The sequence below is a fragment of the Mastigoproctus giganteus genome, chromosome 3 (assembly GCF_048544385.1).
Source record: "Mastigoproctus giganteus isolate SK-2022 chromosome 3, ASM4854438v1, whole genome shotgun sequence".
In the NCBI taxonomy this organism is placed as follows: Eukaryota; Metazoa; Arthropoda; class Arachnida; order Uropygi; family Thelyphonidae; genus Mastigoproctus; species Mastigoproctus giganteus.
Window position 1 is genome coordinate 44,260,473 of NC_143577.1, and position 288,358 is coordinate 44,548,830.

Sequence of the window (288,358 nt, forward strand, 5' to 3'; positions counted from 1 at the left end):
AAGCCAACCGTTTCTTTCGATTTTCCAGTTTTAATTATGGTTTTCGGTCCGCTGCACGACCATGAAGGCCTTCTTGTTTAAGACAAAGTTTTACAGTAAATGTAGACAGGAGAATTTCTCTGTTCCTATTGAACTCAGCTCGAATTTCAGGTGCAGTAAATCGTCGATTGAGTTTAGAAAAATGTGTTATGGACTTACCTTATGCTTCCATTGTTACGCGCGGTCGTCCTGATCGTGGTTTATTCTTTAAATTGCCAGTCTCATTGGAATCGTCAAATGGTAGTTTTTACTCCTTTAAATGAAACATTTTGTTTCATTTAAATTTTTGAGAATACTTCTCATGGAATAACATTCTTCATATGTAGTTATAATAGCACTTCTTTTTCAACACTCAATTCCTTATTCTTACTATGTTTATCGTTTATCACAAAACTTACACCAGACACTGAATGACACTATTCGATTTTATAAGTTACAGCTCTTACTCCTCAATTTATATTATGGCAAAACACTCTAGAATCAGCTACAGTCTTCTATAATGTTGAAACAGTACTCCCGCTCTCTAGAATATTCTAGAATCATCTACAACGTTCAATGTTCTGCCACTTCTGATTGTGGTAAAACATTATCCTACAATGTTCTACCACATTTCAGAAGTCTGCTACACCTTTCTGGCATATTCTCGAATATTTTAGAAATTTCTTAAATAATAAAAAATATTTAATATTTCTTTAAATAATTATAAAATATTAAATATTTCTTCATAATAGAAAATATTTTAATAAAAATTGTTAAACAAGTTGGTACTATTTTAATAGACTTCGAAAATTTTTAAAAAATTAAATGTGATTCCAAATTTTTAGGTGAGAGTGTGTATAGAGCTTTAGTCACCTGGACGATAGTCTTAAGTCGGGTGTTTTAGCTTGGAAAATGACTTGGAAATCTAACATTAATTGTGGTTTGTTAATTTGTGTTACTTCGCATGCTGATAACAACACACACTGGCCAAGAAAAAATACCAACTATTATTCTGTATCAAATAGGGCCGCCTCTGTTTCGAATAACAGCAAGAGTGCGGCACGGAATTTATTCTATGAGGTGTTTTAATGCGCTTTGGTCTAATTGTAGCCATTCTTTCAGCAAAATTTCGCACAGCTGTTGAAGGAGAGGACTTCCTTACCGAATAGCTCTCTCCAGCATATCCCATACATTCTCAATAGGACTGAAATCAGATGAATGTGAGAGCCTAGGAAGATGATGGAAATCCGTGTCATGTTCTCCGAACCATTCTTACACTATTCTGGCACGATGCGCTGTTGCATTGTTATCCATAAAGTGGCCATAACCTTGGGGATAAAAGTGTAACGTTGCAGAGTGCAGTAGATCTTACACAAAATTCAGGTACTCCTCGGATGACAGTCGACCTTTCACCAGTATCAACGGACTCAGTCCGTTCAAAAAAAAACTCAGTCCATACATGATACCATCTCCAGATGCTTGGGTTGTCTTAACAAGGCAAGCAGGGTCCATCGCTTCTTGAGGTTCTCTCCACACTCTCTGCCTACTATCAATGCAAAACAATCGTGATTGGTCTGAACACATGACTTCCATTGTTCCACTGTCCAACCCCGACGTTCTCGGCCCCACTGCAAGCAGACAAGTGGCTTCTGAATGGGCAGGCGACCGTCAATACCCAATTTCTTCAATTCCCTCCGCACGCTACGGTTGAAATAGTGTAGTTCTGGACTTGGTTGAATTTAGATTTTATTTTCTGCACACTGGATATCCTATTTTTCCGTACAGTCCATAGAGTACCGACGGCTTCGCTCTTGAAGTATTGTTTTTCTGCCATATTTATGCCTTTGAGAAATGCAAGAATCACTTCTTTTCCAGTCATTAAAAATCTTTAAGATGGATGCTTTTGCGAAACCAGTTATGTCTTTTGTTTCTTGAATCGTGACTCCTGCTAAACGTGCACCCACGATAAGACCTTTTTCAAAGTCTGATAGATCACGCGTTTTCCACATTTGGCTTCAGGTTATTGGAGTCGAACAGCCTGTGCAGTCTTTATACTCAACTCGAAAACACGTGATCACCTACGTCACAGTTCTCTTTGCATCTATTTGCATTTATTCGTATTTATCCTGTCTGTAACTGTCTTAATAGAAAGTTTCGCATTTTTTTGGCCAGTGTGCAGTTAATATATCGTATGCAATTAATTTAACATATAATCTTCGAAAGAAATCTTAATGCATATAATTTTCACTGAGTTTATATATCAGCGGTCTGCCCGATATGATAGCATTATGTTGATTGATATCTGCTTCTTTGGGAAGTCGAACATTATGTATTCCTCAATAACAATCAATGTAAACAGATGTCTTTACTTCACTGCGTGGCTCGAGTTTAGTGCATACTGGTTGGTCTGGAAAACTACCCCCCACGAAAGATTTTTTTTTTAGTATGCCATCCCCAGCTATGCTACAGGTATGTTCAAAGTACCTTAACATGTATAGTACTCATGTAAGCATGAATACTTATCATTATATTTAAAAAATAATTATTAATGTATATATATATATTTTTTTTTTTTTGTGGTCCATATATGAAAAAAGATTGGGAAACACTGATATAGGCTCTCTATATACCGTATATTGTAGATGAAGCACTGTATATTACATTTTTGTTGTGCTGTGATTGGGGGAATGAATGGGCAATATGATGGATGCGCAGGAACGAAATGTTCTTGGTCTCGGTTCTCTCATAAAAGTCTTTGCTGTTTGAGAAAGATGTGTTGCCATCAGTTTACTAAATACATAAATCATGAATCCGTTTTCTTATTATATTAATTACAGCTGAAATTTTAATACGTGTTATATTTCAATTGTTACTAAAATCCAGTAAAAAATAAGCAAACTGCATTACGAAGGCGTTACAGCATAATAATATTAATTAATTTTGTTTGTTTAATTTATTAAAGCCCAGAACCTGAAATAAGGTTACGTTTCACGCACATTTTACGTTATGAGTTATATTTAGTGAAGTGGAAGCAACTGATTTTATATATTATTTTTATCTGTTTATTTAGCTCACTTTAGTTATATAACTGATCCTTATATGGCCATAATAGTGAGGAGAATGAAGATATATTATTATAATTTATCATTACAGAGGTTGCTAATATTAGTACAGAATTTTAAACAGGTACTAATTTCAATAACTGTTACTAAAGTTACATCCTATAACAGTTTATGGGCCTCATATACTGAAGAACACAAAATAGATTAATTTTTATAATACTGTTATTTTAATACAGTTAACCACTAGTTCAGTTTCCAATTTTTATGCAGTTCTGAACAGATGTTCATTTTGTTCAAGGAAAGAGGTTCCCTCAACTGTCAAACTTCCATGATAAGTACTGGTGGAAATCTAAATTCTTTCTTTAGGTTTTTTGCCATCACCGTATTTCTACACCTCTTATTACTTCCCAGTTTTCATAATCGAGGTTAAGTGATTCCACAGTTGTAAGATGTTTGTGGAAAACACAAAACATACCTTGCAGAGAACTCAGTTGAGTTTTATCTACAAGCTAGTGTATATCTGTTGCGTTCCTTCGATGGGTAATGAGTTGAGTAAGGATTACACTCTTTGTTTCTGTTAGGATCTGTATTTGTGGGGCGAGGTTGAGCGTTGCAAAGGGGACTGTTCTCTTTGGACCTCTCTGTGGCATCAGCACCCTTGTACCTCTCCTGTTCAAGTGAATTCCATTCTTACAAAATATATCCTTTCTATTAACTAGGAAAGGCCAAGTTGAGAAAAAACTTTGTCTTATAATAAGACAAAGTTTTTTTCTCAACTTCTCCTTGCAGAATTCTTCAAGTGTGGTGTTAATCCGCCAGGCTTTCATCATATAGTTCTCTGTGTAGATAGATTTACAAACACAGTAACAATTTGATTTATCTTGCGGCATTTTTCGGTCATGACCTTACAATTTTTGACCCTCTTGTCGATTAGTTTTTGTTTTAAGTCATTTGTTCCCACGTATAAAACCATACGAACCTTATATTTATAGAAATAGTATATAATCTACCTAAAACAATTATAAACCTATTAGATATTTCTCTGGCACGATGATTCAAGCGCCCATCGATGGCAGTGACGAATGAGACCTGTTGATCAGATAATACTTTATTTTTGAGTTTTATTTTAATATCAGCTTTAATTAGTGCATTGCTCTCCGAGGGCAAGTTCACGAAATAAACACACAAGCCATTGATGAATGGTTAATAAACAAAGCTTATTGTTTGCAGTCTCAAACTGTGGTGTCGTGACAAAGCGTACTAAAACAGTAGATGCATTACATTCATCTTTCAACAGCGTCCTGCCGAGGGCTAACGGTCATCCTCAGGCTTTGGATGATCTGGCGCCGCTTGAGAAACGACGGCCCATCCAGAATAAAGCTTGAAATATGCAACTGCATCATGGTTGATATTATATGACTCCAACTGGAATGAGAGCTGTTTTTTTGGGACGGGATCTTAAATTTGGTGTCTAGCAGAACCATACTCTAGTGATTTAAGAAAATAAATCTGCCCTACAGTGCAATCAAGAAAGATGTAATAAATAAATTTACCAGCAGTTTACTGTGCTTAAACCTTCATTGGTCATGTGGTGTTGTTGTATCGCATGCCTTCATAGGTAGTACAATGGGTAGGTCGCCGTTCTCCTCACACTAGGTGACGTGGCTGAGTTAGTCCGTCTCAGGTGAGGGTAGCATGGTTTTTCTCCCCAAAACTCAGGTTTTTCGTCAAGAAAATAGAAAATTGACCACAGAACACACGCAATTTACAGATAGTACGCACAGAGTAATATGACCTTAGTCGCTGATACTTCTATAATCCTACTACTACTGTACCGCATACATAAATCAAATCATATGACTGGTAAAACCTTTATGCATACCAACTGCGTAAATGATACTTTTTTGTCCGATAAAAGTTTCATGCATATTCTTAGTCGCCCCAACTGGGTAGTACAATGGTTATAATCACCTTCCTCCCATATCGGATGAAAAAAGCCTGAGTTGGAATTCCGTCAATGACGCGAGGAATTTTTATGAGCTTTTTTACAATTTTTATGGTTTTTTCTCCCGGAAACTCGGATTTTTTTGTCCAGCAAAACAACAAACCGACCAAAGACCACATGCAGTTACAGACACCGTATACCAACGCCCAGTGGTCTTAGTTGCTTTACTGCTTAACACACATCTCAATTAAGTAAGCTCCTTGTTGATGTCGGTAGAGGATTTGCATGATTTTTCTCCTAAAACCGCGGGTTTTTCATCTGCAAAACAGTTGAACTGACTCTATAGTACACAGAAATCACGGGCATGATCTGCTGACAACTCATAGCTTTGGCTACCTCTGCTCAAACCTTAAAACAACTCAATCCTGGGTTGTTCACGATTTGCTACTGATATAGGATTTACTTCTTATTCCTGCTATTGTCTGGTTTAAAATTAACAGATAAAATTTCCAACCGACTTTAGTGAGCGAGTGTGGGTCAAGCGCCAAAGCAACTGAGGCCATGAGGCGACAGTATATTGTATCTGTAAATTTCGTTTATTCTGTGGTCTATTTTCCTGTTTGCTGGACGAAAACTTGCGTTTTCGGGAGAAAAAGTCATGCAACCTTCGCATGAGATCGACTAACTAACTCAGCCATTTTGTCAAAAGAAGGCTTCTGAAAATTCCTCATGTCATTGGCGAGATTCGAATCTTCTGACATTTTCTCCACTGTCTGAAGAACGGTGATTAATCCGCTGTGCTACCGCGAAGGCTGACTTCTAAGCGTTATGGTATCTCTTGTACACTACACTCCAATTATATTCGAAGAAGGTACAGTGAGTAAATGGACATAGAAAACTTACACGTGACTTAGTTACTTGATGGTCCACGTTATCATTGATATCGATGAATTGAAGGTTGTCATTGGGTCGGATTCAAGCCATACATAACAGGTGCTTGTAGAAAGATTCAGTGTGACCGATGAAACAATTCTGAAGTTAGGTGTGTGCGTGTGTTAAACACCAATACCACTAAGGCGTCAAATGTTATCTGTAACTGCATGCATCATCCTACGGTCCGTTTACTATTTGCAGACGGGGAACTCCAGTTTCTTTGAGGAAAAGCCGTGTGACCCACAGACTAACTCAGCGACGTTGTGAAAAAAAGTCTATAAAAATTTCTCTTGACACTGATGGGATTGGAACTTAGTCCTACCCATTGTAAAAGGACGGTGATTATAACCACTATGCTGCCCGCGAAGGCTGATACGTTTGCATTTGCATCGACTGGGGCTCTCGTGGATAGCACATTTGGTATAATTGCTGTCCTTCCCACAGTGGGTGGTAAAGATCTGAGTTTCAATCCGTCGATGACGCGAAGAATTTTTATGGGTCTTTTTCACAACGTTGCTGAGTTACTCGATCTCAGGCGAGGACAGCGTGGTTTTTGATCCCCGATACTCGGGTTTCTCTGCAAGCAGGCAGCAAATCGATCACAGAACACACGCAGTTTATAGACATATTATAAACAGACAATACATCCTAAGTTGTTGATGCTCCTAAAACTCTACAACAACAACAACAACCTCGACTGGGAAGTTGTACAAACTGAGCAAATGAGGTCCATAATAAGCTCACAGCCCACAGTAAACACCTGAGATTTTTCAGTATTCTTGTCGTTGCTTTCGTGTTACAATAATGAATTATTTTATACCTGTTCTTAACGTGCTTTGAAAAATGGCTTAAGAGGTGTGACTTTCTCTTATGCATAGCAACACCAAACAGTAACATCGCTGGTTATTATCCTGAAAGCCTATACCGCACACACTGAATTTTCAACTTCACCAACAGAAAAGTTTGCTGCTCGTATCGTTGAATACAGTTGGTTTCATCCATTTCTACTTCCACCCTCTCACTAAATAATCACAGAAAGAAGTTTTATTCAAGTTTTACAGTGCTTTAATTTATCTTAAAATTCCGAACGAACTTTTTTGGTCACCTAATAGAATTACCGATTGCGGCATATCTTTATGTCATGAGGTATCGTTTGAGAAACACCTGTAAGATTATCATCACCACTACGGAGCTTCTGTGCACAATTAACAAAGAAAAATCTATGGTATCTGGATCTTGCGTCAGAGCATCACATATCCTACGTAGATAATAGAATAACTGGTTTTGCAGCATTTCAGTTGAGTTGTCGCAAATCTTCAAACAGAGCGTTTCCTTTTACATTAGAGATCTGTCATCTGAGATCTCAGATCATTTTACATCCGTCATAATTTTCATTTGTCTTATTCTTATCGATGACATCAAGGAGACTGAGTAGTGAGCTGTAGCATCCCTAGACTTGGGGAAGATAAGGTTGTACAAATCGAATAACCTTGAAAGAAATGGACAGCATATTAAATTTCTTGAAGAGTGCAGTACCATCTTGACATCCCGCCATGTCACGGGCTGATAAGAATGTTTGTATTCACTCGTGCGTACAGAGCAAGTTCAAGAAACGAAGAACTGAATAGAATAAAAACTTCATTATATAAGATATCAGCATTAATTTTTATAATATATTTTTGCAATATTAATGTAATTTAATACTGAAAATGGCGATACAGGATTTTAAAAACCATTCACTGTCTAATAGTATGTGCCTCGCTGCTATTAGAAAGGAATGCTTCAGTAGATGCATTCCTTTCTGATAGACCCTTGGATGATTGTGTGCTGACTCTTGGATATCTTTTAAATTTCTCCTGGTCAATTCTTTCAGTAATTTGACTTGCCTGCCTATTTTCTACATAAGCATTACTTGTAGGCTCACATCTCTACACTTGACTTGAAAAAATCTAAAGTAGCAAAAATTACAACACTTGATTTCCCTTTCATCGCGCGGTAGCACAGTGTTATGTCACTATCTTTCCCACACGGGGTGGAAAAAGCCCGGATTCGAATTCCGTCAATGACTCGAGGAACTTTTATGGGCTTGCATTCCGTGGCTGAGTTGGTTGGTCTCAGACGTAGATACCAAAGTTTTCTTCTCCGGAAATTCGGGGTTTTCGTCCAGAAAACAGAAAAATCGACCAGAGAACACACGCAATTCACGAACATAATACTGTACTCTTGGGCAGATGAAAGTATATTCCGGTGACCCTATTGTGACACTTTTTTAATGTTGATATCCCTTTATTGAATCGACAACACTTTCCAAGTGGGAATAAACCACATAAACACTCAACCGAGATTCATTAACTCGGTGATGTGAAAATAACTATTAAAAAGTCTACTCATCGCAATAGCGATAATTTTTAAAGCTTTGGCAGACTATGGGACTCGAACCTTGACCCTGATACATGGTGTAGAAGAATAGTGATCGTTGCCTCACCCAAGTGCTTCCTGTGAGAGAGTAAAAAAAAAAAAAAAAAATCCTACTTGGTGTACCAGGCGTTCCCTTCGGAATAGTCTGCTTGCTGCAATGCTTTCTTGTTGTTGGGTTTACAAAATATTATTAGGCTTATTTCCTCTGAAGTTTAATATTTAGTCTCCAAAAAAAAGAAATTATGGGGAGCTAAATCCGAAGAATAATTAAAAAAATAAAAATAAATAAAATTTGGAGTAGCGCATATGTTCCACTTCAGAACTGGTTAAGTAGGTTTTTTTTTTTTTTTTTTTTTGTTATTTGGTTTTTAGGAGCATTAGCAACTAAGGCCATATTGCTCCGGGGATAAGCGGTGGTCATTCCCTGACCTTTCCACATCCTCTGTATTTGGTGTCACGGGCTCGAACCCCGGTCTAATCAAGAAGCGTGTGTACGCTTCTTGTACGCACTGCTGCTCCTGGCTACGGAGACGCCAGTTAAGTAGGAAGATCATGTATAAAAAACCCGTAATAGTTCCTCGTGTCATGGACAGAACTCAAACTCACGTCTTTTCCACACAGTTTGGGAGGGTGCTGATCTGATTTTAACCAATATGCTATGCAGGATAACGATACGAGTAAGAAGCTGTATCGAGACCAGGGCGCTTTGTTTTGGTTGGCCAAAAGTCGTGTCATACAAAGAGATCAATAGACAGTTCCATGCATTTAGAGAGATCAGTCCATTTTTGAATATCACAAACCGTTCAAAAGCTTGCCTTCTTCCCAATGCCCTTCAAATCCCACTTCTATCATTTCTTAAGTTTCAGAAGCGTGTTTTTTTTTTTTTTCCATTCCGATTTGGTATACAACGTGATGCAAACTGTTCTTTTAATTTCGTCGTCCTAGTAAAACACAGAGATTGTAAAAGATACGCAACACGATCTTACTCTGAAACACTTAAAATAACACTGAAGCAAGTAGACGACGTGGCTCGTTGCCAGACTTCTTACAAAGGTGTACGCTGTTACAATCTGGCAGAAGAACTCTATTATGAACCATATTGCCACGGAAAATGGAGTCTGGAAACAGTACTCGTAAGCTGCAATTTGCAGTAGCATCGCGCTACTGTGAATTATGCCAGCGCAGTAAAAGCCTGAAACGCACAAAATATTCACCAGTATTATATGGCATGACGTGCAGTAACCATTGGTAATTGTTGTAGTGAAACAGGTTTGAAAGACATGATCATAAGTGCCAGAAAACTGAATTTCACTGTCATTAACATAGCATGGGCAGTGGACTACTTAAAGACCGTTGCAGAGGTCTAACAGCACTGTAAAGTGTGAAGTGTGTTTGGGGTCAAACGGCACCAGGGGTTTCCCCCATCAACAGCACTGTAAAACCAGCCAAAAAAACAACCTGCAGTTACAATAACATTTCGAAAAAGTGAAACATTTCAAAATAGCAAATAAGAAAATCTTCGCTGCGCTTTTGAACGCATGATAGGAGTTAATTGGAATAAGAGATCAACAGTATTCACTAAGACAGTTGTCATTCTAATCCATCCATGATCTTGGTCGTCAATGATATCTACCAAAAACTGAATTCAACAGCTTTATGAATCTTGAATACCAGTTTCTTCGGTGGCTGAATAAATAAATCTTTGGGGGATTCTTTCATCATTTCCCAGGGATCCTCTTTATCCCATGATGGAGTGGATTTCTAGGAGGAAAACTAATAAATCGAATAGCCTAACTTGGCTAAACTCTTAACAAACAGGATGGATTCACTAGAGTTCATTTCAGTCATATTCCACTATAAGAGAAAAATGAACTTATAGAACCTCTGCACAACAGTCGAACAGATAGCAAACGTCTAGCAGTAGTTCCCCACAAACGCCATAGTTCTCTTCAATAAACAGGGAATCAACAGTTTATTTTTTATTTTTTTTTTTTTTCAGATGAATCGTACTGAATTAATATTTATCAAGCATACAAAATTTATATCTACCAAGCATATACAATTAATATCTTTACATATTTTTCATATGTAAATGGAATAACATATGAAACCTAATGGATAACATCAAACTCTATGCCACAACTGAGAATCAGCTGCAACAGTTACTCCGGATCACCGAAGAGTTCAATACTGACATCGAGATGCAATTTGACCTAGACAAATGTAAGACACATGGATTGCACCAGGGACATCCAGTCGGCCGAAACTACCAGCTGAAGACAGGTGAAGAGATTGAAGCCATGACGAGGGAGAGACCTACAAATCTGGGAATGATTGAAAGTCACTACTACTTAGAAGGTGAGCTCACAAGAAGATCAAGATCCGCCTGACTGAGAAATGCCGTCAGAGACTAATAAGCCTGCTAAAATGAAAACTGAATTACGGGAATATGATCACAGCCATAAACATTTAACGAAGTCCTAGACTAATGGAATCATAGACGGGACCAACACCGAGCTTGGGGAGATTATAAGATCTGTAAGGACAATGATGACCAAGAACAGCCAACAACCACCCAAAGTCGGCCATCGAGAGACTGACCGTAGCCCGGAAAGAAGAAGGGAGGGAGGGAGGGGACTGACTGACCTTATTGAACAAGAGATGAAGGCAATTACTTCCAAGAAAACACACCACCATTCTACCAAGCCATAAGAAAGATAGATAAACAGCACTCAACCTTAACAAGGAGATTCCACCCACACAGACAGAAGAAACAAAGACAGAAAGATGGGCCAAGAAGGCACTCCATACAATAACCTCCATCAAGCCTATGTACGAACGGGGGCTATTCCCAGAGACCGAATTATTCATGCTCGCCATCCATAACGAGGTAATCAGCGTTAAGAAATAAATCTCCTAGGATCTCGATCTCGGAATGACAGATAACGCATGTCTACGATGCCATCTGACTCCAGAAACAATCCCGCATATCACAGCGGGATGCAGGATGATCACCCAGACGGAGTACTCTCATAGACACGAACAGGTCGCCAGGATAATACATCAGAAGCTAGCCCAAAAATACCAGTTGATTAAAGAAAGTGTACAGTATTACAAATACGAACCTCAGACAGTTCTAGAAATTCTACTCACAAACTGTTCTGGGACCGAGCTATAATAACGGACAAGGCGATCCCGCACAATAGACCAGACGTAACCCTCATCGATAAGAAGGAAATGGCTGCTACCTGATCGACACAGCGGTGCCCAACACCAGCAACGTCCAGAAAACCTACGAGGAAAAGATAAATAAGTACAGAGACCTGAGACAGGAAGGTAAATAAATGTGGTAGCATATGGATCAAGTAATAACCATCCTGATCACCATGTCAGCCATCGGCATGGTGCCAAAGAGACTCCATAAGAACCTAGCAGCAATAGGCCCAGAGAACGCTTAAATCGAACTCCAGAAAACTTCGATCCTGAACGCCTGTAGGATACTAAGAGTTCCTCGACTAACAGTAATGACAATAATAATAATAATAAATAATAATAATAATAACCGAACACAACGAACCACCCTATGCACCTGGTATCAGTACCCGTCATGGGTACTGATACCAAAAAATCGCATAAAGGAGAAAAATGGGTTTTTTTTTTATAATAATAATTCATGAAATATTTGATACAGTTTTCAATTTGAGTAAATAAATAAGTGCGAGAAGTGAGTTCCCCCACTGTTACCAAAACACAATAGTGCAACACAATCTGTCCGCAGCTATTTCCAACAATGTAATGGTTGAACTCTTTTCTGTTGGAGGTTACGAACTGCAAAATGGCCACTCTCATGGTTGCAAAACCATCTTGACTGCGCTATCGGCGCCCTTGCCCGAAACCGACTAACTGAATCACGGTGTGAAAAAAAGGACAAATAAAGTTCTTTCCGTGTAAACAAGACATCAACCCAGGATGGCCGCAGATTATGCCCACTGTGCTAGCCGCGAAAGCAGATATAGTTCGAGAAATATCCGGCAGACTTCTTTCTTCTTCCTTACATAGTTTATCTTATTATATTTCAATTGAGTAGACTATAAACGTGCATACATAATAAAAAAAATCTGTCTATTAAAAAAAAAAGAGAAAAAACGTACTACTTGTTTTACTCCTATCGCTCCCCTCTTTTCAACGGTTTCTAAATCGTCTATTGTATGACGAGTGAATATCGACACGCTCACAAATGGAATATCTTTTTATTTCAAACAAATTAAGTGATGTGGGTCGACCACTTACTCAGGTCAATGTGAAATGGCAGTTGTCCTCGCTCGAAATAATACGTTTGCGTATCACAGCAGACATGAAGCGGTTCAGGTATTCTACTCAGTTTGCTTTCCATTAGCGAAAAGAGTAGAAATCAGAACCTTTAATTATCTCAAAATATTTCCAACTTCGGTATCCTCTGTCTTAGTCCTCTTGTTCATTTTTCCCTCCTTGATTTATGCCATCACACCTATGAAATGACAAGAAGAATGCGACCACTAAGACAATGTTTAAAGATGTGGGTATGACCTTGACAGTAAAACGCGACTTGGGAGGGTAGCTACTGATTTGAAAGTAGAAAGGAGAAAAAACAATTACGTGACAGCATTGCATAATATCAACAACAGTGAGATGTTCCAGTTAACGGTAGGCTCCAGAAGATAAAACTCTGATCAGAATGTGACAGAGAATTTCAGAAATCTGATAAAAGGGAACATAAAAGAGTGTTATGCGTATGTAGAAGTACTGGTGACTGATAAACCTACTTAGAGGGCGCTGTGTGGAATAGAGAGAATAGACAATTCATTTCTTGGAATGCGCATAAGAGTATGCAAAAATTAATCGTAAATGGAATTAATGAAGCAATCGGACGGTAAAATGATCTTGTGCACCAGACTGGTTGCTGGTAGGGAAAATTGTTTTCATTATTTTGTAGTTTGGCCTCTACAAGCAGCCGTATGGGCAAGGAGGGGCATGCCTTTGCAATTATAATACAATAATTAAATAGCAAAAACATTAAATAAAGTAACAAGGCATTTGAAGACGAAACAGCAACAAACGCAGCTGAACTATACTAAGAGACTTAAGAAATCTTTATAATAATAATAATAATAATAATAGTCTAAAAGAAACAGTCGTATTGTAACGTTTTGCATTTCGAATATTTTTAACATTAGAGTTTACATATTCCTAAAATCAACCAGCTGGCATCCTTGACAAGACAACATAAGGTGATTTTCATGACTTGAATCTTCGTAAAATGTTTTAAGGAATTTACTTCTGGTATCTTGAAACCCGTAGAATACGAGGATATCTTCTCGTTTTGTCTACCACTACATTATAATCGGGTTCCCACGTCGTTTCATTGAATGGATGGGCATTCTGGAGGATTTGCTTCCTGTAGTTGTCTTCGTTGCATACCTACTTGATACTTGCCCACACAAGTACTACAACGAAACTGCAACGGCTTCTCGAAAGTAGCTTCGTTGCTGTCTCGGAGCAGCCATGGCTTTTTATTTTCCATGGTGGTTCGTACCTAGGTCGGTACGAAAATTACTTTAGAAATCGTGAAGGTTTACTCAACCATTCTGTTGCCCAACGTTGGATCCAGTACGAGTCAAAAGAAACTCTGAACTTGTGAGGGAGGCGCAGAGGACCACGTGACAGATGCTTATAGAGCAATAAGCAGGCAGCATTTTTGTATGCTTATGTATCGTGTTATAAGGTCAGGGACTCCAACCAATTCCTGCCTAATCGCCCAAATTGCTTCAAATGACTGTTCTCGTGGAGGTTAAGTGGTCTCTAATGGTCAGACTCTCTCCCATGCCAGATCAAGATCAGTGTGAAAGGCGGATTTTTTGACGATGTTACCTTTTACGTATGTATCAATATTCTTTCTTAGATTCTTTTTAGTTAGGATCAGTTAAGCAATTTTGGATGAATGAGTTTCAAACCATTGAAGTTAGGTACTGCCCAAGGAGATAACGGAAACAGCGATTAAGAATTAAGGCTGTCTTAATTGAAATCGTCAACAATAAAGGCTAATTGGAATCTTGAATAAGAATCTCGAGTCTGGGTGGAATCTTTATTGGAAACATTAAAAATGAAAGCTAATTGGAATCTTTTAAATATCATCCTTTGGAATCGATCTCGAATTTTCGAGCATGCCAATTCAGAACATAAAACTAACGCTTTCCTTCACACCATTCTCTCAGTCATCAACGATTGCGTTCTCATTTCTGGTGCCTAGAACGTGCCAAATTTCCTCATTTCTGATATAAAAACGAGGTTATGATTAACATTAAATCTTGAGAATCCTTTAGAAGGAAATTCATTCGTTGAATCTCTTCTTAAAGAATTGTCAATTATGAGCATTTAAGGCAAGAAGTCAAAAATATTATCCTACTTGCTTATCATATTTATATGCATTCTGTTTAAAATGGCGTAATCACCGACGATGACGTTAAGCCTTTTTAGAACTTCATAAAATCCAATTGTAACTCCTGCTAACAATCCCACTAATATTGAATAAAACATATTAAATACTGGATCTCAGCTGATTGCTGATGTCTTCTCTGAATTCTGTGCTATCTCTTAATGTGTTCTCTTCTCCTGCATGTTCCAGTTCCTATCAAAGATAACATCCTTAACTGTGTGTGTGTGTGTGTGTGTGTGTGTGTGTGTGTGTGTGTGTGTGTGTGTGTGTGTGTGTGTGTGTGTGTGTGTGGAACTTAAGCAACTAAGGCTACGAGGCATCGATGTATTATGTCTGTAATTGCGTGTACTCTTCGGTCGGTTTGCAGTTTGCTGGACGAAAAACCTAATTTCAGCGAGAAAAGACCATACATAAGTGGAACTATGTTTTTATTATTCAAAATGCAAGGTTTTACACTTGGGAAATAATAACTCCGAAATAACTTATATACTGGGAGAGGTAGAATAAAAACAGCAGAGAAAGAAGGTGATTTAGCTTTTACGATCTGGATAGATATCAAATTGATTATACGTTGTAAACAAACGGCAAAGAGGGATCCGTGGTGTCAAGTCGATGATTGCTTGTAGAAATAAGGTCATAATTTCGCTGTGTAAGCAAATTGTCAGAATACTGTGTTCATGTATGGAGCCACTTAAAAAAAATAATAATAAAAATACATCAAGCTTCTTAAAAAAAAACTTCTAAATACTGGCAACGTTCCTGATGAGATTAGCAACGGTGCATCTATGAGGAAAGGCTTCGAACATGTGGGCCCAGAGCTTTGTAAACTAGGCACCTTAGAGGGAATCTGATTGAGATTTATGTGTCTGAGAGGAAGCAGTAATATGAATGAAGGGGAAATTTTCATGGAATTTAGCGGCACTAGAACCAGGGGATATGAATTCAAGCTAAGTGGAGAAGGCTTGATCGATGCCGTGAAAACTTCAATTTCATTCATTCAGACTACTCTATGGGGGTCGTTGAAGCAGATAGTTTTGGGAAATTGAAAGGCTTGTTGTATCAGTACGACAAGGGCAGTCCTTGGAGGTGGGGGAGGGGTACAACGGATGGAAACCCAGACCCAGATTCAAAACGGTTCAAACTCTCAACGAAATGTTCAAGGAAAACTCCTTGCTGTCCTTTTCCCCCAAACAACTCCCACATCCGAGCTCACTGAACTCTCAGAGGGTCCCTGAGCTGCTGGAAGAAAGAAGTGCATAGTTTTTTTTTTTTTTGTCACTACAAAAGCCTCTTGCTTTCTTGCACACTATATAGCCAATATTAATAATAATTTAAATTTTAGATTTTTAGTAAATGCCTGACAGTTTAGCCGGGAAATCTTTTTGGTAATGGAGAAAGTAAATTTGTAGCAAGTTATTATCTCTAGGATGAAACAGTGACTGATTATTTTTCTTTAATTCACTGTTACAAGTACTGCCCGCAACTTAGGAGAAGGTAATTAATAGTTAAACTGCCGATAGAGGGCATCGATGCTTGTTATGCATAATAATATACAGTATATGGAATAATAGCTACAGATTCCCAAGACTATCCCACATGTAATTCTAAGGAACACCTGTGAGAGCGAGTGTGACCTTCGGCAAATAGACAAGCGCGATCAAGTTTTTTTTTTTTTTTTTTTTCCTTTCTTACCAATGTCCTTCGAATAGGCGATTCATTCTCTTATCAGTGTCATAAACATAGATATTATCAGTTCAGAAATGCCTTTGTCTTTTATTTAAAACGGCATTTGAAATAAGTAATACCTGTAAATAAATTCTATTAAGCTTGGTGAAAAATAGTTACAACTAAAATCCTTTTGTTTATTTCATTTTTTATGTTGCTTCTTATCTTTTTTTTTCTCTGTACTTAACTGGGTAATACGGTAATATGCTTCTATTTTTGGCCATATGTTGTTAAAAAAAAAATCTTTCTGATACATTTAATCGCTAACGCACACTAATGATAATTCTCTCTGTTAATAGTTTGTATAATACTAAACTAATAATACTATACGTATATTGTAAATTTACGAATAGGACTAGCTTTAATATTGCAAGTTGGTGGGGATTCGTTGCGAGCGCCATCTTCTGACGATACCTAGAAATAGATATATAGTGATTTTCATTAAATGCGGTGAGAACATGAACACCCAAATTGTGCCCTAAAGCCTACCCGAAGTCATGTAATGATGAATAGGACATCAAACAATTAGGTTTAGTTCAGGAAACTAATATGCTCTCAAGAAAAAAATTATCAAAATAGTTAGGAAAGTATTAAGTGACAATATTAAAAGTAGAAGTGGATCTATTTTATATCGATGTGTTCTGTTTGGGCCGAAATCTGAAATTTAAAACTTTGTTAACGTTTGAGCAATGTCCAAAAATACTGAAACACACAATTCAAAGGATGGCTTAAGATTAAAATTGAAAATTAGGGTTTATTCAAATATATTAATTTTCATCCCTTACGAATATAAAATATCAGGAAGATTTTACTACACGTTTTTTTTTTTTTTTTTTTTATTAAATGGAGACTTCACAGGAAGTAATGGACTAAGTTTTCATTTTAAATTTTATCTCCTACTAACTGAACACTGAAATGAAACTTTTATAAACCCTGCACGTCTCATGCCGTTCTTAATTTTATTTGCTTGTTTTGTTTTTTAACATAAAACATTCTTTATGTTAAAGCATGTTAAGAAAGAAAATACACTGCTCGATAAAATTACCAGAACAAAATGTTTTTCATAAATATTTTATTATGAACAGTGTCACCGAAGTCAAATATTTGATATAATAGGCATCCTGGCATATAAATTCCATGTATCCAATAAAAATCTACCACCTTACAGAGCCGCACATAGTGCAAATTATTCATGCCTATAAAAACAGGTTACGACCACATCACTTCATTCCAGTTTTTTTTTTTTTTTTTTGGCTTGCTCAGTGGGATAGCCACATCTCCAGTACTCAGGATGACAAGTTATCGTCATTTAGATGATTCTTTGAGATAGTGGGCCGTTGGACGACTTGAAGCGGGGCAGTTACATGCAGAGGTGGCACGCTGGCTTAATGTCACACAGTGTCGTCTCGACACTGTGGAAGCAGTTACAGGAGACAGGAACCATTACAGGAGCTGGACTGGCCAAAGTCGCCCGAAGGCTACTTCAACCAGAACAAACGCTATCTGGCTCTAACAGCAAGATGGAACCCTACGATGTCCTGTCATCAACTGTCTCTTGAGGTTGCTGCGGCCACAGGTGAAAACATTTCCAACCGGACTGTGTTAAGTTGGGAGCCCTGACAAATGGGGTAGTATTCTGTTCTCTGATGAGTCCCGTTGTAGCGTACAAACAGGTCCTAGACGTTATTTCATCTAGAGACTGCAGTATCATCCCTCCAACATCCGACAAAGGAACACTTCGGTGGAAGCGGTGTTCTCGTGTGGGGAGGAATAATGATCAACGGCAACACCCCTCCATGTTTTTGATAGGGGTAACGTAACTGCGCAGTGGTACCGAGAACAGATCCTAGAACCCTATGTGCAACTTTTTAGGGGCGCGGTTGGCCCAGATTTTCTTTTCGTGCACGACAACGCCACTGCACATAGAGCTAAAGTGGTGGAGGAATATCTTGAAACTGCAAATATCCAATGACTGCCGTGGCCAGCACGATCACCAAACTTAAATCCGATCAACATATGTGGGATGCCCTTGAGCGACCCATTGCACGCAGACAGCCAATACCTCGGTCACTTGGTGAGATAAGGTCTGCACTGGTGGAAGAATGGGATTTTTTGATTTGTTGCTGCAGAATTTTATAGTCACTTTTATATAGAGCATGGTTCACCGCTGTTAGGCCTGTTTAGCGTTGGAGGAGTTTATACGCCGTACTGATGTCATGTGACTATATTTTCGAGTATCTTTTATCCACTTCTGTAATGTGACATTTTTCGTAAATCTTATACAAACACTATAAATGTCCCTTATAAAAGTCTGGAGTTTCTGGCTCTCTCCTCATTTCATCGTTATTCTATGGTACAACACATACCAAATTTTGTCCCTCTTCATGGCAAGCTGCACCAGTTATATCACGTTTTCTACATGTTCTGTTCATTTTTTCGAGCAGTATAGAATGGCAATTTATAATGAAGAACAGTACACTGAATAACTTTATGAGACATTGTTGTTATTATAAGGTTTTAGATGCATCTGCGACTTAGACCATCTTGCTCATTATATGTTATACATGTAAACTGTGCCTGTTTGCTGAACAAAAACCCATGCAACCCTCGCCTGAGATTGACTAACTCAGCCACGTTGTGGAAAAAGGCCAATAAAAATTCCTTCCGTCACTGATGTGTTTCGAACCCTTGCCTTTTCCAGCCGGTATTGGGATGATGGTGATTATATGCACTGTGACACCCGCGAGTCTGTACTCTACCTTCGTACTTTCGTTTTCGGTCTGTACTCTACGAAGGTAGAGTACAGACCGAAAACTGTCTCCTCAACTGTCTCCTACGAAGGTAGAGTACAGACCGAAAACGAAACGAAAAATTATTATGGAGAAAATACATTTCATAACCTCATAAATTATGGGGAAACTTACCCTGTTGGACCGATCCCTAGATTGATTTGGAATAAACTGCTGTAGGTGGAAGTGCTGGGCTTATAAAACTAAAACTTTTAAGTTTATAAAACTAAGGAAACTGTTTTCTATAAAACAGTTTAATCTCTAATTTGGTGCATCAGTATCATCTGTTTCAGTTTATTTCCATAAGATGAATAACCACGTAACGTTCCTCTTCCAACTAAATATTGACTTGTATCTTTTAAAATTACCTTCGCATTATATTCACAATTAAAACTTGTCAATGATTTTAACTAATTTTTGCAAATATTGTACTATGTTATATACTACATTAATTAATTTATTTTTATTTAAAAAAAACTGTTAATCACTGTTTTCCATGATATCTCTAATACAGCAAGTGTTATCAACCAATTATCGACCAAATATACACTCACTGATCACTGTATTATGCTACCTACTTAATACCGTGTTGGGCCACAATTCGTATGGATAACAAACGCTATTCGCCTACACATTTGATCAAGTAGATGTCTGAAGACGTCCGTAGGGATCTGCAATCGTGATGCCTGCTAGGCTTTCCGCAGTGTCGGAATAGATGATGGTTTTGTGTCCATACGCCTCACTTCCCGTTCCGGAACATCCTACAGGTGTTCAATTATAGTGAGGTTAGACGAATTTAGAAGCCAATCAAGATGGGCGATATCTTTACTGTGTTTCTCGAACCACCTGTGTACGGTGTGGGCTCGATGACATGGCACGTTATCGTCTTGAAAATTCGGTTTCTTTTCGGGAATAAATGCGACATGGCATGGTTCACATAGCCTCCTAAGAGCTGCTGGTAGACCTCGCCACTGAAACGTTGGTCCATGCGCACCAGGGGTTCTAGTTCTTGCTATCAAAACATGCCCTATATTAAGCACCTACCTCCACCTGCTTGGATAGTGGGCACCATGCACAATGGGTCCATGGGCTCGTGTTGTTTGTGCCTCACGCGAAGGCGTCCGTCGGCGTGTAGCACCAGGGATTTGGACTCATCCAACGAGCACACTCATTTCCAGTCCTCCAGTGTCCAATCAGCTGTTGTTGACTACATTCGCCGTCGACGTTGAGCAGCGGTGAGGGGAGGGGAGGGTGTGTGTCTCTTGGGCCGTCTTCTGTGTAACTGAGTGTCTTCTGTCTGAGTTCTGAACCGTCTTCTGTCTGGGTGTGCGGTGTATCGTCATTTTGGATATTTTCCATATTGTATTGCGATGACAACTGTGGCGCTCTACCCTTTGCCCACCACGAACAGCCATCCATCTTGCGTAATTCTTTACAGTTCTGTTGGTGGGAGATTGTTTGACCCGTTCTGCGCTATTCTTTGTATGCCTTAACCACACGACATATCGGAAACGACAAGGTGTGTCGTTTCCGATATGGAAGCACTCGACGCACGAGCTCCCACAATCATGCTCTTTTGAAATTCCGTGATATCCGTACTACGTCCGTGGTACCTGTACTTCTATGTTCTATGACTGCTACTGTATCATTTTGATTTGCATGACCAGATGCAAATAACAACTGTTCTAGCCTACGAAGCTGTGCTTTATGTACTTCCAGCTATGTGGCATAGTCCATTGGATGGAGTGGTCACAATTCAGTGATCACTGAGTGTGCATATATGTACAATTATTTATTTATTTTCATTAATTTATTTTTTTTTTATTTTTTGGCCTCCCAGTATCTTCAGTGGTAAATATTATGGGACTTTTTCCTAATAAAAGCAATATGCCGTGAATTTTTAACTGTGAAAAAACCACAGAACTATGACCAAAAAATAAAAACTATTGTTTTTATTTTTGTATAATTTTCAAAATACGAGCTCTGCTGTGGTTTGGAGTTAATGGAATACAAGCTACTGGCTTCCCTGCGTAGCGTCCACTTGAATTGAGCCGTCTTAACACAGTTGGTTTGGAAATGTTTTTACCTGTGGCCTCAGCAACCTCAAGAGACAGTTGATGACAGCACATCGTAGGGTTCCATTCTTGCTGTTAGAGCACTTAAGTGGTCGTGTCGGAGTATAAAGAAAACAGTTAAAAAATAATGTAATGACCCCTTAATTAGCTGTTGTTGCGATGCCCTATCTCAAGAACTACTACAACCAATTTTTATAACTATAAAAATTGGTTGTAGTAGTTCCACATTCTCTATTCTTTAAAATTGATCAATACTTTGATTGAAACGGAAATTTTGTGGAAATTTTTAAAATGGAATTTTTAGAGTGGAAATTTTGATGACTGTAGGGAAAATTTCATTTATCCATGGACAGTTATAGTATGAGAGTATTTGAATAATGATTGCACACAGTGAGACTTCAATGATCTGAATATTTCGTCAATATTATATTTTCAGGATTTTTTAAAACTCAAAGCTTACACACACGCAAACATCTGAAGTTTAAAATGATAAGAAAAGAATAGCTCTTAATTTTCTTGTTTTTCTTTCTCAGTTGCTTAGATTTAAAGGCCCGTCCCTTCGATAAAATGATTGCCAAAAAATCTGTGCCCTTTTACTGGACTTCCACATCGAAAAGCTTGCTATACTGGACTGGAACTCGTCACTTCTATGAAAATCTTTTATCAGTTTTACGAAACTCTCTTGAACTTAGGGTTAATCGTTTAAGAAGCCACTAGCAAAATAAGAGAGGTGAAGGAAAGTAAAGAAAGAACAAACACGAGAGGAGGGTGGGGGAAATGGAAGAGCAAGGCCAAGATATACGACAATGTTGTGACAGAGAGGGAATTTTTTTATCAGTTATCTCTTTTGCTTTTCTACTAGGCAGTTCCGTCTCCCGGTAGGCCTTAGGGGTGATGGCGCAGGTGCAGCGCTGATCTACACTTCGCCCCCATCTGTGTGTGAGAGAAAGAGAGCGAGAGCGAGAGAGAGAGAGAGAGAGAGAGAGAGAGAGAGAGAGAGAGATAAAACAAGGACAGATAGCAAGGCAGATGGTCGTCATACCCGCTCACTGCCTATCCAACGTACATGAAAACACGAGTAACCTTCTATGTAACACATTGTTTAGTCTTTTTACGTGTTCTCTCCAAGATGGCGCTGATCTCCTGACTATTGTTATCATTCAAGCAGAAATGCATTGACTTAACCTTTTACGAATCGTGTAAGATACTAGCTAACCATGGCCTGAAAGATATGTCATTTCCACTACAGATCAGTGACTAACTTTAGAGATATGGTATGACTGCGGTTCTCGAGTTCGCTTTGTTGTCGGTGTGTAATACACAGCAACAACTTCCTGAAACATTTGGCATTTTTATTCACAGGAAGGTTCGCTTACACGACCTAAGGGGAAAATTTAATCTGGCTAATTAAAGATAATCGCGAATACGAATTATAACTGTGATGTTTTTACCGGAAACTAGAACGCTTCCGCTGCTGGCAGAAGACGAAAATGTCGCTTGGTTAAAATTCTATTAAAAGAAAATTTCTCATTATCTTTTGGCCACCGAAATTAGCAGTGGAATAAGTTGAAAGAGACTTCCAGTTTTATTTGTGTTGTTGCTGTTTGATATTCATTCTATGTACTTTTTTATGATCTTGGTTGTATGCGTACAACTCTAGAAAATGTGAAACGTTTTATGCCAAGTAGAAAAAAATTGTTTTTCCTTAATTCTAAAAGTTTCCCTTATTAATGTTCTTATAAAAGATTACTAACCTTACCGTAACTTTCCTACGACGACCATACTACTTGCACGCGTTTCTATAAGAGAGGAAGAATCGGCATGTAAATCAAGTAAAGCTTTTTTTGAAGTAATGGTTATGGGACCACTGACCTTCAGCGACAGATCACATGATAACGGAATCACCGACCATGGGCTTGTCGTGTTGTTAGCCTCATTAAAATGATAAATTGAACGAGATTTTAAACTAAATTAGAAATGCATTTCAATAAACGTCATAATTCACTGACACTTTAACTTCTTCCAGGTGAAGTCTTTTAACCAATTGGTTTTTTATTGGAATAAATGAGCCATTTCCAGACGTGATAATTTATTTTGATTGTATATTATATATTTTTTCCTCATTTCGAATACTCAGTAATGATTGTAGCTGCAAAATAAAACGTGACATTCTTGTACATAATTGAACTACCCACAGTTTCTGTGCATATTTTTAATTGCTAAATCCTCCCTTCCCTCCAAAAAATGTAATCATCAATACTTTAAGAGTATTAATTTTTAAAAGCATTAATTTTAGGGAGGAAGGGAGTAAAAAATTATTAAAAATGAAAATTAATAATGAGGAATTTATTGTAGCTTAAACACAGAGCGTACAGATAAAGCAGAAATATATGAGCTTTCGGCTATATGGTAGCCTTCGTCAGAAGGCTACCATATAGCCGAATATATTTTCTTGTGCAAAACAACTCTTGGACAATGATAGAACCCTCAACGAAAGAACTGGTCTCACACCCGATGACATTTCCACCGCCCTCAGACTGTGCTTAACAGGGGGTGCGATCATATTTAATGACTCAGTCTACCAGCAGATACATGGCACGGCCATGGGTTCCCCGGTCAGCTCAGTCACAGCAAACATCGTGATGGAGGAGTTAGAGGGACGTGCGTTTGCACACGCACCTGATCACATCGCCTTTTGGTGTCGCTATGTTGACGATGTGTTCGTGGTCATCCCTAGAGACTCAGGTCAGCGACTTCTATCATACCTCAACTCACTATCGCCCTTCATAAAATTCACGATTGAGCTGGAGTCGAACAACTCTTTACCATACTTAGACACACTTGTCCGACGTGAAGGCACATACCTGAGGACTACAGTTTATCGTAAGCCCATGTGTGCTGGCCAGTTTACCAACTTCCGGTCAGCACACGCGCGAGGCCACCTCCTCTCCACGGCCCGAACCTTGCTTACTCGCGCCTGGACACACTCCAGCTCCGCTGATGAAAGACGCAAAGAGGTCACTAGGGTCAAAGTAGACCTTACGAGGTGTGGCTACCCCATTGACGTCCTCGACAGGTGTGATCTACAGACACGTGACATCGTGACGACCAGCTACAACACCAACAGTGACGAGCCATCCACAAGGGCATTCATCCCATACTACCCCAACCTGTCACAACAGATCGGCAGAATCCTGAGAACGCACGGAATAAAGTGCATCCAGCTCCCAGGCAGGAAACTGCGTTCTTTCATTTCCAACGTGAAAACACCTGTCCCCACCCTTCTGCAGAGCGGTTTAGTCTACCGCATCTCTTGCCGTGACTGCACTAGCTGCTACTTCGGAGAGACTGGACGTCGACTCGAGAAACGTCTCTCGGAGCACAAAAGAGCGATCCGTTTAGCGGATATAGAACACTCAGCTATCGCCGAACATGTCTGGACAACCCACCACGACATCGACCCACACCGCGATGTCGTGGTGGTAGACAGATCCCACCATTACCTAAAGCGTACCTGGTTGGAATCATTAAATATAAAATCTTCGGATAAATCCTTAAACAGGAACAGTGGTTACCAAGTCAACCCGATCACAGAGTCAGTAGTTCTGTCATTGGACAAGCGCTGGCCACGTCATCATGCGTTACAGCCACAGACGTCAACAAACAATTAAACCTCGCGTCTCACGCACCTGGCAGTGCACATCTTCATTCCAACTGCCATTCATGTATTTTAATTCTGACGAAGGCTACCATATAGCCGAAAGCTCATATATTTCTGCTTTATCTGTACGCTCTGTGTTTAAGCTACAATAAATTCCTCAATGAATCCAGAGCGCGTAGGCCTGTTTCGTTATGAAAATTAATAATAATTAAAAATTTATTTTATCTCTCTCCCCAGTGAGGGGAGGAAGGGAGTAAAATAAATAATAAATATATATATATATCTTTTCCTGTTAATGAATTTCATAGCATAATGTCTGTCATGAATATTATCAAACAGACGCTTTGTGCGAGACTATGTGGTAAAAGTCAATTGGAAGCTGCTCACGGTTAGTACGACTTTGGAACCAACGATAATCTAAGATCTAACTTTGATACGTCTTGAAAAAAAACGATAGTTGCCCATTTACAAGGTCTCCAGTATATAAATTGCACTCGGATATATTTATGCACTCGGACATGGGGCACAATCTTAGGATTCCGTTTGACAGTGAACCCCAGGAAATGTTTTGGAGCTTCATCCATCCACCCGCGAAGACGCCTGTACGGAGTCTAGGCCCATCTAAAAAAGGTTCCCCCCCCCCTGACAGACTAAATATTTAAAATTTGTCTCTGCTTTCACTTCATGTTTTAAAATCCTGAGTAAATAAATTCTGTGCGCGACTTGACTTTATACTGCAAGCCACACAGTATAGGATCTACTCCGTGACAGTATAGTGGTGCCCTACTTGTCTCTCGTTTAGAGAGGTCTGGGTTGGATTTCCGTATATGACTGGGAGAATTTCTAAAGTCCTTTCAATCGAGGCTCTAATTACGCGTAGGGAGAATTCAGATAGTTTTTCAACCAACACGTGCAAATCTTCCTGTGAACTCACACTTGTAGAGACATAATATACGACGGTACAACATAATTTAAGTCACTGATGCACTGCCTATCAATCGCTGGGCAGTTGATCTAGAGGAGTATTTTTTGATTCAACTGTGCAGTCTGTTATCGAACAATAAGGTGGCAGGGAGGAATAGTATTCTGGACAAATGAGATAAATGTATGTTAAGTTTTTACGTCCAAAGATGTATGAATAGCCGTTAAAATCGAAGAGGATATCAACAGCGTTTTTCTTAACTAAAATATTAATATCTAAAAGATCTAATTTTCTGAATTCACTTTTTTCTTGCGCATTAAATGCCATTGCTGCCCATTTGGCCATTTAGTTCTATGTAGAAAAAAACGTCTTTTTACGCAAATACATTAAAGAATGGTTTATGAACAAGAATTATTAAATATTCTTAATGAAACGAAACCTTGAATTTATGGAACCGATGTAACGTGTAATAACTGAATCGATGTAGAAAAAAATTAAACTTTTAATATGAACACTGAGAGTCGTCCTGCCTTCCCACACAAACAATTGGCCTTTGTTGGTTTTGCAACATCTACTGGTTATAAAAATAACCAGTAGAAAATTTTTAACCCAAATGCAAAAGTTTTCTACCATTTTAATAAAGTTCGTTATCATTCTTGATTTATTTCACTTTAAGTAGTCTTTGGAAGATCGAGCCACTGCTATTATTTATCCTTTTCGAATAAATATCGAAAGTAGTCAAACTAAAAACCATTATATAATATAGCGATCACTGATAATACTCAGAAAGCTGTTTTAGACGAACTCTATACGTTCTACCAACACCTTGCAACCCTTGAAATTTGATGCCCGAAGCTACTCGGTTTAGGAGTTTATAAACTTTCAAACTCCGTCACCCGAGGCTACCCAACCAAGTGTGTTACGTATCCGTTTGGCAAGGGTTGGAGGAACAAAGCCAAATTAGAACGCAGCTCAGCAACAAACAGCCCTTTGTGCAGCACCTCCCTATTAATTCAAGATAAATGAGCGAAACTTCGAAGATCCAGTTAATCAACCAGCATAAACCCAACCCCCATTTCCACTTCTTGTAACTCTGATTTATTGTATGTCTCTTCATCTTTGCTCTGCAGCCACTCGCCTGAGACGGAAGGCCTTGTCATCTTTCCGCCTGCTTCCAATAGAAATACATCCCACAGTCGGGCTCTTTACGGGCGATTATAATAACCAGAGTCAAGGGCATTCATTTTCTTTGTCACGCCACCGTTTACAGATGGCACATGCGATTAAAAACGGGAGAGAAAGCGAGCGAGCGAGAGAGAGAGAGAGAGAGAGATTGTATTTCTTGAAAGGCAGAGGTAGACATCATTGTTGCGTGTCCTGACATAATCACTTATCTGCTAGTCCAAGCTGAAAAGGCAGATAATATCTATCTGTGTTCTCTTTTTTATTGAATCCAACATGTTGAAACTGTGCCAGTATTTTACTCGTTAGCATGGCGGTCACATAAAGAATGCTTTTCAAGGCAATTTCCCTTGAAATAAAACCAACAAACGTGTCATTTCTGTAAAGAGGGTTAAACTTTCGGTAGAAGCCCAAGAGGAAAACGGTGTTGTTTCTACAAAGTCAGTGAGCTGCTAGTTGATTTAGGTATTGACGAAATGAACTACTCTGAATAGTATAGCCATACAAGGCCATCTCAATCGAACAAGTTTTCTAACTTGACGTTGCTAAATAGTTTTACGGGAAAGATCTCTTGTTATCAATAACTGTATTCTTTCTTTCCTTTTTTTTTTTGTTTGTTTATTTGATAATCAATTACGGTAGATACACTGCTCCTAACAGGTATATGGTATATATATTTTTTAATTCTTAATTAACTGTACTGGGAAATTTCAAATGTTTCCCAGAGCTGTTTGAATATTTCTGGAGTATAATGTGCGTAGCATGAAAAAAAATATATAATAATAATAATAAATTAAATAACGGCAGCATAGTCTAATTGTACTTCGTTCACTCACTTTCGCATTAATCACTCACTGTGATCGAAATGCACAATGTCTGTACTTAAGACTTAAGATCTTTGAATTTAAAGTTAGAGCACAATCGATTCTGTTGTCCACTTCCAGCAGCATTCTGATGTTCTCTGCTCTCATACTCAATCCGTTCAGTGGCTAGCATATAACAGCAAATACCCACAACACCACTTCATGACCGAACATCACAAAAAACACAACTCATGACTGAGAAACAATGTGAGTGGGAGACCGACAGTTGTCCAGTGTTGCTGATCAAACAAATCACACCACATTTTTCTTTTCACCATGCTGACTAAAGGGAACATTGTATGAATGAATATGTCAAGTCTTTCGTCACGGTCCTGTACGTGTTCAAAAACGCTTGACAGTTGTGAATTACTTTAATATCGTTAAAGCTGATTCCTATCCGTTTATTGTTGTTTTCCAGTAATGGTTTCCAGCAGGACAATTGCACTGGGCTGTTATAGGGATGGGATTTTTTATGGGTCTTTTTCTTAATGTGGCTGAGTTAGTCTGTCTCAGCCGAGGATAGCATGGGTTTTTCTCCTGGAAAATCGGGATTTTCGTCCAGTAAACAGAAAGTCGACGAAAAAACACATGCAGTTTACAAACAATGTATGCGGCGCAATATGGTCTAAATCGCTAATGCGCCTAAAACCCCACAACAGCTTGAGAGCAAAAATGTGACCAAAGAATAATGCGATTTATATGGACAATATACTGGTGTCTTACGGCCTTCCTTGCCTTGGTATTAATTCAAAAATAATCCAGTATATAACATATATAAAAAAAAGCGTCTAGTATATTTCACGGAAATTATACATTATTCACTTCACTACCGCGAAGGCTATTCATTTACTAACCATGCCTTAAGCTGGATCCTCCCTTCCACTTTTAATGTCACAGTCTCAACAAATGGCAACTAACTAGTTGTTATATCTACCAGAACGCCCTCTCGATTCATGACAATATATTTCCAGAAAATTATGAACTGCTAAAAAATAATCATTAGCTCCAAATTGAATTTAAAAATATGAAGTGTTTTAAATATTTTTCTCATCTTCTGTTTCCTTCTTATTTATTTATTGAGATTGGCGGTCAGAAGTGGCTGACACATGAGAAACATAATCATTTAAAACTTATCTCTTGGACGCGATCTGTGTCTGAATTAGTTCCTGTTCTTTGAAAGAGATCTCTAATGTTTAACACCTGAAAGAATACAAAACGGGAGAACAATGGATAGTTTCTTTGGTGATACACCCCCCTGAAATTGTTGGATAGAGCGATAAAAAGGACAAAAGACGAGCTTATCAATAACATCAAAGCTAAAAGCGTGGACCTCAACTCCCACTTGCAAGTGTATTCACCTGTCACGAGTTGGTGACTAGATCCTACGGATGATTGATAGTCTAGTGTATTGCTGGAAGTGCAGATGCTTGCAACGTGAGAACCACCTGCGCGGTTACGGCAGCGAGGTCACTTCGACGCAGCAACGGGAACCTTTAAAATAAAAAAGAAAAAATAAGAAACGTGTAACGACTTCTATATGTCAACCATTCTTTCTTTTGCCAAAAAGATGACAAATTAATCATCGTGAAAAGTGCTGAAATATCACGGAATGGAAGGTAGTAATTATTTAAACAGCCTAAAACAGTGTTTCTCAAACTGTGCTCCTCAGAACCCTAGGGTTCCACGAAGAGGTCTAAAGGGTTCCGCAGAGAAAACTGCAATAATGATGGACAAACGAAAACTTTTTAAGCGGATATTTATTTCTAACACTTTGCACGTAAAGTATGAAAAAGCCTCCAGAAAGCCCCCAGTTTAAAAGCGCATGCTGTAAGACTTATTTTATATTTTGTTTTATATTCAAATGCTTGAATTGGTTTCAAATTGATTGAAACGAGTTGCAATATTTTTAAAAATGTACATTAAACAGAACCAAGGAAAATATAAACGTGCCAGTATTTGGTCCTTTGTTTACAATACAAATGAATTGGTTACTTATATTTTAAGAGAATTTTATCTTATCGATAAAGGCTAAATTTTTCTATAAGCAGAGAATTTAATTCGAATTTTTAAGTAAACGTCGTGCTTTAGCTTTTCTGTAATCAAAAATCCATATTTCGCAGTTAATTTTACATCCAGCCAAATTCCAATAAGTACAAAGTAATGTCTAAAAGAAACAAATTGTTAGGGTTAGGCGGAATACAAAAGTTAATTAATAGAATTTCTTAGAAATTGTATGTGGGCAAGGCCATGAGGGGTTAAATTTATTTTAAGACCATGAGTCGTTCGTTAAATTATTTTAATAATTAATTTCATTTATTTTATATATCATTATTTTATTTTATTTTTATTTTTTTATATTTGATACGAGCTCATTTCTAAACTAGAAGATATTTTTCCTATTTACTACTGTTTGAAATTCCCTGTTCATTTGAATAAGTTTGTCTCTACAATTAAATTAATTCTTCTTCTTTTTTTAAATGTTATACCACCGATTACGCCAACCACTTCAATGTCCTGATGCGTTACAAAAGAAATGCTTAATGGCTTTAAGATAAAATTAAACTGTTTATCGAGGCCATTCACCTAAAGATTTAATAGTGGAATACCCAGTCTTAAAGCGCCGCTTTTAGTTTCATGAGTTTTTAAAACGTACAAAACCGCCATTAACCAAACAAAAATTGAGAAAAGGCGCACGTATTGAAGATCAGATAGTTTTAGGTTTGGCAGCTTGTTTTATGAAGGGCAAGTCGGTAATTGATGTTGCAACCGATGTCGAATTATCAATCGAACCAGATACAGACTGGATACAAGGAAATAAATGCAAGGCGTTAGGCAGCTACTAACAGATGTACGTTCTTTCTTCATCTGATGGTACTATTAGTATAAATAGGGGATAATTGAATGGTATAAATTAATCATTTAAACCACGGGTGTAATAAAATTCACTGGTGTTCAAAGATTAAGAAATAAACACAAGAACTGAACTTTTCACAATTTTACTATTTGTATTTTAAAATATAAACTTTATAAAGCTATTTTTAGTAATTCGTAGTATTACAAAAATGGCTTCTGTGTAATGTATGAAGTTGTCAATAATTGTCAACCGTCCAAACCGGACAGCACGTAAACTCAAGGATATTTAATATTTTATAGGATTTTCTTAGGGACTTTGAAATACTAGTAAAAATATATAAATCAAATATCTATATATTTTTACTAGTAATTTTATATATAAATAAAATATAACACTATACTACAGTCGATCTCTAAAATTTCCTCTCCAAGACAAAAGAGTCACCGATTCCTACATGCCGATACGCATGATTCCTTAAGTTTCTGCTCGCAGATGGTGGTTCTGTGTGAGAATTGGTGAGAGGTGGCCTGTCCACGCCAACCTATCGCTTTCGTATACTACAACTATGCTATCTGTCCACCATGACATAAGAACAGTTGTAGGGACATCGTTACCCTATCGACGGTTCATCGAAAATCAGTCTATACACTGAATCCTAATTCATTTGTAAAGATCACATCAATCCATCTTTTGCCATTCAAACAGAATGGAACACTTCCTAACTTCCTGTTCAAGAGGACTCTTAGCACTAGAATTAGAAAGATACTGACCACTGGTCACTTTTCATAAAAAGATCAATTTCTGGAATCTTGCAAGCTGTCCGACCTCAAATAGTCGTTCTCAATTCCAAGTTTAATGTGATCTTGGAATGCATGTGTTTGCTTTTGCTGTACGAAAAACTCCAGTTTTCGGGAAACTATGAATCCCATCCCTGAAGTCGATTAAATAAATATAATCTTTATTGTAAGGTACAAAGGTACATGCAGGTACCCTAACTTTATAAAACCCTTCACGGCACAAAGCCCAGCCAAGGAGCGAAAATAAATCATAATGGCTTCTCCCATCCCCATCTCTGAGAGAAAAAGCTACGATATCCACACACTATTCACTCACTAGGGTAACCTTTCAAATAATAGGCAAAAAATACTCGTAAATATAGAGTACGTCTTAGATAAGATATATCATGGATTCGCGTCTTAAGAACGCCAGTGTTAAAGGCAAAAAAAAAAGTTGAATATGATAGTATCACAGTATGTACGCAGCACAGAAATAGGATCTCTTACAAAAAGATAGCACAGGTCTCAAATGAAAATATTCATTTTTACTAACAAAAGGTACAGAATCGAGCAGGTATTAATAAGATAATTAAAGTACGCGAAGGCAAGGCGGCTTAACTTATAGTAATTATCAGTGGTGCACCAAGAATTTTTTTTCGGGAGGGAGGGATCCTTATAGAGGATGTTTCAGATTATATAGGGTTTTAAAACTGCAGACAAATGTAGGAGCGTATTCTGCATCTTTAGCTGTAGAATAAGCTAATAAGAAATGTTGAAAATGTGTTAGCTGTATATTATAAATTAATTTAAATATTCTGTTTATACTCTGGGACGATCACATTGAGTGAAAGTGTACAATATAATGAGAATATACGAACATTATCGTATTTAACAGTCTAGAACCACGGACAATTCAAACACAGTACCCCCTGGTGTTTCACACTGGGCTATGGCGGCCAGTTTGTAATTGATGATTAATGTTTAATATTATTTTTCGATATTAAACTATAATCATAAATTACAAAACTGTGTAAAACAATATAACACTTTTACCTTCAGATTTATGTAAAAAAATATTACTCTAAGACATGTTTAAAACAGTACAAGACATACTTACCCGACATTCATAGTGTTGTTCTATACATGAATAATATCAGTTACTCTTATGTGACTATGTCTTAGCTGTGTCAACATCTGTTAGTTGAGTTTCAGGTTCTATGACGATCGTCTCGTTGTTTACACAGCAGCATTTGTTAAACTAATATTAATGGAAGACAATACAAACCTGTTTGATGACAGTACAAATCTGTTTACTTTTTCCGAGATAAGTGATGTGATTTTAATTTATGGTGAGGTTCGCAAGAATTCTGCAGCTGCTCTTCGTAGATATGCCAAAAATTTCCAACTGAACGAATACCGAATAAAAAAACATTTACTGCTCTGGAGAGACTCGTATATGAGAAATAAGTACCCTGAATGCATTAGGAGTAAACTTTGATAGAGGGAGATATCGAAGAACTGCAAATGTTGAAGAGCAAATATTTTGTACTGAACAAGTATCTCCTCCTACCATAAGTAACAGAAGGTAGTCACGTAAATTAGCATTAGCATTAGTAGAGGCATATGATGCAAGAAAGCAAGCTTATGCAGCATCAGCATTAAAAAAAAAAAAAAACACGCTCCCATTTCACCCCTCCTTTCGTTCCAAGTACCTGTCCAGCTCAACTTTAAATTTATTTAGGCTATCAACTTCCACAACAAAGGATGGAAGTCTGTTCCACCAACCAACTACCCGCTGGCTAAAGGCAAACTTCCGCACATCTATCCTACATCTGTCTTTTCTTTAATTTGAATTTATGCCCTCTCAAATGATTATTCTGAGCAAAAGGAAGAATTCCATCAGCATTGAGTATGCTCAAACCATTCAAGGCTTTATACACCTCGATCAGATCACCTCGCAGGTGCCTAGTCTCCAGACACTGTAATTTGCAAAATTTAAGCCTTTCTTCGTAAGAGCAACCCTTTGTTCTATTCACTAATCTTGTTGCCCTTCTCTGTACTCGTTCCAACAGCTCTACATCCTTCTTAAAATGAGGCCTCCAGACCCTGTATACAGTACTCAAGGTGTGGCCTGACCATTGCCTTATATAAGAGGATAATCACATCCTTATCCCTGCTAGAAAAATTCCTGTATATCATTGACAAGACACTATGAGCTACTCTTGCAGACCGTCTGCACTGCTCAGAAAACTTCATATCTGCCTGCACAATTACCACCAGGTCCTTTTCGTTCTCTACCACTGTCAGTGTAGTACCACAGAGTTGATACGTCAATCTGGGGTTGCTGCTTCCCATATGTAGTACTTTACATTTGTCAATGTTAAAATGTTACTCCTTTATGCTATATTGTGGCAACGATTCTTGCACAGGCGTACAAGAATCATTGCCACAATCGTTTCTTTTGTATGTGTTTAATTTATGGTTAATGTTTCATATCTTGGAAATCAAGATTTTTGAGACATATTTATGGGAACTTTTTTTCTTTATTTTTAGCCCTAGAATATGCTTCTGCATTTGTTCCGTGCAGTTTTGAAACACCTTGTGTAATATTAAACAAAATGTTCTTGTGGCGGTGCTTTATCATCCTCACAGTTTCCCTGGCTGTGGATGCGCCTGTGGTAATTGTTTATGGGAGAAGGACATTGATCTATCTTATTAAAGAGCGTGTGCTTTAGTGCTCCACGACATAGCTACTGAAGTTGAGAGAATTAACATAGATTTGGCAGCGATTATCAGCGGAGAAGTCTTTTAAATGAATAATGTAGTATGAATAATCGCATTATTGGTTGAATTGGTATTTAAAATAATTTCTAAGTCGAAATAATAAAACTTAAGTCGCCGTATCGGAGTGTTCGAGCTCAAGGGTCTAGTACACGTGATTTTCAGTGGTGACTGGGGTTCAAACCATCATGGTTACTAAATACACTGCTGTTTCTTGCTTATATCTTGTGAACCCCTCTGGTCGTCCCCGAGTAAGAACAGAAACTTTATTATTTTTTTAATGCAAATAAATATTTAAGTTTCGACTTAGAGTCCACTTTTCATTAGTGTACATAGCGCCATCTCTGAACATAAACAGATATTAAAAAAGTATCAGACCACACATATTCACAAGAAAATCGAATGACACAATAATGATGAAACAGAAAATCACCATGACGCCTAGAAAATAAAACAAAGGTTTCTGTTTTAGAGCCTGCAGTTTAACAGGGTCTGGGATAACTGTTGACTCGGGTTCGGTTCCATTAATTTGATTAATTTTTAAAATTAGTTAGACCACAGTTTATACATTGTATAATTTTTAAATAAAAATTGGCTTCAAAGTAGTGTTTTAAACATCAGTATTGACAAATTTCCCTGGACTCTGTCCATATGAGTCCGTATATGGACATTTTGTTTATGGCTCACAAATTTATAAATGCTCCCCAGTGAGTCTTTATGCATCTATAAATGGAGCAGTCTAGGGCCGGTTTGGTGATAATACCTCTGGTACGAATACACCTCGCGTTCTATGCATATAAAACTCTCCATCCGCGCCTTTTAAAAATATTTGTTATACATAAATTTATATTTTCAAAACTTAACCCATAAAGTCAATATAAGCGTAGTTTGCCTGTAAATTAGCATTTTTCAAACTATGGTCCTTTTAAATTTTTAAAAGCTGGAAGAATCTACACCATGGAAACAATTTTCTTAAGTTTGGGGGAAGATTTTTAAAGTTAAAAGGGGATTTATTTTCACTAAAGTTTAAGAACCGCTGCTCTGAATACTAAAGGAGCCTCACGGTATTTTTCAAAAATCCGAAAAATGAGTTTAGGTCTCTAGGACATAATAAATTAAAAATAGTAACGAAAGCCAAACCAAGGGCAATGCGCTTTCTGCAAATTCAGACTTTTAGTCTTATGTTTTTCAGTATTTTGGGGCCCAGGAAGTGCTAAGATATATTTTTCTCCAGGCCGCAAAATGAATAATGCCAAATGGGACCTTTTCATTTTCTCTAAAACTTTTCAAAAAATATCTAAATGATTTATATCTGAATAAAATAATCTTAAATAATTACACGTTGTTTCATGCATAAATTTCATGTAAATATTTATTTAGTATTAGGAATTGGCGTTTACATGAATGTCTGTAATAAATACTGCTCTCTCTCTACATCGAATAAATAAAGAGTTGAATTACTTTTTCACTCTGATTTCGTTATTTCTGAAATATTAAAATTAGATATTTTCTGTAATATTCCTTTCTGTTCCTAAAGAGTTTGTTGATTCATGCAGGACAGACGAACTTCTGTGCCCAGAATTTAGTCTACGGGTAAATTATTTTGGGAGAATCTTAAAGGAAGCTCGGATATTTTAAAACAAATTCTTATCGCTGCCGCAGCATAAACAAAAGGTAAATAAACAACGTTGATCAACTGGATTTCGTCCAGTAGCCTTTAGTGCCATGAATGTCCCAGAGAGGAGCATCTGCAGTACATCACATTGTACCCCATGACCTCACTCTTACATGAACTCTCTACTGAACCTTAATAATTCTATTTTGGTACTGTACTTATCGCTGACATCAAGCTAGAAAATTTGGGGCATGTGACCTTTAACTCACTGAAAAAGAAATTTTTGTTATGAAGGATATCGAGAATTTTCAGAACCTGACCCTATTTAAATATTTAAAGACGTTTATACTTTGAGGGAAGACCTTGTTTAAAAGGGAGAAATAAAAAAAAAAACTTGCTGCTAGCATACCCTAATATATTTTAAGATATTTTCTTAGATTTTTCGAATACGCAAAGTCCGTTCACTTTTCAGTGTGAGGTGCTTAAATTGTACAAGGACTTACTCCCTAATTTCATATTTGGCATTAATTTTTAATTTAAAAAGAAAATTTTGCCAGTATTTATCGAACCTTTTTCTGCATCTGAATGCAAAACTATTTTTTTTATATGTTAGCACTGATGATATTTAGTCTCAAGGTATTGACAAAATGTACTCTACCCTACAAAAAGTAATGGGACACATGTTTTTCAGAATAATACGTATTTTAGTAAGAAAATTATTGCCAGGTTTGACCTTTAATGAGTGTGAATATGGAAGGCTTTTCACCAATTTATGATAAAATTCGTATGGTATGGCACTCCATTCGTGGAAATTCGTGGATGCGGCTCACTAAGCGTGGAAGCTCTTATAGGATTACTTGCAGTTTCTTGCATCTCCAAAGCACGCGTCCGTAAGGGTAGACATGATGACGTTATCACTTAGTACGTAGAGTCTGTCAGTAAGGTAGACCCTTCATACTAAGGCCCCAGTCGGTAAGAATTTTAGTATATTTCATCTTTCTTCAGCTCAGGATCGCATTGCCTTCTATTTTCGCAGCATGTCGTCAATAGTCAATTAAGAAAGTTCAAGCGTTGTGCAATAGTCTGTTAACTCTTTCTCATATCATCCACTTGCAAACGAGTAAATTACATACCTTTAGTGTCCAACTGCATTGCATATTTCCACGTCCGATGGGGGGGATGTGGATCTTGATGGGTCCTCGTTTCCGCGAGTAGATAACAACAGTCTTCTGTAACGGGGAAGCGTTGCCTATTTGGGCTAATTATGAGTAGTTAGTTAGTTCAGTGAGTACGAGGAGTAACTGTCCCTTTCCTCTTTCGATGGCATTTCATCTTCTTCCTCTCCTACTATTACTTTCCTACACTTTTTTGCTTTTCCAAGTCTAATAGGGACAGTATGTGGATAACACAGTATCTTATCCTATACCATTTTTTCAAACGGTGCCGTCTGGGTGGTGGTAGTGCCCACTGAGAATAAGTAACAATAGTCTTCTCTATTAGTGAAGCGTTACTTATTCGATATAGTTCAATACGTGGTAACTCGTTGTGAAGGTAGTCACAATATGAGATACAATTAAATCGATGCCTTTACGCTACTTATGTGGTTTTTCATTATGAGTTGCTATGGTGTATTTACACCGATATTTTAAATGTACTTTAATACTGAATCACTGGTCCAGTGATTAATTCCTAGCTCTATTGCATATCAGCAGCTGATCAGACGGTTCAATAGAACTATAGTTCTTTCAGAAATATCAACTGAAGTGTTCAGATAGCACGTGACGTCCCCGTTTTTTTTTTTTTTTTTCTTTTTTGTAAACATAAATATTTATCTACTGTTTATACAAAGATTCTGGATGCACGCTCTTGACAGCAAAGTGAGAGAACTCATAGAGATAATGCAGATTCCGAACGTTCTGAGCAGAATGTTCATACCTACGATATCGCCCATCTGTCGTCATGTTCCAGGTCTGAATTTTGACACAAGGACCTCTTGCCAAAAGACCGAACTTCTCTTGCTAGATTTGCCCCAGCTGTATGCTGTCCGCTACCAGCTAACTAAACTGTCATCACTAATCTGTTAGGAGTTTATTTTCGATAATATATACACTACTGTAAGAGTCGGAGAACATGGGTCGAAGATAGCCGATGGGTTTTTTTCCTAGACGATAATAACCGTGACTTCATCTTGTGACTTGAACTTGTCACTTAAATCATGAGTTTGATTTTACTGAGAAATGAAAGGTCATGTGTATACATGTTGTATACTATCTTCTTATCATCCGATGTTACCATGGCGAACTGCGCTACAAATGTGACGTCAGTGTTTAGACCAAAGATCCCGATGAAAGACGTTTCAAACAGGCCAACACACATGCAAAGTCATAAATTTCTCCTGTCATTGCCTTTCGTTAGTGGTTCTGATCGCGTGTTAGTCGTGTGGAGTTAACACCCGCTGTTCGAGAAATATATCCCAACTTTATATAAACGCATTTAAGAGTGATTAGAGACACTGAGATAACATAGTCGCCAAAACAAAAACAGGCTTAATTTTGGATAAAAAAAAAGTCTGTGGTTAAAAGAAGACAAGCTCGAAATGATACACAATATCTCGTAGTTCGCGGATTTGACCATTCATAGAAAGTTTTTTTGAGTCAGACCTTTTCCATCGCGGACAGGAGGAACGATCGTTCGCAGTTCACTTCGAGATTGACCTTTCACCTCACCTCATCTGCTACACCGAGAAGTAGTATCTTATTACAGTCGAACGCTGGGGCGATTTATTCGCTGTCGAACGAGAGTTCACAATTGACCTCCCAGAAACTATAGTTTTTCTTTCAATACACTGACGACTCTTAGCCTTAGATACGTTGGCGCAAAAACAAAACAATAAACAATAGAATGTAAATGCCTTGAATATCTGAGGTAGCGCTGTAGGATTGCATTCCTTCCATAGCAATCGTGTGTGTGTGTGTGTGTGTGTGTGTGTCTGTGTGACAGAAAGAGAGAGACTTCTGGCTTCAGCCGAGCTGGATTTTCGGAACAAGTTTCTGACGTCTTGCTTGTTCATTTTAAGTTCATTTCACTGTCTTTATTATCATCAGCTGTTAGGTGAGTTTTTGATATATTTTATTAGTATTCACATTCTGATTACTTATTCTTATCTTTCAGATTTATATTTCGCGAGTTGCTAATTTTTATATGCCATCACGGGTAGCAAAGTTGGTAGAATCGCTGTCCTCCCCCACCGGGTGGAAAAGACCTGAGCTCGAGACCCGTCGGGGCGACAGGTGTTAAAAGACCCATAAAAAATTTTTGGGCCTTTCTCACAAAGTGACTGAGTTAGTCGATCTCAGGCGAGGGTAGCATGTTTTTTTTCACCGGGAAACTCCGGTCTTTTGTCCTGAAAACAGAAAATTGACCACAGAACCTACGCAATTTACAGAGAGTATATACTGAGCGATATGGCCTTAGTCGCTGATGCTCCTAAAAAAAAAAAAAAAAAAAACCTACAACAATTATTCTTTTAATATATATCTTTTTTACTTTGTTATTCCCTTTTTCATTAAAGTATTCTCTTGCTCAGTGAACCCGGTTACTCAAGGCACGTGTACTCATTCAGTCTTATGCGTGACCACTCGGCTACGGCATGAACACATTTAATGACACAAAATGATGCTTACAATGGACAGATCAATATGATATAAATCTACCACGGTTTTGGAAATATTAAGCTAAGTGTCTCGGTGTTGAATCGTACAGGTGTCAAACAGCCTCCTGCGGTATTTCCCACTAAGCCTATTGCACCTGGTCCTGCAGAACATCCGTGGTCTGTGCTGGCTATGGGCGGCTATGTAGGTGGCGGCCAATCATGGTCTACAAGTGCTCAGTAGGGAGAAATCCGAGGACAATGGGTAATTGCATGTATTCTTTGGTTGGCTTGCTGTTTGCTGGATACAAAACTCGAGTTTCACGGACAAAATCCACGCAACTTTCTCCTGAACCGACTGACTCAGCCATGTTATAAAAACAGCCCATAAAAACTCCTTGCATCATTCACGGGATTCGAACCCAGGGTCTTTTCTACCCGATGGAAGGAGACTGTGATTATTACTACTATTGTATTCGCGAAGTTATATATGATGGTTGAAGAAAAATAAAAAGTGCATAAAGCATTCGAAACTTCAAAAGATGATAATACTCTTACAGATAATATCCTTGATTTTCTGGGCGGTGCCAATAATTTTGACCTTCCTAAAGCACATATAACGCTAGGGGCTCACATCTGGTGAATATGGGCTTGGCACACCCAGGGTCCTAAGCTGGATATCGATGATCTCTCTCTCTCTCTCTCTCTCTCTCACAGGGTAATTCAGATTTTTTTTTTTTTTTTTTTTTTTTGGCTGGTGCAGCATAAGCCTCAGGCTTCCTTGCACCATATGGCTAATAATAATAATATCATTAGTGGCTGTTTTCTGTGGCTATTATGATGCAGTGCTGCCATCTTACGGAAGGCATAATAACTTCAATAAATTTTCCCTTTTCTTGGTGAAGTGTACTTAACTTAAAATTATTGTATTTAATTTGGAAGGTGCATTAACACTAAATGTACAAATTTTGAAAAATTTATGTCAGAGATACAGTTGCCACGTTGGAGGAAGGAGAGTCTATGCAGCGACGTAAATGGAGTGAGATATGCAGGTGTATACCATACTTCTAGTTTTAGTTATATAAAAAAAAAATTGACACTAAGTGATATACTCACAGTTGCACAATCGCATTCTATAACTGGATGTATACAGTTAATTTTGAGGTCTATTCTTCTTTCAAAGTTTTGTACACAAACATAATACTGAATTAATCTGTTACCTTGCGCTTACCTGACATTTAATTTCTAACAGATATTTATTTAAAGTATACCCAGTAAAATAAAATAAAATAAAATATTTCCAGAAGCTTTCGGAACTCGTGTCCCTTTCTCAACTGACAGAATTTTTAAATACATTACAAGCAAACTGTGGCACGTTACTCATTCGTCATTGTTGTAGCACGGACGTGTGCTGCCTTGCGCCAGTGATCATCCATCAATAAAACGGTTGTCTCCAGGATTGGATGTATACGCATGCCTTTCTGGCGATTTAATGCCTTAGGGTTGTTCATTATGTTTAGTGACTCTAGCCATAGGCGGTGGCGAAAGTGTCGCGCGTGGTCCACTATCTCGAAGTCGCGCTTGGGGTCAAGATCGTGGTTGGTAGCCCAAAAATGTTCTGCAAGCGCGGACTGGTCAGTTTCGGCAAGCCGGATTGCTCTGTCGTGTTCCGTGAGGCGATCCTGGAGACGTCTCGATGTCTCACCTACGTAGCAACTGTTACAGGCCCTACAGGTGATACGGTACACTACATTGCTGCGTAAGACAGGTGTGACAGGGGTCTTCACACTGGAGACAAGTGAACGTAGGTTCCTACCTGGTAATTGTACACATTTTATGTTGTAACTTCTCAGGATCTTCGATATGTGTACAATTACCAGGTAGGAACCTACGTTCACTTGTCTCCAGTGTGAAGACCCCTGTCACACCTGTCTTACGCAGCAATGTAGTGTACCGTATCACCTGTAGGGCCTGTAACAGTTGCTACGTAGGTGAGACATCGAGACGTCTCCAGGATCGCCTCACGGAACACGACAGAGCAATCCGGCTTGCCGAAACTGACCAGTCCGCGCTTGCAGAACATTTTTGGGCTACCAACCACGATCTTGACCCCAAGCGCGACTTCGAGATAGTGGACCACGCGCGACACTTTCGCCACCGCCTATGGCTAGAGTCACTAAACATAATGAACAACCCTAAGGCATTAAATCGCCAGAAAGGCATGCGTATACATCCAATCCTGGAGACAACCGTTTTATTGATGGATGATCACTGGCGCAAGGCAGCACACGTCCGTGCTACAACAATGACGAATGAGTAACGTGCCACAGTTTGCTTGTAATGTATTTAAAAATTCTGTCAGTTGAGAAAGGGACACGAGTTCCGAAAGCTTCTGGAAATATTTTATTTTATTTTATTTTACTGGGTATACTTTAAATAAATATCTGTTAAACTATGGACCCCAGTACTCCAGGCCCATTTGTCACTATTTAATTTCTCTTCTTTCGATAATTGAAATGAAGAAAATTATGAAAAATTTTATCATAATCATGATAAATATCGTAGATTTACTTTAATTCAAGGAAAGTATTATGTACATAGTTATACAATATGTAGTAATCAGTAAATTAGTGGTATATAATTTTTATTGTAAGGAAATATTATTATGTAATAAGAATATAGAATACTGTATAGCAAAGGTAGAGTACACTCGTAATAAAAAGCTAAGGAACACGCACAGAAACGTAAATAAATAAAAAATATATTAGATTATGACAGAACGTTTGTAAGACTTTATTTGAATGTGTCTTAATAATTCAAAATGCTGTATCTGTAATTACAAAGTTGTGGAAATGACCATATGGGCTTCTTTTTTGGAATTTGACACATCTGTGCTAGAAGTGTCAAATTTCATTCTTGCATTCCGTTCCTCAGAGCCTTGTGAGGATATGCATTATTTTTCATTAAAGGAAAGCCTGGACTAGTTGCTCCTGCAGAAGGATGAAACGAAGATCAGGAATAGATTAAAATCATCTTTCTTTACAGCCATGAGAGTTCCACTCTAAAATACATGAAAATCTCTACTGCCACTGACAATGATTCCAACCCACACTATTAAATCACCATTTCCAAATGTGTCTCTTTCTGCGATGTTCACGGAATATGTAATCTGATTCCCCGTTTCCTTCCAGATGAATGTGTCGAAAATCCGATTGAAAGCTGTATATCAACTCACCAATGAAGAGCAACATGGCTCAGTGCTTCAGTTGACATGCTGTCAGCATCTGTTCAAATGGACTCTGTTGTGTATAAGACACCTGGATGTCGTGAATAGATGCCCCTTGTTATGCCTATTATACACTGAGTGATCACTGAATTATGACCACTTACCTAATACTTCATAGGTCCTCCTTTTGCCCTCAATACAGTAGCTATCCGCACCAGGCGAGTCTTTATGCTCTTTGCACCAGGCGAGTCTTTACGCCGACGAATCTTGGTTACGAGAGGATACAGTGGGGGTCGTCTGCTGGTATAGCCCATACGTGCGAGCGTACAACGCATAGTCATGCCAGATATTGTTCCGGGTTGGTCCATGTTGTTTGTATTGGGTAGTCAATTCTTCAACAGTGCTGCGCCTGTTCGCCTTTACGAGTCGTCGGATCCTGCATCATCATCATCAGCCATTTTCAATCCACTGCAGGATGAAGGCCTCTCCAGCAACTTTCCAGTTCCTTCTGTTTTGAGCACTGGCCATCCATTTACTACTCAAAAACTCATGAATTTCATCTATCCATCTCCGTCTTTGTCTTCCAGGTTTTCTTCTAGCTCCTCTTGGGTACCATTCTGTTATTTTCTTAGTCCATCTGTCATCATGTCTTCGAGCTATGTGTCCTGCCCAAGACCATTTTAGTTCTTTAGTTTTGATAAGAATGTCCTTTACTTGAGTTTGCTGCCTAATCCATGTGTTTCTCTTCTTATCTAACAGTCTGATTCCCAATATAATTCGTTCCATTCTTCGCTGTGTAGTTCTTAGCTTCTCTTCCATTCTTTTGGTGAGTGCCCAAGTTTCACTTCCATAAGTCATGGTGGGGAGTATACATTGGTTCATTATTTTACGTTTCAGACAAACTGGGATATTGCTCTTCAGTATGTGACTATATTTCCTGAATGGTATCCATCCAAAATTTATTCTTCTCTTGACTTCCAGCCATTTATCATTATTACAGCTAATAACTTGTCCCAGATAAGTATATGACTCCACCTTTTCAATTACTGCTCCTTCAATCATTATTTCCCTTTCCGTGGCATACTTGTTCATCATTACTTTTGTTTTAGCCATATTCATCTTTAGTCCAAAATCCTTACTAGCTGTGCATAACTGATTAAGATTTTCCTCTAATTCTTTGGGATCGTGGCTTATGACCACAATGTCATCTGCAAATCGTAAATGGTTTAGGTACTCTCCGTTCACATTGACTCCTTTCTGCGACCAGTCTAATCTTCTGAAAGCTTCCTCAAGGGCAGCAGTAAACAGCTTCGGAGATATTGTGTCTCCTTGTCGAACTCCTTTCTCGATTTTAAATTTGCTGCTGTCTTTGTCTAGTCTAATAAAGGATGTAGCACTCTCATATATTTTCTTCAAAATCATAATATATGGAGTATCTATGCCTTGTCTTTCCAGTGCCCGAAACATTGCCTTATGCTGTATGGAGTCAAATGCCTTTTCATAATCCACAAATGCCAGGCATAATGGTGTTTTATATTCATTTGCTTTCTCCATTAGCTGTAATATTACGTGAAGGTGATCCATAGTTGAGAATCCTGTCCTAAACCCAGCTTGCTCTTTCGGTTGATTCTCATCAAGTATTCTATCTAATCTGTTAGTAATGACCCTTGTGAACAACTTGTAGATATGGGATAACAAGCTAATTGGTCTATAATTTCCAATTTCTGATTTATCTCCTTTCTTATGCAGCAAAACTATGATTGCATTATTCCACTGCTTAGGCATCACACCTTTTCTAATGCACTTTGTGAAGAGCCTTGCCAGTTTTTGTGTTATGTTCAGCTCTAACTTTAACCTTTCGCTGAACTTTGCTGTTTTGCCGTCGGGTCGTTGTTTAACCATTTTGACGCAAGTCCTGGTATACTTTAACTACGGCGGCTCTCGAATACCCCACCAGTTCAGCCGTTTGGGAAATCGAGGCACCAGCTCGTCGAGCACCCACAATCTGTCCTTTATCAAAGTCCGATTAATCCTTCCTTTTACCCATCACGCTCGGAATTTTACTACCTACTGAACCACTGACACCTTATCTATGCTATGTAAGTTGACTAACTCCGCACTCTCGTACTTCACGTGGTCAGTGGGTCACATTCAGTTTTCATAGGGGTGGTCATAATTCAGTGATAACTCAGTGTATACGGCATTCCTGGATTTCAACTCTGCAGAAAGTTGTTCTGCTGTGCTGTGGTGTCTTATGATCCTTCGCGGTTGGACGGAGAAAACAGTCATCCACGAGGACAGCCGTGCGCAAGCCTTCGAGAGACAGATTTCATATTTGAAAACTGGCCCGATTACAATATTTTCACAGTGATGGCTATTTTAAAACTGATACTGCGAGCGATAAACATGAAATACAGAAGTATCCACAAGAGGTTCTTATTATTATCAGCCATATGGTGCAAGGAAGCCCGAGGCTTCTGCTGCACCAGCCAAAAAAAAAATCTGACTTATCCCGAGAGAGAGAGAGATTGATTGATTGATTGATATTGATATTTATTACTTAAAGCGGTCCCAGCCAACCAATGGCAACCCCGCTGTCAGTTACACATAATTTAGCAGTACTCTTATATACTCCCTCTCCTGTTTGTCCAAGTACAGGGAGGGAAAAAACCTGCCATGACCAAAAAAGATTGATATGAACAAATTGAAAAATAATCAAATTACATAAAAAATAAAATATACATATAATTAAATTTCAGACAAAGTCCAAACTTCATTGGAAAGAACTGCATCTGTTCACAGTCTATTGGAAAGCCAGCAGCGCTAGGAGCTGCCGAGAAGAGAACTACCAGCGCCAGGAGCTGCCGAGAGCAGAAATTCCAACACAAGGAGTTGCCGAGAACAGAAATGCCAGCACAAGGAGCTGGAGTTGCAGTGGATATAGCAGACTCAAGCCTGCACGATTTCACAGAACTTTAGGTAATTGAGCACAAGGAGCTGGAGTTGCAGTGGATATAGCAGACTCAAGTCTCCACGATTTCACAGAATTCTAGGTAATTCGGCATACACCATACGGCATTACAAATCCAAGGCTTCCAGATGCAGAAGAGTCTTCCGCCTAAGAAATATTGCAGTTGCAAAGGCTTGGAAAGCCAAGAAGTTCTCCTGTTTATCAACTAGAATTGTCTCGCAGCCTTCTGCCATAAGATTGAGATTACTAACCCGAGATACCAATTCAATTCATAGATCGCAGTACTCCTTACAGTTGTACATAATATGTTCCCATCATTCTCTTTCCCCACAATAGCAACTAGATCTTTCATTAATTCCTAAATTATGCAACTTTGCATTAATCGAACCATGACCAGTTAATAAGAACATAGCTTGTAAGTTTGGGGCAAACCATTTGAATTTTATCGAGGCTGCATTTCTTAAATCTGGGAAAAATTTTTGTGTAATCTGCCCTTTATCGCAAACACTCCAACGCTCTTGCCAGACTCTTACCAAAGCATCCCAGATTCTTGTCCTTTCCTTCCTGGGATCTGCCAAAATGTCCACCTGTATATTCAGAAAAGAACAGGGAATGCCACGGCGGATGAAGTAAGCCAATGCACAATACAATAAATGCAGATCAATAGGCAATTTTCCAGTCACAATCTGAAAAGCTAGGGTCGACACAGTTCTGCATGCCATGCACATCCTAAGGAGCATTACTCTTTGAATGGAACTGAGCTTTCTAGTAAATACGTTTCCACTTACACGTTCAAACCAAATTGTATGGTAACGTATGGTGTACCATGGGGATAAATACACATTCATATAGCAAGTTCAGCGCCTTACCTTTTATTCCCCAGCCAACTCTAGTGATTCGAGTAATCATCCCAATAAATTTCCTCGCATTTTCTGATAGATAAGCAACATGTGAGTTGAAAGTCAAAGATCCGTCAAACATAATGCCTAGATGTTTTAATTGCCTTGCCGATTTTAGTTTTGACCCATTCATTGTAACAACCGGGGATCTTCTACTCGAAAATTGATCCTTAAAGACCATTGTCCTTGTTTTGGTTCCTGATACAGTCAGTTTATGTAATATACACCAGTTATTAAGTTCAAACAAAACCTGCTGTAACCTGATTTCTAGTTGCATCCGTGTATTTCCTTCAATAAGTAACACAAAATCATCGGCATATGTCACTATCTCTGTATGATCGAAGTCCCTACGCAACAAGCCCTCCAAAACGAGGGTCCACATTAGTGGTCCAAAAACCGATCCTTCTGGGCATCCCCTGATCACAACTCGTACAATAGAATCAACCGACGACTTAACAGTCACTGTACGGTGCATGAAATAGTCCTTTACCACCCTAAAGATCTTAGTTGAACAGTCTGCAAGTCTCAGCATCATAAGAACGCTGCTCCATTGAATGGAGTCAAAAGCTCCCTCAAAGTCAATAAAGATTCCAAGGACATACTTACTGTTCGAGCTTAATATATAGTTTCGCTATGCCCGAAGCGCATCTTCTGTTCCACGACCTGGAGTAAAACCATATTGTCTGCCGGACCAGCCTAAGTTTTTTTCGGTATAGTCAGTAATCTGTCTCGCCAGCATCCTTTCAAACACCTTTCCTAATCCAGGGAGGAGGGCAATAGGTCACTAAGATCGTGGATCATTCTTTGGCCTAGATGGTCCCTTCAGTATCAGCTTTAATAGGGCATCCTTCCATGGTGATGGAAAGGCCCTGTCACGCAAGCAGCTATTAAAAGCTTCAAGAAGGATCCCTGGTATCAGTCGATGAGCCCGTTTAATGACCTCTCCTTCAATGAGGTCCATTCCTGGGCATTTATTGTTCCTTATGCGTTGTACTGCATCGCAGAGTTCAATCAGGCTAAAGGGATCCTCGTCATGTACCCCAGAGTAAGCATGATTAAGCCTTTTCATCAACATCTGTTCCTCATCGTCTTGCTCAGAGATAGTATCACCAATCAAATGATATCCAAAATCGCAGACATACTTTCTCTCCAACTCGTACTTTCCTGGTCAACACCTCCAATAGAGTATGCTGTATCTCCATTATATATTTTAGTCTTGCCAGTACATAGCTTATATACAATTCTCCATGGGTTCTCATTGCCCACTGTTCTAACCAACGTTCTCCAGGCAGTTAATTTTGATTTGGATATCATACGCACGTATGCACTCCGTATCCTCTGATACTCTACTTTAAGTACATTAACTTTCTCCTCCCCATTGTTACGCTTATTTCTTTGGTACCTTTTCCGCGCTTTACGAACCTGCTTCCGAAGTTGGCTTAACTCACCAGACCACCATTTAACTGGAATCCTATTACAGTTCTTTTGCTTCATAGATGTGCTGGAAGCCTCGAAGAGAGAGCGCTGAAGTAACTCCACTGCATTCTCTCCAGACATCTGACTGAATGCCCAAATACCCAGATTCCCAAGTTCGGACATGATATATTCGTCAAACCTATTCCACTTTGCATTTTCGATAGCAAATCGTCGTAACTGTTCCTGAGACGGAGCTAGTTTTGTTGTGTCCCTGACAGAAAATACAATGGCCCGATGATCAGAGCAGACCCAGTCTGCTCTTAATCGCCAATCGTCCACGATACCAGCTGCACTTACGTTACAGATTGTCAAGTCAATATTTGATTCTCCATTAACAGTGAAGAAAGTACTATCTGAACTTAGTAGATTTTGTATAAACAATCCACAACAAGCCAAGAATTCATCTAGTTGACGACCTCGATCATTTGTAATTCTATCAAACCACGATGCTCATCTTGCGTTAGAATCCATCGCAAATATTACTGAATTACTACCCAAGCGATTTTGAACCAGTTCCATGTACCTGATGTAGAAATTAATGTCTGTTGAGTGATGACAATACATACAACATAGATAGAATGACGCAAGATCTGACTCTACTGCTATGCACACCATCTGTGAGGAGCACAACGAATTTATAACAGTAATAACTATGTCCTTATTAAACACTACAATTGCAGCTCTTAAGTCTGGTTCATCTGCACAGAGTACACGTGCTGAAAGTGGATATCCTGTAGGCCGACCTTTCACTAAGTATGGTTCCTGTATGCAGGCTATATCAATATTCTCTCTGCTGCACACTAGTCTAATTTCATCAGCCACCGATTTTGATCTCTGAGCATTAATCTGTAGTATACGTAGAGAGAGAGAGAGAGAGAGAGAGAGAGAGAGAGAGAGAGAGAGAGAGAGAGAGAGAGAGAGAGAGAAGCAGAAAGGAATCACCAAGAAAGAGAAGAATGATGATATCCAGCTCAGGATCCTGGGTGTGCCAAGCCCATACTTACCAGATGTGAGCCCCAACAGGCTCGAGATTTTGTTTAGTCAAATGAGACATGAGTCAGAGAGAATTTTTTCTTCTTTTATTTCATAAATCACGAATATATTGTTTTCCTTTTATTTGTACTTCAAAATGTATTCGCGTTTTCCTGCTTGTTCCTTAATTTTCGAGCACTAGTGTATAAATTAACTGCCATTAATTATATAAAGCAATATATATATATTAATACGACAGTTCATTGGTGGATTGCAAACAACTTTTCTAAATTTTGGCTAGTTTTCTTGCTTCCTGGATGAAAATCTATTTCTGGGTATGGAATTAAAAATTTTCATTTTTACTCGGTCATGCCACTAAAATGAAAAACCGTAAAAGGGTTCTTACCGTCTTTGTGAATTTTATTTGCGAAAACACATAAATCAAAAAGTATTAAGGGTTTGATATTAAGGTAGATAATAAAAAAATAATTATTTATTTCAGTGTAATTATTTCAAATAAATAAATAAAATAAATTTCAAATAAATAAATAAAAAAATGTAATTATTTCAAATAAACAAATAATCAAATAAATAAATAAATAAATAAAGTTCAAATAAATTATTTATTTATTTCAATTACATTTATTTCAAAAAAATAATTATTTATTTATTTTATTTATTTCAGTGGATCTTGTCTTGGATTTTGAATTGTTTTATAAGGATTCGTTGTTAGTTCCTTTATTAAGAAACTCAAATTCAAAATAAGCACTAATTTACATCAAATTTCATAGTACAGTATTACTAAACTCGTTAAAGAACTACGATATAATTTTTCATTGAATAATACTTCTTATTTGTTACCCTTTGTATTTACAAAATGTGCTGAAATGTATAAGAAAATATAGCAGGCAACAAATACGAATACTGCAACTGAGATATTTCTAGTCTGAAGATAATCATATTGCCCACTCGGGATATTATTACGATATTTGAGACATAAATTTCACATTTCTAATGCTTGAGTTTTGCATATCAGATAACATCATGCAATCGGCAACTCAGTGAAGAAACATTATCCGATCCGATTAGTCTTCAGTATTTCTATTAATATTTCGCTTATGCACGCCTGTCATTCATTAAATGAGAATATGAAAAAGAGAGAAAAAAATTATATATATATATATATCTGAACAGTGAAGAATAACGAACTGTTTATTGTCCATTGGGGGTTGGGGGACAATTGCGATACTTTTTATACAGAAGTGTTATATTCAGGCATACAATGAATAGTCAGCAGTAACTGATATCATACTTCTAGTTCCAAAATTCCATTATCCTCACTGGTTACATCTTCATTGACATTATTTTTCTGGTAATTTTCTCTATCTTCAGTCTTGCGTTAATCTGCCATGTTTTATCTTCACCAGACTGAAAATGGGAGAAATCATTTCTATTTTCGGCGCCATCTAGCCACATGAGCGGGTTACTAATAACAGCATTTTATCGAGAATTACTCACAGTAGTTAGCTGCTGTAGTTGGTGTAGCCATTTCGAGATCGATACCAGCTTAACCGTTTGTGAGTTGTCCTCTCTTCTGTTAATTGGCAACACTGGGGTTAACCCCTGTCGTCAGCTGCCAGCTTATTGTTGACGTATTCCATTACTTACATCATCTCTGACCGGTTTCAGTTGTGTTAAAAACATTTTCCGATACTTTTTATTTGATTGGTAGGCTTCTGAATGAGTCACAGTGATATGTTATCTTAATAAATGAGAAACTGGCAATAATAATAAGGGAAAGAGGAACAGCAACATCATGTACTGTATTATTATAGGTTCCAGGATTATCACGCACTGTATTATTATGGATTACAATGGGGTTTATGGGTGTCCACCCTCTTCAAACCTTTTGCACTGGCATCATAAACTCACTTCATTACAATCGCCGTATCAATACCACAAAAAGTCATGATGGTTGTTCTGGGCGCTGTCTGTCCAGTAAACAAAGAAAGCAACTTTCTGGACCGTTGCAACCACCGATGTCAGGGATTATGGCAACAAGCAAAACGACCCGATGTAACATTTTATATCATAAAATCTTATGAAAATCCATCATCTCAAAGTCGAGTGTTTCATGTGGAATGTCGCAAATAGTAAATACTGGATTTCTGTTAGTTTATTTTTAATGAAATTTGGGATTGTTTCAAAAAATTTTTAAAAGCGCCAAATATGAAATTTTACAAAATCTGTTCATTACGAGTCGAATTATTACATGTGGACGCACGGGCAGACAAATAGACGGACAGGCATGGTGAAGATAATGGGTGCTTTTCCGCATGCATGCTAACTAGCCTAAAAATGCACTGAAAATTTGTTAGACTTCCTTCTTCTCGAGAATTCAAAACACATACTTTGATTTATATGTATATAGACTGTAGATTTGTGTGGGCTGAAAGTTGTGGGGGGGGGGGAGAAAGTGCTATCGAATTGGACTTAAAACCTCTGTGGGCGCAATGAAACACACTGATAAAATCTGGTGTCGATTTGACTTTTCCTCCTCATTCAGATGTGTATATTGCCTAGCCAATTTATTACGACTGAGGAGGTTTAGGCTATATGTAACAATCTATGCAAAAAATGTTTGTAAAGTGTAAATCTAAGAGGTTGCATGGTGTGTGAAGTTGTCAGGCAAGAGCTATAAAACCGTGTGACCCAGCTGGTGTTCCTAAATTAGCCTCAGCAGAGAACACATAAGATCTCACGGACTTCCAAAGAAGTACGATGGTTGGTGCGTTTTTAATAAAAGCTGCAACAGAGAGGACATCTTTTTATAATATAAGTAAAGTATATTAGAGCCACCTGAGAACTGACTCAATTAGCCCATGTGTGATATGTCCATAAATTGCGTGTGTTCTTTGGTCGATTTACTTGTTCTGCTGGACGAAAAATCCAAGTTTCTGGGGGAGTTGGATATCTTGCTATCCACGCCTCATACCGACTAATTCAGCGATGGAGTGAAAAATTCCCACAAAAGTTCCTCGCGTCATTTACGGGATTTGAACCCGGGAGCTCTTCCAGGCGGTGTAGGGAGGTAAGTGATTATAATCCCTGTGCTACCCGTGCAGTGCAGAGAGAACAGTTACATTTGCCCAGTGTTCAAAGACTGATATCATTCAAGTCTTTAATGAGTGGATACTCCTGGGAAACACCCGGGAACAGACAAAACTGTAACTGAAAATGTAAGATGACAGAACGAGGTACTCAACATATGGAGTGGATTATCAAGTGTCATCATCGCAAATAATAAATAAATAAATAAAGTTTCTGTTTATACTCCGGGACAAATACACGATCAGAAGAGTTCAGGAGACAGGGAGAATACAAGAAACAACACTTTATTTAGTAGGCATGCGGGCTTGAACTACGCTCTCACTCAAATCAAAAGCACGCGTACTTATGCACCCAGGTTCCTGACCACTGGGATAATTTGCTTCAACATTTAATGCGGAAACATTACAAGTCTTGAATACTCGCACATGCAAAGAACCCTACAAAGAATTCCCTACGCTAGTTACTGATCTCGGAACACTAACTAGAAAATATATGGCTGCATTGGTGACAGGTCATTTGGTCCAGGGAGTCCCAATTTATGCTTTTCACCACTAATAGAAGAATACACATGTGGAGGAAACCACACGAGGTACTGAAACTTCAAAGTACTACAAATTCCGTTTATGGCAGGATTGGAGGAGTGCGTAGAGAATAAAAATTCTCTGTTCAAGCACCGCGCATATTATAGGTGATGCAGTTTTAAAAATTTTTTTTGTTTTTTTTTTTAATTAATTTACCACATAAATGAATAATATTTGTTTATTCTGTTATTCACAGGAAGTGCAGGAATTGTTGTATTTCAATTTTTTTTTTTTAAATGCAGAAAGAAATTGGTGTTAAGCTCCAAAGCAACTAAAACTATGAAGCATCGGTGTATTGTGTCTGTAGTTGTGTGTGAACTATGGTAGGTTTCTGTTTGCTGGCAAAAATCTGGTTTCTTGGAGAAAAAACGATGCAACCCTCTCATGAGATCAACTAACTCAGCCACGCTGTGAAAAAGCCCATAAAAAGTCCTCGCATCATTGATGGGATCTGAATTTAGATAAAACTAAAATTTTTAAAGTTAATATATCTGCTGAATTGCATTTTTTAAATTATACTGTGATTATTTTAGTGGATCTTTATCACATGATAAGTGGTCCTATCTTAAAACAGATTTCCACGACCTGATTGATTCTTACCATTACACCTAATGTTTTTAAGGAGCTTTCGATCAGTAAACGTCAATTGATCTGCCAGATCTTTGTCAGTAGTGAGCTGTCATCCTTTTAAATAATGATTCCAAAATAAGAATAGAAATTTTCAGTAGGATTTCCAACCAACAGCAATAACGAATATTTGCTAAATACCTGTTTCATGAGGTTCCATTGCATCTCGAAGATGCACTGGTCAACACAATTAGAAGTTCTCAGCATGGGAAAACGATGTTTCTGTAAACATGATGTTGTTGAAGCTATAAGTTCCGATCAATGTGTTGAAGAAACTCCAGAGCGAACAGTAATTGTGGCTTAATTGGAACATGATGCATTAGAAGCAAATTACTGTAATCTTGTAGGAACATTTCTCGTCACAATTGCGCACTAGAAATAACTTTAGTATGATGTATTTTCCCCATCAACCGCCAGACATGTTTCGCGCCTGCAATGAATGAATAAAACCAAGGTATTGATGAGTTGTTGCAGAATCAGTTGCCACGTTTATTTAAGTGCTATTTCCAGCAGATTAAATATCAATGGACAATCTGGAAGAGCTGCAGCACATCCTCCTAGTACTTCCCATTCGTGCTCGATGGGATTTAGGTCGGGGAAAGAGACATACAAATCCATAACGATATGCTTATCTTACAACATAACTTACAACTTATCTTATAATGTTGTTGACCAACGATGCCTTTTCGGTTAAAAGCTGTCGCCTATCAGAACGAACATTATGGGTGGCAGGATCTCGACTCTATGCCTGTGTGTAGCCAGGGTCTCGTTCCTGATGTTGTAACGATCTTTATAACCCCACAGGCTAATGGGCTGTACTGCTCGCCTGACATGCGACCAGTACAGCCTCTTCGAACTGACTGTCTTCCTGTACGTTATACGGTTGTTTCGAGTTCCTCTTTCACAGCACACTGGAATCCAGCGAGAACTCGACTGCAGCCTGTACCTGTACTCGTTTGTGAAGAGAACGCGGCGCCATTCCTTGTCAGTCCCATTAATATGTTTGAGTGCGCATATTCTTTAGACTCCACGATGTCAGGCGCTTAATGGAACACACACCATAAGTCTTCTCATATAAAATCTGTGTCTGTGAAACTGATTTCAGATGGTCCTGGCCGACATGCAGAGAGAGAGAGAGAGAGAGAGAGAGAGAGAGAGAGAGAGAGAGAGAGGGAGAGAGGAAGGAACTGATTCCACAATCTGCTGATGAAACTTTGTGACAAACCAAGCCACGCTGAAACCCGGAATTGTGTTTCCTCCCAGTCTTCTGATGACTCTCCAAGTCGAGCAAACACGTTTGATGTTTGAAATGACATTTTCAAAAGCTTTGCTACGAAAACCAACAATGTGTTGTTCTTTGCAGCTCTAGTTCACAAATCAGATTCGTCTGTGATATGGTCGGGTATTTAATGAAACGGTAACACGCCGGAATTTGCATATTTTTGGCCTGTATTTGTTGGAAAATTAAGTAATTTGCATCTGCGTGTCATTCGAACTTGTGCACTGCGGTCACAATTTATATTGATGTGGTAGATTGTCCAATACAATGTGCAATGAACTCGCTAATTCTTTTGACCAGCGTACTCTGATCATCTCCCCCCACACACACACCCTCACATGCCATCGCTAACACATTCACAAGAAAGCACCATAGATTTCAAAATTAAACATAATTAATTTTATTATCATAAGTTTAATGTATAATTTGTAATTCAGAATGTGCTGCCTGGGTTTCTCTTCCACTGAAAGCTCAGTTGACATACTTATACCACTTATTTATATTCTCCCTGTTAAATCTATATTAATTGCTTATCCTTTATTATTTGCCTTATGCTGCTTATTCTTGTTGTTATTGTAAGGTTTTAGGCGCATCAGCAGCTTAGGCAATGGCAATATTGCGCCGTATATAATATGTCTGTAAATTGAGCGTGTTCTGTGGTCGATTTGCTATTTGCTGGACGAAAAAAACCAGAGTTTTCAGGAGGGAAGGAAAAAAAAAAAAAAACCATGCTACTCTCGCCTAAAACCGACTAAAACCGTTTGAAAAAGGGCCCATAAAATTCCTTGTATCATTGATGGGATTCGAACTCGGATATTTACCCCCAGCGTGGAGAAGATGGGGATTATACCAACTGTTCTACTCACGAGGGCTTTGCTTTACCTTACCTTACCGTCATGCTTATTCTTACAAAGGGTACTAGGAACGTTTTGCAATACAGCTTTGTTTATTTAATTTTTTCAAAGTAATTTCCTCTACATTCAATACACCTCTCCATCCTCCGAAACCAATCTTTAAACCAGTTCTGCCAAGTTTCACTAGGGAGTAAAGCACACTCGTTGTCCCAAGCCCGTAGAAGGTCCTCATCACTGGAAAACCACCTCCCTTTTAGCTTCATTTTCACATGCGGGAACAGTGCAAAGTCGCAGGGAGCAAGGTCTGGCCTGTAGGGAGGGTGCTCGAGAAGTTTCAGTCCTGTCGCGGTCAAATATTCGGTGCAGGCTTTGGCGCGGTGAGCTGGAGCATTTTCGTGATGGAGGTACCAGGTGTCCATTCTTGACTTTGGCCCCAGGTTCTTCATAGATCCAATGACTTTAGGCAGGCATTGTTCAGTATACCACTTAGCTGTGACTGTCTTCTGCGTGTCCAAAACGACACGTTCCACAATTCCACTCGATTTGAAAAATACAGCTATCATTTTCTTCTTTACAGATCGGGATTTTCTGACAATTACGGGTGTGTCGTCATCATCAAAGACCCAAACTTTGTTTTGAGCCTTGGTCGGCAGATCGTAATAGTACAGCCAAGTCTCGTCACCTGTCACGATGTTGTTCACATACCGAGATTGTCCCTTATCAAACTTTTTTAACATCTCCCGGCACCAAGTCACACGTCGTGTCATCTGCTCTTCAGTCAGTTGATGCGGCACCCAGAGAGAACAAAGTTTCTTCACGTGCAAATGATCTTGCAGAATCGAACGAATTGCTGGTGCATTTAGGCCCAAAGTATCCTCTATCTGTTGGTAGGTCACTCGCCTGTTTTCGTCAAGCATTTTCCTCACAGCAGTAACGTTTTCCTCCGTAACTGACGTTCGTGGCCTTCCCGGCCTCTCAGAATCCTCCAGAGTGAAATTTCCCCTTTGGAATTCTCTATACCACCTGAATATCGTTGTACGATGTGGACAATCATCATCTAGTGCAAGAGTCATTTCTTCTAAGCACTGGTCTATGGTTAAACCACCTGAATATCGTTGTACGATGTGGACAATCATCATCTAGTGCAAGAGTCATTTCTTCTAAGCACTGGTCTATGGTTAAACCACGCACGAAATTATACCGCAAAACTGTCCTTATCTCATTTCGTGACCACGATGCCATCGCAAGCACTTTACACTCTCACTACTAATGAATAACTGAGCCCATCGACTTGGCGCGGCGGCTACTATGCACGTATGAACATGTCTCAACATGCAGCAACAAGCAGCTTCCTGTTGCGTCATATTGCAAAACTTTCCTAGTACCCTTTGTATTACTATGGAATTACTGAACATAGATTTTTTTTCTTCATTATTTTAGATATTATCTTCGTTTACAAATCGAATTATCTAAAAGATCAAATATCCATAGTGGAGCTAAAAGTGTTATATATAGCAATGTATTTATTAAGTATCATATTCTGATTTTTATACTTAATTTATTAAGTATTACGTTTTTTTTTTTTTTTTGTTAGTTGTTGGCGCATCAGCTTCTATGGCCATATTGCACCTCCCAAAGTTTTTGCATTTTACTGTGATCCAAGCCCGCGGCGGGAATCGAACCCGCGACCTTTGGGTTGCTAGACAGGCACTTTACCTACCTGGTCTACCTGGCTAGCCCGGTCGGCAAGTGTTAGGTACTAATTTATGATTTTGTAGGCAGAACCATCGTTAACGACGGGCATTTCCAAGGTCTGGTTTGTGGGCTGTTGTAGGGTTTAGGGGAATCAGTAACTTAGGCCATATTGCGCCGTATATAATGTCCGTAAATTGCGCGTGTTCTGTGATCGATTTGCTGTTTTTTTCTGAAAGAAAAATCCGAGTTTCAGAGAGAAAAAACATGCTATTCTCACCTGAGATAGACTAACTCAACCAAGTTGGGCAAAAGAATCATATCAATTCCTCGCGTCATTGACGGGATTCCAATTAAAATATTTACCACCCAGTGTGGAGAGGACGGCGATAATACCAACTGTGCTACTCACGATGGCTCCAAGTTTGTCTGAGTTCTACTCCAGCCAGTTGTGAAGGCGAGATACCAACTTATTCTCTGTTCAACTTTAGTCGAGCGAACATTAAACTCTGTAGTGGTTCAGTAAACCCAGAGCAATCAATCTGTTGAAATGAAATATCAGAACTATCAATTAAATCAGGGCTCGAAATTGTAAATTTTACGAACCTCAGTGGTTGTCAGGAAGAAGACAGTCAATGTTTATACATCATGTTACCAATGCATATTACGAACCGAACTGGAATGGCATTCCTGCAGTCCGGTGTCAATTCATTGCTATGTTTTAAAACTCGTTTATTTACAACTTACATATTAATATCATTCAATAAGTTAATAAACTGTAAATATCAAACTTATGAGTGTTTACTTGATTATATAGTAATATGATTTGATATTTAAGTAATTCAAGACTAAATGTGGTTGTATTCATTATAAGATCCATCGATATCACATAGTACAATTTTTGGACACTGTTTTAAAGTGCGTAGAGCAGTTAATGGCTGTTCTTCCAGTGTGCTTGGAGAAATGCCTACCTACATCGAGCAGACAGGATTTTTTTGATACTTCTTTCACGCTGTGGCTGAATTAGTCTGTACTGGTCGAAGGTGCTTGTCAGTGATATACAGGAATTTTTCTATCAGGGAGAAGGGGGTGATTATCCCCTTGTATAAGGCAATGGTCAGGCCACACCTTGAGTACTGTATACAGGTCTAGAGGCCTTATTTAGGAAGGATGTAGAGCTGCTGGAACGAGTACAGTGAAGGGAATGAGATTGATGAATGGAACAAAGGGTTGCTCTTTCGAAGAAGGGCTTAAATTATGAAAAATGCAGTGTCTGGAGACTATAAACCTGCGAGGGGATCTGATTGAAGTGCATAAGGCCTTGAATCGTTTGAGCAAGCTCAATACTGATGGGATTCCTCCTCTTACCCAGATTAATCGCCTGAAGGGATATAAATTTAAATTGAGGAAAGAGAGTTGTAGAATAGATATGCAGAAATTTGCCTTTAACCAGCGAGTGGTTGATTGCCAGAACAAATTTCATCTGTCGTTGTGGAAGTTGACAGCTTAAATAAATTCAAGGCAGAACTAGACAAGCATTTGGTTTGAATGGATGGGTGAAATGGGAAGGGTTATTTTTTTATTTTATTTTTTGGCTGATGCTGTATAAGCTTGCTTTCTTGCATCATATGCCGCTGTTAATGCTAAAGGTTACATTTTTATGCGAAAAGCTGTGTTTTTCATTCAACAAAACTGGCATCTCAAACACAAAACATTTACAGATATAGTATACAAACGCCTCATTCCCTTTATGAAAAACAAAAAAAAAAAAAAAAAAAAAAAATACAAAAATGCAAATCCTCCCATGATAGTAATTATAGCTAAATTTTCACTGTTTCAAAATATTCGTTTTTTGTCTCCCATCTCACTAATTTAACGAAAATTTAAATGACAGACGAATTATGAAGTAAATTTCTTTTACTCTCTTTGACAGGCGCAATTAAATACATATACGTTTCTAGCTGAATTCCACGATCTTTATTAGGGCATATAAATGAGTTTAGCTGTTGTTATAGGATTTTAGGAGTATCGACTACTTAGTATATTTTGCTCTGTGCATGTTGTCTGTGAACTGCGTATGTTCTGAGGTCGATTTGATTTTCTGTTTTGCTGGAAGGAAAACCCGAGTTACGGGGTGGCCTACCACCCTGTTCATCCATCTAAGCAACCAGTACTCTAAACTGAGATACTTCTGAAGGTATGAGGCAGGGGCAGATGACCAAATTTCTGAAGCATAGAGAGGAATCGTCGTAATACACCTCAGGATGTGCCAAACAAGCAGCGCTGGCTGATGCACACCAATGAGCTCTTGACGCACTGCTCAAAGAGCCGCGTACGTCTTCTGCCTCATTCTGACAAAGTGAGGCTGAAATGTGAGCCCAACATCCCAGGTGAGGCCAAGGTCAGTATGAGGTCACTTTTTGCACCAATTCCCCACTAACAAAGATTTGGATATCATTTTTGACTTTCTTTTTGGTTATTGTCAGTTGCGCTGGTTTGGAAGGGCTCAGATGCAGCCCAATTGTGGCAAGATAGCTTTCCAATCTCAATATCTGCCTAGAAGCTTGTTGATTGATATCATGAATCTGATGATTATGATCGGAGCTCACGTAGAACTTCAGATCGTCGGCATAAGAGACAAAGTTCGGATTCTGAGCAAGGAAAGGCTCCAAAACTGCTGCAAACAGGATAGCTGACAGTACGCTTCCTTGCGGGATGCATCTTGAGACGTCAATAGTTACTTGAAAGTCACTGTGGGTCACAGACAGGTGTCTAGGAAGTAAAATAGACTTCAAAATTTGAAGTAAGGTATTTGCCAGGCTGAAGTAGTGTTTCAGAATGGTAAAAAGAGCTGGGAGGTGTATTCTGTCATAAGCCGATTTTTTGTCGAGGAATATGATATCAATCTGTGATTTGTTGTTAAGGGTGCACTGAATTCTGAAGAGGGTATCAAGAAAATTGGTAGTTGTCGATCTCCTTTGTAGAACGGTATGCAGGTACTCGGGCCTGTGTGCAAAGCAATGCTGGGCAATTGTTGGCTGAATTACTTTTTCAAAAATTTTGAGTAAAGAACAACTGATGGAGATTGGTCGCAGGTCTTTAGGAGATTTGGGTTTCTTGATCTTTGGAATGGGCTTAACATGGTAAGTTTTCCAAATTGAAGGAACTATTCCAGATTTCAGGATTTGTCTGAAAAGGTGAAGGAGAAGGTCGACTATATATGGGCTGCAAATTTTGATAATAAAGAGTGGGAAATCATCCGGACCTACAGTGGCTTTGTTGGGTAGTTTATTGTTGACATCAATTAGGGTCTCTCTAGTTATTTCTATTTCAGACAAGTGTGCCTAGGTAACCAGTCCTCCTGCGAAAGAGAGGAATTAGAGTCAGGAAAATCTGCCTGCAGTAAGCTGAACTGTGCCCATTCCTGGACAAGCTTTTGGTCAATGGCTAGATGATGATGATGCTAAAGGATCCTTCTACCACTCTTCACTCTATTGATAACAACTTGGTTAAGGACCTGCCTTTTCTTCTTCTAGAAGCAAGCTCTTTCTTTTTTAAAGATGGAATGGTCTGAGGGAATTTGAGTTTTCTGCCATTTCCGGTAGGCCTTCTGCTTCGTGATGAAAGCCATCTTAGTTTCCTTATTAAAATTGCGATTCGACCTGTTACCAATCCTGGTGATTCTGGCTGCACCACGTAGTGTAATTAACTTCAGTTGTTCGGACAGGAGCATAACGGCATCCTCCAATGGCTCAGGATAGAGACGCCCCCAGTCAAACCCAATCAAGCATTGGAGAATGATCTCCGGCTTCAGATATTTGGTAGAGAAGGCTATCCTAAGCAATTCAGCGGAGTACTCGTCGGGGAACCCAAGGGAATTGCTCTGTAAGGATAGTTTACATGCAGATGACTTTCATCAACCGGTGAAATACCACTACTTTGCTTATTGGAGGCTTGAAGTGGCGAAACCCATGTTTAGTCTCTAGAGCAAAGTTTCCGGCATCCTCCTCCCCCCATACTTCTCCTTCAACCCATGCACGGCACTAAACTATAGATTTTGATACCTTTCGTGTTTGAGGTTTTCATAAAAAAAAAAAAAAAAAAAATTGGCGAGTGATCAGATTGGAATCGAAAGTTGCTAGGTAGGAGTTTGATATCTTGCAAGTTAGCATTAGCATTAGTAGAGGCATACGATGCAAGAAAGCAAGCTTATGCAGCATCAGCCAGATAAAAAAAAACTTCCACTTCACCCCTCCGTTCGTTCGAAATGCCTGTCCAGCTGAGCCTTAAATTTATTTAGGCTATCAACTTCCACAACAAGGGATGGAAGTCTGTTCCACCAACCAACTACCCGCTGGCTAAAGACAAATTTTCGGACATCTATCCTACATCTGTCTTTCCTCAATTTGAATTTATGCCCTCTCAGGTGATTATTCTGAGCAAGAGGCAGAATCCCATCATCATTGAGCATGCTCAAACCATTCAAGGCTTTATACACCTCTATCAGATCACCTCGCCGATGCCTAGTCTCCTGTAATTTGCAAAACTTAAGCCTTTCTTCGTAAGAGCAACACTTTGTTCCATTCACTAACCTTGTTGCTCTTCTCTGTACTCGTTCCAGTAGCTCTACATCCTTCTTGAAATGAGGCCTCCAGACCTGTATACAGTACTCAAAGTGTGGCCTGACCATTGCCTTATACAAGGGAATAATCACCTCCTTATCCCTGCTAGAAAAATTCCTGTATATCATTGATAAGACACCATGAGCTACTCTTGCAGCCTGTCTGCACTGCTCAGAGTGGAAGATTAGGTCCAGCGCTTGTTGTGGAAGATAAGGTCCAGCGCTTGACAAGCTCTATTTGGTTGCTTCGCTAACCGTGTAAGGTTATAGGCCTGAAGAGTGGCCTCAAGGCCCTCAAAGGCATTCCCATACCCGGGCAGTGGCAAGTTAAAATCACCTGCTACAACAGTTGAAATTTTAGGCACTAAGTTGGTTGCTAACCACGTGAGCAGCTCAGCTATAGAGTGTTCATTGTGGTCTGGAGGAAGGTAAACCAGGCAGCATTGGATTTGAAGAAGACTCCTCCTCAGCTTCAGAGAGACTGCCTCAAAGTTGTTTGACTGGCTCACTCGTGTCCTTATTGGCTGGAATCGATCGTTGAACAGGATTTCAGCACCTCCGCCTCGCCCGTTAATCCTGTGATTCCCAATGTGTTTGTAAGGGGTGTTAAAACGGGTAAGTTGTTGTCTATCCGCCGTTAACCATGTTTCTGAAAGGCAGATGTCATCAAACTCATTAAGCAATAGGAGAGTCTGGAGACAATGAAGCTTGTTTTTTAGGCTGCGTACATTCTGCACAAACCAAAGAATCTCTTCTTCGTGTGAACCTGGAAGCAAATCATCCTTTTGTAGTTATGGCTGTTTATCTCGCCTGGATCCGCTGTAAGCGATCGATCTGCTTCTCTCTTGGAACGGCTTTATAAGGGTGCCTATCGGCCAGCAGCTAGCATCCAAGACGATATGCTTTGCATTCGCAGGGCACGAGATTATAAAGGAAGAATAGGTCGGGTGTCTAGTTTTGATAGCTTTTGCATCTAAGTTGATCCCATGTTCTTGGGCAAGGAGTGCCCTAATAATTTCCGCTTTTGTTGCTGGTCTCAGTCTAGAAACAAATTCTCTCTCGAGTCTGGACAGCTGAAATATTATATATCTCCTCAAGTCTCCTCGACAGAGGGACCGAGGTAAGTTCAGTAGGAACCGACATATTAGGCTCCTCGGATGGAATTCTGCTACCTTGTGTTTTCACAGTGAAAACACCTTGAGCGCAAGCCATTTGTGGGCCATGCCTGGGAAATTGCGCATGATAGTTAAATTGATCAGAGAGAGACAGAAAGCATCCGCTGGAGCGTAGATCCGCTCCTCCCTGTTTTGGCCTGGGGTTTCTCTCATCTCCATCCTGTTGTAACAGTGATGAGCCTATCTCCGAACCTGACCTGGCCACCAAGCTTCTCCTGACGTCTTTTGCAAGGTTGGTGCAGATTATATTAACCAGGAATCATACACTTGTCCTGGATAAAAGAGCAGTCAGCCTCGAAGGTCGGATCGCGCTGAAGGAGAGCGGTGTGAGGGGGATGAGTACCCAAAGGGTTCCACATCACGGCCGGGGGCTACGATCTGTTGAGTTGTTCTGTCTGCAAAAAGAGGCGAACTGTGCAGATTTTTGAAATCTCTTGTTCGTCGCTGGACGCGCCCAGTTTGAGTTGGAGATCTTGGAAGTGCATCATCTGCTTCCTGTAAATGCTCCTGAGGTTCCAGATGGTCCATCACTGACGTCTGACTAGAGGGAAAACAGCATTCACTTATAAAGATTTTGAGATCCCTGAGTTGTTCATTCAGTACGAGCATTTGGTCGAGAATTTCCGTATTTTGGGCTCTGAGTTTTCTATTTTCGTCATTGAGGCAGGCAAGAGAGTCGATTATTGGGGACAGAATCTCCCCGAAAGTGATCTTAAATCTTTCAGGGAGAGCATTGAGTATGGACATGTTTTCCCTTAGAATGCTTTTAACTGACAAACTATCAAAGGGGTTATTAACCTGCAAGTCCTTTGCGGAGGCGGCAGGAGCGGTATCAAACCCCTATCCGAAGAAGCAACGTCTTTCCCAAAGCATAAGCTTGAATCTCCAGGCGTTCTCAACGCAGACGACGCAATACTACCTTCAATCGAACTGCGCACATGTTGGATGTGGTTTCTTCTGCAAGAGTGATAATGGATTTCTCTTCCTTCGAGATGTCCGCGCTTTTTGGGTTACTTGCGCAAAGGTGGCAGGTCCATTTTCTTCTCCGTTGTTTGTTCAACCTTTTAACTTTAGGTGGCTGGCAATCACGACAGAAGATTCTACGACACGTAACACAAAGTAATGCTGGGGCCTCGGGTTTGAACCCACATTCAGCACAGGACTTTTGCTGAACGCCCGTTCTATCCTTCATTGTATACAGCTGAATTATAAGCGAAGGATCTGAGCTGAAAAAGGGGGCGGATGGCACGTCGAGAAAGACAGTAATCGGGTAGGTGAAAAGGCAGGGAGCAACAGTCTTGCTGCATTTGGGCAGCTTACTAGCTTGATGTGTAGGCTAAATTCCGGAGATGCACAAATTAAGTAAGTTTTGAAAGAGAAGCTGGGCCATCTGAGACCTATTGATGAGTGGGTCCAGCAAAAGCGGTCATCTTATCGAATACTTGATTGCCAGACAGAAGTAGACAAAAATAGTCAGAGTTAGTTTGCTAAGGTCCTTCTAACTCGCTGTCAACAGACAATCTTTTAAGCTAAACAGATGCATAAGTAGGTCAGAGTTATAAAAGTCGCACCTTACAAGCGGTCAACTGCTGGAAAACTTCCACCGCAGAGGAAACTGCTTGACCTTGTGATATAGCCCGAAGCGGACAGTGGTTAGCCAGCAGAGTAGGCCTACAGAAGTGAATTTGAATTCAGGCCTGGGAGACAAGCAACGCTGGCAAATGTGAATATATGGATAGAAACAGATCATGCAAAAATCATAATTACCTAAAATGTTAGGGTAATAATCTTCCACTTGCAACGGTGGAGTGAATTCTTCAAAGCATTGTATAATCACGACCCACCTCAGGGACCGCCAGAAGCCGCACTATCGATTGATCACCCTGAAGTCTCCATGGTCGATGTTGAGCCTACAGTAGAAGAAGGGAAAGCAGCCATACAATCCCTAAAGAATGGCAGGGCACCAGGAGTGGACCAAGTCACCACAGAAGCGATCAAAGCTGGGGGAGATGTACTGCTTCGCCGACTACACTCACTGCTCAAAACCATCTGGTGCACTGAACAAATTCCGCTAACATGAAGGAAAGCCATTATTGTACCGATCCACAAGAAAGGTGATAACCGGGATTGCAAGAACTACCGTGGCATCAGCCTCCTTTCCATCATCGGAAAGGTCTTTATGAAGATCATCCAGTCAAGGCTGCAAAAACATCGCGAGCAAACCAGTCGAGAAGAACAGGCGGGATTTAGACCCGGGCGAGGATGCTGTGATCAAATCTTTGCCATTCGTCAGCTGATGGAGGAGAGGATCCGGTGTGGACAGCGAACCGCATAACGATACGTGGGCCAAGCAAGTGGAAAATGACTTGAAGAGCCAACGTCTCGACCTTAACCAGGCCAGGACTGACGCCATGGATCGTAAAGTATGGAAGAACATCACAGATCAAGTCCGAAACCCTGCGGCACCTACAGCAGCATACTGGTTGCGTGGCCAACCGCCTCCTCCAGCTGCCAGCTAAGGACCAAGAAGAAGAAGAAGAAGAATCTTCCACAGGATGCGCATTATTACCACTAGGCAGATCACTATACAAAAAAACTAGTGTAATTCGCGAAATAAATACATGAAATCACTGTAAACTTGAGGAGCACAAGATTAGACAGTCTTCATAGCTACGCGCACGCCTATAATGTCACATTACTTCAACGAAATCAATTTTTTCCAAAATCCTTTGTAACGATTTTCTAATGTAATGAGTTTTAAAGGTGGGTATAATGCCTTAATCTAATGGCTAAATAAAAGAAGTCGTATTAACCTAGTACAACTGTGGCGTTAGGAACATAACTTCAACGTTTGGATGACTTAATTCTTTTGGATGGCCTGGTGTGCTATCCAATAACAATTTGAAATCTAGATTTTTCCAGAAGTTCAATAGTACAGAACGTAACACGCGGATTTCCCAACAAAATAAAATACAGGGATTTCGTAATATTTTTTTTTAACTAGCCAGTCAACAGCGGAGATTCAAAAAGATTGGAAATATTGAAAATTTTCATCCACATAATAGCTGGTTTTCCCCGCACAAAAGCTCAAAAATACCCTGTTATGCGAGTTTACCGAAATTCTCTAACCGTGTTATATAAGTACCGCGTTGTGCGAGGATTGCCGCAAATTATCAATGGTGTTAGAGCGAAACAGTGTTGCAGAAGTACCGTGTTATACGGGGGTTGCCTATAATTATTTGTTTATTTAGATTATTTAACTTTGTTTTCGGTTGCAGAGATCGTATTTACTTTAGAGAATATATTTGTTGTCACCAGATGGCTTGTGGCAGTGAATTGTCTTCTAACGAGGGTGGATGTGACTTTACTGTTCGGAAGAGGTGGCACAGATGTTTATTCACCTGTGTTGTTAGTGTGAATTTCTGAAACTATGTACAAAAATAAGCTAATGATAACTGACACCGCCTGCCTTTGTCATTATAACGATACATAACTCTTCTTTTGTATAGTAAAATGGGATCTCGAATAAGGTGAGACTACCTTATTTCATTCATGAAAATCAAAATTTCACTATCAGGTTGTAGGAACTGTAAAGTGAACAACTAGACTATATTTTTATTTCATTTGCCCTCAAGGAGTTATCATTATTAATGTATAATAGACTATATATTTCTGTTATATATTGGCTGTGATTATAGTTAAAATAAATATATTGAAATTATTGTGTAACAACTTTCGATATAAGGAAAATTAAGCGTTATGTTACACGATCTGAATTATGAAAGTTGCAAGGTGGCTAGGCTAGATAAAAATGCGGTTAAACATTTCGAATTACTTTAAACATATTCGCTAATCTTTATTCAGTGCCCTGCCACTATCAGTTTAACTAGCTTTTTTCAGTTCTGATTAATTAGTGCTATGGCAGACGGGTCTATTAACACATCCCCCCCCCCCTTCATTGTAATCAGGTCTGTTTTGACACGGTGGAGTATGCAGCCTTTATTTAGATGAAATGGCAGGTTGAACACTTAATCTTTTTAAATTAAAATTTAATAGCAGAGTACGTTAATAAAATAAATCAGGATCGTTGTATAAATTTCAGTTGTTAAAAGTAGTATACTTATTTGAACGACAGTAAAACATTTTCTGTTATTCACCTTGTTTAATGCAAAATGTAAGAGGATTAAACGTTTTTAGTGAGTGAAAGTTATGAGTTACTTTTGGGATAATTATAAAGATACTCCTATCATACATTCCTTTTTTAATAGTTATAATGAGTATCATTGAGTTGACATAACTGTTTTTTTCCGAAGTCACTTGCCAGCAACATTTTTTTTAAACTTTAATTAATTTTATATCGATCATTATAATAAATCCAGAATATATCAAACAATTCAAAAAACTTGGAATCATTTTAAAAGCAGGAATAATGTCATGCCTCCCAAATTTGTTTGGCTGCTGGACTTCCCACATGAATGGTAAGTCTATCAGCCTCATCATCATCATCAGCCATTTTCAATCCACTGCAGAATGAAGGCCTCTCCAGCAACGTTCCAGTTCTTTCTATTTTGAGCACTGGCCATCTATCAGCCTAACTACCAATAACACACACACACACACACACACACGCATGAAGTGTGTGTTGTTACTGTTTAATTTGGCTGTTGCAGCCAAACTAAACAGTAACAAATTTCATGTGTCCACTACTGAAAACCAGATTCATTCTTATATGAAGTAGAACATTTTATTTAATTATTTAAATATTAAATTTCCTGTCGGAGCTAATTGGAGCACTAATCAATTGCTGGAATATCTACTTGGGTGGTGGAGGGTTTTTTAGTATTCTTGGGAAGGAAGCATGAAGCATATTGAACTGATCAGTTTTACTTGAGGAATTGCATTTTTTTTTTATACAATGAAAACTTTTTAATTCAGTTTTTTCATTGTTTTCTTTATTTTTCAACAAAAATACACTTTCTTTATGTTTTTGTTTGTTATGCAATATAAAATTGATTATTAATCAAGCTGCAGATATTGTACGAGTATCATAAATGCATCATTCTGTATGTATCTGTAACAGCAAGTGAAAATTTGATACAAAAGCATCATCCATCTCATTGTGAAACAAAACATGACAGTTACCTCACTCGTAACCTTCAAATTAATAGACTATCCCATAAAGAGAATTACATTGTCATTTATCCTCAGCGTAATGATTATCCCATAAAAAAAAAGTATATTATATATTCTTGGTGTAATGGCACTCACTGTTAATAAATAGCAGTGTACCTCTTTATTGGGGAGTGCTGTATATTTGGAGATTGAGTCGAGTAAATTCATGATTTTCTTCACAATATGAGATGTTTGCTGCTTTAATGTGCAAAATTTGGCTTGCCCTTCATACCTGTACAGAATTAAATATTTGGATTACTTTTGTGGTATCATAAATATATTGCTAAGTTTTTAGTTTTAATAAAAACTTTAAAAATATAAAAGAAAATTTTCTGAGGAGTAAGCACTGGAATTATAGATTTGAAGGGGCTATGATATGAAAGAAGGTTGAGAACAACTGATTTAATTGTATATGTAATTTTTTTATTTATTTATTTTTAAAGTCAAAGCGTTATCATAAACAGTGCTATTGGATCATAATAAAGTATTGAATTTGGTATTAAAAACTGTTGAGAATTATCAATAATTATTTAAAATTGAAATTTAATAGTGAAGGTGAAAACTGTGGCACTGTAATATATAATAATCCTATAAAGGATTATTATAAATTATGCTAACAATTTTTTAATTTTGTTACAATGAAAATGTATAAAGTGGATCAAGATACAATATAATTCACTAAGAAAATTCTTGATCTTTGTTGTCTCAAAAGTCTGGAGATGTTCATTTTGGGTTCAATGTGTTGCCCTATAAACATCCAAGCAAAGGTTTTGTGAACTTATTATTTCAGTGAAAAACTTTTAAGGCACAGGCCAAATGGCTCTTCCCCCCCCCCCCCAAACCTGCAGTGGCTCTGATTCCAATTGTAACACATGTAATAAAAAAAAAAATTTTGGACTTGAATGTTTTTCACGAGAATGCTAGTGTGTGATAAAATGTTTGTGTAGCCACGGCATAAAATTATGAATTATTTTGGACATTTTTGGTATGCTAGCATAGGTGTGGGCCATAGCCCCCTGAAATCTTGAAGGGGACTCTTGGAAATGGAAATACTCAACATCACTTTGAAAATTTAGAAGATTTATGAATAAATTTTTATTAACCATTTCTTGATACCCTAATGAATGCTGTAGAGAGCAGATTTAATCAAGAAATAATCCTAGTAATCATGGCTATTGGGAATCTCCTTGAATTAAAATCTTACATCTGAATATATGGAAATACTCTGCAACTGTTTTCAATTATCTTTGACGGATTTACAGACAGAAATAACATTGTTAAAAGCCACTAATCATCTAAACTGCAAAATTCTTTTAACCTGGAGCAAGTGGCTTAATGATGCCGATTGATATAAATTATATCCAAATTTCACAAAAGTGACATGTGACTTTCAGGTTTTAGGTGTTACAAGTTGCACTCCTGAACGAACTTTTTCCAAAATGGGTCATATAAAAAGAAAATTAGAAAGTGTCGTGATGCAAGAATGGTTGAACTACTTATTGCTTTCATACGTGGAACAGGATTTAACTGCTGCAGTCACTGTAGAAGTAGTTGATGAATTCATCGCCTTTGTTCCTTTTGAATGTAGAATATTATTATAATAAATAAATAAATAGACCTAAAAACATTGTAAACCTAAAAAGGTTGAATATTTATTAGTTACGAACTATTATAATGTATATTTTTTAAATAAATTATATAAATTTATTTTTTAAATAAATAAAAGTTTATTTATTTAAAAAACTTCTTGTTTTAGACTGCGCACGCCTATGTATGCTAGCTTTGAATTTGTTTTTGGTTTTAAAGGTTTCACATCGGAAAACATTTGCTCATATCAGAGGCATGCCGAGGGTGAGGCGAATGAGGCTCTTACCTCGGGTAAAAAGCTGAAAGGGGTGCCAAAAGAAAGATTAAATAATTGCAAACGTTTTTGATTTTATGTTTTGATGATTCCAATCCATTTATCATCTTGCTTTTGAAAGACGAAAATCTTTGTTGCACCACTGTACAGATACCAAGTTCTGCACGCCAGTGCTATCTAGGGCACCACCATGTTGTGCCCCAGTCAGTTTCAGCTTTTCATTGACAAGCTGAAATTGATTAAAAACTATTTATGGTCAACATTAAGTAAAGAAAAATTATCTGATATGGCCATTTTATCAATTGAGAAGACCATATGTAATCAAATAAATTTCGACAAAATTTTGATGACTTTTCGTCACTCAAAGCTCTCAAAATAAAATTACAATCTGTATATATAAAAGCAGGCTTGTCTGTAATATATTATTGTTAATTTATTAAAGAAATATTGTTTATTTATAATTAAAAGTATTCTAGTTTATATTTCTTACGAAACATTTTTCAAGTATTATAATAATATTATTTTTTAAATGAATGACGCATAAATAAATCTGTTTTCTATTTATAATAAATACTGCTTATGAGAATAAAAATCACTTTAAACAGTTTATTTTATTTTTGTCATTTTTTATTTTTATTGAAACATGTACCAGAAATGTATTTTAAATAAGTTATTATTTTTTTTTTATATTTTAGGGGATGGTGCAATTTTTCATTTTTGCCTCAGGTTCTAAAATGGCTCGGCACGGCCCTGCCTCATTAGCAAGGGCACATGATGCAAAAAAGCAAGCTTATATAGCATCAGCCAAAAAAAAAAAAAAAAAAAAAATCCCTTATTTCACCCATCCCTCACTCCAAATGTTTGTCAAGTTCTGCCTTAAATCTATTTAAGCTATCAACTTCTACAACGACAGATGGAAGTTTCTTCCAGCAATCAACAACCCGCTGGCTAAAGGCAAACTTCCGCACATCTATTCTACAACCGTCTTTCCTCAATTTGAATTTATGCCCTCTCAGGTGATAATTCTGAGAAAGAGGAAGAATCCCATCAGCATTGAGCATGCTCAGACCATTCAAGGCTTTATACACCTCAATCAAATCACCTCGCATGTGCCTAGTCTCCAGACACTGTAATTTGCAAAACTTAAGCCTTTCTTCATAAGAGCAACCCTCTGTTCTGTTCATTAATCTCATTGCCCTTCTCTGTACTCGTTCCAACAGCTCTACATCCTTCTTAAAATGAGGCCTCCAGACCTGTATACAGTACTCAAGGTGTGGCCTGACCATTGCCTTATACAAGGGGATAATCACCTCCTTATCCCTTCTAGAAAAATTCCTGTATATCATTGACAAGACACCATGAGCTACTCTTGTAGACCGTCTGCACTGCTCAGAAAACTTCATATCTGCCTGCACAATTACCCCCAGGTCCTTTTCATTCTCTACCACTGTCAGTGTGGTACCACAGAGTTGATACGTTACTCTGAGATTACTGCTTCCCATATGTAGTACTTTACTTTTGTCAATGTTAAACTTCATTTGCCACCTGTCAGCCCATCTGCTCAACTTTTCTAGATCCTGTTGCAGTAGTGTACTGTCATTAGTGTCATTAACAACCCTGCCAACCTTCGTATCATCTGAAAACTTGGACATTAAGCCTGATATACCATCATCAGTATCATTTATAAATACAGAAAACAACAGTGGACCCAACACTGAACCTGAGGGACTCCACTAATAACATTAGTCCACGAAGAGCAATGTCCATTGATTACCAATCTCAGTCTTCTCCCACTTAACCATCCCTTTATCAATAGCAGCAATTTGCCTCCAGTACCACACTTCTCCAATATGTACAGCAGTCTACCATGTGCAACAGTATCAAAGGCCTTTCTAAGATTCAAATATATGATATCAAAGTTATTCTTTGCATCCAATTCCTTTGTGACTAGATCATAGTATCCAATCAAATTAGTCAGAAAAGACTTCCCCTTAACAAACCCATGCTGTGTCGGAGCTATAACTGAAGTCTTGTCTAGATGATCCTGCAATGCTTCTTTAACCAGTGCCTCCATTCATTTCCCTGGAACAGAAGTTAAACTAACAGGTCTGTGATTACCTGTGTCTCCTTTTGATCCTCCTTTGTGGATTGGGATCACATTTGCACATCTCCAGTCCAGGGAAGCTCTCATAATTATGGCTAACGGTTTGCTTACTTCCTTTGCCACCTCCTTTAATATAACTGGATAGATTCCATCCACCCCAGGTGCCTTTCTTTTGTTTATCTTGAACAATTTCTCCTCCACTTTACTCTCAGTTATTACAAGATTATCTAGCTTACTGCCAGAGTTGAATACACCTCTGGCATTCCCCTCCCTGAATAACTCCTCATGTGTGAATGTAGATGCAAAATATTCATTTAGTTTGTTAGCTACCTGAGCAGGATCATCAACAGTTGAACCATTGATATTAAGTGGACCAATCTGATTCATCCCCTTCCTTCTAGAGTTTACATACGTAAAGAACTCTTTGCTGTTTTTCTTTGCATCATTTGCCAAAAATTTCTCGTAATCTGCCTTCGCCTGCCTAACTTGGTGCTTTGTAACTTGGTTACAGACCAGCTTATATCTATTATAGGCTTCTGTGTCACGTGTTAATTTGTATGTATCCCATACATTTTTCTTCACTGTCACATGTCTAATTAGTTCATCTGACATCCATTTAGGCCTAAATCTTGAACAATATTTCTTTGTTGTTAAAAAGCCTAGTAGCTTCCAAGATTAATTCTTTGAATGCTTTCCATTTTGAATTTGCTGTTGGTAACATCATCAGTTGGTCCCACCGTATAGAATTTAAATACTGTCTCAGACCACCGTAGTCACCTTTACGAAAGCAAAAACCCTTCCCTTTACCCTTGATGGTAGTTCCCACTTCACCACACTGTGATCACTGCCACCCAGTGGTTCCTTTATCTGCAGATTCTTGTTGCATGAAGAATCACTACTGATAATCAGATCAAGAGTATTACTCCCTCTAGTTGCCTCCCGAACATGCTGCTGTAGAAAACAATCATCCAATAAATCCACAAAAGCTTTGCTAGTGTGTGAATGACCAACCCACAAATTCCAGTCAATATCTGGGAAATTAAAATCCCACATTATAAGACACTCTGATTTATTGGTCTACTCTATTTCTTTGCACAATTGCTCATTATACTCATCAGATTCATTTGGCCTATAACACACACCTCCTCTCATTTTTCCTTTCCCAGTGCTTATGTCACACCAAACAGACTCAACATTGCATTGTCCACCAACATCAATTGGATGCACTTCCTTAGATTTTGTGTTTCTTAACTAACAGCATAATCCCTCCTCCCTTTCTGTCCTGTCTATCCTTTCTGTACACATTGTATACTCCCCAAATTCCAGTTCTGCACTGCTTATGTCTGTGTGACACCATGTCTCTGATATCCCAACAATATCTGCCTTTGGTGTCTTGACTAGCACTTCAAGCTCATCGAATTTATTGTTGTTACTTAGATTAGGTAGAATGGTTTTAAGACCATTGAGGAGGATGATTATATTGGAGGAAATGGACCAACTACCAAATTCAAATAAATGACAAATAAACAAATATTAATAATAAATTAATAGCCTGTGAGATGCTATGTGAGTCAAGGTTATGTTTTTATTACAGAATAAGAAATAAAGGTTTAGCACCAGTGGGTTTTTTTTATTGACAAGTAATCATTGATCACATGAAAAGGGTTTTCAGGCTGTGGGTTGCTCATCCTTTCTGTGGTCTATTTGGAATACTTTTATACCACTTATTTAAATAACTAAGTTTGTTGAGTAGACAATAGAATGTATTATTTTGTTCATGCATTAAAACAAGATTAGTGCAGCATTAATAGTATTTGCCATATAGTGCAAGGAAGCCACAGACATTTGCTGCGCTGGCAAAAAAAAAGAAAAGAAAGATAACAAAATACAAATAATGTGTTTTCCTTTCTCACATAGGTAACTATCCAATTTACCTTTGAATTTATTCAGATTGTGAGCCTCAACTACCTGCCAAGTCAACTTATTCCAGCAATCAATGAATCACTGGCTAAAAGAAAATTGCATCTTTAATAATAATGACATTATCTTGAAGCCATTTATTAATTGATGCAAAACAGTAAAGCCCTATTTGGTATCTAATCATCGAAATCATCTCTGAAATATTTTCTTGTTAAATTAAGGTACTTCTTTTTATCAGTTTAGAGATGTTGTATGTATATGTAGCTTTGTTACAGCAATTTCTAAGAGTTTCCTAATGCTCATCTCGTGGCTCCGTGTTATTTCTCTGCGAAGCTAGTCATGCATATTGTGTTGGTTTGTGTGCTTAGTGTTGTGTTGTATTGTAATGTCTAGCCAGTGAAGGAATTTGTAAATCTGCTGGCTCCAATCCTTGCCATTATGCGGCGAGTCACTGTTTATACAGAAGTAATCATGGTTTTGTGCCTCTTGCTACAACCTTGCAGTTGTAGTCAGAGTGCTCAGTAAAAGAAAGGAAGTGGGGTGATAGTAAAGGCAAAGAGGATAGACAGGTGTAACTAAATAAATAATAAAAATAAAATAAAAATTAGGAATTAAAAAATTTTAAAAATATTTATATAAGATAAAAATTGCATAAGGTGAAAAGACGGACTTGGATAGGTAAGGTATCAGGGGTTGACATTGCATTTAATGCTGTTTGGGCATGCAGTGTTATGGGATGATAGAGGAGGCATCTTCAGTGAGGATTTCAGTGTAGTGTAAGTGTTGGAGTGAGCACCATGTTCTGCATATGCCATTTGATAGTGTCACACAGCCATTTTTAATAGTTGCTGCTGTGCACGTGGAAGCAGTGTAATTCTGCTCACAGTGTCAGGTGTTGTGTGATGCTGTTGAGTTTGCCTTCGGTCACGCTCATCTACTGGTGATTGCGGGGTTCCTTCCTCTAGACCTATACATCGTCTATCATGGGATGCTATATGAATTGAGAAAGGGAATTCCTGCTCATTACTTGGACATTTCTATTAACCTGGCTGCTAGCGTTAAGGAGGAGAAACTCAGAATTTGGAATAGTCTAATTGAGATATGGAGGACTCGCTGGAGTTCCTCTGAGGTTGGATAGATAACTAAGAAGATCATTCCATCAGCAGATTTTGCTATCTCAAACACAGTATCGTCATGGTTTTGCCCTTCGATGTTCACCAGCTATTTACTGACAGGACATGGGTCCTTTCATGAAAAATTGTGCTCACGGGGACTTGAGCCAGATCCGTGGTGTTCTTGTGGTGAGGCAGAGACCTGGGCGCATATACTGTTTCTTTGTCCTTTATATGGTGTTGAGCGGCGTCGTCTTTTTGAACAGATTCCTAATCTAGCTGAGGATAACATGCAGATTCTTCTGAGTGGAGTATTTCTTCTGAGTGGATTCTTCTGAGTGGAGCAGCTCTACATGCACTGGAAGCACACTATTTTAAAGAATGTTTCAAAGTTTGGGAAGGCTGATGGAGCGTGTGTGCACACACGTGCATGCACACATAGAAGGAAGGTACTTTGAAGGTGATTAGGTTATTAAGCCTGACTGTTCACTCAAAAATTTATAATAAAATTCTGGGAACGTTTTGAACGTACCTCATGCATTAGCCTGATGTAGCCAAGTGGTCAGGAGTGAGAGTGCAGTAGACTTCTCTTGCCGGTTGTGTCAGATTATAAACAAGAACGTGTGCACACACGCGGCAAAACATTATTGACCACCTACCTAACTGTGTTGGGGCACCTCTTGATGTGGTAACCACTTGCACCTGGTATGCCATCAACGCCACAAGACAAAGTTTTTCTCAGGTATCCCGGACCAGCTGGACAATATTATGTACGGAGTTTGGCAATGGTGTGAGGCACTGGCATGGACTGATGTAAGCTCGTGTTCCACTGCATCCCACTAGTGTTCAGTGCGATCGATTTTGGGGGCTAATTTGACAGCCAGGGACACACAAAATGCCTGGATACAATTCTCAGATCATTCCTGTGCAGTGCAAGCTTTGTAACATGGAACGTCTTGTTGAAATAGTCCAATGCTGTCTGATTACACAGTCACCATGTACAGCAAAACTTGGTCCATCAAGATAGGTCTGGCAGTGAGGGTGTGTTCAATGGAGATGAGGGGTCCTGGTGATGCCCATGAAAACGTCCTCCAAACCATAGTGCCACTGCCATCAACCTGTTTCTATCCATCTGTGCAGTCTGGATGCAGTTGTTCACCTGCTTACCGTCAAATACACACCCATCCATCGACATGATGGAGCTGGAACCTTTATTCATTAGACAAGACCTTTTCAGTAATCCAGTTTACAAGAAGCACCCACCTGTCTGCACTGCAGGTGGAGGTGTCGGTGACAGTCGATCAACACAGGCACGTTAACAATTGCCTAATCCATAAGCTTATCTGCAAGAGCATCCACTGGATGCCATGCTTGAAAATATTTCTCTGTATGCCCTGGTTGTAGTCTGCCGTTAATTGAAGGATCAGGAACCATCTGTTGTCCTGGACAGCATATGCCAATTGGCATTCATCTCGACCGTCAATTAGTGATGGTCTCCCCTTCTGGGCATGTTTGGTAGTTGTGGGCCATTTCAGACCATTCCTGCCACACCTTCGCTGCAGCAGCCCTTGAACATCTGCTGCAGCACTAGGAAAGCTGGAAAGCCTCTGTTTTCCTAGTGCTGCAAATTATTATCGTAGGAGTTACATCATTGTCTTCTGCTGGTTGGTGATGTCTCTCCTAGGTGATGAATTAGTTGTCTGACGGCACTAGGGGTTTCCTGCATCTCCTGGGTGCTGTGGCATGTGTCCACTGCTTGCTGTCTTTCTGTGCATTCTTATCTAAAAATCTCTCATCTCTCTTAGCTTGCCTAACCCCTTCCCCTTAGTGACTTGATTGCAGACTAGTTTGTATTTACTGGATGTTTCTAGGGGCATCTGGAGTATCTTGGTAGGACTGTGCAAAAAGGGAGTGCAGTGATGTGAAGCACAGAAGGCATCTGCAAATGTTAAACTTGTTAAAAAAAATAAAAATTATAGAATAAAATTAATGGTATCAACAGCTCCCAGGTGTGCTGTCATCATAAACGTATTATGTATGTAGAGGTGTGTATTCATGGGGCAATTTGCATGTTGTACAGGCTGAAAAACCAGGAATAAGTCATTGGGTAAAAATCCTATATCCTCTGCCTGAGATTGGTTAACTACAGCCTTGAATGAAGAGGATGTTAGAAATTCCCTTAGTGATCAATGGGAATTGAACCCTGACCTCTCCAAATTGACTGTTATAACAGTGTTGGATGGTTAGTGGGGATGGGGTTAACCATGCACCTGGCTTTCAGAGTACTATTACATGATCCTTATTCTGTGCTATGAAAAGGAAACTGTTGATATTGAGCATTTTAAGTAGACTTGGAAAGTATTATTCAAGGACTTTACTGAAGTTTCAGTATATAAATAATAGTTGAAGTAAATTCTTCTTTAAAATTTATAGAAAACTTTATTTGGGATATATTTTAATTAATTTTTTAATATGTAAAATTATAATAATATTGTATATAATTATTGCTTATATTTCAGAGATAATCCAGAGCACATATTTGAATGCTTCTGTGAAGTAGTTATTCCTGCCACTTGCAATGAAGGTATGCTTTGAAAATTTTGATTTAAAAAATTAGTCCAGTTTGTGTATATATATTTATATATATAAATGAATATTAAATGTAACCCCTTAAAGGTAATGTTTAAAAAGTTACATAGGATAAAGAGGTATTCAGTTGATGAAATGGTTTCAGTGAATGAAAGATTAATAAATCAGGTATGACAGATGCACCTAAAAGTGCAAAGCAGCATTAAAGGATGCAAGAGTATATATAAGTTTATATTAATATATTGAATAAAGTATGCATAAATGGATGTGAAAGTTACACAAAGTGCCAGTAACTAGAAGGGTAAAGAATGTAGAAAAAGAAGTGTAGTAGATTGGTGAAAGGTGAAAAAATGTTAATATCCTAAAGATTATGATGAATTAAGCAAAATTATGGGCTGAATTACCAAGCCAAAGACCGGGGTTCAAGCCCCTGAATATGGTTGATCTGCCAACCCGCACTGGACCAGCGTGGCAGATTATGGTCCATTTCCCCCAGCATGAATTGTTGAGGAGGCTTCCATCCTGCAGTGGGTTGATAATGGCTGCACTTTACTTTTTACCAAGCCAATAGAAAGTGGAAGAACTGTAATGTAAAATTAGTACATTAAAATACTAATAAAATAAAATGAAAAAATGAAAGTGGTATAGCTGTCATCAGATATGGGGGGAAACGTATTTAGAAAATGGTCGAATATAGGTAAGGCAAATATGCTTGATCTGATGTCAGCTGAAATAAATATTGATACATGATCAGGTGTCAGGAACTGCGTTACTATACTTGTTTGTCCATAGTAGTAGAAGCATTAGCATTAGTAGAAGCATTTGATGCAAGAAAGCAAGCTTATGCAGCATCAGCCAAAAAAAAAAAAAACCCCTACTTCCACTTCACCCCTCTGTTCGTTCAAAATACCTGTCCAGCTGAGCCTTAAACTTATTTAGGCTATCAACCTCCACTACAAGGGATGGAAGTCTGTTCCACCAACCAACCACCCGCTGGCTAAAGGCAAATTTCCGCACGCCTATCCTACATCTGTCTTTCCTCAATTTGAATTTATGCCCTCTCAGGTGATTATTCTGAGCTAGAGGAAGAATCCCATCAGCATTGAGCATGCTCAAACCATTCAAGGCTTTATACACCTGTATCAGATCACCTCGCTGGTGCCTAGTCTCCAGACACTGTAATTTGCAAAACTTAAGCCTTTCTTCGTAAGAGCACCCCTTTGTCCCATTCACTAATCTTGTTGCCCTTCTCTGTACTCGTTCCAGCAGCTCTACATCCTTCTTGAAATGAGGCCTCCAGACCTGTATACAGTACTCTAGGTGTGGCCTGACCATTGCCTTATACAAGGGAATAATCACCTCCTTATCCCTGCTGGAAAAATTCCTGTATATCATTGACAATACTCCATGAGCTACTCTTGCAGCCCGTCTGCACTGCTCAGAGAACTTCATATCTGCCTGCACAACCACCCCCAAGTCCCTTTCATTCTCTACCACTGTCAGTGTAGTACCACAGAGTTGATACGTTGCTCTGGGGTTGCTGTTTCCCATGTGTAGTACTTTACATTTGTCAATGTTAAACTTCATTTGCCACCTCTCGGCCCATCTGCCCAACCTTTCCAGATCCTGTTGCAGCAGCATAGTGTCAGTAGTGTCCTTGACAACCCTGCCAACCTTTGTATCGTCTGCAAACTTGGACATTAAGCTTGATATACCATCATCAATATCATTTATAAATACAGAAAACAATAATGGACCCAACACTGAGCCCTGAGGGACTCCACTAATAACATTAGTCCACGATGAGCAGTGTCCATTGATTACCACTCTCTGTCTTCTCCCCCTGAACCACCCCTTTATCCATAGCAGCAATTTGCCTCCAATGTCACACTGCTCCAATTTGTGTAGCAGTCTTCCATGTGCAACAGTATCAAAAGCCTTTCTAAGATCCAAGTATATAATATCAAAGCTATTCCCTGCATCCAGTTCTTTTGTGACTGCGTCATAGTATCCAGTCAAATTGGTCAGGCAAGACTTCCCCTTAACAAAACCATGCTGTGTCTGAGCTATAACTGAAGTCTTGTCTAAATGATCCTGCAGTGCTTCTTTAACCAGTGCCTCCATTAATTTTCCTGGAACAGAAGTTAAGCTCACAGGTCTATAATTACTTGTGTCAGCCTTTGATCCTCCTCTGTGAATTGGGGTCACATTTGCACATTTCCAGTCTATGGGTACCTCCCCTGAGTCTAAGGAAGCTCTCATAATTATGGCTAAGGGTTTGCTTACTTCCTTTGCTGCCTCCTTTAATATAACTGGATAGATCCCATCCACCCCGGGTGCCTTTCTTGTGTTTATCTTCAACAGTTTCTCCTCCACTTTACTCCCAGTTATTTCAAGATTCTTTAGCTTACTGCTAGAGTTGAATACACCTCTGGCATTCCCCTCGCTGAATAACTCCTCATGTGTGAATGTCGATGCAAAATATTCATTTAGTTTGTTAGCTACCTGAGCATGATCATCAACAGTTGACCCATCAATATCAAGTGGACCAATCTGATTCATCCCGTTCCTTCTAGAGTTTACATAAGTAAAGAACTCTTTGCTGTTTTTCTTTGCATCCCTTGCCAAGAATTTCTCGTAATCTGCCTTCGCCTGCCTAACCTCCTTTGTAACTTGGTTGCATATCAACTTGTATCTATCATAGGCTTCTGTGTCATGTGTTAATTTGTAAGTATCCCATGCATTTTTCTTCTCTGCCATATGCCTCATTAGTTCATCTGACATCCATTTTGGCCTAAACCTTGAACAATATTTCTTAGTTGGTATGTAAAGCCTAGTAGCTTCCAAGATAAGTTCTTTGAATGCTTCCCATTTTGAATTTGCTGTTGGTAACATCATCAGTTGGTCCCACTGTATAGAATTTAAATACTGTCTCAGTCCATCGTAGTCGCCTTTACGGAAGCAATAACCCTTCCCTTTACCCCTAATGGTAGTTACCTCTTTGAGTAAATCCCACTTCAGCACACTGTGATCACTGCCACCTAGTGGTTCATTTATCTGCAGATTCTTAATGCATGAAGAATCACTACTGATAATCAGATCAAGAGTATTACTCCCTCTAGTTGCCTCCCGAACATGCTGCTGTAGAAAACAATCATCCAATAAATCCACAAAAGCCCTGCTAGTGTGTGAGTGACCAGCCCCCAAATTCCAGTCAATATCTGGAAAATTAAAATCTCCCATTATAAGACTCTCTGATTTACTGGCCCACTCTATTTCCCTGTACAGTTTCTTATTATACTCATCAGAGTCATTAGGCCTATAGCACACTCCTACTCTCAATTTTGATCTCCCAATGCTTATGTCACACCAAACTGACTCAACACTGCACTGTCCAGCGATGTCGACTGGCTTCACTTCCTTGGTTTTTATGTGTTTCTTAACTAATAGCATAACCCCTCCCCCCTTCCTATCCTGTCTATCCTTTCTGTAGACGTTGTACTCCCCAAATTCCAGTTCTGCATCCCTTATGTCTGTGTGACACCACGTCTCTGATATCCCAACAATATCTGCCTTTGATGTTTTGAGCAATACCTCAAATTCATCAAATTTATTTACTAAAGTCCTAGCATTGGTGTACACACAAGTATACCTGCACCTGTTTCTATTCTTAGCTACCCTAACACAACCCATGTGTTTACTTGTACCGCAATGGCTCCCAGCAGTCTCTGAAATATCATGCATCTTGTTTTTCAGGCTTCTGCTCATTCTAATAGAAGCAGTGCAAGAATCTCATTCACCTCTGCCAGTGGCTACTGTCAATCTATTGGTCTTTGTCTCCCCCCAAGCTAGCAGTTTTCCGACCCACCTAACACTGCCTCGATAGCATCAGCAAATATTCTTGCACCCTTTCTATTTAAGTGTATCCCATCCCTGTAGAAGCAATCTCTCCTGTTAACAAGTACAGTCCAGGCTGAAAAAAATTCTACCCCTTGAGCCTTGCACAATCTTTCCAGGGCCGAAGAAACGTGAAAGGCCAAAAAAGCAACGAAAATGAAATTAGCACATTGTAATACAGTATGGACAAGGTAGTCCCAGTGCAGTGTAATTTACTTAGATAAAAATAAGGATCAAGTTAAAATAAATATAGTTAATATGATTTATATAAATATGTTTAATAAAAAGGGAAAAAATATAACATTTTTTCCTTTCCCATCCTCAATTTAGTACCTCACCCTATACCGTGTGTTCTAAATTTATTTATTGAATCATTAAATTCCTATCTCTATAAAATTAAATCCTACATTAATTTCTACATATTTATATTAAACATATTTTATTAGTATTTTGATGTACTAATTTTACTTTACAGTTCTTCCACTTTCTATTGGCTTGGTAATTCAGCCCATAATTTTTTTTAATTCATCATAACCTTTAGGATATTAACATTCTTTCATCTTTCACAAATCTACTACACTTCTTTTTCTACTTTCCTCACCATTCTAGTTACTGGCACTTTGTGTAACTTTGACATCCATTTATGCATACTTTATTCAATATATTAAACAAACATACAAACTTATATATATATATATATATATATATATACAGTCGAACTTCCCTATAACGAATTCAATAAATCCAGCGAAAAAATTCGTTATACAGATAATCTTTTTTATTAGAAATTGTTATTTAATTAGAAAATGAAAATGAATCTACATTTATTTTTAATGTATTTTATTTCAAAAATGCTTATTTAATTATGTTTACCCATTTTTTGCCGGTAAGTATCACAAATTAAAAAAATCTAATTTTCGTTTGCACAGTACAATTAAAAAATGTCTGATTCTCCAAGAAAACCTCATATTTGTTCAGAGCATTAAAAACATTATCAGGAACATTTTCACAAAACTGTAGACCCATGCAAACCATTTTAAAAGTGTTAATCATTTCTTCACGCGTTGGCTTTTCTGCGAGTTGTTCTGATGCGTCTTCTGCATCATTGTTAATTTCTCCGTGATCACGGTCGCATTTAACATTGTTCAGCAGTATTTCATCTTCATTTGAATGTTCTGTTGTAGTCAGATCTTGATCTACATAAACATAACTATCCAGTGTTATTTCATTTTCGATGTTTCTGGATGATTTTAATAATGTCCAAAAGTTTTTCAGTTGTGAAAGGGGCAGTTCATCTTGTTCGTCCAGTTGTTTGACTTCTGTATTCAATGCAAATCCAGCTTTCGAAAAACAATTTTGAATAGTGTATTTTGTGACATCATTTGTCCAAACTTTTGCCAGTTCAGAGATGCAATCTCTAAGGTTAATTGTAACCTCCAAGTTTCTATTTTTCTGATAACGCATTGACAATCTTCATTATTATTCTCTTTCGATAATGAAATTTAAAATTTTTAATAATGCCTTGGTCCATTGGCTGGAGTTTTGGCGTCACGTTTTGTGGTAAAAAAAAACAACTTCACACTTTTAAGTTTGGCAGAAATACTGGCAGGATGTGCCGGGCAGTTGTCAGTTACCAACACGATTTTCCTTTTTTCTTTTGTATATGCTTGTCTAGTTTCAATATCCAGTCTTTAAAGATATCACTTGTCATCCATGCTTTTTTATTAAAGGTGTAGTCAACTTCCAAAGATTTTGTTACTAAAACATCTTGGGTTTTTTGATTTTCCGATGACTAAAAGTCTTAATTTTTCACTTCCTGTCATATTTGCTCCAACTAGCACAGTGATTCTTTCTTTGCTTTCTTTTCCGCCAAAACATTTATCATCCTTAAAAGCAAGTGTTCTATTCGGTAAACATTTAAAGAATAAACCCATTTCGTCAGCATTAAAAACATCCTTACGCTCATATTCTTCCAAAATCTTCTTTAAGGTATTGTACCTCCAACTGTTGCAATCTTCTTTGTTTACATTAACACTTTCTCCACAAATAACCTTTTCCACAATTCTGTGGTGCTTCTTAAATTTATCTAGCCACCCAGTGCTTGCATTAAATTCTGTATGTCCCAGGGACTGTGCAAATTTCAGAGCTTGTTGCTTAATTATTGGACCCGATATTGGTATATTCTTTTCACGTATCATTTGCACCCATTTTAAAACAGCTTTATCAACATCTTCATATATACACAATTTCATTCGCTTTTTGTCTGCTCCTCCTTCAATTGCATTTAAAATTGATTCTCGATTTTTTTAAAATCGTAGATAATCTGCTTGCAGGTATGCCATATTTCTCTGCAATATCTTTTTTCTTATCCAGTCAATTATCTTCAATATCATGAAGAATCTTTACTTTATCATTAATACTTAGAACACTTTCTCTACGACATTGTTTCCGCAAATGTAAAAATTACTGGACTGCCGCTCTTGCTGATACATACACCACAAACTTCGCTGCGCTGGCTATATAGTGAATTGTTAGTACCGCCTACTCAACGACGTTCGCTTTCCAATTCGACAGTATCACATGACCTTTCCAATCAATCACTTTGAAGGAATATACCATATTTCGTATATACATGAAAGAAAACTTACGGTTAATGTATGCTGTATGTTACTTTTCAGAAAGAAAAAAATACAAGAGCATATAGCCTATGTGATTGATGAATTTGTTCCAAAAGAACGAAATTAAAAAAAAAAAAAAAATTCATGAAAACCATCTACTGGTCCAGTTAGATGAGAACAGACATATCACATAATGATTGACAAGAAGGTCACTTAGTACAGTTGAGGTGAGAAGCGAAGTCACTCAGTAGGCATTACTAAAAACAGACTATGGTAGCATTCTATGTATTGCCGCCGCAGCACGCTAAAGGCTTACCGCAGTGAGTTTCGTTTTCCACTGAGCCAACATCAATTTACAAATCTACCCTATTTATTGTAAAGTTTATGACCACTTTTAAGAAAACTCATTTGGTTTTATAACTGTAACAAAAATGAAACAAAGACCCTCCTACGGGCATCAATGGCCACAAGTGTTCACTGAAAGGATGATTAATTCCAGATGTTAATGCGCAATTTCGGAGGGAAGGAGGCCATATATTTGAGCGGCTGTTCAGCAGTAAATGCTTGAAAATCTTCAAAAATGCTTTTACTAATTTTTTTTAAAACTTTGTTATAGAGAGACTAACACTTCACTATATGGGGTTAATTTTACATGTAATTTCGTTTCAAGGTGCAATGTTTTGTGAAAAAATTCGTAATATAGAGAAATTCATTAAATAGAAGTTCGTAATAGAGACGTTCCACTTTACACACACACACTGGTGTTCAAAGAAAGTGCATCACCCCTTAAAATTGTAATTGTCTTCTGAATAATATAAGTATATGGCCATATTTCTTATAGATTGCATCAGATAAGATTGACATGCTTACGTGATGAAATAATATTGCATCAGCTGTTACTTTCAGCTATATAAGCATGCTCTGCAAGAGTTGCAGTCATTCCTTGCTTGTGTCAGGATGGCAAATTACGTGCAGTTGACGCCATGAAGAAGAGTGCTATTGTTGCTTTACTTGAGGAAGGATGTTCTTCCCGTCATATTGCTTATAGTGTCTTGTAATCAGTCGACAGTCATTAGATTTCTTTCCAAACTCAAGAATACTGGTTCTGCCGATAAGAAAAATGGAACCGAATGTAAACGAGTCCCTACGCCAAAACAGGACTGCGTTTTGAAGTGCTTATGCCTTAAAAACTGTAAAGCTTTTTTGTCTCTGCTGAAAAGAGAATGGGAAGAATATACAGGAGTGGTAGCAAGTGCAGTAACAGTCAGAAGACGCCTCTTCAAAAATGGACTTGTAGCCTGTCGTCCTAAGAAGAAGCCCCTCCACACACAAAAAATGTAAAAAAGGCCCAATTAATTTGGTGTAAGGGGCATGTCAAATGGAACCCGAGCATAGGAAGTCAGTTATTTTCTCAGATGAGAAGAAATTCAACCTGCATGCCTCTGATGGGAGACAAACGATTCACTGTAGATGTGGTGAAGAATACCATCCAGACTGTATGGTGTCTACAGTGAAATTCCCTACCAGCGAAATGATATGGAGGTGCATTTCGTATCGCTATGGATAAAGGGATGGTTGAGTAGGAGAAAACAGAGTGGTAATCAATGGACACTACTCTTCGTGGACTAATTTTATTAGTGGGGTCCCCCAGAATTCGGTGTTGGGCCCATTGTTGTTTTCTATATTTATCAATGATATTGATGAAGGTATATCAGGCTTGATGTACAAGTTTGCAGGCAATATGAAGGTTGGCAGGGTTGTTAATGACAGTATGCTGCTGCAACAGGATCTAGAAAAGTTAGGCAGATGGGCTGAGAAGTGGCAACTGAAGTTGAACATTGGCAAATGCTGTTGTTATGTTGTTGTTGTTATTTTGGTTTTTAGGAGCATTAGCAACTAAGGCCATATTGCTCCGGGGATATGCGGTGGTCATTCCCTGACCTTTCCGCATCCTCCGTATTTGGTGGCTCACAGGCTCGAACCCCGGTCTAATCAAGAAGTATGTGTTACGCGCTGCTGCCCCTGCCCACCTGGCTATGGAGGCACCTTTGACAAATGCAAAGTACTGCATATGGGTAGCAGTAACCCAGAGTAATGTACCAACTATGCAGTACCACTCAGGATAGTGGAGAATGAAAAGGACCTTGGGATAATTGTGCATTCAGATATGAAGTTTTCTGAGCAGTGCAGACAAGGCTGCCAGACCAGCTCATGGGATCTTGTCAATGTTATACATGAATTTTGCTACCAGGAATAAGGAGATGATTATCTCTTTTTATAAGGTAATGGTCACCCACACCTTGAGCACTGCATACAGGTCTGAAGGTCTCATTTTAGGAAGGATGTAGAGCTACGTAAAAAGTGTGCAGAGAAGGGCCATGAGATTGGTTAGGGGAACAAACGGTTGCTCTTATACCAGGAAAGGCTTATCTTCTGCAAATTTGTCTGGAGACTAGGCACTTGTGAAGTGATCTGATTGAGGTGTTTAAAGCCTTGAATGGTTTGACCAAGCTCAATACTGATTGGATTCTTCCTCTTGTTCAGCTTATGCACCTGAGGGAGCATTAATTGAAATTGAGGAAATACAGTTGTAAAATAGGTGTGCTGAAATTTGCATTTAGCCAGCGCATGATTGATTGCTGGAACAAACTTCCATCATAGCTTAAAAGAACTGGACAAACTTTTGGAGCGAATAGATGGATGAAATGGTTTTTTTTTTTTTTTTTGGTTTTTTTTGACTGATGCTGTAAGCTTGCTTTCTTGCATCATATGGCTCTACTAATGTTAACATCCAATCAAATTGGTTAGACAATAGTGCCCCTTAACAAATGCATGCTGTGACTGCATTATAATTGCATTCCTGTCTAGATATAGTCCTTCATTTTTTCTTTAACTCATGAGTCCATTATTTTCCTTGGAACAAACATTAAGCTAACTGGTTTATAAATACCCATGTTGACTTTTGATTCCCTTTTATGAATTGGGGATACATATTCACATCTCTAGTGAATTCATTCACATCTACCCCTGAATCTATGCCTAAGGGCTTGCTTACCTCCTTTGCTACCTCACTTAATATAATGGAATAGATTCCATCCACCCCAGGAAGGTGGATGGAATCTATCTAATAAGTTTTGTTTCTGTAACGTGTGGTAGGTAATGCTTTCCAGCCACTGATGTTTGCTCTATTGTTTTTCATTTTCTTTTTTTTTTTTTTTTTCTTCTTCTTATTTCTCATTTATTTTTTTATTCATTTAAAGTTTATTTTCTTATATATATATATATATAATATTGGTGTGTAGATACACCATAAACAACTCTTAAGAAACTACAAAGTAGTTGTAGGCATCATTTGCTCTTTCTCATATTGTGCTCTGCCTTCACGACGAGCTGCCTACACACCGATATTATATAGATATTAAACTCTTAATGTATTATGCCTTGTGCATTTAGTTATTTTAAATATTGTCATATACACCTTTCGGCATCTCTCATATTGTGTAATTATCTTCACAACTGGGTCATCATGTCTGCAATACCAGGGTACCTGCCCACCCACTGATGATAGGCCAATAGCCTTGAAACATGTCTGGGTGGTGGTACTCACTGAGAATAAGTAACAATAGTCTTCTCTATTAGTGAAGCGTTACTTATTCGAGGTAGTGTAATATCAATGCAACTCGTCGTGAAGGTAGAGCACAATATGAGAAAGAGCAAATGATGCCTACAACAACTACTTGATAGTTTCTTAAGAGTTGTCTATGGTGTATCTACACACCGATATTATATAGATATTAAACTCTTAATGTATTATGCCTTGTGCATTTAGTTATTTTAAATATTGTCATATATATATATATATTATGTGAGGTACACAGTGTGGTGTTAATCATTAATATTAGTATATAGTATTTATGGGGGTGCCATTCCAGTGGCAATATATATACACTATAATCATAATATAATACATAATATTATTTGTTAGGATATATGTATTGGTATTTGGTGACAGATAGTGAAAAAAAGAAGACATATCTAGATAAATCTGTGGAGAATGCATAAGCAAAAAAAAGTTAGATTGTTAAAGAATACATATACATATGCAAAAAACTTATTTTTGTGTTTCTACAATTTGGGTGACTTCTTCCAGGGTAAATCACCAGAAACAATAAGTGGTTCTCTCTTTGCGTGAAGATCAATATGTAGTATGTCAACACCAGTTTTAATAGGGTCTTAGAGTTATATAAAATGGTCTAATAGCATAATAATAGATTTAAAAAATTATAAAATGTATGCATACAATGATCAATGTGCACTATGCATATATTTTATAATTTTTTAAATTTATTATTATGATATTAGACCATGTTGTATAGACCTAAGACTCTACTAAAATTGGCATTGCCATATTGCATAGTGATCTTCACAGAAACAGAGAACCCTTATTGTTGTTATTTCCTTTCAATTTGGGGTTGATCCCAGAAGAAGTCACCCGAATTGTTACAGCGATGAGTTTTTGTATATCGTCTTAGGTATATATATTTGTATTCTTTAAAAATCTAACATTTTTTGCTTACACATTTTCCATAGATTTATCAAGGTATGTGTTCCTTTTTTTCACTGCTCCTTGCCAAATACTAATACATATATCCTATCCTTACAAATAATATATATACATCCTGTTTTTTTAAATTACATAAATGGTAACAAAAAATTTGTTTCTCTTCTGTTTGAAGATATATTAGTGCACTTTCTCAACATGAAGTTTGCTCTTTGACTTTCATGTAATTACTGTTTCATACAATAATGTGTAATGGCAAATTTATGTACTTGTTAATTTATATAGTTCATTGGGTAAGAATATGACACACAAGGTAATGGAAATAAGGTCATATTCTCTTATAAAAGAGGAATTGATTATTAATTACGGTGATTATGAAGTAAGGGACAGTTGAGGAATTTTATAATTGGGATTTCATTAGAAAAAATAAGTGAAGTTTAGAAGATCATAAATGGTTATAGAAAGATTATAGTTTATAAATTAGGAAACTAGACAATTTTTATTTATTTATTATTTATTTTTTTTTGACAGCAGATGCTGTATAAGCATTGGCATTTTAATCCTAATATAATAATTAAACGTTAGATTGCACTTGGAACATACATATTCATGAAGTGAATTAAAAGGTTTTGAGGAGAGTTTTTCTCATTTCAGACATGCATGTTTCATTAGTATGACTTTCTATCATTCACTGATGTAAAAGTAGGAGAAATAAGGGAACATCTATAAAAATTGAGAGGGGAGGATGTATGAAAATTTCATTTGATACAATGAATTTTTAGATATGCCATATGTTTGATAAAGATATACAGAAATGGTCCTTGGGAAAGAGGTGCTGCAGGTGCAATGCACCCAGGTGTTGAAATGGCTTTCTTCCAGGGCATGGCATTGAGGAAGCTCTAATTGAGCTTCTTTCACATGTCCAAAATTGTGACTCCAAATATGTCTTTGCCATCTACATCAACTTTACTGGTGCCTTTGATCATCTTTGGTGGCTCAGTTTGTTTGCTTGGTTGCATCAAGCATCTTGTCTAGCCTCTTTATATAACCTAACTAAAAGCTACTTTGAAGACCGATCTGTTATTGTTCTCTCAGGCTCCAACTCCATCATTAGGCCTGTCAGTCATGATTGTCCACATAACATGTTGTCTATTCCATCAACCAAGACTGCAGTGATGCAGAAGGGCTCGCTTGATCCTTCCCAGCCTACAGTGGTTAAAATTTCAAATAAGTCATTGTGGCCTTTCATATATTTCTCTTTTTGATCATTGACTCCAAACTCAATTTTATTATAAACATTTGGCATATCTTTGTGAAAAAATCAAAAATTATACATTCATGCTGATGTAAAAATTTATACATTTCCAAACAATATTGAGGTTTGAATTGTTTCTCTGCATATCATGTATAAAGCTGTATTTGCTCCAATTTGTACCTATGGCACTGGCACTTGGTTTTGGCATGCCCGTACTCAGTGTGCAGAATAATGTATCTTCCCTCCAGCAGTCTGTGCTCATGAACTGTATCGACCCCAGTCCTGCAGGTCCTTAATGATTGTTTGCCCCCTTGATTTAGCTTACTTTCTATGGTTTTTATATAAGACATGGGACTTCTTGAATTTTTGGGTATTACAGTTAACACTGCCATGGATCTTAAGGTTAAAGTCATGTTGTTGAGAGTTTTTGATTCTGCAGTGGCGAGATAACTGGATTAATTCCTCTAAGATGGGTAACTTACAAATTCATTCCAAATATTCCTTTTGCATCTGTGGAAAATAATTCTCGCTAGTTTATGCCAAATTTATATACATTATTTCTCATTTCTGGGCATAGGTCACGTAACATCAAACTGGCTGAATTCCATCTCACAGCTTCATCTGTATATACTGAAAATTGGTCCTTTTCTGTTTTCACCTGTATGCAGGTTTACAGCTGCCTATGATACACCTTCTGCATTTGCTTGCTCCTGGTGAGGAAGAAAAGTTGGAGTTTTTAGAAAAGGAGAACTTTCTTTTTCAGGACTTTGCTACCAGATCTTTCCTTTGCCGAAAACAACTGATTTATTCTCATGGATCAACCTATGCAGGGATCTTCACCAACCCTAGTCATGGATGAGGATGATGCTGACATGAACATTATTCACCCAACTATTCTTTTCTCCTTTTCCTCCCTCCTGGGGAGGAAAAGGAGAAAAGAATAGTTAGGTGAATAATGTTTTTTCTTCCTCCTTCCAGGCCTTGTACTTGCCTGGCCACAGTATGGCCATCCATTGATCATGCACTCCACCAATGTTTTTTTTTTTTTTTTGCTGACTTTTTTTATTTTGTTTTTCTTTTTTGAGATTCTGCCTGGATTTGGACTCCCTGGGTATGAAATAGCTGTTATCCATGGTCTTGCATTCCACCAGTGGATGTGGCACTTACCGTATTTTCTGGTGTATATGATGCACTTTTTTTTACCCCATAATTAGTTCTAAAATCAAGATGCATCTTATATACTGAGTACTGAGGGCTGTTTTTTAATTTTGGAGTTTTCATTAACACTATTAGCAAGTATAAGGTGAGTGACATGGGCCCTTAAAGGTAGGTAAGCAGGTTACTTATCTTCTGTACATGTTGCCAGTGTGAAATAGTTACTTTGCTATTTGTGTGTTTTGATTTTCGTTCTGCTAACAATGTCAATACCATAAGTAGTAATTGTTATATTGAGGTGTTTTGTGTTGTAACTTTATTTTGAAGAAAGTGGAAACCTTATTTTTTTTGTTCACAGATAATTGCCAAGTTAAATAAGAACAAGAAGATTTCTTTTACTGCGGGCTATAAGTTACTTGTATTAGCGTATGCAGAGATACATGGCAATAGCGCAGCTTCACGTCATTTCGGGGCCCCCACCAATCAAAAAAATTATTAAAATTTGGCGTCAACAAAAAGATATTTTAACTTCAATAAAAAAGGCAAAAAGATGTCTACAAGGCAAAGAGGCACAGTGGCTGGCAGTAGAAGCAGTTATTTTGGATTTGGTTTTAAACCACCATAAAAATGGAATAGCAATATCTACTAAGTTGATACAAATAAAAATCCAGAAATTTGCCTTAACCCGTGGTATCTTAGAGTTCAAAGGTGGACCATTTTGGTGCTGCCATTTTATAAAGAGAAACGGGCTTTCTGTAAGAACTTGGACAAAGTTGGCTCAAAAAATGCCCCCTGAATACGAAGAAAAAATTATTGAAATAAGGCAGATTGCTAATATGGATGAAACACCAATAACCTTTGATGTTCCATCAAATAAAACAGTGAAATGTAAAGGTGAAAAGTCAATTTGCATAAAAAATAACAGGCATGAAAAAACTGGATTCACAGTTGTGTTGTGTTGCACCGATGGAACAAACCTGCCACCCTTTCTAATATTTAAGAGAAAAACACGTATAAAAGAAAAAACACCACTTGGAATAATTCTACACACGCATGAAAATGGATGGATGAAGGTGGAATGAAGAAATGGATAGAAAAGGTGTGGAACCAAAGAAATGGAGCATTGATGAAAAAAAAATTCACTTTTGGTGTTGGATCGCTTAAAATCTCACATCACAGATTTAATTTTAAAAAAATTTTAAGAAGCTTACACAGAATTGGCTGTAATTCCAGTAGGCCTGACTTCTCAGCTTCAACTACTTGCTGTATCTCTCTCAATAAACCCTTTAAAACATACATGAGAGAGGAGTGGAACTGTTGGATGATAAACACAGAAAGCCATGAATATACACTCCATGGAAGCACTGAAACGACCAAGTATTGCACAGGTGTGTCAGTGGGTTAGGGATTTCTGGGACAAATTAAAGAAGAAAATAGTACAGAACTCTTTTAAAAAGTGTGGAATCAGCAATTTGTTAGCCAGAACTGAAGACAATTTTGGCTATATCATGCACTGTTCCAGAAAGGCCTGCAAACATTGCAAAAACAGCACATTTCTTCAGGCCATGATTTGTAGGAGAATCATCCCTTCAGTTCTACCCTGAGCCACAGCACTTCTGCTGCCTTTCAGCCCTTTGCTTTGCTACTCTAGTCTGGGACATGATTTCCATGTCCCAGACTAGAGTAGCAAAGTATTAAATTATATTGAATTTAATTCTCAATTAAATTCAATATAATTGAGAATACTATGCTAAACTTACACTTAAATGCAGTAATAACACTACTTAAATTTACCAGTTATGCATCAATAATATTCTCAGTTCACGGCGCCCTTAGTATCCCAGTAATTTTTTCACGGTGCCCCTAGTCCAAAAGAAATACCTAACACGGTGGTTTTCGACCACTGTGTTAGGTATTTATATATATATATGTATATATATATATATACATATATATATGTATATATATATATACATATATGTATATGTATATATATATATATGTATATATATATATACATATATGTATATGTATATATATATATATGTATATATATATATACATATATGTATATGTATATGTATATATATATATAATATTAAAAGTTTGTTTGTTATTTGGATTTTAGGAGCATTAGCAACTAAGGCCATATTGCTCCGGGGATATGTGGTGGTCTTTCTGTGACCTTTCCACATCCTCCGTATTAAAAAAATATGTTATATGATAGTTATTATAATAATATAATTATAAACAAAATTACAATTCATAATACAAATTATATATAATTTTATTCTTTATATAGTGGTACTAAATAAACATCAATTATAGATCACCACAAAATTAAAAAAAATACCGTACACCTTTTTATAATGAAATAAATATATAAATTTCAAAAGAAAGTAATAAGTTTAAGTAATTTAAATCCAAATTATATGGCACCCCTGGAATATTGTTGTGGCACTCTAGTGTGCCGCGGCATCCCGGTTGAAAACCACTATAATAGCCTATCAAGTTTACGTTATGTGATTATGCTATACCATTACATTTGTAAAGTTAATTATAATGGATAATAAAATTATCTAACGCTAACCTATGCGATTCAAACTATTGCGATACTTTTACCACAATTAAAACAGTTAGAACACTAAAATTCCCCTACAGACTACAGTACAAAGGTGTACAAAGCCTTGAATGATTTGAGCATGCTCAATGCTGATGGGATACTGCCTCTTGCTCAGAATAATCACCTGAGAGGGCATAAATTCAAATTGAGGAAAGACAGATGTAGGATAGATGTGCTGAAATTTGCCTTTACCAGCGGGTAGTTGGTTGGTGGAACAGACTTCCATCCCTTGTTGTGGAAGTTGATAGCCTAAATAAATTTAAGGCTCAGCTGGACAGGTATTTCGAACGAACGGAGGGGTGAAGTGGAAGGGTTTTTTTTTTTTTTTTTGGCTGATGCTGCATAAGCTTGCTTTCTTGCATCATATGCCTCTGCTAATGCTAGTATAAGTTACAAGTTGAGATATTAACACTAGACAAAGTACAAAGGTTCTATGTATACAGCCACTCCCCGGCTTCCGTAATACTCGACCTACGGAAATTCGACTTTACGTAAGTTTTTGGCGACCGGTGCAAACTTTAAAAAATCATGGAAACATATTTTGCCTCCCATAGGAATAAATGGAGGTATCATGAAATTAATGTAATGCAAACCCAATAACACATTGTTTTTTTTTTTTTTTTTTTTTTTGTAATTCGTTTCAAGACCTCTGAAGTTGAAATTTTTGCTATATAACTAAGCTATTTATCTCTCTAAAAGATAATTTTAATAACGGAAATTGCACTACACTTTCATCGTATCATATGTTTTGTTATAAGAATCAATTATTTCTGGAGGTCACTACCATAAAACAATAGAAACAATTTGCACTTTCCTGTTTATTGGGCTTTTCTGTTAGCACAATCTATTATAAACGGGTAGTAAACTCGATCTTATTGCATTTGCAATAATACCGATAACTGGAATTCCGTGGGTTTTTACATTACGGTATTATGGTGATATGAGTTCCCCTTCACTGAAATCTTCAATCATGTAAAAAACATAAATTTTCAGAATCTTCTCTTCATTCCTATTTTCTTATTACAGTGGTGAAGGGAAAGGGACGAACGGAAAGTGCAAGTGCTGGCAGTGCTAGGAAACGAAACAAAATTGATTTAGAAATTAAGATGATTAATTAAGAAGTATGAAGCAGAACAAAGAATATGTTAAAAGATCAACAGTGATAACAAAACAGCGTTCGGGTGCAGTATCGAAGATGGAAAAGCTATTAATAATATGGATGGAAAATCAGATTCAGAAGTAAGTGCCCCTTGAGTCCAATTGCCATTCAGGCAAAAGCAAGAAGTATTTATGAGGATATTATGGATAAGTACGGCGAACCCAAACCAAGTTCGTAGCAAGCGACTTGTTTAATAGGTTTAAGCATCGGGCTGGTTTCCAAAACGTTAAAGTATGCAGTGAAGTCGCCAGTGCCGAAGGCAGCAAATTTTGTGAAGGCAGCAAATTTTTAACGTTGACGAGACCGCTCGTCTGGAGAGTTAATTCTGGCATCACATTTGTAGCAATTTTAGCAGCTAGATTTGCCTGCTCATTTCCTGGGATTTCAACATGTCCTGGGATACAACAAAATATTATTAGCTATCCATGGAGTTCTAATAACTGTGTCAAATTTTCTCTATTAGAGGGTGACTAGAGGAGGATTTTACACTGTAGAGCTGTTGTTCCCATGCTGTGCACCGCGGCACCTCTGGGTGCCACGGGATATTTTAAATTTTCAAGGGAAAATAAGTTAGTAAGTGATTGGTTATTTAAGAATGAAATAAAATATTTTTTATTTCAATTTATGTGTATTATTTTTTCAAACAGCTACTAAGTTGATAGGACATAATTACTTATTAAGTTGTTTAAACCTAAGTACTTAATAAATGGAACTGTTAGGTATTTTTTTTTTTTTGGCCTAGGGCAGGGGTTGGCAACCTTTTTTGAGTGAAGAGCCATTTTGGATTTAATTAAAAAAAAAAAGTATCTGAAGAGCCTCAGCTGAAGCTGGGATGGAGGGGAGTTTTTTAAGAAATGGAATAGAGTGGGAAGGTGTTCTATTAAAAATATATATATTTTTAAATATTATTCATTAATACTGAAAAAAACGTAACAACATCCAATTAGGTACGAATTATTATTTTGAGTGAAGAGCCAATTTGGATTTAATTAAAAAAAAAACAAAACACCCAGGGTCCTGAGCTGGATATCATCATTCTTCTCTCTCTCTCTCTCTCTCTCTCTCTCTCTCTCCCTCTCTCTCTCTCTCTCTCTCTCTCTCACACACACACACACACACACAGGGTAACTCTGGAATTTTTTTTGGCTGACGCAACATAAGCCTCGGGTTCCTGGCACCATATGGTTAATAATAAAATAATAATTCATACCTAATTGGATGTTATGTTTTTTTAAGTATTAATAAATAATATTTAAAAAAATATTTTTTTTTAATAGAACACTTTCCCACTCTATTCCATTTCATAAAAAACTCCTCTCCATCCCATCTTCAGCTGAGGTGCGGCTCTTCAGTTTTTTTTTTTTTTTTTTTATTAAATCCGAAATGGTTCTTCACTCAAAAAAGGTTGCAAACCCCTGCCCTAGGCCAAAAGAAATACCTAACAGTTCCATTTATTAAGTACTAAGGTTTAAACAACTTAATAAGTAATTATGTCCTAACAACTTAGTAGCTGTTTGAAAAAATAATACACATAAATTGAAAGAAAAAATTTTATTTCATTCTTAAATAACCACAATCACTTACTAACTTATTTTCCGTCGAAAATTTTAACTATCCCGTGGCGCCCAGAGGTGTCGCGGTGCACAGTATGGGAACCACAGCTGTACAGTGTAAATCTTCCTCTAGTCATTCTCTGATAGAGAAAATTTGGCACAGTTATTAGAACTTCATGGACAGTTAATAATATTTTGTTGTATCCCTGGACACGTTGGAATCCCAGGAAATGAGCAGGTAGATCTAGCTGCTAAAATTGCTACAAATGTGATGTCATCTAATCTCAGGACATATTGACCATAAATTTTAACAGACATATAAAGAACAGTGGACATGCATGTTCATATAAAGATCATATAAATAAAGATCATATAAAGATCATATAAATAAAGATCATATAAATATAAAAAAAGATCATATAAATAAACTTTTTGAAATCAAGAGAGAATCCAAACAGTGGCAATCCAGCCTGAGATGAATCAGAAAGGAAGAAATCCTACTAGCCAGATTACACATTGGTCATACATTCCTCACTCACAGCTATCTACTAACAAACAATGACCCTCCACAATGCGGTAACTGTTTATGCCCATTCACAGTAAAGCATATCACCATAGAATGCCAGCTATATCAAAAAGAATGGAAAACAGCTTTTTCCTCTAATTTTCATAATTGCATAATTGCAATCAATTAACACTACAGTGTGTCCTAGGAGATTGAGAGAACATGGATGATATTTTTCTTTTCCTAAAATTGATAAAGAAATATCACCTGTAAGAAAAACAAAGAAAATATCAGAGAGCGATTAGTGCATTATAGCCTAATTTTCTGATACACCAACAAGTGTGACAACAACATAGTTTAAGCCCATATAATTGATAAATATGGTATTGATTGTATTATTGTCAAAATGATTACAGCCACTCCCCAACTTACATAAGGGTTGCGTTCCGTGGAACTCTACATAAGTCAGAATTTACCTAAATGCTTATGCAGTACTCGTGAATTTGATCGAAGCAAAAAAGAAATGTTCAACGAATATGCACTGTATGGCACTAATAATAATAATGTAAATAGAATTATTTATTCAAATTTTTATCTCATGCACAGGAAAAATTACAAAAGTATACAAAATTACAAAAATTTCATATTTATAAAATTACAAAAAGAGAGAGGAGACAGGCATAACGTCAGCAAGTTTTACCTTTTGAGCATCATTGCCAGAATTAACTCTCCAGCTGATGAGCACCCACTGCAGAAGTTGATGGCTCTGGAGATTTAGAAGGGGGATTTTTCCAACACATCACAATTTCTCTGCAGCAGCAGAATCGGTACTGGCAACTTCCCCGCATACTTTAATGTTTTGGAAACCAGCGCAATCCTTGAACCTATTAAACCACCAATTGCTTGCCATGAACTTGGCTTGGGGTTTGCCGTACTTATCCTTAATATCTTCATAAATACTTCTTGCTTTTGCTTGAATGGCCATTGGACTCAGGTGCACTTACTTCTGAATCTGATTTTCCATTCATATTATTAATAGCTTTTCCATCTTTGTATAGCACCTGAACACAGTTTTGTGATCATTATTTACGTTTCCATTATAAAAATGACCTTTTAGAGAGATAAATAGCTTAGTTATATAGAGAAATTTCAACTTCCAAGGTCTTGGAGCGAATTACCAAAAAAAAACAGTGTTATTGGGTTCACATTACGATATTTTCACGATACCTCCATTTATTCCCAAGGGATGCAAAATACATTTCCGTGATTTTTTTTTAAGTTTGCACCGGCCAGCAAAAAGTTATGTAAAGTCAAATTTCAGTAAGTCGAGTATTACATAAGCCAGGGAGTGGCTGTAGTTGTGAACTGCTCTGTTGGCCTGGTGGTGCAATATAGCTTCAGATGCTGATGCACCATAAAACCCCAAAAAGACAAACAAACAAAAAAGTAAACTTCTCTGATGTAGATATGCTGGAATGTAAAAAGAACATTATAATCCAGCAATATCACAACAGTTGCATGCTGGTGCACCTATCACCCATTTCTCTTGCACTTTCTCTTGAACACATTATTGTTGCAATACACTTACAAATTTTAGTATATCCTTTGTATGAGTGTAAGGAGGGCTGTTGTCATAAACAAAGAAAAAACGAGAGTATACCATATTGTAAAAGTAAAACACACATGCCATGGTAATTAATCAGAAGGCAAGGATATACATTATCCTTGATGAGGCTCGTGGCAGAGAAGAAAATGTATGGGATCCATATAAATTATTAGGTGACACGGAGGCCTTTGGCAGATATAAGCTTTTCTGTAATCAAGTCACAAAGGAGGTTAGGCAGGTGAAGGCAGATTACGAGAAATCTTTGGCAAAGGATGCAAAGAAAAACAGCAAAGAATTCTTTACTTATGTAAGCTCTAGAAGGAAAGGGATGAATCAATTTGGATCACTTAATATAAATGGGTTGACTATCTATAAACTCATTCAGTTTATCATGCTCAGGTAGCTGATAAACTGAATGAGTATTTTGCATCTACACTCACACATGAGGAGTTATTCAATGAAGGGAATGCCAGAAGTTTATCAACCTCTAGCAGGGAGCTAAGTGATTTTGTAATAAATGAGAGCAAAGTGGAGGAGAAATTGTTGAAGTTAAACATAGAAGGCACCTGGGGTGGAAGGGATCTATCTAGTTATATTAAAGGAGGCAGCAAAGGAAGTAAGCAAACCCTTAGTCATAATTATGAAAGCTTCCTTGAACTCAGGGGGAGGTCCCCATGGACTGGATGTGCACAAATATATGACCAATTCACAAAGGGGACTCAAAAGGTGACACAAGTAGCTATAGACCTGTTAGTTTAACTTGTGTTCCGGGGAAAATAATGGAGTCACTGGTTAAAGAAGCATTGCAGGATCATCTAGATAAGACTGCAGTAATAGTCAAGGCACAGCATGGGTTTGTTAAAAGGTCATGTCTGACCAATTTGATTGGATACTGTGATGTGGTCACAAAGGAATTGAATGTCAAAAATAATTTTGATTTATATACTTGGATTTTAGGAAAGTTTTTGATACTGTTGTACATGGAAGACTGCTGTACAAATTGGAGAGGTATGGCATTAAGGGTAAGTTGCTACAATGGATAAAGGGATGGTTGAGTAGGAGATGAAAGAGAGTGGTAATCAATGGACACTGCTCTTTGTGGACTTGTGTTATTAGTGGAGTTCCCCAGATTTCGGTGCTGGGCCCATTGTTGTTTTGTGTATTCATCAATGATATTGATGAAAGTATATCAGGATTAATGTCCAAGTTTGCAGATGATACAAAGGTTGGCAGGATTGTTAATGACAGTATGCTACTCCAACTTGATCTAGATAAGTTGGGCAAATGGGCTGAGAAGTGGCAACTGAAGTTTAACATTGACAAATGCAGAGTACTGCATATGGGTAGCAATGACCCAAGAGAAATGTACCGACTGTTTGGCACTACACTCAGGGAAGTGGAAAGTAAAAAGGACCTGGGGGTAATTGTGCAGTCAAATATGAAGTTCACTGAGCAGTGCAGATGGGCTGCCAGTGCATCAGCACTTCCATAGCCAGGTGGGAAGGAGCAGCAGTGCGTAGCACACGCTTCTTGATTAGACCGGGGTTCGAGCCTGTCACCACCAAATACGGAGGATGCGTAAAAGTCAGGGAATGACCACCGCATATCCCGGAGCAATATGGCCTTAGTTGCTAATGCTCCTAAAAACCAAATAACAAACAAACAAACAAGAAAGCCAGGGCAGGTCATGGAGTCTTGTCAATGATATATAGGAATTTCGCTAGCAGGGACAGGGAGGTGATTATCCCATTGTACAAGGCAATGGTCAGGCCACACCTAGAGTACTGTATACAGGTCTGGATGGAGGCCCCTATTTTAGGAAGAATGTAGATTTGCTGGTATGAGTACAAAGAAGGGCAACAAGATTGGTGAGGGGCAACAAAGGGGTGCTGTTACCAAGAAAGGCTTAAGTTCTGCAAATTGCAGCACCTGGAGAGTAGGCACCTGCGATGTGATCTGATTGAGGTGTATAAGGTTGAACAAGCTGAATGCTTATGGGATTATTCCTCTTGCTCAGATTAAGAATCTGAGGGGCATAGATTCAAATTGAGGAAAGACAGTTGTAGAATAGATGTGCAGAAATTTGCCTTTAGTCAGCAGGTGGTTGATTGGTGGAACAGACTTCCATCTTTTGTTGTGGAAGTTAATAGCCTAAATAAATGGCTGAGTTGGACAGGCATTTGGAATTAATGGAGGGGTGAATTGGGAGGGGGTTTTTTTTGCTGATGCTGCATAAGCTTGTTTTCTTGCATCCTATGCCTCTACTAATGTAATGCTGATATATTTGCCGTATACCCTCTGCTACAACCCTCTAGGTTAACATGGAAGAAGGGGGAGACAGAGTAAATTGAATATCTTTTATAACATTGTACAAAGCAGACTCCAGCCATTTGGAAGGGCCCCGGGTGCCAAGCGTTCCGTGGCCAAGCGATCTCAGTGCGTTTTTCCAAGCGAATTATCCAAAGAGCTTTTGCCAGTACATATTCTGTTTATTTCTGAATACCGTTTTCTTCATTTCATTTTATATTTCAGTAGCTCTTTCGCTCTACAAGTAGTAGGCAAAGGCCCAGAAAGGAAAGACACCTTTCTGTTTCTTTTTCCTCTATTACTAACACAACTAATAGCCGCTTGGTCACCTCGTGGCACTGCTCCTGCCTCCCCGTGGCGGGGCCGGTAATCTGGGTGGTAAAGACAAACCCCCAGGGCCAAAAGGAGCCGACATGGATATAAGTAACTATCCACTGTTAGAGCCCTCGAGCTCAAGGTCAGAAATTCCTGACATTGACCATGACTCCAATCGTCCAAAGCGACTAAGGACGGAAAATCAGAATAAAGACGTGCCGGCATTTCTTATAATGCACTCGTTATCCACGCAACCTGTTGGCAAATTATCGCCTTTTCTTATACAGAAATGTTTGGAATCGGTTTGTGGATCTCCTAAAATGGTTAAGCATCTCCAATCTGGAGACCTTCTAATTGAAACTTCTAAGACAACTCACTCAGAGAAGCTGTTAAAGTTAACATCATTTAACAGTATTCCAGTGACAGTTACGCCCCATAACACCTTTAACACCTCTAGAGGCGTTATCAGCGAATGGGACTTGCTATCTGTGTCAGAAGAAGAGATAATGCAAGAACTCAGGGAACAAAAAGTGACTCAAGCGCGGAGAATAATGACCAAAAAAGATGGCAACCTACTACCAACCAGGTCCATCATTTTGACATTTAGCACTCCGACTCTTCCATCTTCTGTTAAAGCAGGTTATTTAAACTGCAAGATTCGGCCCTACATCCCAAATCCCATTCGCTGCTTTAAGTGCCAAAAGTATGGCCATTCTCAGACGGCATGCCGAGGCGATGCTGTGTGTCCTATTTGTGGCTCTAAGGAGCATTCCCAAGGTGACTGTACAGCTACCACTCCTACTTGCCCTAACTGTAAAGGAAGCCATCCTGCCTTTTCTAAAGCATGTGACCTTTGGAAAACAGGCAAACAAATCCAGAAATATAAGGTGGAGCATAAAGTCACATACCCAAAAGCAAGGAAGCAAATTCTGTTAACCATGCCTAGCTGATCATACGCATCGGTCACTAAAAATAGCCGGTCAATTTCAACTCAAACAGATGTCTCCATAGAACCAAACATTTTATTTGCCACCTGGGCCAAAACTTTGCTAACGTACAATAAAAAATCTACAGTTAATGAAACTAGCAACACACCAATCAGTATCCCAACTGATGCCATCTCAACCTTGCCCGAAAGAACAAAATCTGTTAGTGTTGAAAATAAAAAGACAACGAAACCACGCCATAGCAACATGGAAATGGAGGTTCAGTCAGAGGACGAAGACACAGTATTAGAACTACATGCCAATGATACCATGGACACAGGACGCCCAACCTTTCCCAGAAATGAAAAATCAAAACAAAATAGATAGAAACCTCAGAAAAAACAATCAGATCAATCTTCCTCAAATAAACCCAATCAATGAACAAATTCCTTCAATGGAACTGCAGAGGACTACGCAGTAATATAGATGACCTGAATGATTTACTCATGCGAACTAACCCATTAGGAGTATGCTTACAGGAAACATTTTTACCACCAAAAGTTTCACTCAAATTCAAAAACTATACTATGTTTAGGCGAGACAGGGATTCTGACTCTTCTCGTGGAGGGGTAGGTATTCTTGTGAAAACTACCATGCCATCAAGACATCTCCAACTAGTAACCTCCCTAGAAGTTGTAGCAGTTCGGATAGCAATAGGAATATCATTAACTCTTGCATCTGTTTATATACCACCTAATTATCCTTGTTCCCAGACTGAACTTGACAGCCTTTTAACACAACTACCACCTCCTGTCTGTTTACTCGGTGATTTCAATGGTCACCATCCATTGTGGGGATCCTCCACTATGGATAAGAGAGGCCAATTAATTGAAACATTCCTAGATAATCATAATCTGACTGTATTAAACACTGGCTCTCCAACTCATATTCAATTACCTACAGGTACAACATCTGCCATAGACTTATCTATCTGTTCAGCATCTCTTTTTCCAAGTATGGAATGGTTTGTGTTGAATGATCCATTCCACAGTGACCATTTTCCCATCATCAGCTCAATTCAAACACAGGTCGTATCATGCCCGAAAGCCCATTTATCGTGGTTCCACAAAGCAGACTGGAAAAACTACTCTACTTGTGTCCTACTAAACAAACAGTATGTACAGCAACAACATATTGATGACGTAACCGAACACATTACCAGCCATATATTATCAGCAGTCGAAATTTCTATTCCAAGATTCAAACAGAGCAAGCGGGTACACCAAAACCATTGGTGGAATCAAGATTGCACCATAGCTAAAGTAGAAAAAAACCGTGCTTGGAACCAATTTCGCAAATTCCCCACTACCGCCAACCTTATAGTTTTCAAAAAACTAAGAGCCAAAGCAAGACAAATTAGGAAAAAAGCAAAACGTGACTCCTGGATTAAATTCGCCTCAACTATTAACAAAAATACTGACACTCGGATTATCTGGAAAAAAATACAAGCTCTGAATGGAAAATTTCTACCGTTACAGTCTCCAATAATACAGTGGAATGGGCAGGACCTATCCTCTCCTACTGACATCGCAAATGCTTTAGCAGAATCTTTCTATAATACTTCCGCCTCTACCACTTATGTGACTACTTTTCAGAGAATTAAAACTAATGAAGAACGAAAAAAATTAAATTTTTCCACTAATCTCCCACTCCCATATAACCAGCCTTTTATTATAGCTGAACTCAAAGAATCCTTGAGTAAATCTCCAAATAGTGCAGCAGGACCAGACGGCATTCACTACAGAATGCTTAAACATCTGTGTGAAGCTGATCTGTACACACTATTGCTATTTTATAATAGGATTTTCTCAGAAAACACATATCCTCTCTCATGGCGTCATTCATATATTTGTGCAATACCAAAACCAGGCAAAGATACTTCTCAAGTTCAAAATTACAGACCAATATCATTGACAAGCTGTTTGGGCAAGATCTTCGAAAGGATGGTGCATAAGAGACTCACCTGGATTCTAGACTCCCAAAATCTGCTTTCTGACCACCAATATGGCTTCCGCAAAAACAGGTCCACCCTAGATTTACTTGTCAAAATTGAATCTAACATACGTAACGCCTTCATCAGGAGACAACATTTAGTTATGGTCAACCTGGATATTCAGAAAGCATTCGACACCACGTGGCGTCATGGTGTTATCAAGGATATGCATCAATTAGGGTTGAGAGGCTATCTACCTCAAATTATTCAGAACTTTTTAAAGTTACGTACCTTTCAAGTCAGATATCAAAACTTCCTATCAATATCTCATATTCAAGAAGAGGGTGTCCCACAGGGTTCCATACTGAGTCCAACGCTATTTGCAATTAGGGTCAACAATATATTGGAAGATCTTCCAAAAACTATTGATGTATATATGTATGCAGATGACCTCACGATATCGTGCCAATCACAAAATATGAATTCTATCGAAAGACAGTTACAAATTTCTCTAAACAGAATAGAATCGTGGACTTTACGCAATGGATACCATCTTGCTGAACAGAAATCCACTACCACTCATTTCTGCAAACTCCGGTCATTTCATCCTGATCCCGAGTTAAAGATAAAAAATATGTCAGTTCCTCTGGTAAACACTGTCCGCTTTCTTGGCCTGATACTAGATAGAAAACTGAACTTTCAAGCACATGTGGCCTATCTTCGAACCATCTGCTTGAAGAAATTGAATATCCTTCGGTGTGTGTCATCTATGTCATGGGGCACTGATCGGCATACTCTTATCCATATTTATAGAGCTCTCATCAGGTCCCGCTTGGACTACGGTTCTCCAGTGTATGACTCTGCAAGGAAGAGTACCTTAGAGCGATTAAATACCATCCAGCACAGTGCCCTTCGAGTTTCTCTAGGGGCTTTCAGAACCTCTCCAGTCCAGAGTCTTTACATTGAAGCCCATGAACCTCCCTTACATCTTCGGAGGAAAACATTGCTTTTGATATATGCCGCAAAAATCCGCAGTCTTCCCTCTCACCCGAATTGGAGATGTCTGTACAATACCGAATGGGAGTCATTTTACAACAGTAAACCAAATGAAAACAGACCTGCTGCACTTAGACTTAAAGAACTAACTCAAACGTGGAATATTGAGATGGGCAATATATATCGGGACATAACACCGCCTGATCCACCGTGGACAAATATCCCTGCGATTTACGATGACTATTTCCAACAGTGGGGAAAGAACACCTTGTGTCCCTTCAATATTGCACAATTACATGAAACTCACTCTGCTTCCAATTCACAGGCCTGTAAGATCTATACAGACGGATCAAAAACTGAGACCCAAGTAGGCGCTGCGGCTATCTTTCCATCATTCACCGCTTCTGTCTCATTACCCATAGGATGCAGTATCTTCACTGCTGAGCTTTATGCTATTAACTTGGCTCTAGGTCACATTACTCAACTTCTAATTTCGTCTGCCTTAATATACACTGACTCACTCAGTGCTGTCTCTGCCATAAATAGTAATACCAACTCCTCTCACCCTGTAATAAAACAAATCCATTCTAAATTACTTGTGTGTAAAGAGTCAAACCAAACTGTCACTTTCTGCTGGATTCCAGGTCATTCTGGGATAGCAGGAAATGAAAGAGCAGATCTTGCAGCCAAACAACCAGATAATACTCTTCTGCAAACTTTTCAAATTCCATATACTGATTATAAACATATTATCCATAAAGCATGTTATAATAGCTGGTCATTAATCTGGAAAGGCCATCCAGGAAATAAATTGTACCAAATAAAACCAGAACCAAAGCTGTGGCACTCCAGCTTCCAGAAAAGCAGACGAGAAGAAACAATTTTAGTAAGGCTCAGGATTGGGCATACTCATCTCACTCACCTCTATCTATTAACTAATGACAGCGCTCCCCAATGTACATCATGTCAAGTACAACTGACCATTCGCCATTTGTTAGTGGACTGTCCCCGATTTCAAAACATCCGCTTAGACACTTTTAAATCAATTACTAATATGCAGAGATCAATAAATTTAATGCAGATTCTGGGAGATGATCCTAATAAAAAAGAACTATTTACTTTCTTAAACCGGATAGGATTATATCATAAAATATAGTTATTATTGAATATTCACCATTAGAAAGACACAATATGGCCCAAGTAGCCTTTGTGTCGTTAAACACAACAACAACAACCATTTGGAATTAGCATTTGTCCACCATGCTACTAAAAGATATAGAAATGAAGTTGTTTGCAGCTTCAAGGAGGTTAGTGAAAATATGTATAAATTGGAGATAAGCATCATTCTATTTCAATTTTTGTTTGATAGCTCTGAATCTATCACAAATCTGCATTTCAATGAAAAAAAGAGAACTTTTTTTCGAGACATTTAAGAGAAGGTTGTAAAGCCTCAACAAATATTTTCTGTGGACACCATTGTACCCTTCACAGGATTCAGTTCTTGTTCAAACTAATGGCATAATATGGAAGACACTTTAATATCAATGGTGAGAAGTGATCTTTGATCACAGCGATGTCTAATAGCCTTATAGTATGCAGCTAATACCTTCTTGCTAATGCTGTACAGAGGGTTAAACTGAATTAATAAGTATATATGTTGTTTGAACAGTGTGTGTACAATTAGAACTGTGTAGATGAATAGTCTGGTAAACTGAAAGTTGTATAAAAGCTAGGAGTGGCCATTTCAAATAAGATTGCTGAATTTGTTTACTACTATATTATTAAACAACGACAATTTTATCTGTCTTTTATCATATGCATCATCAAATAGCATACATACTACCATAGGTATGGTGCACTGTGTCCATAGAAGTCGATGCACCAAAAAAATTCCCAAACAAACAAAACAATCATATATATCACAAAAAGATTTAAGAGTATTTATGGAAAAACGTGATATGAGTAGGAGCTGAAGAAGTACTAGTGGCAAGTTTGTGACTACATGATTTTTCAGGATACTGAAAAAATTTAGATCAAGATTTTTTAAGTTTCTTCTGATTTCATGTAAGGCTTATATCCTGTGTAAATTGAAGTAATTTCTTCATTAGTAGTACAGTCATCATCATCAGCCATTTTCAATCCACTGCAGAATGAAGGCCTCTCCAGAAACTTTCCAGTTCCTTGTGTTTTGAGCACTAGCCATCCATTTACTACCCACAAACTCATGAATTTCATCTGTCCATCTCCACCTTTGTCTTCCAGGTTTTCTTCTAGCTCCTCTTGGATACCATTCTGTTATTTTCTTAGTCCATCTGTCATCATGTCTTCAAGCTATGTGTCCTGCTCAAGACCATTTTAGTTCTTTAGTTTTGATAAGGATGTCCTTTACTTGAATTTGCTGCCTAATCCATGTGTTTCTCTTCTTATCTAACAGTCTGATTCCCAATATAATTCGTTCCATTCTTCACTGTATAGTTCTCAGCTTCTCTTCCATTCTTTTGGTGAGTGCCCAAGTTTCACTTCCATAAGTCATGGTGGGGAGTATACATTGGTTCATTATTTTAAGTTTCAGACAAACTGGGATATTGCTCTTCAGTATGTGACTATATTTCCTGAATGCTATCCATCCAAATATTCTTCTCTTGACTTCCAGCCATTTATCATTATTACAGCTAATAACTTGTCCTAGATAAGTATATGACTCCACCTTTTCAATTACTGCTCCTTCAATCATTATTTCTCTTTCTATGGCATATTTGTTCATCATTACTTTTGTTTTAGCCATATTCATCTTTAGTCCAAAATCCTTACTAACTGTGCATAACTGATTAAGATTTTCCTGTAATTATTTGGGATCGTGGCTTATGACCACAATGTCATCTGCGAATTGTAAATGGTTTAGGTACTCTCCGTTCACATTGACTCCTTTCTACGACCAGTCTAATCTTCTGAAAGCTTCCTCAAGGGCAGCAGTAAAGAGCTTCGGAGATATTGTGTCTCCTTGTCGAACTCCTTTCTCAATTTTAAATTTCCTACTGTCTTTGTGTAGTCTAATAAAGGAGGTAACATTCTCATATTTTCTTCAAAATCATAATATATGGGGTATCTATGCCTTGTCTTTCCAGTGCCCGAAACATTGCCTTATGTGCTGTATGGAGTCAAATGCCTTTTCATAATCCACAAATGCCAGGCATAATGATGTTTTATATTCATTTGCTTTCTCCATTAGCTGTGATATTACGTGAAGGTGATCCATAGTTGAGAATCCTGTCCTAAAGCTAGCTTGCTCTTTCGGTTGATTCTCATCAAATATTCTTTCTAATCCATTAGTAATGACCCTTGTGAACAACTTGTAGATGTGGGATAACAAGCTAATTGGTCTATAATTTCCAATTTCTGATTTATCTCCTTTCTTATACAGCAAAACTATGATTGCATTATTCCACTGCTTAGGTGTCACACCTTTTCTAATGCACTTTGTGAAGAGCCTTGCCAGTTTTTGTGTTATGTCTCTTCCTCCCAATTTTAACAACTCTACAGTAACTTCATCTTCCCCCGAGGCTTTCTGATTCTTCATTTTCTTCAATGCATGTTCTACCTCATCAGGAAGAATATCGGGTATGTCGTATGTGTTGATACTTTGCAATCCTCCATCTTCCCCACTGCTGGCATCATTCCTTCGCTCCTTGTATAATTCTCTATAGTAGTCTTCTGCTATTTGAATTATGCCTTCTCTGTTGTTTATAAGTACACCATCGCTATTCTTCAGTTTCAGTATCATTTGTCTTTCTGTATTACTGTTCATGGCTGCTGATTTAAATCCTTTGTTTACCCTTAATGCTTGTTCTACTTTTCTTGTGTTAAATCTTCTTATGTCCTCTCTGAGTCCCTTTCTAATGGCTTTGCATAACTCAGTATACTCAGTTTTCTCCCTGTTAGTGTTTTCCTTGCTTTTTATTTGTCATCTTCGATTCATCATGACAAGTGTTTCTTGACTAATTTTTTCTTCTTTGGATTTCTTTTTCCCTATAGGTTTCTTGGGCTTTATCGCTTCCAGTACAGTATAATAATCTAATGTTAGTACAGTATAATAATCTAATGTTAAGGTTTTATATTTCAACATATAAATATATCCATTGTAACTCTAATCTGCTTGCTGAATAATTCTGCAATGTTTAGTTAACAAATAGATTACTGTAATATTCTAAATTCTTCACTGGATGAATCCTTCAATTAATAATCAGGCTTTTTACTGACTATGTTAGATTAATTTAGTTTTAGACTGTAAAAAAAAAAAAAGTAAACAACAGTTTTTTAGAATACTGACTACTTTCTAACCTAATATTGCTAACATGAAAAAGCCTTTATTTGCAGTCTATCAGAGGAACAAAAGTTTGGGCTGTTAATGCTTATTTTTTAAGAAGTTAATTCTATTTGCCTAGTAAGTATATGAAAAATATGTATGAAAATATATACCAAAGACTAAACTGATGATTTAACATAACCTAAGAGTATGGAGAAAAAACAAAATCAGTGGATGTTTTGTAAAATTTAAGTTTTCATTCAAGATTGTGATTTTATTTTTTTCTACTCTTCTAGCTGCCTGGATACTCCAGAAATATCCACATAGCTACAAGGATGAGGTATAAATATCCTATTTTTAATGTCATATTAAAGTTTAGAACTTAATTTTTATAAAAAAATAATAATTTTCTGTTCTGGTAGCTGTTGATATATTTAATCACAGGTCATGTGTATACTTCTTTTAGTCAAAGTCAGACTTTTTGTTCTCTCTTTGTATTAAAAAAAAAAAAAAAATTCAGAAGAAAATTTGCAAGAAAATTTTTTCTGGTAATTCTTTATCCTAGAATGTACAGGCTAGTTATAAAGCCCTTTCTCATATTTAAAAATTAATAACTCAAAACAATAAGTCATAAAGGCCTGACATAGCTGAGTGATCAGGAGTGAGAGTGCAATAGCATGTGCTCTTTGAATGGACAGGGATTCAAGCCCGTGACTACTAAATAGATTAATGTTTGTACTGATGATTTATTGTAAACTCCACTGACCTGGTGGTTGTGCTGGAGTATAAACAAAAAAAAAAAAAAAATATATATATATATATATATATATGTATGTATTTAATCTATTATGAAATATTGGAATAGATGTAAAAGGTATGTCAGATCAGATTAATGCCGGCACCTCCGTAGCCAGGTGGGCAGGAGTAGCAGTGCGTAGCACACGCTTCTTGATTAAACTGGGGTTCGAGCCCATGACCACCAAATACAGAGGATGCGGATAGGTCAGGGAATGACCACCGCATATGCCCAGAGCAATATGGCCTTAGTTGCTAATGCTCCTAAAAACCAAAAACAACAACAACAGATTAATGCCATCAATTGTAGATTGAACATTACATCAGTCTGTAATCTAATTACTATTGTAAGAGTATAATTGGTACTATATAGGTATTCAAAGTGCATTAAAACATTGGCATAAAAGTATTCAGCAGGCCATAAGGCCAAAAGAACCTATAAAGACTAAGATAGCCCGTGTTGGTTTACATTGCTATATCCTAGAAATAATCTAAAATGATATAACAAAACTAGCCCAACTAAGGCTAAATGTAAGTAAAAATATATGACACTATTAGTCAGCTTAAGACAAAATATATTGTTATAAGAAAGGTAGTAAAAAATATGGGAAGTTATAGGTAGAATCCTGGTAGACAAGTCAAAACATTTGGCCATGTGGCCCGCTAAGTACTTTTATGCCAATGTTTTAATACACTTTGAATATCTATGTAGTACCAATTATACTCTTACAATAGTAATTAGATTACAGACTGATGTAATGTTCAATCTACAATTGATGGCATTAATCTGATTTGACATATCTTTTTTTACATCTATTACAATATTTCATAATAGATTAAATACAAATACATAGGGAACTGACTGAGTTTTGATTTGTCTACCAGGATTCTTCCTATAACGTCCCATATTTTTTACTACCTTTCTTACAATAATATATTTTGTCTTAAGCTGCCTAATAGCATGTGTCTTATATATTTTTACCTATATTTAGCCTTAGTTGGGATACAATTTTGTTATGCCTTTTTAGATTATTTCTAGGGTATAGCAATGTAAACCAACATGGGCTATCTTAGTCTTTATAAGCGTCTCTGTAGCCAGGTGGGAAGGAGCAGTAGTGCGTAGCACACGCTTCTTGATTAGACCGGGGTTCGAGCCCGTCACCACCAAATACGGAGGATGCGGAAAGGTCAAGGGAATGACCACCGCATATTCCCGGAGCAATATGGCCTTAGTTGCTAATGCTCCTAAAAACCAAATAACAAACAAACAAACTTAGTCTTTCTAGGTTTTTTTGGCCTTATGGCCTGCTGAGTACTTTTATGCCAATGTTTTAATACACTTTGAATACCTATATAGTATCAATTATACTCTTACAATAGTAATTATATATATATATATATATATATATATATATATACACACGATATATATACTTGTAAAATAATAAGAGGCGTTTACTTCAATATAGTATGTAGAACACTTCCATATGATACTCCAGAAATTAAAACGAAAAAATCGAAAAACTTACATTAGAGTAAAAAATAATTAAAAACCAATTTAACACAATTAAAATCTATTTAATGCAATTAAAAATATTAAAAAGAATCTAATGAAAATATTCAAAACGATTTTCCTTCCTGAAGCTGACAACGCTTTTCGACCGTATGTCATGATCACAGGAATGAAAATTCATTCCTGTGATCCTGTCGTGATTCAAAATATTCATTCCTGTCGTGATTCAGGAATGAATATTTTTAATTGTGTTAAATCGATTTTAATTGTGTTAAATTGGTTTTTAATTATTTTTTACTCTAATGTAAGTTTTCCGATTTTTTTCGTTTTAATTTCTGGAGAGTATCATACGGATGTGTTCTATGTACTATATTGAGGTAAACTCCTCTTATTATTTTACAAATATTAATATCAACGTAGAACGTGTTAGTAATCCTGGGTATAACTTGCATGCACAAGTACATGGTGGGTGACTACCCAGGTGTGAACCAACGTAAGCAGGGGTCGAGGTGTGGCGCCCACACCACATGGAGGAATGTCGCCTCTCTATGTTACCAGGCAGTACTAGGTGGTAGATGACTCTCATCAACCGGTGAAATACCACCACTTTGCTTATTGGAGGCTTGAAGTGGTGCAACCTATGTTTAGTCTCTAGAGCTAAGTTCTGGTCAACCCTTCCCTTTCTCTTCCATCATGCAGTATGATTGATGACTTTTGAGGTTCTGATGAACGTCGTGGCAAGATCCAATATTCCTTACATTTCGAGGGTACAGCTCTAAAACGGTGTTCGCAGGCCGGCCGCTAGTTAGTACACCAGACCGAACCTATTGGTAACTCTCTCTAGGAGGCTTCTGGATCAGCTGGTATAATTGATACTATATAGGTATTCAAAGTGTATTAAAACATTGGCATAAAAGTACTCAGCAGGCCAAAAGAACCTAGAAAGACTAAGTTTGTTTGTTTGTTATTTGGTTTTTAGGAGCATTAGCAACTAAGGCCATCTTGCTACCTCTACTCTGCCAGGTAGTGATTGGAGGGAGTCCGAGTAGTGTGTGTATGCAGGGAGCATTGTCGAGGCCACGTTATGTCAAGGATCTGGGTATATTCTTACCACGTGTACGCCATATCCAAAAATTTCATTACTTCATACAGCATGTCCCACCCACTTTTTCTTACTATTGAATACACCATGAATTGTCAAACTAATAGAGCAAGCTTATCTGCGAAAAGATCTAAACCTCCCAAGCACTTACTAATTCATTTCACAAATATACGTGGTCTCAATTCTAATCTCAACGATTTCTATTTGCAGTCTGCCAAACCTAATGTACTTTTTTTGACAGAATCTCAGTTATCGGTTGATTCAACTACTGCTCATCTCAGATGCCCAAATTATTCGCTGTATGATTCCTTTCGCCTCAAAGGTGGTACTTGTGCATATGTCCGTTCTGATATTCCCTGTCAGAGACTTGGCAATTTGGAATCTCCTCTCTTTGATCTTCTCTGGCTTAAAATCTCTCTACCTCATTGTGTCAAATTCATCTGTTGTCTCTACCGTTCTCCCAACTCCACTAATCACTTGGAGCTCTTTGACTTCCTCTCCTTGCAACTTGACTTTCTCCAGTCCAACTTTCCTAACAGTGAGGTAATTTTCCTTGGTGATTTTAATGTTCGCAACTCCAGCTGGCTTCCGTTTTCTAGTCACACGGACACAGCAGGTCGAGATGCTGAGGCTTTTGCAATTACTAATGACCTAGCACAGATTGTTCATTTACCTACAAGAATACCGGACAATCCTAATCATACAGCCAATACGCCTGATCTTTTTCTCACAAACAACCCTTCTAAGTATACGGTTGAAGTGAGAGGTCCTTTAGGCACTTCAGATCACAACTTGGTGATTGTCTCTTCTCCAGTGGAACCTTTATCTCATGGCTATTCCCAACCTCGTGTTGTTTGGCATTACAAGAATGCAAAATGGGATGACCTGCGAGACTTCTTTTCTTCTTTTCCTTGGTCGGATTACTGTTTCAAAACTTCTGATGTCAACGTTTGCTCAGATCGTGTCAGTGAAATTATTCTAGCAGGAATGGAATCCTTTATCCCACGCTCCACTTTAAAATCTCGTCCTTTATCTAAACCTTGGTTTTCCAATAAATGTGCTAAGGCTGTTCAAGAGAAGAATGTTGCATATTGTAATTGGCTTGTTTCTAATTCTTCAGTTTCATTTTCTGCCTACACCAAAGCTCGCAACAATTGTAAAGCAGTTATTAATCAGTCCAAACTAGAGTTTGAACAGGCTAAGAGTAGAAAACTTGCTTCTTGCCCTAATGGTAGCCGAGCATTCTGGTCTCTTCCCAAAGCTATTGGCCGCAACTTGCCCATCTCTGCTCCCACCTCTGTCCAAACCAGACAGTTCTGTTGTCACTGTTGTCACTTCAGCCAAGGATAAAGCTGACCTGCTAGCATCCCATTTTTCTTCCAGATCATGTATTAATGATCTTGGTAAAACACTTCCCACCATTCCCAACACACTCCATTCAATGCCTCCTGTGGTCTTCCGTCAAAAGGATATCAGAAAGATTTTGATAAATCTTGATGCTAAGAAAGCTCCAGGTCCTGATGGTATTTCTCCACTTGTTCTCAAAATCTGTGCTCCTGAACTTACTCCTATTCTTTGCCGCCTTTTTTCACTTTTTTATTCCAAAGGTGTTTTTCCTTCTGCTTGGAAATTTGCTCATATCCAGCCAGTTCCTAAAAAGGGTGACAAATCCCTCCCATCCAATTATCGTTCCATTGCAATTACTTCTACTCTTTCTAAAGTAATGGAGAAATCAATTAACCGCCAACTCTTAAACTACCTAGAAACCTTCTGTCTGATCAACGATCGCCAGTATGGATTCTGTCAATGTCGATCCACTGGTGATATTCTGGCATATGTTACCCATTTATGGAATAATTCAATGGAAAGGTTCGGTGAAACACAAGTAGTTGCTCTTGACATCTCAAAGGCTTTTGATCGTGTTTGGCATAAAGGTCTTCTAAACAAGCTTCCATCTTATGGTTTGCCAACTGTTTTTCGTAATTGGTTATCCACTTTTCTCTCTGATCGCTCACTGAGGGTGATGGTAGATGGCTCTCTGTCTTCTAACTTCTCCACTAATGCCGGTGTCCCCCAAGGTTCAGTTCTTTTCCCCCACTCTTTTCCTCTTGTATATTAATGACCTTCTTCCATTGACTGGCAATCCTATCCATAGTTTTGCCAATGATAGCACATTGCATTCCACTTTCCATTTTGAGAAACCTTGTCCTGCTCAATCAGCTTCAACTTCTCGAAAATGTGCTACCAATTCCTTAAATGCTGATCTTCAGGTAATTCTCCAGTGCGGCAAAGACAACTTAGTTGATTTCAACCCTTCTAAAACTCAGTGTTGTCTTATATCTCGCAAAAAGGATTCTTCTGCTCCTATGCTTATCTTTAGTGACACTCCGATTTCTAGGCAAAGTGATATATCCCTTTTGGGGATTACCCTGACTTCTAATCTCTGTTGGCACAAGCACTTTACAAATGTTGCTTCCTCTGCATCTAAAAAACTTGGTTTTCTCTTTTGCTCTCGGCGTTACTTTTCTTCCAAACAGCTGCTCACTCTGCATAAATCGCAAATCCGCCCTGCCATGGAATATTGTTCCCACATCTGCCGTGGTGCCCCCAAAACCTCTCTCAGGCTTCTTGATTCCATTCAGAAGAGGGCAGTTAGGTTAATTAATGATTTATCTCTAACAGAGTCTCTCCACTTGCTTTCTCATAGATGTACTGTTTCTGCTGCATGCCTCTTCTACAGATACTTCCATGGGCACTGTTCTTCTGAATTGGCTTCTATAATTCCTGCTCTCTCTTTCAAAACAGTCCGAACCCATGCCGCCACCAGCCAACATCCATTTACTGTCCAATTTCAAACCCACAGAACCAACTTTTCATCTTCCTCATTTATTCATTCAACTGCCGTTTTCTGGAACAACCTTCCTTCATACGTATTTCCTGAAAATTACAATCTACAGAAGTTCAAGTCCAATGTCAACAAATATCTTCTTTCATCTTCTCAACCTCCAACCCAAGCATGGTACTAAGTACTATAGGTTCTAATACCTCTCGTGTTTGGGGTTCACATAAAAAAAAAAAAAAAAAAAAAAGAACGTATTGAACATTACAGCTCTGATTCATACTATCTAATATATATACGAGAGTGGTTCAATAAAGAATCGCTCTGACCTATCTGCGGAGATGCTAGCCTGTTGATTCTTGGCACAGGTTTTAGTCTTTCTCTACATAGCCACCGTGCAGATTTACACCTTTTTCCCATCGATGGGGAGGCTATGAATACTGTTTCTGTAGAAGTGGTGAGGTTGGTCTTTGAACCATGACTCTGTTTCAGAAATGAGTGTCTCGTCGTCAGCGAAGTGGATCCTCCAAAGAAATGATTTGAGGGAAGGAAACAAGAAGTCTGATGGTGCAAGATCGGGTGAGTAGGCTGGATGGGGCAGTATTTCATATCCACAAGTGGCCGCTTGTGTTGTTGCAATTTCTGAAGTGTGAACTGGGGCATTGTCTTGAAGCATTCTCACACCTTTGGACAGCATGCCATGCCTACATGTTTTGATTTTCTCCTGTAATTTTGTGAGTAAGTTGGCATAATAGGCACCTGTAATTGTTCTACCTTTCAGCAGGTAATCAGTCATTATTACGCCTTTCTCATCCCAAAACACTGTCAGCAAGACCTTTCCTGCTGACGCTCGGACCCTTGTCTTCTTGGAGGGTGGAGAACCATGATGTCACCATTCCACGGACTGCTTTTTACTTTCAGGGTCGAAATGGTGTATCCAACTTTCATCCTGAGTGATTAGACGAGAGAAAAAGTCTTCCTCATTTTTTTGGCACAGGGCTAACAACTCTTGCGATTCCTTTTGTCGATCAGCCTTCTGGAAACCAGTCAATAATCAGGGAATCCATTTTGCACTCAATTTCCGTAAATGGAGTTGGTCATGAAGGACTGTTTCAACAGAGCCCACACTAATCTTCACCTCCTGGGACAGTTTGCGCACAGATATCCTACGATCTTCCATGATTAACGACTCCACTTTTCTGATCGTGCTGTCATCAATGGCTGAATGGGGATGACCTAGAATGTGCTCAGATTCTATCGATGTTCGACCACACCTAAATTGTCTGTCTATGCCTGTGCTTCACAATGCCATAGTTGGTTTACATTGCTTCATCCTTATATACAGCAGTCATCTCCTTGTGGATTTCTTTAGATTTCCCCTTCAAGAACAGATACCGGATTACAGCTCTGTATGAAAAAAACAAATTAAGACACAGGTCTAAAATTTTACACCTTTAGTATGATGCTACACACAATATCACGACTCTGCGATATGTGGAAGTAGGTGATGGCAATTCTTTATTGAACCACCCTTGTGAATATATATGTATATATATCGAAAAATGCCCCCCCCCCCCAGTGTAATCAGTATGTTGGATTTTTTAAAACAAAAAATTGGTACAAAATTTGACCACTAGGGCACTAAGCAGTTCACTCCAATAAACAAATTAGCTTTTGCATTCATTATAAAAAGGAATGACTCAGGGATTGGAGAATTTGAGTGCTCGGTCAATGTAGTGTCATTCTTCATTGTCAAGATAAAATGCGTAAAAAGCTGTAACCCCAACTTTAAGTAACTAAGTCCAGTCAAGTTTGTTTTGAAACAATGCCTAAAGATAAATCTCTTTTAATTAAACTTTATTGCAAGAATGAGGAGTGTAACTGTTAGCCCTCAGAGTATATTAGACAGACAGATATTCTCCTTGAAGCCTTCTTGTTTGAGAAGAATGATATTTTAACTTAGCAGTTAGGTGGCCTTCTTTGAAATGCCTTTAAGACTTCCTAACTCCTAAGCATAGAAGTGGTCATCCATCATTACAATAAGTAAGTAAAACAATTGACAAGATAAAACAACAGCTCTTTCAGATTTGAAGGACCCATCTTTCAAGAGTTAGTTAAAATTTCAAAGACATCTGTGTAGAACACAGTCCCACCTTGATTGCTTATTAGAAATAATGGTGGATATTTGAATTTGATCATCAATTAAGATTGCTGAAAATATTACATTTTTTTTACTTTTCTAAATTAATCACTCCGCACATTCTGTCATTGTTGTATCCAGGTATCATTGTAAGGGGGGGGGGGTACGACAACCAAGGTTTTTGAGTTTTTTTTTAGATATATCTAGGAATGATTATATGCATGGTTGGAGGAGTGCACATGCTCTTCTCCCCAAATACACCCATGCATTCCATGGTGGTCAAAGTTTGGAGTAATTTTTTATTTTTTAGAAAAAAAACTGCATATACCGATTACAGTGCAAAAAATTGCTTTTCAATATGACCTATAGTTTTTCAGTTATTAATTTTTAACCGTCCACTGCTAGTATGGCATCTGATAAATGCTACTTTTTAAACTTTTCTATTATTTTTTTAAAATTTGTAAATGAAGTCAAATCCTCCTGTGTATCTTTACCCACCAGCTTTCTGCAGCTAGTTATACAGTATTTTCTGTTTGCATTTCAATATAATAGAAACAACAGAAACAGTTCCATATAATATTAGTCTGCAGTGATATTGTATAGAAACTGGTAGCCAATGAAAAATTAATGTAGTACACACCATTATGCGTTAACACTGAAAGAATTCTTGAAATATCGTTGCATAATACTTTGATATTTCAAAATTATAAATTCTCTTTTTCAAAACGAATGATAACAGAATGACTAAGTCATTATGACAACAAATAATTCCTGAAACATCAGTACATTAAATTTTGTGTATTCAGTGTAGTGTATTGTATTAATTTGTAGTTAAATTTATTTATTTTTTGTTATTTTATATTATTTTATTTTTTTATTTTATATTATTTTATATTATTTTATATTATTTAATTTATTTTTGTTATTTTATTTATTTTTTATTTTATATTATTTTATTTATTTTTTGTTATTTTATATTTTATTTATTTTTGGCTGGTGCAGCATAAGCTATAGTCTTCCGTGCACTATGTGGCCATTGCTAATACTAATACTAGACCATAAATTATTGTTTAATTACAGTACAACCTCAAAATAATGCACACAAATGAACAATGCTTGAATTTTTTTTTTTTTTTTTTTTTTTTTCAAATACAAATGGAAAAAGGTAACTGCACAGTAATGAGTAAACATGACTGCCTAATACATTATACATGAAGTGCAGAAATAGGAAGCTGAAGTTCTCCATCACTGACTTTCACTAGGTTTGTAATCTTGCTTGGGAGCTGCAAAAGACCTAAACCAATTTGAAATTAACTGCATGTTAATTTCAATCATTGCTTGCTCAACATAAAGGATCATTGCAACTGAATATTTGTATGTGTTATCATGGAATTGAATTCCATGATAACAATTGTTATCATAGGTGTTAGCATAAAGTTATTTGAAAAATTAAGAACAGAAAAAAAAAGAGGGTTACTGTTTATTATGTTTGGTCACTGCAGCAATCCATACAATTTGGAAAATGAAACACAGGTTTGCCTCACTGGGAATAGTGTTATACAAATGGCAGAAGAATACAAATTTCATTTAAATAATCGTTTATTAATTTATCATGATTCATGTTTGTTGCATATGCTTTCTGCAAACTGTTAATACCTGCATTTCTCTTGGAAAATTCATTGCTAGTTCTGCACAGTTCTTTGGAAATGAACTGTTGAAATAAAACCCATTTATCCTTACATACACAGCACAGATAGTTGTAAAAGGACTTTTTAATTCCCCAGATCATGCAATACTTTGTAGGGGTTCTCTTTTGCCTGTAGGGCACCTACAACTCTCATGGGTGTCCTTTCTACCAACTTCTGGAGCTTTTGACTAGAACAAATAGCAGTTAATGGGTGCTAAATCTGAGGAATAAAGAGAATGGGACAACGGTTAAAAGCTGCAATTTGCATTTGAAGTGATATTTTCTTGTAAGCTGTATATCAGTTTTGACTAAAATACCCCATCTTATCAAAAGTCAACTTCCTAGGAAGTTGTGTGACTATGAATATGCAAAATATTTTGGCCTATAAATGATAAACAGTGAGACCACAATTCAAACATGTAATGTTGAACACGTGTAAAAAGCTAACAGTTTTTCAGAGAGGAATGATAGCTGGATGTCAGATGTAGGAAATATCTGCATGCATTGTTTCTCAGGAATTAAACATTACTGATGTGCTGAAGAAATGGAACTCAAGTGGTAACAGTCTAAGAAGTGACTAGTTAGGTGTATAATACTGACTGATAAGCACTGCACCTGTTACACCTTGAAATGGGTGGTTACCTCTTATCATCAGAGCCTAGGGATTCTGAGTTTGATGCAGCCATAGGACAACCCTGTAAGTGTCTCCTTGGCACATCAAGAAAGCTGTATGCCATTGAATTTCATAGAGGAGATGCAACTCATAAGCTTTGATAACAGAAACAAGTGCACATTGTCATTGACATGCTGAAATTCACCAGATCCAAACTGTGGATAAGTCACTCTTGTGGAGAGATGAGTCATGCTACATGCTCTTCCAGCATGGTGGATATGTTTTGCTGTGGTGGACACATAGAGAACACTTTCTACCTGTGTGTGTGTGTTGTCCCGGCTGTGAAGGTGGGAGGTGGAGGTACAAGGTCCATTGGTTGTGGTGCATTGAACCATGAATGCTGTATCTTTCATTTGTGTTCTTGACTATTTTGTGTACCCTACACTATGGCAGTTTTATGGAAGTAGCCCTTGCTCCTTCCACCATAGTAGTGCACATTGTCACAAAGAAAATATTGAGAATGTGTGGTCTAAAGAGAATAACATCATTACATTGCAGTGTTCCTATTTCTCTGTGGAGCCCTTAAATGCTTTAAAGGAGAAGTGGAGCACTAATTGCCACCAGTTTTAGACCAGAAATTAATATAGCATTTTCCATGACCAGTTGGAGTCATTATGGACAAATATGGGCCAGGGTACTATTAATTTCTCTGAATAAATACATGTTATATTAATAACTAGATATGTACTGTGACTTTTGTTAGGATAATGTATTAGGATCCACTCCCCTCATCCTTGTGCATTTTGAAAGTTCTGAAAAACTATTGCAAAAAGGTCCCTGTATAAAATCTCCAAAAAAACAAAACTAAATGAGTTAGTTTGGGTGGTGGTATACATTATTTTACCCATTATAGTACATAACAAATTAAATGATTTTTTGTTATTGTAATCACATCTCATTAAAAAATGCCTATAAAAAAAATCATCTGATTAAGAATGTAACACAGCTCTTATTACATTATTTTCTGTAAGAAAATGTTTTCCATGATATGTGACTTTCCTTTAATAACCAAAGTTGCCACTTTTTCAAAGTCTCTGATGTGGAGACGATTGGGAGGTGGAAGATGGTCTTTGTTCACAGAACAAAGTCTGTTTTCCTATCCACTCCCCCATTCTTGCTCAATAAACAAACCAGTCACAGAATTAGCAATGTGTTAAGAATGCCTTAAAGGAACTACCTGCCCAAGTATTTTCACTAAGGAGCCATTGAAAAAATTTGCAGATGTAGACTTGGCATTGATTGTATATCTACCTGCAGAATTTGAGGATGATTCCAAGGGTTAAGGACTGATACCAAAAGACCTGATGGAGGTAGACCTACAGCAGCAGCTTTAAATGAGAATAGGTATCCCTCCACTGTTGGACCTTGTTATTATTGTTATTAGTCATATGGTGCAAGGAAGCCTAAGGCTTATGCTGCACCAACAAAAAAAAAAAAAAATTCCCACGTTACCCTGAGAGAGAGTCAGAAGTAGAAGGGAATCACCAAGAAGGCAAGAAAGAGAAAACTGATGATATCCAGCTCAGGACCTTGGGTTTGCCAAGCCCATACTCTCCAGATGTGAGCCCCTGATATAAATACACTCATCAGTAATGAGTGTATTTATGTTAAGTCCGAAGTTTTGCAACCAATGACCAGGAGCAGTTTGTATCATATACCATTGAGTACAAATTTTCTTTGTGGAGTGATTTGAGGTATACACTATGTAGAGGAAGTTGGAATCACAGCATGTGATAAAATTATTGTAAAGTACACCTTTAAGGGTATGTGATGACAGTATGCTAGTTTGGGCAGGCATTTATTTTGGTGGACCTGTATGTATTTTGGAGGGTGAGTGGGTGTGCTCACTGCACAGAAATATAAAAGCAACATCCTAGATCCCTATGTAAATCTTATTCAGGTATAATAGGGGACAGCTCTATATTACAGGATGATAATATTCAACCACATTGCATCAGACTGGCTACCTGTAGATGAATTGACTATTGCAATCTCTCAACTTCACACCTTTAGAGTATGCTTAGCATGCTCTTGGAATGCATATTTCTTGCCCTGTAACCAGTCCCAGTATTGCTGTATTGGAGGGAACTTAATCCCCTTTGACCAGCAAATGACATTTCATCCATGATTTCACTCTTGACAAGTATATAGTTTTTGCTGATTGTGCATGGGTAGCCATTGTCATTTTATCATTAATGAAATTGTCATTTTCTGTTTACTGACAAGTCTGTAGTATTCGTTTAAGAGGAACTAAGTTTGTAGAATGATTATGCTCTATTTTGACTGTTGTTTAAGTTTTGGAAAAATTTGAATGGAATGATGAGAGTCACACTTTACCCATAATGAAAAGAAAATTTTAAAATAAGTTTTTCAGTTTTTATTTTTACTTTTAACTTTTCATTTTCAAAAAATATGCGAGGAAGCAATTGCTGAGTTGTGCTACACATTCAGACTACAGAATAGTTTAGTGCTAAAGCCTCAGGTTATGTAGGAGTTAACTGACGTACAAGTTAGTGCAATTGCATCATTTCCATACGTAGCCAACTACTTTAGTAGTTATAAATTGGCATCATTTAAGTATATCTCATATTGTGAAAACCTTCACAAGTTGCCATGATATTGCACTACCTCGAATAAGTAATGCTTAACCATAGGAGAAGACTATTGTTGTTTATTCTCAGCGGATGCCGTCGCCCATATGGCACCCGTTTTGGAGCTTATTGGCTCCTCATCGGTGGGTGGATGGGCGGGCGGGTGCCCTGGTGTTGCAGTGATGACAGCCCGGTTGTGAAGTATAGCTCCACAATGTGGGAGATGCCTGTGGAGTGGTTTGGACTGCAGAGTGGTTTAGGGGCTGAAGCCTCAGGTTACGTAGGGAGTTAACTGACTTACAAGTTAGTGCAATTGCATCATTTCTATAAGTAGCCAACTACTTTAGTAGTTATAAATTGGCATCATTAAGTATATCTCATATTGTGAAAACCCAGTTAACAGTTAACTCCCTACGTAATCTGAAGCTTTAGCCATAAACTGTTCTGTAGTCTAGATTGCTTCACACCATGGCCATCTCTCATATTGTGGAGTTGTGCTTCACAACTGGGTTGTCATCGTTGCAACACCGGGTGCCTGCCCGCCCACTGGTGGGGGGCCAGTAAGCTCTGAAGCAGTGCCGTATGGGTGATGGTGTCCGCTGAGAATAAGTAACAATAGTCTTCTATTGTTACTTATATTGTTGCAGACGATACAAAGGTTGGCAGGGTTGTTAAGGACACTAATGACAGTACGCTGCTGCAACAGGGTCTAGAAGAGTTGAGCAGATAGGCTGAGAGGTGGCAAATGAAGTTTAACATTGAAAAATGTAAAGTACTACATATGGGAAGCAGTAACCCCAGAGTAACGTATCAACTCTGTGGTACTACACTGACAGTGGTGGAGAACAAAAAGGACCTGGGTGGTGTAGGTAGATATGAAGTTTTCTGAGCAATGCAGATGGTCTGCAAGAGTAGCTCATGGTGTCTTGTCAATGATATACAGGAATTTTTCTAGAAGGGATAAGGAGGTGATTATCCCTTTGTATAAGGCAATGGTCAGGCCACACCTTGAGTACTGTATACAGGTCTGGAGGCCTCATTTTAAGAAGGATGTAGAGCTGTTGGAGCGAGTACAGAGAAGAGCAACAAGATTAGTGAATGGATGGGATTCTTCCTCTTGCTCAGAATAATCGCCTGAGAGGGCATAAATTCAAATTGAGGAAAGACGGACGTAGGGTTGATGTGCGGAAGTTTGCCTTTAGCCAGCGGGTAGGTGGTTGGTGGAACAGACTTCCACCAAAATAAATAAGGCTGGGCTGGACAGGTATTTGGAATGAACGGAGAGATGAAATGGGGGGGGGGAGGTTTTTTTTTTTTTTTGGCTGATACTGCATAAGCTTGCTTTCTTGCATCATATGCTAATGCTATGGTGAAGCATTACTTATTCGAGGTAGTGCAATAACATGGCAACTTGTTGTGAAGGTTTTCACAATACGAGATGTACTTAATGATGCCAATTTATAACTACTAAAGTAGTTGGCTGTGTACAGAAATGATACAATTGCACTAACTTGTACATCACTACACATTCTTATGCTCTTATTACCACCAGAAGGTACTGATCCAGCTACCCTATAAATTTTGTGAGACTGTCTTCCTTCCACTAATGGAATAAACTGTGGAGAGAGTTCATTTTACTTGTATAACATGCTGATCAAACCAACTTCCTGAAGTCCACTCTCTTAGGTTTTCCACAATACTTTGTATTTGTTCCATTTCATTATTAAAATTTCAATTGTTCATTTTGCTTCCCCTCGAAAGTCCTGTTAACTCAGTCTGACCTTCCCGAGATGCTTACTTTTCAAACTGTATTAGGTTATTTTCATGTGGACATACTTATTGCCTTTTCTCATCAAACCAGTCACTCATTTTTGGACTCTTTCAAGAAACTTTTTTAAATTAAATCCTCCTGACCTAAACACAGTATTCAAAATGCAGTCTCACTATTGACTTATATAATGGAACAATAACCTCTTTCTGCATAGCTGGTGAAGGAGGTTCCTATCCTGTTATATGAGTCATTGGTCATCAGGATAGGTGAAGGAAGTGTGACTCTTATTATTACATTAGCATGGTTTGCATTATGCTCTACAAAACCTGTATACTTGAGCAAATATTTTGCACTTGCACGTATGCATATAGTTAGTACTAATACTAACTTACTTTTCATTCTAGGAAATTCTTAAGTCATTACCAGAATTTGCCTATCCATGTGAATTTAACAAGTAAGTTTAGATTTACATATAAGGACTTCATTTCAGATCAAAATTTTTATGTTCATTCTAATTTGCATTTACTTTCAAAATGTGTTATTGATTTCAAAAAGTAGATATAATTTCTTTTCCCACTTCATTAATAATTGTTAAATGTAAATTATTGTTAATTTATAGGGTGTTTCAGTAGTATGTGAAAAAACTTATGGTGTATATTTTATGATTCTGAATAATTGTCAAGCTCTGGCTGTTTAAATTTTAAAAAATGGTTATGGCTATTTGAATTTTAAAAAATGGTTAAGAAATTTTGAATGATAAAAAAAATGATGAATAAGGATATGCAAACATGTATCTAGTATGAGTAAACATTTTACTAGGCATGTCTGCTTATTTATTTTATTATTTTTTTGTGATAAAAGTAAATAAACCAAAAGTAACAAACAAAAAAAACAGAGATTAAGTGGACATGTTCCTAGTATGAATAAAATTTTTATTAGGTATGTGTTTGTGCATTCTTAATTTTTTATTATTTGATTATTTTTAAAATTTTATTTATTTATTTATTTTTTGCAATTTGGAATTATTCGTAGCCATTGTTTTAAATTCAAACAGCCATACCTTCGTAACTTTTCAGAATCAGACATGTTTGTTGCTTATTTTTCTTATTTTGAACCTAGAATACATCCTAGAACTGTGTACATACTTTTGAAACACCCTGTGCATATTATGATTAAACATCATATTGATCACATAAGCATTGCCTAATTATAAATTAGCTGAGTAATTTATCCACTTCTTTGGTCATTATTTAGTATGTATAATTTCTTTTAACTGACCAATAATATAAACTATTATTATACATCGATCCCTATTCAGTATGTAATTTTTTTAACTGTTTAACGCAGTCACTGCCACCTAAATGTGAGAGAATTCATTCATTGTGCTGTAATTTTTGCAAGGAAGCAAAATAAAAATAATTTAACGTTCTAATGTCCCCAGCATTCCAAAAAATTTTTGAAAATTAAAAGTTTGGAACATTGCTAAAAGTGAATACTTACTTTTGTGCTGAGCTATAAATGAGAGCAAATCTTAAAATTTTATAAAAAGTTTATTCATGTACATAAACTAACATCACCACAAGCAACAAAAAAAAAAAAAAAAACACTGTGTGCCAAGTCTATAAACAATAGCCAGACATTGGCACACTGATTGAACACTTTGCAGACTTGTTTTATTTCATGTGACTTTAATTTACAGACTCATTGGTTAACTGCTTAAAAATGACTGCATATATGCACAAAGACAGTGAACATATTAATAATATAAAAATTTGTACAGTCGGTGTGTTTCTATTCAGCATATAATTTTCTTGATTAACTGTTTAGCAATAGTTAATCTATTTATCAATAGTATAGAAACTTGTACAGTGGTCAGTGGCATAGCTAGAATTTTTGGACCCCTAAACACAATACCTTGCTTGTGAAAATGTTGTTTATAATGAATATTTTAAGTAATATTAAAAAAATCTAAACTTAAAAAAAAAAAAAAAAAAACTTAAGTTGGCACATAAAAATAAGTAATTTAGTAATCCATGACTTTATAATTAGATTAATTTATAAATTTGATTCTTATTTAAAAATTCATCTTCCTTTCCCTTACGTTTGCAAAATCAGAATTTAATTCTTACAGGTCCATTTTGGTCCATTTTATGTGTTCAATAGCTAGCATGGCGAAATTATTTAATCTGATTTGCTCTGCAGAAATCCTTTTGTAATCTTTTATTATTTTAAATTTATTGAATGACCTTTCAGTACTAGCCATTGTTTCCAGAAATTCAACAGAGAGCAACCATATGTTTGCTCTCTGTTATATAACAATAATATTATTTTGTATAGTTTTCTTTTTGCAATATTTATAAAAACTTTTTATTGGGTCAGATCTGTTAGTCTTCCCCCCCCCCAGGCTTCATAAGCCTTAATCTCTGCTAATTCTGTACCTTCATTAAGTTAAACTATCTACCTTTTTTTTCACTAACAAGACTAGATTTTTACCTTCTGTTATGATAGACAAATCTTTCTTTACTGCAGCCACATGTAATATACTTTACAAAACTCACGTACAGTTCCACTTGGTTTGATGCAAGAATGTAAAACAGTTAAAGAATTTCTCATTCTTTACATTCTTTCATCAAACCAAATAGAACTGAAGGTGAGTTTTGTGAAATATATGAAGTTGGGTTGCAGTAAAAGCAGATTAATATTGTTACAAAACTTGAAGCTTACCACAAAAAAAAAAAAAAAAGTTGTAATGAGCAGAAATGCAATGAGAAAAAATTGCCTTGATTATCTAAAACAACAACAGTGCAATCATTTCATACTTCCTGTGACTGTTATCTAAGAAACTGATGCAAAAAGATTATAGAATATCCTGCAAAGCAGTTCTGTTATGTTTGTATATAATTTTGTGTACACCTGCTGCTTTTTCATACAGGAAAAATAGGAAGTTCCTATTTTTTCTTAGGAATAGAGATGGTATCTGTGTTTTTTTTTTTTCCATATCAATCTTCTCTTCTTCAGTGATGTATTCTGCTTCCTTTATTTAGCAGTTCATCAAAAATTTACTTTACACTTCAGAAAAAAAACAAAAAACATTCTCCTCTATTATTATTTTTTTTTAACTTTACTCTTATCATTTTTTATTACAAATTGGAATAGGCCTCTTCTCGGGAATATTCATTATAATAATATTTAGCTTGCCGAGAAAAAATGGATAACATAGGTTTTTGGGTAAAACAAATCCTTAATAGAAACAAGTTAAAGCACAAGTTAAAATAAAGTAAACAAATCACCAAAGCTTTGGTGATTTGTTTACTTTATTTTAACTTTAACTTTATTATCCATTTTTTATCAGCAAGCTAAATATTATAATTTTTGATAACTCTAATAATAGTTTTCCAAACCAGTTCTGAGATTAACTAAATGTCAACATTTTTCCACCTTCATGGTAATTGTTTTATTTATTATCATGAAATGTTTCTGTGATTTTTTCTTTGTTTTGTTGATAAATAAATGGATTTTCAACCAGGATCAACAAAGTGTGTAGGACTGCTTACTGTTGTTGTTTGTTTGTTATTTGGTTTTTAGGAGCATTAGCAACTAAGGCCATATTGCTCCGGGATATGCGATGGTCATTCCTTGACCATCGCATATCCCTTTCAGCATTCCTCCGTATTTGGTGGTGGCGGGCTCGAACCCCTGTCTAATCAAGAAGCGTGTGCTCTGCACTGCTGCTCCTTCCCACCTGGCTACAGAGGCGCCCGACTGCTTACTAGCTTAGTCATATTGATTTATAGTTGGATTTATCAAAAATTTCCTTCTATTATATATTCTACAAGTGCCACTTTTGTGAGTTTCTGGATAGTATGTGGGCTGCTTGGAGTGAATTTTTTTCATGGATTTGGAATTTTTGTAAACATTGAAAAACTGTGTTCACAAATGTTTTAATTATTGTTTTCCTTTTTGATAGACAAACATTAGAGTGAGATTAATGTAAAATAAAATCAAGATCGATGGTTTGCGTGTGTGAGAGAGAGAGGAAAATTGTAAAAAATATAAAAAATATTCACCATTTTTTATATACTGTGATATTCTTTACATTTATATATGTATTACTTGATTCTGGGGTGCCTCCGTAGCCAGGTGGGAAGGAGCAGCAGTGCGTATCACACGCTTCTTGATTAGACCGGAGTTTGAGCCTGTCACCACCAAATACGGAGGATGCAGAAAGGTCAGGGAATGACCACTGCATATTCCTGGAGCAATATGGCTTTAGTTGCTAATGCACTTAAAAACCAAAATAACAAACAAACAAATAACAATAACAAACTTGATTCTGGATCTGAATTCCAAAAAAATTTCTCCAATTTCAGCTAAGCCCACATTGTTGCACTTTATTCTTCCATGAAAATACAGGCTGTGGAGCTTGATGTATTTGTTCAGACCCAAACCCCTGTCTTAAACTCTTGGTGATGTTTTGCATAGTATGTATAGTGAATGTATAGCAGTCTTCCTGTATATTACTTGCTGGTAGAGTACCATTATGCTTCAATTTCATAATACCATCACCATGTGTTGACTTTGGATGGCATATGCTGTCAGCAGTTACATGAATCAATGATCCAGTAACGTAATATTCAACAGTAACACCCGTCTCGAAATCAGTCATCTTGGCTCTACATGACTAGAACAACTAAGTTGTATGGCTTGTTTGTTTATCCAAAAAGTTCTGATGGACTGAAAAGAGGGGTATCTATGTACTTTTTGGAGCATAGTGTGTACTTAATGTTTGCAGATTGAGAGCTTTTCAGTACCTCTTATTTTGGCACTAATTACCATTTTTATGCTCAATACAAAATAATGATCACTTGATCACTTTAAATCTAACCTTATACTCTTGCACAAAAGCTCTATTAGCTTTTTATCATTATTGATAGGTTTATCTTTTACTTCAGATTTTGCTAAAATATTTCCGTAGAGTTAGTTGTCTTTTCATCTATAATTTAAATCTCTAATCTTTTATACCAAGTAAATTTTCTTCCAAATTAGTTCTAAAAGTTATTGCTATATCTTCCTTATACTGTATTTTACTTTCAGAATAATAGTTTTTAATTATTGTAAAGCTGCATATCCCTTGTATTTATTGCCTTGATTTCTGTGATACCTGCTATTATGATATATCAGCAGTTCTGAAAGTTTCTCTTCGTTGCCATTTAAGCTTTGAGCAGTGATGTTACTGCTCACTGTAGGCTGACAGTTTTGTTTGTTTTCTGACACACTGATTTGTATTTGGCTCTGACAAATTTAAACTTTTATATTGATCTTCTGAGTAAATTTCTACTATTAAACTTTTTTTTTTTTTACTATAATATTTTTTATATATTTTTTTTTTGGGAAGATGCTCTTGCTTTTTCTTCCTGCAGGTCTTGGGGTTCGATTTTTTATTTTGGCTTTGCAAACTCAAAATGCAAATTGTGTAAGTAGGAAAAGCACCTTTTTTTTTTGTAAAATTCATTGCATGTGCATGCACTTGAACACAATAGTATAAAAAAGCAATTTATAAAATGATTCTATGAAGTCAAGTGCATATAGACTGAGATACTTGTTGCTTCCTTTCAGGATCTTTATTCGGGATTGTTTCATGTCTGTTATTCACATATTTATGAAATTGTGTTGACCGGAAAATTTTTAAATATACTTAATTCAGACAGTCAGAAAATATTCTACTTTTTTGAAGATACCTAATTTGTAATTAAACAAAATACTATACAAAGGTAACAAACAATTAAACCAGTAAAATGTGTAGTTCAAAATATCATAACCTGCAATTATCTTTAATATATTCCAAACAGTAATAAATCTACAAGTACTGATGACAAACTGTTCTGTTCACTTTTGAGAATAAAATTCTCAAAATCTTTGCTCTTATGACCTATTGTGTTGATGTATCTAGTTTTATGATTATGACATTTTAATGTCTTATGAATAATGGAAGGTTCACCTAAAGATATTTTTTATCGACATTCATAATTATTGATTATCAGTATGGTTTAAACATTTTCCATATCCTAAACATATGTTATGTATATTAAAACTAATATTAATTTGCATATTGCAATTTTCAGTTAGGTACGTATTACACTTTAATTGCAGTTGCTGAAATATTTTCATGTATGTGCATGTATATATATACAGGGTTGTTAAAATTGAAGTATCCCTATCTAGAGGGCTCTGCAGCGAGTTCTAAGGCTCGTACCGAAGAGGAATTTGGACAACAGGTACAATAAAAAATGCACTCGCCATTTATTGGGGAAAAAAAATTAGTTACAAAGTTTGTCACTGTATGGCATGTAACTATCTTAGTTACGATTATGCAAATAACGTAAGTTATTTGCATAATCGTAAGTTATTGCCACAGTACCACTACTCAGCTCTACTGTACTGTATAAAAGCAAAGCAGTCTCTTCAAAATCATACAGTAGATGTTTGCCTGCACTACAGCAGCAATGCCAACAACGTTGCAGGAAAAGGTGCTATTAGTGAAGTTGTACTATCAGAATAGCAACAATGCAGCTGCGGCTATCAGAGAATTCCGGCGTCAGAAGTGCATAAGGCATGGACCTATGACTGTTTGTGCTGTCCACAAAATGATTGCGAGATTTGAAGTGACAGGACATCTTGGTGTTCAACCAGGTAGAGGTCGAAAACGAGTGGACTCCTCTTGTGTTGAAGATGTGGCTATGACTGTCGTGGATTTATCAAGTCAATCTTCATGTGGCAGTGCAAGTGTACCAGTTGTTTCTTGTGAAGTGGACATGCCGTATTCCACTGTAAGGCTAGTAATGCATCAGGTGTTGCGGTATTGTCCTTACAAGATGCATATGCTACAGCAGCTAAAGCATGGTGATGCAGATATTTGTTTCACCTACGCACTTCAGTTTCTGGCACGAATGACAGTGGATATCACTTGGCCATGGAACATCCTTTGGAGTGATGGAGCCCACTTCTGCTTAAATGGACAAGTGAATACGCACAACTGTCACATTTGGGCAACAGAAAACCCTCTAGTTATCCAAGAAGTCCCGTTGCATTCTCTAAAAGTGACAGTGTGGTGTGGATTTACAGCCACATTCATGATTGGGCCATATTTTTTTGAGCAGATAACACCGACTGGACCCTGCACCTTTTCCGTCACTGGACAGCAATATTATGAAATGTTGGCAAATTTCGCAATACCAGAGCTGCAACAACGTGGGTGCCTTCAGTATATCATATTCATGCAAGATGGTGTGCCACCCCACATCCACTGTTGTCCAAAGATTGCTAAGGTAACACTTCACAGACAAATGGGTCATCAGCCGTTGTTTCCAGACATCTTGGCCACCCCAATCATCGGACCTCACACCATGCAACTTCTGGTTGTGGGGTTTTTTGAAAAACCAGGTGTATCGGAAAGGATGTCAAACTCTGGCAGATCTTGAAGGACAGCATTAGACGTCATGTGCTGGCTATTCCAGTTAACATGTTATGTTCTGCTGTAGAAAATGCTGTTATTCAAATAGAAACTGTTGTTGACCAAAATGGAGGACACATTGAATAATTGTAGCGCTGTTCAAGTGATTTGTATTGCCACAGTGCCATATAGTGACAAATTTTGTAACTAATTTTTTTTCCCCAATAAATGGCGAGTGCATTCTTTATTGTACCTGTTGTCCAAATTTCTCTTCAGTACGAGCCTTAGAACTCACTCTACATAGGGATACTTTAATTTTAACAAGCCTGTATATATATACACCTAATTCTGTTTTTGCACGAACTTTTTTTACACAAATTTGGTTTAACACGAATTCAAAATAAATATTTCATTCTCTTTTTACGCGAGTCATTTTGATTTAACACGATTTCTATGAATTTTTTTTTGCCTAAATTCTAAGAAATTTTTTTTTTATTTGTGGCATATTAGTATCATTTCTATATTACACGCATCAATAGATTGGATAACAGCTAGTGTTTGCGTTTTGAAACGCGTGCTTTTGCTTACCAATGTTTACGTCTATGTATCTATGAATCATCAACGTTTTTATTAATTTTGTGCACATCTACGGTATTCGTGCATTGTATCTTCAGCAGACATGTAGTAGTAAGCTCTATTTCAAAGTGAAAGAATCTTTAGTGAAATTTGTGCACATATAAATTTATTAATTTTGCCGATAGTCAATAAATTGTAAGTTTACAAAATTTTCATACCTTTTTTTATTAATTATAACTGAGATATTTTTCGGTAGCCCTTATATAATGTCGAATAATTTGCCTATTACCAAAATGAAAAGGAAAGCGATTTCTTTGGAACTTAAAATTCAAATTTTAGATCGTCTTGCAACTGGACAAGGGGCTACGTCTGTAGGAAGGCATTTTGGTGTACATGAAGCTACCGTAAGAACTATTAAGAAAAATGAAGCTGCAATTAGGAAGTCGGTATGTTCTGGAACAAAAGTAAGTGTTAATTCATCATCATATACAAGAGATATTGTCAAGGAAAAAATGGAAAAGGCCCTGGTAATGTGGATAGAAGATCAGTCACAAAAAAGAGTACCAGTAGATGGAAATGCCATCAAGCAAACAGCACTAAGAATTTACAGACAGATTAAAGAAAAGGAGCCAAGCACTTCATCTCAGTTAAACAGAAAGTATGAATTTTCTGCGAGTACAGGTTGGATGACAGGGTTTCTTAAAAGGAATGCTCTTCATAATATAAAAATTAAAGGTGAAACTGCATCTGCAGATGAATCGGCTGCTAAAGTATTCCCGCAGGAACTTGCAAAAATTATTGAAGATGGAGGATACACTCCTGATCAAGTGTGGAATGCAGATGAAACTGGTTTCTTCTGGAAACGAATGCCGAACAGAACGTATGTAGCCAAATCGCAGAAAACTGCTGGTGGTTTTAAGGTAGCTAAGGATCGTGTGACCTTATTATTTTCCTCCAACGCTTCAGGAGATCGTATGTTGAAACCACTGCTGGTAAATCGAGCCCTAAACCCACGTTCAATGAAAGGTGTAGATATCAATAAATTGCCTGTTCACTGGATGGCAAACAAGAAGGCCTGGGTGACCACTACTATTTTTACAGAATGGTTCAACAAATGTTTCGTCCCAGAAGTCAGACGTTATATGAATTTGAAAGGTCTCGAATTTAAAGTTCTTCTGATTCTTGACAATGCACCCGGCCATCCTGTCTTGGAACACCCAAATGTACAAATTTTATTTCTGCCACCTAATACTACATCTTTGATACAACCGCTAGACCAAGGTATAATTGCGACAATTAAAACATATTACGTAAAACGAACATTCCAACACGTTTTGGACAAACTGAATGATGAAACACTAACAGTCATTGATGTGTGGAAGAAATTCTCAATTATGGATTGTATCAATCAAGTTGGATTAGCGTTAACTGAATTAAAACCAGCAACTTTAAATGCGTGTTGGAAAGCGGTTTGGCCACAATGTGTAAAAAGCAAAGATCCCATCATCCCTAATACGACCGAATTTCCCAACATCATTACAATGGCACACAAAATTGGTGGAGAAGGATTCGATGATCTATCGTTTGAAGATATTGATGAATTGTTAACCGACAAAGCCCTAAGCGAAGATGAAATATTAGAGGTTGTCCTTGGGACTCCTTATCCCACAGAACGTAGTGATAATGAAGAAAATGATTCTGTTCTAAATGCAGATTTAATAAAAGAAGGTCTGGAACTGGCTAGAAAATTAGGTAATCATTTTGTCAAACATGACCCTAATGAGGAACGCGCTGGGAAGTTTCAACGCGAACTGAAGTTGTTGACAGCCTCTTACAGAGAATTATATAACGGACTAACCAAAACACGAACACAACGATTAATAACTGAATTCGTTCGTAAAACCGGTGAAACATCAGCACCAGAGGAGATTCGTGCTGATTTTGCTGAAGAGATCACAGAAAGAATTTCATTAATAGAGGAAGAAGACGATGTCCACAACATTTCTAGTGATGGCAGTGATATTCCAGTCGTACGCAAACGTATGCGCCGTTTATTATCAGAAAGTGGAAAATGAATAAAATCTTGTTATATGTAAAACAGATTTTTTTTGTTCATGAAGAATTTTTTTTCATTTCATATGCATACAAATTTATTTTAGTACATTTTAATTACATATTATTACATGTGTATTTTGTTGAAATAAAATAATAAGCTTAAAACGAATATTTTGTGTTTTTTTTTTAATTATTTTTACTGATTTTTTTAGATCCGGAACCAATCTTCTTTTCTTCCATAAATACAATGTCTTTTTTTACACGAATTTTTTTACACGTATTTTTCAGGAACGTATCTATCGTGTAAAAACAGAATTAGGTGTATATATATATATGTATATATATATAGACATGCATACATAAATTAAAATATTTGAGCAACTGCAATATAATTATATTACACTTTAACACACAAAAAAAGTGTGTGCATGCGCATGTTTTTGAAAATATTTTTTTTTCTTTGTAGCAGTACAGTGCAGCACTTTTCTTTTGTCTTGACGAGTATCGATAGTAAGTGGACTTTTGGATATTGTAGGCACACTCCCAGTGCACCAACTTGCTTTGTGCTACTCAGGTAAGGAAAATGGTAAAGATTTCTATTTTTATTTTGTTTAAATGATTTATTTATACAGGATGTCTCAAAAATATTGGTACAAACGTTTAGGGGAGGTAGGTAACATCTAAAGGGATGTGAATCGCATAGGAACCCATAACCAGAAACGTCATGGGAAAGTAGTAGCAGAGGCACAAGAAGCAGAAATGACACAAGACAGTAATTAGTGGCAAACATTTATTTGACATAATATTAACAATGGAGTACGAGATGGATGCATTTCATGATGTTACAACAGATGCTCGAAGGTTCCACCATGAGACGCAATGCATGTGTGACACCGACACAGCATGGATTGGCGGACACGATCGAACACACCTGGAGTTTCTTTGACAGTAGCAGCATCGCAGACGAGTCTCGCCACGAGATCCATTTCTGTCTCCACAGGCGATTCATACACGATAGATTTGAGGGCCCCAACAGAAAGAAATCAAAGCTCGATAAATCAGGTGAGCGTGGGGGCCAGGCAACGGGTCCACCACGGCCAATCCATCAACGCCCAAAACGCCTGTTCAAATGGTCACGAACACACCTTCCATAATGGACAGGCGCCCCATCATGTTGAAACCAAATGTTGCGTCTCACATTTGCTGGAACATCGTCAAGTAACCCTGGTAGAACTTGTTCAAGAAAGATCCGGTATTTAGCGCAGTTCATGCGGGATGGTAACAGGTATGGGCTGACAAAGCAGTCACTGACCATACCTGCCCACACATTTATTGCAAAGCGATGTTGTGCCGCATGGGGGTGCACACCGTGTGGGTTGTCATGAGCCCACATATGAGCATTGTGCTGATTGAATAAGCCTTCCTGAGTGAAATAAGCCTCATCCGTGAACAAAACATAGGCTGAAAAATTCAAGTCTTGAACACTTTCTTGGAGAAACCACTGCGCAAAAGCCACACGTGCAGGATGATCTTGGGGGAGCAGTAACTGAACCCTTTGGAGATGAAAGGGGTGTAAGGAATCGTCGTGCCAGACATGCTGTACACTGTAACGAGACACTCCTAAGGCAGAGGCAATGGCACGTGTGTTGGTAGTAGGATTATTCTGGACGGCATTCAACACATTTCTTCCATGGTGGGAATTTGCATCGAACGTGGTCTGTCCGCACTACTCCTGTTACCTCTAAATGACTCATAATCGCACAAATTTTGATGCACGCGTGCAAACAAATGGTGGTCCAGTACATGTCTGTCTGGGAAGCGTTCTCCATAAATTCGTTGAGTGGCTCGTCCATTTCCCTCTGCTAATCCATACACTAGGTGCATGTCTGCCAGCTCACAGTTCGTATATCGATGCATGCTCTTCGTGCGGCGACTACTGCTTGAATGAGTAAACCAGAAATTTTCCCTCTTGCGAACTGATGAACAGCGCAGTGTACCAACTTACGGTGGCGTTTCCGGTTATGGGTTCCTATGCGATTCACATTCCTTTAGAAGTTACGTACCTCCCTTAAACGTTTGTACCAATATTTTTGAGACACCCTGTATAGAAAAACAATCTACTCATGTATTAAATTTAATATAAAAACTACTAAAAACATCTTCATAAGCATATTATGGAACAGTAGACATTGAAAGGTGTGCGAGTATAGAAAAATGTGTTGGTTTTTGACTCTAAATTGTGGTAAGATAAGAATTCAGAGTTAAAGATTGGCACAAACAATTATGATGAAATAATAACAGTAGGAGGATTGTGATATATTTGCAAATGGTATGATGCAGGTCAGAGATAGTTAGCATTATGCCATTTGCAGAATATCATAATAAGATTAAGTAATAATAATGTGTTTCATTATTAAACAAGAAGATATCTTGCCGTAATAAAACCTTTTGGAAAGAGCCATCAAGTAAGCAAATTCACAAGGATATGATTTTTGTCCATCATATACCATCAAGAATTGGCTTTCTGAATTCAAAAGGGGTTGTAGGCATGAAATATGAACTCTGGTTTGGATGGTCCTTGACTGTGTCAATCACAGAAAATATTGATGCTGTTCATGATCTTATTTTGAAAGGTCATCATATTATAATACTTAGCAAAGGCATTTGTTCAGCAAATATGTTAAGAATATTGCTGAACAATTCCATTATATTGTACAGAAAGACTTGAATATGAAAAATATTTTAGAGAAATGGACACAAAAATATGCAGGCTAGACAGAATAAAGTTTGAATTGTGCAAAAACAGTTCTTGCAAAATTCACTAGGATTCAAGAATGTTTTCCAACCAGTTGGTTGAAAAACTTGTTTCCAGTAAAATCTGAAAATATTTTTCACATTTTACTGGAAAAAAATTACAATAAAAATTAGTCACACACACCATAACTAAATGTGCAACATGCTCAAAGAATGGCATAGCAGAAATGTATATAGTGGTAAAGTTGAGTTTTCAAATGCAGATCAATTGTCAGTGGAATTATTCCATTGACAACCATTCACTAGCACACAGTAGAAGTCCTCTTATCCAATGTGCTTGGGATAAATAAAGTAGGGAATCATAGAAAAGTGCACATATGTACCTTAAGAATTTCATTTACATAATGGTGAAATGACATTTTTTTTTAATAAATATTACACCACTTACTGTTGAATCACTCTGTTATTCAATATAATATAAATCTGTATCTAGAACATTTTTGGCATCTATCTGTTTCTGCTGTGGTGTATATTATTTCTGCATTATCATAATTTAATTTTCTGAAAAATTGGTGACACTTCATTGGAAATGTTGACTCTATTGTATTTCTTCCTATAAATCTTTGGAACCTTCAGTTGCCTCAAATCAGTTAATAAACTATGTTCTTCATTTCCTTATTGTAGTTCAGGTTCATTTGTGATGTCAGCCTTGGGCCAAACTTCTCTCCAAGATTTAGTAGTTGAACTTGGAATTTTGTTCCATGCTATTGCTATGTTGTAAACACATCTTTGATGTTGATGACTTTTAATGATTCTATAAGACCTATATTGGTGTCTTTTGTTTTTCCCAAAATTGAACTAAAAAAAAAAAACCTTTTGCTTATGTCATCTCTTTGGACATTCCAGAACCCCCTGATCCATAGGCTGGATCAAGGATGTTATATTCAGTGGTTAAAATGTGACTTTTATTATTATTATTATTATTATTAGCCATATGGTGCAAGGAAGCTTGAGGCTTATGCTGCACCAGCCAAAAAACAATTCCCACATTACCCTGAAAGGGGGGGAAGAGTTATAAGCAGAAGGGAATCACCAAAAAAGCAAGAAAGAGAAGAATGATGATGTCCAGCTCAGGACCCTGAGTTTGCCAAGCCCATACTCGCCAGATGTGAGCCCCCAGGGGGTATGGCTTAAAATACAAGAACCATTGGCAGGTAATGTTCATACAGTTGTCAGTTGGAAGATGGAGAAGGATGCTGCAGTAGTTAAAGATAAAGGCACACACATTTTAATTTCAGAAGAGGGGACTTGGATGGTTTAAGGCATCTACTAATTTGGTGGATTTCAGAGGTGAGGGCAAATACACTTGAATTATGAGAATAGCTTTAAGCAAAAGTAACATAAGCCATGAATGCATGCATACCATTAAGAAAATATTGCAGGAAGGAGGCTGGTCAAATATAGCAGAAAAAAATAGCATAACATAGAATGTTGTAACTAGAAAAAAAGTGGGCCCAATGCAGAGTTCAGTGTAGATCCCCCATGAAAATATCTGTTTTGGTAAAAATAAAAAAATCATTAAAAATTGCCCTGGAAGTGCTAACAGTCATGAAAAAAAAATTTTTGTTCATAGACATAGTAAATTTTATTGAGTAAAAACTTACATTTTTACTCAATTAAATTTTTTTCTGTTTCGGACAGGAGGGCAGTGGGCCCCAATGCACTGCATTGGCATAGTTATGCCACCAATACGATAGTTATAGAGTGCATTAGCATTAGTAGAGGCATACAATGCAAGAAAGCAAGCTTATTCAGCATCAGCCCAAAAAAAAAAAAAAAAAAAAAAAACCCTCTCCCATTTCACCCCTCCGTTCGTTCGAAATACCTGTCCAGTTGAGCTTTAAATTTGTTTAGGCTATCAACTTCAACAACAAGTGATGGAAGTCGGTTCCACCAACCAACCACCCGCTGGCCAAAGGCAAATTTCCGCACATCTATCCGACATCCGTCCTTCCTCAATTTGAATTTATGCCCTCTGAGGTGATTATTCTGAGAAAGATGAAGAATCCCATTGGCATTGAGCATGCTCAAACCATTCAAGGCCTTATACACCTCTATCAGATCACCTCGCCGGTGCCTAGTCTCCAGACTCTGTAATTTGCAAAACTTAAGCCTTTCTTCGTAAGAGCAACCCTTTGTTCCATTTACTAATCTTGTTGCCCTTCTCTGTACCCGTTCCAGCAGCTCTACATCCTTCTTGAAATGAGGCCTCCAGACCTGTATACAGTACTCAAGATGTGGCCTAACCATTGCCTTATACAAGGGAATAATCACCTCCTTATCCCTGCTAGAAAAATTCCTGTATATCATTGACAAGACACCATGAGCTACTCTTGCAGCTCGTCTGCACTGCTCAGAGAACTTCATATCTCCCTGCACAATTACCCCCAGGTCCTTTTCATTCTCCACCACTGTCAGTGTGGTACCGCAGAGTTGATACGTTGCTCTGGGGTTACTGTTTCCCATATGCAGTACTTTACATTTGTCAATGTTAAACTTCATTTGCCACCTCTCAGCCCATCTGTTCAACCTTTCCAGATCCTGTTGCAGCAGCATAGCGTCAGTAGTGTCTTTGACGACCCTGCCAACCTTTGTATCATCTGCAAACTTGGACATTAAACTTGATATCCCATCATCAATATCATTCATAAACACCGAAAACAACAACGGACCCAACACTGAACCTTGAGGAACTCCACTAATAACATTAGTCCACGTTGAGCAGTGTCCATTGATTACCACTCTCTGTCTTCTGCCACTCAACCATCCCCTTATCCATAGCAGCAATTTGCCTCCAATGCCACACTGCTCCAATTTGTGCAGCAGTCTTCCATGTGCAACAGTATCAAAAGCCTTTCTAAGATCCAAATATATAATATCAAAGTTATTCCCTGCATCCAGTTCTTTTGTGACTACATCATAGTATCCAATCAAATTGGTCAGGCAAGACCTGCCCTTAACAAAACCATGCTGCGTCTGAGCTATAACTGAATTCTTGTCTAGATGATCCTGCAGTGCTTCTTTAACCAGTGCCTCCATTAATTTACCTGGAACAGAAGTTAAACTAACAGGTCTATAATTACTTGTGTCAGCCTTTGATCCTCCTTTGTGAATTGGGGTTACATTTGCACATCTCCAGTCTATGGGTACCTCCCCTGAGTCCAAAGAAGCTCTCATAATTATGGCTAGGGGTTTGCATACTTCCTTTGCTGCCTCCTTTAATATAACTGGATAGATCCCATCCACCCCAGGTTCCTTTTTTATGTTTATCCTCAACAATCTCTCCTCCACTTTCCTCTCAGTTATTACAAAATCATCCAGCTCACTGCCAATGTTTACTTTACCTACATCATTCTCCTTCCTGAATAACTCCTCATGCGTGAATGTAGATGCAAAATACTCGTTTAGATTGTTAGCCACCTGAGCAGGATCCTCAACTGTTGAACCATCAATATCCAGTGGACCAATCTGATTCATCCCTTTCCTTCTCGAGTTCAAGTATGTAAAGAACTCTTTTCTGTTTTTCTTTGCATCCTTTGCCAAGGATTTTTCGTAGTCTGCCTTTGCCTGCCTAATCTCCTTTGTGACTTGGTTACAGACCAACTTATATCTATCATAGGCTTCCATGTCCCCCATTAATTTATATGTATCCCATGCATTTTTCTTCTCTGCCACATGTCTCATTAGTTCATCTGACAACCATTTAGGCCTAAACCTTGAACAATATTTCTTAGTTGGTATGTAAAGCCTGGTAGCCTCCAAGATTAGTTCCTTGAATGCTTCCCATTTTGAGTTTGCTGTTGGTAACATCATCAGTTGGTCCCACTGTATAGAATTTAAATACTGTCTCAGACCATCATAGTCGCCTTTACGAAAACAAAAACCCTTCCCTTTACCTCTGATGGTAGTTACCTCCTTGAGTAAATCCCACTTCAACACACTGTGATCACTGCCACCTAGTGGTTCATTTATCTGCAGGTTCTTAATGCATGAAGAGTCACTACTGATAATCAGATCAAGAGTATTGCTCCCTCTTGTTGCCTCACGAACATGCTGGTGTAGAAAACAATCATCCAATAAATCCACAAAAGCCTTGCTAGTGTGCGAGTGACCAACCCACAAATTCCAGTCAATATCTGGGAAATTAAAATCCCCCATTATAAGACTCTCTGATTTACTGGCCCACTCTATTTCCCTGTACAATATCTTATTATACTCATCAGAGTCATTAGGCCTATAGCACACTCCTACTCTCAATTTTGATTTCCCTATGCTTATGTCACACCAAACTGATTCGGCACTGCCCTGTCCATCGATGTCGACTGGCTTCACTTCCTTGGACTTTGTGTTTCTTAATTAATAGCATAACCCCTCCTCCCCTCCTGTCCTGTCTATCCTTTCTATACACATTGTATTCCCCAAATTCCAGTTCCGCATTACTTATATCTGTGTGACACCACGTCTCTGATATCCCAACAATATCTGCCTTTGATGTTTTGAGCAATACCTCAAATTCATCAAATTTATTTACCAAACTCCTAGCATTGGTGTACACGCAGGTATACATGCACCTGTTTCTATTCTTAGCTACCCTAACACAACCCATGTGTTTACTTGTAACGCAATGACTACCAGCAGTCTCTGAAATATCCTGCATCTTGTTTTTCAGACTTCTGCTCATTTCAATAGAAGCAGTGCAAGAATCACTTCCACCTCTGCCAGTGGCTACTGTTAATCTATTAGTCCTTGTATCCCCCCCAACTAGCAGTTTTCCGACCCACCTAACACTGCCTCGACAGCATCAGCAAAAATTCTTGCACCCTTTCTATTTAAGTGTATCCCATCCCTGTAGAAGCAATCTCTCCTGTTAACAAGTACAGTCCAGGCTGAAAAAAATTCTACCCCTTGAGCCTTGCACAATCCCTCCAGGGCCGAATTGATCGACAAGGCTCTCATCATATACTCCCTCCTATCGTGTCTGGGCAGAATTGCAGACACTTTCAAGTTCAACCCTAATTCACGGCTTTTTTTCAGCAGTGACCTGTACTTGCTAAGTAATTCCGCCGGTCTCCTACTCTTAATATCATTCGTGCCAACGTGTACAACTATATCACCTTTTGTGCCCTTAAAAGATGATATCCGCTCTACAATGTCATCAACCTTTGCCCCTGGCAGACATACCCTGGTCCTATTCCACCTATCCTTTTTACAAAGCATGTTCCCCATTTCCCTGACAATAGAGTCACCAACAACTACTAGTTCCTGTGGGACCAGCGCATTCTGCCTAGGGGGCTGCTTCTGTGTTGCCTGATGACCAAGTGCAAGCTCTGGCGTTGATGTGGGCAGCTGAGAACTTGATGGGCCCCTCAATTTATTTCCTTCGAGGGCATCCACCCTGTCCTTCAAGCTCTCATAAAGGCCCATAACAACGCTGAGTTGTCGCCTGATTTCCTTGCACTCCTTACATCGTGCACACACAAAGACATCCCCCTTGGCAGTATCATGTCCCGTACCCAACTGCTCCGCAAACATCAAGCAAACAGTGCATTTTAATAGACTGTGATTCAGAGGGCAACTGGCCCCCTCAGTTCTCCCCTGAACCACAGCACTCCCATTAGCTTGAGCCTTTTGCTTTGCTGCTCTGGTTAGAGTCATGATTCCAATGTAATTCAATAAAATTTAAAACAAAAATTAAATCCTTAAGTTATATTATATATATATATGGATATATATATTGTTTTTTTTTTTTTTTTTTTTTTCGGTATCTAGTGTTCCCTTTATACAACTTCCGTATCACGTGTACCACTATAGTTATGTATTAATTATTTGTTAAGATTAAGTCGTTATATATATTTATAGAGTTAAAAATACAATTTAATTGACAATAAAGTTTATCAAGATTAATAGATTTACTGAATAATTGACAATATTATATTATGCACTATACTACACTAAGCTTATGCTATCGTGTAAAAATGGCGGGAATTCACGAACGAGTATCAAGTATGTATTAATTATTTGTTACGTTTGTACTCTAAGTCGTTATATATATATAGTTAAAAGAACAATTTAATTGACAATGAAGTTTAACAAGATTAATAGATCTACTGATTAATTGACAATATTATATTATGCACTATACCAGACAAAGCTAATGCTATCGAATTCCGGATATGCTGTGTCGCGTTTCAGTAACGAGTGTTATCTACGAAGTCCCTTTATATAACTTCCGTATCAAGTTATGTATTAATTATTTATTTTTACTAATTATTTATGTTCCGTAACCTATGTGGTTATATGTATAGTTAAAAGTACAATTTAATTGCCAATGAAGTTCGACAAGATTAATAGATTTACTGATTAATTTTCACGTAACTATGGCGGCTGTCTATGAACGGTAAACTCGTGTATTTGATACCCTTTCCGATACTAAGTAATACCTACAAATCTCTATCTAAGTTACTTTAACTTTAAGTACCGTAAATAGGAATATAAAGCTACTCTAGAAATAAGTTAATATGTCAATTTAAACTATGTCCCGTTCTTTGAGTTCCTGACAATTGGGATGTGAAGGAGCATTGTTCAGAAAGAGAATAGCCTTTTCAGGTAGGTAAGTGTATTTTCTTCAAGGGTTTTCCCTACAGAAGGTACAAATTCATGAAAAAAATATTGAATAATGCAGAGTCCACCTGTACTGATATTTATGAGTAGTAGTAAACTGATAAAGATGAACAATTTATATTATTTAAAAGCTGTTGGAGATTAGTTGATTTATCAACAACAAAATAGCAGTTTGTGAGTTACAGTTGCATTACTGCAGGTGGCTGCTGTGATTCTGCCATTGGATTTTTTGTATCTTGGTGCAGCAAGCTCCATTTTTTTTTGCCATCACTTTGGTAAGCGATACTTATAACTTAGACCTACTTTGCCCATATTGTAGAATTGTTCTCGAGTCAGTTTTTTTTTTTCTCTTGATAAATGATCTTAAATCGATAAAGTTTTGAGCAGCAGGCTATCAGTAAATAATCTTTCCCTACTAATACTCAGTACATTAATATCATGACAAGTTTTGCTAATGTCCAAGCCATCTGTCACTTGCTATAAAACATTCTATGCCATCAGTCTTTTGATGGAAGACCAAGGCTATTTCTTTGTTGCTTTTGTGAGTATGCTCATTGGAGTTCTTTTGTTGGACAACCCACACCCATTATGCATAGTCTGTTATCTCTAATTTTGGTTTCTTTAAAGTGGAGTGAAGCTTCACAACCCTTGTGAAACAAACCGAGTACAAAATTCATGTACATTTTTTTCTGTTCTTTACAATTGTCTTGCCCAACGCCTAATTCAACAGCAATTGTTTTTTTTTTAGAGTTACAGCTTTCACTGAAGTCTTTTCCGATAATCAAACTTAGTTTTTGTTGAACATTTTCTCATATATATTTCATTACTACATAATGTTTAATTAAATTACCTACTTTAATTAAAATAACATAATTTTACTGGTGCAAACACAGTTTGGAACAAATACACAATTGACTTCTTGGGAAACATACAACTCAACAGGCAGGTGCCGTGTACTGCACTAGCGGCAAGCATACTGGACCAGTATCCATGGCACACTGCAATGTGTTATAGGCATCAGACTATGTTTTAAAAATGGAAATTGGGGAGTGTTAGTTAATCCAGTGAGCTGGTTAAGAAGGCTTCTACTGTATGGGCATATACATATTAGTGGACGACTGATTAGAAATAATGATGGTGTATATATCCAGTGTCCATAATGATTTTGGGAAATGGCTTTGTCTATGACAGTGCAGTGCTAACCCTCTGAAATGTCAGTCAGATGCACTGGGATGCAAGTCAGACAAGCTTTTCCAGTTAAAAACAAGGTACAGCTGTAGCTGGTTGGTTAATGTGCAGTTAAATCAGAATTACATATGTTATATGTTTGAATTATTTCTAGTACTGAAATATTCTAACTTCGTTATTATTTTGTAACATTGTTATTTATGTCTTGCAGTTATCTTCCTTGGCATGAAACATTTTATAGGCTTCTTAATCATATTGCTACTATAACTAATGATAAGAAGGTAAGTTTAAATTTCATGCTTCTATTATTATTATATTATGTTTTGTAACAAGATGCAATTCTTGTTACATAATAAAATATTCAATTGTTGTTGCATAATATATTTTTTCAAAGAATGGTGAGCAATTATTTATACATGGTGGGCCACAAATCAGACTACAGTTGAAGTGCAGCTAACTTTTGTAATATTAAATCACATTCCTTTATTGTTATTTTGGATTAAAGATCACTAATTAGAATTTTAATCAATGACCACCAGGATTTTGCCATAACTAACATTTTGCAGATTTATTTAAAAATGGTTCCATATCATTTGCTGGCGCCTCCGTAGCCAGGTGGGCAGGAGCAGCAGTGCGTAGCACATGCTTCTTGAGACCCTGGTTTGAATCCATGACCACCAAATACAGAGGATGTGGAAAGGTCAGGGAATGACCACCGCATATCCCCAGAGCAATATGGACTTAGTTGCTAATGCTCCTAAAAACCAGATAACAACAAAATAACAATATATCATTTGCTCGGCGATTTAAGAAAGAATTGCAGTATAAAGATGCCTAGCCATTAGAAAATTTTTGAAGCCTTTGAAATGTACACACACACAACAGCCCAGCCATATAGAAATTACCCTACAAGTTCCATACTTCATTGAATACTGTTACTTTTCTGTTGTAATTATTTGGACTATAGGGAGTAATAATACTGTAGCAGTATACATTACTTTTGCTTTTATAAACTTCTATTCTAACTCGCACTTGCATTCCTTTAATTGCAGTCATGGTTTCTAAAATAATAGCTTGTTCTTAACTAATAGAAGTAGGTAGGTGTGTAATAATAGTGTGTAGTCATTGCTATTGGATTAGCATAAGAAATCTCCACACAGTAACATCTCAAAGAAAATATCTCATTGGTGTTCTGAAAAGAAAAGTAAAGAAAGAAGAGGATGCAAGTAAATTGTTTAAATTAAGTGCTTTCTTTAAGCCTTTTCTTGGATTCAGTGAAAAAGAATATATTTGAGATTGAGGAAGAAAATCACAATAATGGAATTAAAACTGAAACAAGGGAAATAAGATCTGTCAGAAGAAGCAACTTCTCAGTTATCACAGCATAACTGATTAATTATAAACTCCTCTAACATGTGGTTGTGCCAGAGTATAAACAGAACACTTTTTTATATTATTTTATATCCATGTCATTATTTTTATTGTTTGGTTAAATCTCTGCAGCCCTTTTATGAATCCTTTTATGCAGTCTCCATAGGGTTCTTTTATAATGAAGAGCTCTTCAGCTTGGAAAGATTTAACTATAAACTGCAAGTTCCTAGTATCATTTACACATTTTAGGTATTGTGTCAAGATTAGTAAAAATTTATAGACATTTTCTTCGTTTATAACTTTTTTAAACATTTCTTATTTCAGTGATGAGTTTCAACAGTGATATTGTGTTGTTGACTTCAAATGCAGAAAATGTGAAGAATCATCTCAACCAACTAGAATCTTGTGCTATTAATCTTTAGGACTAATGGTAAATGACAAATCTAAAGTATTGGCAACAGTGGGCTGGGCCCATTGTTGTTTTTATATTTATTACTGATATTGATGAAAATATATCAGGCTTAATGTCTAAGTTTGCAGATAATATAAATGTTGGCAGGGTGGTTAATTACAGTAATCAAGGTAAACTACTGCAACAAAATCTAGAAAAATTAGATAAATGGCAGTTGAAGTTTAACATTGGCAAATGCAAGGTACTGCATATGGGTAGCAGTAATCCCAGATTAATATACTAACTATGTGATACAACACTCAGGATAGTGAAAAATGAAAAAGACCTGGGCATAATTGTGCTGAGATATGTTCTTTTAGCAGTCAGATAGGCTGCCAGGACAGTTCACAGGGTTTTGTCAATGATATATACAGGAACTTTGCTAGCAGGAATAAGGAGGTGATTATCCCCATTGTTAAAGGCAATGGTTGGGCTGTGTCTTGACTACTGCATACAGGTCTGGAGGCCTCACTTTAAGAAGGATGTAGATCTGCTGGATTGGGTGCAGACAAGAGCAAGATTGGTGAAAGGAACAAAAAGGTGGTCTTACCAATAAAGGCTTCAGTTCTGTAAATTGCAGTGCCTGGAGACTTAGCACCTGTGAGGTGATCTGATTGAGAAGTTTAAGGCTTTGGATAGATTGAGCATGTTCGATGCTAATGGAATTCTTCCTCTTGCTGAGACTACAAGGAAGAACTAGACAAATTATTGGAGGGATGGATAGGTGCAAATTTTTTTTTTTTTTTTTCCTGATGCTTTTTAAGCTTGCTTTCTTGCATCATTTGCTATTATTACTATTACTAATTTAGTCAGACTTCTACTGTGCATAGCAGCAACAAACTTCTACTGTGCATAGCAGCAACAAACTTCTACTGTGCATAGCAGCAACAAACTTCTACTGTGCATAGCAGCAACAAACTTCTACTGTGCATAGCAGCAACAAACTACTGTGCATAGCAGCAAACAAACTTCTACTGTTCATAGTAGCAACAAACTTCTAGAGATGATGGAGAATTTCTAATACTTAGGATTGTTAATTTGAGATGGTTTCAAGGATATATCTAAAAGGAAGCAGAGGAAATCACAATTAACCTCTTTAAAAACTAAAATAAGACTGTGTGATGCTACTAATAGAGCAGTTTTTCCTATAGGCACAAATTGGAATACTGCCACAAACAGGTATGTTTGGATATCAAACCATTTGGAACAATATGCTTACATGGAAAGATGGATGTAATATGCAAATGTGTTTTTCTTATTACTTTTGTGTATTACAAATTCAAAAGTGTTAGAGGAAACAAAACAAGAACTGCTCATAAAAACAGTAGAAAAGCTTCAGTTACAGTGGATTGGATGCCAATTAAAACATCATGATATCTCACTGCATGTGTCTACTTTGCTACTTTACCCACCTAAAGTTGGGAAACAAAGAAGAGGTAGGTCATGTAATCAATATTAGAAAGGCATAACTAAAACCATTAGACTTGTTGGACTTCCGAGCAAATTATGAATTATCAAAGGACAAAGAAAAGTGGAAATCTATAACAGATTTGAGATATAGACTAAATTTTTCTTTTTCTCTCTTCACTGATGTTATTTTGTTCATGGTGTGATCAGTGGAATTGTAAATGTATTTCACTTTTTAGTGAATAAATGATTGACTGATTTGTTCTGAAATTATATTTATTTTTCTGTTTAATAGGAAGATCAGTTGTCATTGTTTTTAAAGACATTATATCACACAGAAATTCCTGAACCTGGATTAGAACTTCATGTAGCCTATAACCAGGGACAAAGTGTAATGAACCATATTATTAGTTTTTCATTTTAGTTTTTTATATATTTATATATATATATATATATATATATATATAATTTATATAATAATACATTTTATGTTGCAAATATGAACTTTTCCTTATCTGCCATTATGATATAAATATGATATATATATGACACCTTTTCTGCCATTATGATATAAATATACTGATTCAATGTGTAATATCTATTAATTACTTGGGTTTTTCATTGGAAGTAGGTTAAGCAGAATATTGAATAGTTCTTGAATTAACATATTACAATATTAATCTAAGAAGTATTTTATTTAGACAGAAAACTCTAGAAATTCATGAATACACTTTCAGAATGGTTCTAAATTTGTAAAAAAATTTCCTGTGTAAAACTGGTCTTATTCAGGAAAAATTGATTTCCCTAAAGGGTACTTTAGAAAGACTGCATGAAATTTGTATAGTTGAAATTTGTATAGTTGTCTTTCCATATGAAAGACAACTATACAAATTGAAGCATTGAGGCAATGCTTCAATTTGTATAGTCGAGTCATTAGAGGCAAGTTACTACTGTGGATAGAGGGATGGCTGAGTGCTAGAATGTGGAGAGTGTTATTAATGGTCACTGCTTTCTTGGACTAATGTTATTAGTGAGTCCCTGAGGGTTCAATACTGGGATCATTATTGTTTTCAATATTTATTATTTATTATATTAATAATTTATTATTTATTGATGAAGACATCAAGAGACCTGAGGTGGCATAAATTCAAACTGAAGGTTGCAGGTTAGATATGTAGGAATTTGCCTTCAGCCAGCAGGTAGTTGATTTTGTAAAAACAAAATCAACTGGCTGAAGGCAAAACTTTCATCTCATTAGAAATCAGAGTATGATGCTGCAAAAAATTAGAAATCAGGGTATGATGCTGAAAAAAACTGCATCACAATCAAATCACTTTGTAGGTGCCTAGCTCCTACAAAGTGATCTGATTGTGGTGTTTAAGGCTTTGAATGGATTGAGCATGCTCAATGCTAATGACATTCTTCCTCTTGTTCAAACTACACAGTTGAGGGGGCATAAATTGAAATTGAGGAAGGATAGTTGCAGGATAGATGTGTGGGAGTTTGCCTTCAGCCAGTGGGTGGTTGATTGTTGGAACAAACTTTTATCTGTTATTGTGGAAAATGGATAGTTTGAATAAATTCAAGGAAGAACTAGACGAATTATTGGAGCAGATGGACAGGTGATGTTGGAAGGTGTTTTTTTTTTGGCTGATGCTTTATAAGCTTGTTTTCTTGCATCATTTGCCACTCTACTAATATTAAGACCTAGAAAAATTAGCCAGATGGGCTGAGAAGTAGCAGTTGAAGTTTAACGATGACAAATAAAAGATACTGTGCCTGTGAGTAGCAGTAATATGATTAAAACATACTGTGTGGTATTACACTCAGGGTAGTTGAAAATGAAAAAGACCTGGGTTAAGTGTGCAGGCAGATATGAAGTTCTCTGATCAGGCAAATAAATATGAAGACTGCAGAAATCCGTCAATTTCTGCGGTCCTGAATGCTTCCCAGTTAACCATGATATTTCCATTTGGTGACTTTGTCAGCCACCTGATAATAAAGATGTGAAAAAAAGTGAACAGTTTTGAGTTATTTTTTGCTGATAATCTGTGGTGTTGAAGTTTTTTTGCAATGGCACAGATTGATTGCAAATATAGCATCCTGTGATGACTGTAGTGAGAAAGTCCTTAGTTCAATGCCTCAACCCATCACCTTCTGTATTTTGCTGATCTACATTTAACAGGATTACAGTTGTGTTTATGCCTATTCATGACATGTGGATGATAGGTATGGTTCATCCTCCCCCCCCCCCCCAAAAAAAACCCTGCATGTTTAGGAGCATCCAGATACTTTTGGCACTAGAATATACATACATTGCTGTACTGCTTAATAATATTTGATTAATTGGTTTGGTAGTATAAAAAGATAAGCTATTTTTTGTTCTTCCTACCCTCCCCCCCTCATGCACATATGCATTCAGACTTACATTTCTTTACCTGAAATCTTCAAAACTCTAAACTTAAATTACATATCTAATTCTGTGACATCAAAGAAATAATTATGAGAAATTTGGAGAACCAGATTATATTTTTCTTCTGTGTTTTTGTGACCAATAGAATTTAATTTGCTTAGTTAATGCAAATAGTCTCAATGCTGACAGTAGAACAAACATTGCCTCCAGAAATAGGCTCTCATAGCAGTGTCTCAATATTTAATTAAATAGACAGTTAAGGACAAGGACATTTATTTGAAAGTAGTGCAATATTGGGGAAACTCATTGTGAAAGTAAAGTTTGTTCTTCTGCTAGGAGCATTAAGACCATATGCATTAAAGCAGTATAAATCCTGTTGGTTGCAAAAAAGACAGTTCTTAAACTTATTTCTGAAACTTATGTATCTTATGTGATTTTGATATGAAATTGTTGAAGATAAACACAAGAAAGGCACTTGGGGTGGATGGAATCTATCCAGTTATATTACAGGAGGCAGCAAAGGAAGTAAGCAAACCCTTAGCCATAATTATGAGAGCTTCTCTGGACTCAGGGGAAGGTACCCATGGACTGGAGATCTGCAAACGTGACCCCAATCCACAAAGGAGGATCGAAGGGAGACAGAGATCATTACAGGCCTGTTAGTTTAACTTCTGTTCCAGGGAAATTAATGGAGGCACTGGTTAAAGAAGCATTGCAGGATCATCTAGACAAGACTTCAGTTATACCTCGGACACAGCATTGGTTTGTTAAGGGGAAGTCTTGTCTGACTAATTTGATTGGATACTATGGTGTAGTCACAAAGGAACTGGATGCAAAGAATAACTTTGATATCATATATTTGGATCTTAGAAAGGCCTTTGATACTGTTGCACATGGAAGACTGCTGCGCAAATTGGAGCAGTGTGGCATTGGAGGAAAATTGCTGCTATGGATAAAGGGATGGTTGAGTGGGAGAAGACAGAGTGGTAATCAATGGACACTGCTCTTCGTGGACTAATGTTATTAGTGAAGTTCAGTGTTTGGTCCATTGTTGTTTTCTGTATTTATAAATGATATCGATGATGGTATATCAGGCTTAATGTCCACGTTTTCAGATGATACGAAGGTTGGCAGGGTTGTTAATGACACTAATGACAGTACACTGCTGCAACAGGATCTAGAAAAGTTGAGCAGATGGGCTGAGAGGTGGCAAATGAAGTTTAACATTGACAAATGTAAAGTACTATATATGGGAAGGAGTAATCTCAGAGTAACGTATCAACTCTGTGGTACCACACTGACAGTGGTAGAGAATGAAAAAAAAAAAAAAAAAAAAAGGACCTGGGGTAATTGTGCAGGCAGATATGAAGTTTTCTGAGCAGTGCAGATGGTCTGCAAGAGTAGCTCATGGTGTCTTGTCAATGATACACAGGAATTTTTCTAGAAGGGATAAGGAGGTGATTATCCCTTTGTATAAGGCAGTGGTCAGGCCACACCTTGAGTACTGTATACAGGTCTGGAGGCCTCATTTTAAGAAGGATGTAGAGCTGTTGGAACGAGTACAGAGAAGGGTAACAAGATTAGTGAATGGAACAAAGGGTTGCTCTTACAAAGAAAGGCTTAAGTTTTGCAAATTACAGTGTCTGGAGACTAGGCACCTGCGAGGTGTATAAAGCCTTGAATGGTTTGAGCATGCTCAATGCAGATGGGATTCTTCCTCTTGCTCAGAATAATCGCCTGAGAGGGCATAAATTCAAATTGAGGAAAGACGGTTGCAGGATAGATGTGCGGATGTTTGCCTTTAACCAGCGGGTGGTTGATTGCTGGAACAAACTTCCATCTGTCATTGTAGAAGTTGATAGCTTAAACAGATTCAAGACAGAACTTGACGAACATTTGGAGCAAGTGGGTGGGTGAAATAAGGGTTTTTTTTTTTTTTTTTTTTTTTTGGCTGATGCTATATAAGCTTGCTTTCTTGCATCATATGTGCCTTTGCTAATGTTAATTTTGATATTTTTTGCTTTTCTTTCCAAGATATTTGTGCTTTATAGTGCCTTTCTTCTGTAATAACAAAAGGCCATAGTAATATATATATATATATATATATATATATATATAAAAAGGGATTCAGGAACTTGAAAATTTAGCTTGCTTGTATATTGAATGCCATATGAACTTGCAAGAACTAGTGCTTAGCAAATACTTCCAGAATACAGCAGTAGCACTACAGTATCATTTTGAAGACTGTATACATGAACAAGACTTTTTTTTTTTTTTTTTTTGGCAAGCTATATGCTTAATGGCAAATAATTTATTCCATTTAGTATAAAAATTGTATATTAATGTATTATTAAATAATTTAATAACAAATACTAAATAGCCAGTAAAATTAGTGGCTGTTTTAATATTTATTATTAAAGGTACTGATTACTAGCTTTTTTTTTTTTTTTTTTTTTTTCTTATTGGATGAGTGTTAATAAAAATACCTACAAACTTAACTTTCACTGATTAAAATAGATTATTTTTAACCAAACTTTAAAGTAAAGAAATCTTATTTAATGGCTTTATTTTTCAGGAATTCGTTTCCCGTTGTCCAGATCATTATAAGTTGCCCACTATCCCGGAAAATGTAAGTTAGGTACAGAACCACAAATAATAATTACAAAATATAAAAATTAATTTAAAAAATTTATTACAGTGGGTGATGAAAGTGCAGATTAAAAAAATCCACATTATTTAATAATTAATTTATTTGCAGATACAATTTAAGTATACCACTATGACAGTCAAAGCAAGAGGGCTTACAAAAGAGTAGTTAATAAAAAAATTTCAGATATAACCATCATCATCAGCCATTTTCAATCTACTGCAGGATGAAGGCCTCTCCAGCAACTTTCCAGTTCCTTCTGTTTTGTGCAATGGTCATCCATTTACTACCCACAAACTCATGAATTTCATTTGTCCATCTTCATAATTGTCTTCCAGGTTTTCTTCTAGCTCCTCTTGGGTACCGTTCTGTTATTTTCTTAGTCCATCTGTCATCATGATTTCGAGCTGTGTCCTGCCAAAGACCATTTTAGTTCTTTAGTTTTGATAAGAATGCCCTTTACTTGAGTTTGCTGCCTAATCCATGTGTTTCTCTTCTTATCTAACAGTCTGATTTCCAATATAATTTGTTCCATCTTCACTGTATAGTTATCAGCTTCTCTTCCATTCTTTTTGTGGTTGCCCAAGTTTCACTTTCATAAGTCATGGTGGGGAGTATACATTGATTAATTATTTTACATTTCAGACAAATTGGGATATTGCTCCTCAGCATGTGACTATATTTCCTGAATGCTATCCATCCAAAATTTATTCTTCTCTTGACTTCCAGCCATTTATCATTATTACTGCTAATGACTTGTCCCAGATAAGTATAAATAATTACACCTTTTCAATTACTGCTCCTACAATCATTATATTTCTTTCTGTTGCATACTTGTTCATCATTACTTTTGTTTTAACCATATTCATCTTTAGTCCAAAATCCTTACTAAGTCTGCATAGCTGATTAAGATTTTCCTCTAATTCTTTGGGGTCATGGCTTATGATCACAATGTCATCTGCAAATCGTAAAAGGGTTTAGGTACTCTCCATTCACATTGACTCCTTTCTACGAACAGTCTAATCTTCTGAAAGCTTCTTCAAGGGCAGCAGTAAACAACTTCAGAGATATTGTGTCCCCTTGTCGAACTCCTTTTTCAATTTTAAATTTGCTACTGTCTTTGTCTAGTCTAATAAAGGAGGTAACATTCTCATATATTTTCTTCAAAATCATAATATATGGGGTATCTATACCTTGTCTTTCCAGTACCCGAAACGTTGCCTTATGCTGTATGGAGTCAAAGGCCTTTTCATAATCCACAAATGCTAGGCATAATGGTGTTTTATATTCATTTGCTTTCTCCATTAGCTGTGATATTATGTGAAGGTGATCCATAGTTGAGAATCCTGTCCTAAAGCTAGCTTGCTCTTTCCGTTGATTCTCATCAAGTATTCTTTCTAATCTGTTAGTAATGACCCTTGTGAACAACTTGTAGATGTGGGATAACAAGCTAATTGGTATATAATTTCCAATTTCTGATTTATCTCCTTCTATCTCATCAGGAAAGATATTGAGTATGTCGTATGTGTTACTAATTTGCGATCCATCTTCCCCACTGCTGGCATCATTCCCTTGCTCCTTGTATAATTCTCTATAGTAGTCTTCTGCATATTTGAATTATGCCTTCTCTGCTGTTTATAAGTACACCATCGCTATTCTTCAGTTTCGTTATCATTTGTCTTTCTGTATTACTGCTCGGGATGGCTGCTGATTTAAATCCTTTGTTTTCCCTTAATGCTTGTTCTACTTTTCTTGTGTTAAATCTTATGTCCTCTCTGAGTCTCTTTCTAATGGCTTTTCATGACTCAGTATACTCAATTTTCTCCTTGTCAGTGTTTATCTTGCTCTTCATTTGTTGTCTTCGGTTCATCATGACAAGTGTTTCTTGATTAATTTTTTCTTCTTTGGATTTATTTTTACCTATAGATTTCTTGGGCTTTATCACTTTCAGAAAGTTGTAATACTCCTCGTCGATATCTTGGTCCTGAGCAGTCTGCAGAGGCTCAAACTTGTTCTTAACTTCCAGTGCATGCTGCTTTTTCTCCTCTTCTGTTATCTCAAAGACCTTTGTATTATTTACTCGAGTTATTTTTTTTCCCTTTCTTTTCTTACATCTATACCAAGTGCGCATCTTGCCATTCTGTGATCACTTCTAATATTTACCTTGTTCGGGACGGTAACATCATTCATGATATATCTACTGTTAGTGAGGATGAAGTCGATTTCATTAGTTGTTAATCCATTTGGGCTCTTCTATGACCACTTTCTGTTCACCTTTTTTCTTGAAAAAAGTGTTCATTACTGACATTCCTCAAGCTTCTGCAAATTCCACAAGCCTTTCACCTCTTTCATTTCTTTCACCAATTCCAAAATTTTCTGTAGTTCCCCTTTCTGCACTGTTTTGTCTCTTTCCAACCTTAACATTGAAGTAACTCATAATGATAGTGTAGTGGGTTTTGTGCTAATTTAGAAGACTCAATTTCGGTGTACATTTCTTCAACCTCTTCGTCATGGCTCAATGTTGGTGCATAAATCATTATAACCTTTAGCTTCTACCTCTTAGAAATCCTTCACACCCTTGGTGATGTACTTTTGAATTCCAAAATGTTGTTTTTTATATCTTTATGGACAAGAAAGTCAACTCCACCTTCACTCCTTTCACTGTTTGCATTGGTGTACAGCAGATTTCCACTTGATAAACTTATGTGATTCATTTCTTCTTGTTTCAGCCAAACTGATGATATTCCAATTCACATTTTCTAATTCCTTTTCCAACTCTAATATCCTGTCTTCACCGATGAGTTATCTTACGTTGTAGCAGGCCAAGTTCAGTTTCCATTCATGGCAGCCTGGTCATACCCAGAGATTCTTAGCACCCTCTGCTTCCACTCTGATCCTCTTGCTGCCGTAAGAGGGGGAGTGAAAGCCGCTGGGGACTGAGGGCCATTTGTTTTGTCGTGCTGTCATATGCTGGAGGGTTTGGTCTTTTCCTCTTCATGCTGATCAGGCGTCTTGAAGGGAACCACTCTACACGTTCGTTGCCACCTAAGTGACGTAACAGGGCTTACCATTGAGAAGGCATGCATGAGTGGATTTTAGGGAGGCAGTCCAACCGGACTTCTCCTAAATCTTCTGAAATAGAAAGATATTGGATCCATTAGTGTCTGATAACACAGAGAATGCCTGTTTCCCCCTCTAAGCCCCTCTGAGATATAACCAATGGACTCAAAAATAATATAAAGGTAAACAGTAAACTGATTCTATAGTAAGTGAAATTGTTAACATAAAGGTCACTGCATAGTCTGCTAGACTATGCAGACAATAAACCGATCTTTGTTCAATTTAATTTTGTATAATGTTGTTTGTTTGTCTAGTATTTTAATTTAAATATACAAACCCCCAAGATTGGGATTTGGATTCTTGATACATTTGAATTCTTGCAGACAGTGATAAAAATATAAATTAATTGTGATGAAAGTTTAAAATACATAAAATCAGTTAAATATATTGGATAAAATTGCTAAAAATATAGCACAGTAAAAATAAAAATAAGTACACTAGGACAATGGTTTTCAAACTTAATGACATAAGTACTCCCTTTTAGCTTGAAAATCTTTTTTGCAGCCCCTACACTTAACAAAATCCTTTCTTTGATCTAAATTTTTGTCCTTGTCAATTTCTGTTACCATTAAAATTGAGAAGGGCCAAGCCCTTCCTTTCCTGGCCATTTTGGTTAATATGTTGTCTCCACACTTAGCAAAGTCTTTCCATACTGCCACCCAACAACACAGCATTGTCCAGGCATTAATGAATAGCATTTGGTCACCTTTCAGCAAACAGAAGCAAACATCAATAAAACAGACAAACAGAAGAAATCAATAAAATTAAAACAGATCTTAATAAATGTGATTGCCCAAAATAAATTCCTAATTACTGGGAATTTTTTTAACCCAGGCATGCACTAATGTAAACAATTTTAATATTGCATAGATCTGCCTCACTGGGGTTGCCCGCATTCCTTTTTTATTCAAGAGTATCACAGGGTATAGCCAAAACTGTGCGAGATTATAATATTCATACTATACAGGTACCTGGCAGAAAACTACTGATAATATACCCACACACATCCTGTCTAAAAACCCCCATACCATCTATGAAGATGAGTTGAGTTGTTTATCATATTCCCTGGAGGGACTGTAGTTTGAGCTACGTTAGCAAGGCAGTCTGTCATCTGGAGGATCAACAATAGCTATGGATTACTAGCAGAGGCATCGTAGCTTTGTACCAAATGATGCTCGCATAATAAATTATTAGCATTAGCATTAGTAGAGGCATTTGATGCAAGAAAGCAAGCTTATGCAGCATCAGCCAAAAAAAAAAAAAAAAAAAAACCACTTCACCCCTCTGTTCGTTCAAAATACCTGTCCAGCTGAGCCTTAAACTTATTTAGGCTATCAACCTCCACTACAAGGGATGGAAGTCTGTTCCACCAACCAACCACCCGCTGGCTAAAGGCAAATTTCCGCACGTCTATCCTACATCTGTCTTTCCTCAATTTGAATTTATGCCCTCTCAGGTGATTATTCTGAGCTAGAGGAAGAATCCCATCAGCATTGAGCATGCTCAAACCATTCAAGGCTTTATACACCTCTATCAGATCACCTCGCTGGTGCGAGACCTTATGTATGAGACCTTAAGATACACCACTGTCTGGAATCTGCTACGTTGGTTCCACCAAGGCTACAATTAATAGGGATTGTGGTATGCATATACACACTATTTTTTTAATCTTAGGTGCTGCACAAGGTTAGCAGATTCCTCCTTCCCTTTCCCTATCACCTTCTGCCTTCCCTCATCCTCTAAATCCTCTCCCATTAACCTTTTCTTCTTTTCTCCCCCACCTTCATTTCAACAGAGAGAGTGGCATTGTTATTGTCACTCTCAACTTGCAAAACACTTGAACCATGATATAAATACAGCAAATTAATTAATGCTGTTAATAGGGTTATAGATAAGGCAAGGTGCTGTTCTTCTCCTATGAACCTAACCACTGCTGTAACCAAATAAAAAAAATAAGTAAAAAAACTTTAAAAAAAAGAGAAACACTAAAGCGACACCTGCTCCCAGAGGAGTGAATATCCAGCTCTTCACCTAAAGAGACATGGGCTACCTTCCAAAGAATGAGAGCTATTTAAATAATAATAACACAACAATATCACAAATAAAGCCACTCCCCCTTCCTCCATGACTTGAATTTTTGTGTATGTTGGACTACATATCATTTCACTATTTGACTGTTCTAGCAATACTTAAGTTACTTGAGAAAGGTTCATAATAAATAGCCAAAAGCTTCTAGTGTACTTATTTGTTTTTACTTTTATTGTGATATATATTTAGTGCTTTTATCTGGTTTATTTTAACTGATTTTATGTAATAACCTTTTAATTACAATTAATTTATATATTTTTGTAATAAATTTTCTTCTAGATTGGGTGGTGTCTGCAAGAATTCATATTTGGATTTTAATTTACGGTCCAAAGGTTTAAATATAAGAATCTTTTTTTTAGGCAAGAGAGTCACAAACTATAGGTCTTATCCAGGTTTTACCACAGCATAAATATTGAAGGTCAGCTGGTGAAACCAGAAGATGAACCTATAGGGTCTTTTTGAAACAGAGGAAAATCCTTTTTGGGTTAACAAAAAACTATCTTGAAGGAATGCATACAAGTCTTGATACAGAAAATGCTTGATTCAAAAGATACAGTTTTGCATTTAGAAACAGGTTAATTTATTGGTTATAATGCAGAAATAGAATTTTCTTTTAAAAACAGGAGAAGAAATAACAAAATATCAGGCATTTAATTTATAAAATAATAATAAACATTTTGTAAAGCGTCAATGAGTCTTACCTCTAAGTAAGATATTTAAATAAGACCTTTAGTCTAAAACATGAAATTGCTACTACAAAAGGTCTTATTCCCTTTCTACAGTCTTTCCATCTTCCTTTGTAATGATCAGTTTACCAATACCCCCTTATCTGCTAAAGGATAAAGCATTCTTTTCTGAAAATTAATAAAATTCAGTTGGATTGCCACTTTTAGTTATTTTATTTTGAGACAATTGAATTTAAAATTTCTGCCATATTTCTCTTTGAAGGAATTGAAAGGGTATTTTTGTTATAAAATTGGAAATTTGATTACTTTACTTAGAGAAAAATTTGTAGAAGAATAAGAGAAATTTACTTTGATATGATACGTAGAACACTTCCGTATAATACTCTCCAGAAAGTGAAAAAATAAGTGAATGAATGGATAACAAAGAATAAGTGATTAAATAGGGACAAAACTAATCATTTGGATTATTTTAATGCATCTCCATAGTAATGGTGGATTAACTTCTGCTGGTCTCAGTTTCACATAAAGTATTTTAAAATTTGTTTTATAGAAATAAGTTTATTCTTGGAACAGTAAATACTGTTGTTCATTGATCTAATGAGAGACAAAATAGCCTCATCAAAATTTATATAGGTTATTGATAAATGTACTTTTCTGTTTTAGAGAAACCTAACTGAATATTTCAATGCTGTTGATTCCAATAATATGATGATCATTTTTGCAAGGTAAGAATTATTATTTATGAATTCACCCTTAAGAATATATATTTTTTTTGCTTTGATGATTGTAGAGGGAAAATAAATTTCAAGTCATGAGGCCAAAGTTTGTTTTTTCATTGCAGTTTCATATTTGAAATAACTTTCTTTGTAATTAGATGGTGCTGCATATTTTCAATAGTCCACTGCAGTGCATCACATCAAAAAAGTTTTATAAGCAGTGATGTGGGGCTTTGAAAGAACCATAAAGGCTTTAAACTTTTAAAGCACATCCATTTCTAAATATTTCTCACTATTACTAATCTAAATATTATATCATATTGTTAGTATTTTTTTTTTTTTTTTTTTTTTTTTTGCTAGGGTTATCAGCCTTCAAACTGAAGTTAAAGTAGGAAAGTGGTGGGGTGATTATATTGAAACACAATTTAAAGATGTTTTGTACAAGTTATTCTTATTCACATTCAGATATTTTTATTCTGGTTTCCTTTGCATTTTAAAATGAATAAAAATATTTAATTCTTTAGTATGTTGCAAGAAAGAAGAATCCTTGTTGTGTCCAAAAGATTAAGCAGGTTAAGTGCCTGTGTGCAAGCTATAGAATTGCTGATCTATCCAATGCACTGGTCAGTATTATTCTTCGAATATTTACAGATATGAGTATTATACCAAATATTTTCTAACAGGAATGCATATTTTTATTAAATTAGTTTTTTTTTAATTAGTAATAATTCAATTTTAATATACATAAATAAAAGAAAATAGTAAAAGTAAACATTTTATGTAAACTTATATTCTCACTGTGAGATTTCTTTTATTTAATATTAGTACAGCATTGAAGTATACCTAGTGTTTGCTGTATTGATTTGAAAATATCAATTGTACTTATATAAAAAACTAATCCATCATATTGTATAAATACTCTTGGTTTTTTTTTTTTTTTTTATCACAAGTTAAGTGTTACTTGTGATTTAATAGCAGTTCAAATTTTGGTAGTGAATTTCTATTAAAGAATTTGCCCTAGGAAGGGCAGTGCACTGCATCTGCTATGTTAACTAACTTAAAAATAACGACCAGGACATTAAAATTAGAATTATGAACATAACAGTAATAAGAAAAATAAACATAAATTGTTAACCCCCCCCCCATATGACACATGGTACAAATAATTTCCTGCCCTGAAAATCGCACAAGTGTGATTTTCCAAGTGAGGCTTGGTGTTGAAATAATGAAATAAATAACTTAAAAGAGAGCAGCACTTTACAATTGGCAAATGCATACCACAGTGGCTAAATAAGAATTATTTAAGAAAAGGTGAATCTTTATTATGTTGTAGTACATGCCAAATATAGGCACTTACCTATAATTTCTGACATAACTATTTCAAGATATTACATAGGCGGTGGGCTAAGCATTAATAGGAATAAACAAATTACACTACATTGTTGAAAATACAGTAATATAATATCACTGAAAGTTTTGAAAGTAATTACATATTTCCATCCTTACAGTGCTTCAGGGATATTCAGTATTGCCACCTGCCTGTATATTGTTACTGAAATCAAATATTTTTTTTTCACCTGTTTTTTATACGTTTTTACTTCAGGATACAAATACATCCTTGCATTTGGCCCCTCACTTACAGCTGATCACCATCACAACTCCATCCAAAAAACATGTCACACTGAACAAAAACTAGGTTTAAATTGAATGAAAAAAGTGCTTTTAGAATTGTATGAAAATTGCTCTTTAAAAGGAGAGATGAAAAGTAAGATAGACTCATGACATGGTATGATACTCAAAGTGAAAAACAGGCTGTGAGACAGTCTTTGTATACAGTCATACATCACTAATGGTTATTACAGAAACCAATGTGTGCTATGAAAAGAGAGGGCAGACAAACTATACACATCAATTCAAGAACTAAATTATAATAATGAACCTGCTAAAGTCAGGTAAATTAAAATTAAATTTATAAAAAAAGTATCAAAATGGAAAAAAAGTAAAGCTCTCAGACTTGTCAACAACCATAAATACCTTATGCTCAGTTAAATGGGATTTCTGATGTTAATGTGATTTTAGATGAAGAATGGCAAAAATTTAAAAAACTTTTACGGAAAGTTTGTTGCAAAAGAGATAATATACGGGAAAAAGATATATAAAAACTGAAATTCAGAACAAGATGGTGGACTCAAAAAGTTAGAGGAAGGTAGAAAGAAAAAAAAAATAAAAATAAATAAATAAAAAAATATATATATATACAGTCAGTCCTCGTATAACACGTGTTTACACTACACGAATTCGATCATACACGATTTATAAATATGGGAACGATATCTTATATAACACGAACCGAATTCGCTTATGCATGATTCGCCTTTGTGTTTACAAGAAATGGCAGTCGAACGCAGAATCACCCCAACCGAACGCAACACGATAGGAATGAAGAGAAGATTCTGAAAATGTATTTGTTTTTTATATCAGTAAAGGGGAAACACATTTCACCATAATAACTGAAAAACCAACACAATTCCAGCTATCGGTATAATCGCAAATGCAATTAGATTGAGTTTACTACCAGTTTATAACAGATTCCACTAGCTGAAATGCAACTGGAAATTGTTTTTATTGTTTTATGGTAGTAACCCCTAGAAATGTGCTTTAGTAAAATGTGAGTTGTTAATAGTGTATCTCTGCCTTTATGGTGTTGTTTATTCAGTTGCTACACGTGCGCAGCTTTGTTTATGTGTATCAATTGTGCCTCCTCGTTTTGTAACTGTGCTTTATTCCCTAAAAATTAGTAAAATACTTAAAAGGTGTGAAAAGGAAGCGTCCTGGTGAAGACACTGCAGATTCAGAGAGAAAAAGAAAAGCAATATCGATAAACAGAGGCGGACTGGGTCAAAAATTCTTACCCGGGAAAATTTATAGTGGCCTCATACTATGGTTTATGGCCAAAATCACACCGGCCTTCGGCCCACCGGGGTTCCCCCGGTAAGGCTTATGGCCAGTTCGCCTCTGTCGATAGAGAAAAAATATGAAATTGTGAAACGCTTTGAGTGAAATGAAAGACCATGTGATATTGCATGTGCTACAGACCTAAATGAGGCAACGCCGAGAATTACAAAGAATGCAGAGAAAATAAAAAACTTTCATAGCAGGAACAACTCGAAGTGTAATTAAAATCCATTAGATTAAGACACAAAGAATTGGAAGAGATGGAACGGCTATCATCTTTGGATAGAAAATCAAACAAAAAAACAAGTTTGCTTACGATAGAAGCAAAAGCATTAGCAATATTTTATTACGTATTTTATTACGATTATTTATTGTGTTTGGTAATGTTTTCGTTACAAATGTGTGTTCATTCTTGGGTGGTTGGCACCTAACCCTATTTTTCCCATAGGGCCTGTTGTTTATATTGCACGATTTTGCATTGCACGAGGGTTTCTAGGAACACAATTATCGTGCTATACGAGGACTGACTGTATATATATATATATTTTTTTTTTTATATTGCAAATGCAAACTTACATTTTAATTCTGTGTTAGCATCCATGTATCAGAATAGTCCCAGCTAGTATTATGGTGAAATGATATTTGTTATTGGATTGTAATATCCAACTGAAATGCAGGGCAGCCACACCACAGGAATCTGTGTATTAAATAAGCCAAAAAAGGTGGAGGGGACAAAAAATGAATGCCAATTACTGTCTGTTTACATTGATAGGGCACTTCATCTTTAGCTAATACCCATCATAGTGTATAAATAATAAGTAATTAGCTTAATTACTACCTGTTTCTATGTGCTTTGTATCAGTATTATAGGGTTGATTATGAAAGTTTTGAATAATAGCTTTATATGGGAATATAAAGAATATAAAGTGAAAGACTTGTGGAATTTGCAGAATCTCAAGTCAGTAATGAACACTTTTTTCAAGAAAAGGGTGAACAGAAAGTGGACATGGAAGAGTCCAAATGGATTAACAACTAATGAAATCGACTTCATCCTCACTAGCAGAAGATATATTGTGAATGATGTTACCGTCCTGAATAAGGTAAATGTTGGAAGTGATCACAGAATGGTAAGATGTACACTTGATATAGATGTAGGAAAGGAAAGGAAAAAACTGACTCGATTAAATAATACAAAGGTCTTTGAGATAACAGAGGAGGAGAAAAAGCAGTATGTACTGGAACTTAAGAACAAGTTTGAGCTTCTGCAGACTGCTCAGGACCAAGATATCGACGAGGAATATTACAACTTTCTGAAAGTGATAAAGCCCAAGAAACCTATAGGGAAACAGAAATCCAAAGAAGAAAAAATTAGTCAAGAAACAATTGTCATGATGAACCGAAGACGACAAATGAAGAGCAAGAAAAACACTGACAGGGAGAAAATTGAGTATACTGAGTTATGCAAAGCCATTAGAAAGAGACTCAGAGAGGACATAAGAAGATTTAACACAAGAAAAATAGAACAAGCATTAAGGGAAAACAAAGGATTTAAATCAACAGCCTTGAGCAGTAATACAGAAGGGCAAATGATACTGAAACTGAAGAATAGCGATGGTGTACTTATAAACAGCAGAGAAGGCATAATTCAAATAGCAGAAGACTACTATAGAGAATTATACAAGGAGCGAGGGAATGATGCCAGCAGTGGGGAAGATGGATTGCAAAGTAGCAACACATATGACATACCCGATATTCTTCCTGATGAGGTAGAACATGCATTGAAGAAAATGAAGAATCGGAAAGCTCCGGGGGAAAATGAAGTTACTGTAGAGTTGTTAAAATTGGGAGGAATAGACATAACACAAAAACTGGCAAGGCTCTTCACAAAGTGCATTAGAAAAGGTGTGACACCTAAGCAGTGGAATAATGCAATCATAGTTTTGCTGCATAAGAAAGGAGATAAATCAGAAATTGGAAATTATAGACCAATTAGCTTGTTATCCCACATCTACAAGTTGTTCACAAGGGTCATTACTAACAGATTAGAAAGAATACTTGATGAGAATCAACCAAAAGAGCAAGCTGGCTTTAGGACAGGATTCTCAACTATGGATCACCTTCACGTAATATCACAGCTAATGGAGAAAGCAAATGAATATAAAACACCATTATGCCTGGCATTTGTGGATTATGAAAAGGCATTTGACTCCATACATAGTTGCTGAAATGCTGGCTCTTTTTTTTTTTTTTTTTCATTTCCTGAGGCCTTCTGGGATGTATCCCCCCTCCCTCCCACCCACTCACCCACCAGACAAAATCCTGCTATATGTAATTTTTTCTATTTTATTGGATTTTCTTTTGAAAATTACCCCACCACCAAACATGGGCCATAAAGGAGACAAGATGGTGTTAATAAGTTCTGTGCACTTTTGTAACATGTTTTACAAATTATTTTTTATAATTCTACACAATATATAATACATATTTTATAATTCTGCATGTATCTCTCATCACTTACACATTTTATATAACATTTATTTTGATGTGATTTGAATTGTTTTACTGTAAACAAATTCAGAATAAGCTGTTATAATATGATTTCCTAAGTGAACATATATACACACACACACACACACACACACACACACACACACACACACACACACATATAGCTAAATAAGTGAACATTCAACATCGCATATGGAAAAGAAACAGTTATTCTAATGATATTTCAAAGAAAATAATTTCTAGTGACCTTTGACCATTCTCACTGATCCACTCTCACTCTCGATACTGGCGACCTCTGGTCTCTGTATGCAGGACTCTCATCCATGGGAGAGGAGAGTGGCAGTAAGGCCCATTTCATCACAGACCATGCATCAGATATTAGAATGGTTTGGCTAGTGGAATATTCCAAAACATTCCAGTCTCCATATACCAAAAACTTGTGGAATGTGTTCTCCTAGAGAAGGGATGATTCGCAAGTTTGGGACATGGGTATGCAAGAGGTTTTTGTAATGCCATAGAGGGGTCATACTCAGTATTAAAAATTTCTCTTTTCTAATCAAATTTTGAAATATAGTGTCCTAGTACAACATGGAGGAGGATAGTTTATATATCTGCCCTCCCCCATCAGGAAAAGAAATTTCAAATTAAGGGATAACAAATTTAAATAAGTTCAAATTACTTGTATAATATATTTTTATCCTTATTTAAAATTATTAAAAATAAAAAAAATATTTTTCAAGTTATTTTTAAACATTACATGTTTCAGGCAGCATATTTTCATACCAGTTCTTCCTAAACACCTTCTTGATTATCTCAGGTAAGTACAAAAGATTTTGCATAATATATTTATTATAGTACTATGATATTCATTGTGACATTTTATTAAATCATAAACTAATGCCAATGTTATTTTGCTTGTTGGTTTTCATATCATTTTTGCTACAGTAATTTCTGAATTTATGAATATCTAAATTACAAACTTGCCAACAAGAATTTGAAACCAGAAATTGACTATACAAGTGAAACACTGAGTCTTGCAAACTTTTGCTCAACTTCGCTAAATTCACAAGATATTGCTTTTTGATAGGAAAATGTATGAAAATGAAATATGCTATGCACTTATGTGTTTGGCATATAATGTATAAACTTACACGTAAAGTACATTTTTTTTTTTTTTTTTTTTTTTTTTTTTAATGGCAGTAATATTCTTTACCAATAAACTTCTCACAGTAATCCTGTAAAAGTTTTTTAAGCATTTTCTTGTTTAATATATCAGAGAATTTTTTTGGAATGTCTGATATGGAATACAATACACAACCCTTAAATCAAGCACTTTTGTGGCTAGATGATTGCTTGATTTTGGAATGAAACTTTATTGCCTTGTCTACCAGTGAATAACGAAGTAATGCATTGTATAATTTGTACTGCAGTTTGTTTTTGCTGTGATGTGCATATTGTACACTATACATAAATAAAGTGAATTTATACATTAAATAATGCATCAATGGCATTTTAAAAAGATATAAAAACTGTTTTAAGCATGCACACCTATTGGGAACATCAGACTGTTCATTTATTAGCTATTACTCAGGAACACATGGTGTTTGTAAATTGGAAGATTATTTTACCATTAGCAGAATTAAATTGTTCTTTTAACTTGTTTTCTCATTTTAAATACTTTCTTTTATCTTTTCCTGTTTTCACGTACATTATGAGAAAAAATCATGATGTCCATCAAAACAAAATACAGGTCTAAAAGTTAAAGAACATAAACCAAAAATATTTGAAAATATATTCACATTTTAACATGCCCACAGTGAATGGCATATTGCATTCTCTCTGCAACATTGCATTTTTGAGAATTTCACATTGGAATACAATGTGAAATCAGAAGTTTTACTGTGTATGTACAAAAATGAATTTTTTTATGTAGTACTAATTGCATCCCTACTATTTTATTCCTCTGTGTACATATCTGTTGCATATATCAATCATTAAATTAAATGGAAGTAAAATTCCATTATAATAAATACCATTTTAAAGAAAATTTATTTCACTATAGCAAAAACATTTCTGTAGTACTGTAGTTGATTTCCCTTATTATTCGTGCTGTATAAATCTCATTTGAATAAAATTTCACTAGAATGAATTATATTCAGTCCGCCTATGCCTAATATGCACTGGTTTACAATCAAAGAAAAACTTAATTAAAAAACTCTGAATGCCACTGTTTAGTCCATATATTAAATATGGCTCAGAGAACATTTGTATGTAGGCAAACAATAAAATAAATAAATAAAATTTAAAAAAATATAAGTCTTAAAAGTTGTGCTTAAAGTTGACTTTTTGTATTAATGAAAGTTAAAAACAAGTTACATTGAAAATAAAATTGATGTACAGCCACTCCCCGATTAACGTAAGGGTTGCGTTCTGCGGAATGCTACGTAAGTCGAAATTTCCCCCATGCCTGTGCAGCACTCGCAACTGGGCTCGCTGAATTGAATTGAATCAAAAAAGATGAACATGTGAATAGAATTATTTATTGTATTTATTCAATTTTTTATCTCATGCGGAGGAAAAATTACAAAAGCGTGCAATTTAAAAATTATAAAATTACAAAAAGAAGAGAAGACAGGCATAAACATCAGTGAGTTTTACCTCCCGAGCATCATTGCTAGAATTGACATCTTCAGCTGATAAGTACGCCACTGTGGAGGTAGAGGGCTGTGGAAAATTTAGAAGGTGCGGCTGCTCAACCTTACTAAAGAACATTAATAGATGACTGGATGGTGGCTTTTTTGTTTTTTCATTGTAGATTTCTTTGTAGCAAGCAAGCATATCATTTACCACTCTGTTAACTTTTAAGAATCGTTTGCTGTCAGGATCCATCTTCTCAAACCTCGCCATTGCCAATGCAATTTCACGAAATGTCATTGCCATCTCTCTGGTGATGAAGCATCTTGGCTCCTCATTTGGTTCATCTTGAGCTTCATCAGCATTTTCTTCTTTCACTATCGCTGCCTGCAAGTCAATAAGTTCTTCGTTAGATAATTCCTTCTCTTCTTCTTCCTCTATTAATTCCTCCTCCACATCTTTGGCAACAACCTCCAACTGAAGTAGCTCTGCAACCTTTACAATCTTATCAAACCTTTACAATATTTGTAATATTGCAAAATTTTCAACAAAAAAAAAAGTTATTGTTTTCACATTATGATATTTTCACAATACCTCCATTTATCCCTGCAGATGCAAAATAAGTTTCCATATTTTTTTCGGTTTGCACCAGCCAGCAAAAACTTACGTAAAGTCAAATTTGCGTAAGTAGAGTATTACGTAAGCCGGGGAGTTCCTGTATTAATATGGGAAAAGTAACAAGTATATACTGTACTGTATTTCTGAATCCCAATGTACTCTAAATTATGTATAATCTATCTATACATTAAAAAGTTTTCATCCTAGTGATATTTATTCGAGCCAATGGGAGAAGACGGCAGGGCAATACGTCACTTATTCGAGCCAATGGGGGAAGAAGGCAGGACAATTGCGGCATTACAAATGCATGGGTAAATAATTACATAGGTCATTTCCTGATTATATTTCGATCGGTACATTATAATGTTAGTATATTAATATAATATTATTATCATACAAATTATCAAAACTATACAAATATTTACAAAATACTAAACTATTTACAATCATACCTCTACTATATCGGGATGATGGGTTCCTTCATCAGCTGACATTACAAAAAAAACGTTAGAATGGAACATCAAATGATGCCAAGCTTGGTCATGTGTTAGACAGTGAAGCAAGTGCATGAGGTTGGTGAATGTTAAATGGAAGGAACACAGATGGGTTACTGGGCAGAATGCTGTTGACAATGTAGAGCATGTACGTGGGATGCATTGCAAGACAGCTGCCTCCATTACATTCACTAATCTTGTGCATGTGCTTCAATGGTCGTGCATACATGGCCATGCCCGGCATCATTTGATATTCCTTTGTAACATTTTTTGTATATTAATGTCAACTGATGAAGTGACCCATCATCCTGATATAGTTTGTATATTTGTAAATAGTTTAGTATTTTGTAAATATTTTAAATATTATTTTAGTCCTGCTCTTTTGGATGCAATAGTATTCCTCATGCATTATGGAAACCAAAGTAAAAGGCCTTTTCCTAAGTGACCTATGTAAACGCAGGTAAATAATTACGTAGTGATATTTATTTGACCTTGAGAATGCAACATGGTGGTGGGCCAATTACATCACTACAAATGCACAGGTAAATAATTACCTAGGTCATTTCCAGAATAAATATCAATCAATGCGTTTCGACAGGTGTCTTTTACATAGAAAAGATTTGACTTACTCCGTCATACCTCTACATTTTACGTAGAAAAGTGTGCGCGGGGGTTGGTGAGCAAATCGAGCAGGGGCAGAGAGCCCCTTAGTATTTATTAAAAATAAAATAAGCTTTCAAAATAACATTCTCTGAACAAACTATTTAATGTATTAAAGAGTACAGCAGAATTTATTTATACAGATAATAGTTCATTTTAAAGAATTTTCAGTGATTAAAGAGGCCTGTGCACTCTGGATTCATATTATTATTTTTGATTGTTACAATACACAGAGCAAAACTGAGACAATAAGTAAGGACAAGTTTAATATTAATTGGAAGGCACACATATTAAATTAGATACATACAAAAGCTTTCGGTTAGTTTGCTAACCTTCATCAGTCAAACTGACAGTTAAGAATGTGAAACGTGAGGGCGTGTGCTGCCAGTCATGTATATGAACTGCGTGGTTAATTGTTGGATGTTGAAGCCTGTGGCTGTGACACATGTTGCCAACATTTGTCATTCATCAAAATGATTGCTTCAATGATAGGGTGGACACGACAGCCACTGCTCCTGTTGATTGAGTTATTAGAGCATGTGATGTTCAATGACTCCAACCAGGCACGCCGCCGGTAGGACGGGACCTATCTACAGTCACGACATCGCAGTGTGGGTCAATGTCGTGGTGGGTTTACCAGAAGTGTTCAGCAATGGCCGAGTGTTCTATGTCCGCTAAGCAGATGGCTCTTTTGTGTTCCGAAAGACGTTTTCCCAGCCGTCTCCCAGTTTCCCCAATGTAGCAGTCACGGCAAGAGATGCGTTAGACTACACCACTTTGTAGTAAGGTGGGAACCGGTGTTTTCACTTTAGAGATGAGGGATCGTAACTTTCTGCCTGGGAGTTGTATGCATTTTATCCCATGTGATTTTAGGATCCTAGAAACCTGTTGTGATAGGTTTGGGTAGTATGGGGATAAAGGTGCTTGCGGTTGAGTCATTACCTTGCATGTTCCTGTTGGTCTCTACGTGGTCATGTGCCTGTAGGCCACACCTGTCAAGGATATTGGTGAGATAGCCACACCTCACAAGATCTGCCTTGACTTCAGCGATCTCGGTGCGCCTCTCATATACAGAACTAGAGTGAGTCCAGGCACGGGTTAACAGGGTTCGTGCAGTGGCAAGAAGATGGCTGCGCGCGTATGCTGACCAGAAGTTAGTAAACTGGCCAGCACACATTGGTTTATGATAGATAGTTGTCTTCAAGCGCTTGCCATCATGTCGGACAAGGGTGTCTAAGTATGATATGGTATTGTCCGATTCTAGCTCGATTGTGAATTTTATGAAAGGCGACAGATAATTGAGCTGGTCTAAGAGTCGGTCACCCGAATTTCTGGGGATAACCACAAACACATCATCCACGTAGCGACACCAAAAGGTAATGGGATCTAGTACATTCGTAAATGCACGACCCTCTAATTCTTCCATTGCGATATTTGCTGTGACTGAATTAACTGGGGAACCCATGGCTGTGCCGTGCACCTGTTGGTAAATGGAGTCGTTGAACATAATTGCACCACCTGTTAGCACAATCTGAGGGCGGTGGAGATATCGTCTGGTATTAGTTCGGTTCTGCTGCCAAGAGTTTGGTTGTTATCCAAGAGTTCCTTTGCACATGTGATCGCAAGTTCCACTGGGATGGAGGTGAAAAGTGACACTACATCAAGTGATGCCATGATTTGATTTTCTGAGATGGATAGGGTTTGGATCCATTCTATCCTACTAGGGGAGAAAGGAGCCGCAAGACAAACTTCATTAATTCATAACTTGGTGATGCACAACAGGAGGCAATGGGTCTTAATGGTATACTGCCTTTGTAAACCTTCAGTAGTCCGTAGAATTGTGGAATCTGGCAGCCGGAAGCACAGAGGCGATTACGTGTGGATTCTGTTATTTTCTTCTGTTTAAACCAACTGTTGACGAGGATGTTCACTTTCAACTCCCATCGTTCCAAGACTTTGATGGGAGGAATGGTTAAGGGAGCAGCAGGGCTTCCATCTCATAATCTGTGCGATTTAATATGACTGTTCGACGTCCTTTATCTGCCAGTAAGATGACGATGGATGACACTTGTTTCGATGATTTAAGGGCAGAAATCTGTTTGCAAGTGAAATTGGAAGAAGCAGGGCCGAGCATGATATAAAATTGCTACAGTTTTTAGGTGAATTGTGTTTGCCACTTCTTCAGGGAAATGTGTTAAACATACTTCTATGGCTAAAGCAATATCAGTGATTGTGGGTTTCTTGGGAGAACAGCAAATTTCATACCCAGAGTCAACAAGACCTATTTGTTCTGTAGATAACTGTTTGTTGCTTAAGTTCAATACAAATGGTGTGCAATTTGTGGAAGCGTACTATGCTGATGACGAGATTCACAGGACTCACTCACATGCGCAAAGGAACTCTTGGATAACGACCAAACTCTTGGCAGCAGAACCGAACTAACACCAGATGATATCTCCACCGCCCTCGGACTGTGCTTAACAGGTGGTGCAATTATGTTGAATGATTCCATTTACCAACAGGTGCACAGCACAGCCATGGGTTCCCCAGTTAGTTCAGTCACGGTAAAGTATCGTGATGGGAGAATTAGAGGGTCGTGCATTTATGAATGTACCAGATCCCATTACCATTTGGTTGTCTAGATTTGCAGATGAATATGAAGGTTGGCATGGTAGTTAACACAGTAGTCAGGATATTCTACTGCAACAAGATCTATACAAATTAGTCAGATGGTCTGAGAAGTGAAGTTGAAGTTTAATGATGTGTTTGTGGTTATCCCCAGAAATTCGGGTGACCTACTCTTAGACCACCTCAATTCTCTGTCACCTTTCATAAAATTCACCATTGAGCTAGAATTGGACCATACTTAGACACCCTTGTCTGATGCGAGGGCACACGCTTGAAGACATCTGCCTATCGTAAACCAATGTGTGCTGGCCAGTTTACCAACTCCCAGTCAGCACGCGTGCACAGCCATCTTCTTGCCACTGCACGAACCTTGTTAACCTGTGCCTGGACCCACTCTAGTTCTGTAGATGAGAGGCACACTGAGATCGCTAAAGTCAAGGCAGATCTTGCAAGGTGTGGCTATCCCACCAGTACCCTTGACAGGTGTGACCTACAGGCACATGACCATGTAGCGACCGACAGGAACATTCAAGGTAATGACTCAACCTTGAGCGCATTCATCCCATACTACCCAAACCTATCACAACAGGTTTCTAGGTTCCTAAAATCATATGGGATAAAATGCGTACAACTCCCAGGCAGAAAGTTGCGATCCCTCATCTCTAAAGTGAAAACACCGGTTCTCACCTTACTACAAAGTGGTCTAGTCTAATGCATCTCTTGCCATGACTGCACTGGATGCTACATTGGGGAAACTGGGAGATAGCTCGGAAAACGTCTTTCAGAACACGAAAGAGCCATCTGCTTAGCGGACATAGAACGCTCGGCCATTGCCGAACACTTATAGTTAACCCACACCGCGATGTCGTGATTGTAGATAGGTCTTGTCCTACTGGCGGCACACTTGGTTGGAGTCGTTGAACATCACATGCTCCAATACCTCAGTCAACAGGAGCAGTGGATGTAATGTCCACCCTATCATTGAAGCAACCATTTTGATGAATGACAAATGTTGGCAACATGCGTCACAGCCACAGGCTTCAACATCCAACAATTAAAACTACCCAGTTAATATATATGACTGGCAGCACATGCCCTCATGTTCCACACTCTTAACTGTCAGTTTGACTAATATAATGTGTCTTACAATTAATATTAAACTTGTCATTACTTATTCTGTCTCCGTTTCGCTCTGTGTATTGTAATAATCAAAAATAATAATTTTCAGTGATATTAATTAAAACAAAATTTCGATACAAAAGTGATATGTGCACCTCTGAGAAGTTCATTGTAATAGGGTTTTACTGTATTATGAAACAGTTAACTTAGCACTGTGGCATACACAGTCAAAGCTGTATATAATGATCCCCCGCTTCACAGGGGAATGAGAAAAACGGTCATTATATTAGAAGGGCGTTTTATCGATTGTCCATAAAATAGCATTAGGTCAATGAGAAATTGGCCGGGACCAACCAGGTAGGACGTTAAAAAGAGGGTCGCTATAAAGAGCTTCATCTGTAATGCAAAAAGGTGCACTTGATGATTCATAAATTATTATAGATTTTATGGGGGGGGGGACACTCCCCACTTTATCAACAAGTTGTACTAGATTTATGAATGTAGAAGGGAAGTATTTGAATTTTTTTTAACAAACTATTATTGTTTTGCTTGACATATCAATAGGGATGAGAAACATCCTAGCGAATTGTCCACATGTATACCTTGAAGTTGCACATTAAGCAAATTAATTTCCACTGCCTGTGAACAAGGTAATCTATGACCAAGATAAGTTAAAGTTAGCATTGGTTATTTCTGAAACAGTGAAATGAATTGAAGAAACTCATTTAAAAAAATGGGAATAAATAGAACAGTTTGCAAATTTGTTGTTTATGCTGTTGTCATATTTGATTAGACAAAGCCAGAAACATTGATAATCTCTATTTTCTGAAGGATTTATTTTTCATAAATGAGGAACAGTATTCATTTCTCATGCACATTTCTTTGTTTGTTTCTTTCTCTTTAATAACATAACTGTGTGCGCGCACATTATATGCAATAAGTCCCAGAAATTGGTTTGATAATAAATTGATATTTCCATAAAAATAATTTGTATTAGAGTATCATTATTATAAGTGACTTTTATTTTCATAAAAACTAAACTGTTCATTGAAAGTAAATAATTTTTGCAATTGTGATTGTTTATTTTATAGTGCTCCCATGCCCTTTTTAATTGGTGTTCCTTCTGTAACAATGACAGTGAGTATAAACTTTTATTGAAGTTTTTTTTTGTAGGACAATTCTGTGCCATTCTAAGTAGAAGTCAATATTTCTTCTATTTCAGATGTTCATTAACACACAAAACAATTTGTGCTTTTTGTTTAGTTTATTTATGTTCATAATCACGTTTTATGCCATTTCAGTCTGAAAATAGGAGTGCAATTATTGGTAAAAGTTTCAGAATGTTGTAAATATAGTATGTGACTGTTTTCAACTAAATTAATATAAACATCTGATATTCTCCAGCAGGAAATTTTGATGCATTACATGTGGTGTAATCAAGTGTTTCCACCATAAACTAAATATAGATCTAAAGTCAAGTCAGATTAAGGAATTTTAGTGCACATTGTGATTGGGGAGGAATGCATGCTATTTATTTATGCAATGAAACAAATGATTTTGAAACAAACACAAGTTACTTGATACTTATGGGAATTGATGTGTTGCTTAGCTTTTTTTTTTTTTTTTATCTTATTTTAAAAGCTAGCTATATACATAAAGAAACAAGTCACTTTGAAATGAGAGATGCTATTCAAGGTTTAGACCTAAATGGTTGTCAGTGACCTGATGAGACTAATGACAGAAAAGAAAAAAGTACATGGGATCCATATAAAGTAGTCTGCAGTCAAGCCACAAAGTGGGTTAGGCAAGCCAAGGCAGATTATGAGAAGGCTCTCACAAAGAATGCAACGAAAAGCAGCAAAGACTTCTATACTTTTGTAGATACCAGAAGGAAAAGGTTGAATCACATTGGTTGCTATATATGAATCATATAACAGTTGATGATCCTGCTCAGGTTGCTGACAAACTGAATAGATATTTAGCCTCTGCATTCACCCATGAGGAATTTAAGGATAGAATGGCAGAAGTATAACAAATAACAGAGGAAAGTGGAAGAGAAATAGTTGACAACAAATGTAAATAAAGAATGTAAGACAATGGGATTTATCCAGTTATATTGACAGAGACCAAAAGAGGTTAGCAAACCTTTAGCTGTAACTTGAGCATCCTTGGATTAAGAATGCTCAAGATGATCCCTATGGACTCAAGATGTGTAGATGTATCCCAATTCATAAAAAGTGGATCAAAGAGTGAAGCGAGTAATTACAGACCTATTGGCTTGACTTCCATTCCAGAAAAAATAATGCAGTCTCTGGTTAAAGAAGTAATGCAGGATCATCTAGACAGGGATGCCCTTCTACAGCAGTCACAGCATGGATTTGTTAAAGTGTAATCCTGTCTAACAAGTCTGATTGGATATAATAATGTAATAACAAAGGAATTAGATTAAAAAAATATTTTTGATATCATATACTTGGATTTCAGAAAAGCTTTTTATACTGTTGCATATAAGACTGCTGTACAAGCTGGAGTAGTGTGGCATTATGGCAACTTACTGTTGTGAATAAAGAGATGGTTGAGTGGTAGAAGAGAGAGTGGTTATCGATGGGCACTTCTCTTCTTGGACTAATGTTATTAGTGAAGTCCTCCAAGGTTCAGTGCTTGGTCCATTGTTGATTTCTGTATTTATTAATGATAGTGATGAAGGCATATTAGGCTTAATGTCTAGATTTGCAGATGAATATGAAGGTTGGCATGGTAGTTAACACAGTAGTCAGGATATTCTACTGCAACAAGATCTATACAAATTAGTCAGATCGTCTGAGAAGTGAAGTTGAAGTTTAATATTGACATATGCAAGGTATAAAGTCACAAAGAAAGTTAGGCAAACTAAGGCAGATTATGAGAAGTCTCTGGCAAAGAATGTAAAGAAAAACTGCAAAGGCTTCTGTGCTATCTTAACTGTAGAAGGAAAGGGTTGAATCACATTGGGCCACTTGATGTCAATGGGTTAACTGTTGATGAACTGTGCTCAGGTTGCAGACAAATTGAAAAGGTATTTTGCATCTATATTCACTCATGAGGAATTTTCTAGGGAAGGGGATGCCAGAAGTTTATCAAACTCTAATGAGGAGCTAAATGACGATTTAGAAGAATTTTCGTCCCATAACATTCATTGCATATTTTTGCCAGCTATTACAACTAGCCTGTTACATCCAATGGACCAGGGCATTATAGAGAGTTTTAAGAGGTGGTATAGAAAATTATTTTTACAGAACTTGGCACTAAAATCTACCTGGAATAAGCTCTGGCCATCTCAAAGAGTACAACCTGACTCTGCAGAACAAGGAGATTCTGGTCTCACACCACCAGTTTTAATAGAAATTTGCAGATCCTTGCCAATATTCAAAAACTGAAATGAAGACGTCAAAAATTGGTGCGATATAGACCCAACAGATGTAGGTTACGAAATCTTTACGGATGATGAAATTGTCTCGTATGTTTCTGCGAGATCTACTGAGGTAGTAGATGAAGACGACAGGACCACAAAATCTACCATTTCCCATAAGGAAGCCAGTCAATCCCTGACAAATATAATCAATTGGTATGAATGCCAAGAAGCAGAAATGCCAAAAATAATTTTACTGCGACAAATTTATAACTTGGCTACTGAAAAATACCAAAAACAAACAAAAATAACAGTTTTTTTTTTTTTTTTTTTAAACAAATAAATTATGTATATACAACTTGAAATTACTGTAATGTAAATAAGTTTTCTTTTTTTTTTTTTTTATTAAGTTAAAAGTGTTCTTAAATATACATGTATGTAATTTTTTAAATTACTGTATATGTATTAAAATTTAATCTAAATAAATAATTCCTAGTTTTTTACAGTTACAAATTGACTTTTTATTTACTCCCTCACTAAATGGTCTATTTCACTAATTGGTCACCCCTCTGATCCCGAAGGTGACCAATTAGTGAGGTTCTACTGTACTTACAAAATGAATGAGGAAGTGTTTGGGAATTTTAGACCATTTTGCATATAAGTTTGTTCTATTAATTTGACTATTTTCGATGTATTTAGTAGAAAAAAAAGTGGGAGGACATGTATGAAGTAATGAAAATTTTGGATATGGTATATGCATGGCAAAAATATACCCAGCTCCTTGACATAACATGGCTTCAGCAATACCTCCTGCGTACACATTACTAGAACTCCTCCTGTCACTATGTGGTAGAGTAGAGGCAGCAAGATTATACACTAGCTGATCCGGAAGCCTCCTAAAGAGTTACCAATAAGTCCAGTTTTGGTGGACTATCTAGCTTTTGACCTGAACACCGTTTTAGAGCTGTATCCTTGAAATGTAAGGAAGATTGGATCTAGCCGTGATGTCCATCATAACAGTACCATTGATGGCTTTTGATGTCCATCAAAGGCCATCAATCATACTGCATGATGGAAGAAATGAGTTGGGGATTACTGTAGCTTTGCACTGGAGACTAAACATGGGTTCGGCCACTTCAAGCTTCCAATAAGCAAAGTAGTAGTATTGCATTGGTTGAAGAGCGTCATCTACTACCTTGTATTGCCTAGTAGCAGAGGGACTGCTCAGTTATCTCTTGGCCTGTACAGTTATCCTTATGTCTCTTTTGCTTTCCATCTTGATGGTTATTCTGGAATTATTGCTGCTCATATGCAGGTTTAACATTTATCGGCATTAAACTTCAATTGCCACTTCTCTATCCAATTTTTATAGGTTTTGTTGCAGTAGTATGTCTTGATTTCTGTCATTAACCATCTTTCCAACACTTCAAACAGTGATGAGGAGAAAGAACATATTTAACATGAGGAAAGAATGGTAGCATTAATGATAATTATCAGTAGAAAGGACTCCCAAAATTGTGGAACAGAATTCTAGCAAGTTAATGTTGAAGTTGAAGTGTGAAAACAGAGTTAAAACATCAATTGGTGTAATTAAAAAAACATAAAATTATTAAGAGTGAGTTAAATTGGTAGTGGTAGAAGTAAAATGTACAAACTTAAGAAATAGATTAACAGAATGGTCAGTGTAGAAGTACAGCAGTAGCACATGTTTGAGTTAACTGTAGTTTGAAATATTCTTTTCATATGACTACTTGTAAACTCATCCAATCTGTGATTATATTGGATTATAAACAGAACTTTTTTTAATTAGTAGCTTAATGAATTAGAGATGTAGAGTGGGAAGTGGTCAGAACTGACACTGAGTGAAATGGGTTTTAGAATCTAAAAAATTCAAAAGGTGTTTCATTTGAATAATTAGCTGTAAATGGAGAAGTTGATCCTCATCACTAATTTAGTCTAAAAAATACTTTTATTTGTAAAATTACAATGATTAATTTCATTTACAGATTTATTTAAAAATAACTGTAATGTGCAAACTAAAATTGACAGCATAATATTGCAGAATATATTCACTAATTTATTATATAGGTCATAATAATTCACTAATTTATTATATAGGCTCTTTTTGCAAAAGAATAATTTTGTTCACAAATAAAATTGGCTCACATTTGTTTTAGGATTATGCTGATTGATGTTTTTGCACTAAACTTTAATAAAGAATGACTTTTCTATTAATAAACAAAAAAGCAGTTGATTAGACAAAATTTAATGTTAGAAATTACAATTTCTAAAATCAAAATGATAATATTTAGTCAAATTTGAATATATAATTCAAAAATTGCAGCACAAATATGACAAATCTAGAAATAAATTTAAATTAAATTGCACTGTCCTGCCTAGCTGTATAGGGTTTCCTTGAAATAAATGCATAAAGTGGAGGGTGTTTTTAGATCAAAAGTGTAAAAAAATATATAAACATGTGTCCAGAAATGCTTCTGTAGCAAACTATAGCTATTCAAATTATTTTATCCACAACAGTATTAAATAGAAATTACTTTCAAAAGTAATTTTGACAATAAAGAGCTATTAAATGTTCAATTATTCCTATATTCTACTATCTTATGAGATGCAATAGGGATTACCTTTATTTTTATTATTATTTTTTATTTTTTTGATATAGGATGGCTTCTTTCGACCAACTCTCCTAGTCCAACTCGTTAACAATTAATTTGTAATAATGATATAATTATAAGATTAGTTAAACGTCTTCTCCACTGTCAGAACAGTAGTGGGACAACCCCATGGTATCAATATTGGATGCCCAACTCAACCCAGGGTTCCAACCACCACCACCCTCCTGCCAGTAAAGAAAATATCAGGTCCAAAATCATTAAAACTAAATTTAAAATTAAAATTGATATAAAAAAGCTTAACTGCATATAGAGCAATATTCTGTTCATTCCTTAAGTTGGACTAAGGCTTTTCAAAGCTACATCTTCACAGGAAGAAGAGCAAACCAAAAAAATTAACCGGAAAAAATTTGTCTTATGTAGTACTTTTGTTCTTCACGCATGCACATAATGACCAATCATCAGATAGTAAGAATGGTCTACGAATATTGAGTTTTTACATAACTTTATGTCGAGGGTTTTTGCAATAAGTAATTTATAGTAATTGTGTTGGATATTTATTATTTTTGCTTCATTAAAACCAAATACATGTTGTTCATTTATTGCATGAAACGACAGTTCCGATGCATTTGATCGGCCTGCCTGAACTGAAGCTTCGTGTTGTTTTGCTCGACTCTGAACCATCCCCATGGTATAGAAACTACACAAACTGCATTGCAGTTTTTACATGCAATTCTGTATACATGATCATGTTGTAATTGAAAGATGGTGTTTAAAGGTCGATTTCTAAAAAAACATATATAATTTATTCATAGGTTTGGATATGATTTTACAAAACCACAATATCATTATTCAAAAGGCTGATAAGGGTGATACAGTAGTTTTTCTTGATAAAGGAGATTATATAAACAAATTGTACACTATCATTTCAGATACGACATATCAGGAGGTCAAGCCACCTGTTAAACTTAACAATATAGTTAATAAATATAATAAAATACTCACGATTTATAGGATGGATAAATATATTACTATGGCCCAGCTCAAACAAATTATAGCTCATACTTATAATGTCCCAACCTTATTTGGCCAAGAAAAATTACACAAAACAGGATACTCAATGTCCGATTGTGTCATATAAGAATTCTGCCTTTTATTCATTAGCCATGTTTATCTATCCAATCCTAAAATCATTTAGATAACATTTAACATATAACATTAAAAATTACGATGCATTATTCATGTCCCTTAAAGACCTTCATATTAAAAAAGATAATAAGCTATATTCATTGGATGTGGCCTCACTATATACAAAAGTAAATGTTTCATATGCTTTAGACATAGTTTGGACCCTTTTAAACGATGACAATATAAAGATTAATAACACTAGACTTCCCAAAGAGAGAATCTTTGACCTAACGAAATTATTAGTAAATGCCAATTATATTCTCTTTCAAGACAAAATCTATGGACAGATTTTTGGGCAACCAATGGGCCTAAACATCAGTGGACTCATTGCTCTTCTCTAATTTATACTTGGATAAATTAGAGAAGTTGCATCTTAGCATTAGCATTAGTAGAGGCATTTGATGCAAGAAAGCAAGCTTATGCAGCATCAGCCAAAAAAAAAAAAAAAAAAACCCCACTTCCACTTCACCCCTCTGTTCGTTCAAAATACCTGTCCAGCTGAGCCTTAAACTTATTTAGGCTATCAACCTCCACCACAAGGGATGGCAGTCTGTTCCACCAACCAACCACCCGCTGGCTAAAGGCAAATTTCCGCACGTCTATCCTACATCTGTCTTTCCTCAATTTGAATTTATGCCCTCTCAGGTGATCTTTCTGAGCTAGAGAAAGAATCCCATCAGCATTGAGCATGCTTAAACCATTCAAGGCTTTATACACCTCTATCAGATCACCTCGTTGGTGCCTAGTCTCCAGACACTGTAATTTGCAAAACTTAAGCCTTTCTTCGTAAGAGCACCCCTTTGTTCCATTCACTAATCTTGTTGCCCTTCTCTGTACTCGTTCCAGCAGCTCTACATCCTTCTTGAAATGAGGCCTCCAGACCTGTATACAGTACTCTAGGTGTGGCCTGACCATTGCCTTATACAATGGAATAATCACCTCCTTATCCCTGCTGGAAAAATTCCTGTATATCATTGACAATACTCCATGAGCTACTCTTGCAGCCCGTCTGCACTGCTCAGAGAACTTCATATCTGCCTGCACAATCACCCCCAAGTCCCTTTCATTCTCTACCACTGTCAGTGTAGTACCACAGAGTTGATACGTTGCTCTGGGGTTGCTGTTTCCCATGTGTAGTACTTTACATTTGTCGATGTTAAACTTCATTTGCCACCTCTCAGCCCATCTGCTCAACCTTTCCAGATCCTGTTGCAGCAGCATAGTGTCAGTAGTGTCCTTGACAACCCTGCCAACCTTTGTATCATCTGCAAACTTGGACATTAAGCTTGATATACCATCATCATATCATTTATAAATACAGAAAACAACAATGGACCCAACACTGAGCCCTGAGGGACTCCACTAATAACATCAGTCCACGATGAGCAGTGTCCATTGATTACCACTCTCTGTCTTCTCCCCCTCAATCTTAACCCATTCTTGCCACAGATCATATATTATGGAAGATACTTGGATGACATTTTGATTATTACAGATCATTTGACCATAAATAATGTACACTACATATTTTTAATAATATCCATTCAAGATTAAAATTTAATTGGAAATAGAAGCAGAAACAGTCCATTAATTTCTTAAATTTTACCATACATAGATTAGATCATAAATTAAATTTTAGTATATATAGAAAACCCACTAATAAAGAAATGCTTTTACATTTCCAGAGTTACCATCCCTATTCGTATAAAAAATCAGTCATGTTGAATCAATTTATTAATGCATTTAAATATTCTTCCTCTCAGATTTTATTAACAACAGAAATAAATGAGCTAACAAACAGATTTATAAACAGGGGTTACCCTTTAACTGTTATAAACAAAGTTAAAACTTTAGTATGGAAAAAAATAAATAAAAACCAAGAAACACATAATGTACTTAAATTTGACATGAACAAAAAACATTTTATTACCATACCTTATGTCAAGCAGTGGTATAACAAACTTAATTAAATATGTAAAGGTACTGATATGAAAATCATAGTCAAGCCTATGAATAAATTATATACATTTTTTTTAGAAATCGACCTTTAAACACCATCTTTCAATTACAACATGACCATGTATACAGCATCGCATGTAAAACTGCGTTGCGGTTTATGTAGGTTTTACCACGGGGGTGGTTCAGAGTTGAGCAAAACAACACAAAGCTTCAGTTTTGGCGAGTCGATCAAATGCATCGGAACTGTTGTTTCATGCAATAAATGAACAACATGTATTCGGTTTTAATGAAGCAAAAATAATAAATATCCAACACAATTACTATAAATTACTTATTGCAGAAACCCTCAAGATGAAGTTATGTAAAAATTCAATTAATATTCGTAGACCATTCCTACTATCTGATGATTGGTCATTTATGCGCATGCATGAAGAACAAAAAAAGTACTACATAATCCATTTTTTCTGGTTAACCTTTTTGGTTTGCTTTATTCCTGTGAATGTGTAGTTTCGAAAACCCTTATTCCAATTTAAGGAATGAAGAGAATATTGCTCTATATGCAGTTAAGCTCTTTTTATATCAATTTTGATTTTAAATTTAGTTTTAATGATGTTGGACCTGATGTTTTCCAACTCCCCCTTGCCTTACTGGCAGGAGGGGTTGGAACCCTGGGTTGAGTTGGGTATCCAATATTGATACTATGGGATTGTCCCGCTACTGTTCTGACATGACAGTGGGGAAGACATTAAAAAAATTAATCTTATAATTATATTGTTGTTACAAATTAATTTTTAACTCATTGGACTAGGAGAGTTGGTCGAAAGAAGCCATCCTATAGCAAAAAAATAAAGGTAATCCCTGTTGCATCTCATTTCAAAAGTAATGTATGCAGTACGAGAGAATTTGGATTAAACAGTTGAGAATCCTTATGCCATATCAGGAGGCATAAACTGTTGGCATTACAGTTGCTCAGACTTACAAATAAACTGACATTGAAGGAACAGTACTTGACTGTATGCACAATGCAGTAGAAATGAATGCTTGCTAACAGTAATTGGTATCACATGCTAGTGCACATGGCCAACTCACTATTATATAAATAAATAAATTTACGTTTATTCTCTAGACAGTCAAGAGTTTACAAATTCATCATGATTGCATATACAGTGAAACTTCCCTTTAACGGACAGCCATGGGGAACGAAAATGTGTCCGTTAGAGAGAAGTGTCCGCTAACAAGAAGTCTTGAGGGAGAAAAAAAAAAAAAAAAGAAAGAAAGAAAAATCGTTAAACGTTTAATGTAAAATTAAATTAAAATATATACAGATTTTGAACAATATTTTTGTAAATAATATACAATTACCTACACAAGAGATAAAGTAAAATCGTTAAACGTTTAACGTAAAATTAAATTAAATTATATATTCAGATTTTGCACAATATTTTTGTAAATAATATACATACAATTGTGCTATGCATATTATGACTTTATCTTAAGAAAAATACATACAGTAATCACTTATTTTCTTCTGCACCTTCTTCCGGCTGATAATTTTGTTTTTAACATTTGTTTGGAGTGAAGAAACCATCAAAAGTCCTTCAGTATCTTCTTCAGCGGCAAAAAACATTTTTAAACGATTGATTTGTATGAGCGTTTCTTCTATTTTCATCGGTGGTTCGTCGTTAATGTTCTTCGACAGAATAACCTCCTTCCATTTCTTCATCCTCATGAGGAACTTCTTGAAAAATATCGATGATAATGTCGTTGATATCTAGAGCACCATCTTCTGTAGTGAGGTTTGAGTCTATATCTTTGTAGCCAGGGTCACTTGTAGCGGAAGTATCTTACATTATCAATAGATGTTGAAGTTGTTGTTCTTCTTGGTGCTCCACATTGCTGTTCACAACTTCAATTTTTGCGTTTGAGAAGCCAGACTTTACAAAACAGTTCACGACAGTTTGTTTTCTAATTGCGTTTACTGAAGAGGAAATCCATTGAATCGCATCTAGGATGCTGATTTTCTTTGCAAGGTCACTCGCACATGTTACATCGTTCATGTTTGCAATGAGATGTCTTAAAACACGTTTTCTGTAGTGAAGTTTAAAATGTTTTATTATCCCTTTATCCAAGGGCTGACACTCTGCAGATGTGTTTGGTGGCAGAAAAACGATTTGAATGTTGGACAATTCAATGTGCGGGTGAGATGCAGCATTATCCATGAAAAGAATAATTTTTCTGTTTTGACGAATCGTGTTTTGGTTAAAGTGACTTATCCATTTGCTCATGATATCTCGTGTCATCCACGCTTTTTTATTAGACTTCCAGTCAACATTCAAAAGATTCAACTTTATGCCCTTGAAACAACGAGGATTTTGTGGTTTTCCTATAACAAGAGGTTGTTCAAAGTCTCCCAGCATATTTGTACACAATAGTACAGTCAAGCATTCCCTAGAAATTTTTTTGCCCTGGCACTTTTTGTTTTTTAGACTCATTGTTTTTTCAGGAAGAGCTTTAAAAAACAACCCTGTTTCGTCACAGTTGTGAATATCCTTACCTTCAAAATCACAACATAAATCTTCCAATTTGACAGTCCACTCTGTTACAACCCCAGTATCAACAGATCCACCTTCACCACTTATGGTTTTCCAAGAAATTTTATGCCGAGTTTTGAACTTGTCTAGCTATCCCACAGAAGCTTTGAACTCATTTACTCCCATAGATTTCGCAACCTCCAAAGCCTTTCCCTAATAATAGGCCCATTAATGGGAATATTTTTAGCACGTTTTTACCATTCATACGTTGTTACGTATGAATGGTTTCGCGACAAAACCATTCATACGTAACATTGTCAATTTGAAGTCCAACAGTTTTCGGGAATGATTTTTGAACCTGATCATTTCCGTGTTGCCAAAATTGTTTGAGCAGTTCATTTTTTTTCTTTAGGATGTCGCTTACCTGCGTCTTCCCGATTTTGAATTTTGCAGCGAGATTGCGAAGACTATTTTTTTGCCGATCATACGCATTAATGAGTTCGACTTTATCTTTTAAAGTTAAATGTTTACGAGAAGACATTGTGTACTTCACATGACACTGAACAAAACTGAAAACTGAAACTGAGAAGACGAAAGGCCGACGATATCCCTCCCCTGCACACACCGAATTCATCAGAAGTTTTACATGTGCCTTAAAATTCTTGAAAAAGGGTTTAGAACCACAACGTAAACCTTGATAAAATTCAGAGAATCGGAAATAGAAAATAAACACACGATTGAGGCAATACGTGGAAGAAAAGTTCCTAGAAAAAGGGCCGTGAGCTCGCCCGCTGTCCGTTATGGGGAGATCAAATTAAGTGCTAATCTAAACGAAACAGTGCAGATTGCTTCTCCGCGTCTGTTACAGAGAATGTCCGCTAGACAGAAGCTGAAAACACGTTAAAACCAATGGAGGTGAGTTGGGGAATTTGAAAATGTCCGTTGTAGAGAGATGTCCATTAACGAGAGGTGTCCGTTAGGAGAAGTTTCACTGTATATTAAATTATTATGGGCAGCTGGATTTTCATTGCCATAAGTCATTGGTCCTTGCAATTTGTGTCAGTGCTTGGACTTGAATCTGCAATCTCCTAACTTGTGACCATGTGTGCTTACCACTGAACCACAGCTGACTCAAACACAAACATACAGTAATACCCCGAAGTTACGCAATAGGTGGGTCCAACGAAAATCGCTGGGTGGGTCCAGCGAAAGTCGAATTCGCGTAAGTTGGGGTACAACTTTGCATATAAATACATATAAATTTTGTTTAATTGGGACCAAGGACTAACAAAAACACTAGTTTAGAAGAAAAATATTTAATAAAATTGCAGTTCTTTATACATATTAATACAAAATATGTATTAAAAAAATAAATGAGTTACGTAAAAAAGTTATTTTGATGTCGATGGCTTCATAAAATCTAACAAATTCGTCTGACGACACAGCGCCTTCTTTTTTTCATGCAGTATTTCTTCGTAGCAAGCTAATAATTTTTTTATTCCTTGCTTTGTAGCTATAACGCGTTCTTCGTTGGAGTCTTATGTTTTCTAAAATTTTTAAGCCCTTTTCAATTGAGCTGAGACCTTCTGTCAAGCTTGCAATTGTCATGTGCTTTTTCTGGTGGAACTGGGTCTGAATGTCGGATACTTCAGTGACGTTTTGGTCACGCATCTCTATGAGCTCATTCATTGTCAGCTCCTGACTATGTGAATCCAACAGCTCGTTGACATCATCACCATTGACTTCCAAATCTAATTGCCTGGCAGGATTAACAACTTCTTCTATCACATGAGCGACATGATCAGTTTCTGGCGTTGTTTTCGTCTCGTTTTTGAAAAAAAATGGACAAAGTTTCTTCCAGACATTCAATGTTTTTTTTTGTGGATTTCATCCCAAGATTCTTCAATGATTCTTACGGCATCTAAAACATTGAATTGTTTCCAAAAGTCTTTAACAGATATCTCAGTATTTTGTCTCATAGCTTCATTCAGACGTGCAAACGAATGCCTTGTGTAGTAGGCCTTGAATGTTTTGATGACTCCCTGGTCCATCGGTTGAAGCAAGCTGGTTGTGTTTGGAGGCAAAAACACAACTTTCACACGTGGGTCGAAATTAATTAGGGTAGCAGGAGTGTGATCGGGTGCATTGTCAATAAGAAGCATCACTTTAAATGGAATCTGTTTAGACTTGCAATAACATTCGACTTCGGGTATGAAGTGGTGACCAAACCAGTCCTCAAAAATGGAAGCTGTCACCCAAGCTTTATGATTTGACTTCCAAATCACTGGTAAGCTAATTTTAGATATATTTTTTAAAACTCTTGGGTTTTCGGAGCGATAGATTAAGAGAGGTTTTAACTTGCAGTCACCAGCTGCATTCCCGCCAACCATCACTGTCAATCGGTCTTTGGAAACCTTAAAGCCTGGAAAGTTTTTTCATCGTGAAAACGATGTAATTTCCAACAAAAGTTGAGCAAGAATTCGAACGTACACATATAAATATGACAGTTGGAATGCAAATTCTTGTGTTCAGCTCATGCGGCAGCAAAGTTGAATTTTGTTCATCTTTCGCTCTCACTCTCCGCCGTCGCACCGTATATCGATAGCATATGAAAAACGACCTTGAAGATAGTGGGCGGCAGTGTTGCCAAACAAAAAAATCAAGAACCGCGTAAGTTGGGGTAGCGTAAGTTGGGGTATTACTGTATCTATGTTTTGCTGTTGAATGGGGAAGGTGGTAGTTATAAAGAGCAATTAATCATTTGCATCTATACCCGCAACTGCAATTTCCTTAAAATACATCCCCAGCATAAGGTGCTTTTTTTGAAGTAAGTTCTGCTGTTGTATTGTTATGGGAAAAAATTTTAAATCACTATAGTTTGTTAATGGAGTATTTCCACACCTATGTTTATATAACATTTTTTCATTGATTTGGTCACCAACTTACAGAACACCAATTCGTTGCCCTTATTTTAGGAAAACCCGTATGTATATAACTAGATCATAATACATTGGTAGCCAAGATACACATCGTTTTCTAAATCACCCTGATAAACATATCTTTGAATGGTTTGAGTAAATTTTAAATTATTTTCGTGTCAAAAAAGAAATCTTGGTAAAATGGTTTTATTATTTTGAAACATATTTTAAATGCAAATTTTATCAAAAAAAAGTGCTGCTAAATTGCATTTTGGAAAAAAAACACCTTAGCAAAATGGGGGGGAGGGGAATCTTTGTTCCAAACAAAGCCTTGATGAAAGAGGAGGTTACTTAAGAAAAGAATTGCTGGATCACTACTTACTATATCAATCCAGCAATTGGAGGAGGGTCACAATTTTGGATCCACAATCTCCTTGACCATCTGATGAAAGAAGCTACGCCAAATTCAACTGCACAATCTATCAACTTCAATACATAAAGGGAAATATATACATGATGCTGTGATGCTTAAAAGTTGTATAGAACAGATGTAGGAGCATATTCCACAATGTATAATAAGGCAAAAATTTCTTATAAATGTATGTCTTAAGTCTTTATTTCCAAGTTATTAATCATAAATTACAGAACTGTGTAAAACAACAAAACGTTTTATGTTCAAATTTGTCATAGAAATATGAGTATGTAAAATGGGCTTTAAACAGTATTAAAAACATACATACCATTGTTAACATGAATAGTGTTGTTCTACGACAGGGATATCTTCTATCACAAGTACCAGAAAGTTTTCAGGTCATATAAATGTTTCGTGTGCAAACATTGAAGAACGTTACATGTACAGCAGTTATATCTATATCATAGTATGCCTGTGAAACAACTGTTGCCACCAATTATAAGTGCAGAAACTTTTATCAGTGGCTCATTTTGTAATATACAGGCATACCTCGGTTAACGTTGCTTCTGATAATGAAGCTTCGATATAACGAAGTCCGCAATTTCAAGCCCCATTTAACATAAAAAAAATATTCCAGTTTAATCACCTGAAATCTAAACAAACTGAAGAAATTACGGAAACCTTTGGGGCTTCTCGTGGTTGGTTCGAGAAATTTAAAAAACGGGCCAGAATTCATAGTGTAAAATTAACAGGAGAAGCTGCAAATAAGTTTCCAGAAAAACTAAAGGAAATAATTGAACGTGAAAATTTTCCAACAAATTTGGTGTTCAGTGTTGACGAAAGCGGTTTGTTCTGGAAACGGCTACCAACAAAAAGCTTCATTTCTATTGAAGAAAAATCAGCTGCTGGGTTCAAAGCAGCCAAAGACCGTTTAACGTTACTCTTTGGATCAAATGCCTCTGGCGATTATAAATTAAAATTGTTATTAGTTTACCATTCAGAAAATCCGAGTTCGTATTACAGGTAAATTAATTTTTATGTTACCTTTTAATGTTACCATGCATTCCTGTCATGTTACCATGCATTCCTGTCAAAGTTGTGTTTCTTCCAGCAAACACAACTTCCCTGATTCAACCATTGGATCAGGGAGTAATAGCATCATTTAAAGCTTATTATCTGCGTCGAACATTAAACAATTTAACTGAACTAGAGGATAAAGAGGAAATGACAGTTAAAACTTTTTGGAAAAATTACACCATTAAAAACGCAATTGAAAACATTGATAGTTCTTGGAAAGAAGTCACTAAGAAATGCTTAAATGGAGTTTGGTGCAAAATATGGCTAGAAGTTGTACTAGAAGAAGAAAATAACATCCAAGAAATTAGAAATGAAGTTATCCAGTTGGTTCAATCAATAGGTTTCGAAAATGTCGATGAAGAGGATGTTAGAAATTTATTGAATGCAGATGATGATGGTTTTTCAGTAGAAGATGTAGAAAACCTTGTTAGCAACGAAGACAAAGATAATGAAGACGAAGTTAAAGAAGTTCCTGCCGAAAAAGTGTTAACAACCAAAGATTTAAAAAGGTGCTTAAATAACATTGAAAACGTTTTAAAATTTTTTAGTGAATATGATCCTGATTTAGGAAGAAGTTTTATTGTTAAGCGATCAGTGTTAAATGCAATAACTCCGTATAGGCAATTGTTAAATGAAAGAGAAAAAAAGCATAAGCAATCAACTTTAGACTCATATTTTAAAATGTGATTTCACTTTGTATGTAAGTTGACTGTTTATTTAATAAAACTTTTCTTTGTTCGAAAAAAAAGCTTTTCATTTTCTTTATGTAGGAACGTATCCCTATTCTGGCCATAGTATTTTTACCTCTGAAAACAAAGTTTCGCTTAACGAAGTAATTTCGTGGAACGCATCCTATTCGTTATATGCCTGTACATGTGAACCTCAATTTTTCAGCTGTGTTCTGGTTAAAGATGGATCATGTTTTATGAGAAATGAAATTCTCAATTCTCAAAATATTCTCAAAATATGTTGAATAAAAAACCATATTTTCAGCATTTGTTATCAATGTACCTTTTCCTTTAATGTTTGAGGTATATGTGTATGGTGTTCTTAAGGAAAATCATTAATTACTCAGTTGTGCCTATGTGATACAGTACATAATAGTAGTGTTAATGTAATCCTTATTTTTTTTTTTTTTTACCATTAAGGCTTTCAGGAATGGCTCTCCTACAATTTCTGTAGGAAAATTTGTAGGAACTATTGGAAAACATATCCCTTAAATTGGCAGAGGATGTGGTTTATGCAGGACATTGCAAGTTTAAAAAGTCAAATACCATTTTCCTACAATGTTTCTGACTTTAAATATGGAGCACAATAACTGATAGATTCATTGGACTGGCCCTATACAAGGGCCACCATTATCACCTGACCTCACACCCTTAAATTACTTTGTGTGGGGTCATATGAAATCCATGGTTTATGCTATGTGCATTACCATGAAAGACGAACTGAGAAATCATATTTGGAAGCTGCTGAAACTATTAAGAATAATTCTGAAATGATAAGACATGCCAGGGAATCGTGGAGTTATTGCACAAAATGTAAGTCACCATATTTTCCTTTTAGAGCTTTATTTGGTTTATTTTTGTTTGGTAATGTATGTTTAATATCTCAGAAATAAAGATTTTTGAGTCATATGTTTTTAGGAACTCCTTTTCTTATTTGTAACTGTAGAATATGCTCCTACATTTTTTCCATGCAATTTTGAAACACCTGTATTAGATGAATAATTATTACAATCATAATTACAAAATTTTTAATATAGAGCAGGCCAATGATTTTGGCAAATCAGTTGTTTGCACATCATAATAATAATGTTTAGCAATTTTAACTTCTAAACATTTTAAAATCTTGTCTTTGACAGGTGTGATGTGCTTTAATTATTATTATTTTTTTTTCTTATGTTAATTAGAGAGTAAAAAGATCTGAGTTAGGTGAAGTTGTGATTTTAGATGCTGATAATAATAAAGTGGAAACACCTTTTAATGATTTGGATATCCTGCCTTCAGAAATAGTAAGTTTGTTTATTAATTTAGCTGCAGCAATTATAAAATTAATATTCATATGCAACTTTTATGTAATTAAAGATAATTTTATATCTTTTTATAATATATTTTTTTATAATATTTTATTGGTTTATCTACTGTCTTTTCAAATTTGTAGGAGCCAGGCAGGCAGGCAAGTAGGTAGGTAGGTTTCCTGTCTGGCCACTCAGTATTCAATGGGTAGATGGTTCTTTGTCTTCCAACAAGATCCAAACAATTGGAAGTACAGTCAGTCCTCATATAGCACGATAGTTGTGTTCCTAGGAACCCTCGCGCAATGCAAAATCGTGCAATATAAACAACAGGCCCTATGAGAAAAATAGGGTTAGGTGCCGACCACCCAAGATTGAACACACATTTGTAACCAAAACATTACCAAACACAATAAATAATTGTAATAAAATACTTACGTATTTTATTACGACTATTATGTAATAAAATATTGCTAATGCTTTTGCTTCTATCATAAGCAAACTTGTTTTTTTGTTTGATTTTCTATCCAAACAGATGACAGCCATTCCATCTCTTCCAATTCTTTGTGTCTTAATCTAATGGATTTTAATTACACTTTGAGTTGTTCCTGCTATGAAAGTTGTTTTTATTTTCTCTGCATTTTTTGTAATTCTTGGCGTTGCCTCATTTAGGTCTGTAGCACGTGCAATATCACATGGTCTTTTATTTCGCTCAAAGTGTTTCACAATTTCATATTTTTTCTCTATCCACAGAGGCGGACTGGCCATAAGCCTTACCAGGGGAACCCCGGTGGGCCGGAGGCCGGTGTGATTTTGGCCATAAACCATAGTATGAGGCCACTATAAATTTTCCCGGGTAAGAATTTTTGACCCAGTCTGCCTCTGTTTATCGATATTGCTTTTCTTTTTCTCTCTGAATCTGCAGTGTCTTCACCAGGACGCTTCCTTTTCACACCTTTTAAGTATTTTACTAATTTTTAGGGAATAAAGCACAGTTACAAAACGAGGAGGCACGCTTGATACACATAAACAAAGCTGCGTGCATGTAGCAACTGAATAAACAACACCGTAAAGGCAGAGATACACTATTAACACCTCACATTTTACTAAAGCACATTTCTAGGGGTTACTACCATAAAACAATAAAAACAATTTCCAGTTGCGTTTCTGCTAGTGGAATCTGTTATAAACTGGCAATAAACTCGATCTAATTGCATTTGCGATTATACCGATAGCTGGAATTGTGTTGGTTTTTATGTTATTATGGTGAAACGTTTTTTTAAATCAGTGAAGGTGAAAAATTCCCCTTCACTGATTTAGAAAACATAAATACATTTTCAAAATCTTCTCTTCATTCCTATCGTGTTGCGTTCGGTTGGGGTGATTCTGCGTTTGACTGCCATTTCTTGTAAACACAAAGGCGAATCGTGCATAAGCGAATTCAGTTCGTGTTATATAAGATATCGTTCCCCTATTTATAAATCGTGTATGATCGAATTCGTGTAGTGTAAACACGTGTTATACAAGGACTGACTGTACTTGAAGATGTTTCATTTACTCTTTTCCTCTTTTATATCAGTGAGCTGCTTTCATTGACTGAAAATTCTAACCATAGTTTTGCTGATGGTTGTAGAGTACAACCATTAACTAAACTACGGTTGGGATTTTCAGCGTTTTCTTGACTGATAACCTTGCTCTACATGAGTTGTCAGGAACCCATGACTTCAGGGCTGTGTGGCTCCTAGGGTGCAGAACTGTGGTTCATATTTTATACTTTGAGTAAAATAAAACAAAAAGCAAATATTTTCTCCAATTAAGTGACAAGCAATACAATAACAGATATGATACAAAATATCTTCTGAATAATCTAATATGTTTTGCAGCTTCCAAAATTTGCTTTTTTTTTTTTTTTGACTCATGCCCAAAAAATTACTGAAACCTTCTCTACACAACAAAATAAAATATCCAACATTTAGAGGACTAGCCATTAATTCCTTAAATGTTGATCTACTAGTTGTTCTCTGATGGAAAGCAAAGAACTTCATATTGATGTGCACACAAGAACTATCTTCATCTTTAAAAACATCAAAATTTATAGATGACTTTACATGTTATATGAAGCTTTGTTTACTTGCACTAACCTCATGTTCTATCCTTCCATGAACATAAACATTATCAAATATCATCTGCTGCATCCAAAAAACTAGGCTTTCTCCTTTTTTTCCCTATAATTTTTTGTAATTCTGAACAGCTGCTAACTTTCTGTAGTCACAGCAAACTTAAATTTTATTCATTGTTGAACCTTAGGAACAAGTTCTATTTATAACCCAAAGAGAGCAGCACATTCTCATAAGCCAGATATGCATAACACACACACCTTTATTGGCTACTCAGTATGCAGTAGGTGCTCTTGATTAGACCGGGGTTCGAGCTCGTCACTACCAAATATGGAGGATGCAGAAAGATCAGGGAATGACCACCGCATATCCCGGAGCAATATGGCCTTAGTTGCTAATGCTCCTAAAAAAAAAAATAAATAAATAAATAAAATAACTCATTATGCAATGGTAGATGATTCTTTTTCTTCTGACAAGCCAAACAATGCTAATAGATATGAACAATAGAATAACTATTAAATTTAACTTAAAAGATTGTTTAGTGATTTAGCATTAGCCATATGGTGCAAGGAAATCCAGGATTTTGCTCCAATAGCCAAAAAATTTTAAAGTAGGTACCTATTCAACCAATCTTTGAATTTCCCAAAGCTGTCGTTAGTAGTAAAATATTTTAAATATTGAACTGTTTATTTTTTTTGTTAATACTTAAAAGACTACCCTTTTAAGAATTATATTTAGTAATTATATTAAATAAGAATTATAATCTTACACTTGGGGAATACAACACAAAATAAATTGCACACTTGGAGGAGTTGAATTAAAAATAGTAGAGGAAGAAAGTGATCTGGGAGTTATAATACAGGCAGATATGAAGTTTGCTGAGCGGTGTAAACAAGGAGCCAGGAAAGCCCATGGTGTTCTATCAATTATTTATCAAACGTTATCCTGTAGAGATAGGGAGGTCATAATCCCACTGTATAAGACAATTTTAAGATCACATTTGGAACACTGTTCAAATATGGAGACCTCATCTGGGGAAAAAAAAAAAAACATTGAGCTTCTTGAAAGGGTCCAAAGATGGGTAATTGCATGGTGAGATTGGCATATGTGTGGATTGCAGAGCTTGGTAACTAGGTGCCTCAAACCTCTGAGAGGGTTTAGTCAAATTAACAAAGACGAAATTTTCACCTTCCTTAATTTGATGAAGAGATTTCCAGAACTTGTGAGCACAAATTCAAATTACTGGGGAAGAGGTTTAGACTAGGTTGTAGGAAGTTTTGTTTTAGCGAGTGAGTTGTTGATTTCTAGTACAGGTTGCCTTGGCACCTCCGTAGCCAGGTGGGCAGGAGCAGCAGTGCGTAACACACGCTTCTTGATTAGACCGGGGTTCGAGCCCGTGACCACCAAATACGGAGGATGCGGAAAGGTCAGGGAATGACCACCACATATCCCCGGAGCAATATGGCCTTAGTTGCTAATGCTCCTAAAAACCAAATAACAACAACAACAGGTTGCCTTCATGGGTAGTTGAGGCTGACAGTTTGAATAAATTCAAAGGTCGATTGGATAGTTACCTATGTGAGAAGAGAAGCAAATAATTTGTATTTGCTTATCTACTCCTCCTCTCCCCCCCCCCAGCTAGTTCAGCCAAAGCCTTTGGCTTATTTGCACTCTATTACTATATATAATTCATATATAGTTCCTAACATGCTGGTACTTTAAAGATCAGTTCAAACTCTGAAAAAATTTAAGAAGTTAATGCATATAAGCATGTGTCTGATCTCAGTGGCTAGGGAGTGTCATAATGAAAATAATAAACAACATGTGAATAAACATTTTACTAGGTATGTCTGCTTATTCTTATTTTTATTATTTTTTGCCATTATTTTTATTATTTTTTAACATTAAAAATTATTGTTTTTTTTTTAAATTCAAACACCCATAGTTCTGTAAATGTTCAGAATATACATGTGTTTATATAAATTTTGTTTTCAGCTCATGAATCATCCTGAAAATACATGAACATTTTTAGAACACCCTGTACTATTTAAATTTAACTGATGGTAGGTACACATTTTAATGTTAACCCTCTCCCTGTCCCACACATAAGATTACTAAAATCCTTAGTACTCTAGCACTGTGTAATGGTTGGACAAGTAGGACTGATTTGTTGATATTGGTCTTGAATTTCTGTCGGTTATAATGTTTGGCAAATACATAGGGAGAAAAGGTTATTATGAAGAACTCAAGTTGATGGAATGAATTAGTTCAATTATTTCAATGAATTTGTAGTTGAACTTTGAAGATATGTTGGCTAGTTGATTCATGTTCTTGAAGTAATTTAGAAGTAACGGTTAGAATTATGGATTAGAATTACTTAGAAGAATGGTGCTTATGGAAATATCTGTGGAAAAGGCATGATGCAGCAGAAACTGAACACCAATGTGATAGGAAGTGGAATGAATTTGTGAGATTGGGATCATTAATTAATCTGATTGCTCTCTTTTGGATCAAGATGAGAAGTGTTAGAGAAATTTTGTAGGCATCCCATATATAGGAATTTTATGTAGTCTAGCAGATTTGTATAGAGTTAGTACCAAGAATGATTAGAATCAGTAACTGATTTCTAAACAGATTAGTTCTTGATTAAAGAGATTTGTTCATGTTTAAAAATCTGTTGTTGAAGATGAGTATGGAAGAAATTGATTCTGTTTTGTAGGAAATAAGACAGGGTTGGATTTTGAAAGGATTGAATATAATTTCATTTCTGCTCCACTGGAGAATTATCCAGAGTTTAATATGTTGTGGAGAGTAGGGCATGTCAAGCTTGAAATTAGAACATAGTGCACTGTCATCAACAAAACTCTGTATAGGTGTTGCACTCAATAGGTCATTGATATACAGAAGTAAATATGTATGCCAAATAACAGAACTATGAAGTTCTTCAGCATTACTTCTTACCTCTCATTAGTGAGGATGAAATCAGAAGAGAAACTATAGAATAGAAGAATACTTGGAATGTCTATGCAAACCTGATCAATAGTCTTAGAAATGCCTAGAACTGTTGTTCTCAACTGATGTAGTATAACATTTGAAAGTTTAAATTTGAAAGTATTCAAATACATAAGCATATGGAGACTTACTGGCATTAAAGTTGTTCAGGAATTTTCTAATTCTAAAGCTTCCACATGGTGTACTTTAGTAATTATGTTAATCTTCTAATCTTTTTTTTTTTTTTTCCCCTTAAATTTTCAACAAAAGTTGATTTACCAAGATAATCAATGTAGAAGTTAGAAAAGGAAGAGTAGGAGGTCATGAAGCTGCAGCCATCAGAATATAAAAGAGGATGGAAAACCAAATTAATGGACTTAAGTAAGAATGGACAGAAAGTCTGACTGCTGTTTGAACAAGTCAAATTTTCTATTCATGGGTGGGTCAGCAGAATGCATGGATTTATTAATACCTTGTCTACAACTATTGGGCACTTTGTAGGTAGCAAATGAGGCTGGAAATTTTATGATAAGCTTTATTGAACAGCATTCGTACAACTCTGGGAAAACCAAGGATAAAGGATAAGACTAGGATAATTAAAGTTTGAAAGTTTAGGGCAGATAAGGAATTTTATTCCTTCAAGAATCATTTTAGTGATGCAAACCGTGGATCAGAAGAATTACTGCAGCAATTCTGTCAAGGTAAAGGAGAATAGAAATTACATTGGTCATCCCATGTGGCACAAAACAGAATAATCATTATACTTCGCAACTGTCTTGCCATCATTGCAATACCAAGGTGCCTGCCCACCCACTGAAGAGGAGCCAATCAGCTCCGAAATGGTGCCGTCTCGGTGGTGGCATCTGCTGAGAATATGTAACAATAGTCTTCTCCTGTGGTGAAGAGTTGCTTATTTGAGATAGTGCAATATCATGGCAACTTGTTGTGAAGGTATTCACAATATGAAATATACATAATTGATGCCAATCTTATAACTATTTAGTAGTTAGCTGCAAGCAGATCTGATGCATTTGCACTAACTTGTAAACATGTTAACTCACTATGCAATTTGAGGCTTTTGCCCTAAAATGCGATGTAATTCACATTAGAGGAGCTTCATGGAATAAGAGACTGTCACAGAGATGTAAAAAAAAAAAAAAAAAAAAAAAACAAATTAGGATTTGTACTTGCTACCTGCTTATAAAGGGGGGAGGGACATGCCTGCATCCTTACTGCTGACATACCAAGGAATGCATGACACATTCCTTTGTTAGGCAAGGTTATGCACAATTCCTTGACATAGAATATTCTTGATGAATTCCCTCCAGTCAGGCTACCAAACTAATGACAGTGAAAATATTCACTAGGTGATCCAGATGTCTTATATCACAAAGGTTCAGTCCAAAGTGATACATACAGGGTCATTATAAAGTCCTTGTGCAGTTTTAAATTTTCATAACTTCTGTTCTATACATGATAAAATCAATCTTTAAAAAATGTTAGGAATGTAATTTAGTGAAGTTTAGTATGTATCACTGTACTAAGAGTGAGTTATTCATTTTATTGTAGTTTAGCAAAAATTTTATTATTATTATAAAATTTTATTATTATTTTATTTGCAGAATTAGGCTCAACCAAATGGCTTCAATAGAAGGGAAAGTAAATTGTGTGCTGTAGTTGGCCAAGTTAGTCTGTAATTGCAGTACAAAAAAAGATTTGGAATCCATTACAACAAAGATGCACAACACAGGAATTCTATAACTAACTGGATGAAAAAGTTTAAAGAAACAGGTTCTGTCAATGATAAACCACAATCTAGAAGGCCAGGGATCGATTGTTAATAATGAGTTATTTGGAAATGCTGCAGAATTACTTTATTCCTGAACTAACGTGTTTAGGACTTATAGGTGATAGTGTTTCAGCCAGATGGTGCACCTTGTCACTTTGCTCTCAGCGTTAGGCAGTTTCTGAATAAAAATTTTCCCAACAGATGTTTTGGAAGAGATGGACTGATCTCTTGACCACCACATTCACCAGATTTGAGCCCATTGGATTTTTATATATGGGGACATGTTAAGACTATTGTTTATTGAACAAAACCTCGCTCTTTAGACTATCTTCAGACTAGAATAACTAATGTAATTCAGGGTATTACTGAAAATCAACTGCAAAACATATTTGTAGAACTTCAGAATCGTATCTCAGTTTGTATACATAATGATGGTGGACATGTTGAGAATTAACAAGCCCAAGAATAAATGTATGTAAAACTGTAATAAATTCTTTCCATTACCCTTTTTTCATCTTGATTTTATCATGTATAGAACAGACGTTATGAAAATTTAAAACTGCACAAGGGCTTTATCTTGACCCTGTCGTCATCATAATCATCAGCCATTTTCAATCCACTGCAGGATGAAGGCCTCTCCAGCAACTTTCCAGTTCCTTCTGTTTTGTGCAATAGCCATCCATTTACTACCCACAAACTTGTCTTCCAGGTTTTCTTCTAGCTCCTCTTGGGTACCATTCTGTTATTTTCTTAGTCCATCTGTCATCATGTCTTCGAGCTATATGTCCTGCCCAAGACCATTTTAGTTCTTTAATTTTGATAAGAATGTCCTTTACTTGAGTTTGCTACCTAATCCATGTGTTTCTCTTCTTATCTAACAGTCTGTTTCCCAATATAATTTGTTCCATTCTTCGCTGTGTAGTTCTCAGCTTCTCTTCCATTCTTTTGGTGAGTGCCCAAGTTTCACTTCCATAAGTCATGGTGGGGAGTATACACTGGTTCATTATTTTACGTTTAAGACAAACTGGGATATTGCTCTTCAGTATGTGACTATATTTCCTGAATGCTATCCATCCAAAATTTATTCTTCTCTTGACTTCCACCCATTTATCATTATTACAGCTAATAACTTGTCACAGATAAGTATATGACTCCACCTTTTCAATTACTGCTCCTTCAATCATTATGTCCCTTTCTGTGGCATACTTGTTCATTATTACTTTTGTTTTAGCCATATTCATCTTTAGTCCAAAATCCTTACTAACTGTGCATAGCTGATTAAGATTTTCCTCTAATTGTTTGGGATCGTGGCTTATGACCACAATGTCATCTGCAAATTGTAAATGGTTTAGGTACTCTCCATTCACATTGACTCCTTTCTGCAACCATTCTAATCTTCTGAAAACTTCCTCAAGGGCAGCAGTAAACAGCTTTGGAGATAGTGTCTCCTTGTCAAACTCCTTTCTCGATTTTAAATTTCCTACTGTCTTTGTGTAGTCTAATAAAGGAGGTAACATTCTCATATTTTCTTCAAAATCATAATATATGGGGTATCTGTGTCTTGTCTTTCCAGTGCCCGAAACATTGCCTTATGCTGTATGGAGTCAAATGCCTTTTCATAATCCACAAATGCCAGGCATAATGGTGTTTTATATTCATTTGCTTTCTCCATTAGCTGTGATATTACGTGAAGGTGATCCATAGTTGAGAATCCTGTCCTAAAGCTAGCTTGCTCTTTCAGTTGATTCTCATCAAGTATTCTTTCTAATCTGTTAGTAATGACCCTTGTGAACAACTTGTAGATGTGGGATAACAAGCTAATTGGTATATAATTTCCAATTTCTGATTTATCTCCTTTCTTATGCAGCAAAACTATGATTGCATTATTCCACTGCTTAGGTGTCACACCTTTTCTAATGCACTTTGTGAAGAGCCTTGCCAGTTTTTGTGTTGTCTCTTCCTCCCAATTTTAACAACTCTACAGTAACATCATCTTCCTCTGGGACTTTCTGATTCTTCATTTTCTTCAGTGCATGTTCTACCTCATCAGGAAGAATATTGGGTATGTCGTATGTGTTGCTAATTTCCAATCCATCTTCCTCACTGCTGACATCATTCCCTCGCTCCTTGTATAATTCTCTCAAAATAGTCTTCTGCTATTTGAATTATGCCTTCTCTGCTGTTTATAAGTACACCATCGCTATTCTTCAGTTTCATTTGTCTTTCTGTATTACTGCTCATGACTGCTGATTTAAGTCCTTTGTTTTCCCTTAATGCTTGTTCTACTTTTCCTGTGTTAAATCTTCTTATGTCCTCTCTGAGTCTCTTTCTAATGACTTTGCATAACTCAGTATACTCAATTTTCTCCTTGTCAGTGTTTATCTTGCTCTTCATTTTGTCGCCTTCGGTTCATCATAACAAGTATTTCTTGACTAATTTTTTCTTCTTTGGATTTCTTTTTCCCTATAGGTTTCTTGGGCTTTATTATTTTCAGAAACTTGTAATATTCCTTGTCGATATCTTGGTCCTGAGCAATCTGCAGAAGCTCAAACTTGTTCTTAAGTTCCAGTAGATATTGCTTTTTCTCCTCTTCTGTTATCTACAAGACTTTTTGTATTATTTACTCGGTCTGTTTTTTCCTTTCCTACATCTATATCAAGTGTACATCTTACCATTCTGTGATCACTTCCAACATTTACCCTATTCAGGATGGTAACATCATTCACAATATATCTTCTGTTAGTGAGGATGAAGTCGATTTCATTAGTTGTTAATCCATTTGGACTCTTCCATGTCCACTTTCCGTTCACCCTTTTCTTGAAAAAAAAAAAAAACGTGTTCATTACTGACAATCCTTGAGATTCTGCAAATTCCACAAGTCTTTTACCTCTTTCATTTCTTTCACCAATTTCAAAATTTCCTATCGTTCCCCTTTATGCGCTGTTTTGCCTTTTTCCAACCTTAGCATTGAAGTCCCCCCATAATAATAGTGTAGTGGGTTTTCTGCTCATCTAGAAGACTCAATTTTGGTGTACATTTCTTCAACCTCTTCATCATCATGGCTCGATGTTGGTGCATAAATCATTATAAACTTTAGCTTCTACCTCTTAGAAATCTTGAGTAGTAGTCTTGACACCCTTGGTTGATGTACTTTTGAATTCCAAAATGTTGTTTTTTAAATGTTTATGGACCAGAAACCCAATTCCACCATCACTCCTTTCATGGTTTCCATTGGTGTACAGCAGATTTCCACTTGATAAACTTATAAGTGATTCATTTCTTCTTCTTGTTTCAGCCAAACCGATGATATTCCAATTCACATTTTCTAATTCCTTTTCCAGCTCTAATATCCTCATCTTCACCGATGAGCGATCTTACGTAACAGGCCAAGTTCAGTTTCCGTGCATGGCAGACTGGTCATACCCAGAGATTCTTAGCATCCTCTGCTTCCACTCTGATCCTCTCGCTGCCGTAAGAGGGAGAGTGAAAGCCGCTGGGGACTGAGGACCATTTGTTTCATCGTGCTGTCATATGCTGGAGGGTTTGCTCTTTTCCTTTTCACACTGACCAGGCGTCTTTAAGAGAACCACTCTACATGTGCGTTGCCACCTAAGTGACGTAACAGGGCTTACCATCGAGAAAGTGTGCATGAGTGGATTTTTGCGAGGCAGGCCAACCATATAAGTTTCAATATATTTTAATTCAGTTAATGTGTATAATTCAGTAAAGTTCAGTGACTTGTGCATTTATGTCATATTGATTTTTATTAAAAAGAACTTTAATTCTGAAATTTTTTTAAATTTCATTATGTAACTTTTCCAGTCTTTCATATTTAAAAAAAAAAAAAAAAAAAATCAGAATGAGCCTTTCAAATGTATTTTTTAAATATAATCAGGTTTCCATGTTAAAGCGGAGTTTTAAAAATCCAAATATGGTGTTGGGAGATGGTGTAGCTCGAGCATTTATGAGGGCACTAGTTCGGCTCATTGGTGGATATAGAGAAGCATTAAAGGTCACACCTGGAGAAAAAATTAGTTTCCAATCAAAAGAATTTATTCAAACTCGTCCCTCTTCCTTTCAACCTTTTTTAGAAAAAATGCTTCATTTACAGATATTTCAACAAGTAAGTGTTTCTCTAAAGTCCTAATCATTTTTATAATTTGTTTATTTTTTATCATAATTTTCAAGCTAAATTTGTAGAAGCTGGTACTAAATCTCTAATAATTGCTTTCTAAAATGTTTTGATACAAGGGGCACTTGAAAAGTTTGTGTTCTGAGTATGAAGTGTTTATTTGATGAGTCTGGTAACATGTTACTTTTCAACTTAGTCCCATTTTTGTCCCTGATGCTGCAATGCATTAATTCCAGCTGTGAAGAAAGTTTTTCCTCTTGGGCTCCCAGGAATGCATCCAATGCAGCATTAACATTATCAGTGGAAAAATGAAAATGGATATCAGCCAGATATTTTTCTTCAAAGTAGGAAATACCATAGATGAAAGCTCAATGGTGCCAGATCTGGTGAATATGGAGGATGGTCCAAGATCTCAAAGTAGCACTCGTGCATTGTTGTGGAAATGACAGGCTTGTGAGCAGGCACATTGTCCTGGTGGGACAAGACTCCTTTACTGAGTTTTCCTCATCTTTTTTCTTTGATCTTTTCATAAACACCTCACAAAAGTCTTAGTTTGCAATATGCAAATCAAGGTTTGCATAATATGTCCCTGTGACGTCTGGTCTTTCTGAAGGTAATCCACTAGTAACACTCCACAGCATTCCAAAAAACTGATGCAATCACCTTAACAGTGGAAAAATTGACTTGGCTTTCTTTGAAGGAAGAAAAGAGCTGTCTCCATTGTTTGAACTGCTCCTTTATCTCTGACTGAAAGTGATGGACCCATGTCTCATCCATGAACACCACAACTTTCAATGAAACTTGCTGTATCTGCTTGAAAATGATGCAAATGTTCACTTCACAATTCTTCTGTGTTTTTGATCTGCTGTCAACAGCTTTGAGACCCATCATGCTGATACCTTTTTCATAGTAAGGACCTCTGTTATTATGTGGTATGCATGTTCATCGTGGGTCATCTTCCAGACTTTCCCTCCACCTTTAAATTCTTCTTCCCACTTAACCATGAAATTAATTCCATCTACAAATCATAATAATCACCTCAAACAGCACCAATCAAATACATGGGCAGTGTTAGGGTAACTAAGAATAAGAACAGGTGCATGTATACTTGCATGTACACCAATGCTAGAAGTATAGTAAATAAATTTGATGAATTTGAAGTGCTGATCAAGGCATCAAAGGCAGATATTGTTGGGATATCAGAGACATGGTATCACACAGATATAAGCAGTGTAGAATTGGAATTTGGGAAGTACAATGTGTACAGAAAGGATAGACGGGGAGGAGGAGTGGGGTTTTTTTTTTTTTTTTTTTTTTTTTTGGTAGTTATTGGCGCATCGGCTTCTGTGGCCATAATGCACCTCCCAAGGTTTTTGCAGTACTTTGATCCAAGCCGGAGGCGGGATTTGAACCTGCGACCTTTGGGTTGCCAGGTAGGCACTTTGCCCACCGGGCTAGCCCGGTCGGCAGAGGGGTTATGCTGTTAATGAAGAAACACATAAAATCTAACAAAGTGCATCCATTTGACATGGGTGGACAGTGCAGTGTTGAGTCAGTTTGTTGTGACAAACACTGGGAAAGGGAAAATGAGAGTAGGAGTGTGTTATAGGCCTAATGACTCTGATGAGTACAATGAACAATTGTGCAGAGAAATAGTGGGCCAATAAATCAGAATGTCTTGTAATGGGGGATTTTAACTTTCCAGATATTGACTGGAACTTGTGGATTGGTCACTCGCACGATAGCTAGACTTGTGGATTTATTGGAGGATTGTTTTCTACAGCAACATGTTCGAGGGGGCAACCAGAGGGGATAATACTCTTGATCTGATTATCAGCAGTGATGCATGCATTCATTAGGAATTTGCAGATAAATGAACCACTAGGTGACAGGGATCACAGTGTACTGATGTGGGATTTACTTAAAGATGGACTACCATCAAGGGCAAAGGGAAGGATTTTTGTTTTCGTAAAGGTGACTACAGTGGTCTCAGGCAGATTTTGAATTCTGTACAGGGGGGATCAACTGATGATGTTAAAAATAGTGAATTCTAAATGGGAGGGCTTCGGGGAATTAATCTTGGAAGCTACTAGGCTTTTCATACCAACTAAGAAATACTGTTCAAGATTTAGGCCTGAATGGGTGTCAGATGAACTAATGAGGCTCGTGGCAGAGAAGAAAAATGCGTGGGATACAGAAGCCTGTGGTAGATATAAGCTAGTCTGTAATCAAGTCACAAAGGAGGTTAGGCAAGCGAAGGCTGATTGTGAGAAATCCTTGGCAAAGGATGCAAAGAAAAACAACAGACTTCTTTACTTATGTAAACTCTAGAAGGAAGGGGATGAATCAGATTGGTCCACTTGATGTTGGTGGTTCGACTGTTGATGATCCTGCTCAGATAGCTGACAAACTGAATGAGCATTTTGCATCTACATTCACGCATGAGGAATTCTGTAAGGAAGGGGAGGACAAGTTTACTAAACTCTAACAGGGAGCTAAATGATTTTGTAATAACAGAGCAAAGTGGAGGAGAAATTGTTGAAGTTGAACATAAAAAAGGTACCTGGGGCAGATGGAATCTACCCCAGGTACTGAAGGAGGCAGCGAGGGAAGTAATCGATCATGAGAAAGAGATCACGAGAAATTTTTCCATAATTATGAGAACATCCTTAGATTCAGGGGAGGTCCCCATGGACTGGAGATGTGCAAATGTGTATACCCAATTCCTAAAGGGGGTTCAAAGGGTGATGCAAATAATTATAGACCTGTCAGTTTAACTTCTGTTCCAGGGAAAATAATGGAGTCACTAGTTAAAGAAGTGATTCAGGATCACCTAGACAAGACTGCAATAATAGTTCAGACACAGCACGGGTTTGCTAAGGAGAAGTCTTGTCTGACCAATTTGATTGGATACTACGATGTGATCACAAAGGAACTGGATGCAAAAAATAATTTTGATATCATATACTTGGATTTCAGGAAAACCTTTGATACTGTTGCACATGGAAGACTACTGTACAAATTCAGTGGTATGGAGGCGCCTCCGTAGCCAGGTGGGCAGGAGCAGCAGTACATAGCACACGCTTCTTGATTAGACCGAGGTTCGAGCCCGTGACCACCAAATACGGAGGATGCGGAAAGGTCAGGGAATGACCACCGCATATCCCTGGAGCAATATGGCCTTAGTTGCTAATGCTCCTAAAAACCAAATAACAACAACAACAGTGGTATGGCATTAAGGGCAAGTTACTGCAATGGATGAAGGGATGGTTGAGTGGGAGATGGCAGACAGTGGTAATAAATGGAAACTGCTCTATGTGGACTAAAGTTATTAGTGGAGTCCCTCAGGTTTCGGTGCTAGTCCCATTGTTGTTTTGTATATTCATCAATGATATTGATGAAAGTATATCAGGATTAAGGTCTAAGTTTGAAGATGATACAAAGGTTGGCAGGGTTGTTGTTAATGATAGTAAAGACAGTATGCTACTGCAACAGGATCTAGAAAAGTTAGGTAGATGGGCTGAGAAGTGGTAACTGAAGTTTAATATTGACAAATGCAAAGTACTGTATATGGGTAGCAGTAACCCAAGAGAAACATACCAACTCTGTGGTACTACACTCAGGGAGGTGGAGAATGAAAAACACCTGGGGGTAATTGTGCAGTCAGATATGAAGTTCTCTGAGCAGTGCAGATGAGCTGCCAGAGCAAATCATGGAGTTTTGTCAATGATATATAGGAATTTTGCTAGCATAGACAAGGAGGTGATTATCCTTTTGTATCAGGAAATGGTCAGGCCAAAGCTTGAGTACTACATACAGGTCTGGAGGCCTCATTTTAGGAAGGATGTAGAGTTGCTAGAACAAGTACAGAGAAGAGCAACAAGATTGGTGAGAGGAACAAAGGGGTTCTCTTACCAGGAGAAGTTGAAATTCTGTCAGTTGCAGCATCTGGAGACTAGGCATCTGCAAGGTGATCTGATTGAGGTGGACAAGGCTTTGAATGGTTTGAGCAGGCTCAGTGCAGACGGGATACTTCCACTTGCTGAGATTAAGAACCTGAGGGGGCATAGATTCAAATTGAGGAAAAACAGTTGTAGAATAGATGTGTGGAAGTTTGCCTTTAGCCAGCGGGTAGTTGATTGCTGGAATGGACTTCCATCTGTTGTTTTGGCAGTTGATAGCTTAAATAAATTTAAGGCTGAACTAGACAAACAGTTGGAGTGACTGGATGGGTGAAATGGGAAGGGCTTTTTTTTTTTTTTTTTTTTTTTGGCTGATGCTGTATAAGCTTGCTTTCTTGCATCATATGCTAACCTCATAGCACCAGTCAGCTTGAAGAAAACAATAGTTTTGAAGTACAGAATAGATACTTTGTAAATCGGCAATGTTAAGTTTTTGTACAATGTGAGCCCGTGTTTCCAATTTTCTTTCAATACAAAGTTTCAACATACAGTTAAAATTAATAGCACACCAGGTTTTGCACATAAGCAATCTTTTTTTCTATCCCTGCCACAGGTAATACCAGGGATAGAAAAATTAAAAATGGTGACAAATACATGGTTTACAAATCATAAAGTGGAGGGTGGGTAGAGGTGGCTGACTAGTCTGCAATTTTAGGTTAGTCGTTAAGATCTCAGCAAGATTAGGGAGTGGGCTATGCTCAACCCCTTCTTTCAAAGGTAAAATTCTCTTTAAAACTGAAAGTAGGCCTATCCATTCTGTATTAAAAGATCCAAAATCTTTTGCTTTAAGAGAAACAGTGTGGATCATGTGTATTTCATTAATTCTTATGCTCAAGCTGCGTTTTACATCGGTGAGAAGAATGTTCATGAACATTGGCTCTGTGTCAGAGCTTATAGGTTTGTATTGCATGGAAGTGTATGGCCTATATACAGTACAGGAGTTATAAAGAGGAAGCTGTTCTCTCAGTCCATGTAGGATACACTCATCTCACACATTCTTTTCTACTAAGGTCTGATGACTCTCCTATGTGTGAGCACTAGCACTGGCACTGTTTTGACCATTAAGCAGATTTTTATTAAATTTTAGGGTTTGTTTGTTTATTTGGTTTTTAGGAGCATTAGCAACTAAGGCCATATTGCTCCAGGGATATGCGGTGGTCATTCCCAGACCTTTCTGCATCCTCCGTATTTGGTGATCCACGGGCTTGAACCCCGGTCTAATCAAGAAGCGTGTGCTACGCACTGCTGCTCCTGCCCACCTGGCTACAGAGGCGCCTAAATTTTAGGGTTTTATTGATGCACACCATTTATGTTTTAACTCTTTGGCTGAACCTTATGCACTTGGTCAGATTTTATCTGACTAGTCTAAAATTTTTCAATTTTTTAATAATTATCATGTACACTTTTGTGTCTTGATATTTTTTGTACTGAGATTTACCTGTTTTTACTTTTTATACATTTTTACATGATAACTTCTTTGTCGGTTACTACTGATTTTTAATGTATGTCATTATTGAGCTTGATGCATCATGGCCCTAGTTGACCACCACAAAAATTCAAATCAAATCAATTCTGTCCAGTAGGCCTTCTGAATTTTTAATCTGTTTACACTGGGGTCAGGGTGTGGTTTGGTATAGTAAAGTTGCCACCCATTTAGTGATTATTTGCTTAGATGATTATGAACCTTAATATTCCATGTAACACGGTAGTTTCTTTTAAAGTGAGAAAAACAATATAATGTAAATTAGGGAGAATCTTGGTGATCATTCTATGGCTATCACCAGAGAGGAAATAATCCTAGAGTACAAAACTCCATCTCACACGTGCGTGCGCACACACACACACACACACACACACACTGAAATAACAGGAAACATGGTTCTGTGGCAGTGGTGTTGGCTTTCACAGACCATGTTACCATCTGCACCAGCTACATCAATTGATAGGTGGAACAGGACCAGGGTATGTCTGCCAGGGGCAAAGGTTGATGACGTTGTCGAGCGGATATCATCTTTTAAGGGCACAGAAGGTGATATAGTTGTATACGTTGGCACTAATGATATTAAGAGTAGGAGTCTGGCAGAATTACTTAATAAGTACAGGTCACTGTTGAAAAAATGCGTGAATTAGGGTTGAATTTGAATCTGCAATTCTGCCCAGACACGATAGGAGGGAGTATATGATGAGAGCCTTGTCGATCAGTTCGGCCCTGGAAAGATTCTGCAAGGCTCAAGGGGTAAAATTTTTTTCAGCCTGGTCTGTACTTGTTAACGGTAGAGACTGCTTCTACAGAGATGGGATACACTTAAATAGAAAAGGTACAAGAATATTTGCTGATTCTATCAAAGCAGTGTTAGATGGTTTGGGAAACTGCTAGCTTGGGGGGATACAAGGATTAATAGATTAACAGTAGCCACTGGTAGAGGTGAAAGTGATTCTTGCACTGCTTCTATTGGAATGAGCAGCAGCCTGGAAAACAAGATGCAGGATATTTCAGAGACTGCTGGGAGTCATTGCGGTACAAGTAAACACATGGGTTGTGTTAGGGTAGCTAAGAATAGGAACAGGTGCATGTATACTTGCGTGTACACCAATGCTAGGAGTTTGGTAAATAAATTTGATGAATTTGAGGTATTGCTCAAAACATCAAAGGCAGATATTGTTGGGATATCAGAGATGTGGTGTCACACAGATATAAGGAATGCAGAACTAGAATTTGGGGAGTACAATGTGTACAGAAAGGATAGACAGGATAGGAAGGAGGAGGGGTTATGTTATTAGTTAAGAAACACATAAAATCCAAGGAAGCGAAGCCAGTCGACATCGCTGGACAGTGCAGTGTCGAGTCAGTTTGGTGTGACATAATCATTGGGAGATCAAAATTGAGAGTAGGAGTGTACTATAGGCCTAATGACTCTGATGAGTATAATAAGAAACTGTACAGGGAAATAGAGCGGACCAGTAAATCAGAGAGTCTTATAATGGGGGATTTTAATATCCCAGATATTGACTGGAATTTGTGGGTTGGTCACTCACACATTAGCAAGGCTTTTGTGGATTTATTGGATGATTTTTTCTACATCAGCATGTTTAGGAGGCAACTAGAGGGAGTAATACTCTTGATCTGATTATCAGTAGTGATTCTTCATGCATTAAGAATCTGCAGATAAAGGAACCACTAGGTGGCAGTGATCACAGTGTGCTGAAGTGGGATTTACTCAAAGAGGTAACTACCATTCAAGGGTAAAGGGAAGGGTTTTTGCTTTCATAAAGGTGACTACGGTGGTCTGGGACAGTATTTAAATTCTATATGGTGGAACCAACTGATGATGTTACCAACAGCAAATTCAAAATAGGAAGCATTCAAAGAATTAATCTTGGAAGCTACTAGGCTTTTCATACCAACAAAGAAATATTGTTCAAGATTTAGGCCTAAGTGGATGTTAGATGAACTAATTAGACATGTGACAGAGAAGAAAAATGCATGGGATACATATAAATTAATGGGTGACATGGACGCCTATGATAGATATAAGCTGGTCTGTAACCAAGTCACAAAGGAGATTAGGCAGGCAAAGGCAGATTACAAGAAATCTTTGGCAAAGGATGCAAAGAAAAACAGCAAAGAGTTCTTTACTTATGTAAAGTCTAGAAGGAAGGAGATGAATCAGATTGGTCCACTTGATATCGATGGTTCAACTATTGATGATCCTGCTCAGGTAGCTATCAAACTGAATGAATATTTTGCATCGACATTCACACATGAGGAGTTATTCAGGGAGGGGAATGCCAGAGGTGTATTCAACTGTTGCAGTAAGCTAGATAATCTTGTAATAACAGAGCGTAAAGTGGAGGAGAAATTGTTGAAGATAAACACAAGAAAGGCACCTGGGGTGGATGGTATCTATCAAGTTATATTAAAGGAGGTGGCAAAGGAAGGAAGCAAACCCTTAGCCATAATTATGGAGGTTCCCTGGACTCAGGGGAGGTACCCATGGACTGGAGATGTGCAGATGTGACCCCAATTCACAAAGGAGGATCTAAGGAGGAGACAGGTAATTACAGACCTGTTAGTTTAACTTCTCTTCCTGGGAAATTAATGGAGGCACTGGTTAAAGAGGCATTGCAGTATCATCTAGACAAGACTTCAGTTATAGCTCGGACACAGCATGATTTTGTTAAGGGAAAGTCTTGCCTGACCAATTTGATTGGATACTATGATGCAGTCACAAAAGAACTGGATGCAGGGAATAACTTTGATATATATTTGGATCTTAGAAAGGCTTTTGATACTGTTGCACATGGAAGACTGCTGCACAAATTGGAGCAGTGTGGAATTGGAGGCAAATTGCTGCTGTGGATAAAGGGATGGTTGAGTGGGAGAAGACAGAGAGTGGTAATCAATGGACACTGCTCATCGTGGACTAATGTTATTAGTGGAGTCCCTCAGGGTTCAGTGTTGGGTCCATTAGTGTTTTCTGTATTTATAAATGATATTGATGATGGTATATCAAGCTTAATGTCCAAGTTTGCACACGATACAAAGGTTGGCAGGGTTGTTAAGGACACTACTGACGCTATGCTGCTGCAACAGGATCTGGAAAGGTTGAGCAGATGGGCTGAGAGGTGACAAATGAAGTTTAACATTCACAAATGTGAAGTATTACATATGGGAAACAGCAATCCCAGAGCAACGTATCAACTCTGTGGTACTACACTAACAGTGGTAGAGAATGAAAAGTACTTGGGGGTAATTGTGCAGGCAGATATGAAGTTCTCTGAACAGTGCAGATTGTCTGCAAGAGTGGCTCATGGTGTCTTGTCAATGATATACAGGAATTTTTCTAGCAGGGATAAGGAGGAGGTGATTATCCCCTTGTATAAGGCAATGGTCAGGCCACGCCTTGAGTACTGTATACAGGTCTGGAGGCCTCGTTTCAAGAAGGATGTAGAGCTGCTGGAACGAGTACAGAGAAGGGCAACAAGATTAGTGAATGGAACAAAGGATTGCTCTTACGAAGAAAGGCTTAAGTTTTGCAAATTACAGTGTCTGGAGACTAGGCACCGGCGAGGTGATCTGATAGAGGTGTATAAAGCCTTGAATGGTTTGAGCATGCTCAATGCCAATGGGATTCTTTTTCTTGCTCAGAATAATCACCTGAGAGGACATAAATTCAGATTGAGGAAAGACAGATGTAGGATAGATGTGCAGAAATTTGTCGTTAGCCAGCGGGTAGTTGGTTGGTGGAACAGACTTCCATCCCTTGTTGTGGAAGTTGATAGCCTAAATAAATTTAAGGCTCAGCTGGACAGGTATTTTGAATGAACGGAGGGGTGAAATGGAAGTGGTTTTTTTTTTTTTTGGCTGATGCTGCATAAGCTCGCTTCCTTACATCATATGCCAGTGCTAATGAGACAGGGGTTCTTAAAGTCATTCTAAGATCAAAAAGATAATTGCAATTGATCATTGTTAAATCTACAACCAAATCCTTACTTTCAGATTATCAGTTTTGTAAATAATTAACATTAGTAGAGGCATATGATGCAAGAAAACAAGCTTATGCAGCATCAGCCAAAAAAAAAAACTGCTCCTATTTCACCCCTCCGTTTAATCCAAATACCTGTCCAGCTCAGCCTTAAATTTATTTAGGCTATCAACTTCCACAACAAAGGATGGAAGTCTGTTCCACCAACCAACTACCCGCTGGCTAAAGGCAAACTTCTGCACATCTATCCTACATCTGTCTTTCCTCAATTTGAATTTATGCCCTCTCAGGTGATTATTCTGAGCAAGAGGAAGAATCTCATCAGCATTGAGCATGCTCAAACCATTCAAGGCTTTATACACCTCAATCAGATCACCACGCAGGTGGGCAAGAGCAGCAGTATGCAGCACACGTTTCTTGATTAGACCGGGGTTCGAGCCGGTGACCACCAAATACGGAGCATGCGGAAAGGTCAGGGAATGATGACTGCATATCCCCGGAGCAATATGGCCTTAGTTGCTAATGATCCTAAAAACCAAATAACAACATCTTCGTAAGAGCACCCCTTTGTTCCCTTCAACAATCTCGTTGCCCTTCTCTGTACTTGTTCCAACAGCTCTACATCCTTCCTAAAATGAGGCCTCCATACCTGTGTGCAGTACTCAAGTTGTGGCCTTGAGTACTGCACATACAAGGCAATAATCACCTCCTTATCCCTGCTAGAAAAATTCCTGTATATCATTCACAAGACACCATGCTATGGGCTACTCTTGCAGCCCATAATATTCAACAGGGGGCAGTAATCTGCTTTTTTGTGTTGAGACTGCCAATTGCAACAAGATGGTAATGTAGAAACAAGATTTTGTTAAGTCCGTTTTTTTGTACTTTAGTATTAATCAGATTTTCTTAGGTTGGGTCAGACCAAAAACATCTGGCTATCCAAAAAAAAAAAAAAATTTTTTTTTTTTTTTTTTTTTTTGTTAAAATTAGGATGCTGGCTATTTATAAAATTATTTAAAATTATGTGATATGTAAGTTCCCTTGAGTAGTTGCATTTTGTGCTCTAAATTAAGTGTGCATATATTTTTTTTAATGTTGAGTAGTTATATGTAAAATATTTAACAAATATTTAAAATTTTGTAACTGTTTATATATGTTTTTTACTTCACAAGCCTGCAATATTTGAATTTGTTTCAACTTTTTTGAAAAATGTTTAAAAAATACTTTAAAATACTTTATTGTGTCTCAGATTCAAACCAAATAAAGGCAGTAATGTATTTCATTGAATAGAATTCTCCAGTATGTTTTAACATGCCTTTTAGTGAGTATATCAGTAATTCCACCAAATTCTTCCAAGTTTTTTTTTTTTTTAAAGTTTATATTGCCATTTTAGATTCTTGCATTTTTTAAATTTAATTTAATTATTACAGATATTTATATTTGTTTTATCTTGTGCAGTTTATTGAAGGTCGTTTAGAAATGCTGAATGCTGGTATTGGATTTAATGATGAGTTTGAATTTGAAGTGAACACTTATGAGGATAAGACAAGCAGTCGATTGAGGACTCAGTATGAAGGATGGCTTTTAAATATGAAGGTAGGGGCTTAATCTTTGAATCCTAATTTACATTTATTTTCCATGTATAGTTTGTTACTACAGTAGCCTACATAATTCATTGGTAGGGCTTCTATAAAAGCTGAGAGCAGAACATGCTTTGTTACTCTGACTGGACTAATGTTTGATCTAGCCAGAGGTCATGAGAATTTTTTCTGTTCTCCTTGAAACGCACTAGTGTTTCCTCTTCACAAACAGCTGAACTAACATCCATTTTTATTGATGCTGGTCTCAACATTTTGTTAAATTTAATAATACACATTTCAGTATTTGAACTGATTCCTGTATTGCAACAAGTAACACTTGAATTTATTTACAGATTTATGGTTAATATATTTACACAAATGTTGCAATTAAGTACAAATATGAAAATGCCACATGAACAAAACTGGGTGAAAGACACAAGACTGTTTCATCACAGAAGTTCCTACACCTTAGACATTGCTTGAGCAGCATGGTATATAGGTAATGTAGACACCTTAAAAGAAATAAATTTTTAATTTAGAGATTAAAAGAAATGCTTTAATCTACGTGGGTCTAAATATCTTTACTTACAATTGGAAGTTATATTCAAATGGAAATATTTTCTGGTACATTCCTACCACTTCCGCAGTGATCGCTATCATTGATACTTCACTGTTACAGAGATCAGATATTTCAAAAACCCTTGGCCATTCTTTTCTTTGTGACAGTGAAGTAGCAACAACAGCAATCACTTGTTGGTAGGAATAAACCATAAAATGTTTGATTTCCATCTGTATTAAAAATTTTCAATTGGAAATAAACAGATATTTACATCTCATTTTGTAACAGCAGCTATATAACTATAATGTTATATAGCTACTAGAGTTTGAAGTTTTTGTCCTACACTTTTTTATTTAATTTTGAAATATATTTTTGGTGTCTCACATATTCAGATATGTAGTGAGAACCTGATGGTACCTACTTACCCACCAACAAAACCCTAACCAAGATTGTAGCCTGGGTAATAGCATGCATTTAAAATAAATAGCAATCTATTTCTCCACTGAAACAGTGGCTTTTGTTTAAAGTACATAGTGCAGTATTAGAGCAAATTGTGGTGAAGGGCCTCCACACTATGAGATTGGTGCATTTGTAACAAACCTAGTTTGCTCACAGCTGTGTGCAGACCTGAGGCTTTTGTTCTTCTCTGCTATAATGTTAACTAGTTGTCATAGGTAGTGAGCCTTTTATCCTAAATATTTATTTGATTTTGAATCTCATTTAGTTTAAAAGCTTTATTTCTCCTTCCACTTTGTTTTGTCAAACTACAAATATGGCTTCACTCAACAACCTTTCAGTTTGCTATAACATATTTTTATGCAATCAGTAGTATTTTTTATGCAAATTGTAGTTTCTTTAATTACCATTCTGTAAACCAATCTCAAGTGTAAGATGATCTCTGCACCTGTAAGGGGAAACTTTAAATTGACTTAATCTAAATTAAAACAAGACTTACTCTTAATTTTAGATAACTTATTGGTATAATTCGAAGAGTTTAAAACATCTGAAGAATTGTTTCTACATAGCTTGAATTAAAGAGCTATTGATACGTTAAGAGTAACCCATCAGCTGGATAGGTTTTATTCCTTTACTGAAAGAAGAATACTGCTTGATTCATTAGTACTATTCTCTGACTCGTCCTTTCTGTTGGATATGCAATTTTTTTAAATCCCCTAATCAAGGAAACAAAGCTGGTGTTTCAAATAATCAAAAATTAAATACAGTAAAAGTATACAAATAAATTTGTATACTTTGCTGTATTTCACATTTTTTCTGACACAAAATCATCTGGTAATATTTTTCCACCAGCCAATTCAGTGCCAGGAACTTAAGTTAGATGTCTTGTCTTTCTTGAAACTAGTATATATCTCTCTTGTATACATAATTGATATGCTTTTTCTTCAATATTTCTCTGAATATAGGTAGTAGCTTCATTTTTTTCAATGTATATCCATCATTTCTGCATGTTTAATAGATTTTTTTTTAATTATACTTGATATATATTGCAAAAACATTCTTTCCTTTTCTATTTTGAAAAGTAACACAGTTCTTAGCCAGCATTCAAAGCATTTAACATAGACTTTTTACTTACATAAAGTTATTTTCTTATCCATTCATTTGGCAACATTTGTAAACTTTTTGACAAAAACCTTTATCATTAATATTTGTTTATTTCACAACATAGGATATTTAATAATAAGCTTACTTATTATTAGATATCCTATGTTGTATGCATTTCAAAAAATATGCTTTTCAAGCTTTACGCTGTCTTGTATAATTTGAACTTTCTTGTAGTAATTGACTTTAAATTCTTTAAAGACTGACTGACTGCCTTTAAATTTAATTTCTATTCTTTCTTGTTTACTTCCATACCAGGGGTTTCAACCAGGGGGGAATTTTTTGGGTTGGGGGGGATTGGGATCACAGAATGGCAGACTCAAACTGTTGGAATACTACAGATTGTACATAATCTACAGGACATCACACTTTATTGGATGTCACATATTAAATTAAAAATAAAGATAAATATTTCACTTTTTCATCTGTGGAAATATTTCATTTATAGTTATATTTGACTTTTTTTTTGTTTTTTATGCACAGATTTTGGAGCCTTTTGAGTCAGACAATCTTGGAAAGGGGTGAATGGCATTCTGACATATGGTGAAAAGGGTGCATGGGGCAAAAAAGGTTGAGAACCACTGTTCTTTACTTTGAAATTTCTCCATTGAGTCATTTTCTTTTTATAAAATTTTATTCTATTACAACTTGGTTGGGCACCAGGTGGGCAGGAGCAGCAGTGTGTAGCACAAGCTTCTTGATTAGACCGGAGTTCGAGCCCGTGACCACCAAATACGGAGGATGCGGAAAGGTCAGGGAATGACCACCGCATATCCCCAGAGCAATATGGCCTTAGTTGCTAATGCTCCTAAAAACCAAAACAACAACAACTTGGTCTTACTAGACTTTTGCTGTTATTATTTTGTTGGCTCTATAAAATCTTTTTATTTTATCTCTGTGGCTCATGATATTTAAAATTACTACTCTTTTCCTCTCTTACCATTTATTTTTTTTACATATAACTATTCATTAAGTTCTGAAATATGAGCCTTTCCTCTACTGGTTAATGCATGGTGTTATCTTATGGCCTTATATATTCTTCAATTTATTATTTTAACACAAATGATCGGTTTTTAAAAATTTGTCTTTTTAGCTGTAGGTATGGATCCAATCTTTCTAAAATTCTGTATATTCTAATTTTTTTTTTTTCCCCCATATGTCCCATTTAATAAAACACTTTTGTATATGTTATATTAATATACTTACTTTTTTTTTTTTTTTCCTGCTAACTCTTAACTAAGCCAGTTCCTCTCTTGGGGATCAGATAATTACACTCCCAGCTTACCCATTACCACCTTTTCTTCACTTTTAATAAAATAATATACTATCTTAACTTTGTTTTCTGCCCTGTTTACTGAGGTTTTTGAGTTATTTGAGGTGAAGTGAATGCTGTTACTTTTCTCTGTTCATTCATTATTTTCTCTCTGTTTTATGAATCAATTTACCCTTCCTAAATCTAAGTCTAGTCCCCTATCCATACCACATATCTTTATACATATATACTACTAACCACACATTTCTTACTAAAAATTATTATTTAATGATCTGGTTGTCTTTTGTTCCAACACACATCATATATCTGAGTGCATATCTTTCTTTAGCATTTTCTGCCACTTTTCAACACCTTTAGCATATTTTCAGCACTGTTATCTTCACCTTATTTTACATTTACTGATTCTTTTCCCCTCTCCCATACTTCTTACATATACCATTTGATTTTTCTTAATTAAATTTTAATTATATTGAAATATTATTATTCATTTCAACTATCTTGTTACATATTCAGGTATATTTTAATCATTATCTAATAAATTAAAATCTGTTATCATTCATATGATGTTGGAACCTTGTGTGTGTTGATGATATGCCTCCTTATGTATGTTGATGATGTGCTAATTTTTTTGCCTAGACAGTTGCTAATCAAGTTTAGACCTTCTGTCTACATTGATACAGAGGTTAGAAACACTGTCCCACAAGATAGATCATGATGGCTGTAGTCTCCTGAAGGTGCTGATCATTATAGTCTTATCTCCTAATTTTTTATTGTATTAATGTACTTTATTGTTTTAATATATCTCCATCCTTTAGACCTGGCAAATTCTTTATTTCATAGTTTTGGCCTTCCTGTGAATAACTTGACCCTCCTTGTACATTGTTATGTTGCAACCATTAATTTATGCTTGATTTATGTAGTTTATTACCTGTAATTTACCTCTAATTTTGACATTATAAAAGATAATCACTTTATAGTCATAAAAAAAAATATTAGAAATAGTATAGCCATGTAATTCAGGGAAGTCACAGAGCTTTACTACACTGGCCAAAAAAAAGAAAGAAGAAAAAGTAATAAGAAAATACAAATTATGCACGTCCCTGTAGGTAACTATCCAACTGACCTCTGAATGTCTTAAAACTGTCACTCTCAACTACCCACAGAGGAAAATTGTTCCAGCAGTGGACAGCTGGAATAAAAGAAAACTTCCTACAATCTAGTGTAAACCTTCTCCTGTACTTTGAATTTATGGCCTCTTATTCTGGAATTCTTTTATAACAGTGAAAATTCCTCCTTCATTCATTTTACTAACCCATCTGAGAGCCTTATAAATCTTATCAGGTCCTCTCTAAGGTGGCTGGTTGGCAAGTCTGTAGCCCACATAATCTAAATCTTTCTTTGTATGGTCTCACTATTTGAGTTACCTGTATTTGGACCCTTTCAAGAAGCTCAGTGTACTTTTTTAGATGAGGTCTCCATATTTGGACACAATTTTTAACTCAGCCACACCGTGTATAATTTACTTTTGGATTGTTATTCCCCAAGTGTAAGACCTTGCATTTTGCTGCATTAAGAAATAGCTTCCGCTTTTCTGACCATTCTTGAAACCTGTTCAGGTCATTCTGAAGGAGTGCTGCTTGGCATTGAACACATACTTGGACACATACAGTTTTTAATTCAGCTACACCAAGTGTATAATTTATTTTGGGATTGTTATTCCCCAAGTGCATTTGCATTTTGCTGCATTAAGAAATAGCTTCCACTTTTGCATTTTGCTGCATTATAAAATAGCTTCCACTTTTCTGACCATTCTTGAAACCTGTTCAGGTCATTCTGAAGGAATGCTGCTTGGCACTGGTCATTAGGGACTCTCCAAATCTTTACATCGTCTGCAAATTTTGACATCATGCCCTTCATCCCTTCGTCAGTTTCATTTATGAAAACAGAAACGATGGTCTGAAAATCAATACTTAGTGGATTCCACTTGTGATGTTACACCAATCTGAAGAATAGCCATTGATCACAACCCTCTGCCTTCTGCTGCTCTGCAGTCCATCTTAGAATCTTTCCAGTAATCCCAACATGTTCCAGCTTATACAGTAACCTCTCATGAAGGACTGAGTCAAATGCTTTACTAAAATTGAAATAAACTATGTCAAAACAGTATATGGATCCTTTCAAGAAGCTCAGTGTCTCTTTTTAGATGAGATCTCCATACTAGGTTAGTTAAACATGTTTTTCTCTTAACAAAACCATATTGTGGGTCCTTCAGAACCATTTCTTTCTAAATGTCCTTGGATTGCACTCTTAATCATAGCTTCTAAGACTATCCCTTCTAAGCTGATTAACGCAGAGAATAGCCGCACATTTTATTACTATACCTCCACCTTCAGATGTCATGCAAATTCACTCATTTTTATGTTTGTGAGTTGTATAGTCCTCCAGCTTTCAATTTTAAACATATATCTACCAAATATTTAAAGGTACTCCAACATTAGGCTGATCTGTAGGAGGCTCTGAATAAAGAAAAATTATGGACAATCCTGTATATACTTATTTCAAGTCACTTTTCTTTTCCATTCTTAATAATAAATATTTTATTTATAGAAAGAAGGTGGAGCTCTTTTGAAGACTGTAAAAAATAAGGTAAGAATAGTTTAAATTGTTGCAAACTCTTTGGAATATCTGGCCAAGGTAAAGAATGCCAACACGAGAACCACGGGAAACTTTTAGCGGTCAAACATGTTTCCCAGTACTGCAACTTTTCCCTTCATTCTCGGTAAACAGATGGTGTGTGTTATTGGTAGTGGCAATAGAAGTCGATAACGATGTATTGATTAGTTTTTTCTCATTATTAAAAGCAGATTATTGGAGTTCGTGAGTAATGCCTTCGCAGCTGAAATTTACTTAAGGCTGCACCCCCAGACTGCCTCAGTCTTAGGGTGTTTATTCCCCCTTCCTACTGTTTTAACCCAATAGGAAAACGACTTTTGCTATTACAGATAACCTACACAGTCTGTAATAATAAGTAAAAAAACTAATCAATACATCGTTATCGACTTCTACTGCCACTACCGATAACATACACCATCTTGTTTACCGAGAATGCAGGGAGAAGCTGCTGTACCAGGAAATGCTTTTGACCGCTTAAAGTTTCCCATGGTTCTCATGTTGGCTTTCTTTACCTTAGCCGAATATTTTCTAATTATAAAACAATTGTATGTAGGAGAAATTCAAGAAGTTCTTAGCTCATATAGTGGTATAATCATGGTTGTCTAAAAAAAAGCAAAGCAGTTTTTTGTTTTAAACTTTAATAATGCATTAAAACCTGGTTAGTTCAAAGAGCAAAAATACATCCATTTTGATTTAAATGGGGTTTTAAGTATCTGTACAAGTTCAGAACATATTGGTATTAATTAATACAGAGAAATTTTTAGTTAGATACTTTTATTAACACTATGCAGAATATTAATAATTTTTTAGCGTTGTTGCATTAGATATATTAATTTATCTAGATTAATACATTAATTTAGTTAATATGAGAAAGATAACAATTGTGCTATGAAAAGTTAAGTAAATTTCTCACATGCGATAACAAGATCACAACATTTCATTTTTGCTACCGTAACATTTATGCAGTTTTATGTATATGCGCTGTATATAAACATAAGTACTGTGCTGTGTTGTTTATTATGTATTGGCCTACCTTCTAGAGAGGAAGAGTGAAAGATAAACCCATATTTTTTAGGGTATTATTTGCTATTTAATACTTTAATCCAGGCAACAGTAAGGGTAATATTTCTCTCTTAGCATTATCACATCAGTGAACTTTAAAACTAAGTGTGAAATAACTCTTGTTTTGTGAGTTGGTGAATAGCTGGAAAATGCCCAATATCTGAGTACAGCTGAAAAAAATTTAAAAAAAAATGTTTACAGTTAAAAAATTTTACCTGGGTTGTGGAATTAGTTTTCTGTGTGCGTGCATGCACTTAAATTACCATTTGACAAAAAGGTATGAAAGAAAAATATTACATGCAGCTATATAAACTGAAATAAATAATGCATAAAGAGTTATGCATAATGCATAAAAAAGAAACTGATTTTTGGGACATTCGATCTGTTCAGTTAGAACTTGACGCTCCTTTCTATCCTTGAACACTACTGCTCGTTCAGTGAACTTTGTAACATATTGCTAAACTATGCTTATTAATTACAGCTACGTAGGTTGGTCATAGAGTGCTTGTATCAACCAGTGACCAGTTTGATGTTACTTAAGAGCAGCTGAGAGAGAGAGAGAGAGCAAGTGAGCGAGCGAGCGCACGCACGCGTGCGTGCCCAGTGTGTGGTGAAATAGTTATTATGATGAGGCCCTTGAATTAGCTGCATATGTTCATCGATTAGAAAAGAAACACTAACCCATGAGCACTCGCACTATGTGCACTTTGCTCACACTTTTATAAGAAAGATTAATTTATCTCGACTGGAAGTTGAAGGGAGCCCGTGAGCCTTCTGGCTGACTTTTCAACTGCCTCTACCAGCCATTGTTTTGCTTACAATCAATACTGCACAAATATCCTTAGAGAGAGTTTCCACCCAACTTGCCAGGTGGGCAGGAGCAGCAGTGCATAGCACCCGCTTCTTGATTAGACCGGGGTTCGAACCTGTGACCACCAAATATGGAGGATGTGGAAAGGTCAGGGAATGACCACCACATATCCCCGGAGCAGTATGGCCTTAGTTGCTAATGCTCCTGAAAATCAAAATAACAACAACATCTTCGTAAGCGCACCCCTTTGTTCCCCTCAAAAATCTCGTTACCCTCATCGTGTGAGTCCTCACGTTGCTGAAAAGTAAGTCATGTTTTAACTCATTTTTGCTCTTTCTGCTCAATTTTGTTTTGCTTTGTGTTTTCTTTGGGTTTAGTATTTTCTCCATTGACAGATTTTTCTTCCTTTATCCCTAGAATGATATCTCATGGTAAGAAATTAGCTGAAATGGACAGAGTAATGTATAAAGGGCAACAAAAGGAAGAAATAGTTCCTTCTTGGACAGCAAGAGAAGGGGTTTTTTCCCAATGATGAAAATAGTTGTGACGATGGAGAAAGTGAATATAGCAACTATCTGCCAGATTTTGAGCAGAATTTTTAACCTGTATACAAAACTTGATTTATGATTAAAAAAAAAAAAAAGGAAATAAAAAAAAAAGCAAAATAAAAAATAGAGCAAAATAGACTGGGGAAAGGAAATACAATGAGCAAAATTCTCACATACAAGCCATGTTACTCTAATGGGCACAAGCACTCGCAGGTTAAAAATGTATATTTGAATATAGTTGTAAAATTTTAACTCAGTTGTGTGAAATTAAAAAAATTGTACATGAATTAAGTTACTATTTTCAGAAGCAATAAATAAAGCTGCTTTACGAGTTTTTCCGTTCATTTCAATACTACTTTGCTGAACCAAGTTAACAAATGAAGGATATTTATATCCTTCATTTGTTAACTTAGGGGCAGCTCAAACACAGGGTTTCTCATGGTAATTTCTATATTGGTTAATTTGGTTCAGCAAAGTAGTATTGAAAACCAGAGAAAAGCTCCTGAAGTAGCTTTATTATTTAATTCCACACAACTGAGTTAAAATCTTACAACTATAAACAAATGTACATTTTTAACACTCTGTCTACCCACACTGGGCTCTCTCTCTGTTGCTCTGAAGTAATATCAAAACTGGTTACTGGTTAATGCAAGTACTCTATGACCAGCCTATGTAGCTTTAATTAATAAGAGTAGTTTAGTACTACGTTACAAAGTTTACTGAATCAGCAGTACTAAAGGAGAAAAATGTCACCCTTTTCTTGTATGGATATTACTCTGCAAATAATATCCCAAAATAAGGATACCCTCTCTTTAGAAGGCTACATTAATACCATTGGCTGCATTTCAAGGTTCTTCTGACCTTAAGTGTAGTTTGATTCGATGTGCTGTCGATTTATATTGCAAAGGCACATTGAAGTATAGTACAATAATGGTCTCAGCTGTTGCCTAAATACATCAAGGGGAATGTTGGCAGCATGCCTCGTGATGCTTTCTATTAGGACAGCCAGATATTAAATATTGCCACAAGAAACCCTGCGTTTGAGTTATCCCCATAACCAGAATTCACAAGAATTAAGGTCTGTAAAGTGAGGTGGCTCTGCATAGGCAGAATGTTATAAATGATGTTAAACATGATTAATTTGGCTTGTAGAGTTTTCTCTATATAATTTAAAAAATATATACTCTATACTCAGAAGTCAGAATTGTAAAATAATTTAATTGAATTTTGAGGGTTTTTTTTTTTTAATTTTAATATACTAAAATGTAGTTAATATGTAGTTTCAATACCTATAGTTACGTGGGTTAGTTTATTTTTGTATTTAGATAAGTATTTGAAAAGCTATAGCTTAATATTCAGAAAGCCTTTGCTATCGACATTTAGGTAGTAACTTCATAACTTTTGTTGAGTAGCTTAAATTTATTTCACTAGTTAAAAGTTTTGTCAGCAGTATAATTCTGTAATACTCTGTTCATTTATATTTTTTGGTAATGGTAATAAATTGTAAGTTTAACTTAGTAAAGTATTTGGAAAGATACAAATTAATATTTAGATAGCCTTTTGTTATCGATATTTTGGCAGGAATTTCATAACTTTCATTTGGTAGCTTAAATTTGACTTCTTTAGTGATTTAAGTTTTGTCAACAGTTTAATTTCTGCAATGTTTTGTTAACATAAATTCTGTAATATACTGAAGTTTAAATTTTGTAATCTCTGTAAAGTTCAAATTTTATTTAAATTTTGGTTGCCACAGGATCCACTTACAATGGAAAGTCCAGGGAGACTGGGAATGGAAATGCCTGTCGGCATTTCCATTACGACTTCGTCATTTGTGTAGCCTGTGGCATGTATTCTAAGGCTGGTACAGTAGACAGACCTAGCTCATCTGCGATTCTTTTCTTTGCAACCGATGTAAGGTGTGTGCCGATCTCAAATTACAACTTGTTGCATTATGAGAAGGATTTGAGTCACTGAAGAAAAAAGTAATTGTCCTAGAAACAAATGTAACTGAAGCTTGTCAGCGACTTGGGTATCTCCTGACCCACCAAGTGATGCACCCCCAATTCGGATACCAGAAAAGAATAGTCAAGTGCAGACTGCTCTGGTTGAAGGTGATCTGGATTTATTGGGAGACTCCATTGTTAGGAAAATGGGTAGCATTTTTTGTAATAAAAGTAGGTGGTGTAGAATCAGAGTGTGTTTGCCAGGAGCAACAATTGATGATGTTACCAACAGATTGAGATTTTAAAGGAGGTATAGAGAGAATTATTCATGTAGGGATTAATGATGTTAAATGTATACAATCTGACCATCTGTTGGATAAATATTGGACTATGCTGAAAAAATTCCACGAGTTAGGTCAGAATGTGTATGTCTCTGCAGTTCTGCCTAGACACAATAGGAGAGATTATATGGGTCAACTCAAGACATTCCTCATTCCCCATCTAGAGAATCTGCAAGGCTCTAGGGAGAAAATTTTTATCAGCCTAGCCCACATTTGTTGGTAGAAGGGATCTATTTTGTAGAGACGGTATTCATTTGAACAAAGGTGGTGTAAGGATTTTTTCCAGTATCATTGAGGATGCCCTAAGGGTTGTCATTTGTCAGGCTTAGAAAAATGGCCACCCAGACTCTCGGCCATATGCCACTGATACTTGTGCCCACCTGTTAACATTTAGGTGGTCAGTTTTTCACAACAAACTGTCTACTTTGACAAATAACTTAAATTTGAAGCAATCTTTAGCTTTGTGGCAGGAACCGCTTCCCCACCCCTGCCAAGAGTTACTGTCCCCACCACGAGGAGGTAGGTCACCCCATCTAGAAAAACATATGACAACTCATCAGCAAAATAATAATAGACAATATGTGACTTTTATATTTACTTACATTAAATTACTTTTGCCATGTGGTTATATCACAACTATCTTGACATTTACATTTAACATCATGAGCACGCACACGAGCCGCAACCCACCAGCACCAACTCATCCAAACTTGCTACCTCCAATGGCTACCACCAGACAAGGACATCATTATCTGATTGTTCCTAATGCTTGAAAGTCACTTGAACAATCTGGCAGCCCCCTAATCACCATAGTTGGTCCTTTTCCAGAGGATATCTACTGCCCTACAGTGATCTTCATAAGATTGGCAGATCTTATCAACCGTCGAGTGTGCAGATGGAAACTTCCTTCTCCAGCAGTTTATGCACTTTGGTGTGTCTGCTTTCTCCGTACAGTTTTTGTATATATGTTCCTGCCCTGCACAGTGACTGCAGAACTCGTCCGCATTACAGTATCTTGCTAAATGTCCAAACAACATACATCTGTAACTGAGTTGCCACTAGCAGGTCATGCACTCGGTGCCACCCCAATCTAATACATGTGCTTGAGCTAAGAGGCTTCTATAACAAAAATTATAACTAGAAGAACCTCTGGCCTTATGTCTAGTCACAATGTTCACTTCTGAAAACACTTTGTTGAAAGTCCACTATCTGAGAGATTCTGTTGCCAAAGTTCCTCCTTAAAGTGTTCCCTTGCAACTTTAGGATCTATGTGTAACCTCACCAGCTTTGGACATTGACGGAGAGTCCTCTCCTTCTCCAATCCTGACTGTGGATCCTGGACACTATGAAATCTTCAGTATGTCCTTATTGGAAGCGACCTCTATGGCTACCCTCCAATCTTAAATAGGTCTTACTGCCAAAACTTTGATGGTCGGCAGAGTGGGAGTTAATTTCTCAACCAACTCTGCCGTAATATGTTCGCTTGACTAAAATCTCTCAGACTTCGCCTTGATTATAATAGTCTTAGTAGCTTATCTTTCCAGTTCGGAACTCCTCGCTACTTCTGCATAGGTCCTTTCCGTCGAGACTCGCTCTTTGGAACCCAGTTGTAACTTTGTCTTCAAACTAATATTCTCAGCATTCAGTTCCTGAATTGCTCTTGTAATCGAATCCCAACAGATCATCACTTTCTTGGCTACCTTCCTAGGTACTCAATTACTATCAGTGTACAATAGGTCTCTAATGTGCAACGTATTTTTATCTAGGACCTAGGTCTCAGAAAGTTTTTAAATTCTGTACAGTGGGATCAACTGACGATGTTACCAACAGTAAATTCTAAGTGGGAAGCATTCAAGGAATTAATTGTGGATGCTACTAAAAGTTTCATACCTATTAAGAAATATTGTTCAAGGTTTAGGCCTAAATGGTTATCTAATGAACTAATGAGACTCGTAACAGGGAAGAAAAATGCATGGGATGCATATAAATTATCAAGCGACAGAAGCCTATGGCAGATATAAGCTAGTCTGTAATCAAGTCACAAAGGCGGTTAGGCAGGCAAAGGCAGATTACGAGAAATCCTTGGCAAAAGATGCTAAGAAAAACAGCAAGGATTTCTTTACTTATATAAACTCTAAAAGGAAGGGGATGAATCTGATTGGTCCACTTGACATCAATGGTTCGACTGTTGATGATCCTGCTCAGATAGCAAACAAACTGAATGAGTATTTTGCATCTACATTCACACATGAGGAATTATTAAGGTTTGAAAATGCCAGAAGGTTATCAAATTGTAGCAGGATACTTAATGATTTTGTAATAACTGAGAGCAAAGTGGAGGAGAAATTGTTGAAGTTAAACATAAGAAAAGCACCTGGGGTGGATGGGATCTATTCAGTATATTAAAGGAGGCGGCAAAAGAAGTAAGGAAACCCTTAGCCATAATTATGAGAGCATCCTTGGACTCAGGGGAGGTTCCCACGGACTGGAGATGTGCAAATGTATCCCCAATTCACAAAGGGGGGGGGATCGAAGGGTGACACGAGTAATTACAGACCAGTTAGTTAACTTCTGTTCGGGATAAATTAATGGAATCACTGGTTAAAGATGCATTGCAGGATCATCTAGACAAGACTGCAGCAATAATTCAGACACAGCATGGGTTTGTTAAGGGAAAGTCTTGTCTGACAAATTTGATAGGATATTATGATGTGGTTACAAAGGAACTGGATGCAAAAAATAATTTTGATATCATATATTTGGATTTCAGGAAAGCTTTTGACACTGTTGTGCATGAAAGACTTGTACAAATTGGAGCAGAATGGTATTAAGGGTAAGTTGCTACAATGGATAAAAGAATGGTTAAGTGGGAGAAGACAGAGGGTGGTAATAAATGGGTGCTGCTCTTTGTGAACTAATGTTATTAGTGGAGTCCCACAGGGTTCGGTGTTGGGTCCACTGTTGTTTTGTATATTTATCAATGATATTGATGAAGGTATATCAGGCTTAATGTCGAAGTTTGCAGATGATATAAAGGTTGGCAGGGTTGTTAATGACAGTAATGGCAGCGCGCTACTGCAACAGGATCTAGATAATTTGGGCAGATGGGCTAAGAAGTGGCAACTGAAGTTTAACCTTGACAACTGCAAAGTACTGCATATGGGTAGAAGAAACCCCATAAGCTCATACACTTGCTTTCTTGCATCACATGCTACTACTACCTCAATATAATAATAATAATAATTTGAAATGCCAGCAGATCCTGTACCACTGAGAGTAGCGGGATTGGAGGCTAGCTGGTCAGACGTGTTTGCCTTAGCTCTGCAGGCTGTTGATTGCTGTGTTAATTTAGTGAGTTTAATCCCATCATCATTGTTTATTTTGTGTTCAATTGTGTTTTCAAAGTTATATTAATATTTAATCAGAGTTATTTACTAATCAAATAGTTATTTCTTAACCTGGTGAAAGTGCAATCTAATTACAGTGAAAAAAAGAAAAAAGCAATAACGCAGTATCAAGTTACTGACGACTGATTTGTAGTTAGTGTTTATTGCTAAAGTTGATAAGTTAACAGAATCGATCTTCTTGCCTACATTATATGCGATTACTTCAGATATTATTTTCCCCTACACTGCAGCATGGAGGGGAAATCGACGAGAAAATCATTACAAACTTGTTTGGAGGGGGTGATGGGTCTTCTGCTTTTCCCCCTCTACCCTCTAGAGTTCCCAGGTTGAATTCACAACAAATTAAGAAGTTAGAAGGTATATATCTCAAGGAAAAAGTACTAAAGTTGTGAATACAGTGTTAAATTTGGATGGTTTGCAAGGAACAAGTGATGTTGCCCAGCAAAATACTGATCAAGTAGAAGTAGTTGGTGAAATAACAAGTGTGACAACTGAACAGGGGGTGCAAATAAGTGATGAACTAGATGTTGATAATAATTCAAGGTTTGGCTGAGGTTGGGTTTGAGGATTTTACAGATCTTAATGTAGATGGTGATTTTGATAGTTTATATGGAGATATTGCAAGAAGAAGTACAGGAACCAATGTTTATGAAAGTGACATCATTGTGTCAAATATTCAAGAACAGAGGTTATGTTATGAACTATGTATGAGTTAATCACTAAGTTAAAGAAGCAAGTAGTAAACTACACTACAAGTGAGTTGAGCAAAATAACAAAGACGGCATCAAACTTTATATTAGATAAGTGGGTTGACATTGAAGTTATTGCAACAGCTGTGCTGATTGATAATGAAAGACTAAAAGCAAAATTAGAAGAGTTGGAAGTTAGAGTTGCTCTTTTTGATGAAATTGTGAAGGGCCAACCATTTCCTCCTGCTCAGGAAGAACGGCAAATTTGCGTTGATAAGGTTAAAACATACAGTAGTGTAGTTAAGGAAAATATAAGTGATGGTAATGAAGACAGTAAAATTGGTAATAGATGTGGGGGTAGGGGGGAGGAAGTAATAAGCAGAAATAGGTGAACACTTTAATCTTAAGGGCAGATTTACGAGTAGTCAGGAGATCAAAGAAGTGGTATTAAATGCCTTAAAGGATGATTTTTAAGGAAATTAAAGTGAGAAACCTGCAAACAATACGAAATAAAGGTGTTTTGATAGAAACAGACAATAAAGACGATTTGAACAAAATAATAGGTTCAGAGACTTTAGTTAGTAAGGGTATTAATTATGATAAGTTGAAAACAAATAATCCTTCCATACTGGTGTATGATATACCCAAGGATATTACGAGGGGTAAAATAGTTGAGGACTTATATGTAAAGAATTTGAAAGACTATGGTTACGATCTCGAAGAGGTAAAGAATGGAGTTGTATTTAGATTTAATAGTGGAAACAAGTTAAATTTGACTAACTGGGTTATTGGGGTGGCCCCAGAATTGTTAAAATGTTTGTTTCTAAGAGACAGAATATTTTTGGGGTTTTCCTCCTATAAGTTTAGAAAATTCACAGTTGTGACCAAATGTTTTAAATGTTTGGGATATGGCCACTCTGCCCAGTACTGTAGTCATAAAACAATGTCATGTGGTCATTGCGCTGAGGGGGGCCATGTTTATGCTGACTGTCAGTGCAGGGACCAACATCCAAATTGTATTAACTGTAAGCGTAGAGGTCGTGACTATGAACACTCTGTAAAAGATGTAAAATGTCCAGAATGTGTTAAAGCCCTTGAATTAGCAATTATCCATAAATTATGGATAATGATAATAACGATTGTATTAAACAGTTTTGGTTAGCACATAATAGTGATAATAATCAGATATTAAACATAGTTCAATTGAATGGACAAAGGTCTCGAATGGTAATGAATGAAATTAGAATATATGCAATGGAAAACCGGTGTGACATACTTTGTTTGCAGGAGCCATATGCATTACAGCATGAGCAGAGTTATAGATTGGTAGGTTTTCCTGTAACTGCTAAGTCAGTTTATGTTACTAGAGTGAGGCCAAGAGTAGCAACAGTTATTTCTAATAGGAATTTAAATATAACTGTGGTATCAGGGTTGTGCAATCAAGACATTGTTTGCATTCATGTTGTTATGCCTGACATTTCATTTTACTTATTGTCATTGTATTTTTCTCCAACAGATAATATTGAATATTTCACTTCATGTATGGAAGGTGCATTGGCACAAATAGGTTATGGCAATGTATTATTAGCTTTTGACATAAATGCCAAATCCAGTATGTGGTTCAGTGGTATGACTGATAACAGGGGAATGTGTATGGAGGATTTTATAATATCAAATAATTTAGTTGTACTTAATGAATCACAACAACCGTATACTTTTAGCAATGTACATGGACAATGGAACGTTGACTTGACACTGGCTTCACCAGATTTTGTAAAGAGGGTGTGTCACTGGGTTGTTGATGAGAATGCAACAAACAGTGACCATCGGGCTATATTATTTCATGTAAATGTGGGGGTATATAGTAAGACTTATTATATTAAAATCAATGAGCAGATGAGGTTTGCATATAAAAAGATAAATTGGGAAAAATTTAATGATTCCTTGCAATTGGTTTTTGGTAATGATAAATATCTGGCTCTGAACACTATGAATGCCACAGAATATGCATTTTATATTCAAAGTGTACTTTTTGAAGCTTTGAAGTATGCAGCTAGGCGTAGGAAAGCCACAGATAAGCAAGTACCATGGTGGTCTGAACAAATGAAAATTTTAAGGCAAGATGTTTTTTCGGCCAGGAAGCAATTTCAAAGATATAGGTCTCGTGATATAGAAGAGGCTAACTATTATAAGGAAATATATAGGTGTAAAAGGAGGGAATATCATAGGGCTATTTATCAGCATAAGTTAAGATCATGGCAGATTTTGGTAAGAACTGCAGGAAACAGTAACCCTTGGGAACTACTGTATAAGTTGACCATTACTAAAAAGATAGAGCAGGATGTATTTCACACAGTAATAGTAGCTGGTAGGGAAACAGTTAGTTGGGAGACAACTATTAAAGTTGTCATAGACAAACTGTTTCCCGATGATTGTGTAAGTAACGATACTCTTGAACAGTGTGAGATAAGAGCAGATAATAGAGATTATATCAACGGTGAGGATTATCTTTTACAGCAGAGAATTGTTGTCAGTAAACAGATAAATGTTGATAAGACTCCGGGGATTGATTTAATTGAGAACAACAGTATCAGTAAGTTATTAGAAATATACCCTCCAGGTCTGCTTAATATGTATAACAAATGTTTATTGGAAGGCACATTTCCGTTTTCTGGAAATGTGCTCTTCTGAAATTGTTGCCAAAACCAGGTAAAGAAAAAACAAGCCCCAGGAGCTTTCGACCAATATTGCTGTTACCTAACCTAGGCAAGTTGTTTGAGAGATTTGATTTTCCAGCGATTAAGTGAATTCATGAATTTACACCACATTGAGTTGCCATTTCAGTATGGTTTTAGAAAATCCAAATCTACTGAGGACGCGATTAATGATTTAGTGCTTTATGTTAAAAATGCAGACAGTAAATATGTTCTTGCTCTGTTCATTGACTTTGCAGGAGCTTTTGATTCAGTCTGGCACGAGAGTATTCTTTACTCGTTAAGACAGCTCCATTGTCCAGGGAAAATATACCGGGTTGTAACAAGCTATTTAACTTCAAGGCAGATAATTGTAAGGGCACAGCATTTAACTTATAGGAAATTAGTGTCTAGGGGATACCCACAAGGATCTGTGTTGGGTACCCTATTTTGGAATTTGGTTCTGAACCAATGGCTTAAATTGAGACAAACAGTTTGCCATAAAATAGCATTTGCAGATGATCTGCTTATCTGTGTGCCTGGTAACTCAAGAAGGGCTATTGAAGAGAAGGCTGCAATGGTTCTTCAGAGTCTAACATCATGGGCTCTGTAAATAAATTAACAGTTTCAGAAGAAAAAACAGTCATGATGTTAGTTAAAGGTCACCTTGATATCAATCGACCACCAAAAATTTTGTTAAATTGTAAGCAAATTAAATTTGTTACCCAAACTAAGTATCTAGATGTTTTATTAGATGCTAGGTTAACTTTAGTTCCACATCTGAATTATTTGATGAACCAAATTAAGTGTTTTAGTGCAGCAGTAATACGGATTTCTAGATCAGAGTGGGGGTTACGCAGATCAGTTTTAAATCTTTATTATACGGCAGTTTTTCTGCCAATAGTGACTTATGTATCATCAGTGTTGGTTGTGAATAAGATTAAGTTTAAAGCCAAGTTAAATTCTGTGCAAAGAACAATGCTGTTGGCAATTCAGAGGGCTTGCAGAACAGTGTCAACAAATGCCCTGCAGGTATTAGCGGGCCACATGCCGTTAGATCTTTTTGTAATATATAGAGCTTTCTGTTACCATATTAGGAAGCATAATAATTTCACGTGCTTAAACATTGTGTGTGATCTTAACATTCACCCTAAGGTTGAAAAGAAAAGAATTTATGCGAAGTTAATGGAAATCTGGCAAGTCAGATGGACAGATAGTATTACTGGTGCGGTCACCAGACATTTTATTCCAAATGTTTCTTTTTCATGTTTTAAACAGAACAAGTGGTTTTTTCCTAGTATAGAGACTTCTTTTTTGTTAACAGGGCATGGTTCTTTGAATAGTAAATTATATTATTTTGGATTAAAGTAAAACCCTTACTGTGTATGTGGTGTTGGAGAAATTTGGTGCCATGTATTGTATGATTGTTTGTTGTATGAGAATTACAGAGCTCAATTAAAGAATGTAATTAGTGATTTGAGATATGGAAATGAAAATAACTACTTGTCAGATTATAATAAGTTTGTTGCTTTTCAAAGGTTTGCTATTTCTGTATTTCTAAAAAGAAGACAGTTATCAGCCTGGATATTTGTAAACTAATAGATATTTATTGTATAGATTTTATTATTTTTTTTCCCTCTCTCTCCCACCATCCTATTATCCTGTTGTTTTTTTTAAATTTATTATTACTTTTTTTTTTTTTTTTGTTTGCTGGGATAAATTGCCAGGGTGAGATTTGGGTGGTGGGGGTAGAGGGTTTTTTTTTTCTTTTCCTTTTTTTCCCTACCACCCCGGTCTTTTTTTTTTATTTTTTTAAATTTATTTATTTATTATTATTTTTATTTTTTATCTCTGCCCATAGGAGTAAGAAGCTTTGATTCCTGAATACCTATGCGTGGAGGAGAGATTTATGAGTTTATTTTATTAATATATAAATATATATATATTTATTTATTTATTTATTATTATTATTTTTTTATTATTATAAGTTTTTTTTTTTTTTTTTGCTCCCAGGCTTGGGCAGATTGGGGGTGGGATTGCTGGTGCCCTCTGGTCTAGCACTTCCACCAGAGGGTGCGGGAATTTTGTGCGGTCAGCACAGACAGTACAGTAGACCTAGGCCCAGCTCCATGTTCATAAGGACGAGCATCAGATAGCAGTTATCCTAGGTGATGACTGCTCTCTGGTGGCTAGGTATCCTGTATAAGGATAATAAAATCAAGTATATTAGGTGGATTTGGACAAATGTCTAGGGACCACCAAAGATAATAATAATAAAATGGCCTCGAAGTCTTGTAGTAACTTTGATCCCAGGACTGGTAGTATAAGGCCCAGGACTCGCCTGAGAACCTTTTAAAGTAACTTGTTCTTCTTCAGAAGATTCAGAATCCTCTGTTTCTTCTATAAGAGTCAATGGCTCTGGTTCCAGCTCCAACTTGGGAGCCTTCTTCAGTGTCCTAACCATATCCACAAAACTCTTGAATGAGATAGACACAGCAATTCTGAGCTTGACAAAATCAATACAGACCAAAACAGAACCTTGGAATTTGGAAAAAAAAAAACAAAACCTAAACTTGCTCTCTCTGCCAGCTGAGGATTCACCCCCAGCTGCCTGGCCCAGGCCATAGGGAGGTAGAGCACTTCAATGATATTGCTTCGTGGGGAAAACGTAGTAAGCACACAGAATCACTATAATCGCAGTCAAAAAATAGAAAACCAACCACTGAATCAATATGCTTTGGCACCTGGGCCACCCTAAGGGTTCAGAGAAACTGCTAGTTGGGGAGAGAAGGGTAATTTAGATCCACGTTTATCTGATGATGATATGGGTCAAAGTAATACTTGCACTTGTCACCAATAAAAATATTGGTGGTGAGTGCAAATTAACACCAATAAAATTAATGAACAATTAATACTAGCTGCACGGACTGGTTATGGGGATAACATAGACATGGGAGATTGCCCTTACACCACCATAAAAAATGCTAAACCGATTGTTGACTGTGCTGTTTTATTAGCTGCAATAAAGGTTATAAACTTCTGTGGCCCTGGGCATACAGGTCACTTTATGAGGACCATGAGCTAACAGCATATTGGATCACTATTGACACGAATCAATGCACCAACACAACATAGAGGCAGTAATACGTTGAAAAGTGGCATAATGAATATTGTACTGTTCATGTAACAAAACTCTCTTCAGTTCCTGGAGTTATGTGGGCAAATAGGGGAATGCCAGTCCTATATGTGGGATTTAGATCTGGCAGTTTTTCTTTGTTACTTTGGTAACATATTACAGGCTAGCAGAATTGAATTGTCTTATTTAGTAGTTTAATGAAATATATCCTTTGTACTATTTTTCCTTTACTTATTTATCTAAAGTAATCTGATACCCTTGTTCTATTGAACTAATTTAAGTTTGAGTACCACTTTTTTTTTTTAACTGATTAAACTGAGTTTCAGAGAACTGGTTTAAGGCTACACTGCTCCACAGTAACTTTGGTTTGTAGGTAGTTCCTCTCAGCTAGGTGCTTCTGAGAACTTCAGACTACTTGAATATCTGAATTATATAACTCAACTGTACAATAGCCCCCTTATGTGACATTTTCGAACTCAACATTATATGCACAAAAGTAGTTATAAACCAGAATTTTTTTTTTGTCTGCTTATTGGCAGTACTGGACATTATGATGTTTTAGCAAATCCTTAGAACAGAGAATGTAGATATTGTGTGTCTTTGAAGTAACCTGAGTATTTTTCATTAAACTATTTTGATGATAAATTTGGATTGTATCAGGGATTTTTAAGAGTTATTTAGAAACTTTTTGTAATTTTGCTTAATTTTTAGTTTTCTTTTTTCCAGTTTCACTCTGTTACTGTTTGTATTATATAAATCAATTCTTTCTAGGCTAATCCAGCTGTCAGGCATGCTTATAAATCTGTAAGTATTGTGTTTTGTTTGGTTTCTTCTAAATTTTGATTAACATTTTTAATAAATATAAATAAATAAAAACATACCCATAGATTTTGAAGAAATATAAACCACAAATACTGAAAAAAATCATACCTTAAATGAAACTCCATACTTCTGTTTCACAGCTATATGTGTTTTGAGTGTCAAGATTTTACATGAATATGAATTTTGCCTTTGTTTTCCACTCTTCAATTTCTTAAAATGCATGTGAAATTTTGTTTAGTATACTCTTAACTGGAATAACTTTGATGCAAGCAAAATCTTAAGTTATATTGAGTTTATAATGAGGCTTACTCAGTCACTTCATTTGTATTGTTACATGCCACAGTTTAAAATGTGCTTGTTTGTGAATGGTGAAATATAAATAAAAAGTTAAAAAAAAAAAAAATCAATGAAAATTTAGGATCAAGAATCCTCATGGTCAGTGATAGTCTCAATTATCACCTAATTTCTCTTAGAATTATATAAATTGGACTGTAAACATTTCAGTAATATTTAAAGAGATTTATTCTTGAGAAATGTCTTGTAAGTCAGACCCTTATTATTTAGAATATAATTTTCCCAGCTATAATATAAAATGGGGTATATTTCCAACAGAGATCCAAAAAGAACATTTAATGTCAAAATAACATTAAATGTTCTTTTAATAAAATTATTAATTCAGAATTCTAAATGATCTAGTGACACTTAAAATAAGGATAAATATCATTTATTATATGGATAAACAAGGAAAATATTTAATCACTAGTTAATCACTGATGTAATAACATATAAGGAGTGGTATGAAAGTAATGCCTCCTATATTTTTCCTCAGAAAATTTAATTTCTACAACTTGCCTTTTACATCAATTAATAAACAATTATTTTTCCACAAAGTCACCATTTTCTATGCACTTCTGCCATCTCTGAGTCAGACGCTGCATTCCAATCCTGTAAGTCTTTACTCTTGCTCTGGAGGGCTTCACAAACACTGTGCTTGAGCTGTTCATCGGCAAAACAGGTTCGATGGAGTGCATCCTTCATCAGCCAAAAATAAAAACCCTTCCCATTTCTCCCATCCGATTGCTCCAAATGTTTGTCTAGTTCAACCTTAAATTTATTTAATCTATCAACTTCCACAACAACAGATAGAAGTCTGTTCCAGCAATCAACCACCTGCTGACTAAAGGCAAACTTCTGCACACCTATTCTACAACTGTCTTTCCTCAATTTGAATCTATGCCCCCTCAAGTTCTTAATCTGAGCAAGAGGAAGTATCCCATCAGTATTGAGCCTGCTGAAACCATTCGAGGCCTTATACACCTCGATCAGATCACCTTGCAGGTGCTTAGTCTCCAGAACTTAAGCCTTCCTTTGTTGCTCTTCTCTGTACTCATTCAAGCAACTGTACATTCTTCCTAAAATGAGGCTTCCAGATCTGTATACAATACTCAAGGTATGGCCTGACCATTGCCTTATACAAAGGGATAATCATCTCCTTGTCTCTGCTAGCAAAATTCCTATATATCATTGACAAAACTCCATGACGTGCTCTGGCAGCCCGTCTGCACTGCTCAGAGAACTTCATATCTGACTGCACAATTACCCCATATCTTTTTCATTCTCCCCCTTCCTGAGTGTAGTACTACACAGTTGGTACGTTTCTCTTGGGTTACTGCTACCCATATGGAGTACTTTGCATTTGTCAATGTTAAATAAACTTCAGTTGCCACTTCTCAGCCCATCTGCCTAACTTTTCTAGATCCTGTTGCAGTAGCATACTGTCTTTACTGTCATTAACAACCCTGCCAACCTTTGTATCATCTGCAAACTTGGACATTAAGCCTGATATACCTTCATAACATTAGCCCACGTAGAGCAGTTTCCATTTATTACCACTCTGCCATTTCCCACTCAACTATCCCTTTATCCATTGCTGTAACTTGCCCTTAATGCCATACCACTCCAATTTGTACAGCAGTCTTCTGTGTGCAACAGTATCAAAAGCTTTCCTGAAATCCAAGTATATGATATCAAAATTATTTTTTGCATCCAGTTCTTTTGTGATCACATCGTAGTATCCAATCAAATTGGTCAGACAAGACTTCCCCTTAAGAAACCCATGCTGTGTCTGAACTATTTCTGCTGTCTTGTGAAAATTGGAAAGTAGAGTTGTGTTTTTTTTTTTTTTTTTGTTTTTTTTTTTTAACAGGTGCCATTCACCACGTCCAAAAGTCGCATTAGAATTTTAATTTAGTGCAACTTTTGAACTGGTCACCTATTTAGAAAAATAAGCATACTAATGTGATTATAACAATAAAAGCTGCAACCTCACCACAGAAATCTTCAACAACAAGAAATGAAAATAAAAACTGCTATGTTTACCAAATATGTTTACGAAATCCTGATTACCAAACATAAAAAATTAACTATATTGATTTACTATAATTGCAGTTGCTTCAGTTAATGCTTGTATACTCCAAGCTATCCAGTGCCTTTTAAACAATATTTTGTCTTTTCTGCAGATTCAGTGTCATCCATATAACTGAGTAAGAATAAGTAATAGTTGATTCCATGAACTTATGCATGTGACCCTAGAAACTTATTGCTTATTTGGCATAGTCACTTGTAATTTTTACTTTTTTTTTTTTTTTTTTTTTTTGTTATTATGCAGTGCACGTAAAGTGCCAAGATTTGTAGATGGTGTTATATGGACAAGCCTACTTGTTGTTTGGTAATCATGTAAAGTGATTGTTCTGTATGTTGTCATGGGCTGTACTTTGGCAAAACACAAAAACAATTACTCCAAGTTACCATGTAAACATCTTGGTACTTCATGTGCTTTGTGCCAAGAAAAAAAAAATATATATATATATTATTTTTTTTTTCTGGATGGTTTGTGTTATGCATTCTCTACACATTGTGTAAAATTGTGCTATTTCCTTTATTTAATATAAAAAAATAAACTTTTACAGGTTAAAGACAGAGGTAAAAAGGCATATAAAGGTATCAGATCAAAATTTCAAGAAATACAGTTTCAAAAGGTAAAAAAAAAAAAAGTCTAATTTGTATTTAATAATGTTATTTCTGTAAGCCAGTATTTAAATTTCATTATTTCTTCATGAAGGCAATGAAGCTTTGATGTAATCCTCTGTAATATGGAAATCACAAAGAATTTCACTTGGTGTACAGAGTGAAGTCTATGCAATGCCTTAATGTAACCTTGGGAAAGAACAATCAGGATTTGATAAAATATTTAGTCCTGACACCTCTTGTTTGTCATGGGAATATAACAAGAACTTGTATTTAGAATTTCTTGAGCTTGAAAAAGTGTACAACAGAATACCTTTCTATCTGCTGTAAAATTTTAGAAAATTTTGACAAGAATGCAAGAATGCACTGTAAATTGGTTTCAGTTTAAAATATTCAGTTGTGGCACCTGTTTGACATTGAGAATATAAGAAGAACTTGTAACATTCGTTTAAGGTTAAACTTGATGTGAAGCAGGAGCTGCCTTATCACCACTTTCCTTTTATAATTTTCATGGACTATTTAATAAACAAATGTAAGTTATTAACAGTTTGATGTGGGAGTAGCTTACAAGATCTTCAAGAATCTCTATAAATTAAATATAGTTGTAGAAAATCTGTCATGAAAATTACTTAAATTAAAACAAAATTTATAAAATCAAAAACAAAGGAAATTTAGAATGTAGACTTAAACAATCAAAAATTAGAACAAGTTTGCGATTTTTTGCATCTAGAAACAGCCTTTAATGAGAATGAAAGGTTGGACATAAAAATTAATCATATAAGTAGAGAAAGAAGTGTTAGTAGCCAATTAAATTCATTTTAAGCAAATAAGAAATTAGCTAAAAGTCAAAATTAGCTATTTATAACACACATGGAGTGAGCTGTGTAAGTAATAAAGGAAGTAATCAGAAACTAATATATTCAGAATATGGACATTATAAGAAAAGTGGATAGAACTAACAGATTTCAGCAGTTGCAAAACTGTATTACAAATGGGCAATAAGATAAATCTAGGGTTAACAAATGTCCAAAGGCAACTGAAGCAAATTTATGATGAAATGAGGACGATGGGAAGGAGATTAGTTAGAAAGGATGGTGGAATGGAGGTATTCAAAGTGAAAAAAATGAATGGTAATAGGGCTTGAGACAGAACAAGAGGAAATGGATTAATGTTGTCAAGAAAGCATTGGAAGAAAGGCAGGCTTTATCTGACTAGGGCTATAGATGTAATAGGGAGAAGGAAGCTGATAGTCTAGAAAGATTGATTTGTACTATCATAGTCACACATACACCCACTGGTATATCAGATTTGGAAGATGATAATATCTAAGGGGGATGGGGGGGGTTCAAGGCCCTTGTCTTATACTTGTTTTTCTACTGTCTGGACAGAATATCAGAAGCCTTTATTGTAAGACTTAGCTAACAACACTTGTCTGAGCATTACATCTTAGTTGCTAACCAGTTCATTTTCTTTTTCCAAAGTTAGTTTCTCAACTATTTTTTAAATAAATTGTTAATGCAAGTATTATTAACTCTTTGCAGAATTATTTTCACTTATCTTCCCCATGTGATCCACCTGCATCAGTCAAACAAATGACTAGTTGAAATGTGATGTTCAGAAATTAATTTATTTTTGGGTTCACATGAGTTAATATGTAAAACATCGTGACAAAGCAGTTTAAAAGCTTTAGTGCAATATTTCTTCCTGGAAGAAGATATTCACAAACCTTCCATCCAGATAATTGACAATGTTTTTTACTTTAGAATTCCTTATTTGTCCTTTTGTGGGTTGGCAGAGATGCAACGTCCAAAATATCTGCAGAAATCTCTTCCTGCAAAATACATTCTTGAAAAATTTAATTCTGTTTGTCCATTCTTCAGACTGTTGTTTCTTTATATCAGGTTTTTCATTTAATCCCTTGTTGATAATAATTTTAAAAATCTCCTTTAGTTCATTTAATAAAACCTACACTCAGTCACACTATATGGAACAGCTGAAACTGTCTTCATAAGAGTTTTCTTTCCCCCCCTCAATTTCTTCAGAAAGGTCTAACAATTTCTCAATTTTACCATCGAAAAGGCCCTTTACTAGATTTTGATGGCATGTCTAAATAAATCACGCTAACAGAAGATTATAAATTACTTTGTAACTTCTACACTGAAAAAAACTAGTGCTTGCCATTAACAATTGAATATAAACCTCCACTTAGTTTTTCAGATAATTTATATGAAGTAAAATGGATGGCAGTACAGTGGGAAAACATTTTATAATCAGAAATGGCGACAGTTGTGCTGGTTTTCCATATTGGACTTGAGAAGGACAGGGGGAAAAAAGAAGGAAACACTGCCTGCTGTTAAATATTGAACATGAACATTGATTTAGTTTTTCAGATTGTTTATATGAAGTATAAAAATATAAATGAAGGTACACCAGAAAATTTTATAATCAGAAACCCCAGCAGTTGAGACATTTGGACTTGAAAACAAAAAGAAAAAAAAGAGATGAATATAAACATAGATTTAGCTTTTCAGATTCTTTATATGAAGTATAAATAGATCACAGTACAATAATTGAGTCAGTACAGCAGGAAAAGGAAAACGAATTGAATATAAACATCAATAAACATGGATTTAGAATTGTTTTTTGAATTGTTTATATGAAATGTAAATAGATGACAGTGCAATAATTGCACCAGTACAGCTGGAAAACAAATTTCATGATCAGAAATAGGGAGATGGGCACTAGATATGAAATTTACTGAAAGTGGAATTTTATGATGTCACACCCAAGGTGACAATCGACTACAAAGGGTTCAACTTGTATATTTCATACTAGCTTGAATAACAGCAGCACCCTTTTTACTTAAATGCTTAGCAATCAGTTATGCTTTACACATTTTTCAAAGCAGATATGCCCTAGCCCCTTTCTACCTCTCCCTATTACATAGAATGTCCTTCACTTTCCTACTTAGTTTCCCAATAACTAAAACCCCCTGTTGTGTTTCATATCAGTCAATCCATTGCATTTCTTTTGATACTTATTCCAAACAGTTTGCTTTCACGCTAATCCTCCTAAGCCTTAGTAGTTCCAGCAGCTGATTTTTTTTTTTTTTTTTTATCTTGTCTGCTCTTTTTCTTAAAAATTCAGTGCCATCTAAAATATTAATTTCTTCTTTCCAGTCTGTTGAGATAGGGAAGTGCTGTTAGTTTGTAATATTACATTGGAGGCAACAAATTGTTTTTTTTTTTTTCACTGTCATTATATTCTTATATTTTAATATAAATCATTTTTGAATTCAATAAAAAAACTCTTGCTTTAGAAGACCTCAATTTGATGGACTTCAGAAATAACAGACAGACTTTTCATATGTACAGGACCCTGTAATGTAAGTCTGATAGTATTTGACATCAGTGGCACATCATGTCCTAAGATGGCAGTGCTCCATAAAACAAAAAATCATCCATTCATCATTCATTCACCATCAGTTAAAATATTTTCATAATAAAGCAGAGTTCCAGGAAGCCAAAGTTTTTCTCATCTCCTTCCATCAAGCCTGCAGTGTCAGATATCAGTAGGGAGGTCAACTGAACTGCTAGCTTGGATACTCAAGAGCTCTTGAGACCTTGAACAAGCTTTAATGAGAGTTTCCACTGCTACTAAATGACAAAGCAAAATTTTAATCTCTGCACACAATAAGTGTATCAAAATACAGTATTACAACATTTAATGCCTTTTATTTCATAACATTCTATCAACTTTGGACAATTGGGTTAATAAATCACGCAGGATATACGTAGTTCCTATGAGTAGTCCAATAAGGTGAGGTTTTGCTCTATGTATAGGTGTATTGGTTTAATTTTTAAAAATATATTTGTGGAATTTAAGGATTTAACCTTATGACTTTACACGTACTGTTAGTGTTGTAATATCTCTTTAAAAAAAAAAATTCTGTTTATACTCTAGCACAGCCAGTAGATCAGAGTTTACAACTGCTCATTTTACAGAAGAGTATTGCCATTCCCTCTGTTTTGTGGTTACACAGATTCTAATCATAATCAACTGAAATGTGTGCTAATGTAATTCCACACGAGTACTCAGTCCTATCAGGTTTGAGATTAGGTTTTTAGTTTCTTTAAAATGTTAAATGTGAATAGCCACCCTAAACAGAATTCTGTAAATAACAACATGAATGCACCACTTAATTTTTACCAAAGGAATTAATTTAGCTGGGAATTCAATACACAACTCTGCATTCTTGTCGAACAGATTTTAGTAAAACTTTATCTTCTCCTTCAGAGGCAGAATTAAATTAACTTCATACTGTGAACTACATTAGTGTTCAAAAATGGTATACCTACATTAGTGCTTAAATATCATTCTTTATTACAATATTTAAGGAAATCATGTTTCCTCTGATTGTGACACATTACAGAACACTTGGATGCGAGTCAATGCCGCCTAGCTGAAGTGGAGCAAATCACTGGAATCCTGTGCAACCGCAAAATCCCAACATATTTAAAATCAAAAGTTTATAAGATGATCATCAGACCAGTGCCATTGTATGGGGTAGAATGCTGGCCAGAGAAGGTGGTCACTCGGCCTGACTAGACTGGACCACATCACAAACGTGGATGTATGAAGGATTCTTGGCGTTGCCCCTATACATGAAAAGATGCGTGAAGCATGCCTAAGATGGTATAGTCACATGCTGCATAGCAAAGATGGCACTAAACCTAAGCCCAAAAGGCCGGCGACCACGTGGACGGCCAAAAAAAGCAATGGCTTGACCAACTGAAGGAGGATACGCACAATACTAATATCAAACCAAGAGATGCGGCAGATTGCATGAAGTGGAGAATGAAGTGTAGACAAGCGGATCCTGCTCCAACACGGGAGAAATGCTAGGAAGAAGGTGCTTAAATATCATACACAAAAAGAAACTTGCTTCCTGCTGAGACGAGAGAAACAGTTGTTTTAAAAATTAATTTACTTTCCATTGCTATCTAGGCCAGTAATAAAGCATGCTTCTCTTTTGCCTGAACAAGTAATAAGTACCTTTTTTCTATATAATACATTTGCCTGCTAATGTATGTACGTATACTATTTTACTTTTGCAACTAGCTTCTGATATGTTAAGCACTATGTTAGTGATTCTTAACTGGTGTGCCACGAGCTTTTCAAAGAGTGAGATTATGAAAGAAGCACTCTATTCAAATTAATGGATATTGCTCTTGATATATCATGAATAGTGTTTAGTGTTTTTCGCACAAAGGGTGCCTCAAGTGAAAAAAAAAGTTTGAGAATCACTGCTCTGTGTTATATCTTTGTCCAGATTCTAAATCAATAAATTCTGTTTGGTCAGAATGCAAGTTTTGAATTTAATTCCCAAATTTAGTACCTGTGTGATATCCAAGAAAAATATCCTTTAACCACTGGAGGAATTTTAGACTGAGTACACACATTAGTTATGACAAGACAGTTTCAGATGACTTTAGTTATGAGCAGTCATTTTTCAGTTTATGGCACAGTGTGTACCAAATCTTTCTTGTCTCGATTCAGTGTGGATTGCACTATAAACTGTGATATGACTGTTCACAACTGAGCGTGCTTGAATAAATCCATCTTGTCTTGTTTTGAATAACTGTTTTGTGCTTTGTCATGATAAGTTCACTGCCTCTGATGCATATACATGCCAAATGGCACTAGAAGTGATGTACCATGAAGCATGTGAGTGGGGCGCCTCCATAGCCAGGTGGGCAGGAGGAGCAGTGCATAGCACTTGCTTCTTGATTAGACCGAGGTTCGAGCCCGTGAGCCACCAAATACGGAGGATGCGGAAAGGTCAGGGAATGACCACCGCATATCCCCGGAGCAATATGGCCTTAGTTGCTAATGCTCCTAAAAACCAAATAACAACAACAGCATGTGAGTGGTCATTCTTAAACAGTCAATAAATGAGTGCTATGAAAGTAAAGACACTTGAAATTAACATTTGCTTGATATTGGCACACTGATTGAGCTCTAGGCTATTTACAGCAACGCTTGGTTTTTGTTTATAGACTTGGTATGCAGTTTTATTTGTTCTTTGCTTGTGTTGAGTTTAATCATGTATGTGGAATAAACTTTTCATAAAATTTTGACAGTTGTTCTGATTTACAGCTCACTTTTATCTCCGTATTTTAAGACTTACTTTTCAACCATTATTTACAGTTTTCAGATTGTTGAGGATTTTGGAATGTTGTTGTTTCTTAAAATTCCATAAGTTATAGCACTATCTCAAATATAGGCAAAAGGGAATGTGTTAAAGGCTTCTTCACTCAAGCCATTAGCTAATATCAGGAGGGGGAGATAGTTGGGCATCTCCCCCATAGGTTATTCCAGCTTTTTCATTCACATAACATGGAAACCTGCTCATGAATACACATTTTTGCAGACAATGCAAAGTGGCACACTATGAACAAAAAAAAGTAGGTATTTGGAAAGTCTGTGCCCTGAATATGAAGGGTTTATTTGAGGAATTTGGTAACATGTTACTTTTCTTTTCAACATAGTCCCCTTTGGAGTTGATACACTTTTGACACCGATGCTGCAATGCATTGATTCCAGGTGTGAAGAAAGTTTTCTCTTCGATCTTCCAGGAATGCATCCATTGCAACAATGATGCAACTGTTGAAGGGAAAATGGATGCCAGCCAGGCATTTTTTTTTTCAAATTAGGAAATAGGTGAAAATCTGGTGAAAATGGGAAATGGTCTAAGATTTCAAAGCCACCACATTCATGCAGTGTAGCCATAGCAATGACAGACTTGTTTCACCAGGCAAATTGTCCTGGTGAAATAAGACCCCTTTGCTGAGTTTTCTTCAGCATTAATCTTTGCACATTTTCATGCAGACACCTCACAAGGTTTGCATAATTGCCCATGTGACTGTTTGGCCTTTCTTGAAGGTAATCACTCACCAGCAAAATGAATTGACTTGGCTGTCTTTAGAAGAGAGAAGAGCTGTGTTTAGACTGCTCCTTTGTCTCCGGCTAAAATTAATGGAACCATATCCTATCCATGGTCAAAAACCTTCTGGGGAAATTTGCTGTATCTGCTTGAAAACAATGCAAATGTTCATTTGACTTAACTGTTTTTCATCTTGTCAACAGCTTTGGGATCCATCTTGCTGATACCTTTTTTGTAGTGATAACCTCTGTTATTATGTGGTTCAGATGAGATGCCCAAGATGCTGGCAATATAATGAACTGTCACTTGTCAATCACTCATCACGAGATCATGCACACTGTCGACTTCTGGAATAATGGACGTTTTGGGTCTTCCACAGTGTGGGTCATCTTCTAGGTGCTCCTCTTCCTTGTCTAAATTCTTCTGCCCACTTCTTAACCATGAAATAGGAAGGGACATCCTCCCCAGTGTTGTAATGATATCCTCGTGAATTGCCTTTTGGAGTAGCCTTTTTTCCTAACTATTGGATGATTGTGCAGTGATTGATTTTGTCCATCTTTCCTCATTCACACAACTCTGTTGACTTCAGGACCTGTAATTAAAAAAATACTTTATTGAAATTGCATGTAACTCAGCGGGTTACTATTTGAAATGTTATACATTAAGTATAGAAATTTTTAACGCTATCACTATCCTTTCATACTCAGGCCATGAACTATTCAAACATTCCTCTTATAATAAAGAATATTAATGCAAATCTTATCAAGCAAGGGTGACAAATATATCATACTCTTAAGCAGTAAGTCAGTCAACTACATGTTTATTCGTGCAAATATGAATCTGTTTCTGACAGTTTCTTCTTCATGTATCTAAGTTCTTAAAAGATATCCTGAAGTAGTAGTTACTTCTCTGAACAGAAGGAAGTGTAAAATTGAATGAATGATTCTGTCTTCTTCAATGACATAAATGGTGCTAAAATTTTTTACCTGAATTATTGTGAACAAATTGTAGATTTCTACATTGCAAACTGCTTTTATTTTTACAGGTATCTGAAAAAGTATTGTTTTGTCCTTAATGTATAAAATAAAATGCTGGAGCCAACACTTCCTGAAATTGATTTGTAGTGATATTAAACAGATTTTGCTGTTTAGTTTCACTACAAAAGGAAAGAGTTTTTTCACTATTCAATAGTAATGTACTCCTATATATTTTAAATAGACATCTATTGCTTCTGTATATATTAGGATAAGTATCCATGTACAAATCGGCTTTAATACTGGGAATGATCATCAATAAACCACTATTTTTGCTCCATCTCTTGCAATAATGTGGACACAAGTTGCTACATACACTTTTACTTAGATTAAATAATTCATCCTCAAATTATGCTACAACTGCCTTTATACTAAGAAAAGCTGGCTACTATTTGTATTGCCTCTGCTTACTACCATGTTCCATAGTGACTCATTACCACACAGCACTCTAAAATTAATTCCAATTGCAAATAAAGGAGTTGGTAGTAAGATTATATATACTTTATAATTTATTATGAATTAGTATAATTACTTATACAGTGGAACCTATTGTACATAAGAAAAAAGAAATCTAGTAACAAACAAACAAGTTAAGTATATAAAAAAATATTTTAAATTGTTGAGTAATCAAATTCTGTAGGGTAAATATATATTTGCATATTATTTGTTCCCAAAAGTAAAGAAAAACTTCATTAAAATGTGTGATTTGGATAACTTTAAGTTTTCTCACTCAATGTTAATGATCATTTTGAATTATTTAATTAGGTAAACTTTTTTTATTATTAGAAAAATTTCATTAATTTAGAATAAAGTAAAATGATTTGAAATATTTTTGAGGGCCTTTGTATTATGAGCTACACTTAAAAAAAAAAAAAAAAAGACAATACCACTTGACTAGATGTGACTTGATATGGTTGGTATTCTGAATCTGGCAGTATTTCTACTGTAAGGTTGTAAGTGTGTGAGCTTATTAGCTGTTCTGGTTTTTTAGCTAAAGCTGTATTAAATTTTCTTGTCTTCTCCCAGAAGAGAGAGAAGAAAACTTACAGCACTCTTCCTCTAATACATCTTAATAGTAGCACTCAGCCTTAAAAGATTAAGGATTCATGATATAAGCATCATTTTGTGCTGATTTAATTATTTTTTTTTTTTTTTACCCATTTAAATATGTCCATTTTATTATTATTTATTTTTCTTGCAAAAATAAAAAAACATGTACAAAGTTTTATTCATTCAGCATACTAAAATGTACTCTTGTGAAAAGTAATGTCCGTTATTCGAAAGACCAACAAATGTATACATTTTTTAAAAAAAATAAAATAAAATCAACATGGTCAGATTCACATTTGTACCAGTACCTGGATTTTATTTAGTCATATAGTTATGAGTTATATAGTTATATGAGTCATATAGTTATGAGAGCTTGTTATAGGAATAAGTTAAGACATCCTACTTCCTCTATATAAAAGATGGTGTTTTTTTTATCAATTAATTTTGATTCCTGGATGATTTCTCTACTCGAGATCCAGATTCTATTCCAGGTTTTTATATTACTATATCAATAGGGAATAACATAGTAAGTGGCTACCAATAGTTAACTTTTTCACTCTGGTTCCGTAATAAATTAATGCTGAATAGTTCATTTTGTACAAATAGTTACCTACTACAACAGTTGTAGTATCTTTATGATATATTGCCTTCTAATTTGGAATTTTATTTCAAAAATTAAATTTATAGCTGTGGAAGGGATAAACACCTGAGCCTTTTTATTTATTTATTTTTTTTTTTTCTGGGATTAGAAATGACATCTTTGGAGTGAATGTGTACCAGTCTTGTGCCACCATCATTAGAAAGTGCTGAAATGCTGTATTGTTGATTTTCTCATCTGCAGTTTGTCTATTCTACTCAAACTAAAATAAGGTAATTTTTCTGAAGAAATTCCACTAACTAAATCATCGCAAGGCTGCTGGCTAATATTAAATCCACTGTGTGCTGTCAGTGGAATACTCTAGACTAGTAAATACTAATTATATGTCAAAAGAAAGAAACATTTTAAAGAGTATAGTGTCTCTCACCTTAACTGGTGGGGCTTAGAAATGAAGCATAAGTACAAATATTAATTTGATAACTTCCCTTCCCTTGGTTGATTAGCTGTAAATTTATAATTCAGTGAAATCTCAAAATTAAATGAAGATGGAAATAGGTTTCCCAGAAAAATCTGGTCATAATGCTGCAACTGTTTAATTTATACTACACTCCACTACACTGCTTTAAAATTGAAAGAAATAATTTTTCTAATTTTTCAGAACGTTACAAAAGTGCATCGAAGCTAGCTGAGATGATCTAGCCTCTTCTGCAGCTAGTGCTTTCAAAGAATGTTGGATTTGTGAAATAAAATACAACAGGATAAGGAACAGAGTACAATCAAATAGAATAAAGGAATTTCATCAACCAAGATACCCTCATCTCATCAGAAATGCCAATAAGACATGCCATCTGAAAAGACCTAAGAGACATATTTCAGTAATCTCTAGCTCTACTATAGAATTGAGTTGAATGGCTATGGCCTTATGCTATGTTTCCCAACCTAGGGTCCATGGATGTGTGGTGGGGGACATAATAGCATCACTTGGGTGATGGGGAGGGGATATGCGACAAAGTAAATTTCCTTATTCCGGGCAGCTCAAGCCAAAGGGTACTGGTAGAAATCAGCAGGCAGTCATGTAGGTATGTAGGTATGTTTAACCTGTTTATCTCAACACTTGTTGGGAATTTACAATTGTGACTTTTCAGTTTTGTGCCCAGTACTAAGATCAGGGGCACAGAATGGGAAGAGAGGGAATGCATGACCTCTGAGACAGAGGGGTATATTGATCGATAAAATGCTGGGGACCATCTGTGCAGACCACAATCATCTAAAGTACTTACCCAGTAGAGAGTGAAGATTCAAAGGTCCTGGAAGAATTTCACCAATGACTACTCCCTAGGCACTGCCCTCTTAATGGAAAATTTATCAGAAAGTTGACAATTTTTGGAAAAAATAAAATAAATGATGAACGGAGCTTGTAATAAAAGACTAAACCTGAATGGTACCATATGTTCTGGAATATATCAGCTCTGTATGGGTTGATTTCTGTTTTTTGCTTTGAAAATTTGTTCTTTATCATATATCTGCCATATAAATCGAACTCTTTTTTTTTTTTTTTTCAGTCATCTTTCACATCTGATGTAGTGAACAAAAAAATTATGGTACTATTTTTACTGTAATATGCCAGGGTGGCATATTGCAATAAAATCTGCATTAAGAACTACTCTACTTTTTAATTTGTTTATTTCTGCTCCTTTACTGTATGCCAGTAAAATTAAGTTATTTTGTGACATTTTATCATACTGTATAGTAAACTGTTAATTAAGCAGTAAGATTTTATGGTACTCCCTTATGTAGAAGGTCACAAAACCAAAACTTATTATGACACTGCATCTTATTGATGCTGTATGTGTACATGGGAAGCTTTGATTGTGACTGAACCATTCCTTGTTGATTGTTTCATGTTGTACTAAATTGATTTCTCTGTAAACAGTGCTTCAATATGGAAGGTTCATTTGTTTTAAAAAATCAAGTGTACTTTTACAAATACCCGAAAACATTATTCCCACTGAATTCCATTAACTGTTTTTGTCTGTTGGAAATTAACAAATTTTGTGTCTTGGAAAGTTGACAACAATGTATATTTGTGTAAAAATACATATGTAATAAATTATATTTATCAGTGACCTTCTAACCCTAAGCACATGCCAGTAATTTAAGCTTAGGATTTCATACTTGGCATATAAGTCGATCCTTAAATTTCAGAATTTTTTTTGTGCTTCAAAGGTCAACTTATGTTAGAATATATGGTATATTCACCAGCTTAATTATTAAAGAGAGAGAGAGAGAGAGAGAGAGAGAGAGAGAGAGAGAGATAAATAAAACTAAATTAATATAAAACCTAGTGATAGAAATAGATGTGGTTATTTCAGATTAACCAAAAGTGGTAAGAGTACACTAGCTTTTAAAAGAATATCTTATTATAATGATATAATAACTCACAGAGATGGAGCAAATTTTGCATCACATTTATTTTAAGCACTTTAAAAATGGATACTTATTAGTATTTAAATAATTTTCGTTGTGTGCTGAAATTTAATATAAATAAAATACTAACAAACAAATGTGAATAAAATTTGCATCTTTTTTGATTGAATTATCTGAATTACAAAGAATTTTATGACACTAGGATTTTAAACATAAAATGAAAAATGGAATTTTTTTGTCTCCATTTATTGAACCTTAGGTAGGATTATACAGTAGGAGATTGATAGCAGTTATTTGCCAAAAATAGCAACCTGCAAATTGCACTTCCATGGTTAAAACACTCATGCTGATTAACAGTTCAGCATATTGATACTGTTACAGCAGTTCTTGAATGTGTGCATGTGTTAGCTAGGGGTTCTTAACTGGGACTATAAGAATTATTTTAGGACTGTAAGATCTTCCAACTTGAATAATCACTCCATTTATTGCACTGCAAGATAATTACAATGGAAACACACCTCAAAATGTACTCACGTGTATATTGGCTGTTGCACCACTCCACTGGAATTTGTTAAGAATTCACAGCGGCATCCTTGAAGTAATGAGCCCTAAGATGCTATGCATGGATGCCACAGTTCACATCTTTTGGTGGTAGAGTGATGGTTTATGAAAAAAGTTTGGTTTCATTGGTGTGAAGTATCAACATTATTGCATTTTTACCTCTCTGATGAGCAAGGAAGATGTTTAATTTCTTTCTAATCACCTTGTCCAGGAAACTTGAGCCCTCTTGCACAATTGCAGTGACAGTCTGCTGGACTGCACATCATAATTGCCAGTTGGCTATCACCACTCCAAGTGTTCAGATTTTCTGATAGCCTTCAAAAAAAAATATGGTAGATCACATATAAATCCATTCTTCCTTCATCTCCTCAACTACAGTATGCTTGCTTCTTTGGCAGGGCATTACAGTGGTCACTTCTCAACAATGCAGTTACTTCCATACTAAGACTCTATATGAATAAATAGCTTCACTGTCTTCACTTAATCAAACACTCTCCAGAGCTTTATGCTTCTGCTTGCTGTGTACACTTTTAAATCTTATGTTACTGAGATCTTCTTGTTTAGGCTATTTTTTTCTAGAGCCATAAATACTTGCTTTAGCTAGTCTTTATATTTGCAACATCGAAACATCTGATACGACTTAGCATGTTTCCTTTTCTTTTCCAGTGACTTGGGATATGTCATTTATATATGGAGCAGCACACGAAAGGATATATTTATTATTTTGTACAAGAATCGCATGCGACTATTCAGCATTAGTTTCTTTCCTTACTTAATTTTTTTTAGATTTTGTATAATACAGACCATTATTTAAAATAATTCAATACATCATATTTGAACAGTCCTTTTTTGTTGTTGTTTGTTTGTTTCATTTGTAGCCAAATCAAGAAGATCTGTCATATAATCATAAGCATCCAGCTCAACCAAAAAGTGCTCCTTCAAGCCCTGTCCTTTCAAGGAGTAGGCCATTCAGTCTAGCTTTGAGCAGTAAGGTAAGATTACATTCAGTTGAAACCAAAATTGTAATTATTGAAACTAATATATTTTGATCACACAATTAAAAATAAAAGCTTCTTTATATTTAACTGTTACTTATATTTATTTTGTGTGCATTGGCTTTGGCTTTCTCTAGTCTCTCTCTCTCTCTCTCTCTCTCTCTGTGGTTTGCTGTGGCTACCAAATGAAGGCATAATATATCTTTAGACTATGTTTGCAGATGTTATCTAGATCTAAAACAGATGAGCATATCATTGGTGGCATCTAGTCCTGCAATGCATATTTTGGAGTGACCAGGGCAAATTGAGTCTGCAACAAATACATCATTTATTGCTTTGGTACCACACAATGAACACCTGTCAATTCTCAGTCCACCTAAGAGAGAAAAGTCTTCATAATCAGGTGCTGAATCTGGTGAACAGGATAATTGGGATTACACCTCAGAAAATCCTGTTCAAGCGAAGTTATACATTTCCTTAATCAGTAAAGATTAGATGACAGCAAAAGATTCAGGTATAACCAAATCCACTGCAGAGCTACTGACATCTAATTTAAAAGAGTGAAATGTACTGGATCCCATCTGCAATAGCACATACAGAAAAAAACTGTCACTTTGACATGTTTTCATACTGTTCCCTGTGCTGTTTCCATTCAATTAGTCTTTATGAAGAAATTAGTATTAGACACAGTTCAGGAGAAGACATCCTTATATTATCTACAGTTTGAAAGCTATTTTCTTCATAATGGGGCGCCTCCGTAGCCAGATGGGCAGAAGCAGCAGTGCATAGCACACGCTTCTTGATTAGACCGGGGTTCGAGCCCGTGACCACCAAATACGGAGGATGCGGAAAGGTCAGGGAATGACCACAGCGTATCCCGGAGCAATATGGCCTTAGTTGCTAATGCTCCTAAAAACCAAATAACAAACAAACAACATCTTCATAATGGGAATACACACTTGTCAATTGCTGATGAACACTCTGTTTGCATTGAATACTACAGAGATGTGAAGCATGTGACCAAGACACTGGGGTCCCTTCTGGTTTACAAGGTAGTTTCACTAAGTTCCCTTGATTTCTGTGCTTCTGAGACAGAAGGGATTAGAGCAGCACTACAGGAGAGGCAAATGATTACTAGAATTAAGTTGCAGCCTAGTGCACATAGTAAACAATCCATTGGTTCAAAGAAACAAAGAAACCTTTGTACTGGATTCTCAAAATGACAGCTTTGAGCATATATAATCTGTTTCCAAAATTTCTCTTGCAAAAGTGAAAGTTGTCGTGTTTATTGGTCCACAAGTTAAGCAGCCCTTGGTTTCACAAGGACTGGAAGACATGCTGAGCTGAGTCTGATGCTTTGAAAATACCTTGCAGTTACATAACCTTGTACTGAATGACTTTCTTGGTAACATTAAGTGAAATGAAAATTACAAAAAACAATCAAGCTCCATTACTTGCATACTCTCACCTGGATACTCATCACCCAGTCTAGTCTGGTTGATGGTATTGAAGAGCATGGTGATAGATTCCACCAGGATATACAGCATATAGAGATGAGGTACTATAGAATGTGGAATGAAACTGATGGGTGAATATATTTGATACATGGTTTGGGATTATTGCACTGACACAAAAGACAAAGACATTGAAATGCACATCTTTAAGATTTTTTGTTTAATCCAAATTGGGTGTCTGCTTCTTAATTTGTGGTTTTTGTTTAGCTAATTTTATTTGTGATAAAGATTAATACTCTATTCTGTGCATAAGTTAAACACTGTTAATATTTTTTTAGCATTAGTAGAGGCATGATGCAAGAAAGCAAACTTATACAGCATTGACCAAAAAAAAAAAAAATACACACTTTCCATTTCACCCATCAATTCACTCCAAAAGTTTGTCCAATTCTTCCTTAGATTTATTTAAGTTATCAACTTCCACAATGACAGATGGAAGTCTGTTCCAGCAACCAACTACAGCTGGCTAAAGGCAAACTTCTGCATATCTATTCTACAACTGTCCTTTCTTGATTTGAGTTTATGCCCCCTCAGGTTCGTAATCTGAGCAAGAGGAAGAATCTCATCGGCATTGAGCCTTGCTCAAACCATTCAAGGCCTTATACACCTCAATCAGATCACCTCGCAGGTGCCTAGTCTCCAGACACTGCAATTTGCAGACCTTAATCCTTTCTTGGTAAGAGCACCCCTTTGTTCCCCTCAACAATCTCGTTGCCCTTCCCTGTACTTGTTCCAACAGCTCTACATCCTTTCTAAAATGAGGCCTCCAGACCTATGTTCAGTACTCAAGGTGTGGCCTGACCATTTTATACAAAAGGATAATCACTTCCTTATCCCTACTAGCAAAATTCCTGTATATCATTGACAAGACTCATGACCCGCTCTGCACTGCTCAGAAAACTTCATATCTGACTGCACAATTACTTACTCCCAGGTCTTTTTCATTCTCCACTAATATCAGGGTTACTGAACAGTTTTCTCAGGCTGGTCACGAAATCAGCATTCAGTGAAAGATCTCCCGCACACGCATGCACACACACTAGAGATGAAATTTTCTACCATCTGAAACACTTCAAGTCATGGATAATTTATTTTCTAGATGCTGTGAATACACATTTTTAATGGAAGCCATCAGTCTGTTGTATGGACAACCCTCTCGGGTTTTGTTCATTTATTTGGAGAGATCTGGGTTCAGTTCCCATCTATGACCAGAGGAATTTCTAAAGTCCTCTTCAGTCTTGGCTATAGCTAGCCAATCTCAGGTGGAGGAAAAAGAATTATTCTGTTTTTTTCAGTTGGCACAACATGCAGATTAGTCCATGAACACATACTTATACAGACATAATAAACAGTGGTGCAACATGATCCAAGTTACTGATGTACCTGAAACCTTCCAACAACTCTTGGTTCTGACAACTGTCTGGAAAATCCAATATCAGGTTAATCAGGTCTGGAAATTCAAGTTTTATCTGAGATTTTAAACAGTGCCACTACTTATCCTATTCCAATACTTTGGGAAAGAAAGAGACTGCATATCTAACCATAAAATCTAATTGACCTTAACCTTTTACTGGACATGTTAAAAATATATCATTAGCAGGCACACTGATAGACTTCTTCCACCACTGTTATGCTTGGAATAATTCAAAATTGTTCACTCTTTTGAAGCCACCTTTATTTTCATCTGTTATGAACATAACTCTGAAAAATCCATTTTTTTTTTATGTTGAAATGTAAACCAGTGTTCAGTGAATCCCCCCCCACCAGCTCTACACATGTGCTTTTCTTAACTTTGCATTTGGGCCTTACCTTCCCTGCCAACAAGCGACACTTAAAGAAATGAATACATAAAAACCTGCACACCTTAGTGACTGGAGACAGCGAGCATTTCCATTTGCTTGCTTCAGATCAAAGGTTATGCTAACCCTCATCTTTTATTGGATGCTCTACATGTTGCTAATTTTAAATTGTCATTTTAGAGCAGTTGATAATTATTTGCATGAATTGGTTTCACAAATCCTAACAAAAACTTTATTTTATATGGCCAAACTTCTCTAACAAAAGAATTAATGATACAGATCAAAATTCAAAATAATAATGATGAAATACTAAAATTTACATTGACGTCAATTTAATAGATATTTTTATTTTAACTTGGTGGCAGTATACTGCTAACATATCCAGTAAAGGGGATAAGGACAACTGACTGACACTTTAGTACATTTAATCTCTCTCTCTCTCTCTCTCTCTCTCTCTCTCTCTCTCTCTCTCTCTCTCTCTCTCTCACACACACACACACACACACACACACACACACACACACACACACTTGAGTAAGTTATGTAGTGGGTCTTGAGGCCACATCAGCAGCAATTGTATAGTGCAAAATTAAAGTATGCACATTCTACATTTTACTTTATTTTTTTACGTTGCATATTCTGTAATGGAATCATTAAGCATAAATTTAAAAAATGATGAAAATCATTTTTGTCATTTGATAAATAGAATAAATGAAATTTGTATGACAAAAAATTGTTATTTTCTGTGATCATCACATCTTAGATGGCAGCATTTATTGAACAGAATAAACAAATTTTAATAGTCCTCTGAAGAAGATGTTGATGGTAATTTTGCAGGGGCTCAGATGCAGCACTTCTGTTAATTTTTACGGTGTTTTAGATTACAGGCAGTGTCAACTTTCAGACATAATATATTTCTTCGGTAGGTCCGAAAGTTGAGCAATAGATGTATGTATTATAATGCAGTTCCATTCTCACAAAGCCACAAAATACTATGAAATCTCTAATTACAGTATCAAGTTTTTTTTTTATTTTTTTTTTTACCCTTCAGTATTATGTTGAATATTTATATTTAAAATGTACATTTGATTTCAAATATAATCACCAAAATAATTGTAAATACTACTTTCTTTAAGATAAACTCTTTTGGCATATTGCTATGGTGATGGTAGCATTTATTGAACAGAATAAACAAATTTTAATAGTCCTCTGAAGAGGATGTTGATGGTAATTTTGCAGGTGATTGTGATGCAGACTCAGATGCGGCACTTATGTTAATTTGTATGGTGTTTTATCAGTTTGCTTGAAATTTTTTAAGAGACTGTTGAACACATGCTTTTTTTTTTTAAGAAGTTTGTAGAAGGGTGCAATTTTCTCAACATCTCTGCAAACAAAAAACTTTTTTCTTTTTTTTTGTATTTGGATCAAATTCTTCCGCATTGTTTAAGAACTATTCAAGGTAAGCAAAAGCTTCATTGAGATTTACATTCAGTCTTTGTGAGAGAAATTTTAATGATTTTTTTGTCATCTTGATCTTCAGATGATGCTTTATTCCCTCTTGTATGGAAATTAGACCTTCACTGGACATAATCTTTTAATGAGATGCATTCAGTTTATCCATATCTTCAATGTTGACATCCAAATGATTCATAAGCTAAATAACTTCCTTTCTGGCTGACACTGGGCACATCTGTTTCCAGCAACCATTCATTGTTGAGTCCTTTACCTCAGCCAGCAAGAGTCCTCAGTGTTGTTGACTGCATTCCAGATATTATAATCTTTCCAGAATTCCTTCAAGATAGGTCCATTTTTCTTGTCACTTATCCAGATAGCTGGTTGATTGCTTGCCTCATGGAGTACTGCTTGAAGGTAGCTATGACTGCTTGATTCATATCGCAGGAGGTGTTTGGAGGCTTTAACACAACTTCAATTTCTGGATAAAAATCCTTTAATAAATGTGGATGTCCAGGAGTATTGTCCAAAACCTAGAATGCCTTAAATGCTAAATCATTCCAACTGTAATATTGTCTGCTGCTGGAGCAAAATAAAAAGCAATTAATTTCTTCCTAAGACTAAAAAACCAATCATGAAAAATTGTTCCAGTAACCAAAGTAACATACCTTTGGCCCCTCCCCTTCAAAGCTCTAGGATTTTCTCAATGGGATGCTAGCATGGATTGAGTTTAATGTTGCCTACTGCATTGCTACTAAAGCAGCATGAACCTGTTCTGATGTGCATTTTTACCAGGTACAACTTTCTCCTCCTTTGTGAAATAATTTATGCAAGCATCTTTTTTCCTCATTAGGTTGTTTGATAATCCTGCCACGTCAACATGAAAAATTTGACAAACGATAACTCCCCTCTTCAACAATTTCATCATACCTTTTAACAAATTCTAGTCTATTAAACTCTTAATGTATTATGCCTTGTGCATTTCATTATTTTAAATATTGTCTTTATACACCTTTTGGCATCTCTCATATTGTGTGATTATCTTCACAACTGGGTCGTCATGTCTGCAATACTAGGGTACCTGCCCACCCACTGATGATAGGCCAATAACCTTGAAACATGTCTGGGTGGTGGTACTCACTGAGAATAAATAACAATTGTCTTCTCTATTAGTGAAGCGTTACTTATTTGAGGTAGTGCAATATCATGGCAACTCGTCGTGAAGGCAGAGCACAATATGAGAAAGAGCAAACGATGCCCACAACTACTTTGTAGTTTTTTAAGAGTTGTCTATGGTGTATCTACACACCGATATTATATAGATATTAAACTCTTGATGTATTATGCCTTGTGCATTTGATTATTTTAAACAAATTCTAGTGCAGCTTGTTTATTGGTAGTAGCAGATTTTCCAGTCAATGTTGTGTTGCACAACGTAGCCTTATTCTCAGACATTAAACCAGCCTTTGTTTGCATGAAATTCTGGAACATTGGTAGTACTTTTACCCAAATATTTCTTCCAGCTATCATACAAATATATATATTCACCTTGAATGAATCACTGGAATGTTTTTTTGATATTAGTCCTTAATCCATAATTTTAAAGATTTCTGTTTTTTCAGTCAGCTACACCTTTTTTTTTTTTTTTTTTTTTGACATTATCATCACCTTCATATTTCTAGCATTTCATTGTGGTCTTTAATTGTATCTCTTTCTTTCACAATTAAATATGCAGTCAACTGGCTTAAATATACTGAGCACATCCAATTGAGGCTAGAGTCACTGCTTTTGGCATGCCTAATTATTTAAAGTTTTGCCTCAGTGTATTAAGTTTACGTGGCCTACACTTCTTAATGCTATTATCAGCATTTTCCTCTTTCCACCCCTTTTTATAAATTAGGGCAAAATGCACTAAAAATGTTAAATAATTGCACACACTGCTGTGCCGACCAAGACAGTGACATTACTAAAACTGTTGGTGGATTGGTTGTGTAACATGTGGTGACTTGCAAAGTTTGTCCAGTGGTTTTCAGTAATGTTTGAAAGTTCAAGTTATCCAAATGTCAAGTGTATGAAAGAATAGCTTGTACAAATTAATCCTAGTGGCATTAATTTATATTGAGTGCAGAATTATTTTCCTTATAGTTAACACTGCTGCAGTCTTCTTTTCTATTTTTCAATGTAGAAAATATCATATGAAAGAGAACCATCAGTAGACAGTGGCTTGGAAGCGATTAACATTGCAACTTTAGCTGCTATGAGGTAACTATATAACGAATATTTTGTCATCTTTTCCTTCTTGTTCTTGTGTTACACAATTTTTTTTTTTTTTTTTTTTTTTTTTTTAAGTATTTGTGAGATCAGATTGTTTGGTTTATGCTCAACTCCTGAATTTTGTTGTTAGTTGGATTAAATTTTGTGTACTGGTAACTTTTAAAAAAATTAGCAAAGTTCATATTTTGAAAGAGCATACAAGGTAATTGTAAACCTGTTTTAACTTATGCAGCTCTCAGCTATATAGGTTAAAATAGGCTTTACTATGTTATAAACAGCTTTTTTTAAATTATTTTTATGTCTTTTTTAGTAAATGAATTTCTTTAATTGGCTTCCTGCACTTCCTTTATTAAAGATTGTTGTTGATACATAGAATTACTAACTGGTTCCAATTTTTGGTTATTTAATATTAATATTATTCAGGCCTGATGTAGCCGAATGGTCAGGAGCGTGAATGCAGCAGAACACACTCTTGAGTGAACCGGGTTTCAAGCCCGTGGCTGCTAAATGCGATTAACATGTGTATTGATTGATTTATTGTATATACTTCTATTTCTTGTTTATACTCTGGCACGAGAGGTGTATAAGGCCTTGAATGGGTTGAGCACGCTGAATTCTGATGGGATCCTTCCACTTGTTCAGATTATGAACCTAAGGGGGCATAAATTCAAATTAAGAAAAGACAGATGTAGAATAGATGTGCAGAAATTTGCCTTTAGCCAGCGGGTGGATTGCTGGAACAAATTTCCATCTGTCGTTGTGGAAGTTGATAGGTTAAATAAATTTAAGGAGGAACTGGATAGGCATTTGGAGGGAATGGAGTGTTTTTTTTTTTTTTTTTTGTATTTTTTTGGCTGATGCTGCATAAGCTCATACACTTGCTTTCTTGCATCACATGCCACTACTACGACCAGAGTATAAACAAGAACATTTTTTTTATTATTATTATTTTGTATTAGCCATATGGTGCAAGTATGTCAAGGCTTTGATGCACCAGCCAAAAAAAAAATAATAATAATAATAACAAAATAAAACAAACCAAACCAACTATTTGCTCCCTCCTCGTATAGGTATCTATCCAATTGGCCTTTGAATCACCCCAAGCTGTCATCACCACCCATGAAGACAATTTATTCTAGTAATCAATGATCACTAGCTAAAAGAAAATTTCATGTAATCTAATCTAAACCTCTTTCCCCTCTTAATTTAATATTTATGGCCTGGAATCATATATAACAGTGAAAATTTTGCTGTCATTCATTTTACTTTCTCCCCTTAGTGCCTTGTACACCTCAGTCAGGTGTCCTCTGAAGTGCCTGATTGCCAAACTCTGTAAGCCTACATATTCAGTCTCCCCTCATATAAATGTCCCTCTGCCAATCTCAGCACATGCATTATGCAACTTTTGACCTTTTCAAGAAGCTCTGTCTTTCTTCAGGTGCAGTCTCCAAAAAGTATTCCAAGTGTGGTCTTCAATTGCCTTATACAGTTGCACCCCTGTTGATGGGCCTTACTTTCCACCTGTGTACCCTGCTTGGAGAACTTCCTGTGTGACTGAATCATAACTGCCAAATCCCATTTTGTCTGCATTAAAACATAGTTGCCACTTTTCTGACTATCTGTGAAGACTAATTCATCTTGAGGTACTGCTTGCACTGATTATTAACTACAATACCATCTGCAAATTTTGACATCACACCCTGTATCCCTTCATCTATGTCATTGAAGAAAATCAAAAACAACAATGATCCCAGGACTGATAGTTGGGGAACTCTACTTCTTATATTAGCTTAATCTGAAAGGTAACCATTAATCGCCATCCTGTCACTACTTTGCAGACACCCTGCAATCCTAAGTATTTTTCCTGTGATTCCAACATGTTCCAGCTTATAGAATAACCTCTCGTGCAGTACTAAGTAGAATGCTTTGCTGAAATCCAAGTAAACTTGAAATTATTTCCTACATCCAGCTTGTGATTGACTATTAAATAGCTTACCAGGTTGGTTAAACATGATTTTCCCTTTACAAAACCATTCTGTTTCCTTTAGAATTCCATTTCTATTGAAATGATCATATATTGCACTCTTGATCATTGATTCCATTATTTTCTCTACCACTGAAGTCAGATTGACCAATCAGTAGTTGCCCACTTCACTCTTAGAACTACCTTATGTATTGGCACTTCACCAATCCCAAGAAATTTCTCTTAAATCTAGGTATGCCTTCACAATTAACCATAATGGTTGAATGCACTCTCTTGCTACTTCCCTCAGTCTTTAGTCAGTATAAATTTTTCTCCTCTTCTGCAACTTTCATAACTTTGGTTTTGGTGAAACTGCTTGTGGTCTTCATACAACATTCTAAACAGCATTTATCTGTTTTATTCAAAGAGTCTTAAAGATCATGAAACCAAATTTACCAAAGATAAAGTATTATCCTTGATGCCATATTTTTCTAAAATTGGAAGATCATATTTCTAGACAGTTTATTGTACATTTATTCAAGATCCACAAATCTTGAATACAGATCCTTGTTATGCACCCATGACTTTTCTAATAATTTGTCTTAGAGTGAATATTTAATCCTTGCATTGTGTTTGGCCTATAACCTAACTGTTTTTTCCCATATATTTCAGTGACTGCAAATTTATAGTTAGTGTCAGGCTGTAATTCCCCTATATCCACTTTTTTAAATTTATTTTACTCCCTTAAGGTCCCAGTGGATCCTGAAAACAAGTTTGCTGTATTAATAATAATAATAATAATAATCTATATATAAATATAATTCTCTAATTTCTGTCCATAACATCATAACATTACATCAGTTCAAAGAATGATAGATTGCTACTAGCATCGGCGCCTCCATAGCCAGGTGGGCAGGAGCAGCAGTGCGTAGCACACACTTCTTGATTAGACCGGAGTTTGAGCCCATGACCACCAAATACGGAGGATGCGGAAAGTTCAGGGAATGACCACCGCATATCCCCAGAGCAATATGGCCTTAGTTGCTAATGCTCCTAAAAACCAAATAAAACAAACAGCTCCTAGCATCATGGACTGTTAAACTCAGTACATGATGTTTTGTTGGTCCCATTGTCATTGTTTATCTAATGGATAGTCATTGGTCCTATATCCATTGTTTACACAATAATTGCTTACTTAGGTAATAATGCAATGTGTCTATGACAGCATAGTTGATTCACATCACTTGTTTGGAGAGGTCTGTTTTCAAATTCTGTCATAAAATAAAGGAATTCTTAAAAGCCTCTTTGGTTGGGCTGTAGCAAGCAACCTTTATTAGATGGGAAAGATTCATTCCCATGAGTTACTCTGTATGTTTTTTTTTTTTTTTTTTTTTCTTCCAGTTTGCACAATGTGCAAATAAACCTGAATCAAACTGGCACAAATATGATGCAAGACAAAAAAGCTCACATTTAGAATCATATGAACCAGTAGGTAAGCTATAAACCATATAGTTTCTGTGACTTGCACATACATGAAAAAAAAAAAAAAAACACCAGCTTTTAGCCTTGCATCTGAGACAGTTAACTATAGCAACAAATGAAAAAATCTGATCTGAGGCATTACTGCATCAGGTACATGGTCATGGGGAACTTTCTGCTCCCTCAAGAGATCAACACCAAGAACTAGGTGCTATATATTTTTTTAAATTGTATAGCACACCTAAACAGGCAAATCTGCCATGCATTTAAAAATCTGGGACACCATCAGGACAGCTGTCTTGAAGCTTACTGGCCTATTGTCAGCTAGCAGGTGGCCTCTATTGGTGAATGTGTGCCAAACTGAGTGAATAATATATTTTGTTTAAGTGAACAGCCAAGTGGTGCTTTGGGGAAAAAACTTCAATATTAAACAAGTATTACGTGTGCATATTGTAAGGAAATGAACTGTGCTAACCCTATGCAATATGATGATATAGGATTGCAGGTAAAATAAAATTGAAAATAAAAATGTGCCTGAAATCTGTCAAACTTTATTTTCTGAATTAAAATATCCCCTGCAATCCTGTATCACAAAGAAACCTTTGAAGAATTTCTTCAGTCTACAATAATAATTGAACCTTAGCCCAAAAAGGTTACAAGTGGGAAAAAACAACTACATCTCATGTTGGAGACCAACCAGTATAATGCCATTATAAATAAATAAATTTTCTGTTTATACTTCGGCATGACAACCAAGTCAGTACAGTTTACAATAAATCGTCAATACAAATATCTATCGTATTTAGTACTCACGGGCTTGAACCCCGGTCCACTCAAGGAATGCATGCTATGCTGCAAATCTGAAATCTTCAGTCACTCTTAAAGGAATATACAGTCATTTTTAAAACATCATTGATAAATAAATAATTAAATTTCATGACTGTTATTTTCACTCTACACTCAGTTCTGTAGTGCTTGTGTGATTTTCAGCATTTTGTGTTTATATTAATTTTAATAATCACTCATTAGTAGTGATCATTAACTAGATAGCAATGAAATACTTTAATTTAATAATTTCTACCTTATGCTTCTGTTAATTTATCTACTTTTAGGACAAGACACTATAAAATGCTTACTGTAGATGATGTTACTCAAGCATCTGAAGAATCGGGATCCGATACAGAGCGCAGTCCAGATTTGAATATTCAGAGAATTGATATGGATTTGATGGGTGATTTACAAGATTTAATTTTTCGAAGATGTTCGGTATCAAGTGATAATGATGTATGTGACAAACGGACAGCGGGTGAAAAATCTGAACAGGTAAATTTGAAACCAAATTTATAAAAATTTCTTTTTCTTTTTCACTACTCCACTATGTAGATGTATAATACACTACTGAGCTTTCAGGAATTCTTTTAAAAATTAGTGCATATTTCTGAATTTGATGATTGATATTTTGTCTAAATCTTTCCAGATTTTTGTTTTTTGTGAATTTTTGACAAATCAATTACTTTAGTCTGAGTGTGGTAGTTTATAGTATTAAAATGGCTAAATGATACAAGGGAATGGACTTTTTCTGCATCTTCAAAAAAAAAAAAAAAATCCTCAATGACTCACTTTTCCCATTGCCAAAAAGTGACCATCCACTTCCACTTTGAACTTTACCAAAACCCTCTGACACAATTTGCCTCAGCAATTTATTCTGGTGACCTACAACATGCTACCTGAATGTGAACTTCATCAGATCCAGCTTTCTGTTACTTCCTAAGATTTTATATTTTGACCACCTTCCATCCAGTTCTTGTGTATAGGAATACCTTCCTTGTTAATTTTGCTGTTCCTCCTTCAGGCAAGTCCCCCCCCGCCAGTTGTCAAGTTTTCATTCCTCACTATCTAAGCCATCTCACATGGTGATTATTGCACCTCGCCATTCTGGTCTTCCTTCTCGGAATCTTCTCTAACAGTCCAATGCCACCCTGCCCCACCCCAGACCTGAATATAGTATTTCAAGTGTGTTCTCACCATTCTCTTATGTAAATAAATAATGACATCCTTATCCTTACTCTGATGAATCATTGACAGGATATCATATGCCTTCCTGTTTACACTGAATGGTAAACTTCGTTTGATGTATCATAACCATTTTTAACTCCCCATTTAATCTGTAAGTTGCTCTGCTTTCTGTTCCCCCAAGGTGTAAAATCCTACATTTATTATCATTGGCTAGAAAAAATAACTGAAAATGCTGTTGTTGGTCATTTTGACTGTTGCACATAAAAGACTTAAGTTGGATTTTCAACATTTTATTTATAAACATTGATATTAAGTAACTGGCAACAGTACATAGTGTTGTACTTATGGTAATACACATAAAAGTAATATTTCTGATAGCAAAAATTTTAACAACTTTTTTTTTTTGTCTAGGAAATAAATTGAAGTTTAAAAATTAATTTGCACAATATAAACAAATGACAGTTTTTTTCAGCAGTTCCTGTACACTTTCTGCATACAAACTTTTTATGTACGTTGCACATTTCTGTATTTTTGTTTGCCTTGCATCACCTAATTTGGTATTGATGCCTTTTGGCCACTATTGTTACTGGTTTCAGCGGCTGCTTTCTGTGAATCAATATATTCTTTTCTGAGTTAATCTAGGTCAATATAAAATCTCTCCTCTTCATAACTTTTCCTGTAACTTCTTTATAAAAAATCAAAGCATTGATTACTACAAGATCTAATATATTATACATGATGTGAACTGGCCATCTACGTGAACCTGCTTTTGTTTAATTTTTTTAGCTATTTGGTCTAAAACGCCCTCGTGGTTAGCACAGTTAGTAGGATCATCATCCTCCCCCACACTGGGTGGAAAAGACCTGAGTTTGAATCCTGTCAATGACGGGAGAAATTTTTATGGGTCTTTTTTGCAATGTGGCTGAGTTAGTCAGTCTCAGGGGAGGGTAGCATGGTTTTATCTCCCAGAAACTCGGATTTTTCATCCAGCAAACAGAAAATTGATCTCAGAACACACACAATTTACAGATGATATGCACGGAGCAACATGGCCTTAGTCACCAATGCTCCTAAAAACCCAATAACAATATCATTTTGTTTAAAACATCAACCCCTTGTTTCGTTGTAATATAATACTGTGTCAAGCTTCTTTGCGCCATTACTTATTGCAGCACTTGTATGGAATATACTCAAGATTGACTTTTTTATTTGCTTTGGCCTGATAATTTATCTTGTTCTACCATGGCTGCACTGCATGAGTTCAGTTTCTTGTTCCAATGGACCATCCCCAGTTCACCAGATCTAGCACCATTGGACTTTCACCTATTTCCTAATTCGAAAAAATACCTGGCTGGCATCCATTTTCCCAATCAACAGTGACTTCATTGTTGCAGTGGAGGTCTGAGAGAGAACTTTCTTCACAGCTGGAATCAATGCATTGTAATAGCATCGATGGCAAAAAGTATGTTGACTCCAAATAGGACTATGTTGAAAAGTCGAAAATGTTACCAGACTTCTCAAATAAACCCTTCATACTCGGGCCACAAGCTTTTCAAATGTCCCATGTATTACATTATGGTCTTAGTGTATATATTGTTATGGCGACACTTGCCAAAGATTCCATATAATAAAGTTTATAACTATCACTATACTATCTGCATCTATACCTATCTCATGTAATATGTATATGTATATAAAATAAGGTATGAATATTAAACAAAACTAGCACATTAACAATATATGAGGGCTGGTTTGAAAATACATGCACTGCTTTGTTGCTATGGAAACGAGTGACGACTTTGCGGTCTAGGAATGTTCTCCCACCTTTTCTTAGTTAGTTTGTGTAAGCATATCACATAGTATTCATTTTTGAGTTCATTATAACAGTTTATATGAAGTGTGTTTTATGATGGGGGATGAGAAAGATATTTTGTTAATTATTATACAAAGAATTGCAACTGAATTTTGTATAAAGTTAGGCAAAAGTAGTCAGAATAAGTTTGAGATGATTCAAGAAGCATACGATGAAGAAAGAAGCCTTGGGCAGAACAGTCGTATTTAAATGGTGGAAGCATTTAAAGAATGGAAAAATGCGTACGAGATGAACAAAGAAGCGGGCATCTGTCAACCTCAGTGAATGATGGAAACACTGAGGAAGCTGAAACGTTATTGAAAAAAAAAATAGACATTTATCGATTCATGATCTGGCAGTTCAATTGAATGTTGTAGCAAGATGTCACGAAAAAAGATGAACCTTAACATGTCACGTGTTTGTGATAGTTGCATACCACGTGATCTTACTGCAGAACAAAGAGAATGGCATGTTGAACTTTGTCAAGCCTTTATTGACAAGGTGGAAGAAGAGCCCAACTTTCTGAATAATATAATCGTGTGAGGAGTCCTGGATTAAACATTTTGATCCTGAGTCCAAACGGCAGTCAAGCATATGGAAACACCACGTTTCACCGCCTCCAAAAAAAATTGAGTTTTTGGTTCATCGAAAAAATTGATGTTGGTTTTGTTTTTTGACACCCGCAGAATAATACTACAGCATTGAGTTCCTGAGAAACAAACTGTAATTGGTGAATATTATGCACACACGTTATGAGTTCACCTCAAAGGAGCAATTCACAAAAAAAGACTGGAACTGCTTAATTAAGAATGGTTTCTTCTTCGAGATAATGCTAGGCCACATGTTGCACAACCAGCAATGCAAGCTTTACCGAAAATTGGTGGTCAACCACTATACACCCACCATACAGCTCAGACCTCGCACCATGTGATTTCTGGGCTTTCCCAAAACTCAATAAAGAGTTGAGAGTTGCCAAGTCCCACTATCCTGCAACGCCTTTCAAAAAATGGGCTGCAGCATGTGTCTCAAAAGCTAGAGAACTGCTGTAAAAGGTGTATAGAATGTGAAGGATGCTATTTCAAAAAAGAGACCCATACCAACCTCCCAAGGGACTAAGACTCATAACAATGATCTCAGTTCACGTATTTTCGAAACAGCCCTCACATCTTATTAATTAATTATTCTGTTTTTTGTTAATTTATATACACTGTGCTGCCACTTTATTAGGTACACCTACCTAGTAGCGTGTCGAGCCTCCTTTAGCCTTCAAAACAGCCTGAATTCATCTAGGCATGGATTGAACAACATGCTGAAAACGTTGTGCAGGAATGAAGTACCATGCAGACATGAGTGTGTCATGCAGTTCCTTGAGATTCGACGGAGGTCTAGCTTGCAGTGAACAGTCCTTTCCAGCTCGTCCCAAAGATGTTCAATAGGATTGAGATCCAGGGGACTGAGCAGGCCACTGCAGCAAAGAAAAGTCATTGTCATGTTCCTGGAACAATTCCATAGTGATTCGGGCTTTGTGCACTGGCGCATTATCCTGCTGGAAGTAACCATCTGACTGAGGATAAACTGTCAACATGAACGGATGCACTTGGTCAGCAATGATGTTTAGGTATCAATGCCACAATAGATATGGCATTGATATCCAAAGATCTATGGGTATCGATGGACCCAACGTGTGCCAAGAAAACATTCCCCACACCATAACACTGCCCCCACCACCACCACCACCACCACCTTGCAGAGTAGTCGTCAGACATGATGGGTCCATGGATTCATGTTGTTTTCGCCAAATTCTGAGCCTTCCATCAACATGATGCACCGGGAACTTTGACTTGTCAGACCAAGCAACTGTTTTCCGATCCTCGATAATCCAGTGCTGGTGTTGCTGTGCCCACAGGAGGCGTGCTCTCTTGTTCTTCATTGATAACAAAGGTATGTGATGTAGCAGTCAGCTGTTGTTGCCCATTCGTGACAGTGCGACTAGTGGACCGTTGTGATATTTTGATGTTATTTTGATGTGATGTGTGACATTGTGGCCCATCTGTTTGCTTGCACAATTCTAGCCATCCTCCTCTGACCGCTCTCGTCAACGAGCGATCTTCTTCACAGGAATGGCATCGAGAGGATGTTTTCTGTTTGTTGCACCATTCTCGATACACCCTTGAAACTGTGGTGCATGAAAAGTTCAGGAGAACTGCCGTTTCAGAGATGCTTTGTCCAGCACGCCTTGCACCTCTACCATACCACGTTCAAAGTCCATTAGATCACTCCTTTTCCCCATTCTTGCTACGGTTTGTATGCTTAACTGATACTAGAAAGGTTGTTCTGCTGCATTTATATCCACAACTGTGGTTATGTGACTTGCAACGTTGTGGGACAAACCATTTATATATATGATATTAATTAGACATAAAAAAAGGAATAAAATGCAAGAAAATGTAGGAGAGATTTAGAAAAATTAAAGATGTCTATATGCTCACACAAGAGGAGATCAAATATATATATATATATATATATGTTGTAATAATATTAATTTAATTAAGTATGCATGAAATCGATGTGAAGGTTACACCACATGCCAGTAACTATAAGGGTGAGGAAAGTAGAAAAAGAATAGTAGTAGATTAGTGAACCAAACCAAATGAGCAATATATCTACATGAGAAAGCAATTTATAGCAGGGAAGCGGACTTAATAGTAAGCTGTGAAGAAATTCAAAATAGCGGGAAAATAGAGACCTCTGTAGTTGTATTTAGAATACAAGTGCATGGAGATAATTTATAATTAGCGTTGGAAAAGAAAAAGAAACGTGGTTGGAATAGTATGGCTTTACAGTGATACAGTCATACAAAATTAAACGTTATCGTTAATATGTAAAGAATTATATGGTGGTGAAAAAACATACACGTAGGCCGAATGATGGGGCTACGTTATAATAAGATTATGTATCAGAGTATGGTAAATAAGAATCATTAAATATTTTGAGAAATAAATAGATTAATAAATATAGTCTATCCAAGGAAAATGAACTGTTTAAAATCCAACGAAATAAGTAACATAGTGACATGAGATGCAAGGAGGTGCATTTTATGGAACCAATTATAAAATAACATGACATAAAGGAATATGAAATAACATGCAAAAAGTCTATGCATGTGAGACAATTCCAAGGAAACATTTATAATACAGGAAATAATTCCATGTATATAATACTAGATAAATTCACCGATAGTATCAAGTGCTAATTTAATGTGGAAATGGTAGTAAATGAAACCAAGGAAAAAGAATCAGATAACATTATATCCAATTATGAAGTGATATAACTCCAGGGATGTAAGTAACATGGTGACATTAAATGAAATAAGTCCATGAATATGCAACAATTCCAAGGAAACATTTAAGGTATAGAAGAACAGGAAATAATTCCATTTATACAACACTAGATGGATCCACTGGTAGTATCAGGTGTGAATTTACTATGGAAATAATAGTAAATGAAACCAAGGAAAAATAATCTGTTGATTTTATATCCAAAAATTTAGTGATATCATTTCAGGGATATAAGTAACATGGTGAATAAAGATCCAAAGGTGGTGTAGTTATGGATCCAATTATAAAAGAACAGGAAATAAGTCCATGTAAATGAAATAATTCCATGTATGTCAAATTAGATATAATAGTAAATTTATTCCAGGATAAAGAACCAGTTGACAAATCCATTGGTAGTGTAGTTAAGAATCCAAACATGTTTATGGACATGAAACAGTTAAGTGGTATAGACCAGAGTCACTAAAATCTGAGGGATGTTATATGATTTTTGTGGAAAAATCTAGAAATGGATGTTCAAAGGTGTAGTTTGTTTAAATAAGCTTGAAAAATCCAAGACCCACAAAGTAAATTCCACATATGATATAAACCATATCCTAAAACAAATCGGTAGAAGTCAGCCAAGACTCAATATAGGCAGATAAATACAAGTAAGCTAAGATTCAACAAAGGAAGTTAATTATAAGTAATTTCATGAATGATATGATTATTAAAACAATTCCATTGGATATATGAGAAAAGTGAAAACATAAGAGTAGAAACTTAGTGAGTAAAGAGTCAAAATCATCAATCCAAAGAAAATAGTTGCATCGGAAATCACGAATAGCTATTACTTACCAGGTAGTGGAATTCCACCAGATAATATACAACTATACATATACATTTAGAACTGACCAGTATATAGTAAATTATAACTGAATTTATTACTGATAACATGAGAAACTATATTGAAACAGTATTTAATAAAGTAGATAGGGATATTATTGTTGACCAGCTTATTATAAAGGAGTTGTAGAGCTTTTGGTGAACAGTAGTTGGTTACTGCATATATTAGCTAGTGTTATGGCTTGGGTAACATATTATATTTTTACGTATTTTGTTGGAAATATTGGAATGCCAGTTGGTAAGACAAATGACATCAAAGTTAAATTTATTTCTTTTATCATATATGTTAATATTATATGGAGGAGAAGTATTGTTAATAGTAATATTGAGGTCAAGGAAGTTGGCTGTGTGATTGTTGGAGTTTTCTTTATTTAGCTTAAGTTCACCAGGGTAAATAGCTTTGGCTATAGATTCAAAGTTAGTATTTAAGACTAGGATGTCATCTACATATCTGAAAGCTAATAGGTTATAATTTGGATTATTTATGGTGTATTGTTCATAATAATGCAGGAATAGGTTAGAAACTAAGATTGATATTTGGAAATCTATAGGAACACCAATATTTTGTTTATAGGTAAGTTTGCCGTCGAATATATAGTTATTTAGTAAACAGAGGTTTACATAGTTGTTCCATGTATTTTCATTTATGTTTAAATTATCTTTGTAACTGTGATAAAGCTGTTTTAGCACAAAAATCAGTAGATTATGTGGTATGGAGGTAAAAAGGTTGGTAAAATCAAATGTTTCTATGTTTGTTATGGTAAATTAGATTTAAAGGTGTTGATGACAACTAGGTTATTAATTACCCAAGTAGATGTGAGATTATTAAAAATAGTTTTAGTAGTTTGAAAAAAATGTTTGGCTGGAAGGTAGCAACCACTGTTGTTAGAGCTAGTAATGAATCTGAAACCTATGGGTTGTTTATGGAATTTTATAATCATATAGAGAAATGGTAGAGTTGAGTTCTAATTTAGTTACATCGAAAAACTCGTGTGTGTGTGTGTGTGTGTGTGTGTGTGTGTGTGTGTGTGTGTGTGTGTGTGTGTGTGTGCGTGTGTGTACACTAGTAGTAGTGGTACACTGGTGTGCAAAACTTGGACTAACACTATTTCTAAAGGTTACAACCACAAAATCAAACAAAACAGCCTGTGGCGATTTGCATAACTGTGGCCAGTCAGTAGAAAACTGGTGCACATGCAAAAAATTTAAATCGTGATGAGAGGGCTCACATAAACAGATAAAAGAAGCAGTTCAGCAGTTATGTGCAAATTACCGAATGGTGAGCACAATTTTTACAGATGTTTGATTGGTTACAGTGCTACAGACGGCGCCTCCGTAGCCAGGTGGGCAGGAGCAGCAGTACATAGCACACGCTTCTTGATTAGACCGAGGTTCGAGCCTGTGACCACCAAATACGGAGGATGCGGAAAGGTCAGGGAATGACCACCACATATCCCCGGAGCAATATGGCCTTAGTTGCTAATGCTCCTAAAAACCAAATAACAAACAACAGTGCTACAGACAACGAAATGGCCAGTAGACAACATCCGGATGACTTTACCCAGGGTCGAATAATTGGGAAGGTCGAAGTGCAAGGAGTGTGGCTGCAGAATTCGGTATCGCCAATAGCATCGTCTCATGTGCGTGGTTGCCCTTCAGAACAACAGGTACAGCTGTTCGAAGAACCAGTGGTGGTCTTCCATGAAAAACAATGCCCAATGATGACCGCTTGAATGGCAGCCAGGTGCTTGAATGTTTTTTTTTTTAAGATAGACCCAGGGACACTTATACATGCACATGTTTTAATGATTATTATCTTTATTTGAATATTAGGAAAGCATGTGAATAATAATATTAATCACAAAAAATGACAATAATATATTATTTCCAAACAATAGAACACACAGAACAAACAAGTTTATGAAATACACATGTATATAAGAAAATTTTAAAAGGAAAGAATAATAGAAGTACATGCAGAGGCAGATTTACAGTGAAGCTTAAGCTTCACAGCCCCTCACTTGCATGGGCCCCTTCAAGGCCCTGGTAGGGGCACTAGCAATATGTTCTCATGGTCATATGTTTTTGTAAGATTTGAAAAAGTAAGATATTTTAACCACCGCTGTCTCTTTCCATTCGGACTTCCCCTCCATCACACTGTCGTGTTGGGTGGCAGAATCATGGGTGCTGGCAGGATATTTTGCAAGGTGGTGTGGTGCATTTGGGAATAAATTTTTGTTCACCAAATTTTGGAGGGAAAAAAAATGCATTATTTTAATTAAGTTAAGTTTGATTGATTTACGTGTACAGCTCAGCCAACATTTTGTGATTGCCGGGAGAAAGGACTTGTATTGTTTTAATGTTTCAATAAATTACTTTGATATCCAAAAGTGGTACGCTTGCACCACCTTTGGACTTCGAATGTCCATGGTGCAAGATGGTGCACTTTGCACAGCCTTACACCATGCTGCCTGGCACCCATAGTCTGAGTGACCAGAAGCTTTAAAAAAAAATACAAAGAAATTTTGCAATCTTTTTCTTAAAGAGGGCCCACAAAACCCCCATCCACCTGCACAGCTATGAAAGACGTGCTGCTTTTTGCTGTTGCATGTTCTGTATCGCCAATTTTCTTGAATGATAATACTCTGATGCTAAAAACTAAAGGTCTCTTCGGCTTTCTTGTGATTTGTTTGTATTACGATGCCTTTCAATATCACTTAATTCGGCTGTCATCATGCATTTACAATATTTACAAAAACATTTTAAATAATCATCGTCTAATTTGCAGAGTCAGTTCTTAGTTTTAACATCTTCGAGCCATTGATTAATATATAGTCAACACTTTCGTGTTGACTATATTTTTTGCTCATTTTCAAAAAGGAGAAAACACACTATAGTTTAATATGAAAATTCATAAATGAAAAAAAAAAAAAAAATTAGTTACCTACTCAAAGTAATTGAATCATCACAAACGAAAAACGGCAAGTTTTTGTCAACACTCTATTAAACCTATTCAGAACAGTGGCTTGCATGCAGAAATGATTTTAAGTTACTGCATCTTTGTTCTGGGCAGTCTACTCCAGTAATTTGAAAAGTGAACCAGCATAAAACGACCCTCCGTATTAGGAAAATTAGACCGTCAAATTTCAAAGAAAGGAAGAGTTCTGAGTGATGGTCAAAATTCCTATTATGATATTTTTCTGTGATCTGTAAATGATCCAGAAACGAATTTTCAATTAAAAAAAAAAAAAATTACTGACATGATCAGAGTAATAAAATTACAAACTGTTCTCTCAAATTGTTTGAGACCTCATGGACCATTCATAATTTGTGAATGTAAACTTATGAAAACTGGAATTATAAATATGCTTACCTGAAGGCTGTCGAAGTTCAGTGATCAAGTGCGAGGGTTTATAAGTACACGTACTTTGAGTGACCAGGTTTCAAGCCTATTACCACGGGTGCCGGCAGCATGGTGCAGGTGCACCACCTTTGGATTTCCAAGTAATATACAATTTTTAATATTTTCATTAATTTACTCCAAAATAATTGCTAAACTTTTTTTTTACATCCCTTAGCTTAGCCCATCAGCAGTTTCATCATTATCTACTTCCACCTCTTCTGTGGAACAAGTTGTTTCCACTCCATTTCCTGCACCTATTCCTCCACCAAGGGTAAAACGAAGGACTCCTCGTAATCCCATCGCTTCGCCTTCGGTATCAGCATCAGCAGAAATAAAAGCAGAAGACACTCCTCTAATACAGCTTGAATCTCTGGATGATGAAATATTTGATCCCCTGAAACAACAGAATGGACACCTACCAAGCCAATTTAAATCAGTGCCAAGTCCTGCAAAGGGCATAAATAATGCTTCAGATGCCTGTATGAGAGAACTGAAACAGCATTTACAAACCATGACTTCTTCTGGAGCTAGTAATCTTCAGTCTCCATTTCATACTTCCACTTATTTTCCCCCATCTCCTTCACAACAGATGTATCGGCATCCTGCAGTTTTACCTAATGCGTATTTCCCTATTTCACAAACTGAAACCAATCCATTTATTGTACATTCCACGACAAAGGTCCATTCTCAATCTGATATTTTTAGAGACTATAAAATTGCACCTGGAAATGTGCAATCTGATCATCCTTGGTCATCTGGCATTCCCTCAGTTGTTTCAGGGAGATACAGAAGCCACGGTGATCCAGCAAAGGACCAAAACTTTTTACAGGACTACTGTTTAAATACTCCTTCCATGCCGAGTGCCTGTATATCCAGAGGAGATGCTGCTCCCTTTGCAACAACACATTCTCCAGTTCTACCAGCAAAGAAAGTAAGTCCAGTTTCTGTCCAGTCTTCTCAGGATCATTTTGCAGATTTATTGAGTTGGGAAGAGAACACTAGCACAGTAGCTGCTACTAAAACAAATCCTCAGTTGTCGTGGCAAAAATTTCAGTGATAAAAAAAAAAAAAATTGTAAAACTATATTGGCAATACTAGTGTGTTCATATTTTTATCATTATTATTATTTTTTTTTTTCTTGTTAAATAATGCTCAGTATTTCAACATGTTTATGCATTATTACGAAATGCAAGCATGTTTATACAATTTTTTTTTTTTCTCTCTCTCACATTTAAATCCTTATTTGTATAAAAATTTCTGTTGACTTATTCTGCTATATAAGCACACCAGACTTTCTCATGTATAAATGTTAAAGCTTTACAAGACATTTGAAATTGTTAGGTAATAATGGTTACATAGTTAGTTTTATTGCTGATAAATATTACTAATGTGTTTGTCAGTTTTAATCAGTAATGATTGTTTATGGTAGCTGAACCACTGTTTCTCTGTTATTTGATATTTTTTAGCCTTAGTAAATATTCATTTAGTTTTATGACATTGTGGTCCCTCCTAGGAGAGGAATAAATTTAAAACTCTCATATTTGCAGTAATAATTTAGTAGGATGTACTAATTTATTACTTTATAATAATTTCAAATGTCTTTTATTCTCATATCTGAATTCTCAACTTTATAATTTTAATATATTAATGAATCGTGCTATGTTGAACAAAATCAGTGTTTGATATTTTCAGTGTATGCATCAGATGTTAATAGAAAGCTTTACTTTCATTATCTGATAGGACTGTGCCATGTATGTTGTACCAATGTGGCAGTCAAATTTAATTTAATAACTTGGTCAAGTCTTCCATCAATAATAGTAGTGAACAGATCTAATACTATTTATCTAATACTATTTTCATCCACCTTTAAAACAATCCTCCTCCATTAAAAATTAACATTCATTATTGAACTTTAGTTATATTTAATCTAAGACTGTTAACAACATGCAGTTTGTAAAGCAAATTACTTGTCTCGCAAATTCCTGAAGCAATAACAGTAGTCACGTGCTAATTGAAATGTTTTTATGTATAAATTATTTTTGAATTACCATTACAGTAAAGCAGTAAAGTAAGAAATATGGAAAGTTGCATTACAAATAATTAAAACAAAAAACTCTATGGCCTGTTTATGTTCGTATAATTGACATTTAATTTTGCATCATCACGTTGTGCATCAGGTGTGGCCAACCTTATCCTGCAGCATGGCACATAGTGTTGGAAATATGTCACACTCCACCTGTGGGCAGATCCAGAAGCTAATGGAACTGATTACCCCCCCCCCCCCCCCCACACACACTGATCGTGGCAGATCGGCAGACTACATAAAGGAATTTTATGCTTAGCATATAATAAAAAAATTAATTTTATATTTATAAAATAAATTTAATATAGGTTAACAAATAAATGTTTATCCTTACAGAATTGATGTCATGAGGAACTGACTAATGCCCCTGCTTGCTTGTGCTAAACTAACACTAAAAGATAGTGAATATGAACCATACATTCCCTGTCACATTGAAAGCTGGATTGTAATCTCTGGCAGTAAAAGTGGAATTTAAACTGCATTGTGTTTAGCTTCATCTCTGATTTTTAAAATCAGCAATTTCTGTAATGTTACAGAATTTTAAAATTTTAAATTATATCTGTTTAAATTATAGTACATTATTAAAAGTCTAATGTACTATAAAGTATTTTGGTGGGATTACGGGGTAATCCTACCACATCGTTAATAACAAATATTAACATGAAAGTAAATTCAGAAACATTTTCTATCAGTTTCTTCTTTTGATTTACTACATTTCCTTTCTTTCTTTACTGCTATATACTGTACTGAGCACAAAGTTAATTTTCCTGATTGTCAAAGTGAATTCCATTTTAAATTTTTAAAAGCTTTCCAAAGTTTTTAGATATTTTGATCAGATGTGATATTAGTTTACACTAACGACGTGGTGTTTCAAAAATAGCAAATAACTAATTTTTGAAACATCGATATTGATTGCTCATATTTAATTGAAACATTTATGAACAAATGTTTCTTTAATGCACACCATTACTGTTCAGTTATTTTTATGAATATATATAAAATTCACTGCTATATATGTAAATTTACAATACAGAAATTTTTATATTAAGTAACTTTTGGGAACTAGTAATTATTTTTTGTAGTTTTTAACAACTGTTCTTCATCGTCTATGTATATGATGGGTGATAAAAAGTGAGGAAATTTTTAAAACATCTTATAATATAAATTTTTCATTATTATTCAAATTATATATTATTTTAATCGTTAGCTTCTTTCGTTAATGAATTTTTTAATTTTTCTAAGCTGGATTTTAATGTGCTAAAAATCCAATCATTTGGATTGTAATATGCTAAAATCCAAAGATCAGAATGAATAAATAAACAGGGATTATCATCAAATTTTATATTTTTCACTATAAAACAGCCACATAAAATATGCATTCTTACATAAAATCCTCCACAAACTTTGCCAAAATCAACATTTTTCAGTGTTGTCAGTTTTCTGATATATGAAGTTAGAATGTGTGATTGCTTGGTGCAGCTGTTCATAAAGGTAGAGAAGTAACTGTCAGAAAATGTAACATTTATGCATCAATTATGGAAGTACTTGATGTGTTGTTCCTGTTGGATTTGATAGTTCTTACACCTTAAAAAATGCAGTATGGAATCAAGGAAATAATTTTGCCAGGAAAATAACTATCAAAAAAGCAGATTTCTGTGACATCCCCCCACTCTACATTTTCCAATTCTGAGCAGATTTTTATATCCAAAAGGTATGGATATAAAAATCTGCTGAAAACCAAATGTTCATTACTTCCATAATGCTGAAGAGCTATTTTATATTCATGTTGCTGATAAGTTACCAGTTTTAAAGCAACTAGAAGAAAGTAGTCAAAGAATTAAAACTCAAAGAATTAAAACATTCCCTGTAGCTGTCACAGCAGTAACAGTTAACCAGATTTCACTCCTCTAAGTGAATAAGTTTCACTTAGGAGAAGCGAAATTTTAATTTTGATCACCTTTGTATATCATTTCCCCATTGTTATTCATGATTTATGCTGTACTTTATGATTATGTTGACTAATGCTTCAGTTTTCTCACACAGTAGCAGGTATAATTTCTGTATCATTCAAATTGTGACTGATTTACAAGAATGGGAACTTAATTAAAAGTAAAAGTGCAGCGGTGGATCAATATTATATTGATATTCATTACTTTTATAGCTGATACTGAAATATATATATTAGAAAAACTTTTTAGTGGGAAGGAGATAGCTGCTTTTTCATTTTCACTTTTTCATACTGTACTTGCAGAATTCTCTCTCTCTCCCCCTCCACACACATGTATTTTATCCAAAATCATGGGGTAAAAATGCAAAAGTATTTTTCAAATTATAAAAAATAAAATGACTATGATAGATGGTTTTTAATTAATACTAATCACCTTAGTATTCTTGACTTTCTGTATTTTTTTTTAAACAAAGATAAAGGTACGGCCTTATTCTGCTATGGTGTTAGCATGCATCTCTAAAATAGATGACTCTTTACACAACTAGAATTATATGAAAAATACTAATTTGATTACCATAATTTGTATTTAAAAAGCGTATTACAACTTTGTGCTTAATACATGAGAATGCATCCAATGACAGGGTTCTTCTCTTAAATGATTATTCCTTTAGAGTGACACTGATATTTTATTATTAACTTTTGTTTTCTGTGGAATTTTTAATTTCTGTTAAGTATCATAATTCTTTTTTCTTTTTTTACTTCTGAAAATTTTCTATATTCTGACTCTAAAATGAATGCATGACCTTTTTTATTTCCTGTGAATGCTTTTAAGAACAGCTTATATGGTATCAATGGTATGTATGTTGGTATCAATATAGTCTTATATGGTATGTTGGTATCAATATAGCCTTCCAGGCAGAAAAGTCACTGGCAGGAGAAACTTTCTGCTGTTTTAAACTTGGTGATGAGTTAGGCTTAGGAGAAAACATAGCTTTTCCACTGAGAAAACTTCATTTAATTCCCCTCCCCCACCAAAATACCACTAGAAATAATTTACAAATGCAATATACTAAGGCATCATGGGCCAAGTTCTTTTTCTGAAATAGTTCCTGTATTCAATAACATCTCTGAATATTTTTCGTATGACTACTTTTTTTTCTCCTCTGTGACATTTTAGTTTATACCTGTTTACAGAACAATGCAAATAACTGTTATGAATCATTTCACTGCAGATATGCAGTGTGAGCCAATGCTTGGTGAACTGCCAACAGTGAAAATTCTTTTTGGAAAAGTCTGTTATATTTTTATTACCTAGAGAAGGTTGGTCGAGGGTTGAATGTGAATATTATACAGAAAGGTACTTCCTTTTTCTTTTAAATACTGGAGATGTGATAATTCTGCAATTTATATATACAAATTCATAATTCACTCCTACCCATTTGTTTTTATTTCAGTGTATACATACAGTTTTAATAGTGAATGGGTTAGTACCATTGCACCATGTTTTGTTCTTAGTGAACTGCCAAAGTAGATAAATTGGCATCGTTTTAATTGTATCTCATGTTGTGAACACCCTCACAATGAGTTTCCATGGTATTGCACTTCCTCAAATAAGTAACACTTCACCAATGAGGAAGACTAATGTTACTTATTCTTAGCAGACACCACCACCACACAGATGGCACCGTTTCAAGGTTTGTTGGCCCCTCCTCGGTGGGCGGCTAGGTACCCTAGTGTTGCAATCGTGACAATCCAGTTATGAAGTTTAACTTCACAATATGAAAGATGCCTGATGGTGTGCAATAGTATAAACTAAGGTGAGATTATTTTGCATAAAGCATGAGACTACGTGTAAAATTCACTAATGAAAGGGTTAGTGCCATTGCACCCTGTTTTGTTTGTATTGAACTGCCAAAGTAGATAACTGCCATCGTTTTAATTGCATCTCATGTTGTGAATACCCTCACGACGAGTTTCCATGGTATTGCACTTCCTCAAATAAGTAATACTTCACCAATGGAGAAGACTACTGTTACTTATTCTTGGCAGATACCACCACCCAGACTGCACCGTTTCAAGGCTTGTTGGCTCTCCTTGGTGGGTGTCAAGTGGTACTGCCGAGAATAAATAACATTAGTCTTTTCCATTGGTGAAGCATTACTAAGGTAAGGTAGTGCAATTCCATGGCAACTAGGGAAGGTATTAATATGAGATGCAATTAAAATGATGCCAATTATCTACTTCAGCAGTTCACTAAGAACAAAACATGGTGCAATGGCACTAACCCATTTACTAGTGAATTTTATGCATAGTCTCATGCTTTATGCAAAATAATCACCTTAGTTTATACAACTTCAATGTATTAAACTATATGTTACAAATAGTGTGTGTACAAAACAAATATTTTTGGAAAATGTTACCATAACCAGTATTAAATTTTTTTTAAAGTTTGTTGTTTTTCCTTCCTACCATATTTACATATTTTACACTGAATGTAATGGAACTTAAAGCATTTCAGCTCTTTTCTTGTATTTTAACATAATAAGGCTTCCTTCTGAATGATTACTGCTCCACTTCAGACTTAAGTCCCACAGTTTGAGCAATTTCCATTTAATTTAATTTTAATCAGATATTTACAGATAATAAAGTGGAATATTACTTATTGTTTTTAAAATCACTTTACATCTTAAAATCATGCTGACTTCACATTTTACATCTTAAAACCATACTGATTTTTAATACAACATATACTATATTACAGCGTTTTTCAAACTATGTTCCACAGATCCTTAAGGGTCTGCAGAGATACTCCAGGGATTCACAAATAATGTCCAAAATTTTTCTTATTTAAAAAATGCAAAAAATTTACAACAAAAAACATTTTCTAAAGCTTTGGGGTCTGCAAAAATGTTTTCAGGAAAAAAAAAAAGAATGTTGATGTCACTAAAGTTTGAGAACTACTGCTGTATTATAAAATGATGAATGGTATTAAACAGCCCTGCTTTATTTTTTCAGTACATGCACTCGATGACTTATGTAATACTTATGCAAATTCAACTTTACGTAAGTTTTTGCTGGTTGGTGCAAACTGAGAAAAATATGGAAACGTATTTTGCATCCGTAAGGATAAATGGAGGTATTGTGAAAATATCGTAATGTGAACCCAACAACATACTTTTTTTGTAATTCGTTGCAAGACCTTGGAAGTTGAAAATTTACTAAGCTATTTATCTCGCTAAAAGGTCATTTTTATAATGGATATTGCACTACACTTTCATCGTTACATATGTTCCATTATAAGAATCAATTTTGAACACCTTTGTGATATTTTTCTAAAGCACGTTTCTGGAGGTCACAACCATAAAACAAAAACGATTTGCACTTTCCTATTTTTATCAGGCTTTTCTGTTAGTGAAATCTATTATAAACGGGTAGTAAACTCAATCTTATTGCATTTGTGATAATACTAATAACTGCAATTGTGTGAGTTTTTACGTTATTATGGTGAAATGTGTTTCCCCTTCACTGAATTCTTCAATCATATAAAAAACAAATTTTCAGAATCTTCTCTTCATTCCTATTTTGTATTACAATGATGCAAGGAAATCAAACAACAGAAAGTGCAAGTGGTGATAGTGCTAGGAAACAGAACAAAATTGATTTAAAAATGAAGATGAAACTGATTAAGAAGTACGAAGTAGGACAAAGTTTGTCATCTATTGCACAGGAATTAGGTCTCGCTGCTTCAACAGTGAATACTATTTTAAAGGACAGGGCCCGTATAAAAGAACATGTTAAAGGATCAACAGTGATCACAAAACATCGTTCATGTGGAAGTTATTAATATGGAAGGAAAATCAGATTCAGAAGCGAGTGCCCTTGAGCCTAATGGCCATTCAAGCAAAAGCATGAAGTATTTATGAAGATATTAAGGATAAGCATGGCAAACCCCAAGCCAAGTTCGTGGCAAGCAACAGGTGGTTTAATGGGTTCAAGCATCGCACTGGTTTCCACAACATTAAAGTATGCAGTGAAGTTGCCAGTGCCAATTCTGCAGCTGCAGAGAAATTTTGTGATGTGCTGGAAAAAATTATTGATGAAGGCAGCTATTCAACGCAGCAAATTTTTAACATTGACAAGACTACTCTGTATTGGGGAAAAAATACCGGCTCGCACATACATTGCCAAAGAGGAAAAGATGATGCCAGGTTTTAAGGTTTGAAAAGATAGGGCAATGCTCTTGCTTGGAGCTAATGCAGTAAGAGATTACAGATTAAAACCACTGCCATTCTGGAAATCCTTGTGCATTTAAGGGCATCAATAAAGCCACCCTACCCGTGCATTTCCGATCGAACCAGTGAGCATGTATAACAATATCTCTCTTTGAGGATTGGTTTAAATGCTGCTTCATTCCAGAGGTTGAAAAATATTGTAAAGACAACGACATTCCTTTCAAGATTTTGCTTCTATTAGATAATGCTCCTGGATATCCTACACACCTAGATGATTTCAATTCAAACATGAGAGTCATTTCTACTGCCAAACACGAATCACTCATCCAACTTATGGATCAGGGTATTATTTTGAATTTCAAAGCATATTATTTTCACACCACATTTGCTCAGGCGTTGTTGCAGTAGATGAGAGAAATTTGATGTTAAGAGACTTTTGGAAATCTTACAATATTTACTATAACATCTTAAACATTAATAAGGCCTGGACGGAAATTACTAAAAATTGTTTAAATGGCGTATGGAAGAAAATATGTCCACGGCACATGGCCATATTTTCTTCCATACGCCATTTAAACAACTTTTGAAAAGGGCGAATCGTATGAAGAGGTTACAGATAAGATTGTAAAGGTTGCAGAGCTACTTCAGTTGGAGGTTGATGCCAAAGATGTGGAGGAGTTAATACAGGAAGAAGAGAAGGAATTATCTAATGAAGATTTTATTGACTTGCAGGCAGCAATAGTGAAAGAAGAAAATGCTGATGAAGCTCAAGATGAACCAAATGAGGAGCTAAGATGCTTTATCACCAGAGAGATGGCAATGACATTTCGTGAAATTGCACTGGCAATGGCTAGGTTTGAGAAGATGGATCCTGACAGCGAATGATTCTTAAAATTAAACACAGGAGTGAATGGTATGCTTGCTTGCTACAAAGAAATCTACAATGAAAAAACAAAAAAGCCACTGTCCAGTCATCCATTAATGTGTTCTTTCGTAAGGTTGAGCAGCCGGCCCCTTCTAAATCTCCACAGCCCTCAACCTCCACAGTGGTGTACTTATCAGCTGAAGATGTCGATTCTGGCAAGATTGCTTGAGAGGTAAAACTTGCTGACGCTATGCCTTGTCTCCTCTCTTTTTTGTAATTTTGAAATTTAAATTGCACGCTTTTGTAATTTTTCCTGCGCATGAGATAAAAAATTGAATAAATACAATAAATAATTCTATTTACATGTTCATCAAATATTTCTTTTTTGCTTCAATCAATTCAGCGAGTGCTGCACAAGCATAGGGGGAAATTCCAACTTATGTAAAATTCGACTTGTGTAGAGTTCTGCGGAATGCAACCCTTACATAAGTCGGGGAGTGGCTGTACTCTTATTCCATCATTAAATTATAATAATGCAATTTTGATTGTTGTTAATACAATTATATTTAGTTTTCTGGTATTACCTTAAAAACTGCAAAGCTTTTTAAGACAGAAACTGATAATTATTTAATATTTTGTTTTCCACGAATGAAATAATAACTTAACTCATCTTTCTTTCTCTCACTTCCTCACTCCCGCCTCTGCATTGCTCAACACCATCACAAAATAATAATGATTTGAAGATCCAACGACCACTTTGAATTACAAAGGATGATTTAACGGATATTTTCACTTTCCCGAATGCAATTAATTCTTGGCGCATTATAGCCTTAGTTGCTAATGCACCAATAAAAATCAAATCAAGCAATTAATTTATATCACATCCTTTGAACAGTAACACAAACTAATCCAATGAAGTACAGATTGTGCTAAAAGGAAATGTTTAAACCTTTTACTAAGCAGCACCTCTGAAGTACACTATACCATACAAACTGGCACATTATGACCTGCATAGTCCACATTCCATAAAACCCCATTACAGCCAAATTGTTTTGTTAAAACTCTGCACTTACTGACAGTTTTGCATTATTTTCCTGTAGTCATTTTACAGGGATAACTATTCACATTTGTTAAGAATAAATTTACTTCATTGTGCTTCAGTCAATACTGCTGCTAAATACTTTAAACTTGTCAAAACCTAGTTAGCATGTGACTAACTGATGCTTCATTGTGTGTGTGCAATTAGGTCCTCTTATTTGGTTGATGAATTGTTGAGGAGAACGTTTACGAATTCACTCGAAATTCATCTGTGAAAACAAAGCACAGACTACAAATCCTGTCTAACTATAGTTACAGGTCTTGTGTTTTCTGCATTTTCATCTGCAGTGAGGTTAAATGTTGTTTTAACTGCTCATTATTCTGAATGATGTTGACATCTACAAAAGCAATGTATTTTGCAGTTCACTGATTTCCAGTGACAAAATAGATGGGTAAATCCGATTAAACTTATTTTGTTGAACAAAACCACCCAACTCACTGCCAGCAGTTGTGGATGTCTTGTGCTCAGCAACAAAAAAAAGAAAGAAAAAGCACCACTAGAATAGCTAATGAACTTGTGATAACTTAAATGCATTTCTATAGAGACATTCTTGCCATCATGTAAAATAATCTTGTTGCTTGAGAAATACACATGCCACTTCCCAAATAAAGTGGCAAGTTTGCAAAAGACTATATAAACTATGAACTGTGTTCTGCAGTTGATGCAGAATTAACCAGCTAGCTATACAATCTATTCAAACTGAGGAAGGACAACTGTACTTCCTAGTTTGAATTTATGCCCCTTCATGTGTGTAGTCTGAGCAAGAAGAAGAATGCCATCAGCACTGAGCTTTCTCAATCCATTCAAAGCCTTAAACACCTCATCAGATCACCTTGCAGGTGCTTAGTCTCCAGTCACTGCAATTTGCAGAACTCAAAACCTCCTACATATACCACTTAAATCATTGCTGGATCTGTTGGTTTGTGTCAGCCAGGGCATGACATTGTCAGAAGAAGATCGCACAGTTTTTTGCAGTATTGGACATTTTTTTTAAATGAATAGCATATACATCAGTTCATGTAGTAGCTAAGCGGTCAACATGCCAGCATGGAGTTATTTGTGCGGCAAGTTCCCCAAAATATAGTAATGTTCTCGTGTTCTCTATCTTGTTAATAGAAGGATTATTAGGCAAATTCAATATACTTTGAGCTTGAATGAACTGTTAAATATTTGAAGGCTTACCTTTCTTATTTCTTTCTAGGTGGTGTTTAAAATCAATTTAAAATATAGTATCATGGATTTGGTGCTTTCACAATCAGTGTCACATGACATGCCTCCCTTTATCATTTTAAAAACAATTAGGAACTTATCACTTCAAAAAATAAGGCATGCGATATTTTTTAAGAATTTACTATGTTGAGTAAATGTGCAAAATAATAAATGACAAAGCTGATGTAACAAAAACAAATGCCTAGCCTGATGTCAGACAACTTTTTTTGACTAGTCTTTCTCAAAGAGTGGCTAACCTATAACAATATATGACGATATATTGTTATAGGTTAGCAAATAGTTGTGGTCAATGGGCAGGAGAGTGTTTTACACATGCATTCAAATGTCCAGAAATCAAAGATTACATACCTGCCATCTTACATTTATAGAATTCCAATGTAATCATAGTTTCTGCATTAATGATTTTATGTAATTATATTTATTATACGTGGTGGTTAGATGATGCAGATTTTACATGTTGCTGAAATCTTTTGCCTAAGGTACAGAGTGGAACCCTGACACAAAGAACACACTGAGTTTAAGATATATTATAAACTAATAATAATAATAAGATAGAGTAATACCCCGACTTACGCGAACTCGGAGTTACGCGATTCTTGATTTTTTTGTTTGGCAACGCTGCCGCCCATTATCTTCAAGGTCGTTTTTCATATGTTATCGATATACGGTGCGACGGCGGTGAATGAGAGCGAAAGATGAACAAAATTCAACTTTGCTGCTTTTATGTTTTTTATATCAGTGAAGGGGAAACACATTTCACCATAATAACGTAAAAACCAACACAATTCCAGCTATCGGTATAATCGCAAATGCAATTAGATCGAGTTTACTACCAGTTTATAACAGATTTCACTAGCAGAAACGCAACTGGATTTTTATTGTTTTATGGTAGTAACCCCTAGAAATGTGAGGTGTTAATAGTGTATCTCTGCCTTTATGGTGTTGTTTATTCAGTTGCTACATGGGCGCAGCTTTGTTTATGCATATCAAGCGTGCCTCCTCGTTTTGTAATTGTGCTTTATTCCCTAAAAATGAGTAAAATACTTAATTAAAAGGTGTGAAAAGGAAGCGTCCTGGTGAAGACACTGCAGATTCAGAGAGAAAAAGAAAAGCAATTATCGATAAACTGAGGCGGACTGGATCAAAAATTCTTACCCGGGAAAATTTATAGTGGCCTCATACTATGGTTTATGGCCAAAATCACACTGGCCCACCGGGGTTTCCCCGGTAAGGCTTATGGCCAGTCCGCCTCTGTCGATAGAGAAAAAATATAAAATTGTGAAACGCTTTGAGCGAAATGAAAGACCATGTGATATTGCACGTGCTACAGGCCTAAACGAAGCAACGGCGAAAAGCACATGACAATTGCAAACTTGACAGGTTGAAAATTGAAAAGGGCTCAATTGTAAAGGGCTTAAAAATTTTAGAAAACAGTGACTCCAACGAAGAACGCGTTATAGCTACAAAGCAAGAAATAAAAAAATTATTAGCTTGCTACGAAGAAATTCTGCGTGAAAAAAAGAACGCGCCGTGTCGTCAGACGAATTTGTTAGATTTTATGAAGCCATCGACATCGAAATAACTTTTTAACGTAAGTCATTTGTTTTTTAATACATATTTTGTATTAATATGTATAAAGAACTGCAATTTTATTAATATTTTTCTTCTAAACTAGTGTTTTTGTTAGTCCTTGGTCCCAATTAAGCAAAATTTATATGTATTTATATGCAAAGTTGTACCCCGACTTACGCGAATTCGACTTACGCGATTTTCGTCGGACCCACCTATCGCGTAACTTCGGGGTATTACTGTATATTATAAACTTTGGAAGGAAATTTCTGTTCTGCAAAATCATGTATCTGCCTTATCTAGTGTGTGCATAGTGTATTATTTGCATTTTCTGATATCAGTATAATAATCATACAACATAAATTATTGATTTTGGAAATCTTACATTTGTGATTACAGTGGGATTCTATAAACATAAGATGGCTATATCTAATTGCTGATTTTTGGGAATTTTGAGCAGTGCTAAAATACTCTCTCACCTGCTTTCGTATATTGTTAAAGGTTAGCCAGTCCTTGAGAAAGATAGTAATTTAAAAGTTCATGCCCTACTTTTGGCTAAGCATTTGTTTTTATTACATTAGATTTTTGGTGGCTCCATACAGCAAATTCTAAAAAAAACTATTGCATGCCTTCTATCTTTGGTTTTTGAAGTGCAATAGAGGTCCCAATCATTTTTAATATAAGGAAAGAAATGTCATATGATATTGAATTTGATCATAAGAGCTCCAAAATTCACAATATCTTAAATATTTTATATGTGGTATTTGATTTTAAATAACCTGTGAAAGAAAGAAGGTAAGCATTCAGATCTTTTAAAAACTGCATCTTGTAAGCTCTTCTGACCTTATTGCTGTTCCATGAATATAAACAGAAAATTTATTTATTTT

At 36.3% G+C, this 288,358-nt stretch overlaps 1 protein-coding gene across 1 annotated transcript; it reads left to right on the forward strand.

Annotated features, from left to right (window-relative positions):
• Positions 1-10,676: 10,676 nt before the first annotated feature.
• LOC150087918 (DENN domain-containing protein 1B-like) lies at positions 10,677-220,371 on the forward strand. Its single transcript, XM_090369963.1, has 13 exons — positions 10,677-10,734; positions 34,249-34,373; positions 125,270-125,319; positions 135,413-135,520; positions 145,781-145,850; positions 160,416-160,477; positions 160,993-161,091; positions 166,698-166,748; positions 175,176-175,221; positions 192,100-192,201; positions 202,997-203,224; positions 214,140-214,277; positions 220,318-220,371. The coding sequence occupies exons 1-13, from the start codon at positions 10,677-10,679 to the stop codon at positions 220,369-220,371; spliced, it is 1,191 nt and encodes a 396-aa protein (XP_090226089.1).
• The last annotated feature ends 67,987 nt before the right edge of the window (positions 220,372-288,358 follow it).

Coding starts and splice junctions, on each gene's coding strand:
- LOC150087918 (XM_090369963.1), top strand. CDS start 10,677: ATGACGAGGGAGAGACCTACAAATCTGGGAATGATTGAAAGTCACTAC. Junction 161,092..166,697: donor CTGATCTATCCAATGCACTG/GTCAGTATTATT, acceptor TACATGTTTCAG/GCAGCATATTTTCATACCAG. Junction 166,749..175,175: donor CACCTTCTTGATTATCTCAG/GTAAGTACAAAA, acceptor TTTATTTTATAG/TGCTCCCATGCCCTTTTTAA.